The following is a 258,162-nucleotide window of genomic DNA, read 5'->3' as shown; positions in this document are numbered from 1 at the left end:
CGCTAGCATGCTATGGTTAGACACCTTGTCTTGGTTAATGACGTAGAAAGCCGTGCAGATTTTGCAGTTCACCGGGAGACTGAAGGAAGAGGACATTCAGAAACCGGATCTCACTCAAAACAGCATGAATGTTTTTTTTACAAGTTTGTCTACACTTGGAAGCACCAGAGACACAAAATAACACCCCAAATTCCAGAAAAAATGTGTTTTTTTTCATAATATATGGGCCCTTTAATACGTTCATGTAACAACATGGCCTTCATGTTTCTGGCACCACCCATAGGCCAAACTTGACATGTATTGCCTCTAAAGTAAAATCTAAGAATGGCAACATTTCAGTTGTGTTTTCTGATCATTACAGCCTCATTAGTTTTTAGGCTTTTCATTAACTTCAGATTTGTTCTTCTAAAGCTTTGAATTATCTCTACTTTCCATTTAATCCAGACTTATTTACAGTTTGTTACACTTGCACGGTACAAAAGCTTTCTGCATCAAAGCAGCTCGGCCGTCAGGGGAGGGTCAAAGGCAACAGATGACCGCTGCCCGAAGGCCCGGGGGGGGGGCATGCAAAGGTCTATGGCGCTGGAGGGTGCTGACTCGTCTGCAGGGGGAAGTAGGAACCATTGCGCCCATTATGACTCAGCAGACGGTGTGGTATGCAGCAGAACCCTATCAGTGCCCGTGTGTTCTCTAATGGCATTTTACTCATCTAGGCCGTCATATCACCCTGTGCTGTGGGAATCTCATCTTTCCCAGCTACAGATATAAAGCCAAGACTGAAGAAGAATTTGAACCGGACAGGTTGTTGTAGGCACTGCAAAGACGTCATATTCCGCAAGTTGCACAATGCGGCTGAGAACCTTGAACAACCTCAAATATTGTAAAAATTACACTTTTTGGACTGTAGCTTTAAATGTAATTCTGCGAATTTTTTTTGGGGTTTCTGTTGTACTTCCATGAAATGTCAGCTTTATTGTAGAGTGATTGAGATAATGGTGGCGTGTGGCAGCCTGCCCCTGCGTGAGGTTTTCGAGGTTCAGCTGTTTGGCAGGGAGGCCCGGTGAATTTGCAGAGCTGCTGTCTGGATGCCTCCGCCTGCTCCAGACTCCCTTGGTGGTGTCCTCTTTCCCCCCCGACAGCGTTTTATTGGGTCTTGAGCCTCTTGTGGTCCTCAAACTCAATCGTGATACTGTGCCTCCACCTGCTTACCCACCTCTGTCCTATCTGCTGCAAGTGGGGATGACCCTGCCTGAGTGGCATGGTATAATTATCTTCTTTTTACATGTCTCTCCACACATGTGGTATGAGGAAGACACCTTGTCTTCCTCATAATCCCATAACACCTCCATGGCTCAACTGGGTCAGTATACTTAACACAGGCATCAACTCACTGAACTCTATGGAATGGTAAAGATGACGCAAAACCTACTTATATCAAATTATCCACAGACAAATTAAAGCAATGACAGGATAGTATTACTTAGTTGCTGTTATTTTGTTTTCATTTTCTTTAGCTACGGTTGCAACACCTTTCATGCTTTCCTCAACACTCACAATTCTTAGTAACTTTTTAAACAAAGGGCCCTTGATTTCAGACGTAGGTCATTATTAAGTGGAAACCCCCCGGGGCTGCAGTTCTTTGAATGGCCACTTCAGGCTGACTCCAATACCCATAGACCACCATGTTGACATGGCCAACTTTACGGCTGAAATGAACATGATTACAGCCTGGTAGGATAGGAGAAAAAAGGCTCTGACTTGTTTGCATTTTTTATAACTAAATCATAGCTATCTTTGGCGGCGCTTAGCTCAGGACGTAGTGACAGTGTCTCTGCAAAATTCTTGGAAAGTCTTAAGTCTTAAGTCTTGGAAAGGAACTTGATTAGGTGGAAGATTTGCACTTGAAAGCCAAGCTATTTGAATGGTTTTATATAGATCTTAGTGGTCCACTAATACTGTATCTGAAGTCTCTTTTATATAGATCTTAGTGGTCCCTAGTACTGTATCTGAAGCAGTGACGTGCAGTCAGGGTAGGCAGGGTAGGCAGTGCCTACCTTGCCAAAATTCAAGCATAAAAATGTTTATTAAATAAATGTATTATAAACTTGTATTTGTATTTTTACTGTTTATTCTTGGGATTTATATGTGTTGTTCCAATTAATTAGGCGGTACTATGACAAATGTAGCAGTTACGCATAATCAAATAGAAAAAATGGCAGAATAAGCAGTGCCTTTGCTGCCCATTCAAGCGATTAGCCAATGTTGCGCATGCGCGCTTCGATCCTGTATTCTTTAATATGTACGTCAAAAGGCACAACTCTGCCGTGCCTTTGTACGTAAATGTGTTATGCCAGTAATTGTCTCCGTTAGATACCAAACATGAACCAATCAAAATCGAGATATTACTGTCCCGTAGCTGACGTCATTACACCAGCTACGTTGTAAGCGCAATCCCCGCGAAATTCAAAGTCAAAATGACAGCAGCGGAGTCCGCCGATATCACAGCGGTGAGGAATTTCTCTAAACTCGAACTTAATTCAAAAAAAGAATTAATAGCAAGATGGAGGTCTACGCCAGCCTTAGATGGACTACTGCAGCAAAAGGGACAAATACTCGTCGCATCGTTTCAAACTGACTGGTATGGAAGAAGAGATGTGGCTATGGGGCTATGTAGCCGTGCTAACAGTGAGCGGCTGGGCCTCTACGGGGTCCTGGATCTGAACAACCTGCCCGCAGCTTTAACCAAGCAGGAACAGCCGTCAACTCATATAATACCGGCAACTACAGCTTCGCACATTTTCCACCCTGAAACGGATCAAAACATCCTGTCGGAACCGGACCGGGCCAGCACGTCTTTCAGCCCTCGCCATTCTGTCTATTGAGAGTCAGAGACTATGCGAACTGAAGGCCAACGCTGTGATCGACGCCTTCACGAAGCGTCGGATGGATTTTATGTACAAATCTACCGATTGGTGAGTCAGAAACTATTTTGGGTTTAGTGTGATTGAACTAATGCTGCTAGCCATCTGCCTTCATATTCAGTTGAGTAGTGTGTGTTTCATTGTTGCTGACTGTGACTGACAAACATAATGGCCGCTGTGCAATAATTAGAACAAGATGGAGAGAGAGAAGAGAGAGAGAGAGAGAGAGAGAGAGAGAGAGAAAGGTCATCCAGAGTATTTTTTTGAAATCTTAACTTTGCGGGAACACACTGTCATTGGATCTTCAAATCAGCTGGTTTAGAAGTCCTAAGGTCCAGGTATAAACGGTGGGGGGATCAGGCTTTTGCGGTTGGTCCCCGAGACTCTGGAACAAGTTCCCCCCGATATTCGCACTGTTACAGATGTCGCTCTTTTAGTCCAAACTCAAGACATATCTGTTGAATCAGGCTTTTAATCCGTAGCTGTGGTGGGACAGTTTCATTCTTTTGTTTCTTTGAGACCTTTTCTGATTTTACTGTTCGCTATGTTCTCTCTTTCTATTGGATGATGTGATTATACTCATTCTGTTAAGCACCGTAGCCTGCTGGTTGCTGTAAAGTGTTATATAATTATATTAGATTGATTTTGATTGATAGATTAATAGGAAATGTCTTGCTATCGACCGCGCGTGTGTGCCGCGCTTGTGAGTAACGTTTTGATTATTAGCCTAAACAATAAATTAGGTAATCTGGCTTTCATAACTCAGTGCCTACCCTCATACAGACATCACCGCACGTCACTGATCTGAAGTCTCTTTTATAAAGACCTTAGTGGTCCCCTAATACTGTATCTGAAGTCTCTTTTATAAAGACCTTAGTGGTCCCCTAATACTGTATCTGAAGTCTCTTTATATAGACCTTAGTGGTCCCCTAATACTGTATCTGAAGTCTCTTTTATATAGACCTTAGTGGTCCCCTAATACTGTATCTGAAGTCTCTTTATATAGACCTTAGTGGTCCCCTAATACTGTATCTGAAGTCTCTTTTATATAGACCTTAGTGGTCCCCTAATACTGTATCTGAAGTCTCTTTATATAGACCTTAGTGGTCCCCTAATACTGTATCTGAAGTCTCTTTTATATAGACCTTAGTGGTCCCCTAATACTGTATCTGAAGTCTCTTTTATATAGACCTTAGTGGTCCCCTAATACTGTATCTGAAGTCTCTTTTACATAGACCTTAGTGGTCCCCTAATACTGTATCTGAAGTCTCTTTTACATAGACCTTAGTGGTCCCCTAATACTGTATCTGAAGTCCCTTTTTCCAAAATTCAGCCTTGATCCAGAATTCCAGCCACTAGAGCCAGTCCCACAATGAGCTTTCCTTAGGATGTGCCATTTCTGAATCTGTAGCTTTTGAGGGGGGGGGGGGGTCAAGGTAGAGGCTGGGGGTGTGGCCTTGACCAATTGCCACTTTGCTCGTTTGAAAGCCCTGATGTCTCTTTCTCATGGGTGGGCCAAATTCTCTGGGCGGCCAAAGCAGAGAAAGGGGAGGTAACCGTGCCCCTTATGACCTCATAAGGTAAAGATTTCAGATCGGCCCATCTGAGCTTTCATTTTCTCAAAGTCAGAGCAGGATACCCAGGGCTTGGTTCACACCTATCACCATTTCTAGCCACTGGGGGACCATAGGCAGGCTGGGGGAACTCATACTAATGTTAAAAAACCTGTAAAATTGTCATGCCATGGGACCTTTAACAGTGTATCGCCATGTGTACTGCATCCACAGCAAAACCAACACTCGGTCCCAACAATTTGCAGGATAGCTCTCCATCGTTACCAACGAGTCTTTATGGTGAACTGTATAAGATAGAGAACTGGCCAGTGTCCAGCAGCAATTTTATAAAACATTCCCACGAACAGTGGGAAAATGTTCTGCGCGTGGAATACGTCTCCATGGCAGCAGGCGGCTCTAATCTGTATTGAAAACCGAAACTGATGGAACATCTCTCTAGACCTCGTAAACACAGAGCACACTGTCGTCAGTCATTGTTTTCATCACAGAGTGCTGGCAGTGATCAAAATTCAATTCAATTTTATTTATATAGCGGCAAATCCCGACAGTTATCTCACTACGCTTCCATAATCTGTGATGTTATTTACAGAAACCCAACAACTTCCAACTTCAAAAGTTAAAATACGATGGCTAGTGATAAAAAGTTACTGGCGTTGTCAGCTCCGGTTTTCTCATGCGCTGATTTGCTAGTCAAAGGCTAGCACTCCACCAATCAGATTGGCCATTGAGTCCGACTGCCCACTGGTTGATTCCACATGTCAAATCGCCTGAGGTGGATTTAGCACATGGACAAAGTTCCCAAAACTAGCAGCTCAAGCAATACATCAACAAATACAGAACACATTGGTTTTTAAAGGTCCTTACTTACACAGGTAAGGTATTACTTACAAGAATATTTTGGACTCCCCACATCCCACATAACATTCCTCCACAACCCACTGGTCTTTTTCACTTGTGTAACCTTGTTTATGTGCATCTCTTTGCATTGATTGTTAAGCACTTCCTCTTGTGCAACAACTTGCTTTTCATAAACGGGGTGTGTCGGCATCTAACGGTTGGTAACCATGGTGACTGCAGCTGCTTGCTGCCACTCTTGCATGTGTGTGCTACCCTCTCGCCGTTATATGGTGGTGATCTGTGCTAAGCCCCGCTCTGACCCCCAGCACGCTACGCTAACATCGCAGAGCAGATGCCTGTTCATCACAAGCCAGTCAAACGCTCTAAGCACACACACACACACACAACACACACACACACACACACCACACACACACACACACACACACACACACACACACACGTAGACATGCATGCTTCCCAACTTAACCCACATGTAGACTGTATTTTACCTCATATGTGCTCTCTCTGATCAGCACTTGCATTCACGCTGCATGACATCTAGACTGGTATAGGATTTCTACTGCCATTACAGTGCATTTTGTAGTCTAGTCTGCCAGTTATTCTTAGCACTGCTATAAGTGAAAACATGGGGAGTAAAGCTGGAAGGTTTTTAAAAGGCCCTCTATATGCCGCAAACTTCAAAAAAATCATCCACTTAAATATCTGATGCACCAAGACAGAAATATTCTAATAATGTCCTTTTCTCTTTCCGCTTGTTTTTGTCAAAGACATTCAGGATTCGCAGCTTTTTTCTGAAGTAATTCCAAGTAAAAAGGCAGATATAACTTTGTTTTCAACAGTGCATAATAGCCTCCTTCAGCTATATATCACTCAAACTGCATCGCTAACATCAAACCACAATTAAAAACACCAAGTTGTTGGCATCCAGGATACGAAAAGTGGTGGAAGAGCGGAGGGGACGTAAGAAGGGAATTGGCCATATCCACGCTGGGACACATAGGGGGAAACCCAGAATCAAGCATCAAAACAAAGAGCACCCCTTAATGTAATTTATCCGACCCTGTATCAAAACTGACTGCAAACCAGGCCTATTTTTTTTGTTTTTTTCCCCACTAACTTTTACTCTGCCAGAGGAGAATCATATAAAACTGAATGAGCTGGATAGCTTCTAGCATTTTGGACTCAAGTTGTTTCATAATGTGACCACCCGTTACGTGCAGCTTCGCAATCAGTACAGTACACGCAGTTCCCCAAAGTTGAACTCGACTTGAAAGCAGAGCTACGGTTCCCTCCACATGATTAAAACCCGGTGTGAGGATATTGCTGTTATGAATACAGGTATGATGGCTCCTATTTATAATCTGCTGTCCCCATGTTACCCTTCAGCTACTGCTACTCTGTACGATGTTCACATTACTGAAAAAAACATTTCTAATCACTTACAATCACATAAATGAGTGGGTATTGAACTTCAATCATTTTTGGATACAAACCAAAAGTATAAACTGTAAAAGTTGTCATTGTCATACATAGCGGTGTTCATTTTTGTATGGATGTTTTCAAATTAGTTTTTTTACTTCATTTACCGCTCATACAGTTCCAACTCTCGTGCATCCCATTGTCTCCTGCTCATGACGTCTTCAGCATGTGACACATATAAATCTAATGTTGTTTCTCCTTTTGCTCTGTATGGTACTCCAGTATATCTCTCTTTGGCTGCTAAATGCTAGCTAGTTGCTAACTTTGTCTGTCTGCTGGGCGCTAATAGTACACTGTCAGTTAATAGCTGAAAAACAAGCCAGGGGGTACTCCAGACTCTGCAAAGCCTATGTGTTAGCATCCCATTGACCGCCATTCATTTTGGCGCCACTTTGACAGCAAATAACTTTACATCTGAAGCGTTTAAAGCAGGGCTGTAGTCAAGACCACCTTTGTCGAGTCCAAGTCAAGACCAAGTCCAAAGAGGTTCGAGTCCAAGACGAGACCGAGTCCAAAATGGTTCGAGTCCGAGTCAAGACTGAGTCCAGGACAGGAAAAAAAAAGTCTTACGCACAACAGTATCAAGACAATCATTTTTGGTTTCACTTTCCCTCCAATATTATTATCAACATAATAAAGACACCTGGACTCGGTCGAGACAAAAAGCCCAAAAGCCATATCTGGCAAGACCAGAGGCCGAGACCGAGACCAAGACAAGTCCGAGTCCAAATACTAGCGAGAACGAGACAAGTCCGAGACCACAGAAAAACGGTCTTGAGTCCGGACTCGAGTCCAAGACCTCTAAAGAAGCACAACAATGTCTAAAAGGCTCCATTACTTGTATCTCACGTTATGGCTCCGTAGCAGACGTTTTGTAAAAATCAAAACAAGAAGCTGAAAGACGCTTTAATGCTCGATAGAGTATAGCGTAATAACGCTCTGTGAAGTTATCATGTGAACCACACCTTTTGCATTACACATAGCTCTTTGACCCATTCTGAATTTGAACATATTAATTAGTAGACCTGTTACAATTATTACATAACATAACTAATAATTACATAACTAATCCAACCACATTTGTTCTTTGTCAGCTAAGACATTAGCTAAGGCCCTGGGGTATGACTGTTGAGGGTTATTAGTAAAAGTTAAGCCAAATTATAATTATATGAGTAATTATTGGTGCTGCATTTTTTTTTTGATGAGGATAAATGTTCTTTTGTTAGTTTTATGTTCTAATATTAAAGAGGTGTGGTTTACTTCATAGGCGTGTACTTGTGTTATCTTGGTCACATAAAGATATGACCAAAGGATGTGTGTCTGTGTCCAATAGTAAGACACATAAATTAATATTTTGTGTAAAAGAGGCAATTAGTTGTACAGCAAAATTTGGAATTGTAACAGCTACTGATTAGTGCAGCTTTATAAAACTTCAAAAAAAAACTAAAAAAATCTTTATGTAATTGTCTGCAGTTGGATACATGATGTTTAAATGAGTTGGACAGCAGATTGCAATCTAAATTACACGAGTTCCTCGACCTCATCCACATGCACACAGTAACACAGACATATGAGCAGGCCTACATGTCTCTCTGCAGCCCGTCTGTCCTCTCGTGGCCTCGTCTCAATTAATGAGTCTGTGGAGGGTTCTCATGGGGCCAGCAGCAGCCTCACCCCAACAGCTGGAGCAGGGACAGAAGCCCACAGCTGGAAGGGAGGGAGAGGGGGAAAGAGAGAGAGAGAGAGAGAGAGCGGCGGGTGTCAATGCAGCTTAACACCGCTAACAGCAGAGAGACAGGGAGACGGGCTGGAAAGACACAGCAGTGTACACAGGTTGAGAAGCTAAAATGCACCGCTAATGCCCCGTGTGACTGAGTGTGCACTTTTAACAGCAGATTTAAGAGCACATTACGAGTGATTCAGAATAGTTATGGCATAAAAAGCCTCAGTGTACGCGAGAGTGTGTGTGTGAACGGGAACAATGAGGCCATTTATGAGGTGAATACCGCAGCCTTTAACAAGGGCCCTTTACATGTGAACCATGTGACCGGCTTGAGCTCAGAAAATGTCTTGAGAGCCCCAGCTCTACACCCAAAAATACAAAAAAAAATAAAAATAAAGTTAATACAACCCGGCATACAACACGTATTTTCTTTTTACTTTTTACTGCAAAATATTATTAATTAAAATCAAGTTCTTGACCTTAAATGACTGTTTTCAATGACAAATAGCCAGTTTAATGATCCTTGAAAAATTTTCATAAAATGACATAAGGTCTAGATGTAATGTGATGCTAACGCAAACAGGGATCGAGTATGTGTGAAGGAGTGGGCGCAGCCCTGACCTCTGACCTATAGAGTACGCGCCAGGCCGCCTTTGCCCCATTGAGGCTGTGATGTCACCCTGAGCACAGAACAGGCCGTTCTGGAAAAGAAACCCTGAAATAAGAAGTGATGAACATCGGTCCAGCGGAATAATTATATGAGAGGAGGTAGTGAATCAGGAAATAGCTTTTGGTTTGGGAAACTCAAGAGTTTGAGGGAGCGCTGCCATGTGCTAAGTGAAAACAGGATTTAAAGAAAAAAAAAAAAAAATGTAGAAAGAAAGGAGTGCGAGAAAACACAAATTTAGCCAATTTTTTTTCTTTCTTGCAGAGGGGTGGCAGGGTATCCAGTGGTCAGCAAGGAGAACCTCCCCTCCCTCATTCTTCTCTTTCTCTACAAGACTAACCCCCTTTCCATCAATGACCTCTCCTCCTCCTCCTCCACCACCTCCGAGTCCTCCTCCTTGGCTTTCTCATTCTTTGTTGGCTGGCAGGCTCTCGCCTCTTTCCTCACACGTTTTAATGGGTATCTTCCCAATCACATTTTTATTGCAGGAAATTTCAGCACACCACATTGCGTGAGCTGAAGGAGTGCTCCATTCTTAGCTCGGCACCGCTGAGTGCCAGGGTGTGTTGAGCTTGCCAGTGTGTGTGCATGTGTGTGAGTGGGGTTAGGAAAGGGGGGGGGGGGGGGGGGAGGTGAATCGGAGTGTTGTTAGTGTCAGTTTCATGCCAACATCAAAGCCCTCAACGCCCTTCCCCCTCCCTCTCTTAGTGAAGTCAGGGAAGGAGGAGGCGTGCGTCTTTGCGAAAAGACAACCCCCCTTCCCCCAAAAAAATAATAATAATGTTGTCCTTTCTGAGTCAGTGCACTGTGGCATAACTTCACAGGAACTCTCTGAGTCAGTGCACTGTGGCTTAACTTCACAGTTATTTTACTCAAAAAAAAAAAGGAAAAAAATTAAATAAAAATCACCCCGCCCATCACCAACACCCAAGCTTTGACTCCATTTGTGGGAGCTTTAACTCCTCACCTCACTCTCTCCTCACTTCCACTGGCACCCCCCTGGGTTTTTTTCCAAGAAGAAGGTCGTGGTTTTGGGCCTGCGGTTTAATTGAAATAATATTTGCTGTACTCCGCTGCCTCCCTGCCTCTATTCTCCCTTAACAACAGGCATTATTTTTAGCCCCTGCGCCGAGTTCTGTCATTTCCTGTTGCAGGGCTCGCTGTGCTTCCGACCACAAACAGACTCAAACACTACGTGCTTTGCTTCCACCATCACACCGTGCCTCACACACCCAAACACAGAAGGTCCCTGGTGAACTGTCTGTCTTCACACCCATAAGACACTTTGGCTGTGATTCGGCACTGCATTTCATTTGGGAGTGACACCTAAAATTGTCTTGTCAAACAAGCGAAAAACACACGTGTTCCTGATGTAAATCGGCAATTCCGTCAACAAGGACTACATGCAAACCATTTATAAAACAAAATCTCAATTAAAGCTGCAAGCAGCATTGAACGTGCCCTCGCCCCTGCCAGCACATGGGGGGTACTTCCTTAGCGGAGCGCAGGGAACAGGGGTGCAGCGTTTCCTCTGATTCAGAATTACTGTTGGCGAGTTACGCACCACTTCCTGTTTTGACTGCCACGTACAGGAAGTTACAGGAAGTCGGTCCTCTATAACTTGCGCCATCAAAATTCTTTTGATAGCTTTAAGTCATGAGGGTCCACTGAGGATACGTGCAAGTTTTGGTGCAGATGGGACTCATTCTCTAGGTTTTGCATATACAGCAATTTTGCTAATAATTAAAAAAAAATCAAAACTGTTTAGAGAGGAAGTTGCAATAACATTTGCATTTTTTCAACTATCAAAATTCTTTTGGTGCATTTTCCTCATGAGGGTCCACAGATACTACATGAAAAGTTTAATGAAGATTGAAATCACGGCCTAGGAGGAGTTAAAACACAGAATATAAAACACATGAAAAATTCATCAAATAAAAATGGCCGCTTTCGGGTTGGGCGTAGCTAATGAAGGTAAATTGGAAATATGTCCGCAATGATTAGAGCAATATGTGAATTAAATCTGGTGAATATCGGAGCAACTATATCAAAGTTCCATGCATTAGGGCGCGCTATGGAGCCCACTTACAGGCATGGGTCAAACTTGAGCACCAATTTTTGCAAGTTTTCTTACATATTGCGGCCTTCAAAAATGTATCCAAGGTCTAAAAAATTAGGTGGCGCTATAGAGCAACTATACCACTCCCAAGCTTAAATTAACCTCAGATCAAAAAAAGGTAAAATTCTGCACATGGATGCACAATTTTGAGAGTTTTCATGCATCTTAAAGTCCTTAAACAAGTGTTCACACGAAAACCAAGATTGCAGACTTCCTGTTGGATGGAAACATTTTCAAAAAATGCTAAATGGACTCCAAGATGAGACCTATGTTTCCTCAAGATTTGGTGTGTTAACTTTCCATTTTTGTCTGAATTATGGCATGTGTTAGGGGGTGCTTTCATTGAACCATTGGGGCCCTAACAAGCAAATTAAATAATGTCATGTCATTATAGAATCAATTTAATTTTTGCACAGAAATCTATCTTGACGCTGGTAGAGGGACATCATTTACTGTACAAAATTCGGACCTAGGTGGTACGAAGACATGAGGACCTCACATGCAGTGCAAGGCAAAGTTTGGACAGTAGACTATACAGATCCCTCCACAAATATACATCCAACAGGCAGCAGGATGGCTGTGTGCATTCAAGCTGTGTGGCTCACAGCATGGCTGCAGCTGCAGCAGCTGACCTGCGCGCCGATCCATCAGATCATCAGGGACTGAATACAATGTAGTCAAATATATGGACTGTACTGGTAAGTGCACATGTATGATGTGGGATCCACCTGAACTATACTCCAATAATACATGAGGGAACACTCTGAAGAGAGCAAGAGCATCTTAGCTTATGTTTATTCAAATACATTTCCCGTACACTCCAGCTAAGAGGATAAACATAGAACATAGATTAGAATTATATGTAATTAGCAATGAACAACTACAGAAACTCAAACTTTAACAGAACGTCCAGGGGAATGAAGACCAAACTGGTTGCACCACAGATTGAGAAGTAATTACGAAGAAAATTCAATTCAATTCAATTTTATTTATAGTATCAATTCATAACAAGAGTTATCTCAAGACACTTTACAGATAGACCACACTCCAGAATTTACAAGGACCCAACAGTTCTAGTAGTTTCCTCCAGAGCAAGCAACAGTGCGACAGTGGCGAGGAAAAACTTCCTTTTAGGCAGAAACCTCGGTCAGACCCAGGCTCTTGGTAGGCGGTGTCTGACGGGCCGGTTGGGGTTGAAAGAACTTATTATTTAAAAGAAGAAAAGAGAAGCACGCTTAGGACCAAAGATGGAAAAAAAACCTTTATAATGTGAAAATTAAACGTCCAAGAATGGAACCTTGAGGAACCCCCCACATGTTTTGCTAGTGTTAGCTGAAGAGTCTCTACCGAAAAGACAAGTCCTAAACCAATCTGCTAGAGAGGCCAAGACCACTGAAGCATCTCAATAAAGTCTTCTTCTTCTTATACTTATTCTTCTTCTATTTCTAGCAGATTGGACACTTGACAGCATTTGGAACCCAAAACGTATATTCTGATTAAATGCTTGGGGGCATGTAAACGTACAACGTACAAGCTGAGCACGCCTGTAATGTCAACATTTATCTTGCCTTGCACAGGATAACTGTTGTCTTTGTCATGAACTAATAATTTATATATATATATATATATATATATATATATATATGTACATATACAGTTCTGGTTTTGTTCTTGTTTTTGCTGAGAACTTGTACAGTTTTTTGTTTTCCCTCTCGTACTGATGATGCTCAGTTCTTAAGTTGCTGTAATGTAATGGATGTTTTGTGTTTTCCTTGGGTCAAATTGACCCGATTGAAAGTGTTTTATATCAGAAATATGGATTTCTTTCAACCAAATTGCCCAAAAGTAACATGGATGATTCCATACAACATTCTTCAAGTAAAATTAATATTTACTTTCATTAAATCTTTTGGGCATTTAACTTAATCTTATAGCATTTGAATTCTTTTTTTTAATGGTTTCAAAACAGTATCTTGACTAAACTTTGACATCTACCCATCTGAGATCCACTCAGCATCCTCTGATCTTAACTGTAAGTCAAAATAACTCCTAATTTCTGCCTTGTTAACTAAAAACTTACGAATAATTTGATATAAATGAGGTTTGTTGACCAATTCCGAGAATAAGTGTAAAACCTATTATTAAACCGGCTCAGGTTAAAAAAAAAAAAAAAAAAAAGTGCCAGAAGTGAAAAATGAATCATAAAAAGCAATAAAAACATCGGAAGAGCACAAAAAAAATTCAATTTGGACCTGGAAGGGCAAGTTAATGGTTAACGGGAAGACAACACAAGAGTAAAAATGGACAGTTTTGGTAATAACTTTATTGTTTGCAAATATAGCCAAACAGGCTAGTTTGGGGCTTTGTTTAAACGATAAGGCTGGCAATATTTTTATTACTGCCAGCAAATCCTATGAAAGAACCAAACTAATGACGCGTTAGTCCATGTCCCAATACTTTCTAACTTTCCCAGCATGTTCATGACTCCCAGCCCACATTCATTCCTACTGAAGACATGATACTGTATATATAAATTTAACTTCATGTTTAAAAAAGGCTAAATAGTTTCTTTAAACAGCTAGTCACTGTAGATTTTAGCAAAAGTTACTCAAAAAGGAGAAGTTTGTGCATTTGTTGGGGACTATTTTCAGCTGTGTATTAATACACATTTGAGTGATCTTTTGGGGCAGCAGGACAGTGAATGTGGCATTATCTCAAAATAAAATTGTGTGTGTGTGAGTGTGTGTCTCTGTGTGATCACAATGTGGATCACGGATGTTTTTGAACAACAATGGAGCTCTATAGCACAGTAGAATAAGATATATCAGGCTTTGGACACACGCAATACTAATAGGATACATTCATTTACCATTGATAATAATACAAATTTTGAATTTTTCCCCATTGGACTTCTCTTTATCGATGTTGACGGGTTCCCCAATCTCTGTAATTTGTGTAATTTGGTGAATACGAAGTAATAATAACAGTATTTCATAAACAATGACTAAAACTACAAGTCCCAAGCTGCAATAACCCAGAAGTGTGATTCATCATTACCCTTTAAAGCCTCTGAGAAATAGCACGTATCAAACAAAGCAAAGGCTTGAGTCAGATGACGTGTCGTAATCGGATCGATCGAAAACGAATGACAAATGATGAGGTCACAGGTTCAGATGCGCAGATGCCCTTGAGCAAGTTACCCAACGAGCAACAGCTCCAGTGGAGTTGCTCAATGACCTGTGGTTGATTTGGGCAACTCCCATGCAGGATGTGAAGCCGAGCCTTGCTGAGAAAAGACCGGGGAGCTCCAAGAACCTTTTCTACGGGAACAAAGATTACAAGAAACTGCAGCTAAAATTACTCCAATTTCCACAGAAGCTGAAACTATTGCCATGCTTGATAATGAAGGGTCTGTCTAAAACAAAAGTTCAGAATGTGATCTACAGTGTGGAGTCAAAGAGAAAATATTCCCTAAAAGTAGCATGAAACTGCAGTTAGACACAGTGCTTGGCTTAAAGTAATGTAAGCATTCCTTTACAACATCCCTTCAATATGTCAAAGAAGATCATTCAACGCCTCAGAAACTCATCTATTTTGTTTCTGTCCCTGGAGCAGAGTTACATGTGTCCTCGTTGCCAGACCAAATAAAACATGTCAGCGGCATGTCAACGCCGTATAGGGACTCCGAACCAGAACTGCCAGAGAAAGTATGTCATCAACAAATTAACAAAACAAGTGAACCTACCACAACCTGGGTGGGTTGGCCAGTGGTGTGACAACAGCTGTGTGAGTCACTGGGAAACAGTGAGAGAGGCTAGTGTGACAGTTAAGTTGTGATTTAGCCCCCTTCCCCCCCCCCCCCCCGCTCGTCCTAGAAGAAGAGACCCTTGGGCCTGGATGAGGAGTCTCTGGGCTTTTTTTGTGGTCACTCTTAGCTGATTCACTCTTCTGGGAAAGGAAACCGCAAAACGAGATCGTCTCTCACTGCTGGGTCTTGACCCCCCCCCTCCATTCCCCTTTGTCTTTTTTTCTTTCTTGTTGTTTTGCTCCATGCCTCGCAGACACCATGACAGTAAAGGGGCAGTTACAGTTATTAGCGGGGGCGTCGGACTGGGAGGGGAGGACTGCGTACCCAGGACCCTCATGTGAGGAGGGCCCAAGAGAACGCCTTTTCTACAGGGTCCAGAATTTTGTGCTACGCCCCTGGTTATTAGCAAATGATTAATGGCGTCTTCTCTTCAAGCACTGCCACAGAAGTGAGGCTTTAAGAAAGGAATGTCAACTTGGCTTTTCAGTCCGTTTAAATCTGCTCTAATAAATACTTTTATATTCATAATGTGTCAGATGACTATGAGAATAACTAAGGTATCACTCAAAGCAATGAACCCACAGAGATTTACCACCCAGCTGTGTAACTCTGTGTAGCTTTTTAGCATCTTTTAGCTAATTTTTAGTGGCATGAAGTCCAACAGCAGTAGTCACTGGTGTCCGACTTTAATACCATCTACAAAATGTCAAGGCAGATCATTTGCAGCATAATATGACCATGAAGATTTATTGAACAGTGACACAAAACAGTGAAAACCCCTTGAACTGAGAAATATCCACTTTACTATGCATTTTTATGATTTTCTTCAGCTGTAATGGGGCTTGGTACCACCAACCTCTGAGACCGAGAGACTCGCCCACGAGCAAAAACAGCCCCTCTGATTAATAGTTTAATCATTTATCAACCATACAACATGGAAGCTCACCAAAAGTTGCGGCTAAAAGCTAACGAGTTAGCGGTTATGGAGGTTTTCCGGGTCCTTCTAGCCTCTACAGGTGATTTTCTATCCAGCCTGGAACTTCCAGCCTTTTTCGGGGTCGTCGAGCATTAAATCCAAACCGTTACATCCAAGATTTATCCACTTTATGTCCATACTTCATCGCGTATTGGCTCATTTATGCCGCTAGCTTGCGGCTCCGTGTCTGCTCTCGTGTGTTTAGGGAAGTAAAGCCATTAGTATGCCCATATATGGGAGACAACGTCATTCAAAGAGTATGGAGGCTGAAAGAGGCCAATACTCCCAGTCAAACTGCCTAGTGTGCGATCAAAGATGCTGTAGAGCAGAAGATAGATATCTACCATTTTATAGAGCACAATGGCCTCACTGGTTGGAGATTTGCCGTGTATTTATATTGTATATTATATGTTTGGGCCTTTTGGGAAAGAAATGTAAATAGTATGTGCTTTATATGAGTTATGTTTATTATGTTTATTTTTGCTTATAGAAGAACGGTTTTAGATGCTAAATGCTTGTGTAGCATTGCTGTGGGTGTAATATCAATAAATATGACATTATTATGTTGATTCTTGGCATAAGTAGATGTCATGAGGGCAAAAGCGTCTGGACTTTCTTTGAAAAAATGTATGTATTCTGTCGTCTGTATACGTTATGATGATTATTTCTTCACAGTGTGACTCCCAAGACATATGAGAAGTGTTTTAGAGAGTAAAATGGCTTAAGTTTTACTGCTCTGTCTGTGATATCAATACATATCTGGAAGATACATGTTCCGTTTTTTTCTTTATTTGGCTTTAAGGTCCTACAACCATTTTTAACATTCAAGTGACCTCATTGCAACCCAAATATTCTAATAATACAGTTTGTCCTGAAAAAAAATGATGTTCATATCTTGACTGTAGACAACAGGGTTGATGTTTTACAAGCTTTTTTATGAAATAAATCCAGACGGACAATCAACTGTAAAAATGGCCTTGGGGCTCAGAGGGATTAAGCAGGCACACACCCTGTTATTTTTCTTCCAATTTCTGCTGAAGATCTACTACTCAGTGGATTGGAGTATCTAATTCATAATTCAATTAATTACAGAGTGACTAGTATCCCCAATGCCAATGACCCAGGCAGTAGCCCGCCATATGAAAATACAGCTCCACCACATATCCCATAGCTCCACCACAAGCCTATATGTACTCTCCGCTCGCCTGTCCCGCTGCCTCCATAATGGTGCACCAGCCACCGCAGAGGCCATAGCTCCAGCTCCAGGACCCATAGCTGCTCCACCACACTGCCTCTGCCTGCACGGGGAATGAGGGATTAAATATATAATGCTCGCATGTCAAATCTGCAATGCAAGAGAGGGAGCGAGGAGGAAGGAATTTGTCAGAACTCCATAAACACATACATGGATTTGGCTCCTGATGCCAGCGCTCTGAGCGAGGAGAACTTTCCGGAGGCTGGCTGAGCGACGGGGGAGGCCGAGGGTGAGAGTAAGCAGGGCTGTTGAACGAGCCCAGGGTTTACGCGGAGGCCAGCCAAGCAGCAATGATAGACTGCACTGATGGAGAAGGACGCAGGGGAATGGGAGAGACGAAAAGTGGTAGAATGGAGAGCAGAGAACAAGAATGGAAGGGAAAAAGAGGATAGATTGGACATACTAAAACGATGCAATATGAGCTGGATAGGTCCATAAATCAGAACATCCCAGATGTATGTATGTATGTACAGTATGTATATATGTATGTATGTGTGTATGTATGTATGTACAGTATATATGTAGGTATGTATGCATGCATGCATGTATGCGTGTATGTGTGTGTGTGTGTGTGTGTTTGTGCATGTATGTGTATGTATGTATATTTGCATGCAGGTATGTATGTATTTCTGCATGTATATATGTATGTATGCATGCGTGTGTGTGTGTGTGTGTGTGTGTGTGTGTGTACAGTATTTATGTACTATATGTGCGTATGTATGTGTGTGTGTGTGTGTGTGTGTGTGTGTGTGTGTGTACAGTATGAATGTACTGTCTGTGTATATATGTATGTATGTATGTATGTATGTATGTACAGTGTGTATGTATGTTTGCATGCCGGTATGTATTTATGTATGCATTTGTGTGTGTGTGTGTGTATGTATGTATGTATAAAGAAACTGAGATTGGATTGTGGAGGGAGACGGTAATAGAGAAGGAGAAAGAGTGAAGGAGGGGGGGGGAAGGCAGAGGAATTAAAAGGACATGCCCACTGAAATTTTCCAGTGTCTCTGCCAGAGAACAAAAAAAAAAAAAAAAAAGACAGATCAGTCCAGATGCCGTTCACTGACTGTTCACATGTGGTCCAACAACTTTTCTGGAGCAGAGGGGTGTCGAAGAATGAGGTTGACCGTGGTTGGGACATGGGGGGTTATAAATAAGGGGTTGACTTTAATCAGATTATGTGAAGCAGAACCTGGACTCCATTTGGCTAGCAGATGTTGGGACAGGTGGGGAGTCAACTTTCCAGGAGGTGTGTGGGGGGCTGAGGTCCCAAGGTGAAGCTACCGCTCACTGTAGCCTATTCAGAAGCTTCCGTGATAAAGATCCAGCTCTATGAGACCCAGTCAGAGTTATTGGTCAATAAATTTGACTAGTAGCAAAAAAGACAAAAGGTAGAAAACGGACCAATAGATCTTCCTCTTTAAGCCTGTGTAGCTGCGTCGACTCTCCTGCGATTGGCCCCCTTGCTCTTGGCTCAGTGGGTGGAAGAGGAGCGGCCTCCAGGCCCGGCCCTCCGCAGCCCTCTCGGCCACTGGGAGGTGAGCTCCGCAGTGGGTATAAAATACTGTCGGCCGGATATATTTCTGCAATGAAATATGGATGTAGGCTTTGCGTGAGCGCGCGCCTGCCTGTGTATGTGCATCCGCGTAGGGTTAAACAGAGGTCAACGCACAGACTTGGCGGCACTCCAACGTTGGAGAAGCAGTGGCCCTCACCCGCTCTCTGTCCTATCCCTCTCGCTGTGCTCTTCCTCTGTCCTCGTCCTCTTCTTCTTGCCAGTGTTAACTGTAGTTTGCGTGCGGATAACGTGCAGGGAGCCATGTGGTGTGTATCTGCGTTGAGCTCTCAGCTTAGCACCGTGGGTGTGGGGAGAAATGGGGGCTCAGAGCAGGAGAAGTGAAGGAAATGAAAAGCCTAACTAGTTCACAAGTGAGACAGGAGTCAGATGAGCCCAATAAAATGTAACAGGAGGGAAGTTTCCCCCAAGCACTGCCAATGATTTCAGAAAAACAGGGCTATAAAGATGGCCTCATAGATATTCCTGGTATGCTAAAGTGACAAAATAATAATGACCTGATTACAAAATATGTTGCAACTGAAAGAAATAGTTCAGCATTTTGGGAAAAACGCTTATTTGCTTTCTTGCAAAGAGTGAGATGAGATAATCGCTACCACTCTCACATCAGTACGCTAAACATGAAGCTTTAGCTAGCAGCCGGTTAGCCTAGCTTTAGCATTAAGACTGGAAACAGCTAACCATTTGTCACTTCAGTTTTTGTAGACAAGATAAAATATGTTAATAAGTGAGCTCCGGAGAGGCTGGTAAGTGGATTTTGTTATCTATGACAGAGCTATAGGCTAGTTGTTTCCAGTCTTTGCACTAAGCTAAGCTAACTGGCTCTAGCTCTACATACAGATGATACACAGATACACATGACTTTGTGTCCGGGCATGCCTCCATTTTGCTAGCTTCTGTAACTCAGCATTTGTCTTACTTCTTCATTGTTTCTGTTTCTCAGGTGTATTTTCCATATTCTAAGAACAAGACCTCAACAACACTATTAGGTTGTTTTTAAAAAGAAATCCTCATGGAGTTTGAGTGAACCACCCAGGAAAGCTTATATTTCTGGATACTTCTTTTAGTTATTAATGATATTACAAATGTCAATGGGATTTTGAATGTTCTGATACAGTAAGGTGACCAGATTTCTCAGACAAAATCCGGGGACATTTTCAGCTCATAAGCGTATTTACCTCCAAAACAAGTAATGTTTTTTTTTTGTAAAACTTAAAACGGGGACACTAGACCTAGAGCTGTTCTCATTAGGGGCAAGGTCTGATCCTAGACCCCCCCCCCAGGTCTGATCCTAGACCCCCCCTGCTGCTACTTCCTACTCCACTCCACTACACCTCAAGATAGAAAGTCCTAATATTTCAAGATAAAAAATCCATCCTTATACTTCAAGATAAAAAGTCCTAATATTTCAAGATAGAAAGTTTTAATATTTCAAAATAGAAAAAGTCCTAATAGTCCTAATATTTCAAGATAGAAAGTCCTAATATTTCAAGATAGAAAGTCTTAATATTTCAAAATAGAAAAAGTCCCAATAGTCCTAATATTTCAAGATAGAAAGTCTCAATATTTCATAATGTAATGTTTACTGAACTACTGACAGCTTTTGCTTTACTGCTCAAGGCTTGTTTCTGCAACAGCTCCTTGAGAATCAGATACAATAAAAACTACTGATGACATATTTTCCTTTGACAGTGATGCAGTATTAAACGAGATCGCTGCAATGGAAGTTAATAGGATAATTGTCCAGCTTGTATTTACGTTCATAAAAGTGCTTGTTTAGCTGCTGACAGACTCAGATTAATATTCTAAGTGTCTGACGACATTATGGAAAGGATTTCGAAGGGGGTCGACCTTCCTGTTAAAGATTAAGATCCTTTTTAAAACATAAAAGTCCGCGAAATTGCGTTCGCTAAACACACCAGACTCCATGTAAATAATCAGTGATTTTAGCATCGTAACACACGGCTTTCTAAAACCTCTCTGAGCACCGCTGGCTCTGGCTGCCTGGAGCCTGCGTGTGTTGGGTGTGCGATTATCGGCTACGTTTTGTCAGTTTTTTCCTTTCTTTCATTCCAATTTCGGGTCTTTCAGTCACAGTGAAAACCGGGGACATTTCCGGGGACAGATCCAGCCGGGGACAGGTAGCCAAAATCGGGGACTGTCCCCGGAAACCGGGGACGTCTGGTTACCCTATGATACAGAACCTTGAAGTTATTCAGCTCTCTGTAACCAGAACCAAGCTAGCCGTTTCCCCGTTTCCATTTGTGCTAAGCTAAGATAAGCTAAGCTAAGCTAAAAGGCTGTAGGCATAATATTTAGCAGACAAAGAGGAGGGCGGTATCGACCTTCTCATCCAACTCTTGGCACAAAAGTGAATGTCCAAAAACGTTACACTATCGTTATGCAGCATTCATGAAATATTTAACTGCACCAAAACATTTTGCCCTTAACCACACACTCAAACGAAAAATGAAGCATGGAGAGTACATTGCATGTGAGAAAACTTATGTGGAACCAGGCTATTTAAGTGTGTTAAATAAGTGTGTCTTATAAATAAATTAAAAAAAGATTGCATTTTTGTGTGAACCCTCATTATCAAATGACAAAAAAACCCCACAAAAATAACATTCTTGGCATGGAGCAACAGACATCTTGATAGCGGTGTGATAGTTCTCACCCTCGCCGTGTCTTTTGATGCCGCTGCCAAAAACAACTGCTTACTGCAGCTCAATGTGCCAACCGGAGATAGAGCAGCGAGTACATCGGAGGCCAGCACGCTGGGACGATAAGGAGGCGTCTCAGACCGAGCCGACCGGGCCACGCAGATGAAATCTGGAGGGTTTGGCCTGCTGATAAACTGACAAGAACATCATCAGCTGCACTTTCATCATCATCCTCCTCCTCCTCCTTCTCTCAGTGACCCACATCCAACTCTAGATTCCACAACTTATTGCTGGAGAGTTATTGCTTGGTTTCCATTATGGCGTGCCAGAGGGTTTTAACGGGAGACTTGAGGGTATGTTTTGAGAGCATGGATACGAGTGTGCTGTAGGAAGTTTACGAGTTTGTTACACGGTTTTGTTGGGTTTCTTGTGCGCTCTCTGCGCCCACAGAAAAGTTTCCTGCCCTGTATGGTAGCTTACCCTCACCCTCACCCTCTCCCTCTTCCTGGGCGAGCGTCAATTATTCATAAGCCTTGGGTAGCTAACTTGAAACCGATAACCCACATGCTATTTATACTTCATTTCAAATGGACAAATACTTAACTGTGAAGTTCCAGGCAGCTTGGTCGTGTCTGTCGGCATAGCTGCTGCCGAGCGGGCGGTCGGCTGGGAGGAGGGCAGGGGTCATCTGCCCATGGGGGAGAAAGGCTGAACCAGCAGCTGCACATTATAGGTGAGGCTACACAACAGAACTCAGACGATTAGAAGTGCTACATGTAACACAAAAGAGCTTATTATGATCTTCGTTGCTAGTTTTTTGTGTAAATGAAAAGCAGTTTATTCCATACCACCCCATTGGATTTATTCCCATGTTATCTGTATCCTGATGCAAAGACCCAATTTGTCAATCAGGTTAATCCAAACCAATTCAAATTTTGGACCTAAAATAAACTCCCATTTGTAGACAGCAATAACGAGTAAGAATAAACGGTTTTAAATATAAGATAATTTGAGTGCTTTTACCCATTTTTATGTCTTTAAACGTGAGTGGCATTTTTCTGGCAGGATGCCATCCCACCATCCTCTAGGTAAGCATCTTATTAGCTTTGTCAGACTTTCCGCCACAACGCTGCGGAGGAGGGTCTGGCTAGTACACACAGCATTCTAGGATTGGATAAAAACCTTCTCTGGTTGATTGGCATTTCTTTAAACCAATCGCAATCAAGCGCAGAGAGGCGCCACGGTGCCTTTGCAAAATAGGCTTAGGAAGGAACTTGTTGTGATCCTTTGCCCTTTTTGGGATCTACATAGGAGATCCTGGTTCTTCCAGGTAGGTGTCCCAGGGGGACCTGCAGCCCAAGTGACATTTCATTAACAACCACTGCACATTAAGTTATAAACGTGGTAGCTTGTTTACGTCAAGTGGCCTTATAGCTTCCAACCCCCGACTCAAGCCTGCAGCAGTGTTTTGCATTCAATTACATTTTTATTTAAGCTGCAGAATGAGTGTCTACATTAGAATTTGCTTAACGTCACAAGTCAGACAACATAATTGAGGTTATTTTTTAGATCACTTTGCTATTTAAATTGAAAAAGAAATATATGGAACAATACGTACAGTAGGTTTGATTGAGTGTATGTTGTATTGCGTCATTTTATAAAGTTAAATTGCTTATTGAAAACACCCAAAGATAACCTGATAAAAGAAAAAAACAAACTCAATATTATATCATGGGCCAGTGTGGATTACACTTAACAGTTTTATTTGGAATATTAAGACAATGAAGCATAAGCCAAGCACCAAGAGTGACAGCTACAAGTGTCGCATCATACGGCTCTTATAAATGAACAGGTTATACTGGAAAACAACTTTTTGTTCTCTTTGAATGGTGAAGTAGATACACAGAACAGACAGTGAAATGTGAACATGATTATGCCATTTACACGCTCCAAATCCTACCTGACAGCAAAAGAAAAAAGAAAGAAAGAAAAAGCGAAGAAAAGCAGAAGAAAATGGAACTGCGATATTCGTCTGACGACAGCTCGGTCAGCCTGTGGCAGTGGCTGCAGCCCGGGACTTAAAGGGCTCGTGTGATTGGTCAGAACGAATAAGGCAGGCCGGGAACACGGCGGTGCAGCAGAGTGTCGGCCCTTAGTTCCCATCATTGTCGAGTCCTGTTGCCTCGGCACCCACATCCACACAGCAACCAATGTGCACATACAGCATTAAAGTGACAGAGGATTGCAACCATTGTTACACTACACTCCATTGCATATTAGGGAGAAGTAATAATGAAAAATAATTCTTTCATACATATTTTTCTGTTTGCATATAGCACTTAACCCAGCTTTCTAAAATATATATATATATATATATATGGGAGCATGGAAAGAAATGTTTTAAAATATAATTTTCTGTTTGGTGTGTCCTCTTAAGAGTTGAAACCGTGAGTCGTACCGAGTTGGGGTAGGGTTAGGAGTCCATCGTCATGGTGTTGATGTTGTTTAGTGGGACAGCGAGGGACATAACCAGCCCGTCTCTCATCCAGACCGGACCCGGTGGTTTCTTGCCACAACCGAGGCTCTCATAGTGCAGCTAAATAGTGTCATACTGAGGACAACGTCAGGTCAAAATAACTCATGGCATTTTGTTTTTCTTAAGAACAGAATACACAAGTAAACACAGATCTTTGCTCGCCCTTGTTTTTTGGGGAGGGGGAGGGGGGGATTGGGGGTAGGTGGTGCTGGCTAAATGTGGTCCGTGTTTACACATCCATGGCTTAGGGTGGGGTGGTAGGAGGGTGCGGATGTGTGTCAATACCTGGGGGTAGTGCAGGTGTCATTAGAAGTATCATAGTAAGTGTGTGCAAATGTATGTGTCCCGGACAGTTAATGCACCACTGAAGAATAAAACGTCTTTTCATCAGGCTCCTATAACACAACTATCATTCATCATACATAAAATGTTTTTTTTCCCCCCCCCCTCCTAAAATCTACAAGTTATATGGCAAACATGTGCTACGGTTAATGTCAGATTTTTCCCATGGGGAAAACTGGGTTGAGAGGGTCCTGGGACTCTCATCGCAATGGGCCTGCCTGAGAAAAAAAGGGGGGTGGGACAGGGGCAGAGAGGCATCGTTCATAGGAGTCACCGTCATCACCCCTCACGGTCAACTCTGCGTCGCCTCGGCTGGAACCCTCCGTGCGGCTCCGTCCACACACCACCATACTCCCTCACAGCACATGCGTATGCACCGGGTCTGCGACACGGTGGAGAACACACCTCCATCGACACAGCTCACAGCGCCTGAACATACGTGAAATATTTCAGGACCACTGGCTTTTTCTTAACACTCACACAAGTCTCGCCATTTTGAGCTAAAACACAAAACAGTGGTGTCCAGGAATATTTGGACAGTGGGGAAGTTTCAGTTTTGGCTCTGTAGTGCAGTATATTGGTAATGAAACTAGGACTATATAAAGAAAAAAAGGTTAAAGTGCCAACTCTCAACTTTTAGTGTGTTCAGATATATGTTTCTGATATTTAATGGGAATCATAGCTATTTTTGTGTGAATATGCAATTCACCAATTAGTCCAAGCAGGCAAACGATGACAAGTCACCTGACCTCAGTATGACTGGGGGTGTTTTACTTGCTTAAAAAATTACCAAAACAAGCAAGAAGATGACGGACAAGAACATCACCATAGACGCACGTTTAATATAGAAGTCAGCAGTGGCCGATTGTAAAAGATGTTCCACCAAACAGTAAAATGTGATGACTTAAGTTTAGGTTTCTAAAAGTGGGCGCCGTTGTACAAAAAGCGGCACATTCCTACCATGTTCACCCAATATGGACGCAAATAAAAGCCTTAAGTTGTCACTAAAGCCAACCGTCCTTTCAAATCCAACATGCTGGAGTAAAGAGCCAACACAACTGAAAAAAAAAACACTGTCCTAATACTTGCAGACTGCACTGTAGAACACAAATACACAATTAAAGTGCTATTTTACTTCAACGAATCCGTCACCCTCTCTGTGAGCGAGCCGTTGCCACAACAAGAAAGAAGCCTGGGCTCTCTGGGAGCCAGCTCCATCCTCTCCTCCTCCTCCGGGCTCCTTAATGTTAACTTCAGCCTAGGTGGAGAGCGGAGGGGAGGACAAACAGGCTTTAGTTCCTTCTACACCACAGTCACCTCCACATCAGCCCAGTGATGTTAGGGATGTGGCCAGATGGATAGAATAATAATAAAAAAAGGCCTCCTTCAGCCACGCAGCAGCATGAGGCAACACAGAGTGGCCCTTTTAGTACCCAGTAAATTTATGTCCCAAAATGGTAAAATTAGCCTGCGATTAGTGCCTGCAAGTGGGGTGGGGCACTATGAACAGTTGTATGCTACTGCTATGCAGTAGCATGATCGGTAGGTGACAGTAAGCATGATAATATGCTCTGTGTGGGTTTTTTCAAATACATATTTCTTTGACAGTGTGGGTGCTAAAAATCCTGAATTATGAAAGTGCACATAAAAGCAACTCAAAATGTCAAAACTCACTCCTGCCACTCTTAACACATACAAGGGATTAACATGCGCTATTCAAGCTTTTGGAGAACAAAGTGCAGGGCAGTGGAAAACATTTGGGACTTTTATGGGAAGAATTGTTCGTTAAATTCGGATCAATCTTTTCCTGCCTGATAAACAAGTGAAAAAATTAGAATGGTTTTGCAGAGAGAAGGTTTTCAGTGTTGAAAAACTTCTTTGTTAACTATGAGATAGCTATGAAATAGTTAACAAAGAAGAGCAGAACTAACTTTCAACAGTTTGTAATTCTGAAATATAAGTTGGCGTTATTCTAACGCCATTGAGCACATTTAGAAGCTTTAGCCTTCCACTTATTTCACATGGCTGTGTGCAAGCGCTTTGGTCACAGGCTCAGATATTCATGGGCAAAGAAACACACTGACATTTGTTCATGATTCATCCTCACTGATGAAAACTCCCAATAACCTTTAACATATGTGCGGGTTGATATACACACAAACTAATATATGAACTAGTTTGAGAACATAAGCTTATATTTAAGCTTTCCAGTGATCATGATCTTATGCGTTTTTCTGCTGTAATAGTTTAGTTTTACACGTTACTTGCTGGGTTTTCATCAGCACACTTTCCAGTTCAGATTTGTTTAAAACATTTTTTTAAAACATGCCGTAAAAGGAACCACTCTGCCTGCATTTCTCTAACCATCTCATGTGTATTCATATTATTATTACTACGACGAGTTAGAGCAAACACTGTTGCTGGTGAATTTATTTAATTGCTTAAGGCTAACTTGGACAATGTCAGAGGTTGGATCAAAAAGAGTCAACTTTCAACTGTCAACTCTAATTAGGATCTGTCAAGTTGCAGAGTACAACCTACACTTGGCTGGACATCGTTATCTTGAAATATGCTACAGTAGGGCTTGGATTGGACCTGCTAACAACCTCATACTACCTTACAGGTCATAATGTGGCGAGAGACTAATGCATGCATTAGTGAGAGATGTACTTTAACTAATGTACAATGTATCATTTTGATAACCTGTCATAGCTTAACCAACATAGCACCACTGAAATTGAATCGGTTTGAAACTTGAACGTGCACCATAAGTATGTGAGCTTCCAGCTCATGTCCCATTTCATTATTAGTCTCTTCAGTCTCGTTTGATGGCATCTGAGTGGACCGTGTTGAAGCACCTCCTTTTTCCAATTTGGACTACAAAACAATGGATTATGGAAAATAAATTAAATGGTTCTCTAAAAAGGCACATAGGTTATACTTATTTTCTCTTTATTTTCTCTTCACAATGAGAATATAAAAGAAATGAGTGGTTAGCCAGCAGTGCTTTTGTCCTAGGGAACACAATCATTCAAATTACATAAATAAAGCTCTCTAAGATATGCCAACCTCTCGAGAGTTGAGTGTTGTCTCCACTCAGTGCCACAACTGGGACTATAAAAGCAACCGGGCAACGAGGGAATTTGTTGGAGTTGAGACCTTATCGTTAGAAAAGTTGTAAAGTGAGGGACATCACCTCCAAGAAAAGGCTATTATCACTTATTTCCGGTTGGTGACACAGAGGTCTACATAAAAGCAGCTCAACATGTTTTAACGTTGAGAGATTAGCTGTGCTCACCATTTCTGATCTTTCACTATATGTGGAGTGGATCAATTCACAGTCCTGTTTAAAGGGACACTGACGTTTGGAATTTTCATCTTCTGTCTTCACCGAAAAGCTCATCACACATGCCCTCAATTCCTCTGAAATGACTTAGTTGCAAGTATCTAGTGAAGATAAATTGCCAAATGGGATACACAGGGTAAAAGCTTTCCGTATGCCAGATGCCACCAAAAGAAACTAAATGAAGGACACAGGTGTAAAACTAAATACTATGAAGCCATAATACAATTCCATAAAAACACCAGACTGATCAAATGTTACCCTAGGAGAAAATTGTGTGTATAAGTGTCTGTGGCCAATGAAGACCACTGAGGGACAGACTGCTGCGACAACTGTGGTAATGGCAAGAATAGATAGGAGGGACAGATTGTAAGAAAATGTTCTGTTTAGAAAGCAATGCCGCACTATGGGAATAAAGTTAAAGTTCAGAATAAAGTTCAGCTTGCTCACTAAATAGGACACAGTAGATAGACTCATCAATCACCATTACTGCTTAAGGAGAAACTACTGTTTTTTTAAGGACTAATCTACAGTCCTTAGAAAGCACTTCATTTCCCTGATGTGCTGTCCTGAACTCTATGGACCCTCTTAGAATCTGTCCCTGGCTTAGCTGATGCCCATGCGTGCAAAGAGATAGCAAAGAATGTGCCGTATGTAGCTCTATCCATGGGCAAGCTCTGACTGCAATATAACAATAGCATCTCCAGATCACACACACACACCTTCTTGCAAGGTGCTCCATTAGGTGCTTTGACAAACTAAGGAAGAAAAAAAATAATAAATCGAGAAAGCACAAAGTGAACTGTACAATGTAGCCATGTGGGCCTAACTAGCAATTTGGGATGAATAGAAGAGGCATGCAGGCAGGTCTACAGGCAGGATGATGTTGTGGGATCAGGCAGACATTTAGCACAAAGCAGGAGAGAAAGGACACAAAAGCGCTGATATTTGTGCCTTTCCTTCCCATCAAAACAACCTGTTCAACACAAAAACATGTGCTTGACAGACAGCGTTATACTGAATATAATCATGTTTTTTTTCTGTGATGTAAGTAATAACTAAAACAAAGATTAGAATGAATCTTGTATAGCTTGTTACATTTGAATTCCATCCCCCACCAGAAAGAGGGCCATGTCACTATAGCCTCTAAATGGCTAATGAGGAATTTATTAAGTTCTGCAGTGTGTATACAGGCAATGGAGAAGCCCACCCTATTTGACCTTGAGTGGTGGTTCCCTCTCCAGCCAGCGAACTCGTACTTTCTGTTTATAGTGATACTCCTTGAGGAAGTCCTGCAGGGCAGGGGGCAGCGGCAGAGAGCCTATACCATCGTAAGTGGTCCAGCGGCAGATGGCAGCTCGTGCCAGGTGCTGCAGGCCAAAGGGAAAGGTCCGATGGAGAGGCGCAGTAAGCAGCGGTTCGAAAAACATGCAGGCGCTGGGGTCCTTGTAGTGTTCCAGCAGTCCTGTGACGGTGGAAGAGTGGAAAACACAAGGGTCGTGAGCGTCAAAGCTGAAGTTGTGGTTCCACTGCTCGATGCGGGCGTGCAGTGAGCGGTTGTAACGGCGGAAGCTAACGGAGAAGAGGTAGTCCTCCTGGGCTGAGTCACGGAGCAGGAAGGTGCCCTCTGGCCGCCCATCCAGCAGCGCCTCAGCCTCGTAGCGGTCCATGACGCCCCAGTAGCAGGGCAGAGCGGTGATCTGCAATAGGTCCGGCACCAGGCAGTGGATATAGTCTATCTGAGTGTGAACCTTCCAGGGCCCAGGTTGCTGCCGGCTCAGGTGACCATCCCCCGAGGCGTGCCTCTGCTTGGGCCTCCTGGCCTGCAGACAGAGGGTGGTGGAATCCTCCTCAGAGTCACAGTCCTGGGCTGATGCTGCAGCCCCCAACACCTGCCCACAGGCCCCCGATGACCCAGCACCCGCAGAGCTGCCAGCCCCTGAGGCCCGGCCTTCCCCAGAGGCCTCTCCCATGCCAGGAGCCATCTTTGGTCCCAGTTTGTAGAGAGAGGAGCCCGGCACTGAGGCCTCCAGGGTGTGGATCTGTGCATTAGGTGGTGGGTCCACACCTTCCTCGATGCTAAGTCTGCGGCGCTCGCGCAGACGTTCCTCCTCGTCCTCAGGAGAGGGGTGGGCCGGGTCAAAGGCATCCAGCAGGGCAGTGGAGGAATGCGGGCTGACCGGCGCCGTGTGTTGCTTGATCAGGTGCCACTTGTGAGCAAGGTCTGAGCCTGGTGGGAAGGGGCAGGTCTCCAGCATGAGCTCCGTCAGGTGAATCTTACGCTTGGACATGACGGGATTCTTAGATGAGCGGGAGCGTCTGCGAGCAGGCAGGGGTAAGCACAGCCCCACGGTATCACTAAGCTGCTGGCGCAAAGACCGAGCATTCAGACCGCGTCCTCCAGATACAGAGTCGCTCATATCCTGGAGGGAGCTGACTCCATAACGCCTGTCCCTGCGGTGTCCACTCCCCCGTAAGCGCCCAGACCGCCTATCTGCCTCCAGAGAGCTCTGGGTTTTGGTGGAACACGAGTGTTTTTTCTTGCCCCCCCATGGAGCATGACGGGAATAGGAGTCTCTACGAGCCAGCGGAACCCCCCCTGATCCCCCCCGCACATCCTCAGTGTCCTTGTCGATTGTGATCTCTACTATCTGAGGGATGTCCGACACACAGTTGTGATGGCGGCGTCCTGCTGGTGCCATTGGCACAGGCAGGAGGCTCCGTGATGGGCTGGAGGCTCCTGACGCCTGAGCCTCACCTGAGCTGCCTCCTTGGCTGAGATCCACCACACAGTGGACCGCATCGGCCTCTACCCTGCTTTCACTTGAACCGTTGCTGTGAAAGAGTGTCTGGCATTTGCTCTTCAGGTTGCTCCACATGGTGCCCACTTTCTTCATCAATAAGAGCCCCTGGGACCTGAAGATAACAGGAGACAAAACTTGATAAGTCACAGGTGGAAAATCTCACAACGGCGACGGTGCCTAGCTTTCAGACCGAGGCACAAGCTACATGAAGAATGTCCTACATTTAAATTTCCCAGACTACTGTGTATCTAGTAATTTGACATGGTAGGAGTATAACAGAGCCAAAGTGTCTGAGAGGTGGGTGAGCTTGAGTAGTTGGAACAGCAGAGTTAGGGGTTGCCAGGCAGACGTGCAGAGACACAAGGCCACAGCTATAAATGAACCCAGGATCTGCTCACAGCTGATCTGCTGGTATGTACTGTATTACAGAGCCAGTCTAGACCTGACCAAAAACTTTCCCTGTTACAGCAGCAGATAGGACACATGTACATGCACAATCACATATGCGGTTGATTTATCACCACCAGAATTTGACAGGGATTTGGAAGTAGTAGCACCAAATAGTGTTCCAATGGTGCATTTTTTTTACAGTGAGCAAAGTCACCAAGTAGGAGGTTTATTAGGATACAAATGTTGGTATTTCCAAAAAATTCAAATCACTGCAGCAAACAGTGAGATACTTGAATAACTTGCCAACATGCAAAATATCCCAACTCAAACCCTTTGCAAGTCTTCACACTCATGTTTTAGCTCTTTGTTGCTAAAAGTGAATTGTACCCTAATCTGTACCCTAACCCTATATAGTAACTGATAACACTATCCAACATTGACTTTGTCCATTACAAGCAGCTCATTATTAGCATCAGAACATGACAAGAGATTATGGTTTTGCACAGTCAGCTGTGATAGACGAGAGTTCTGTGCACAGGAAATGGTCTTTAGCACATCACTGATTAAGTTGATTTTCTGAGGGCAGTTCCAAGGCTATTACTAACAAACTCACGACGTCAGACGTCATGACTCACAAAACATGCCTCTCTGATTGTCAAGTCATTTAAAGTTCCAGCCTGTATGCATAGCATACAAAAAACAGCCGGCAATAAATGTGCTTTTACGAAAACATATCTTATTCAGTTTGCGCTACATCACCAAATGTGACATAACTCGTTCACCGTAGTGTATCTCCTGTTCTGTGCTCCATGTGCATCTGCACAATAAGCCTGAGCAAGGGCTGTGCATTGTCTGGTCTGTTGGACGTCTTCCTTTCATTCTCTCAAAAGGCTAGTACCACTACAAAAAGCCACAGTATCTGACCGTGCTCCCGATCCGATCACCGCTGGCTTGGGATGGCGCTCCAGCGATGAAACTAGACTTCCCACAAACAACATCGAAAGCAAAGCATCCAAATGCTTTTCAACACCAAATGCCCATTCAGCAAAACTCAGAAGTGTTAAAGGAACACGCCGCCGGTTGTTGAAATAGGGCTTATCATGGTCTCCCCTAGCTGTAGATAGGCGGGCCAACGCATTTTTTTTGCCTCAGTCTTAATCTGCATAGGTATTTGTACTAGTTGTGAATACGCAGGTCACAAGAAGTAATTTTGTTGTTTTTTGTTGACCGGCAACATAGGATTCCATTCACTACGCTAAGCTAACTACGGTGTGGCACCGGACCAAAAACAATGCGTGCACTGAGACAAAAAAAATGCATTAGCCCACCTATCTACAGCTAGGGGAGACCGTGATAAGCCCTATTCAACAAACGGTGACATGTTCCTTTAAGAATTTCCCTGTAGTTCCCATAGTAACATCTGTAAGCAGCAACTTAAAGTATAGTACACTAGACTTGATTACAACATATAAACTTGTTTTGTTTTCTCCTGCAGTGAAAATAAAGCCAATAGCTATGTTTCTGATGATATTGAATAAATAATGCCTTAAGGAAACAGTAAAATTTGAATTCCATGGGTATCGGCTCAAAGTTTATAGGTTCGGTCTCATCGGATTTTCACTCGATCGACATGGCTTATGCGATAAACAACTAAACAATGAATTGCGATCAAGTTTGAGGTCATTTTATGGTTAAAACAGACGCACCCAATGCTCACTGGCGGAGTGCCGACGCAAATGCAATCATGCAAAGATACTACATCCTGTGGTAACACGATTGATAGCCAGACTTTCTAGTGACCACATCCCTGCACCTCGGTTGGAATCGGAGGGCCGTGGCTTGTCTGGGTCAAGGGAGGGGCAGGTCAAATCTGAAAATGCTTCAACTAGGGCCCGATGAAAGCCATTTGTTTTTTCAAATTCCGTTTTTTCGGATTTATTTTTAGCCCTTTCGGATTTGCTTTTCTCATCACTTCTAAGCAATATTGACCTTTAAAAACTCAGTGACACAAACTCACGATTCAGCCAATATGCTGTATTCATCTACCTAAATAATGGATGCTGTCCTTTCCTCCTTTCATTAATACCTAACAAATCTCTCTCTTTCTCTGTCCCTTTCCTGACCCCGTCTTTCTGCTTGAGCAGAACTGGTGGAAGCCTGACAATTTTGTAAACAAATTAATATTATAATTAATTACACTGGTCAGGCTGTTCAGCTCTGGTTCAGGCCGGTCCCCATCCTCAACACAAGCCTTTTCAGTCGCGGAAAATAGTTTTCAACGCTCATCTGGGCTGAAGCAGCAAACATTTAGTGTAGAGCCCGAGCGATATATCGGCGGCTGATATTGGTCATTTCCAGATTTATCAATATCTGCATTTATAATGGTCGCTTAAAAAAGAAAAGAAAAAAAAAAATTCATTCATCAGAAGCATTTATAATGACAAATACATGATAGTATAGCATTTTTTTGTTCAAAAGGACTTAAGTTACATTTCTTACGTTTGTATTTTTATTCATTTTATTCATCAGAACTTTATTATATTTTGATGTTCTTCTGTTATATCGTGACAATTAAAAAAATATTTTAGTGAGAACTCATAAATAAATACAAATAACTAATGTTAGGGAAATTTGTTTTGTTACACGTTTCTGGATTTCTTTAATATACTCTATATATCGGCCAATATATCGTAGAGCCAGGCACTATATCGGTATTTTATCGATCTCATGATATGAGACTAGATATCGTCTTAGATTTTGGATTTCATTATATTATAATATGACATAAGTGGAGTCTTTTCTGAACCAGACTGTTGTAACTGTTCTATTATTGGCCTTTACCCACTTAGTCATCATATCCACATTACTGATGATTATTTATCAAAAATCGCATTGTGTAAATACTATTGGTCCTTTTACAAAAGTAAAAGGACCAATAGTCAACACTACAATATTGTTATCGAGGTATTTGGTCAAAAATATCGTGATATTTGATTTTCTCCATGTTGCCCAGCCATACCGCCTTGGTTGCATCATCATAGCAATGTGATGATATGATGATGATGAAACAACACAATAATTAATGTGTTATTAATCCTGCAAGGGGAAATTACATTGTTTTCACTCCGATTGCATTGTTTTCTTATTATTATCAGCTGGCACATAAGCACTATTAAAACTTCTGCAATTATTACTCATATGTAGGTAGACGGCGCAATCTATTTTGTCTAGCAAAACTTTGTTTGCAAATGTTAGCTTGAATGTTGTGCAATTTAGTGCGAAAATGAATGGAAACACCTTAAAATGTCTTAAATCAATTCACTACACCAGTTTGACTGCAAAACAGCCTGTAACGTCATTGCACACAGGTTTTTATTCGCTTTAAAAGTTGTTGGATGGGAACACTTTTTACACCGTTTTTTACAGAACTTCAGATAATTCAATTGCCAAGTGGATGGAAACTTAGCTAGAGTGGCGGTATGCTGAATCTCCTCTCCGTGCCGTCAGAGTTTTAGTAATTAAACTTGCAAAGATTGTTGGACATATTTGTAACCAGTCCAAAAGCACAAAATGGTTGTTTGATCGATCATTTATAACTATAGCAGTCCTATATCATCCCTTTTTTTTATATTATTGCCAAGTGGTCAGTGCTGCATTTGTTAAGGAAAAAATAAAATGGGTGGGTCATCTGTAAATCCTTTCACTATGACCCCAAGGTGATAAAAATTGTGGGACACTGAGCTAGAGTTAGGCTGACCACCATCACAATGGAGAGCCACCATTGTGATGTCACACCCCCGCGGGAGCTGGACGGGACATTTCACAAAGGTCTGCGTCGGTCTTACACCAGCAAAGACACTTGCGTTGGACTTTGCGCTGTTCACGAGAGTGCTTTTTTATGTGTGAGCTAATATTGCGCATCTGTTCATGTGCGCTGCAAGAGTTATGTTTCTGTTTATTGAATGCGTTATTCAGTGCAAATATACCCGAGAATGTAGTTTAATCTCAGTTATGATGGTAAATTATGTTATTACTAGTGCTGTCAAACGTTAATATATTTAATTGCCTTAATGTCATAGTTAACGCACAATTAATCGCACACTTGTATCTACTTTAAATGGCCCTTTATTTCTTTTTGTCCCATTATTTATTCTCAATTCTCTTAACATGGAAAAGTGGATCAGCTTTTTTTTTTTTTTAATTGAAAACAACATCAGCATAAAGTAGTTTTTCTAACGTTACTAGTTGTTGCAACAGCATGTGGCCAAAAAGAACGTTAATCTTGCAGAAAATAAAATTGACACCGTTGTTCAACTAACAGCACTAGTTATTACTGTCGCTCTGTTAAAAGGCAAACGTTCCACTGTTCTGTCGTCACAAAGAGCACGGACATCTGATTGAGTATAGACGGCACCGTAGTAAGTAAAAGTGGGCCAAGTTATAATTTACTGCCCCTACCAGCAGGATAGCCACGTAATACTGTCTATTTACAGAGGGCATTTAAATGTACAGTATGTCTGATCATTTCTGTTACCTGTTAACTGATCATTTCTATGTAAAAAGCCCATACTAGTAGAAAGACATGGTCAAATATTAAGTGCTTGCGGCACGCCTCCGACAACGATATCATCCATCACGATGTTTTACTGTAAACAACCAATTTAGGGGACATCGACTCTACACCGAGCAAGAGTAAAAGCAGCCGTCACCATGAACAGGTTAGATAAAGTGCCGCAGGTAAGAGGAGCTGACAGCAGTTTGGGTGAACTCAAACCGGCAACACATCAAAGTAACATCTATCACTGTATGGGGAGCAACTGGCACTGATCACAGTCCCTAACATTATGGCAAGTGTCCATACTGTATGCAACTTCAGCTGTCTTAACCCTCATGTTGTCCTCGGGTCAAACTGACCTGTTTAACTGTCTTTTTAACTACCCAATTTAACATGACTGATCCCACACAACGCTCTTTGGCAAGTCTCTACTTTCATTAATTTTGGGTTGTCTTGTTCAATTTTATAGCATGCAAGTGGTTTCGAAATAGTATTGAGTAAAAGTTGACATATTCCAGTCTGTGATTATCCATCAACATCCACTCCTTTAATTTTAGTCTAAATTATTCCTAATTTTTGCTTTTCTAACTCAAACATTAGGTATAATTTCCTATAAATAAGGTTTGACAATAAATTCCAAAAATAACTAAAGCTAAAGTTAATAAGTTATTGTTGTGTAGTGTTGAAAATGTCAAAAAAAAAAAAACCGGCAAACATGGAAAAAAAGGGACAAACTGTAAGAAAAACTTTAAAAAACTTTAATTAAAAGCCTCAACAAAAGTGTTGATTTTCACGGGAAGACAACACAAAAGTTAGGGATACACAAATAATGTGGCGCCAACTTAACTTGAATGAGCTAATGTTATTTAAGATGTAACTTCACTAGGAGGTGCAACAACTGGTCAATTAATCAAGCAGGCAATAAGAAGGGAATTAATCATAATATTAATCTGTAGGATGTTGGTGGATTTTTCATTGTTTTCTGATGATTTTTAAATCAACCAATTAATCAACTGATAATGAAATAAATCATTAGTTCAGCCCCATTCTTAACCATTCCTAGTTTTACTTTAACATACAAAAGTTAAACAAGCAAAAAGAAGAAATATATCAACAAAAATGTTTAAATAACTTAATACTTTAGAAAAATAAATTAAAATTCTTATGAAATTAAAACTTTTTGTATGCCCTTATAAACGATGACATTCAAAGATGGGTGTTATATAACAATACTATCATAATCCCTAGTGATTAAGTAACAAAACATACTTTGTAGATCTGTTGTTCTACACTTCTGTTCCTCACGTGACCATACATGACACACACGCTACTGCCTAAACAGACTGACTGGTCACTAGTCATCTTTTGTTTACGCCGTTACCATGGGCACGCTTCATACAGTGATGGGGTAGCGTAGTTCAGAGGGCATTAAACACAAAACCATAATTCCGGCATTAGTGAGAGCCAGAACGGCAGGCGAGTGAGTGCCGTCAGTGGTGAGGACGAGGACAGTGTGTGGACGAAAAAGAGACAGCAAAGACGATGTAAAGTGAGTAAACGCCCAGCTTCTTCACACACACACACACACACACACACACACCACACACACACACACACACACACACACACACCACACACACACACACAACACACACACACACACCACACACACACACACACACACACACACACACACACACACACACACACACACACACACACACACACACACACACACACACACACACCACACACACACACACACACAACACACACACACACACACACACACACACACACTTTGCTGTTTGTAATCACATGCAGTAGAGATGCACTGCTTTTTATGCACTGAGATGTGTTGTGTGGTAATTTACCACACGTGTTACTCAAGTTAAACAAATGTGATTTCGATAGAGTGGCTCACTGGCATCCTTTGGGCTCAAGCTGCCAAACGTATACGAGCAATCAAAGGTTTTATTACAAGCAGTAATGAGGCTGAAAATTTACTAATTACTTATCAATTTTAAAAAGAAAACAATTAATTCTCCTATATCAAGGTTTTTGTTGGCGCACGTCTTACCAGGCGCAACCTAAATCTGCCAGCATTTGTCTTGATTCTGTAACTGTTCAGACAACATTAAACAATGGGATATAAACTACAACTGTGTGTTCACACCCTGCTGTCTTCCCTCCACAATGAACCAGACTCGTGAGGCTAATGTAGGGCTACACGATATGTCCTGAAATCAAAATCACGATTAATTGCACCTCAGTAACCTCAGTAACGATAAATTAACAATATTTTTTTGTGATTCAACGACAAACACTGCGTTTTATTTTTTTTAATAAACTTTTAAATAATGATGCAAACTTTTTTGCATGATACAAATGTAATTAGGCGACAAAATCTATTTCTTAATTGCCAATTAACTTATTAGCCCTAACTTTGAACCAGCAAGTTACGTTTTAAGCTCCTTTTTCTGCTTGTGGCGAGCTACGTGACACATGAAACTATATTGATGAGGACTGGCAAGTTAACTCGGCTGTCCGAGAGCATACCAGGCAGACCCTAGCCGAAAACCTGCAGGTGGCAGCGCTGGAGAGAGGCTCGGACATACACGCTGTGGACTTGTGTAGTCCCGTAAGCGGATTCAGAAAAGTGGCTGCATGTGTCCAACAATGCCCAAAACATCAACACCAGTACAAGCCTACAGCTGCCCGCAGACACGAAGTGCGGAAAGTGTGTCAGAGCCTCCTGGACGTGTGAACTGAGACTCCGTTTCCTGCTTGTCCGATTATTGATCATGTTAATGATGGGTTGGTTGACATTTGATTTCATTCTGCTTTCTTTTGGAAGGCTGGCTGCCAAAAATAGCCATTTACTAGCTAACTAATTAGCTAGTAAATGCTAGCTATCGGTAAACAGAAAGTAGTGGCTGGCGTCTGGTGTGTGCGCCAGTGTTTGTGTGTGCGCGTGTCGGCCGGCCCAGCATTTGGCAACTCGCTGGTGTTGATCTTGGACCCTTTTTTTTTATGTTGATATATTTCCGATTAATCATCCAGCTCTAGCCTAATGTTATATCTTCTACATATTCAGAGGCTGGACTTTCCATCCGGGTTGATGTGTTTAATGCCTCAGTTTGCTAATCGCCTCAAACATACACACAATTAAAAGTTCCAGTGACTAAAACGCCGCTAAATAAGGAGCCTGTGTCTCTAAATTTTGATAATTGTGCCCAAGTAGTATTTTTTTAAAAAAACCACACCTATAACTTTACTCTTTGTTACAATGTAACAATAAACCCATTATGTATAGGTAATAATGAAGGGAAAAAACATGCTAGCTAACATACCCTTATCCACCACATGCTGGATCCTACTAGAATTACACACATACATAAGAACAAAATAAACATGAAATTCATTGTTTTTGAAGTGTCACATTATGGAATCAATATAATGAAGAAGATTAAACTGACAAGCAAGGAGACAAAATGCTACGAGTTGTCCCATGAAAATAGGTGTATGAATTACTACAAATGTGAGGTAATGACCACTGAGAACCAAAAACTACTAGTGCGTTAGCTAGCTAATCCTAATCCGTGTCCTTATCAGTTTGGTTCCGTGCCCTTCTCATTAGACATTAAAGAAACTCTCAGAGCTATCCAAATCAGACAACAGTAGTACTAGTAATCAGATTTGCACCAATCATTTATGCAACATTAATAAATTCATTTATATGTCTACAGCAGGACATGCAAAGCGATGGAATCTCATATTGCAGATTTCCACCTAGAATGTACTCTGCTCAGCTAATGCATGATTGATTATTTTAAACTGGAATCGCCCTATATAATTCTCTACGAGTGTTGCCATTGATAACACGGCCACACCAAAAGTCCGATCCAGTCCACAACCATTTAAAACCACCCTGAAACAGAACTAGGCTACTTCTGCTCTCCGGCAACCCAACACACCCATTCTCCTGGGATCATACTGATCTTAGAGAGGGCTGTAGAGAAGACAGGATTTTGGGAGGACTTATTCTCTTCTCTGCTCTGACCAGACCAGTTAATGAGATATTTGCACCGTTCTGTATTCTGAAAGATATCTGGGATGGCAGAAAGCCACACAGGGTCTGTAAATTACACTTTCTCTTCCTATCCTTCCTATCACACAAACCTCAGCAAATATCTTCAATTAGATATGTTATGGCAAACTACCCAGTTTTTTTTCCTCTACAGAATATATTTTTCGCACACAAAAAAACTAACCTTTTAAAATAGAGGCAGAATGTGCACAGAAAATGATTCCGCTGCAATTGCATTGTTGTTTAGCAGTGCATTACATAATGCAATATTGTTTGTATAATAGTTATTCTGCCATTTGTTAGTATGTTGTGCTCAGTAATTAATACGATACAACACTGATTTAACTTACTTCACTTAATCAAAATGCATTCTACTCAGAGGGAAAACCAAGTAGGCAAACCCACATTAGTCAAGTAAAATTAACTGGAAGAATACATCTTAAATTGTATTTTAAGACAAACGCTCTTTAGAGTTCATGGTACTACATAGCTAAGCCATCCCTACACTGCCCAAACTGTCCTTGTTTGAATACAGATTGACGTGGGCAGTATTATATTAGCATTTACTAACGGTTGTTTGACACTTTATAGATACTTTTCAACACTAAGTTTGCTAATGTAAAGTGAAAACACAGAACTATCGAGCTATACCGTTATATTAGCTGGTCTATAGAAATGGTTGGAAGGCCTTTACGCTTCTGGAGGCCCCACTTTTCCCTGGTCCGAGCCAAGTCAGCGGACTTGCTAACACGTTAACTGTTAACCATCCACAGCCAGTCACAAAACGCCGCTAAATACAGCTAGCTACAGCCGCTAAGATTACGTTATCAAGCCTCATATTTGCCCAGTTGGCTTTGGTGACTTAGGTCAAATGTGTAATGTGTTTCTGAAAAAAACATTTGAAAACAAATATAAGCTATCTTAACGCTAAATGCACACAGCTTCGCTAACTTGCGGTTCAGGCTTGCGAGCTGTCAAAAATGCTAACTGTTAGCATTTCCTAGAATGGGAGATTCTAGCGTTTTAGTTAGCTTTGGCTAACCAGCCAGCTAGCAGAGTTAGCGTTTTAGCTCGTGAAAAAGCAACACACACACAAAAAAGACAAATAAATCAAGTGGTGCTCTGTTGCTTGAATATGCTGAGCAGAGAAATGTGACATGTTTTAAAAGAAGAGGTTTGTTTCTCGAATTTATATCTTACCCTCGTGCCTTTTGAAAGCTCTATTCAACAGCTCTCTTTGTCTGCAGAAAATGGCTATTAAGAGAAGTCAGGCATACATCCCCGTTGCGGACCACCGTGTCGGATGAAAGCACTAAAGGTACGCGGATACTTGATGGTATCATCCCGATTTTTTTTTTTTTTTTATAATTCGCTGAATACTTTACAAAATGATTTAAAAAGCTAAATTATTCTCTAGGCGCCGCGAGAACCCGTTCTTCACCATGGTGGGGGTCTTCTTTTCTGCCGTGGTCGCTGCTGCTCTAGCAGCCAATATGACGGCAGTCTCAGCAGACAGAGAGCCGGAGAGGCGGACGGTTAAGCGTGAGGGAAGTCAGGGAACACGACTGACAGCGGCTAAGTCCAATGGAGGAAAGGGAAACGACGACCACTTCCGACTGAGCACGCGGATAGGGAATGCCCCGGTGCTGGCTCCAGCGTGATGGGCGTCTCGTACCACCAATAAACGAGAGAGGAGGATGGGGCACGCCACTGGCAGCTACTTGGAAACGTGGAGCGGTGAAGTGATGCTGGCGGTGTTACAGCCAGCTAGGCCGGACCCCTGAGTCGCTGATGTCATCCAGGTAGGAGAACCAGGGCCAAGGCTCTGCATTGGAAGTGAGTGCAACCCCAGAATGAAGAAAACGCACTTTATGTTTCTAGAGATTGAAAAGTGCTCTACAATTAAAATAATAACTATCATAATTTACTCCTGCAAACTTTGCACTCTCCATTGCACTATATTGCCTCAACCTGTCTGTATTGTTTCTGTTTAGAGTTTGTATATATTAGTGTGTATTGTTTTGTTTTGTGGATTGTTTTGCATGTGTAAGCGCATTGATTGAGCAATGATGATCCGAAGCAAAATTCTTCTTATGTGTCCTCATACCTGGCAAATACAGCTGATTCTGATTCTGATTCTAAAGAATATATCAGAATAACTACAAACTATAATCTCACTAAATGCTCCCCATCCTCCTTTTATCATCATACCCACGGGTAGATTACCAGTAGGGCAAGACAGGCAACAGCCCTGGGTCTCCAAAACTGTGGAGCCCCTGAAAGCTCTGGGCTGACTGTTTGTCAAATAGTTTTTAGCCTAGTAATTTAAATGAAAATGTGTATTAAGTACCTCTAAAGCACAATAATAACCAATATGATAAGAGCCATTAGACACAGGCCTAATGTCGAGGAAGGTCCTAGATCCTGGGTCCTAGTAGTTGCATTTTAGCAGATTAATCTGGCCATCATCATACCTGTAAATCTTCCTTGCAATGTTTATTAAATGAAAGAGCAAAGTCGTTTATCTATGCAATATAGTAATATCTGCATTTATTTGTGGAAATGGTGGTAATACAGACACCCTCTTAAGACTCCAAGTGCTATACATCACAGACTAGGCCTTTTGACTAGTGCTTGCATTTTTTAAACTTATATATGTATAAACATGTTGTTTATTACAGGAATTCAATTTAATTGAACCAGTGAATCTGTGACAGCTTGAAATAAATCTTACACCAACTAAAACGTCTCAAAGGAGCATTTATTGCACCAATGCATGCTCTCGGGGGAATTGTTGGGTCTCTTGGTCTACACCTACTCTGTATGTTCTGAGATATCTTACATTATGATATGACACTATAAATACAGTGGAATTGAATTCATAGTCACTCACACCCACGCATGAGGTCATCACTTGGAGTCGGATCGTTCATGAGCACATGACACGAGGCGTAATGGGAAGTGGAAGTGGTGTGAGTAATGTAGTAGTTAGCTACAGGAGAGGGTGAGTTCAGGGGAAATCACCAGCAGTCCGAACACATTAGCTTTTACATCTCTGAGCTGCTGATCTAATTTGTACTTATGAGAGGAAATGAAAGAGAATTTCCTTAGCAGTGACTCTTCTGCCAGGAGTGATTCACATTATTTTACTCAGCCTGGACCTCTCCTCCGAACGTCCATGCTTTGTCATCTGCAAACAATCCACGATGCGGATATAATAACATACTACTGTGTCCAAGATGAGTGTGATTCACTTGGATCTGAAAGCCAAAAGGTCTGTTGACAAAACCAGTATCACATCTGCTACAAATGAGAAACACATGTTTAACTCGGGGGTTAATGTCCCACCTTTCACACCTGACTATTCATAACGAGGATTCTTTACATTTTTATACTACTAGACTACTCATTTTCAAATGATTGAAGCAAGTTGTAAAGGTAAATCTGCTAGGATCATTTTGAAAGAATTTAAGTGCCGATCACCCTTGAACCGGTCTATTCAATTGGACCAAATCTGGCCAGAAGCAACCCCCAAAGGGCCCAGCAGAACCCGATTTTTATATTGCATCTAATACTTTTAAGTCACAGACCGAATTGCCTCTAAGTATTACATTTTGAAAAATGCCTCATCATTTAATACCCAATTTCAATACCTAAGAAGTATATCTCATCAATGCCAGTGAGCCAATAAGCACGAAGCATCTAATAATGTTTGTGATTGGCTGTCTAACGTTACACATTGTAGAGACAGCCAGTAAAAACTCCACATTACAGAGATGGGACTCACGTAGTAGGAGCTGAAATATGAATAAAAAGATTTGTGCCATAATGTGAAATACTGTAATATCTTTTTTCTTTTATCATATTGGTACAGAAAAAAAGTATTGCTTAGGAACTGGTATCAAAGTCCCAGTATTGTTATCGGTATTGGTATCAGTACTGGTATTGAATATTTTTAACAATACCCAACCCTATGTATATCATATGTAAATATCCTTAGCTTATATTAGATAATCAGTCCTTTTTCTGGGCAGATTTGCTTATGGCACGCGGAGAAAATAGACCCACCGGCGAAACATCGCTGCAGACCGGGGCGCACCCGGTTGGGGCTCGTCCTGTTGGAGCAGCCCATCTCCATTTTATGGTTTTCTAAAATCTGGTCCAACTGAATTTGTAATTGAATAGCCATGCCTTAGATAGAAGAATATGTTATTACGTATAGTAAACTTTAATTTATTGCAGCAAGCTACTAGTCTTCCATTCCAATAAACTAAAACAAATCACAAAAGTGCTGACAGATCATGTTTGGGCATGGGCACTCACTCAGGACCCAAATAGATCTGGATCCAGATCAGTCGGGGTATTGAATAGATGGACAGACGCTTGGGTGCATAGGATGCTTTTGTGTGTGGTACACTGGTCCCATTTAATATTCAAACTAATATTTAGCTTAAAAACGCATTCATCAAAATTGTTATTATACAGTACATTAAATGTTTTGGTGGTGTATGTCAAAAGAAATTATAGAACATCAGCTGTTTTTCAAACTATGCTGGACTACAGTTGGGTAAAGGTATCCACTGAAACTCAAAGTACACAATAATATTTCACCATGTCCGATCCTGTAATTACTGTATTAATTTGTATTAACTTTTTGATCTGCAGCTCATCCTGAATTATTGTTAAGACTTGTTCACATTCACTTTGTCTGCATGTTTTCTTGTTTTATTGCTCTGTTTGGATATTGGAATCATATTTGTGCCTTTCAAAAATTAGTTCAACAAATTTAGGACAAAACTGGTTCACACTGTCATATCCCATTAATAATGGTGATATCAATCAGTAGTTACAGTAGAAAGTAGTATCTTTAATTCGTAGTATGGAAGACGTAAAATTCAAAATAAAAGATTGTTCTGTTTTGAATGTATTATATGAATCTAGATGTTACAGTAACTCGGTGATGTGACAAAGGCAAGATTGCCATCTTGTGGCAGTAGGGTGGAGACAAAATTGCAAAAATCATATTTACTTAGCACTGGTAAGTGTCTCAAACCCTTAAAATCTGCTGTATTAATAACCCTTGTGTTTTCTTCCCGTCGAAATTGAAAATCAACCCTTTTGTTGATGCGTTTTATCGATGTTTTCAACTTTTTTCTTACGTTTTTGTTCCTGTTTTCAACACTTTTGACACTTTTTTTCAATGTCTGTCCCTTTTTTTGACCTTTCCGACACTACGTAACACTAACTTATTAACTTTAGTTTTACAGTTATTTTTGGAATTTATGGTCAATAAACCTCATTTATAGGAAATGATACCTAATGTTTGAGTTAGAAAAGCAGAAATTAGGAATTATTAAGACTAAAATTAAAAGGAATGTATGGGATGTTGATGGATAATCACAGACTGGAATATGTCAACTTTTACTCAATACTATTTCAAAAACACTTCAATTTGTTTTTCAAATGCTATGAAATTGAATAAGACGCCCCAAAATGAATGAAAGTAGAGATGTGTGTACTTGCCAAAGAGCGTTGTGTGGAATCAATCATGTTATTTTGGGGAATTAAAAAGAACATTGATATAGGAAAACAGATCAATTTGACCTGAGGACAACATGAGGGTTAATGTAAGGTATTATAATTAGTAGTAGTAGAATTTACATAATTATTATACTTTTTTTGGGCATTTCAGCCTTTAATGGAAAGGACAGCTAGATATGAAAGGGGGGAGAGAGAGGGGGAAGACATGCAGGAATAGGGTTAGGGTTATCTGTGCTGTGTAAACCTGGTAAGGAGGGTGTTACCTGTTTGGACCACATATTGTCTGGTGCACTTTAAACATCTAATCCAGTAAACCACATTTTTTTGAATGGGCAGTGGTATTTCTTTGTGTCTTAAATACTTCTTTAGAAGTCTGATTCCGTATCATTTTATCATTTCTAAAGCAGTTCGATTTAGATCTGGTCTAAAGGGGTATTTGCCAATCGGGTATCACTTCACACCGGTCACGTTACAGCTTGAAATGCACGCCTGCACTTGATTTCAAACTGTACTACAATACACACAATACGCAACAATGATTTCTCTATTCTGTATTCATGCTGAGTCATCAATTTTAGGCTAATTCCAAAACATTTAGCAACACAGTCATGAGATAAGATACATTCATTAAAAACCTTGTCCCTCAACCACTACAATTATTATTATTATTATTTTACTTTTCACCATTGCATTTCCTTAATTATGTTAATTATGTAAATAATGTATAATAACATTCCGTTATGTAAATACCGTACATATCCACACTCCTTATATTTCTACTCCGATATTTATACTATTTGTGCAACTACAACATAGAGTTTCCCCTCGGGGATCAATAAAGTATTTCTGATTCGGATTCTGATAATACCTTGGCAATCCAGAGAAATGGGCCTACTTTTTACAGTGAAGTGTGTCTTTAGAGGTTCATCGTGCTGAATGAACTGGGAGTGAACCCAGACATGCTGTGACTGATAGGTACCGGCTTGCCTTTGAAGCCCAAGGCAGTCAGCAGGGTGAGGCTTGATCTAGCGTCTAATAAGGTGCAGTTATTCGTATAAAGGAAGCTTTAAAAAATAACCAACCTATTTGACTTATTTACTAAATCTAGCACCAATCAGTCTGACCTGTGGGTGACAGTCAAACACTAACGTCATTAGCTTGTCCATTAGGCCAAATTTCTCTAGCGTAGCTCCAGTGTGTCTTTATTGAGTTGTACTGCCATACACCAATCCATGCTATGGGAATAAGCAAATTAATGTCTCCTGTCTCACATGATAATTGACTCTTCCATCGATATCATGTGGAAAATGGAGTAAGGGGGAAGGCAGGAAGGCCTTTTTATTAGCTAGCTGTACTATGTAAAAAAAACTGCAGTGTTTCACTTCACATTTTCCAGTGTAATGTGTTAGTACTGTGCTTGCTAGCACTTGAACTGTCCAATAGGCATGCAGGTCTTGTTATACTAGCTCATTTTAGCTTAACTTATTATATATATCTATCCGTAAAAATTCTGTTCATAGTAATAGCCATCTGCATATATATAGTCGTAGTACATATTTACCTGTAAACTCTGTTATAGTAACAACCATCGGTATATTGTTTTCCTTGTACAAAATCTTTAAAAATTCTATTTATTGAAAACCGACCTTATTTAAAATTCTTTACAAACCAGCTGAAATTTTGCCCCCAAATCCTAAAACCCTATATATTTCTTCATAGGACAAATCTATCCAAAAAGTCTGTTTTAATAGTATTCATCTCTATATTAAGTCAGTCCCTTATGCCTTTGCATTTGGGGGAACCATTGTTTTATATCCTGCATTTTTTTTTTCCCCTGCTTTGAACTTCTGGTTAGACCCGGAACTGCATTTCGTTCCCTTTGTCCCTTTTGGGGAAAGACAAAAATTTAAATTTTAATCAAATCTGGGCTAATGTTGAGCTATTTGAATCACTCCCCCCAAGCAAAAAATGTTTGGGGGGGTTTCACAAAAAAGGGTTTGAAACTTTTCCCCCAAATTTAAAGGCCCCGTCAAGGTCTTTGCTTGGAGGGGGGGCGCCGGACCGGGACAAAAGAAACCCTCAATAACTGACCCGGGAAGCGAGCTCTGTCCGGGCCTGTCCCTGGCCCCCCAAGGAAAGGGGGGAAGGAGGTTGTTAGTAAAACTGACACCCCCATCGGGACAACCCTCTCCCCCCCTACTTTACACGGGGGGGGGTCCCTGACCCCCTTAGCAGCAGACTGTACCCCCCCGGGTGTAAGAAGGAGGTACCGCAGTCCTTCTCCCGGCCGCGGCCCAAAATCTAAAAGGGCCTGCCTACCTGTATTTTTGTATTTTTCTGTTCCTGTTTTTCCCCTTTTCCCCCCCCCTCTACATCCACACTTTTTTTGGTTTTAATCTTTAATATTGGTATTTTTTTTTTTATTACAAGTACTTCCTTTTTAAATATTTAGGGGCTCGGTTAATATTTTTTAAATTTTTCTACCAACCCCTTGCTTCTTTGCTCTAATTCCCACATTAAATTTAATTTTAAACGTCACTTCCACCGCCTATTGTTTCTCTTACATGGAAAAACCGCATTTAAAAAATTTCCTTTTTTTTGAGGGTTTTTTAACTTACCCAGTCTCCCCTTTTTCATTGCTTTTTCTTGCCTGTTTTTTTTTGGGTTTTTATTTTTTTGGGTGCTTACTTTTTTTTGGTTTTTTTTTTTGTTTTTTGTTTTTTTTTTTGCGGGATGTTGGGCTACTGTACGACAGAACCCCCGGCCGTGGTTTAAATAAAGTAAATCAAATCAACAAATCAATTTTTAATCGCGTACCCACCGGGGTTGTAGTAAAAGAGCCCCCTTTTACATACAAATACTTCTGTAATGTCATTCAAAATTGGGGCCTAATTTATAAAAGGGTTTTTTCCAGTACCCTTTCAAAGAGTTTTCCTAAATTAAAAAACAAAAAAAAAATTTTAAAAAGAGTTTTCTCAAGGTCAAAATCACTTTTTAAAGGGATTGGGGGGCAAGGGTTTGCAAGGTTTTGCCCTGAGCTTTAAATCTCGCAAAACTTCCCTGGAAAAGATTTAAAAACAATCCTCCCAAAGGTTTAGTAAATTTCCTTTTAAAAAGTTTCAAATTTAAGTCATCAAAAAGCCCGGTCACTATTATCTTTTGATTATGGTTTTTTTTGTATTTTAAAACGACACCTTTTCCCGATTGTGTTTTACAGGATATCAGTATGGGGTGATTTTAAAAACCCTTTTTTCGGGCAGGGGTCCCATCATTTCCCAAGGCCAAGGGGTGCCCTCTTTTTTTTTTTCCCCGCCAGGGGACATTTAAAAAATAATTGGCCCCCATGTACCCAATATCGAACTTTTACAAGATACAAAAAGGGCCCAAGGCAAAGATAAATTTTACCATAAAATTTTTAAAAAAAAAAATTTAAACAGAAGGGTTGCGGGGGAAAATCAATAAAAAACAGTAAAAAAATATTTTTCCCCAAATCGTTCGGGGCACTAAAAAATGGTAGATTAGGGAAATTTTATTGCCTATAATTCATTGACCTTATGAATCCTGACATGCAACTCTTCCATACACAATCGTACATTAAAAAGTAAAATAAAAAGTTACAAAATAAAATAAAAAGTATTGTTATGGGCAACTCTGGTCTGAGTATTACTTGGTATCAAATCAAAACAAATTTCATTGTTGCCCATTCTTAATGCAAATTAGAATACTATGCTTTTAATATAATACTGTTTTTGGTATTGATTCATAACTCACCTACACAAAATGTATGATTCAGAGTGGTTTGATACCCAGAAATTAGGCCTGCACATAAATCATTATAGATCATGATATCAATTCTAAGCTAACAAAAACATAATTCACATTTCCCCCGAATCGTGCAAGCCTACGAGACGTGGTCCTAAATATGAATTTTTTAAGAATTGTTTTTGGGATAGGACAGTGAGGAGAAAGAGGGGGACGTGTAGCAAAGGGCTGCAGGTCGGATTCGAACCCTGGGCCACTGCGGTAAGGACCGAGCTTTTGAACATGGGGAGCACGTTCTACCAGATGAGTTACCAGGACGCCCCCTAAATATGGATTTTTGAGATGCTTATTAAAACTGTTAAACAAAGGCTGCTGACTCAACCCCCAATGGCAACAGTGTGTCAATTGTGTCCAATTAAAGTACCTCTTAGATGGGAAACTATGCAGTTGTGCTCATAACTTTACATGCCCAAGCTTAAGGATTAATAAGAGAAGTCTTAAGTTGACTAAAAAGAGGAATAAAAAAATCATGTTTTGGAAATTTATCTTAATGCCTTAATTAAAATATGAGGTAAAATCCAACCTTTAAGAACACCAATTTTCTTTGTGAATGAATAATGTATTGTAAATAAATAAATGTTCTTCCTTAAAATACAGGGGGCATAAGTATACACCCCCCTATGTTAAATTCCCATAGAGGCAGGCACATTTTTATTATTAAAGGCCAGTTATTACATGGATCAGGATACTATGCATCAGTTAGACTAATTGCTGGTTTGATTTGCATCGAGAGATGATTTTATGGAAAGTATCCCGTGCCGATCTTTAGGTATGGTGAAGGGTATGTGATGATGTGTGTGTGTGTGTGTGTGTGTGTAGGGGGGGGGGGCTATTTCAATTCCAAAGGCCAAGGGAATTTATCAGGATGCATAGTTCCTGATCCATGAAATAACTGGGCTTTAATAATAAAAATATGCCTGCCTCTATGGGAATTTAACAAAGGGTTGTATACTTAGCCCCCTGTATTTTAAGGAAGAACATTTATTTATTTACAAACATTATTCATTCACAGAGAAAATTGGTGTCCTTAAAGGTTGGATTTTACCTAATTTTTTAATTAAGGCAATAAGATAAATTTCCAAAACATGATTTTTTTTTTATTCTTCTTTTCAGTCAACTTAAGCATGGGTATGTAAACTTATGAGCACAACTGTACAAAAAAAAGCAAAAATGTGAGGTATCTTCTATATATAAAGTAGCCAGCAAGTGGTGCTCATGCTTCCAGAGATCAACACAACTCCTCCATACACACTGAGCAGTGGCATAAAAGTGAATGATATATAAATGATGAAATGTCACCAATGTTAAAAGCTTGACAGAAAAATGAAACAGAGTTGATCAAAGCATACCCAGATGAACATAAAGGATGTGTGTATTCATTTAGGAGTTTAATTCTGTTGACCTGCTTATCAAGTCAACCCACTGACCTGTAATGAACATGAATGCCTCTTTCCAGGAATAAACACTACAAAAGGTAATTTCGCAAATGCGTTCTAAAGCACATCTGACAACGTCCAAGTTAAACCCTCCAAGCCGACTTATTAACACAGTAAACACATTTATTGAGAAGAGAGGGGAGCATCAACGGGAGAATTCATTGGTGGCTGTGGCACTTGGGTCCTGGATCCTGAGGGTGGACCTTCACACAACGTAAGCAGGCCAAACTGTCCGAGTGAGAAGGTTTGATCACCCCCGCAATCCACTCTGCTGCTCCAAAAGACAGTAACACACCGCAGGCTGGGACAGAGCGGGGGAGCACCATTTACATTAAAGCTTTAATCAATCAGCGTATCGGACTCTCAACACAATACGAATACATTTAGCAAGAGTTGGCACCTTTGATTATTATCTTGAAAAAAAAGTTAGAAAAAGCCAATAACAAATGCACAAAAATAAGAAGAGCTGATATTTACTATGTTTGGCTAGCAAGAAAAAGTTCATTATATAGACATGTAGGCTTGAAACCTTTGTTGCATTCAATTATTTTGGGAGCTCATAGATTTTTTAACTAGTCTTTAAATCCTGGCAAACTTCACATATCTCAATATTTTGTTTGAAATGTTGTCGAATGTGACTTTATTACACAGGTCAATGAGTTCTTATGGGACAATGTGGTTACAGTGTTGCTAAAAAGTGGTCAAATGAGAGTCTTTCACAGCTGTCACGCGATGAATTTGGTAATTATTTAAACTCAAACTCTATTGGGTTGGCTTAAGTTTATGAGTTAAGTAATTTGCATTGGGTTGCACCATTGAAACTAAGAATCAACATACATAGAGATAGATAGATAGATAGATAGATAGATAGATAGATAGATATAGCCATCTGAAGTGTCAGCTCAAATGTATCAACCATGTTCCAATATTCCAGTTTTCACTTCAAATAAGAGTTTTTACTCTTATTTGAAACGAGTCTACAAGCTGACGGCAGTTAATTCTAACTGGCTAACGCTATTTAACAGCTATGTTATACACTTGGTGTAAAATATTTAGGAACAACTTATCTCAAAGTAAGAACTAGTTTCTGTGGCGCAACCCATTTAGTGCGTAACTTTTTGATATTAGTGAAAGACATTTACATTTAATCCATCGCCAAATGACTTGCTACAAAGCTAATGAAGACTATCGGCTCCACACAACTCTCTCTGGATTTCTGAGTGTGGCTATGTTCACAAGATTGTGTCGCCCGGTGATTTTCCCGCGCACAACCTTGAGTGAAGCTAATCACTTCTCCTTTTTTAATCCTCAGTGTCCTCTTTGGCTACTAGCCACTGCGCGATCACGGAAGGCTTGTATCATTTGGACGCGCCGACAGTTTTGTTGTCATTGCTGAGAATTCCTCACGGGGGCGACGGAAACTACGCACTGTAGCTGTAAGTGACGTGTAAATCTCCACTTTGAAAACACTTTTGTGAAAATAGGCCAGGTTTAAACAGCTGTTGCACCCTCCTTCTCGAGTCAGGTATTACCTGAAAAGCGAAGCGTTTTAGAGATTTGACGGACTATCATTGTTCCATGTTCAAAATAGCATACTAATATACTGTACACTACATACTCAATCACATACTACATACTCAGTCAGTTTGTACTGCATACTAAGGCGGTTGGATCAAATTTTGGGAAGGTGAATATCATCATACTATACTAATCGAATGCTGAAATTACTATTCAAATGGGTTTTTGAATTAATGATTCATTATTTAGTCAAATAAAAAAAAATTGCAGTCCGCCATTGGACAGTCTGAAGAGATGCAATGCATTTTGGGCCGGTTGAGTATGTCCAGTAAATTCAAGTGTCATTCGCAGAGATTCTCACCAGTATCCATCCAGGCCTTTGCACATAATCCACACACTATGTGCTATATCTATGTGCTACATACTCAATTTTAAGTCATACTTAGTATGAATAGTAGGTTAGTATGCAATTTGGAACACAGCCATAGTGTGCTATGCTCATGCTTGTGCCTGATGGAAAAGTGTTCCTCTTCTGTGCTTCAATCAGCCATTTCTGGACGATGGGTGTTCAAAAGCAGAGGAATGTGCTTTGTTGTGCCAGGAAATGAAGTGGCGCTGACTGTGCTTCATGTTGTGCTTAAGAAATACAGTATTGGGTCACCTTAGCCACCTGCTTTTGATGAAAATGTGAATTTGATTCTTTGGACGTTGGATATGAATCCGTTTCATTTCTAAAATGAGATCACTCTTCTGCTCTCTTCTAAATCTTAAAAGGTGATGAAAGGATAACACATTATTGCAAAAACGAAAACAAAAATTGTAAGCCATCAGCTGACAGAATAATATTTGCAGTGACTAGGTCATCTCTATTTTTAGAGATATAGAGTCATTAACTCTGGATAATACACGTTTAGAAAAGAGACCTCGGCCCCCAACCTATATGTTTTGGCATGCCACACCATAAAATAAGCAAAAAAACTATAACTTTAGAATAATACAGTTTTAGGTCCAAAATGTGTTGTCTGAAAACATTACGCACAGTATTGATTTGTTATCTGCCACACAACATTCATTTGCAGACCCTCAATTGGCAAATAATTGGAAACCGACTTTGTGAGCCAACAGTCTTTGTGGCACATTTTCAATCGAAGAAAAAAAAAAAAAACCTGGGCCCTTACATCCAGAAATGTATCCCGGCCAGCATCACAGTGTCCCTTAAGTCACAGCTTCTCATTATTTATCAACTGCAGGGTTTCTCTGATCTGTACGGAAGAAGATTAGGGCCACTGGTGAAAAATGTATGTGAGTTCTGACTTTAATCTCAGAATTCTGAGAATAAAGTCAGAATTCTGCCTTATTCTCAGAATTCTGACTTGAATCTCAGAATAAAGTCAGAATTCTGAGAATAAAGTCAGAATTCTGCCTTATTCTCAGAATTCTGCCTTATTCCCAGAATTCTGATTTATTCCCAGAATTGTGACTTTATTCTCAGAATTAAAAAAGTCAGAATTCTGAGAAAAAAGTCGGAATTCTGAGAATAAAGTCAGAATTCTGAGAATAAGGCAGAATTCTGACTTAATTCTCAGAATTCTGAGATTAAAGTCAGAATTCTGAGATTAATGTCAGAATTCTGTCTTTAATTTCAGAATTTAAAAAAGTCAGAATTCTGAGAAAAAAGTCAGAATTCTGAGAATAAAGTCAGAATTCTGAGAATAAAGTCAGAACTCCCATAAATCTATCACCAGTGGCCCTAATCCTCTTCCGTAGATCTGCTCTTCTATCGAGAACTGCACAAATCAATAAGCTAGCGTTTGAAACCATAGAATATGAACTGCTTAAATTGGAGCATTTCTCTTAAAAGTGAAATGTCACTTGGTGTGTTTTCACATGACACCTTACAACAATGTTGTACAGGATAAATGATTAAAAATGGTTATAAAAGAAAGTACTTTAGAGGCTTAGAAGAAGAGACTGACTTGAGTTTTGTGCTCCTTTGGTAGTAAACTGCATCCTCAACCTGTGTCGGGCACCAGGAGAGAGTTATGGCCTTTCAAGAGCCCTGCAGCTTAAAAGTAGCTCTTTTTGTTCTTTTTTTAGTCCTCTCTTTTGTCTCACTCTGCTGTCTGTGCATTTCTTTGTCTTCTGTCTTCTCCAGTCCAGGTTTGGTTAATGGTTGCTTGCTGAATGATCTTTGGGTTTATGGATCACGTGATCAGACAGCAGTTGATGCAACGGGGTCCCAGTCTTCTCTTCAGAGCTCCCTTCTTTTTCTTGGGGGTCAGGATTGCGATGATGGCCTCGTCGAACACCGTCTTCAGACCCTTCTGGGTCAACGCTGAACATTCCACATAGCAACATGCACCAATCTGATGAGAAGAAAAGAAAGCATGGACCATCAGTCAAAAAACTCCAGTACAATACCGCAGTCAACTAGCAGTTATTATACTGTAGATATAGTTAAAGTAACAGATGGTCTTTTGATACCACTCTCATCTTTGAGCTCTTGTTTTGTCCTTTTTTAGTCCTCTCTTTTGGTTGATTAGCTTAGCATAAAGATTAGGAGAGAGGGGGAAACAGCTAGATGGCTCTGTCCAAAGGTAACAGAATCCGCCTACCAACCAATCAGTGAAGCTCATAAATTATCATGTCATGTCTGGGTGGTTTAATCCATGAAATCACTGAAGTGTAAAATGTCTACTTGCTGTGTTATGGGGGATTATACTGTATGTGACGGCCTATTTCTTGTCCGGGAGCAGTTTTTAGACAAACTACCGAGGTTCCAGAAAGTTACCAGACCCTGCCAAGAAATAGTCTGGTACATAATCTCAGATTTCTGAGATTAAAGTCAGAATTCTGAGAATAAAGTCAGAATTCTGAGATTAAAGTTAGAATTCTGACTTTAATAAAGCTATTTTACCAAAAATCCGTCCACTATTAATCAGAATATTCATTTTTATTACTTAATCTGAAGATAAACTGGTTGCTGGACGCTGAGTGTCGCTGAACCCACGGACGGAGCTATAGCATGTTTGAATCATCTGTGTTAACATGGACATTAATATTGCGGTTATTAGGCTTATCCCGTTTTTTGATCATAATCGGGGATATGATGTTTATATGGCACGCAGAGAAATCATGTTATTCATATCTCTGTCTGCTCTGAGCATGTCTCTCTCTCTCTCAATTTCAATTTTTCAATTTCATGTTGCTTTATTGGCATGACAAAATGTCCATTTCAGCGTCTCATGCTCACGTCCACTCAAAACGTAACGTTACTACTCTTTGGCCGGCTCGCAAGCCCAAACAAGTGTGCGTGGAATGCTTGTTGTTTTGTTTCCGGTCTAGCTAGATCCGGTGGGTGTTAGCTAGTTAAAAGAAATACAAAGTTTTGTAGGCCAAAAAGAACGTTAATGTTGCGCTAAAAAAATTGACGCCGTTAAAATGGGTTTGTGTTAACTTTTTACTAGGCTATTTGCTAATTGGGTCAAGCAACATATTTGGCGTACAGATATGAGAGGTATCAATTGTTTCATCTAACTCTCAGCAAGAAAATGAATTATTTCAATAAATGTCTAGCTATTCCTTTAAAAGGTTTTTTTATTAGGCAGCACATGTATTTTTTTTATCCATGATGATGATGAAACTTTGAGGGTTCTGCAAATACGGTCATAATATAATCTTTCAAAACAAAATTCATAAAAGTAGATTGGACTCTAATATAATGGTAAAACACTAGCAAATTTATGAAAAAACCCTGTTCCATCCAATTAGAGCAGTTTTTCTTAATTTTTCAAATTTTGACATAGATTAAAATGGAACACAGGTCCTTTAGAGTGACACCAGAGACTTGTGGGTAATAATGTCCAGGGTAGAATACTGCTCACATGGCAGGAAATAGCTCTAATTTGGGTGATTTTGAAATAACTTGGTCTCAGAAAACGTCATGACTCCCACAAGCCATGAATCCTATCTAAATCCTATCTAATGTTGCCAAATTTGCATTGATATCAACTTCAAAATGAGTCTAGATTGTAATATTTGACTTTTATTCTCGGTTTTCTGGCTGACTGTGTTGATTGGGACATTCGTCCTACAGCCTAGAAGTCGTCTGGACAGCCATGTTGACCCAGAATGTATTCTTGGATTCATTTCCAGTTATAGAAAGTACAGAAGTCTTATTCCAGGCATTTCACTGAGGAAATGACATTTCTACAGAGACAGTCATATCAACACACGGGACTTTTAGAACACTGAAAGTGAAAATGTTGGCTTTTAGTCTACTTTCCCAACCACTTATTACTCTGGATCAAGGAATGGACATTTCGAGGCTGAAAACTGACATGTCAGGCATTGCCCATCACCTTTTGCTCTCTGTGTGTTGCCGTCTCAGAATCCCTTCGCTATGGGAACATGGGAAACAACAGAGAAGACATTTGGGATTGTGTAATAAGACAGGCCTGCTTGGTTCTTTCGGGGAATGATTGTAACAAAAGATAAAGAATATGTTTACGGCACTTACTCTCTTACTGGGACGTTGTGGAACGGCGTTGTGGAACGGGGCGTTGAGGGAACGGCGTTGGGGAACGGCGTTGGGGAACGGCGTTGTGGAACGGCGTTGTGGAACGGCGTTGTGGAACGGCGTTGTGGAACGGCGTTGTGGAACGGCGTTGTACAAACAGCGTTGTACAAACGGCGTTGTACAAACGGCGTTGTGGAACGGCAATGTGGAACGGCAATGTGGAACGGCAATGTGGAACGGCAATGTGGAACGGCAATGTGGAACGGCAATGTGGAACGGCATTGTACAAACGGCATTGTGGAACGGCATTGTACAAACGGCGTTGTGGAACGGGGCGTTGAGGGAACGGCGTTGTGGAATGGCGTTGTGGAACGGGGCGTTGAGGGAACGGCATTGGGGAACGGCATTGGGGGAACGGCGTTGTGGAACGGCATTGGGGGAACGGCGTTGTGGAACGGGGCGTTGAGGGAACGGCGTTGTGGAACGGCATTGGGGGAACGGCGTTGTGGAACGGCATTGGGGGAACGGCGTTGTGGAACGGCGTTGTGGAACGGCATTGGGGGAACGGCGTTGTGGAACGGCGTTGTGGAACGGCGTTGTGGAACGGCAATGTGGAACGGCATTGTAGAAAGGCGTTGTAAAAACGGCGTTGTGGGACGGGGCGATAAGGGAACGACGTTGTGGAACGGCGTTGTAGAAACTAACGTAAAACTACGTCCTACCACGTATCCAGCTAACTTCAATAGCTCTCGTTACTGTATTGTTACAATTAACGCTTAACTTTAGTTAATATTGCATGTGGCATTTTCTTTTGCGGGGTGCATTCAAGATGATTGTGATTAGTTGCAAACAACCCATCCCAGAATGTATGTGTGGTGTACACCACACAATGCGAGAGTACTTATTACTTCTCTTCTTCAGTACAAACCTCCTTAGCTAGTTTTTGCCCCTGCTCAGTAGGTATGGGCTTCTCCTTCATGTCATTCAGTTTGGCAATGGTCTTAGGGTCATCACGAAGATCAATCTGGAACAGATAGGGGACAATTCCTCTGAGATAAGTCACCATTGTAGTTTCTTATTGACTTGTCTGATTAGACATCACATTATGAGACTTTTCTCTACTCTTCTAAACCCAGCCACGAGATCTAAAGTGTATAACTGACGATGTGTTTTTCATTTTTTAAACATCTTGGCCCACACTTCCTACTCTTGTGCAAAGATATTTCTCAGCCAACCACAAAGTTCCTCAATCTATAGTTGATTCATTGCAATGCTCAGCACACACACACACAACTAACTGCCCCCCCATCTTAGTAATAATAACCAGTTATGATGAAAGCAGCCACCTGCACAATCTCACTGGGAACAACCTTTATTAACCCTTTACTTGATTGGTGCGATATGCGTCTGTGTGGTTATCAATGCGTGAATATCAGCATCTGGCCGAAGAGCAGGGAGAGAGTTATGACAGGAACTGATAAAAGGGCAATAAACATCAGCTGACAGACGATAAATCAGACACCCACTACATCCTCTTCATCACCGGTGTCCCTTGGCTGCGCTGGCATTTGGTTGCCAGGGAACACCAGACCAAAAATCACCCACAAGTCAGCGCTCATTTTTGGACATAAGGTATTGGCAGTGGGTTTTATTGCTGAAAAAATACACTAATACTTAGGATTAGTGTCATCTCTAAACATCTTCATGGGTTTAGTGATGCTTCTATTGAAGATCACAAGACATAATACCAACATTAGCATCTTTGCATTAATGAATGTCTGGTATAGACATTAACCTTCAAAGTAGGGAGGACTCCTGTACCACATGACATCTTAAACCCATATGGGAATCAGGTTCAAGGTTTCCAGGCTCAATAAGAGGTGGCTAAATCATTGTAATCTTTTTTTTAATTATTATTATTTATTACTTTTACTTAAATAATTATGTAATAATAATGGTCTTTGGCAGAACATGTAACAGCACATACAGTTTGCATCTCATACATTATGTGCTTTCCTCTGCCCCTGAAGATTGTGTGTGTGTGTGTGTGTGTGTGTGTGTGTGTGTGTGTGTGTGTGTGTGTGTGTGTGTGTGTGTGTGTTAGGGGTGGGAAGAAAAATCGATACAGCATAGTATCGCGATATTTTCAGTGGCAATACTGTATCGATACACAGGCGTCAAGTATCGATATTTTATTATATATTATATATGTGTTGGTCAGTTTGTCCCCTTTTCCAGCAATAAAATTGACGTGAGATGAAAAAATAGATAGATGTGTCTTTTTAGATGAAACAGATGTTGACAAAGTTTCCTTTTTGGAACATCAATTAAAACTGGGAGCAATTGGAAGTTGGAAAAATAGGTTATAAATTGCAATATACCGCAGATGTTTTAAAATCGCAATAATATCGTATCGTGGCATAAGTATCGTGATGATATCGTATTGGGAGGCATCTGGTGATCCCCCCCCCAATTTGTGTGTGTGTGTGTGTGTGTGTGAGAAAGTAACACCGGCAATTGTGCGTCCATAGATAATTTGGACAGACAACAACATATGGACCAACCAATCCACCAACTGACCAGTAGGTGTCAGCCCAAAAAAAGGACGGAAGTTATTAACCCTTGTGTTGTCTTCCCGTTATGAATGGACGTTTGTTATGAACTTATCCTTCCAGGCCAAAATTTAAAAAAAAAAATTGCTTTTCCAATGTTTTTGGTGCTTTTCTGATTTATTTGTCACTTTTTCCATGCTAAAAAAAAAACCTGAGCTGGTTTAATAATGGGTTTTACACTTATTCTTGGAATTCATGGTCAACAAAACCTCATTCATATCAAGTTATACATAAGTTTTTAGTTAAAAAAGCAGAAATTATGAATTATTTTGACTAATAGTTAAGATCAGAGAATGTTGAGTGGATCACAGATGGGTAGATGTCAAAGTTTAGTCTTTTGAAACAATTAAAAAAAAAGAATTCAAATGTTAGAAGATTAAATAAAACACCAATTTTACCTGAAGAACGTTGTATGGAATCGTCCATGTTATTTTTGGACAATTTGGTTGAAAGGAATCCACATTTGTGATATAAAACACTTAGAAACGGGTCAATTTGACCCGAGGACAACACAAGGGTTAAAAGGTCTGGCTCTGTCCAGAAAAAATATTCGGCGGGCTAAAGGGCCTAGAGTAAAAAACTGCTCCCAAAATCTTCTTTTGTGAGATTTTGTGATACGCCGTGTATGTCTTCTGAGTAATATGCTCAGAAGACTCCTCCAGGGTTTGAAAACAAGGTGGATTAAATGCATATTTGTCTCTGAATTTGAAATAGCTAAACATACTGTATGTTTGTGTCCCAACAGAGTTTATTGTTTTTTAAATCTACAATCTGGATGTAAAACTTTGCCTAAACCATGACAGTTTATCAGTTTACAGTGTATGTGACAGATATTGTTAATGTATTATGAATATCCAGGCATATATATGACTATGAATCACATATTTGAAGCTGAACGTGAGAGCCTCTGGCACGAATGGTTAATTATGGACTTACTTGGGTGCCAATGAGCAGGTAGGGAACACTGGGTGCATACTCCTGCAACTCGGGCACCCATTCCTCCCGCACATTCTGGAAACTGGCTGGGTTTACCACCGAGAAGCAGATGAGGAAGACATCGGTCATCGGGTAGGACAGGGGCCTCAGGCGGTCGTAGTCCTCCTGGAAGGGTACGGCATAGGAATAGTTAAAGTACGTGGGGTCATGGGAGGATGAGAGGGTCAGGAGACATCAGAGAAATTGTTATTTATGAATTATTAAAGCGTGTGAAAAATGATCTCCGAACACAGAACAGACATCTCACTGGAGCCAGGAGAGCAAACTATGATGTAGAGATAATATGACAGGACTGATGCGCATTAACTCGGAATTGGTTATGATGAGAAAAGAATGTGAAGAGGATGAGCTTCACATGAGAGTTGACAGAGACATTAAGGGAGTATTTAACAGTCATAGTCTTTAAATGTGAGTTGAGCACAAAGCATCACCACAAGACCCTGATAACCAGACACAATACCATCTCCAGGGGTTAAAGTGGACCAGGACCCTTCGATTATTAATTAATCGAATTGCCTATTTCACACATCAGTTTTTCCCAAATACGAAATATCCATTCCAGTGTTTCCACTATTCACTCTTAGCAGCGTGTACCGTGGGTCAGTGGGTGATGATGGTGGTGGTGGTGGTGGTGGTGGTGAGTTCACACGTGTGTAAAAATAGCAGGACAGTTGCGTACTATCTGTTAAAGTCAGAAGAACAGGTGAAGATCCCATTGCCGTCTACCGGTTACAAACAAGCACTGTAGTGAGTGTAAAATGAAATGGTAGCGACTAAGGCTGGTTATCAAATTCAATACTTTTCAGGCACCACCCAAAATTAAAAAAAGTAAAGTGTTATTGACCCTTTATAGGGCTGTGCAATTAATTGATTTAATCTGGACAGCGAGGGAAGCGGTAATCTGGCTAGCAATTTGAGTAACTGGGCTGAAAATTGCAAAAAGTCATAGTATTTTGTGGACTTTACGCCAACATGAGGTGCATTAAAACATAAGATCAAGCTTAGTCAGTATTAATGTAATGGACCCGTAAAACCTCTACTAGGCCTGAGTATTTTTGAGGGGGGTCTTCTTTTCAAGATTATTATTTGGGGATTTTTTCCTTTTATTGTAGTGACAGTGGACGAACAGGAAAGTGGGAGAAAGATGGGGGGGGGGGGGGTGACACTCAGCAAAGTGCCACAGGTAGGAATTGAACCCGGGTCGCTGCAGGAAAACAGGGCACCATCCGCTGTAGTATTCACTTACTGTTGACATTTTTTTTCCAGCTTTGTGGGGGTGCATGGGCCTACCGCTCAAAACCAACATGAAAAAACATAGTAATGTTCCCTCAGCATTTAGTTTACTTGTTAAACTGTATGTAAAATAAGTCAACATAACATTATTCAACATAACTGTATTCATCAATGGGATTTGAAGAGTTTTATCTGTTTTACTTCTTTTTACATTTGCATTGTTGACAGTAATCTTCTTATTGTTTTTTTAGGTAGACAATTTTAAGATCTGTCCGGGGACAACGGATGAAAAATCGCCTTTTGGGCTAATTCTGGTGCATTTACAGCAATGTTGATTAATGTACACTGTCCCAGTCAAATAAATTAATAAAATAAAAAAATAAAATTCTAAGGTACCGTCTATGTGCTGGATTTTTCCTCAGGCAGCTAGTACATAAACCCACTGAGGGTGACTTTATTGTTCATATATTAGCACATTTAGTAATGACAGTAGACTAGTAGTGGTTATAGTGAGTGAAAATGTGATGTGACATGTAACATTGTCTATGTATTTGAGTTTAATCGTTAGTTGTAAAGTTATGTGTGACATCTGTAAAGCTGAACAGTAGTAAAACAGATTTTATTCAGATCCAAAGACTCATTCTGTGAGATAAAGAACACTAAAAGATTACACACTGGACACCATCCATTATATTCAAAGATTAATGAGGAATGGTGTTAAATAATCTCGATTTCAATATTGACCAAAATAATCGTGATTATTATTTTTTCCATAATCATGCAACCCTAACCCTTGAACCAGTCTATTTAATTAGCACAACCAGATCATTTATATCTAGGGCTGGGTACCGAATCTAATACTTTGTAGGCACCTCTAATGTTTTGAGTAATGAAAAATGTCATGTCATTCAATACCCAATTTTAATACCTTATGACTGAATCTCATCAGCGTCAGTGAGCCGATAAGCACGAAGCATGCGTCAACCAAGATCTAATAATGTTTGTGATTGGTTGTCTAACGTTACACATCGTAGAGACAGGCAGTAAAAACTCCACGTTACAGAGACACGTAGTAGGAGCTGAAGAATAAATGAAAAGATTTGTGCCATAACGTCGAATTTCCTTTAGTTTTGTAAAATTGGTAATGAAAAAGGGATCGTTTAGGAACCGGTATTAAAGTCCCAGTATTGGTAAAGATACCCAGCCCTAGTAGCGGCACAGTAACACGCAGCAGATCCAGTGTTTTTAGCTGAGCCGGACCAGAGAATAGTCAGTTAAAACAGATAGGTGATGCTGTTCCTCCCTCATTGTTTCCTGTGAAGTTAGCTGGAATTGAATGTAGCCCCGGTGTATATTTACGTGGACTTACTCCTTTGCAATGTGGTAACAGGGAGGCCATTTGGGCTTGTGTGCTGTGGTTATTTTGTCATGGAGTAATCACACTAATCACAATTTTAGTTTTAATGAAAACTAAACTCCTGGGCACCTGGGTAGCTCACCTGGTTGAGCGTGTGCCCATAGACATTACATTATATGTCATTTAGCTGATGCTTTTATCCAAAGCCACTTACAATTGCTATATGTCAATTTATAACTGTTTTCTTTTTCTTCTCCGTGTTCCTTCCCTGGTCTTGTGTTTGTGTCTTGTTTCTTCCCGGTCTCGTATTGTTGGTCCTGTCTTGTGTTCCCCTGAGTGTCTGCATGTTCTGTTTCCTGTTTTATTTTGAAGTCTGGTTTTTGTCTCGTCTCGCCTCTAGCTTTACTTCCTGTGTCTTCCCGCTCTTGGGATTACCTGATGTCTTCCACCTGATCCCCTGCCCTCTTGTCACCTGCCTCTCGTCACCTCGTTACCTCGTGTATGTAATGTCTGTGCTTCCCTTGTCTCTCGTCAGATCCTTTTGTCTTGCGAGCTTGTCCTGTCTACACGTACGTGCCTGTGTTCCTGGCAGCGTTCCTAGTGTTCCTGCTCGTTCCCCCACCGGATAGCCTTCCCGCCATTGCCTTCCCACCATGGCCTTCCCTGTGAGTTTTCCTCCCAGTGTGTTTTCCTTCTCATTAGTTTTCTCCAGCCCCTGTGCTCCAGTTTTTTGTTCTTTCATTTTGTCATATTGCTTGGACTCTGTTTTTGTTTAATAAAACTTTTTGAGACCTCCACTACCTGCCTGCTACTCTGCTTTTGGGTCCTCCTTCGTCTCCTACAACAGTTAAGTGTCTTGCTTAACCCTTGTATGGTATTCGGGTCAAATTGACTCATTTCAAGTACATTTTTTCCACCTGAAAATCAACGGCCTTGCCTTATTTTCTGTGATAAACATGTATTCCTGACTCAGCTCAGAAAATTATTCTGGATTTGACACTTATATTTTTTCCATAGTGGATTTTTAACATGAATTATAACCTTATGACAAAAAAACAAATCACACTTCTATTTTTAATTGTGTGCTAGTAGAGACAGACTGCATTCCCTAAACATATATGTTATCTCAATTGTTTGAAATTGAGATAAAGACAATATTTGTTGACAGATTATGAAGTAAAATTTGATTTCAGAATTGTTTTTAAAACCCCAAATAAGTCACGGGTCAATTTGACCCGAGGGACACGAGAGGGTCCAGAAAGTGAAGACAATACAACGGGTTAAGGACACACCGGTTGATGTATCACAGTGGGAATCGAACCCAGACCTCCCACACCAAAGGCACGGGTCATATTCACTGCCACCCGATATACAGTGGCTTAGTCCTCAACGCAGCGGCCGCGGGTTCAATTCCGACCTGCGGCCCTTTGCTGCATCTCTCCCCTTCCCTGTCTAAAGCTGTCATATCTAATAAAGGCCTAAAAATGCCACAAATAAAGCATAAAAACAAAAAACTCCTGAGTCTTTGCTGTTTTGGAAGACTAAAAATAAGAGTTATGTGATCTCAGGGTTCCCCCACCTGCCAGATCCCACTTTACCCCCTGGTCGTCTCCCATATTTGTTTACACTTATGGTGTATATAGATCAATGACCAATTCACAGGCCCAAGCCTGTCCTTTGTGCATTGGATCAAGCATCCTCTTGTCCTCACTGAAGATAAACCCTTTTGACAGAGTGTCTTGATACATATGAATATTCATGGACCATCTCACTTCTTCGGATAACACTCATCGGGATGGCTTTCTGCTGCTAGCTCGGAGATGGGGGCAATCAATGGATCTCCAGTAATTAGGTATGACTCAACCAGACTATCTCGGTCCAAGTGAATCAGTCTCACTCTGTCTGCGAAATGTATTGTCCACATCCATCCCTGAAATCAAAGCAAATTGGAAAGTTGCAATGGGACAACGGAGCGCAGGCATGACAGTCTTTCATTTCGATGCCTTTAAGCGAGTCGCGTTCTCTGCCAAACACACACAGCGCAGTCCAATACGATCACACAGCTATACCCCCAAAAGACAAGTCCTTCTCACGCAAATCCAATAAGGGAGATGGTTATGCAAATGTCAGAAGATTCTCCAAACAGCAGTAAATCAGCCAGGAGAGTATGTCATCTTTTGTTGCCTGTGTAATGAATTTCAGACATACCGACTTCATATTGGTTTGGAGTGGATGATGAAAATCTTCAAGCCTGTAATGTAGATGACTCAACTTTGAGCCACTGGAGTGGATCAAGTGGATATGATTAAAAAGAAATTATGATTTGTTCATCCTCTTCCAAATGAGTACTGTATTTCACAGGTTTTTTTCACAGAATTTCAAATAATTCTGGCTGTTTTGCACTTCTTTGAGTGCAGCAGGTTGGGGATCGTCACATCTCATGACATGACTGAGTGTTTTGACAATCCCAATCATTCAAGTAACATAACTGTGGCCGACAGCTTACCTAACACTTCTGAATTTCCTTATGTGATAAATCCGCTACGAATGCAAACCATCTGGTGCTCCACGCAGGCTTAGACTAATGATAAGGCTGACCGCAAACCCTATAAAACAAGTCTTGTTTCCTGTCTTATAGTTTGAAATATGACGAAAGACCAACGTAAAAAACTCACATTGTATAAATACTAAATGACAGGTTATGTTTTCACTTCCTTTAGTGGCACATTTTTTGTCTTTGGTGAAATTTCTGGATAACTATTGGATGGATTGCCATGACATTTGGCACAGACAGTCTTCTTCCCTTTTAGAAATAATTGTTTTAATGCTCTGGTGATCCAGTAATTGTTCTTTTAGTGCCAACCAGCGCGACATTTTTATTTGTCTAATACTTTAAAATAAATGATCAAATACCTGCAAAGCTAAGGACTTTCCCATCCGCTGTACTGCGTTGTGTGTATGTGTGCATGCTAACACATTACACTGAACACACTACAAGTGTAACATGGTAAACAGCCTTGTTAAAGTGCCCATATTCTGCTCATTTTCAGGTTCATAATTGTATTCTGAAGTTGTACCAGAATAGGTTTATATGGTTTCATTTTCAAAAAACACCAGATTTGTGTTGTACTGCACATTGTTCCAGATCCTGTTTTCACCCTGTGTGTTTTGGTCTCTGTTTTAGCTACAGAGTGAGACATCTCACTTCTTTACTATCTTTGTTGGGAGTCACACATGCTCAGTAGCTCGGTAAGCTCCCATCAGCTAGATAACTCTTTCTCCAGCTTTGGTCAGTCCAAGGCAGGATTAGCTGTGAGACTTCTGGGACTGGAAGTAGAACAGGGACAGGAAGTAGTTCTTTTGGAGATAAGGGTGAAGTAGTGTGTGTTGTAGCAGTGTTTTGCCATTGAGAACAAGCTAGCATGCTACGGTTAGCCACCTCGTCTCGGCTAGTGACGTAGAAAGCCGTGCAGATGTTGAACCGCTCACCCGGAGACTGAAGACGGAGGACATTCAGAAACCGGATCTCACTCAAAACAGCATGGGTAGTTTCTTTCCAAGTTTGTATGTGTGTGGAAGCAGAAGAAACACAAAATAACACCCCAAATCCTAAAAAAAGTGATTATTTCATCTGCATTTTAGCAGTGATGCAACTATTGTGTTAATCCAAAATTGCCATTAAGTAGTCCTGCTCACTGATATGCAATAATTCCCATAATGGTCTAATACACAACAAGAAATATCGGAAGGGCCTCTTGTCTATATCTATCTCTTGGTAAAAAACAGTTAAGCAAAATCTGTAACAGTCAACACATTTATACAATTACACTGTGCCCAATCCTGTCTAATAATAATGTTATGTATCAGCACATCCAGTTTGGATTTCATATATTATGTGGTTTCCTCTCCCCCCAAAGATTGCATGTATGTGTGCGTGTGTGTGACTTTTGCTTGCCCCAAGTGAACCCTCCAATCCCCCAGTGAGCCACAGACATAAAGGCACACAGTGTAAGCCACTCAGCAGTTTACTGTAAACAGGCCCGGCGGTGGCGCTTCCCTGAGACCCATCTCTGCCTCTCACACTGTTTCCTCAGTACACTCCTGACACTTTACCAAAGACAGTATGCCCGCTAGCCCCTCGGAGTCAGCATTTACAGCAAGACACAGACACACTGTGTACTCCGACGTAGCTCCAATGTTCTATCTTATGTTGGATCAGACCGCTCGGTCCAGAAATGTTTACACTCATGCTGCTGTGAAAGTGCTTTGGATAAAAGCCGTACAGTTTTATTAATGAAGTTCATGAGTACATCCCCCAGACATTGCATTCCAGTCTTTTCAAAGTAGTGCAGTAAATATTATGCTCCCTGGAAGGGGAAGAAAGGAAAGACAGAAAAAAAAAAAAATGGCTTCATGTGTGTATGATCTATTACCACCAACTTCTGTCCATGCACGTCTAACCATTTCCAACAGGGCAAGGATACGAGTTTTCATTGGCCAGCGTGTGAGCTCCTCTGTGTGACTGTGCTCTGTTGACTCAGTGACATGAGTGCAATGATATCAGTGAGTCCTTCCCTCCTCCTACCACCCTCTCTCTCTCTTTTCTATCCTCCTTTTCTGCTCCTATCGCCTCCTCGGGGCTCTATAAACTGGCAATGTCAACAGAGTCAGAGACGCCTGCTCTAACATGGCCTCCGGGTGGGAACACAAGCCCAGACACAAGGTGCTTCTATTCATGAAGTTCTGTGTCTGATCTACAGATCTGCACATTCTGGATTTAACCTCAGGAATAAAAAAATATATGTATGCTCCTTTCTATTTTATTGGCCCTTTGATGCTGATCAATTATCATTAATCACAGCTTGAGTGCTGATGGACTCTATTCATGCCTATATGGCGAGAACAGAATTTAAAATCCTACTTCTGACCTACAAAGCTCCAAATGGTCAAGCACCATCTTATCTTGAAGAGCTCTTTGGGCCTTCTTGTCCCACTAGAGCACTGCGCTCCCAGAATTCAGAGTTAATTGTGGTTCCTAGAGTGAGAATAGGAGCCAGAGCCTTCAGTTATCAGGCTCCTCTACTGTGGAATCAGCTTTGAGGCTGGGTTCGGGGACCAGAGCCTTCAGCTATCAGGCTCCTCTCCTGTGGAACCAGCTTCCGGTCTGGGTTCAGGGTGCTGACACCATCACCACATTTAAGAGTGAACTTAAAACTTTCCTCTTTTATAAAGCTTATAGTTAGGGAGTGAGGAGTTGCAGTGTTCTGCCTAGACCAGCACGGGGAAGGTGTATAGCTACAGACACGGCACTCCTTCTCTACTCTCCTTCTCTTCATGGTCATCAGAGTAATTTACCATATAATCAATAACATAAAAAAACTACAGAGAGGTAGGGCCGTACAGCCTGATCCGGTTGGGGAGAGTTCTAGCCTGACGAGGCTCCTCTCTTTACCCTGTCTCTCTTAGTTACGCTGTAATGGATTTAGACTGCATGGGGACTTCCTTTGACACACTGTGCTTCTCTCTCTATTATCTTTCATCACACCCCCAACCGGCCCCGTCAGACACCGCCTACCAAGAGCCTGGGTCTGTCCCAGGTTTCTTCCTAAAAAGGAGTTTTTCCTCGCCACTGTTGCAGTTAATGCTTGGTCTAGTGGGAATTATTGGAATTGTTGGGGCTTTGTAAATTATAGAGTGTGGTCTAGACCTACTCTATCTGTAAAATGTCTTGAGATAACTCTTGTTATGATTTGATACTATAAATAAAATTGAATGGGAATTGAATTGAACATCCTACCATACTCCATTTGACCCGTTTTGAGGTTTTTATATCAGAAATATAGGTTTCTTTCAACCAAATGTCCCCAAAAATAACATGCAACACTAAAATAAATATTGATGATCACTACTTTCATGGTCTACCCGGGTCAAAATCTGTGATAATACATAAACATAGGTTCCTTTGATCTTCACTATTTACTAATACTAGAATATTGACTAATGTTACCCAAAGATTTGGCATCATTTCCTGTTAATGAGGTGCAGGGACCATACATTCCAAACAGAAGTGTAAAACGAGGCTAATGGTAATAAGTTTGAATCAAGTTGGTATAAGAAGACGTAAGACAGAAATGGGGAATAATTTACAGGCAACTTCATGCTTTATAACAGGCAAATCAAACCAGGTCAATTTTGGTTGACAAGACAATACAAGGGTTAAAAGATGTGAGTTTAATGTTGCCTTTAAAGGCAATTAATGGAAGTGGCCCATAGAAAGAGTGGAGGTTCCCTCCCTAAGTAATCCAACGTGTAAAATCTCAAGTTGAAAGTGTGAGTTGAGGCATGTCTATGGTATTCCTGCCGCTGAGTGGTGACAGCCTCCCTGCTGGGTAAAACCATGCCCCTCTTCCACCCCTCACGCCCATCCCCAACTGCCGCCCTCCCACCCCCACTATGACATCTGCGGGTCACTGAGTTGCTTTGACGAACCGTAAGCAGAGAAAGTGTAACGGGTGAAGTGGAGTGGTAAAAGGGATCGTAGGATGTGCAGTTGAGTGTGAGAGCAGTTAAAAGGGCAGAGCAAATGAGGAAAAGTTTAACAACAAAGTGTGTGTGGGGGGGGGGGGGGGGGGGGTTATTAGGGCGGCAGGGCACCCATCCCACCAGGGTACAACTCTGGAGTTGCTACCCCAAAGCATTCCCATGGGTACCACATAGGGCTGGTCAACATAATATCTATATATTGTGATATGAAACTAGATATCCTATTAGATTTTGGATATCATAGTATGAAAAAAGTATTTTCCTGGTTTTAAAGGCTGCATTAGAGTAGAGTGATGTAATGTAAATGTTTTATTATTTGCAAGTGCCCGCTTAGTCATTATATCCACATTATTGATGATTAGTTATCTGAAATGTCATTGTAAAACCAATTGTCAATCCTACAATATCGACGTTGATGTTGTTGGCCGAGAATATCGTGATATTTGATTTTCTCCATACCCGGCCCAAGTACCACAGCACTTAGCATCCACTTCCTGTTTCCGCGATGCTAGATTTTCTTGAGTGCAACAGCAGCCCGGGAGAATAAATGAATAAGTAAAGGCTTTCCCCTCTGTTCCCTCATCACATTCAGCAAAACAGACTTCTCCGACCTTCCATTTGGAATAATTCAAAAGGCAGTGGCTGGGGGCGCGATGTGGCACAGACAATAGCAGGCAGGGCACGGGGGCCCTCGGCTCTATGCCGAACCGTGATTATGTGGCCCTGACATGTAACACCAGCGTGGAATTACATCTGATGAGTGCACGGCGGGGGGGGGGGGGGGGGGGGGGGGGTGTACCTGTGTGGGGTAAATATAACATGCGGAGCACAGGCCAAAGGTGGAGACGATGGCACTTTAAATGAAAGACTGAGAGAGAAAGGGAAGGGAAAATGAAACTGAGAGGACTGAATTTATTCCAACCCACCCCCCCCCCCCCATCTGTTTCTCTCTCTCTTCCTGTCTTCTTTTCCCCTTCACTCCCTCTTTCTTTGGGGCGCCGGGTCTTTGATCAGATGCTGGAGCTATAAACATTACCAGCTGGCCTTGTGCTCCACATAAAGAGGTCAGCAGAGTCGGGGGGGGGGGGGGTCGCGTTTTCCAGAGCGGTAACTCTACTCTCGGTGGCCGGCAGCACCAACTCCCATCTGGGAGAACTTCTCCATTTCAGAGACACTCTGAATCAGCTAAAACAAGTCCTCCTCTGACACACACACACCATATCAAACACGCCACAATAGACAACGAGGTTGTGTTCCTCTTTTTACAACTGAGTAGAAACAACTCTACCATCTGTTTTCATGAGAATAGATCGTAACACAGCCACAGGTAGCTGTTTGGGTGGGAAGAAGAGCGGCGATTTGCTATTAATGGACTTGTGCATTTAGCATTCACGAATGAACGGAACAGAGAAACGGCTGAATATTCTCCGGTTGACCTTTCTTTCAGCAGTTTTTCGGCTTTCCGATAAACGGATCAGATGTCAGATTGTGACTCATTCTGACTTCACACGGTTAAATCCGGCCCCGAGGAAAGCGTTAACTATTCAACACTTGGCATGTGTACAGTTTAAGGTTGCTGGGAAGGACAGGAGGTTAAAGGGAATGGGTCCACTATTGATGAGTCTGGCTGACGGGAATCCAAACTTAAAATAGAGATGTGGAAAAAAATGACGATTACAATTTCAACGATCACAAAAACAGAGTAATTGAGAAAAACCATTATTTTGCCCATCCAATTTTGCAAGTAAACTTTTATTTTGTTCAATTCAAACGAGAAAACTATTTAGGGAAAGGTGTTTGCACTGTTGATTTGTTTCACTGCATTAAGTTCAATAAATGCAACATCTTTCCAAAAGTCAATGAGTAATTAAATAATACATTCAAATCATAATTTATTAATATGAATTAAATCATCCTGATTTCAAAATTGACCAAAATAATCGGGATAAGGATTTTTTTTTTTCAATGCCGAATGATGATGAGCACATCTTTGGTAAGCACAAGATTTAAAGCAGTGCTTTTGCACGATTCTTTGTGGAGAAACACAGTTTTACAGATCTGTCGAATAAAATCAATGAGTTGACAAAATCATAAAATCATAAGAATTACTTTGGTCCAGGACAGCCTTACTCCATGCAGCGTCTAGTGGTCAAACACTCTACAGTGTAGCTTTAATATTTTTCCCCTTTACATTATTTACCAGGATGAATGCGCCCTCTAAAATGATTGTAGTTATCATTTTTTAAATGTCTTTTTTTCAAATTTGCTGAAACTACAACTATATTCTGACAACACTACGAGACAGGTAATCTGTGAAAAAATAATCATGTTCCACTGTCTCTTCCTGCGGCTTCTAATAGCAAAAGGAAACCAACCAATCAGAGCCAAGCAGTCACTGACACTGTCATCACTGCTTGTAAACTGTTAAAGTGCTCATATTATGTTCATTTTCAGGTTCATAACTGTATTTACAGGTTATATCAGGACTTTCTTTTTTTTAAAACACCATATTTTTGTTGTACTGCACACTGCTGCAGCTCCTCTTTTCACCCTGTGTGTTGAGCTCTCTGTTTAGCTACAGAGTGAACATCTCCCCTTCGTTCCATTTTTGTTGGGAGTCACAAATTTCGTACTAGGTAAGGACTACTAGCCAGTCAGAAGCAGAGTATGGGGGGCCCCTAGACAGTACCCTAGGAAGGACCCTACTAGCCGGGTCAGAAAGTCAAGGAATATGAGGCCCTCCCGTACCTAGGTAAGGCTCTAGCCAGTCAGAAGCAGAGTATTAGGGCCCTGACAGTACATAGTAAGGACTACTAGCCAGTCAGAAGCAAGTATGAGGGCCCTGACGTACTAGGTAAGACTACTAGCCAGTCAGGAGCATAGTATGGGGGCCCCTGACGTACCTAGTAAAAGCCTACTACCAGTCAGAAGCAGAGTATGAGGCCGGGCCTGACAGTACCTAGGTAAGGACTACTAGCCAGTCAGAAGCGAGTATAGGGCCCTGACAGTACCTAGGTAAGGACTACTACCATTTCGAAGAAGTATGAGGGCCCTGACAGTACCTAGGTAAGGACTCTAGCCAGTCAGAACAGAGTATGAGGCCCCTGACAGCACCTAGGAAAGGGACTACTAGCCATCAGGGCATTTAGAGGGCCCTGACAGTACCTAGGTAAAGACTACTAGCCAGTCAGAATCAGAGTATTGAGGACGGGCCCTGACAGTACCTAGGTAAGGACTACTAGCCAGTCAGGAGCAGAGTATGAGGGCCCTGACAGTACCTAGGTAAGGACTACTAGCCAGTCAGAAGCAGAGTATGAGGGCCCTGACAGTACCTAGGTAAGGACTACTAGCCAGTCAGGAGCATAGTATGAGGGTGGGCCCTGACAGTACCTAGGTAAGGACTACTAGCCAGTCAGAAGCAGAGTATGAGGGCCCTGACAGTACCTAGGTAAGGACTACTAGCCAGTCAGAAGCAGAGTATGAGGGCCCTGACAGTACCTAGGTAAGGACTACTAGCCAGTCAGGAGCATAGTATGAGGGTGGGCTCTGACAGTACCTAGGTAAGGACTACTAGCCAGTCAGGAGCATAGTATGAGGGTGGGCCCTGACAGTACCTAGGTAATTACTACTAGCCAGTCAGAAGCAGAGTATGAGGCCCTGACAGTACCTAGGTAAGGACTACTAGCCAGTCAGGAGCATAGTATGAGGGTGGGCCCTGACAGTACCTAGGTAAGGACTACTAGCCAGTCAGAAGCAGAGTATGAGGGCCCTGACAGTACCTAGGTAAGGACTACTAGCCAGTCAGGAGCAGAGTATGAGGGTGTTCCATGCTAGCAGCTAGGCTAGCATTATAATGTGTTACAAAGTGACACACTTGCGTCACGGAAGTAAAGGCGGGACTACAATAGAGTTGTTTGGAGCATTCGGTGTTTTCTGTTGGAGATGGTGAGTCACTTTAGGTGGTGGGGGGGACTTTGGGCTTTTTCACTTTGTAAACCGATTACATGTACAAAAGATATATAACACAAAAAAGGAAATGGGAAAAGCCTGAAAGTATAATAAGAGCACTTTAAACTAGGCACCACTGATTAAATATGAATCAGGATTCTGCATTGGCTACTTCTCATCTGAAATGTTTTCAGAAACATATTTGAATGTACTGTTCAGCTGTAAAATGAGAAAGTAAAAAAAAAAAAAAAAAGATGAAAAACAGTCGAGCCAAAACCAAGCACCGCCCCCGGCCGGGCAGCCTCGCAGCGCAGTGACAGTTGGAGCAAAGACGACAAAAAGTTAATTTGCATAAAAGTTGCCAACTTAAATGATCTACGGCTGCAACTAACAAACCATTATTGTCAATTAATCTGCAAACCTTTCCGATTATCTTTGCCGATTATTTGCATCAATAGTCTAAAATGATTACTTGACTAATCATTTCAGCTCTAGTCTAATCATCTAAATTATCACACGGACAATGAATACAATTAATACACTTGCCCTAAAACTGCAATAATGCACCAAATCATGTGCTGATGTCCTCAATGAGGCTGTGTCTGTCGTGTGTTAACATGGTTTCCTCTGTCTCTTTACACTGGCTCTTCTGCTGAGTGGAAACATTATTGTGTGTGTGTGTGTGTGTGTGTGTGTTTGTTTTTTTGTGTGTCCTTGGATTTCCAGTATAGTTTTTAACTCGCGCCCGCTGAATGGCACATTGTAAAGAAAAAGCCCAGGCATTAGCCAGCTCCCTATTAACAAACCTGTGACATCACTACTGGACATAGGAGCCCTGTTCTCCACATAATAGAACTATTGAAACCCCTTCACTACCACCACTGTCCATGGATACACCAGAATGGCAGGAAACCCACGTGGGGGGGGGGGGGGGGGACAGCATCACCTGTTGCAGCTTAGTGTCTGGCTGAATCTACAGCCTGTGGGCGTGTTGGGGCCACTCTCGGGCAGTTATTGGTCCCCGGAGCACATGGGGGGGGGAGAGACAGACATGGAGAGAGCTTATGTCCTTGGCATGCTTGGCACCTGGCCATTGGAAGGAAGAAAAAAAAAAAACACTGTACCTGACCAGCTGTGTCATACAGTCCCAGCAAGTACTGCTTTCCACCGACGTTGACACTCACTGCAAGGAAATGACAAAGAGCAGTTGAGAGCAAGAAGGAGACAGGGTGAGGGTGTTGAGGGGGAGCAGAAATGGAGAGAGGGAGGGAGGGGCTCAGGGTCCCCAACCCCTCTCTGCTATGAAGCAGGCAAACAAGTGGTTTTGATTATAGCAACAGATGCAAGCCAATGCAGTTGGAGAAAAAGTGGCAGAGGAAAAACTCAGGCAACACTATTCACTCATATATTAGCCTAGATGTTGTTATTATTAAACGCCCATGATAGACAGAATAACAGAAGAAATGATTCCTACCTGCATAATGATCAAAGACTGTGGGTACATACTCCTCTGGAAAGGCGTCATTGGCATAGCTCATCAGGAGACACGTTTTTCCCACTGCACCGTCTCCGACCACGACGCATTTCAACATGATGGTACCGGTTCCGTTTGCCATGATCCCGACCTTACCATCATCCTCATCGGCCCCCCGACGCACTGTTGTCGTGACCCCCCCCCCCACCCCCTTCTCCTCCTCCTCTTTCTCCTGCTGCTGCTGCTGCTGGGCGGTGATCCCCGCACGGCGGGCATCACCACAGTCTGAGGCGGACCGCCTGGCGCACAGAGTCGGACTGGAACCGCATCTTTCTCTCCACCACCGGTTAAGGTATGAGTTCTCTTTCCACGGCTGACAGAATGAACAAGACCTCCCCTCAGTCGTAAGAGGTCTTAATGCGGGGTTTTTCCCCGAACCAAAGACCGTCTTTTCTCCGAAAAAGTACCGAGGATGCCACTCCTGGTTCGACGTGCCCGCTCCCCGGTGTGCCACGCGCCTGTGCTCTCGCCTCCTGGCGCACTGTGTTGCTGGCGGATAAGGTGGGTGCGCTTGCTGGAGAGGCGGAGTCTGGTTTTGAAACCAAGGGGCTCCGGATAAAGTACACTCCGCCTGGTGGGGAGGTGTGGACCAAGGAGTGGAAGAAATTACATAAATGTTATGGGAAGACAAACACTCATTATTTTATACTCTGTGAAGGGATAGGCCTAGATACAGTATGAAACCCCACAGCAAATACTATACCCCCATTCTCAAACACACACACACACACACTTGCGCTGTAGTACAACAATAAGTCTATTTCTATTTCCACAAAGTCATGTGGAAAGCAGGCAGAAACTTCCCTAAATGTAGAAATGTTTAAGAGGTTGGGTTGGTGGGTTATATTATTATTATATTATTATTATTACATAGTAGCCGATAGTGGACTGTCTGTAAGAGAGATGCCACAATGAAATCAATATAGCATCACTGTCTTTTTTAAGGGACAGAGTGATACCTCTAGTGGGTTTAGAATGATGTTAGGTGTGTGTGTGTGTGTGGGTCCATATGTGTGTGTGTGTGTGTGTGTGTGTGTGTGTGTGTGTGTGTGTAAGGATGGATGGGATATGTGAGAAGGGACAAGGAGATGCAGATGGAGACCCCACAGGTGTGCCGTGTGCCGTGTGTGTGTGTGTGTGTGTGTGTGTGTGTGTGTGTGTGTGTGTGTGTGTGTGTGTGTGTGTGTGTGAAACAAGGAGGGGAGACACAGAGATCTGACCTCTGTGGTGCAATTGGCCAGATGTGGACTGTCTCCTTGAATTAGTGCACATTCATAACCATCTTCATAAAGCATGTCCCTCTACTTCTAATGGAAATGAATGAGTACACACACACACACACACACACACACACTTGCATATCATTTTTCTGTCTCTCTTATTCTCTCTGCTCTCCAGGCCAAAGGTTCCTAAAGTCATGGGACTGGGATCCAGGGACTCCTAAGTAAGATCCCAAAGATGACATTTTTAATGAGTCAGAAGCGACTCATTCTTGTAAAATGTCAAAAACATCTTTTTTTTATATCCTTTACATAAAATGCACAGTCCTGTGCAAAGTACATGTTTGTAACCATGTGATCTGATAGGGACTCACTGATACTCGTTTCAAGTACTTGGACGCAGATAATGTCATAACATATGAGGAACAAATCCCCCCCCCCCAAACCAAAATCCACTGCATCTTAAACTTACGTAACATATCTTTAGAAGGCCATTCACGTTGCATTTGGAAGCCTGTTATGGAGATGTTGACTTGTTATATCAGTTCTGAAATGATTTGCTATCTCAATTATTGTAACCGCATGTTCCTAAAGTTTTTTTTTTTTAATCTTTAGCATTTTCTCATTACAAATCAGTCTCTGTTTAGTGTATCAGCAAGAAATCTTAAAGACATTAATGACAACTTGTATGATGTTACACATTTCACTGAAACACAAAGTGCATGATAATCACATGAGTCACAGTTGACAGGAAACTGCCTCTTCTGATTATTGATATGTAATTCTGCGAAATAAAAGAAGCAATTCCGCAAATAATGGCAGATTCAAAATGTAAAACAACAGCAATTAAACTAACGCTATGAAATGTAGCAAAAAATAAAATGTATATGTTGCTTTTTAGCTTAGTCACAACTAATAATCTGCTTCTCTTTTTCAGCCTGTCTCTCTGTTTCCTGGCTGAAACCACTCTGCGTCCGTCTATAGGCTGATCTCTTGCTTGATGGTCCCTAGACCTCTGCGAGCCGGCCAATCAGCTGCAGGGGGCGGGGCTGAGGATTCTCCTGCTATCATCACATTTGACAGCTGCTGCAGCGGCTCACATGACCAAACAACAATTACCTCATACATGTAGTACTCATGCTGCTGAAGGTGTTACTTTGGAGACACACAGTTACACTTTGCTGTCATTTCTGCAGTTACTTACCACAAAATGCCCGGTAAAATATCATAATTTTCTTGCATTATGGGTATTAACATTTCATTTACAGTTATTTGCTGTATCTTTTGAATTCGCAGCCAAAGGGCTTTTAGCTTAAAATGCCTAAAGTCAGCCTGCTGGAATGATCTCTATAGCCTACTATACATATATTGGGTCAAATTGACCCGTTTTCCTATGTCAATATTCTTTTTAATTCCCCCAAATAACATGATTGATTCCACCCAACGCTCTTTGCCAAGTACAAATCTCTACTTTCATTAATTTTGGGGTGTTGTATTCAATTGTATAGCATTTGAAAAAAAAATTGAAGTGATTTTGAAATAGTATTGAGTAAAAGTTGACATATTCCAGTCTGTGATTATCCATCAACATCCATTCCTTTAATTTTATTCTAAATAATTCCCAATTTCTGCTTTTCTAACTCAAACATTAGGAATAATTTCCCATAAATGTGGTTCACTGACCATAGATTCCAAAAATAACTGTAAACTAAAATTAATAAGTTAGTGTTACGTAGTGTTGAAAACGTCAAAAAAAGTGACAAACATTGAAAAAAAGGGACAAAATGTAAGAAATAGTTAAAAACATTGATAATAAAAAGTGTTTATTTTTAATTTTGACAACACAAGGGTTAGTTATACCCTCACAAAAGCAGACTGTATACTACCCTTCATAATATGTACTGTACATTTACTAATAAATGCTCTTACACAACAAATTTAATGTAAAATATACAGTAACTTACTGGCAACAATTGGCCAGCAAGTTACTGTGAATTTTTTTTTACAGTAAAAGTACTGTACTTCCATTTACAGTATTTTGTGTATTCGTTGTAAAATACAAAACAATTAAACACAACATAAGATAAAAAGGTACATTTACAGTAATTTCCTTTACTGTTTACAGTACTATAGTGGCTATATTGTGATTTTTTTTTTACCCAGTGATGCTTAGACTACTGAAATTTTCTTATATCAATGTTCTTTTTAACTACCCAATTGTAATTACATAAAATAACATGATTGATTCCACATGCTCTTTGGGGTGATTTTGATGGGTCATTTTGGGGTGTAAATTCCAAAAAATAGCTTCTTGTTAATAACTTACTGTTACGTAATGTTGAAAATGTCAAAAAGGGACAAACCTTGAAAAAAAGCGTCAAAAGCAGTGTTGTAAACAGCGACAAAAAGGTAAGAAAAAGTTGAAAACATCGATAAAAAGCGTCCACAAAATTGTTGATTTTCAATTTAACCGGAAGACAACACGAGGGTTAAACTGTAGTCGTCATTGAGTCCATTTGGTGACACGGTGAAATAGGATTTGACGGACTTTGTAACATATCTTAACAGCTCAAGTTTCCTGAAATTGACCTTTTAACAAAGCACAGATGTGAAAAGGACAGTATTTTGTCCTCCGAATTTGACCTGTTTTCAGTTATTTATTCATTTTTTTGTCACAAAAAGTGGGCGCTGAAAATGTCGACGTTGAAAATATCCAAAAACTTTGGGAAAAAACATCCCACAAAAAAGCATCCACAACATTGAAAAAGTGACAAAAATGTGGAAAAAAGTGATAATAATGTTGAAAAAAAGTGCCCAAAAGGTTTTTTTTTCCATAGTTAACAGGAAGACAACACAAGGGTCAACTTGGAAACTTGAAAATGTTGGACAACGTACTCTTATTTAATAATCTGTATTGTTGCCAACCTCCATATTTGGTGTTTGTGCTCATGCTGTGTGAAAATCTGACGTGCAAACCTAAAAAAACGTGCAAATTTGAAATTCTAGTCAAGATCCGGAAGTTATGTAATAATTCCATAGAGACATGTCGAATTTTGTTTTCATAATCATGAGACATCCAGAATGTTTCATCTGCTCCGAGGCAGCACCCATAAAAAACTGATTAGGATTTGAACATTTCACTTGCTGTGATATCATGTTGCTGAAGCGCTTGACCAACCAGACTCTGAATATGTATGAGTTGTCAGACAGGACAGAAAAATCTTTAATATTGCTATTTAAGATTATTCATAATGGGATTGTTAGAATTTAAAAGGTGGGTAAATTATGCTAATTAAAATCCGGACATGTTAAGTGTGGGAGTTTTGGGCTTCTTAGGCAGTTTTGGGTGCACATTTTGCACTAATTTTTTATTTTTTTCTAGTACTGACACATTATATTCCTACAGAGATTTATAGTGTAAGTTATGTTATGTATTGTGTCATAGCCATACAAGTGCCCGCCACCTTACTTGAGACTGATGGACCATATATATGGATATTTAACATCTATAGGAGGGATTGGCACAAAGGTTGGTGTAGAAAGTCCTGATCCCCATAGGGACTTTGGCCCCTGGGTTTTCCTCCTTCTAGTGCCACCATGAGGGTGACATTTATGGTTCATTATGGTAATTTGGTGCAGAACTTTAGTGATCCCCTGACCTTTCATCCTAGTGCCACTGTGTCAAAATTGTCATTTTGGGGGCGCCTGGGTAGCTCACCGGGTCGAGTGTGTGCCCCATGTAGAGTCCTCTTCGCACCAGCCGCAGGTTTGGTTCCTGTTCAGACCTGTTGTCCTCTGCTGCATGCCATTCCCCTCTCACGCCCCCCCCCCCCCCCCCCCCCCCCTCGCCTTTCATGTCTTCAGCTGTTAGTAGTAAAGTTGTTATTTTCTCCAATACGTTGGTTTAACTAACAGCGTGGTTTGGTCTGTCTGTCTGTCTGTCTGTCTGTCTGTCTGTCTGTCTGTAAGTCACTTGTCTGCCTGCCTGTCTTTCTGTCTGTAAGTCTGTCCGGTTGCCTGTTTGTCTGTCGCCTGTCTGCCTACCTATAGCCTGTCTTTCTGTCTGTCCGTCTGTCTTTTCTGTCTGTGTTTCATTTGCTTGCCTGTCTGTCTGCTTGCCTGCTTGTCTTTTCGTCTGTCTGTCTATCTGCCTTCTGCCTGTTGCCTGTCTGTCTGTCGCCTGCCTGCCTCTTGCCTGTCTCTCTGTCTGTCTGTCTGTCTGTCTGTCTGTCTGCCTGCCTTCCTGCCTGTCACCTGTCTCTCTATGTGTCTGTCTGTCTGTCTGTCTGTCTGTCTGTGTCATTTGCTTGCCTGTCTGTCTGCTTGCCTGCCTGTCTTTCCGTCTGTCTGTCTGTCTGTCGCCTGCCTGCCTGCCTGCCTGCCTGCCTGCCTGCCTGTCACCAGTCTTTCTACATGTCTGTCTGTCTATCTGTTGCCTGTCTGCCTACCTATTGCCTGTCTTTCTGTCTGTCCGTCTTTTCTGTCTGTGTTTCATTTGCTTGCCTGTCTGTCTGCCTGCCTGCCTGTCTTTCCGTCTTTCTGTCTGTCGCCTGTCTGTCTGCCTGCCTGCCTGTCTTTCCGTCTGTCTGTCTGTCGCCTGCCTGCCTCTTGCCTGTCTCTCTGTCTGTCTGTCTGTCTGTCTGCCCGCCAGCCTGCCTGCCTGCCTGCCTGCCTGCCTGCCTGCCTGCCTGCCTGCCTGCATGTCACCTGTCTTTCTATATGTCTGCCTGTCTGTCTGTCTGTTGCCTGCCTGCCTGCCTGTCAATATGAATGCCGAATTTATTGTGGTCACAGCAAGGACGCCTGAAAGTGTCTAGGGGCAGGAAGTGGGGAGGAGCCATTTACCACTTATCTCCTAGCTATTCAACAACAAGATTTACTATCATATACTGTACCTGTAGGGAGTTATTCATGTAGAACTTCAATTATTTTTAAGGACCTTCTTTGAAGGCCATATATTGTGTTCATGCGTAGGTGTATCCAGTTTACCAGGCTGCTGTAGAATAGGTCAGGAACCAGAAGATCTCTGGAGGTTGTCAGTGAGCTGCTGACCTTATTTCTCATGTGGATATTTAATATCAACTGTCTATTTCCGTATGCAGTTTAAAGGTGGAGGCTTAATGAAACATACTGGTGTACAACATTCTGCGTCTCAGCACATCCGCCTGTCATGTGTATTCTCAACAGAGACCACGATGTCTGAATGGAAGTGAAGTTGTGTATTTCATGCACATTGAATGAACATGAATAAAAATAAACATATCCAATGGTATATATAGTATTACATCAGCCAATTGAGAGAAGACTGCTGTCTGGCCAGTGAGTGCTTTTCTGTTCTATTTTAAGAAACAAATGCAGGCCCTCTTATGTCTCCTATCCAGTTTCCAGATATGATATTCTCTGTATAGTACGCATGTATGAGCATGCAGGAACACACACACACACACACACTTCCTCCCTGTCACAACATCAATCACAGTCTGGACGTGCAAACTCATTGTGAGGCTGTAGATGGGTGAGAGCGGCGCAGTGCAATCGCACAGCGCTCAGATGAGCTCCTAAATTAGAGCGCGTGGCCGGCGTGGACTCCCAGGGAGGGTTTGGTTAAATTACAGGCCGTATTTTTAGTGAAGGCTAAGCTTCATCCCTGGAACTGGAAGCCAGCAGCTGAGGACCATCACTCACACGCCTGTCTGCCCCCAGTTTGTTCAACGTCACAGCTGTTAACACTTTCTTAGAAACGTAGAAAAGTATTATTATAGCTGTGTGTGTTACAGTTTGTGTGCATGCAATTACATTTAATAATTGGGATTGTTTGTGTGTGCTAGGGATCTGATTTTTTTAATATTGAATATCTGGAAAGACAGAGTCGCGATCCAATACTTGTGTTTTTATTACAAAAATGATTGAGTTAACAAGATGTCTTCAGCTTATAAATTAAATTTAGTACAGCTAGCATTTTTGTAAAACTCATATATAAAATCAACTTATGAGTAAATGATGGGTGACCGCTGATCCCCAATCAGTTACAAAATGCCCATGTCAGCTCCAATCTGATACTTGCAATCGGCATCAAGCTGAAAAGTAGTGTGTGTGTGTGTGTGTGTGTGTGTGTGTGTGTGTGTGTGTGTGTGTGTGTGTGTGTGTGTGTGTGTGTGTGTGTGGTGTGCAGGTCATGTCGAACCATGAGTAGATAGATAGATAGATATAGATAGATAGATATTTACTGATCCCAAAAAAAGGGGGAATTATGAAGTAGGCACCTCTAACCACACACACACACACACACACACACACTCACTAAAAAAACCTCATCACATGGAATACTCTGCTGATTGCAAGTGGACAGCAACATGTCTGAATGCAGGCTAATGGGTGAAGGGGATGAACTTTAGCAGGCTAACCCTGAAACACATGATAAACCACATGATGTTACACACATGTTGACGTGCTGGCGTGGCCATAGTAGAGTGGTGTTTTAGAGGAAATGTTTCTGTTATGCAATCACTGCTGACCGTAACACGGTCGAGATGAGGAGACATTTACTGCAAACAGAGACAGCTGCTTATAATAGAAATATGTCTTTCAAGCATGTGTGATGGAAAAGGTCCCGTTCCCACCAACATCTAAAGGTCTGATGAACAATCTCGTTTTTCATGGCGGACTCACAAATGTGTTCAGCGTGGCATTTGTAACACAATCATATACTGGCTTGATTTTCTGGTGAAGGTAATCCAACCACTTGTTCAAAATGAACATGGCAGCCACTACATGTTCATATTTATATCCAATTCTGGGAAAAATTGTTCACAGGCAACATTATTTCAAGAGTTGTTGACAGTTTGAAGAGAAGTCAACGGGTGTGTGTGTGTTTGTGTGTACCTTTTCCAGAATATTAATTAAAACCAGTCTCCCACTGTCTTTCATTTAAACCCATCCACAGTGCCTGAACATGAAAGCATGTCAATAATGGAAATTGTCACCTATGTTGGGACATAATGGAAATGACTTTTAAACTCAAATTGCTAAATGGATTGACATTAAATTTACCCTTAAGTAATTTGTTCAAGCAGCATTTCAAGCCATAATGCACATTCATAGAGTTTAAAATGACATTTATTGTCCTTAGAAATTCCTGATCACTCAAGCTGTCTGGATCTTTTGTACGGAGCATCATGTGGAGGCGAACACCTGCCCGACACACGCCAGACACCCTGAGTCTGGGCCACTTCCTCTGCTGGTCTATCTTTAGTGAGTACAGGAGGCTGAAGATCCACATTCCCCGCTGCCTCCCGGCCCGTTTTGTGTTGCTTTTCTGGGGGACAGGAACCCACGCCAGACTTTAACCAAAAGACAACACCCTTCCTTTCTTTTTTGAGGATGAAGCCATGACGCCAAAACAGTATAAACAACATAAGCACGTATTTCACTGTTGAAGGAAACAGTGTCAAGCCTCAAGCCAGCATCCTGTGTCCCGTCCTGGGCCTTTTCCATTGCGTGTTTGATATAGGAATATGTTGTGGTCATCAGGTCATAGGAAAACACAGGGCTGATACGCACAGGGGGATGTTAGCAGATGGTAAAAAGATGAGATTTCTTTCATCTTGACCTGAAAGTGGAACCCTCAGCTCAGCAGGCTACCTGATGGGGGACTGACTGAGGTTCAGTAACAGGAAAGTAAGAAGAAAAAAAAAGGCTCTTTTCATATGTTAAAACTACAAAATGACTAGGTTATTGAAATCAGACAAGTTAAAGATATGAGTGAATATGCATCAAGAAATAACCTCTAATCAATTGGCTAAAAAAAGCTTTTTATTTTTGTCTTTTTCCAGTTAACGTTTAAACCTTAATTGATTTTACTATTTAAATCAATTATTATTTATCTTTCACTTGGTCATTTTATTCATTTTTTTTTTTTGTCTTGACATACATTTATCAATCTATGCCCCCACTGTATTTAGCCTCATTGTTGACTTGTCTTATTACCTTGTACTTACATTTTGTTTGGGTATAAATGATTAATCTCACCATGTGAAAGCCCTACAATCCTAGAGAAAAAACACGTTCAATTTGAATGTAATTTAATTCTGCACCAAGGCTAAATTTTGGTAAAGAGACTTCAGATACAGTATTAGGGGACCACTAAGGTCTATATAAAAGAGACTTCAGATCCAGTATTAGGGACACTAAGGTCTATATAAAAGAGACTTCAGATACAGTATTAGGGACCACTAAGGTCTCATATAAAGAGACTTCAGATACAGTATTAGGGGACCACTAAGGTCTATATAAAAGAGACTTCAGATACAGTATTAGGGGACCACTAAGGTCTATATAAAAGAGACTTCAGATACAGTATAGGGGACTACTAAGGTCTATAAAAAGAGACTTCAGATACAGTATTAGGGGACCACTAAGGTCTATATAAAGAGACTTCAGTACAGTATTAGGGACCACTAAGGTCATATAAAAGAGACTTTCAGATACAGTATTAGGGGACCACTAAGGTCTATATAAAAGAGACTTCAGATACAGTATTAGGGGGACCAATAAGGTCTATATAAAGAGACTTCAGATCCAGTATTAGGGACCACTAGACTTCAGATACAGTATTAGGGGACCACTAAGGTCATATAAAGAGACTTCAGATACAGTATTAGGGACCACTAAGGTCTATAAAGAGACTTCAGATACAGTATTAGGGGACCACTAAGGTCTATATAAAGAGACTTCAGATACAGATTAGGGGACCAACTAAGGTCTATATAAAAGAGACTTCAGATACAGTATAGGGGACCACTAAGGTCTATATAAAAGAGACTTCAGATCCGTATTAGGGGACCACTAAGGTCTATATAAAAGAGACTTCAGATACAGTATTAGGGACCACTAAGGTCTATATAAAGAGACTTCAGATCAGTATTAGGGGACACTAAGGTCTATATAAAGAGACTTCAGATACAGTATTAGGGACCACTAAGGTCTATATAAAAGAGACTTCGATACAGTATTAGGGACCTACTAAGTCTATATAAAAGAGACTTCAGATACAGTATTAGGGGACCACTAAGGTCTATATAAAAGAGACTTCAGATACCAGTAATTAGGGACCACTAAGGTCTATATAAAAGAGACTTCAGATACATATTAGGGACCCAAGGTCTATATAAAAGAGACTTCAGATACAGTATTAGGGACCAATAAGGTCTATATAAAGAGACTTCAGATCAGTATTAGGGGACCACTAGTCATAAAAGTTCAGATACAGTATTAGGGACCACTAGGTCTATATAAAAGAGACTTCAGATACAGCATTAGGGGACCCACTAAGGTCTATATAAAGAGACTTCAGATACAGTATTAGGGGACACTAAGGTCTATATAAAAGAGACTTCAGCATCCAGTATTAGGGGACCACTAAGGTCTTATAAAAGAGACTTCAGATACAGTATTAGGGGACTACTAAGGTCTATATAAAAGAGACTTCAGATACAGTATAGGGACCACTAAGGTCTATATAAAAGAGACTTCGATACAGTATTAGGGACACTAAGGTCTATTAAAAGAGACTTCAGATACAGTATTAGGGAACCACTAAGGTCTATATAAAAGAGACTTCAGATACAGTATTAGGGGACAATAACTAATAAGGCTTAACTAATTAGGATGACTTCAGATACAGTATTAGGGACCACTAAGGTCTATATAAAAGGACTTCAATACAGTTTTAGGGGACCACTAAGGTCTATATAAAAGAGACTTCAGATACAGTATTAGGGGACACTAAGGTCTATATAAAGAGACTTCAGATACATTATTAGGAACTACTAAAGGTCTATATAAAAGAACTTCAGATACATATTAGGGGCCCACTAAGGTCTATATAAAAGAAGACTTCAATACGTTTGGAGGACCACTACAGGTCTATATAAAGAGACTTCCGATACAGTATTAGGGACACTAAGGTCTATATAAAGAACTTCAGATACAGTTAGGGAACACTAAGGTCATATAAAGGGACTTCAGATACGTATTAGGGACTACTACGGTCTATTAAAAGAGATTTCAATACAGTATTAGGGGACCACTAAGGTCTATATTAAAAGAGACTTCAGTACAGTATTAGGGGACCACTACAGGTCTATATAAAAGAGACTTCCGTCCCAGTATTAGGGGACCACTAAGGTCTATATAAAAGAGACTTCAGATACAGTATTGGGGGACCACTAAGGTCTAATAAAAGAGACTTCAGATACAGTATTAGGGGACACTAAGGTCTATATAAAGAACTTCCGATACGATTAGGGGACCACTAAGGTCTATATAAAAGAGGACTTCAGATACGGGTATTAGGGGACACTAAGGTCTAATAAAAGAGACTTCAGATACAGTATTAGGGGACCATTTAAGTCTATTAAGAGACTTCCCGATACAGTATTAGGGGACCACTAAGGTCTATATAAAGAGACTTCAGTTTACAGCTTAGGGGACCACTAAGGTCTATATAAAGAGACTTCAGTCCCGTATTAGGGGACAAAAGGTCTATAAAAAAGGGGACTTCAAAATTACAGTATTAGGGACCATAAGGGTCTATATAAAGGACTTCGATAAGTATGGGGACCACTAAGGTCTATATAAAGAGACTTCAGTACAGATTAGGGGACCACTAAGGTCTATATAAAAGAGACTTCAATACAGTATTGGGGGGACCACTAAGGTCTATATAAAAGAGACTTCAGATACAGTATTAGGGAACTACTAAGGTCTATATAAAAGAGACTTCAGATACAGTATTAGGGGACCACTAAGGTCTATATAAAAGAGACTTCAGATACAGTATTAGGGGACCACTACAGGTCTATATAAAAGAGACTTCCGATACAGTATTAGGGGACTACTAAGGTCTATATAAAAGAGACTTCAGATACAGTATTAGGGGACTACTAAGGTCTATATAAAAGAGACTTCAGATACAGTATTAGGGGACCACTAAGGTCTATATAAAAGAGACTTCAGATACAGTATTAGGGGACCACTACAGGTCTATATAAAAGAGACTTCCGATACAGTATTAGGGGACTACTAAGGTCTATATAAAAGAGACTTCAGATACAGTATTAGGGGACTACTAAGGTCTATATAAAAGAGACTTCAGATACAGTATTAGGGGACTACTAAGGTCTATATAAAAGAGACTTCAGATACAGTATTAGGGGACCACTAAGGTCTATATAAAAGAGACTTCAGATACAGTATTAGGGGACCGATAAGGTCTATATAAAGAGACTTCAGATACAGTATTAGGGGACCAATAAGGTCTATATAAAGAGACTTCAGATCCAGTATTAGGGGACCACTAAGGTCTATATAAAAGAGACTTCAGATACAGCATCAGGGGACTACTGAGGTCTATATAAATGTCATGGGACCTTTAAATGTTTCTGCATGCATGAAAAGTAACAACTTTAATTTTTGCAATAGGCCTATCTAATTTAAAAGAATATTCTTTTTGACTGACAAACAAAATCTTATTTTTTAAATATTATATCTTTAATTTGGAAGAACACCCTTCATTGTGGGCCTAGTATTCCCAGATAAGAGGTTTAGGTCAGACTGTTCTTCTTCTCCTTCTCCTAACTCACAGGCCCCATCTGCTGGTTGTAGTGCATGACCTACTTTCTCCTCCCAGCTAAACGGCACATGTGTCACATCTGGATAGCAGAGGGTTCCTGTCAGGGATCTGGCTTCCTTGACATTAGCGGAGCCAAATCGCATTGGTTGAAAATGAACCCAAAGAAAACTACATCATGGTTTATTACAACTGATTTATTTGTATAAAAGTGCAGAGAATCAATGATAAAGGTTATAAATATAGGTGAATTAAAGAATAAATAAATTTACTAAAAGAAACTGTAGTCAGCGTGGAATAAATACAAATCACGTCGGCTTTTGAAAATGTAGATCCCATTTCCAATAGTTCGGGAGATTTCTTATCTGTACACATCTCACAAGCAAATTATCAGAATCAAAATAATACATATGATTTCTAATTGTCCCTTGTAAATCCTTATGACAGAGTCATTGGCAGAAAGACATTTCATTTCCAGCCACGTGGCTGTCCAGTCCCTGTCCTCCCAGCCAGTCCTCATCCAGCTGGCCCAGAATCTCCTGCAGGGACAGCTCAGGCAGGGGGGCGTGCTGGACCGGCGCTGAATGTCCCGAATCCCCGCTCCACGAATCCTCGAGCTGCGTGTACTGACTTTCTACTGGTGGGCTGCTCTCCAGACTGCCATCCCAGTATCCAGAATCGGGGGTGTCTGGGGTTGAGGAGTGGGAGGTGGAGGTGGGCATATACATCTGCTGCTCTGCTGATCCTGTATACCCCAGGGATGAGCCGTAGTTTCTCATCTCCAGGCGAAAGGGGCACCACTGAGGCGGGGCAGGGGAGGTTTGGCTTCCAGGCTGGGACCAGAAGCCCCTCACGGGGGGGCTGGACCTGCCTACCAGCGGTCTGCCCTGCAGGAGCCCATACATGGAGCCATAGTGGCCGTGCTCCTCGATGGCGGAATAGGCTGGAGGATGTTGTCCGTAGTAGCAGGCTTCCTTCAGCTCCTCCTTCACCAGGGTGGGGTAGGCTGGTGGAGGGCCCTGGGGCGGCAGATGGACTGAGCCAAGCGGGCCCATGCTGGCTACGGGGTGAGGTGGAGGTAGAGCGCTATGGACTGGGCTCTCAGACTGCCACAGGGCTTTCTTGGCCCCTTTGCACTTCAGAGTACGAGCCCTTCTGTTCTGAAACCACACCTGGACCGGAAAGAAAGAAAAATAAAGGAGTTTTAGATTGACATCAGGACAGATAAACGACACATTCTGTTCTGTTAATCATTTCCCGGGCAAACAGGCACCGGTGGAGTAGGGGGATGGGACAGCAGATCTAGTTGTCAGCTGTCAGAGCCATGTTGTACAGTCTATCTGAGAGCTCAAACAAGATCCTGATAAAAAACAACTTGTGTCATCTTTAAAGATAAAGAAATAAGTGATAGAGCGATAGCGGTATCTGGAATTCAATGCAGGATGCATTCAAAAACAGAGCCTTTTAATGATAAGAAATTGCAGTGCAGAAGGCCTTACAACATCTGTCTGTGTGTTTGTACCTACTGTATGTGCTCATGTGAATAACCTGCATGTTTGCATTTAATCTATTGGAACAACACCAGTTTCCAATTTCCCACATGAAGATAGTTCCTAGACTTATCTAAACTCACAATTTCACTGACTCTACACAGTTTAATTTATTTCATCATGATCAAGAATTCGGCTTTATAAGGCGGCCTGGGCAGCTGTGTACCTGGATGCGGGACTCTGGCAGGCCTGTGGTCTGGGACAGGCTCTCTCGGAGGCTGATGCCGGGGTACGGGTCGGTCTCGAAGGTGACGCGCAGCAGCTCCACGTGCTCTTTGGAGAAGCTGGTTCTCTTTCTGCGGCTGGCGCTGCGAGAGGAGCCGCCGCTGGAGGCCATGGGTCCGGCATCATCTGAGGGGAGGGAGAGAGAGCAGGTTCCACATCAGACAGGAGCCATAATAGTCCCTTTCTTCTTATTTCTATACAATAACTGCAGAGATTCCTTGTTGTGCTCTTTGGTTACATAATAGGCTACTAAAGCTAACTAACAGGCACTTATTTCAGTGCACACATCCAGAATGTTGAACATGGACAGCAATACACATAATTAAATGAACTATTCTATGACACACTGTATGAATCCATTAATAGTCAACTGTTAAATTCATCGCCAGCTATTTTGATAATCGATTAATCGTGCTGTTTGAATATTTTCAGTTTTATTCACTCCTCTGACATTACATTGACTATCTTTGAGTTGTGGACAAAACAAGACATTTAAATTTTTGATTTTTGACATTTGAGGACATCATCTTGGGCTTTGGAAAACACTGATTGACATCATTCGCCATTTCTGACATATCATAAACCAAACAAATGATCGATTAATGGGAGAAATAAAAATGGACTTAATTGTTAGTTGCAGCACTGAACAAATAAATTCAACAAAATTCAACTTTGTAATTAAGGAAAAAAAACAAGGACTGTGTTGGTATCCAGCCAATTATTGTATCTGTAATAATATAGAGCTCAATGGTTTCTTTCTACATTGATGCTTGCAAACAACATTATCATTTCTGGTTATCTATTACTTCTACTTCCACTGGTACCAAACCTGGTTTCAAAATGTGCTAATTCTTGGAAAAGTTTGAGTTTTTTTGCCTCCTTTGGTAGTAGGTTGGTTATAGTGCATGCAATGAGTGTCAAAGTGTTTGCACAAGCTAATAGAATAAGAAAATCGGAGGAGGCTTCACACACTGCCTGACACTAGCTGCTCAAAAGTTTACAAAAACTAAGCACATGGCTGCAGATTATGAATACATTAAGCAACACAAGACCACACAAAGATTGCTCTTGATGTTCTCAACAAGCAAACTGTATACATCAGAGAGTGTTTCTTACCATTGCTGGAGTCCTTCCACATAGCACTGGTTAAATGAATGAAGCTCTGGAAACAAATGGATTTCTACTGGACTTCAGAGTGTGTGTCCCTTCACTGAGAGGCTCCGACAGTGTCTCCTGCCTGTGTCAGGGTACCTTTTATATTGATCACCTGAGACCCCGAAAGGCCACGGTAGAGCCTGTAGAGTGTTGGGGTGGAGGGCGAGGGGGTGGGGGGGGGGGGGGGACCTTTCCACCCACCGTTATCACCTAATCCCTAACAAAGTGGCGGCAAGGTCAGATATGACAAGCTGCGGAATGATTCAGAGCGAGACAAAAGAAAGTCTTTGTGTGATTGGTAGCCTCATCGATACCACTTCACTAAACACGTGATCGTTTGTGTTTGTGCTGCTAAATGTGTGGCACGTTAAAAAGCACGCATGCAAAGCAAGACCCAAGGAGACACATTCATTCATGTATCTTTCACATTTTTTCTTTCTTTTGCTATTTTTATGATTATATGAAGATAATTAAACCCATAAAGTGGGTTTTGTGGTTGTTAAGTGATTTGTCATATGTATATATAATACAAATTATATGTACTAATGGCAATATGCATTACACATTAACCACAAGGCCTTGTAATATTCTGTTTTGTTTTGATTCCAATTGTGAATTCACCTCATAATATTATGACATTTTATGTAAAATTACAACTTTATGTTGTAATATTGTGACGTTTTCTTGTTACTGTGAAATGGCTCATTAGAATACAACTTTATGTTGTAATGTTGTGATGTTTTCTCACCAAATTACAACTTTGGGTTATAATATTACAATGTTTTCTCATTACTGTGATGTTGCTCATTAGATTACAACTTTATGATCTAATGTTGTGATGTTTTCTTATTAAAATTACAACTTTATGATGTAATGTTGTGATGTTTTCTTATTAAAATTACAACTTTATGATGTAATGTTGTGATGTTTCTTATTAAAATTACAACTTTATGATGTAATGTTGTGATGTTTTCTTATTAAAATTACAACTTTATGATGTAATGTGATGTTTTCTTATTAAAATTACAACTTTATGATGTAATGTTGTGATGTTTTCTTATTAAAATTACAACTTTATGATTTAATGTGATGTTTTCCTATTAAAATTACAACTTTATTGTGATATTGTGATATTTTCTTATTATTGTGATATTGCTCATTAGATTACAACTTTATGATGCAATGTTGTGATGTTTTCTTATTGAAATTACAACTTTATGTTGTAATATTGTGATTTTTCTCATTGAAATTACAACTTTATGTTGTAATGTTGTGATTTTTCTCATTGAAATTACAACTTTATGTTGTAATGTTGGGATTTTTCTCATTAAAATTACAACTTTATGTTGTAATGTTGGGATTTTTCTCATTAGATCCCAACTTTATCTCATGACAGTGCAATATGCAAAATCTCAGATTAGTTTTCTCCCCATAGTGGCTCTAATACTCAATCATAACTCACACACAGCATTTCAGGTCCCAGTTTGTAATAATATAAGACATCTTTCTTAATGTTTCAAGGGCTGCCTTTTCATTTAAATGAGGCTTTTTGGGAGTCATCTGATTAGTGGTAAGCACAAACATTGGCAGCTTTGCAAACTGTTGAACACTGATCAAACACCCAAGGGTCTAAAAGAAATATTTATTAACTCAGCAGCCTTAGCATAATACACAACGGCACTGTGAGCAGAAGCCTATCAGCGGCTCCTGTTGTCTTTTCATATGCAGAGCGGCGCATTGCTATCACAAAAAGGATAAACAAAGGTGGGTAATTATGCCGTGATGAATTGGACCGTTCCACAGCATCCTCAGTACGCTGAATCCATGCATCAAAGTGAGATTATCAAACGGTTAAACATGCCCAGGCCTTGACCCAGCTGTATGCAGATGCTGCATGTCGTCTGTGCTCTGACATTCTGCAATGGCATTACCAAAATGAAAAATAACGCTTCATTTCATTGCTACATGTCCCTCCCTACATTCATTTTTTTCTAGTCTTGACCTTTGACCTGTTTCCTGTTTCCTGTTGCCTGCATTGAATGATTTCGGAGCTGCATGTCAAATGCACTGAAGGTGTAAACCCCTGCCATCTAAAGTCAAATAGTACCAAAGGGCAAAGTGCAGGAACAGATTTCTAGTATTTGTAGGTGTATGAGAAAACAATGCAGCTTGAAGTCTACCACAGTTATCTGACACAACAAAACCAGCTAAGACCATCTTTTTTTTTTTTCATCTTTATCTGCACCATTTGCAAAAAAATCAATGTCTCCATGTGTGGAGACGGCTCCTGAAAGTCCCAGCAACTCTCTCTGTGTCAAATCCTATCAGACAGTATACACAACACTTTGCAGCACGGTGGAAACTGCCAAACTCACTAATTTGAAATAACGGTTCAAAATGAACTCTGGATATGTAAAATAAACATGCATTTCATTATCTAATTTGTCTGATAAAATAATAAAATGTGAAATTTCAGCAGATGAAACACTTGCTATTTCCAGGTTTACAGTGACTTGAGAAGGTTTACGCACCCATGCTAATTATTATGATTAAAAAAATGAATAAAAAAACATCTTTTGGAAATTGATCTTCCTGCCTTAATTCAAAAAATTTAGGAAAATCCAACCTTTTAAGTCCACCAATTTTCTTTGTGAATGAATAATGTATTGTAAATAAATAATCCTTCCTTAAAATACAGGGTGCATAAATATACACTCCCCTATGTTAAATTCCCATAGAGGCAGGCACATTTTATTATTAAAGGCCAGTTATTATATGGATCCAGGATACTATGCATCCTGATAAAGTTCCCTTGGCCTTTGGAATTAAAATACCCCCCCCCCCCCCCCCTCCACACACACCCACACACACACACACACACATACCTTCACCATACCTAGAGATAGGCATGGGGAACGTTCCATAAGATCATCTCTCAATGCAAATCAAACCAGCTATTAAGCTAACTGAAATAAAAACCCCAGTCTCTAGGTATGCTGAAGGGTATGTGAGGATGTGTGTGTGTGTGTGTGTGGGGGGGGGGGGGGACCTTTATCAGGATGCATAGTACCCTGATCCATGAAATAACTGGCCTTTAATAATAAAAATGTGCCTGCCTCTATGGGAATTTAACATGAGGGGGTTGTATAATTACACCCCTTTGATTTAAGGAATTTATTTATTTACAATACATCATTCATTCACAAAGATAATTGGTGTCCTTAAAAGGTTGGATTTTCCTAAATTATTTGAATTAAGGCATTAAGATCAATTTCCAAAAGATGTTTTTTTATTCCTCTTTTTAATCAACTTTAGCCTGGGGGTGTAAACTTTCTCAAGCCACTGTACATACAATGATTGAATGATTAAAGATAACTAAGCCCTGGTTCAGCAGAGGCTTTTCAGCTAATGCAAAATCACCATAAAGAGCTGTGTTTAAAATCCTGCATATTTAAAAAAGCAAACAGACATGTGATTGGTTTATCACTTCTTGTAAATTGTAAAGCATAATCCCCCAAAGAGGAAAAATGCCATGTTGCCACAAAACAGCTTGGAGTTGGATTAAGCTGCACTTTTCAATGTTCATATTTGGTTTTTAATGGCGATGAAGTTGGACATGCTTTTAAAATGTAAAGGTTAAATAGCAATTTGCTACTTTTTACATTGGTAGTTGTGGAAAACCAAATGGAAGGTATGTCTTTTAAAACAGATTTTAGGAAACAAACAATTATTCGGCCACTATGACATTTGGTAGCTGTAATAATAATTCATAACAGCTGGATTCTGTGTAGCAAGATAGTTGAATATTACAAAATAAATGAGTTATACTTTGTAAAGCCTCAGGTAGCAGTTGAAAACATGCAGATTATAACTCTTCAGGGGCAATAGGACAACAACAAGAAGACAGGGTTTATGCATATTGTCTTACATCAATAATACATATTATTTCCTGTATGTTTCCCTGGAGAAAAAGTGACACAATTAAGTATATTGAAGTAGGCTAATACAGATGCTAGTATTTTTTTACTGCCACAGAATAACCTTTTTCAAAAGACTGTTACTCTTTACATGGAAAAGTGAATGTGTCATGTATGTGCCTAACAGTATACTATAGTGGGCAGTAGATAGTGTATTAGGATATAGTTATTAGAAATTTTAAGGTATAATATAGATGGTCATGTGGTATATATAGGCTACAGACTGTTGCTTACAGCATTCTGCATTATATAGTGGGCAACTAAGACTAAAAAAAAGTTGACTAAAACCACTGCTCTATTCAATTGGTAATTAAATCATAGTAATAATTGAATAGTGTACCAGAAATCGGATCTGTCACTGTATTAGTAACTTTTCGAATATCTTAACATCTCTTATAAATTTTGTTTTTTTAATCTTTTTCGTTCTCGTCTCAAAAAGACACGTTTACAAACTAGTCTGTGGTACAAATACAGATGTTGCACACGTGGAAAACAATCCTCAAAGAAGCCACGAGGGGGCAACATTGCAATAAAATGTTGTTTTTAATGTCTATGTTACTATAAGACAATTCCATAACTATAATATCTTAAAACTTCCAATTAAAAGGTAAGTTATTTTTTTTATTTCATTATGTGTTTTCCCTTATGTAATGACCACCACATGAAAATATTAAAGACATACGAGCACCCTGCCCTGCCTCCTGTCAGTTGTCTTCTCACCGCTGTTACAACACGGACGTATTTGACGGCGGGACCAACGCAGAACAGCAGCAGCAGCACTATGGCTAAAAGTGATGGATGCGATTACTTTAGAAGAACCAGCCTCTTTTGGATTGTCTCCGTGACTCTGGGGGTTGCATATTTCACTGTAAGTCCATTAAGCTTTCAGCAATAACCGAAGTAAAACAGAATACAAGTGTTTGACGTAATTTCTCTGTTCACTATGCCACCGTGTTGTGTTGCTTAAAATGTCCTCCGGGTCGTGTATTCTTCTGGAAATAAAAAAATACTAAAAGTAACTTTCGGGAACAGCGGGGAATATGTGTTAAAAATATATTTATATTTTCTGGGCACCCTGATAACTCAGTTGGTAGAGCAGGCACTTATACATACATTTTTTTCTCCTCGACGCAGCGGGCCCGGGTTCGACTCCGACCGGCGGCCCTTTGCTCCATGTCGTTCCCCCCTCTATCCCTTTTCACTTCTTCAGCTGTCCTGTCTGTTTTTTTTTTTTTTTCTTGTACTGCCAATTAACACTTGATATGTGTAAATATGCTGAGTTGGCGAAGTAGCCTTCGAGGTCATTGCCAAGTAAATGTTTAATTGATAACTAGCTAATCTTATCGGGATTCATTCGGTCCTCTGTAAGAGCACACGTATGTCAAACTTGTGTCCAAAGTCCGTTGGACAAGTTAGTTAGCTGTCCCATGTAACAGTTAACGGTAATTCGAGCTGATGTTTTCCCCGATACCGTCCGTTAGTTGTCCTTTTAAAGCAAGCAGTACGTGCCAAACTCCATTTCAAAATGTGATAACGTTAGCTAGTTCAATGCTCCCTTAGTCTCTGGTAAAGAGGACAGTAAGCTAACGGAGAGTTAAGAGATATTAGGGTCTCGGCTATAGTTCTTGGCAATATAATACTAGCCGAATTGACCAATAGACAGAAAATATTATTGTAAAACGAGTTGTTGTCCGCTATACATGGCAGAAATGTACTAACATGTAACCTTTTAAAAGAACGTCGATGTAACCTTCCATAATGGTCACATATCGCGGACAAGTACATGTACTTGCCACGTACACAGTAGAACAAGACCTTACAGTGGTAAGAAAATGCTAAATGTTTGTTAGGTCGGCCTTTAGGTGTGTGTCTGATAACCAACCACAAGTGAACTGCAGCCTCTGGGCAGAGGGGCCCCTCCAACAACATCCCATTGTGTTTTCCATGCACCAGTCATAGTCCATATGGACACATACGTGACATGCCACAGGTGGACAGAGGAGGACAATTGCAGCAGGTCACAATGCGTAATGATGTCATTTAGATATCACTGGGATTTGTAGTGAGTCTATGAATTTTCATACTCTGCTCATTTTTTTTTGCACTATATATGTGGTATGCACTGTTATGTCATTTTCATGTTTTTTTCTTTGTGATATAGACGTGTATTTTTGGCAAAAAATAAAGCTAGTAAGTGGGACTACAAAACTCATGTCACACTTTTGGTATGACACATGAATACATGCATAAAATGGAAGAAAATGTATAATAACAAGGTGCGTTAAAGTTGTTTTGGCACTAAATTATCTTGATTGTGTAAATTGAGGAAAAAGTGACTGCTTTTGAAGTCAATAACTGATTGAATGTTTGAATGGCAAAAAATGGGATGTAGTGTACAAATTTCTCCCTAAACCGTATTCAATTTCTGTATGTTTAATGGGGTTGTCAGGTTAACTGTTTATTATCAAATATTTATATAAAAATGTATCAGGACAAACTGATTCTGACAGTAACAGAAAGAAGATATGGAGCCCCGGTCAGAGTCTAAGACAAAACTAGAGGCTATACCAACACACCAAAACTAACATGGTGCAAAACTGATTCCCCTCCAGAACTGTGTCAAATTTAATTTCAGTGTCACATACAGCTGTTATAGTAATGATTGCTGCAAAGAGCTATTCATAATTTATAGTGCCATTCAATAAACAGGAAACCTAATATCATACAGTACAATAGTGCCACTGTATATCACTGCCTAACCCATGATAGTTGGTGTCTGGACTTTCCAAATGGACCAGAACACTGGGGGACCACAGAGTCAACGTTCACAGGGAGAACCAGTCCTGCTTCCTTTTGGTTAGCTGTATTCCAGATTATTGTACAGTCTTTACCGACACAAACAGTCCTTTTTGACGTAAAAGACATGTTTAAGTATCCCTTTTAATTCTGAGTAATGTGTTTTGGGCTTAAGACGTTATGAAAAGGCCATGTGTCAGAGTATTAAGTAAGTTAAAGTTGGGTCATACCATCTTAAATCAGATATTTTTTACCAGTCACTTTATGTTATATGAAACCAAAAGATAAATTCTGCAAAATACTTCTGCTGTATTGTGAGGATTGCTGAGTTTTTTGCCACTGGGGATTCTGTTACTGTCAACCCTAGCATCTTAGAAGTGGCACAGACATGTTTGGAACAGATCCAAATGATTGCAATACTGGCTATTGAAAATGGAGGGGTGGGGTGCAAAATGGATGGTTTTGGGGCCCCAGGCAGTCCCCAAAAGTACATACATATGGACGTTTCCATACTTCCAGCTTAAAATACAGTATGCCTGATGATGTGCCAAATTTCTCGGGTTCTGACATTAACAGAATCCGATATAACACAAGTATGGCAAGCCAAGGTTGACATTTGCGGCCATTTTGAGATGCCAAAATGAATCTGTCGATTAGTTGGGGGTGGAACACTGACAAATTTCCCAGTGGCAAACTATGCAAAAAAATTCCGTTAAATATATTTACAGAACTTTATTTTTTGGTCTCAAACAGCATAAACATAAACTAAATCTAAAACCATTTGATTGGACACGGAGTGACCCAGTATGCATCGAAAAGACAGATTTAAAAATAAATAAATAATCTGTTACTCTCAAATTACACAGCTCATATGCAGCGGCCACGGGTTTGACTCATGTCATTCCACCACTCTCTCTTCTTTTTCATATTTAAACTGCCCTAAAGAAATAAAGGCCTAAAACACCCAAAGAACAATCTTAAAAAAAAACAATAATACACACCATATGTAGTTTTAATGGAATAATGTGGAGCTACTCCATCTGTGTTTTTCAGTGCATCGTGTTTGCGCCAGAAAGAATCCCGTTTGAGTACCTCGGGCTGTTTGGCACCTTCTGCAGACACCTTGTGGAGAACTACGCCGGCATTATGTACAAGGGGTAAGTGATCAGAAGGGAACACGGTGCTGTGTTCTGGTTTCTTTAACCCTCATGTTGTCCTCGGGTCAAACTGACCCGTTTTCCTATATCAATGTTCTTTTTAATTCCCCAAAATAACATGATTGATTCCACACAACGCACAGTGGCAAGTACACATCTCTACTTGCATTCATTTTTGGGGCGTCTGATTCAATTTTATAGCATTTGAAAACAAATTGAAGTGGTTTTGAAATAGTACTGGGGAAAAGTTCCAGTCTGTGGTTATCCCTCAACATACATATTCCTTTAATTTTAGTCAAAATAATTCCTAATTTCTGCTTTTCTAACTCAAACATTAAGACTAATTTCCTATGAGGAGGTTTATTGACCATAAATTCCAAAAATAACTGTAAAACTAAAGTTGATAAATGTTATGTGTTATAGTGTTGTAATAGTAGCGACAGACATTGAAAAAAGCGTCAAAAAAGTGTTGAAAAAGGGACAAATACTTAAGAAAAAGTTAAAAACATCAATAAAAAGTGTCAACAAAAGTGTTAATTTTCAATTTTGACGGGAAGACAACACGAGGGTTAAAGCGTAACTCTCGCCAAAATGCAACCTGGGGTGTTTTTGGGAATGCACCCGAGCATAATTAGGACGGAAGCGCCACTTTTAAGATTTACCATATTATCATTTTCGGTCAAATGGTCTTTTGAATGGGAGTGCTAGGGGCTATAGTAGCATCGAAATTACTATTCTTAAAACACTAAGAAGGCTCGACACAACATGAAACTTTGCTCCAAGTATCACCAGGAGCTCTACACATGAACTCAGCATTGAGAACACTGTTTGTGAACACAGAGTTTACTAAAAAAAAAGGTTTTAACAACTCACTGTAGCGGTTGTTGTTCCCGGGCGCTACCATCTCCAAACGCAACGTAATAGAGAGGAGCGTAAAGATGGAAAGCTCCTAAAGCTTAGGGTTAGGGTTAAATGCACGGATAAGTCCTTGTTTGGTCGTTGAAAAAAAACCAATATTGACCTTGTAGTTGAAAAAGGAGCCTCTTATAAGAATGACATTTCCTCCTATGGAGTCCGTTTATCCGCATTCGGAGATCGACCCTTTTTGACCGGCGAGATGGTAGCGCCCGAAAACAACAACAGCTAAAGTGAACTGTTAAAACCTTTTTTTTAGTAAACTCTGTGTTCACAAACAGTGTTCTAGATGCTGAGTTCATGTGTAGAGCCCCTGGTGATGCTTGGAGCAAAGTCTCATGTTGAGTCGAGCCTTCTTAGTGTGTTAAAAATGGTGATTTTGATGCTATCATAGTAGCGCCACCTATTCGAAAGACCATTTGACTGAAAACAGAAGATGCGGTAAATCTCAAAAGTGGCGCTTTTAAACTAAACTTTGACTCAGGTACATTCACAGAAACACCCTAGGTTGCATTTTGGCGAGCGTTACGCTTAAAGCCGCCGACGCGTGAAAGGCGGCAAAACTGCTTTGCGCCGGCCGTTCCATTGATTTCCTACGGGGAGGCCGATGGCACCCAGCTAGTCACTGCCCTGTCCCATTATTTCAACTTTGACCTAGTTGCCGCTGACCTTTTTTGAGAGCGCAGCCAATGACATAACACCATGTCATCACCTAGCAATGGGGAATAGCTTCCTTGCCACCATTAATGACTAATACCCGCGCTGGGCCTTGCTCTCTGCACCTTGCTCTGTGCCCTACCTAGCGACGCGCGGCGAGCAATCGCTTACATGTAGGCAGCTTTAGAGTAATTAGGACATACCCTGACATTGAATGACACCTTCAGCTTCCACGGTTCTCACACGCTCCAATGAATGTGCTGAGATTTTGCCTCATTAGAATGAAAGGAAAGCACCAGAGCTGCATCAATGCCAATCAAATGATGTGCAAAGTACCCACACAGGGCTGAAATAATCGGTTTAATCAACTTAGTGTCCATCCCCCCCCCATTTACAGATCGTTCCCACCACTTCCACTGGTAGAGCACTCCACTAATTAGTCCCATGACTGCTGCAGCACCAGCAGAGTGTTAAGATAATGTTTGGTTGTTGTTTCAATCATGGGACACACAAGACACCCGTTAAAGGGGCGCTATGCCGTTTGGGTCATTTCTCTGTTTTTTTTAATCGCAGGTATCTCTATAGATAGCTTCAGAATAGATATTGGGCAGCTCGGATGTTTTCTTGTGTCTGACCCCTCCCTCGGTCAGTCAGCCGTTTCCTCTTTCAGCTTTCTGCTTCTTTTTTGCTGGCTCAGCCATGACGGTAGTGTGGAAAACTCCATCGCTACCTTGTTGACCATGAATTTCAAATATAAAAAATTAACTTTTGTTGGCGCTTTTGACACTTTAAAAAAAAAAATTGTGACTTTTTTACGTTTTTTTTTTTTTTTTTTTTTAATTCATGGTCAATGAACCTAATTTAAATTACTTTATACCTTATTTTTTTTGTTTAAAAAAAACAACAACACAGAAATTATCAATAATTTTCACTAATAGTTAAGATCACAGGATGTTGACTGGATTACAGTTTATGTCAAAGTTTAGTAAAACCAATTCATTTTTTTTTTTAAATACTATAACATTTAATAAAACACCCAACATTCATTGGAAGTAGTCATTCATTTTAACTGCAAGAGTTTCCTGGCTTCCATACAACGTACATCCATGCATCCATGGTATTTTTGGGCAACTTGGATTAAAGAAACCCATATTTCTGATATAAAAAAACTTTAAAAATGGGTCAAATATGACCCAAGGGTTAAGGTAAATTAAGCTAGAAAAACCTGCATAGTTCCCCTTTAAGCCTGAGTGCACCAGTCAGTGTTTGATATTTGTGAAGTGGTTAATCCGTTTCTAGGTCGTTTAATTCAGCACTCAGTGATGGAAAAAACTACACATACACAAAAACATGAATTAAGTTCCCAGACAATGAATTTAGAAGAAGAAGAAAAAGGCAGGCTGTTATTATTTATGGACAAACGAGAAATAGATGGATAATAAAATGCCTGTTGAGTATTAGATTAGTAGACATTTCTTTCTCTTGCAGGTGGTGGGCTGCCTTCGCTATCCATGTTTTGGAAGCTCTCGTTGCGTTGAGGGTGTGCAGGTAAGACACAAGACAAAGACACCGATCGTCCACTAGGTGGTGATGTTATCCCATTTTTACAAATTTGCGTGCCTCAATTATAGATTATGAAATTGGGCCTCCTAAAAAGTTCCATTATGATTTGATTGACTTTATTGTCCACCTCAAAAGGTTCAAACTATACACACCGTAGCACACAAAATACACTAGTCACATTCATACAGGGTTTTTCCTGCATGGAATATTTTTTATTTATACTCTTTATTGATCCCCTATGGGGAAATTACAATTCACACTCTGTTTATGATTCTATTACACACTACACACAGGCCTGAAATACACACACATGCTCAGGTCCTTTACATGCACTAATGGAGAGATGGCAGTGTCAGTGTGTGAGTGGGCTCAGTGCTGGACCAGCACCCTGAGCGGTTGAGGGGGGGTTCGGTGCCTTGCTCAAGAGCACCTTGGCAGTGCCCAGGAGGTGAACTGGCCTCTCTCCAGCTACCAGTCTTTGGTCCTGACGGGGACTTGAACGGTTTCCAACCCAACCATCTCCCTACAGACTGAGCTACTGCCACCCCAAATTTTGTATTGAGAATAATAAAATTTAAAATTGTCTCCAAATATGTTTAAGAGCAATTTACTTGAATATGACAGCTAACCTCAGTTTTATCCCCCAGAGTCGGGCTGTACCCGATTTATAACTTTTATTTAAACCAAATTTGTCAATTGGGGTTTCCATTTACTCAAGCATAATATCTATTTTTGTTTATCAAATTGTCAGAAATTACAGGAAAATGCATAGATTTCTGTCAAATGAGGTAACACAGACTCAATGCAATTGCACACGGACCTTCATGCTTACTGCCCTGCGTAGTCACCCCCCAAAGACCCGTTCTGGCCCAGGGCCAGCTCAAACTCTGGGTCCTATTTTAACGGTCTAAGCCCACGGCGTGAAGCACATGGCCCAGGTGCGTTTAGGGCGCGTCCAAATCCACTTTTTCGGAAAAAAGGTTCTGTGTGCCAGGTGCAGGGTTCTAAAGGGTTGTACTCAGTGTCTTCATTAAGTCATAGGTGTGTTTTGGGCGTAACATGCAATAGACCAGTCAGAGGTCTTCACCTGAACACACCTCCCTGTAAGACCAGCACGCCCATGGGCTCAAAGAGGGGCGCATTTGCTGTTTAAATGGCGTGGGTGCTGGGCGGTCTTAAAACAACGGGCTTTGCACAGGGCCCTATGTATCAGTTCTGGTTCCCACAGGTCCTTGAAATCCCTGAAAGTTAGTGAAAATGAGGAAAAGAATTGAGGCCTTAAAAAGAAAATAGACAAATAGACATGGGTCATTGAAAGTGCTTGAATTTATATGTTTTGTACAATTTCTGTGATTGATTGATTTTATGTTTTACTTATTATTTTGTTTTTTTGTAAAGCCTGCTCATTCTCATTATGAAGATTCTCAGTAATTAACCAGTATCCATGTCTCACACTATGCCGCATTGGGTCTTTTTAAATCTGAGGGAAATAAACATCCAAAAGCTGCCTTTTCTTACTTCATGCTTCATTTTGTCATCAGGGACAATATTATTTTGTGACAACAATAAATAAGCTGTTTTTGAAGGGCATTTGCCCAGTTTTCACAGTGTATTGTTATATAGAGAGGAAATATAAACCAAAATTTACCATAAGACTCTTTGAAACCCAACATATAGTATAAGCACCTCAGATAAGCATTTATGACCAGTATTCCTCACATTTTATTTAAGTAATGCCCCCCCCCCCCCCCACACACACACACACACACACACTTATTGGTCAATTTGTCAATATTTGAGGTTTTTAAGATTTTAGTGGCAAATGATTCTAAATGAAGGGCTTTGGGGCTAGAATTTGGACACAATGAAGCTGCTTCTAGCTGGACTTTATTGTTTATTCATTGTTTGTTCCCTGTGTGTGTGTGTGTGTGTGTGCCCCCCCGCAGTAACAAAGGCGTCAGCAGCCCGGCTGCTCGCTCCCTGTGGTTCGTCCAGACCTTTCTGTTTGGCTTCGCCTCCCTCGGCTTGCTCCTCAAGTACGACCCCGAGCGTCCCAAACAGCACTGACGGAGCGCACGCAACAACACCGCGGAAAACAAACCCAGGAAAAAAATCAATCGCTTCCCGTGTGCCTCTTCTTCTTCTTCTTCTTCCACTGTCTTTGGGATATGGAATCCCGCTGAGGGGGCAAGTGGAGGGAGACATCTGAGCCTTTTTCTTTTCTACGGTTTCTTTTAACATTCAAGTTTGGAGGTGAAGACATATCTTTGACAGACACACTACTTTTGTTTTTCTTACTAAGTTTACACTACTTTCTGTTTCCTATGAAACTGTACATTTCATTCCATAGATTTTTATAGATAAAATATAACATTAATCCATTATTTGAGCACCAGAAGTCTCCGAATCGATCTGCCCTGGGCTGAATCTTTAGTGCAATACAAGGGGACTCTTTAAATGATTTTGTACTCTGATGATGTTTCCATGCAGCCTGGGTGACGACTGTGTTATGGATATTTTCTCAGCTGCTGTGATGATGACATGTTGGCTGCCGTCGGCCCCAAAACGTCCCCGGGGTAAACATAAAGAGAGATGTGTATGCTTTTTAAAACCACATTTGCCTTTCATATACTGAAGTGCTTTGAATTCAACTTAATAAACTAAAGACTGGAAGTTCTTAATGTTAACGCTGCAGAAATAAAGAGTGACTTACAAAGTGCAATAAATGTGTTCTGATGCATTATTTTTACTCCTTAAAATCCTATATTTGAATGAATTTTACTGAAGAATTCACTCAAACCACGTAAAAAAATAGATAAATTAGCTCTGGACACAGAGTACAGCTGAAAATCAACACTTTTGTTGAGGCTTTTTTATTGATGTTTTTAACTTTTTATCATGTTTTTGTTTTTCAACACTTTTTTCAATGTCTGTCAATTTTTTTGACGTTTTCAACACTACATAACACTAACTTCTTATCTTTAGTTTTACAGTTATTTTTGGAATTCATGCTCAATAAACCATTTATAGGAAATTATACCTAATGTTTGAGTTAGCAAAGCAGAAATTAGGAATTATTTAGACTAAAATTAAAGGAATGGATGTTGATGGATAATCACAGACTGGAATATGTCAACTTTTACTCAATACTATTTCAAAAAATTTTTCAAAAACTTCCATTTGTTTTTCAGATGCTATAAAATTGAATAAGACCCAAAATTAATGAAAGTAGAGATTTGTACTTGGCAAATAGCGTTGTGTGGAATCAATCATGGTATTTTGGGGAATTAAAAAGTACATTGATATAGGAAAATGGGTCAATTTGACCCGAGGATAACATCAGGGTTAAAGAATTTGGCCTCAAGGTGATTACAATTCACCCTGGGGGGGAACATGAATAGGGTATGTGTACCTGATTCCATAGCAAGCCATCCAATTCAGTTCAATTTTATTTATAGTATCGATTCATGACAAGAGTTATCTGGAGACACTTAGATGATGGAGACAGATAGAGTAGGTCTAGCCCACACTAGACCACAACATTTACAAGGACCCAACAGTTCTAGTAGTTCCCCCCCTATGTAAGATCTGGATTCAAATAGCAGCAGTCTCATTTTAGTCACCTGAAATGGCGAGTACCATGTGACAAGTGACTCTTAAGACATAAACTCCATTTGTTTGAATTTTTCTGCAGTAGTTAAAATACTTCAATCCAAACCACGAAGGCAGCGTAGTCCGAGGACCACCTACAGCCCCGGTTCCTAACCTTTTCTTGCACTTATATCAGATGAACCCAGGTATGCCTTTGTGTGTTCCAAATTATCATATTTAACACTTTTTTTTAACAGTATTTGTTCATATAATTTTATATTTTACAAAATTGTTACAATATTTTTTAATACAGTTAAAATCAGTTGCTTTTAGTTAGTTAACTATTTGAACTGTTACTTTTTTAGCTACTTTTAAGCATTTATAAATTAATTTTTGCTAACTGTGTAGACTTCTCTGCTCATGGTTGTTAGTTCTAGGTGATAATATACTAATGAAAACATAATTATGGATAGTATGTTTAATTTCTGCCAAAAAAAAAAACCCGAACAACCCACTGGGCCTTTTAAAACCCCGAGGCAAAAACCAAATTTTTCCCGATATATGTCGTAACACATAATACAGTTTCAGACCTTACTTTTTAACGAAGGGGGGCATTTCGATGTGGCCTTTTGGAAATGTCTTCGTCCAGCACAGAATTCCAGCGTCTTCTTCAATAAATCCTAGGGCTGTAACGATACGATTGGTTCACGATTTTTGACCCACGATTCGATACAATCGTTTGTTAGCCCTTTAAAGGGTAACATTGGGGCCTTTTCCCAAAAAGAGCTTTTGTGTGATTTGGAAAATTTCCCGGGGCCTTTTTAAGTTTTCCCCCTATTCCCTTAAAGTAAATCCAAAAACCCGAACGGTTATTTATCCCTTTTTTATAAAAACGTCTTAATTTTGATGGCACCATGGATGTAAAATTTGAACCGGGCATATTACTTCCTTTAAGCAGCGAGGTTTTTGGGCCAATCAGATGCTTTTCTTTTGACCATCTTCTTTTGGGGGTTTTAAAGGCCCAAGGGGAACTACAATAGGGCATTTGCTGCCACTTCCCTGAATGGGAAATGCTGCTACCTTTTATTAAAAAGAAACAAATAAACCGAAAAAAAGTAAAAAAAAAAGGCTCGTCAGAAAAAATGTATGCAGTTTGGGGGGCCCAAAAAAAGTTAAGGGGGCAGGGCAGTTTGCAGACAGAAAATGCATAAGAGATGTCCCAACTAACATTTTGGATAAAAGTTTATGGACTTTTATGGGAAGAAAAACCTACATGGTTTTACATTTGTGTTAGGTTCAGTGTTTCCTCTGATTACCAAGATTTAGAGAACAATTTTCAAAAGCCAAAGATCTTATTTATTATGGTTATCTACTGTATGTGATTTCAATATGTTTCTGTGAGATTCAATTTCATCAGTTTAGTTTTTTCTTCTAGCAATTTACACATTTACACATTTATGTGACATCCCTGCTGGATACATATCCTTCTGTTGTTCTTCTTGCAACCGCACAACAGGGTTGGGGTTCCACAACATTGGCGATTTTAGACCCTTTTTAGGGGGACTCAAGTCCTAAATTTCATCTCAGAACCCCTAAAAATGATAATTATAAAAATCAATTTTGGAGCTTCAAATGAGTTTGCGAACTTGTCTAGTGACAGAAGGTTCAAAGGGCTTGAAACCGGTTTAATATCTTGTGTGTCTGTAGACGATGCTATGCACCTGTAACCCCGTCCAGGAAAGGGTTAACAGAAATGTAGTTTTGGCCAATCAGAGGAGGTTATCCCAGACTCCCGCCTTTGGATGAGTCTCTATCTAATCTGTCAGAGGGAGAGCAGTTGTAAAATTTAACGTTGGAAGTCCCCAGAGTAGAAGTTGGTAATTTCACGACGCAGATATGAACCCAAATTGAAACATAAGCAACTAAAATTGCTGAATATTAGAATATTGTGTCAAACTGTATTACTGGGACTTATAAAGTGTCAAGTTTAGTTCCATCATAGTGTCAAAAAAACGTTAGCTGACAGTATCTAGCTCAGAGATTATCGGCTAATGAAGTTACTAATTTAGCAGGGGGGGGGGGGGTTTGCATGGCGCTGTATCTGTGTCACATTCTCATCAGGGGCTGAGCCCCCCCTAAAGGTCTGATCCTAGAATCGCCCCTGTTACACAAGGAATCCAGGCACACCAAAGCATGGAAAAGAATGGCTTGGACCTCAGAGCGTTAATGTTATTTACACATCCAGCAGACACAAAGTAACATTAGCATTTATTAGAAGCAGACTGACCAACCTGTTGTCTGAATGAGGCTGAACCAGTAGCACAGGGGTCATGATGTCCTCTGCTTACGGACTTAAGAGCATTAGCCCGTCTTAAACAGCCCAGTCTCCACTCGAGCTGTCTCTAGCCATTAATCTGTCCATTGGGCAGCGTGGAAACAACTTACTTCCACATCCGTCCTCACTTTTACTTTAGAGAAATTACACCAACCAATAAGAGAAAGAAGTAGAGAAGATCACTGTTTCTCCCAAACATCAGAAAACCATCAGAACATGTCATAGAATTAGTCCATTTTTATTTGGAGACCACTTACTTGGATTTATTTCTAGCATCTCGGACAGTATAAATACAGAAATATATACAACAGTTTAAAAACAATATGGATTGAAATATAAATATATATTATATGCTGTTGGTTTATGGAGCTGTATAGTGTGTACTTTAGAAAGAGAGCACTATAAGCCTGTACTGTGTCTACAGTGCATGATTCCTTGTCTGTGATTAAACTATTCAAACTATATTAATCTTCTGAATGTCTAACCACTTTACTGTAATTACAGGGTGCCATGATTAAAGAACAATAGCAGCAATTAATAGAAGTAATATGAATAGTATTTGCTACATAATCTCAAGGCTTTTTTGTATACACTTAGGTTTGCTTAACAGAGATTCCTATAACAGAGTTCATACTGTGTATATCATAGTAGTGTATGTTACAGGATGTGTGCACGTCATCTCACATTTCATGAATGTGTCATTTCCTCTTCTTTTTTGTATGTTTTTTTTTATAGTGTTAATGTGTTCATGTTGTAGTTGTGATCACCGATCCAGCCAGCATATAGACGGGTAGCGCTCACTCAGCGTCTTGCGCAGATGATTGCTCTGTGTCTTATCCCTGGTTTCCACCACACACTCCACCTGTCAAAACACACACACACACACACACAGTTACATAACACCCACTAGAATAAAGGAAGTGAGCGCGTCGCTGGTTAATTATGTAACAGCTTTCACCTTTCGACGCGGCTGGTAAATAAACAGTGTGGTGCCAATTTGTCACTGTGACTGCAAAGGCTATCCTGAAGAACCAGGACACAATGAGACAAGACAGAATAAGGCCTCTATTGTATCAAGACAGAACAATTTCTTCAAGAAGATTATTGAGTTATGTATCTTTGCATCAGAGTATAGGTTTTGTTTCATTTGTTTCAAGGTAAATACAATCTTACCCTATTTAAATTATTTTAATTGGTTTAAGATAGGAAAGAGAAGGGGGGGGGGGGGGGGGGCGACATACAGCAAAGGGCCACAGGTCAGATTCAAACCTGGGCCGCTGCCAAGGACTCAGCCTATATGGGGCGCACACTCTAAGAAGGTCGCCTTGAGGTGTAATGTAAATCACAAATTGAATATTAATCACAATGGTATTAGGTTGAGACCATTACTATGATGTGTACTGAGTTTAGGAAACGTGACAAGGGGTTGGGTTTAGGAAACAAAGAACAGGTTGGGATTAGAAAACAAAGAACCGGTTGGGTTAGGAAACAAAGAACCGGTTGGGTTTAGGAAACAAAGAACCGGTTGGGTTTAGGAAACAAAGAACCGGTTGGGTTTAGAAAACGAAGAACCGGTTGGGTTTAGGAAAAGAAGAACTGGTTCGGGTTTAGGAAATGAAGAATCGGTTGGGTTTAAGAAACAAAGAACCGGTTGGGTTTATGAAACGAAGAATCGGTTGTGTTTAGGAAACAAAGAACCGGTTGGGTTTAGGAAACAAAGAACCGGTTGGGTTTAGGAAATGAAGAACCATTTGGGTTTAGGAAACTAAGAACTGGTTGGGGTTAGTAAAAAAAAAAAACCAACAGTTTGGTTTAGGAAACACGCGGGACACTATCCCCGGTCTCCTGTATGAAAGTCCTGTGTTTTACACCCCCCGACCAACTTCCCTACGCATATTTTTTCCCTTTCATACTACTCTCTACGTTGTAAATTCACACGCTATTAAGTTAAGTCAATGGAGGCCAAACGGCATTGATAAACATGCTGAAAAGCGAGCACAAGTCTTGAGAACATGTCAATAATGGCATAAGTCATACATACGTCATTTCATGAGATCAGTCTGAATCACTAATTTTAAATAAAGGAACAATAATTAATCATGTGCTAAATCATCTTTATTTGAAGCCAAAATGTTTGCAGACGACAAACACTGTGCTTTTGTTTTTAAGTTGCTCAGTTGACTTGGACTGTTACAGTTAGACTCTATTATGCTTTCCATGCTGCCGAATGGTCCGGGCGAAGTCACGTGGTAGAATGTTTTTAAGGAGAAAGTAGACCTATGAACAGGAATAAATTATCAAAATTATGGCCATGGGAAAAATAAGGCTTCAGAATTTTGATGTTGATACATTTTCAATTAATCGTCCTGCCTTACTCTGAGCAATACAACACAACACTTCTTTGAAGCGTCCATGTTTTTTCATATTCCACATTATGACTTAAAGCTTATGAACACACCAAAGTCAAAAGAATCGCTTCCCAACTTTGGAAATGGGAAAATCCGAGGAGCATGTGAATGCAGCATTACAGTAGGACAAGTAGAGTCCTAAAGTCTGCAAACTGACTCAACACTGCCAGTGCAATAATGTATCTACAGTATGCTAGCACTCGGAAACATTAGCCAACATGAGCTAGCTGCTCACACCAGACAAAGTAATTATGCATGTAGCAATAAAATGCATTGCATTTCTTTTTTTGTGATCAAATATTTTTTATTTTCTATATTTTCTATATTTCAAAGCAGCTTTTCTATGCTGTATTCTGATAAAATGAACACCCCTGGCACCTCCTGACTGTTTATTGGTTCCTTTCCCATTGGTAAAAAATCCTGGAATTGCCTGTGCCGCATACACATGCTACAAAAAACAGCATAGATATCTCTAAATTTAACTTGATTTGTATTTTTGGCCCTCTGAGTCACACAATTTTGTCCTGCCAACTCAAAGCCATAAGTTCCATGACAATGACAGAAAAAGAAGATGAGTAGATTGAAGAGGAGGAGGAGGAGGAGGAGATTAGTTGCCTACCTTTGCCTTAAAGAGGTCTGACTTGTCACTTTGTCTCCGATGGCAGACGTCCAACAACCTGGGAGGAAAAAGACAAACAGAAGGCAACGAATTAAGGATAACATCAAGGAACATTAAACATTAAAATATATCGGACCTTAGTCTGAAGCGACTGAGTAAAAGATCTTTAACTGGACGGGTGTTGACCCTACCTGACGTCCTCTCTGGACAGGACGTCCAGCAGCTTAGCCATGTCTCCTGGCCATTCTCCCAGCTTCACAGAGAACTTACTGACCCGGTCGTCCAGCACCAGGGCTCGGTCCACACACTGCCTCATCAGCTCCAGCTCCATGTTAGCGCTGCTCACCACTACAGCGACCCTACAGCACGCGCACACACACACACACACACACACACACACACACACACACACACACACACACACACACACACACACACACACACACACACACACACACACACACACACACACACGCGCACGCACGCACACACACAGAGGAAGTCTTGTTTAATCTGTAGCCAAAGGGATTAGCTCTGCTGACATTGCTGTATTGCCAACAGCTTCTCAGGCATGAAGAAAAAATGTGTCAGCTCTCACAGTTAGGGCTATATTCATTATGATACATTATTTAAAGAACTACACACATGGTCCTTCTATAAACATGAAGGAGTGCTTGGTTAAAAGATATTTGTCTATTAAAAGCAATACATGAATACTGCTGTCTGTTCCTGACTTCTGTCAGTGCATTTTCCAAAAAGGGCTCAGTCGGGTTCAGTGATATTAATAAGTCTGACCCACTTTTTGCCTTTCAGTTCCGGTAGTTGTCCAGCCAAGATGGCAGCCAGTCCCATGGCTCCTTCAGTGTCAACAGTGGAGCGTTCAAACTCCTGAAACCGCAGCATCGCAACCAGAGAGTCCTCCTCACTGTGTTTGCAGAAGCAAAGAAAGCAAAAAAAAGGCACAGCAGCCTTCCAATTAAATATCACAATAAGAAAGCATTCCCACAATCCGTTACTTAATGAGGTTTGATATGAGAAGATTTGGTCAAAATTTCAGCAGTCAAAAGATGGCTTATAACAGTCAGTGAAGCATAATCTGAATTTTAACAGGCCATTTTTTTCCACACTAGAGAGTAAAACCTTTCCAAGTGCTGTGGAGATGCAGTACCTGACAGTGATGACATTATCTACTAGTTTCTTTGCCAGCTGGAAGGTGTTAACACCCAGGGAACGCTCCATAAGATCTGAGAAGAGACAGAAGATCAACATACGATTAGTTACCACTGGAGGGAAATCATGAAGCCATATGTGCAAATACTAATGCATTTCATGCAACGTTCATGTGCCAGTTCTGTACTACATGTCTGGAACCAGAACCAACTCATAACGTTTGAACTGAGCTTACCTCCATAGAGTTTTTTATTGGGGTTGCTGTGCAGGTCTTTGATTGGACTGTCAGTTTTCAGAGATTGTAGCAGCAGAGGGAAACCTTCTGGTTCAACTCCCTGTTGGAGAAAGCCCATGTAGTGTCACCATACTACCACATTTATTAATAAGAGTCCGCAGCCATGCTAGCTTCTGTGAGGCTATGCTTAGACACAACGGTGCTTTGTGCTAAATGCTAAGCAGCCATGCTAGCTTCTGTGAGGCTATGCTTAGACACAACGGTGCTTTGTGCTAAATGCTAAGCAGCCATGCTAGCTTCTGTGAGGCTATGCTTAGACACAACGGTGCTTTGTGCTAAATGCTAAGACACAGCAGCCATGCTAGCTTCTGCGAGGCTATGCTTAGACACAACGGTGCTTTGTGCTACATGCTAAGACACAGCAGCCATGCTAGCTTCTGTGAGGCTATGCTTAGACACAACGGTGCTTTGTGCTAAATGCTAAGCAGCCATGCTAGCTTCTGTGAGGCTATGCTTAGACACAACGATGCTTTGAGCTACATGCTGAAACACAGCAGCCATGCTAGCTTCTGTGAGGCTATGCTTAGACACAACGGTGCTTTGAGCTACACGCTAACGTAAGCATGCTAACAATTTCAATGACAACACACTGCTGTGTTATGTTTGGCATGTACTTGTGATGCTTACCATTGTCACCATTTTGGTGTAACATGTTAGCATGCTAACATTTGCTAATAAGCACCAAACACCAAGTACAGCTGAGGCTTTTAGATTTGCAGGTAGAGCTGGGCAATATATCGATATTATATTGATATTGTGATTTGAGAATATCGTCTAAGATTTTGGATATTGTAATATTGTAATATGGCATAAGAATTGTCTTTTCCTGGTTTTAAAGGCTACATATTATGTCATTATATGAACTTATGAGACTCTAACTGTTCTATTATTTGTCTTTACCCACTTAGTTTTTATACCCAAGTTATAGCTAAGATTCTTTATAAAAAATCACATTGTGTAAATATTTTGTGAAAGCACCAATAGTCAACACTAGGCTACAATATCGTTGCGGTATTGATATCGAGGTGTGTGGTAAAAAATATCGTAATATTTGATTTTCTCGGCCAGCCCTATTTGCAGGTATGTTGCCATAAACCATAGTATTGGAAAAATTACACTTTGACTTGATGGTGGCACTAATGAAAACGTAAAGGATTACCAAATTATTATTATTAAAAATTATTCTAAGGGGGACATGACTGTCTTTACCTATTTTCATAGCAATCCATCAAACATTTGTTAAGATATTTCAGTCCAGACCAAAGTAGTGGATCTACCAACCAACCCACAAAAACTGCCATCTACAGAGGCGCTAGTGTGTTAAAAAATATTATGTTTCAATCCCATAATTCATTATGCCTATTCACCATAATCTACATGTTCTCTTTTATGATACAAGCAGAATCCAGGTCATTGAATGCATGGCCTCTTTTTTTCATATTCACCTATAAAATGTACTATTCAGACTTAATTTCAAAATAAAATTGCTCATGGAAGCATTCTGCCAACTGTAATTACACGCACTACATCTTCAATCATGGATGTATTATGAGACAGTTTTCAATACTATCCATTAATAAAATGTGAATAAATTGTGTGATTACTATGATGAAAAACAGACAATCTCGGCAGGTAGCTTAATCAGCATCTGTGTTGCAGTTTATACTGTTAAACTGATAAATGTGACAGTTAACTTGACTTCCTCGTACATTTAGGGCTATTTCTGTATGACTGAAAAAAAGGCCGTGGTGTTCCTCCAGAGTAAACAGAGCTAAAGCTGCCAGAGTTTCAGCTGTTCATAGCGGAACAAGAAAAACACTTAAAATACATTTATCTAGTTAGGAAGGAAATGCAAATGGAATGGAAAAAAACACTTGGATCAACACTAGGGAGGTGTAGGAGGAGACTCATCTTTGCAATAACAAGTAGCCTAAGGGTGTTTGGGAAATGTGGCCTCATTTTTAGAAACAGCACTAAACACCACTGGTGTGAGATAGAGGCAACTCATCCTATACAGTATAGGTATTGTGGTTAAACAGATCTAAAATCTAATTTCTGAGCAATTACTTACTATGACGAGAACTTGTGAGTTGAGGTGTTTGATGGCTGCAGCTGTACCGGCCAGTAGGCCATACTGTCCAGCTGCAGGAACAACCACTGCATCCAGTTTGGACACTTGCTCATAGATCTCCATGCCAACGGTGCCCATACCTGCCAGGTACGCTGCACTTTCATCTCTGGACGTCAGAAAACAGAGAGAGACGGAAAAAGAATGAATCAGGTGAAAATGATCAGCTGACTCCATAGGTGTCCTTTGTTAAACCATTCTCATCTTTGTACACTTTGTTTCAACAGATAAAAGAAGTTAGTATTTTTTTCGTTATGTCAAAACCTACATTACCCACAATGCAACTCAACTGCAGATCAGAGATTTGGTTGTGTTAGGGTAGGTTGCCTCTTCTAGCCACAAGCAGAGATGAAGAGCGGGCTACACTTCTTTCTAACTCCATCCTACAAGATTCCTTTTCATTTTCAAATGCTGACTTGTATGACATCATTTGAGGCGATTTATCAGAAAATATCAACATATCTGCCTGTCAAATCTGCAAACTACAAGTGAATTTATTCTTCAATTTACATTCTTTTTAACCAAACTCCTATCGGTTGACGGTTGAGAATGTCAACACTACAGTGAAATGTTAGAGTAAGTATGAGTGGGACGGACTCTTCCAGGTAGAGGTATCCGTTCTCTGTGGCCAGATAGCTGGCATGGTTCTGGGAGTCGTGGCTGGTGCTGCCGTAGGAGATGACCATAGCGCCGTAGTCTCTGTAGATCCGGAGGCGAGGCGAGGAGCAGCACGACGGCATAATGACAAACACCGGGATCTTCAGCTCCACCGCATGGTGAGCCACAGCCATGGAGAAGTTACAGTCGGTAGCCACGATCACACCCTTCCTCTGCTGAGCCTGGAGGGACGAAAACACATGCTGAGCATATCGTTACATATGATAAATATGTACACACAGCCAGCATCAATAGATGTGGTGGAAGTCAATGAAGAATCCTCTACAGTGTATACTGAAATTTTCACTTCAAAATGCTCTTAAACCAGGGTAATATGTGGGATTATTGCTCAGCAATTATTTTTTTTTACACTTTTGGATTACAAAAACACAGATATAAAATTTAAACGTAATTTAGTGAGCTTTAGAGGTACTGGTTGGTGGATTTTGGTACCTTTGATCAGAGCCACGCTTGCTATTTTCCCTGATTCAAGTCTTTATGCTAAACTAAACTAACCTTATATTTAACTAATATATTTGTGAATTATGTGAATTATGTGTAATATGAGAATGGTATCATTATTCTAATCTAAGTCTCCTCCAGAAAGGGAATGTGCATATTTCCCAAAATGGCAAACTATTTCTTTTAAAAGGCTTCAGAGTAATAAACAATTTCATAAAGAATATTTACTGTACATAACAAAACCATCATTAACTTGAAAACTGAGGCCTTCCATGTCATATTGCGTCTTTTCTAAGCCAGCGTTTCTCAAAATCTAGACAATTCTCATAATCCCTGATGCGTCCTGTTCCAAAGAAGATCTTTGTCTTCTCAATCCTTCACCCCTTGTCCTCGCCGTAACTTAAAATAGCCTACACCTAAGACACCCAGATCCAAAGCTTTGTTGGTAATCCATTTGTAATGTTTTTTAAAGATTTTTTAAAGGGCTTTTCCCTTTATCATAGTACATAGACATGAAAGGGGGAGAGATAGGGGATGATACAGCGCAAAGACCCGCAGGTCGGATTCTAACCCGGGTCCCTGCAGGACTCAGCCTACATGGGGTGAACCCTTTTACTGGGTAAGCTAGAAGCTGCCCCCATACTGTCGACAATGATTGAAATTCAGGGAAATCAGACTCAATTGCTCCTAGACGTACAGTATACACCTTCAAAGGAATACATTGCCAAGCCACTGGCAATTAAAGCTGCACTCAGACTATTTTTAACCCTACATTACAGTAATGGTCAGTTAAGACGCGTGTCTGCACGAAGACACAGTAGTGAATCACACCAGCTGTGACCTCACACACAGGAAGGGATCATCCTCTCTCTCTCTCTCTATCTGTCTGTGTGTCTCTCTCTCACCTGTGTGAGGGAGGTGAGCAGGTACAAGACTCCTCTTTCCTTCACAGAGCCTGTGTAGTGCAGGTGTTCCTTCTTCAGGTAGATGTCCATCCCGTACTGTTTGGACAGTCTGGAGTACTGCACACACACAAAAGAAGCAGCATGTTACTGTAAGAGCAGCTCTGCATTTATCTTTATAAGTGATCTGAACTTTAAAGTTGAACGAAAACTATTAATTTGTGATGTTATTTACAAAAACCCAACAATTGAATGAAACAAAATGAGGAATAAAATGAATTTAGCCTTGTTTGTCCATTCATTCTAGTCCTTGCTTTTACACAGTTTCTGGGTTTCTGAGACATTGGAACATTTTTGGACTTTCTTTCCCACCACATCACTTCAAACTATGTGAGGTCATGCTCTGCTAGCGTACCGTGCAGGGCGTCTTCTGGATCACGGTCTGGATCCTGAAGGCCGCTGCGCTGATGTCCTCAAAGCGGAGAAACGGGACAAGAGGTCTGTCGACGATCCGGAACTCGCTGAGGCGTCTGATTTTAGGGGGGTCCATGAGCTTGATCTCAGGACCCCCCACCACCTTGGCGTCATAGACCTTCACGTCCCCATTGAGAAGCTCCTCCTCACCAAAGTCCTTCAGCCGCTCCGGTTCTATGAGGGTGGCTCTCCCGCTCACAGTGCCGTTACTGACGGGGCCACATTTGTAAGGGCCGCCAGGCTGACTGGGGCCCAGACGCAACTCATCTCTGGGAAAGAAGACAACAAACAGATGATGTTTAATTTTCAAATCATGAAAACTGACCTGTACTTTAGCTAAATGAATTAGGTGGATTTTAATTTGGGATTTACCCTACTCTACTTGATTAGAGTTTGTTTCAAAAAGGCAACTGACAAAATAATTTTAATGTAGTCATTGTAGTGAATTAGATCCAGACAAATTTCAAGGACCCAAGCCGTCTTTAGTTACTTCCTACCTAATCTATGTAGTCAATCATTTACAGATATTGTCATATAAATCTGGTGGGTAAAAGTGTACTGTATGATAAAATATTTGCATAAACACTAAAACCAAAGTAGACCTTACATAGGTCAGAGTGAAAGAGATCAAGTCAACATGAGTTTATGTCTCACTTGGATATGAACCAGAATATAAAGCAGTGATTTCTATTTGTGGCCTCCAACAATATCAGTGAAAGTGAAAATCTTATTGCTTCAATTTCCCCTACTGCCCTCAGGGCCAAGGTACAGAGTCCCATGTACAGAGAAAAAATCCTTTGTCCCAACTGCCATACACTATCGTAATAAGTAATGACAGACGCTTCTTGAAGCCTGCTTTCTACCTCAGCACACAGCGCTTTATATGTATTTATTTCATCTTGAGTCATCACCATCGAGTACGTGGTTCTCCTAATGTAGCTTCTATTGTGTGTAAGTGTGTTTTGAAGTGTCCTGGCTGGCTGTGATATGATGTTTTTTAATGGACCCTTTTAATAGCAAATTTGCACATGCAAACCAAAGACAAATTTCTACCTGTTACATGCAAAAAGTAGACAATAATTATATGTTCTAAACTCATTCGTGAGAATTTTTTTTTGATGAGAACGGGGTGTCATCGGTATACAGTGTTAGAGCTGCAAGAAAGTTGATTTGTTGAACTTGCAAAGCCCAAAATAAATTCCCATTATACACTGGAACTGTCATTCAGATCCACCAGTCCTATTAACATTTGAGATTGGGTGTAAGTGACATTTTTGGATAATCCCTGATCTGATTCAATTGAAAATAAACAGACCCTGGCATGAAGGTACCGTATGTGAATGTTGCCCCACACACAAAACCCCAATACCTCAGTCTAAGATGACTTGATTCACCTTTCATGCCAACCCAGCTTCCACTCACTGTGATGGATTACATCTAGAAGTCAATTTATAATTCATTGGGTCCTCTTTTTAAGGGGACGCACAAACGATTAAAGTGTCAATTTAAGGCCAAATGCAGGGGAGTTTGATTTATGACAGCTTAGGAAATGGCCATTGAATATAATAAAGTGATCGACTGGTAGAGTGGTTACAGTGCATGCCCTATTGGCGTAAGGGGTTCAAATCTGGCCTTGGGACCTTTGTTCCATGCCTTACTCGTCTCTCTAGTCCCCCATTCTTATTCGGTCCACTTTAGAGGCGCAAATGCCCAAAAAAAGACTTTGGAAAAATCTAATTTAAATAGTTTAATTTCTTCCAAAATATACAGACTCTATTTTTATTTCTTAAGTGACATTTCACATTATTAACACAATAATAGGATAACACCCTTTGCAGATTAACCCTAGCCATTAAAGATCACAAAATGGTTAAGTTTGAATAAGGTTGTACAGTTGTATCCAGATCTACAGTGTGAGCAAAAAGTTGTGTCTTAGTGTTTTTTTTAACCTGCCAGATGAGTGGGGTTTGCTGCGTTGTGAGTCCAGAAAGAGGTGAATAACTGAAGAAGAGTAACTTTGAAAAGAATCCAGTGATGAAAATACTTCAGGGTGAGCTTTTTCAGTGTGTTAACATACCAAGAAGCCACCAGGTGGAGCAGTTCTCCCAAACAACCATCTGAATCTGCCCCTCTGCAGAGAACATCCCAGTCTATTTATATCACAATGATCTGTCAATGACAATACCACAACCTTTCACCTCGCCCCCAGGGCTCATTACTGTCCTTTGCCCCACCTGTCAGTCACTTTCAGTCTGTTACCCTAGGCACAGGGGGCTCTTAACACGACTGTGAACTGAAACATCCGAGATTGCACCTGTGATTAGGGGTTTTCGGTTCAAAAGCAGAGTTCACAAACGATATCAAAGAGGGAAAACAGCAACCCGGCAGCTAGTAACCGGCCTGGAAAAGCCTCCACAAAAGAGATAAAAATAGCGTCTTTAAATTCAAATTGGTACAAAAAAATAAAACGTGAGGACAAAGCAAAAGGGAAGGAGACATTTCAGCCCACCAGGCTTTCATCATTGCACTATGTCAGCTTTTTAACATCCTTTTAACGATGAATGACCTAGCTGTGCTGCTTTCTTTTCCTGCTGGAACAGCATTGACTTGAGGGGAGAAAATGTCTCCAAGCACTATATAACCGTGATTGTTGATGTTGCATTGTTGTAAGTGCAATTCCACAAATTTCTGTCATTTTTAAGCCACAAGTAGCACCTGAAGGTTTAGATACGTAGAAAGAAAGTTAGTTTATTGTCCCAAATCATTCCAATGTATTGAATCCTGACGATCATGGTATTCCATGTTGGCTAACACCCTACTGTAGATGAGATGTCTTTCATAAATTGCACAAAGCAGTGCACTAAAAGGATTTGTGATCAACCTACCTCTTTAATCCAATACCACATCTTTTTCTAAATCTATGACAATTACCTGGGGACGAAGAGGAGAAGAAGGTAGACGACTATGCGAAAGAGCAAGTCTACCAGGGTTTGGAAGGTTGGGAGTAGGTCTCCTCTAAAAGGAACAGGATCTGAGGAAGAGGAGGAAAGAGAAGACAGGGAGATGGAGGAGGAGGCCATTTCTGCCTGGGGCCTGGATGGAACAGGGGAAGGTTTGGAAGGAACCGTCTGAAGAGAAAGATGGTTGGAAGGGAGTTCGTAAAACCTTTGGGGATCGCAGCAGCCAAACATGGATTCGGAAGACAAGTGTTGATTTCCTTTTGCATTTAAGGTGAGGGGGAAGTGAGATAGGGAGAGATTGGAGATTTGAGGGTGTGCTTGATGGGGTAGGATACAAACAAAGTGGAAAAGAAGGAATGGAAGTAATTTAAGAAGAGGCACTGAGGTTGTGGAGGTAGGAAGTCATCTCTGTACCCTGGGCAGAGGGTAAATCTGACGCTACGGGGCTGAGCTGGTTAGGGAATCCAGGGGGGCTACATGTTATAATTTCCCACCTCTGCCAGAAGGGGTCATTCTCCTCGCGGTCTTTAAGCGCAGGCCTGGGTGCGTACAAACGCTCAAGTCGCTCGCTTAAGTAGCTTGAGTAGAACAACTGGGCAGCAAAGTTCATCCTGATCGAAGCACTGTCCTCCTACAGTCCAACAAGTCTCTGTACCCGAAACCCTCTTCTCCTTCGGCTTCTGTGGTGCGTCCCTTGGATAAGAGGACACTGACTGAAGCTTCTCCCATGGTGTAACGTCCCCTGACCTATGCCCCTCCCTCTCTCCCTGCCCAGAGGCTATTTAAGAAGGGATTACCCAGGGACACATGCACGATAGCTCTGCAGCGTCCCTTCAATGGCCTGGCACCTCCCAAGCCTCTATTCCTGGTCCCAGACCGGGATTACTACCCCATTCTATGACGTTGTGCTAATCAGACAGTCTAAGTAGATAGATGCCGACTTAGGATTTATCTAGGGAGAAGTGATCTGGAGGCTCAACCACAGTGAAGAAACAACTATGGATGGCGGATCAGAAATGAAAGAAAGTGGGGTGGTGGGTGCCAGCAAGTTTGTGTCCAGAGAATTGCATGATTGAATAATAATCCACAGAAATAGGAAAAAGGAGCCATAAGTAACTCTCATATCTCAATTTTTCATACCTAGAATCCAGATGCACCACACCTCAAACTGCTCTATGATATATATAGGGTCAACACTGGATGGTTTTCTGTTGCAATCTGAAAGACACTGAAGCAGGAAGTTGCTGCAGAAAAGCAAGGCGTCCCTGAATATAGAGCACATGTAGTAAACTGTAGCCAACTGTGCCATCCACACAGATAACAGAGACTTTGGGGAAAGTGGAGTAAAGGTAAGTCAAGATCATATTCAGCTCTGATTGGATGTCCAAGGTGTCCCTCCAAATCTGAACTGAGGAGGGACAACGATGCCCTTGTTCACTGGACAGGCTCCTTCTAAATAATGGGTGTGCCCCAACTCAAATCACTACAGGAATATATGTCAAATCAGAGATAATCCCTTCACCAGCAATGTCCCAAACTGAATTTGCAAGGAAATGAGAGTCGTGAAGGAAGTGAAAAATTTTGTGGCGCTTACAGCCTTAGCAGGAAATTAAGAGCTTATCTTTTAACAGTCTAAAATCTCAGTAGTGATTATCTGCTGATACCTTTCCACCCAGATCTGCCCCAGCAGATTTTACTGACTACCTATAAGATGATCTGAGCTGAAATTAAATTAAATTAAAATAGCCAATACTTACAAATTGACATACATTTTATATTGTTTGTTTTATTGGTAAGATGACACAATTTCAAATCTAGTGGACTCCGACCAGTCCACTTACTCTTCTAGTAAGCATAAATGCACATACTATGTAGAAGAAGTAAAAAAGGTCAGACTTTAATAGTAGTACATTTAAATTACGCCTCTCCTCTTTCATTGCATTGCACAGAGAAACAGAAGCCTACTTCTGAAACAACAGTTTGCTTAAGTAAGAGCAAGGAAGAGCAGCTCGAGTCAGCCATCATTCTATCATCCACCCAGACACCCAGTCCTGCGCCAGTTTCCCCTCAACAAGTTCCAAGAAGTAACACCACGTACGTGGCCGCTAATTCTGTCCTTTCCCCTTCAGCGGCAGCATGCGCCTTAGCACTCGATTCTCCAACTAAGACATCCACCCCATGTCAACGCATGGGTGCCTGCAGCCATGCACGCAGAAAAGCAGATTCAAATATTGTAAATGGCCAAGAATGAATATGAACCATATTTTACAGGGGTTAAGAAAGGCAGTTGGGCCAATCAGAGGGCAGAGGGACACATTTTGACACATTAAAATGATACTTGTGGGTGTCCCATTAAAAAAAAAAACTATACACACTAAAGCTGCCAGTATGCCTCTTTAAATATGCTTGTTGGATGGTTTAATTGCGTCACAAGGAGACATAAATCAATCAGAAAATTGGATAATAGAACCTTTATGTGGCAGAAAAGATCTGCATGATTTCAAACAGGGAGTGTTAGCCGGACAGCTGAAGCTATAACAGCGTGGAAAATGTAAAGTAATGGACCGTTGATGAGGAATATAGTTTTGTCAATGGAAGTTATAAATGCAAAATATGCACTAATCTTCTTTATTTGGACACAATGGCACCATGTGATGTCCGTCATGCAGGCAGTAAAGATTTGGCACCAGTCTACTCATCATATTTTGAGTGAGCTGACCACATGACAAAGCTCCAAAAAAACTTGGAGTAGTGCTTCGAGTCGAGCTGTAAATAGTTTCTGTAAGTACAGCAAATGGACAATAGGATCAGGACACAGTCAATGGGAACCAAAGGTCAGCTAATGACTTGTCTTAAAAGCAAAGGGTGGAGCTTTGTTTCTTTTGGTGGAGTCCCAGACTCCACACACACACACACACACACACACACACACACACACACAGCCACACACCTCAGCCAAATGAGATTTACAGTAGCTGCTTAAAAAGAGGCAGAAAGGCAGTGTTTGCCAGGGGCCAAGCAGGTCCAGAGAGGTGACAACAACAAGGTTAAGTGAGGGCCAAGTTCAGGTGAAGAAGACTCTTTCACTGGATAAACTGATGAAGGGTCCAGTGGTGGAAACTAAGTACATTTACCCAAGTTGGCTACAGTACTAAGGTACAAATCTACTTAAATAACTTTTATTAGGGCCCGAGCGCAGACAGTGGCAATGCAGGACTTTTACTGACAGAGTATTTTTACAGTGTGGTATTAATACTTTTACTTAAGTAAAGGATCTGAATACTTCTTCCACCACTGCATTTACTCAAGTACTGTACTTAACCCTTGTGTTGTCTCGTGTCCATCGGGTCAAACTGACCCGTGACTTATTTGGGGTATTAAAAACAATTCTGAAATCCAATTTGACTTCATAATCTATTAACAAATATTGTCTTTATCTCAATTTCAAACAGTTGTGATAACATATATAATTAGAGAATGTAATCAGTCTCTACTAGAACACAATTAAAAATGGAAGTGGGATTCATTTTTTGTCATAAGGTTATAATTCATGTTAAAAATCCACTATGGAAAAAACATAAGTGGTCATATCCAGAATAATTTTCTGAATTGAGTCAGGAATACATGTATATTTGTACCATTTTTCTTCTTGTAAATGTAAAATGGGTCAATTTGACTTGAATACCATGCAAGGGTTAACTTCAGTAAAAGTACTATACCACACACTGGACTTGTAGGTGGTTTTAAGGGTTAAGTACAAATGCTGAGGTACTTGTACTTTACTTGAGTCTTTTCAGGCCACTTTCAAATTTTTACTCATTTCAGAGAGAAATGTTGTATTTTTTACTCCACTACATTCATCTGACAACTTTAGGTATTAGTTAATTTACAAATGAAGACTTCTGTAGTTTGTAAAATACAATGTTTTATTATAAAGTTATCTACCCGACAATAAAACCACCTCCAAATCCAGCTGGAATGATTAGCCGATTAAATATAGTACTGTTTCTAGTATCTAAAATGTAAGGATGTTTCTGCATTGGGTACTTTTAGTTTTAATACTTTAAGTAGTCTATACTTTCCCAATGATACTTTTACTTAAGTAACATTCCCAATGCGATACTTTTACTTGTATCAGAGTATTTTGTTGTGTGGTATCAGTACTTTTACTGAAGTTAACCCTAGGTCCAAAATACATTGGTTTAGGTCCAAAATACATTTCTGATCTGCTACTACACTATGACCCCCCCCCCCCAGACCTCTCAGGTCATCTGGGACAGGTCTACTTTCTGTCCCCAGAGTCAGAACTAAACAGGGTGAAGCAGCTTTCAGTTTCTATGCTCCTCATATCTGAAATAAACTCCCAGAAACCTGCAGATCCGCTGCTACTCTCACTTCTTTTAAATCAAGGCTGAAGACCTTTCTTTTTGATGCTGCCTTTCTTTAAATGACTGCTCATTTCTTTAACGAACAGACACGGGTGAGTGAAGCACTGTTGGAAAAGTGCGCGAAAAATCTGCTGCCAGGGGCCAGATAAAAGCTAAAAGTAAAAATATCATTGATATTTTCCTTCTGTCAGGGACAGAACTTAGTGATTGTACCTGGGGTACACTGTTGGAAAAGGGCACGAAAAATCTGCTGCCAGGGGCCAGATAAAAGCTAAAAGTAAAAATATTGATATTTGCCTTCTGTCAGGGACAGAACTGAGTGACATAATTTCCCCGAGCGGGGAACAGTAGATGTGTTCTGAAACAATTACATTTCTTATGCTGCACTGTAACTTTTATTCTTGTGTTTCGTGTGTCTATTTTGTTTTTAACTGTCTATTCATGTGTTTTATATGCTTATGATTTTTAACTGTTTGTACTTGTGTTTTATCTGTTTAACTGATTGTGTGTAAAGCACTTTGAATTGCCCTGTTGCTGAAATGTGTTCTACAGATAAAGCTGCCTTGCCTTGCCCTGCCTATGGTACTCAGGTCAAATTGACCCATTTCAAATTTTTATAAGAAAAAAAATATACATTTTTTCTACCTGAAAATTGACGGCATTGCCTTATTTTCTGTGATATACATGTATTCCTGACTCAATTCAGAAAAATATTCTGGATATGACACTTTTTTTTTTCCATAGTGGATTTTTAACATGAATTATAACCTTATGACAAAAACCCCACTTCCATTTTTAATAGTGTTCTAGTAGAGACTGATTACATTCCCTAAACATAGATGTTATCTCAATTGTTTGAAATTGAGATAAAGGCAATATTTGTTAATAGATTATGAAGTCAAATTAAAACCGGGTCAATTTGACCCGAGGGATGGGAGAGGGTCCCGAAGGTGAAGACAACACCATGATTAAGGATCTCAATACTTCTCCCACCACAAGGGTCTCCTTCGTCTCTTCACGCTGGTGAGGACATTTGGTTCCCATGACAACTGACAGGCATTACAATGGGAAAAAAACAACAACCTGACAGACAGCACAAAGAGGAATGGACAGAAATAAACGGAGAGAAGATGACCCCGCCTCCAGCGGTCTGTCACACCGCAGATAACGCCGGCTGGACGCCATCGTCCTGTGGGGGGGGGGTGTTTGGTGTGGACGCGCTGTGCTTCGTCGTGTGTGTCTCCCAAGGGTCACCACGTCAACTTTGACAGACATTTATATTCAATATCATCCTGGATTAGAATTAATTTCTACGACCCATTGGCATGATTTCTTCAATACATTGAAATATAAGATCATTTCTATGCTTCTGAGTATAAATATGTTAATATGCTCGGTCACATGACAGACGTAGGTCATGACAACAGTCTTCATTAGACAAACTGTCTTCATGAAGACTGATTGTATTTACTTTATTCTTGATGTTTTTTTCTCTAATGTCATTTCTATTTTATGGTAAAAGAAAAAGTATGTCATGCTATGTAACAGGGCTGTAATACTCAAGTCCGGTCTTGGACTCGAGTCCGCACTCAAAACCGTTTTTCTATGGACTCTGACTTGTCTCGGTCTCGGCCACTGGTCTTGCCCAATATGGCTTTTGGTCTCGACCAGGTCCAGGTGTCTTTATTATGTTGATAATAATATTGGAGGGAAAGTGAAACCCAAAATGATTGTCTTGATGCTGTCATGCATAAGACCTTTATTTCTGTCCTGGACTCGGTCTTGACTCAGACTGGAACCTTTTTGGACTCGGTCTTGACTTGGACTTGACTAGTCCTGGTCTTGGACTAGGTCTTGACTACAGCCCTGCTATGGAAATCCCCAAAATAATGTAACATAACAGCCCGCATTTAACACTTGTATCTCCGATTTGCTGCTGTGCATGTGTTCTCCTGTGTTGAAATGAACAATATATACTAGTACATATTTTTTATTATTGCTCTGCATGCTTATAAACCACTTCAATTACCTTTTAAATGTAAATGACCTTCCATTTTTTAGGGTTACTCAGTAACGTTACTTACTGTATGGTGTTGTTTATTAATGCACACTGCTCCTGTTATGTACCATTAAATGTTTCCTGAATAATTCATAAAAAATAAGCGTATTAGTGAACTAGCCATCTGCATGTTGAAGGGATCCGCTGAGAAAAGCCGAGCATCTTTTTTTCTATTAAATGTTAAAAAAGGTTCTTAATACCCCTGAATGTGCCATGTTAGAACCCCCCCCCCTTCCTTGTTTTACGTTTAGTGTATCCAATCCTTTCTGACAGTATGAAGTTCTTTTACTAGTGCCGTGTAATGGGATTTTTAAACTATTTTTTTGCCTATGATATGACATATGATAACTATAAATCAATGACCAGGAAGGTTGGTCCAGTATCAGAGACATAGAGTCTTTTCTTTTGTGTGTCCTGCGGTCTGCATTCCTTGGTTTTTATCTACCGGTGGACAGAAATGTCTCCTGGCTCCGTTTCCTCGGCTCTCCTCTGATCCCTTCGCTCACTTTTCCTCCAGTTTTGTTTTCTGCCGCTTAACCTGTCGATCTGCTTAAGAGGCCAGACCGGAGAGCGAGGCACGAGGCCGGAGACAGCCGGGCTTAACGAAGATAACCACGTTTACTACGTAACAGTCTTGGCTGTGTCGTGTTTGTGTGTGTGGGAAAGCGTGTGAGTCACGCAGACTGTGGGAGAGCGAGAGAGAGAGAGAGAAAGAGAGAGAGAGAGGGAAGTCAATTCAGTGAGAATAACAGGAACCAATCAATGCGATTATAGAGGACATTCTCTGCTGCTGAATTGATTTTGATTTCACGGACTGCATTTCCCAGAAAGAGCTCAGCGGCATTTGCTATTCTCTTGATTTTATCGGGAGAAAATACAGTTTAAATAATTCAAAACAACTTCAATCTTACCTTGAGTGAAGCTGGAAATAAGTCAACGTTGATGCGTCGTGGCATCTCACATTTAGCTGTAAGTCAAAAGAGAGTGTGTAAGACTCCAGTACTGGAATAGGATGATAAGAATATAACATTGACATTTGTAAGCCCCTTAATGTTATGTTTTCTTCTTAACCCTTGTGTTGTCCTCGGGTCAAATATGACCTGTTTACAAAAACGTTCTATATCAGAAAAGAAGGTTGAAAAAAGTGACAAATGTTGAAAAAGAAACTACAAAAAAAAGCAGGAAAAAATTAACAAAAACATTATCAAAACGCTGAAAAAGTGACCCAAATAAATCAGAAAAAGTGACAAAAAAACATCAAAAACATTGGAGAAAGCGACTGAGAAATTGTTAAAAAATGGACAAAAAATGAGTAAAAAACCCTCAAAAAAGTGACAAATAAATAGGTATACAATTGACAAAAACGTTGAGAAAAGTGTAGAAAAAAGACAACAAACTGTCAAATTTTAACCCAGAAAAACACAAAGTTGCAGACAACACAAGTTTTTTTTATTAAGTTCAATGTGAACATTAAAATGCCATTGACCCCAATGTGACACCAACTTCCACCACACGATGCACTAAGTGAAACCAGAGATCCCCTCTTTAACAGCCAGTCAGTGTGTGGCTGAACTGAGATCAGAGTCCCCTCCCCTTCCCACACATTGAGTTTTTTGTTCGGCATCTTATGTTTTCATTGGAAATCTGGGCACAACTAAGTCACTGAGGGAAGGATAAGGGAGCGAGAGAGCGAGCGCAGGGCAAAGAGGGAAAGTGGAAGAGTTGTGGAGTAGAAGAAATCCTTTTGTTTTCAGTCTGGTTCTGAATTTTTTGGGGAGATTGGGGCGCTGTCTCTTCCATTTCCTCTCACACACTCCTCACTCTTCGTCACCAGATTTCAACCATGACCTGTGACTTCACCTCCTCGCTCGGACTCCTCTTCCTTCTGATTGGCTACGCCGCTGCAGGTAAGGGATGCAGTCAGAAGGAGGGAGGGTAAAGGGGGTCATAGGTCAGACGGGAAGACCCCGGAGGACAAACAGCTGGATATCAGCTGAGCAGATTGTGTTGATTTACTAGAACTGGAGTGGAAATATGTCATCTGATGCCAAACGTGTCTGTTCAATACATTATGTCTTTGTTGCAATATGTTTTACATGTTTCACAAATGTTAGTGTGTGTAGAGACGATGCCTGGGTGAACACACATGAAGCTGAACTGACATCATGGGTGTTCATGCACATCCATGAGAGTCTGGGTGTGTGTGCTCAGGGGTTGCTGGCACATCTGTTACTAATTTCACTGCAGCTCCGGCTACACTTAGTCTAATATTGTGGCAGCATAGTTTCAAATAATCACTCTTTCCTCCATCTCACGGCTTCTAACCAGCGCGTCTGACTTTGTTTAGCAGTGTTACTAACATCCGATGGAAATTCACAAAAATGCGAGTCAACCCCCCAGAGCCAAATCTGTGAGTTACTGGCTCAAGTGTGAATTACACTGACTTCATAGTGCAAAAATGGCCAACTGCAGGGAATATACAGCCAAATGAACACTCACTGTATGCACCAAGCAAGCGCAAGCACACACACACACACACACACACTTGCGTACAAGCACACAAAGCATTTGGTCTCATATTTCATTTTAAAAGCTTAATTTAAAAACATGAAAAGAAGTTAACTTGGGTGGAATATTTCTTATTTAAATCATTCATTTGAGAATAAAAAATGCTCACTGAAAACAGGTTACATCGTATGTTATTGTTTTATCATGGGAAGGCCACGTTTAAGGACATTTTGCAAGTCACGTAAACACATTTTAAGCCTTTCCCTGGTCATTAAACGCCCCGTTCTCCTGTGTTTGTTTGACCCACATCTCTCCTCCCTAAGCGGACTTTTCTTGCTCTTTCTAGTATGTCACAATATAAACCAGTAGAGATTAAATGGCGTGAATTGCATTTGAAAAAAGCAAAACCAATGTGTTGTGATGACACGGGAAATCCCTTTAGAAATGTGTTATTTATACGCCATTTGGTCTGGAAGTCTGGAAGTGCTGAAAGCAGTTGAATTGTGAGCAATGAAAGTGGAAATAATTGGTTGAAGAGTTCAAGATGAAAGCAGTTGAAATGTCAGTTTAACTGGAAGTGCGCGAGGGCCGGACACAGAACAAGACCTAAAACATGACTTGCCGTTGCCAAGGTAGCAATTTCACTGGCTCTAAACCAACCAATTTTTAATTTGTGGCTATGCTGCTGCCTAGCAGGTAAAACACATTATCAAAACACAATATACTAGCCAGCTAGAAATGATGCCACATGTCTACCACTTCTATACCACATACTTTCAAACTGCCGTTTCGGTACTCTATCCAAAATTCCAAAATAAAAAGGAAGTGGAAATTAACAGGAAGTGGAAGGCAGGACTTCGGTTGTTTGTTTTGATGAAATCCGTAGCTGTGTGTAGCCTACATACAGTCTTACATAACCAAAGCTAGAAGTACACATTGCGTTATGAAAATATTAGACCTAATCAGTTAAAAAAACTGACCCCCCTCGCCTTGTCTGGAACCTGTGACGTAGGGCTAGTGTGGATCGGGTTGCTGTGCTGTGTGTTGTTCATCCATCCAAACGGAGAGTTTGTTGACCTGTATGCATTGAAATTCCAGTTGAATTTGACACACCGAAGATATTAAAAGTGTGTGCAATCTAAGTCAGGGGTTGATGCATAGACTGTCTAAGTGAAGCCAAAACATCTGGATCGCCCCCTGATGGCCTGCTGCAGCATACGTCATAAGCTCATATGATAGCAGATAGGACCAAGGGGGTAAGCCTCTCCTCTCTAAGCGGAGCTCCTATGGAGCCATTTTGATGCTACCAAGCCATCACCTGCCGTTAGCATCCCATTGACTCCCATCCATTTTGACGTCACTTTGACAGCGAATAACTTTACCTCTGAAGCGTTTAAAGACTCTGTTTGTCCGTTGTTTATTTCTAAAGAAACACGACAATGTATAAAAGGCTCCATTACCATATAACTCACATTATGGCTCCTTTGCATACGTATTTGTAAAAATAGGCTAACGATAACCACGCAAATTACTGTCGCGGAGTAGAGGAATTACCATATAGTACAGGATAAGCTTGCAGACATTTTTAGAAATAGACGTTAGCTGTTTAGGTTTAATTACTAACATTAACTAGCATGTTAGTTAGCAGTAATTAGCCTGTGCCTTTGTTAATGTTAACTAGCATTTTAATATGCAGTAATTAGCCTGTGCCTATGATAATGTTAACTAGCATTTTAGTTAACAGTAATTAGCCTGTGCCTATGTTAATGTTAACTAGCTTTTTAGTATGCAGTAATTTAACCTGTACCTATGTTAATATTAACTAGCATGTTAGGTAGCAGTAATTAGCCTGTGCCTGTGTAACTTTTAACTAGCATTTTAGTTAGCAGTAATTAGCCTGTGCCTATGTTACTGTTAACTAGCATGTTAGGTAGCTGTAATTAGCCTGTGCCTATGTTAATGTTAACTAGCATGTTAGGTAGCTGCAATTAGCCTGTGCCTAGCATGTTAGGTAGCTGCAATTAGCCTGTGCCTATGTTATCTCCTAACATATACCTACCTCAGAAAGACAACTTTCAGACATGTTGCCCACTCCACATCTACGTCGTCAATCTCAGTTGGAGGCTGCGCAGTAACGCTCAGCATCACCGGGAAAGAGCGTCTGATATCCTTCACTGGTCTACGTCCAGAACAACAGGGTCTGTTGGTCCATTTCTTTAACTGTCTATGGATGGGACAAGGGCCAAATTTAAAAATTGAATAGGCTACATCTTTCCCCCCAAAAAACTCTTACATTGTATGTAGTACACACATCTTAGAACAGGACTTTATTCTTCACTGATCAAGCTTAATGTTTTCTGTCTCACTTTATATGAACACTGTTGCTGTGAAATAACACTCTGACCTGCACGGACTTCTCAATTTTGCACTTGGCTGAACTTCCTCTCTCCCGTAGAGAGAGAGCCATGTTGGTGCACAAACACCCACATCTAAAACACTGCCGACACGCACGCATGCACACACGGTCAATTCACCTTTGTCCTCGGGTGGAGTCAGGGACATAGATCATCATATCTGGTTGCTGTTCCTGCGGTGTGTTGCGTTGGAGTGTGGGGTCTTATTATCTGATATCTAACCCTCATGGAACAGTTCTTGCTGAGAAAACAAGTCACGATACGAACTGCACAAAACACAGACTGGTGATGACGTAACATCTCAGCCGGTGAGCTATTCCACATCAGCCACATTACTTGTATCCGTTCATTCCATACAACACAGCATTCATCATGAACATCTGCATCTGGCTCGATGCTGCAAAGCTCTGCCAAAGACCAGGCTGGGATGTGTACACACTGATCGCACACTGACATAAACACACGCTGACACCATGATAGAAGCACAGCTGTGGTTTGGGGGGGGTAGTTTTGTGCTGATCGGTGAACCAACAGCACATTCCGTTAGAGCTAAAAGATTGTGTTTTTTTTTAAAGACAACAACAAAACCCCACCATTTTATTATGTTGGAACTCCAGATGTGCGGCACGTCTTCATGTCTTTCTGTCAGACTGCTGACATCTCGTCTGTCTCCGTCAAACCAAAACAGGTGAGCTTTGCCAAATGGTAATGGACACCACCATGGCAGACGTCTGCCTGGCCCACTCAGTGAGAAAATCTCCTTACTGTACCTTCCATCCATCCATCGCTCTTTCTTGGCCTGCTTCCCTGCGTGTACTAGACCCCGGTTGTAATGGAGATTGTGAAACGTCGCCATGGGAAATCTCTGTCAAATCATGGCAGCCTGATGCTAAGGCACGGCTGTACATGGGAGCACGATGTACACAATAAGATCTGACTCTGACTCTGCTTTTATTGCCTAAGGAAGAAAAGATTTTAAAGGTCCCATGACATGGTGCTCTTTGGATGCTTTTATATAGACCTTAGTGGTCCCCTAATACTGAATCTGAAGTCTCTTTTATATACCCCTTAGTGGTCCCCTAATACTGTATCTGAAATCTCTTTTATATAGACCTTAGTGGTCCCCTAATACTGTATCTGAAGTCTCTTTTATATAGACCTTAGTAGTCCCCTAATACTGTATCTGAAGTCTCTTTTATATAGACCTTAGTGGTCCCCTAATACTGTATCCGAAGTCTCTTTTATATAGACCTTAGTGGTCCCTAATACGGTATCTGAAGTCTCTTTTATATAGACCTTAGTGGTCCCCTAATACTGTATCTGAAGTCTCTTTTATATAGACCTTAGTGGTCCCCTAATACTGGATCTGAAGTCTCTTTTATATAGACCTTAGAGGTCCCCATGATGTCTCTCTCATGGGGGGGCCAAATTCTGTGGTTGAGCAAAGCAGAGAAAGGGGAGGTAACCTTCCCCCTTATGACCTCATAAGGAGCAAGATTCCAGATCGGCCCATCTGAGCTTTCATTTTCTCAAAGACAGAGCAGGATACCCAGGGCTCGGTTTACACCTATCATCAGTTCTAGCCACTGGGGGACCATAGGCAGGCTGAGGAACACATATTAATGTTAAAAAAACTCATAAAGTGACATTTTCATGCCCTGGGACTTCTAAGGGTCAGGTTTGGACTAAATTACTCGTTAGAGCGGATACCATTTGCTGCGTGAGATCAGAAGAAAACAATTCCTATATCTACATCTACATCAGAAAAACATTATATAGAAATAATTTTCAATGTCCCCTCATGAACACTAACAGATCCACGTTGTCTTCATCTTCTTTAGCCCATGCCAGATGTGGATTTGGTGAAATTAACAGCTGGAGCTGCTGCTGAAGAGCAAAGAAGATGGAAAGCTGAACAAAGCCACAGTCTGTTTGTTTGACAGACTGTGTGTTTTTGTTCTAAAAATAAAAGTGTGCACATGTGGAGCTCTGTCTTCCAATGAGAGGACAGACAGGCGGGACATCAGTTTATTTCACCCAGAAGGCTTAAACTTTGAGAAACTTTTCTCCTGGTGCTCAAACAAGTGACCAAAATGAAAGCTGTCAACAAACAATTTTTTTTTTTTTTACAGTTGTAAAGCGCTCAATGTATTTTGACCTGTTGGTTTTAACAGAAAAGTTAAAAGTAAATTGTTTTTATCTGATGGAATCAGCTCCTAACTCTAGTTTTCCAGGATAAAATGTGAAAGCACATCCTTGTTTGGTCATTGGCAGGCGGCCATGGTGTGAGAAGAATGCTATTGACAAAAAACAGAGGCGACCTTACACCGCCTTAGCATCATTAAAGTTAGAAAGCAACAATGTGTACAATGCAACTGGTTCATCTAAACCAGGGGTTCCCAAACCTTTTCAGCTCAAGACCCAAAAGAGAAATTTGGTGTCTCCCCGGGACCCAAATTGACAAAAATACACCATGAATCATTGTAACATCTCCATTTTTAAACTGTGGACAAAAGACGGAACAAACCATGAATTTAAATGTATATGAAGTATATTTATTCCATTATAAAAGTAAACAAAAACAGAAAAGGGGTCTATTCTCCTTTCTGGGTCTCACCCCTTTCTCAACTCATTTTCTTATCCCCTCCTAGGATAAGAGAGGAGAGAGAAAGAACCACCCACCCCCCCCCCACCCCCACAGCATCTGAGCTGAACAGACCAGTGTAGCATAAAAGAACGCTCATTCACATAAAGTATTTCTGATCTGATTCATATGCATTTTACTCCGCCAATTGGCGACCCAATGAAACGGGTCTGCGACCCATTTTGGGTCCCGACCCTAAGTTTGGGAAACGTTGATCTAAACGACAGCAACAGCATTCAGTTAACCCTTGTTAGGTCAAAAACGGGAAGAAATTGACATTTACCTTCCTAGTTTTACACTGCTTTTTGGAATTCCTGGTCAATAATATAGACATTTATACAGAATTATACCCAATATGTGAGTTAAAAAGAGGAAATCATTTGGACTAATACTTCAGAGGAATTAAAGTGATCACTTGTATTTGCACAGAACGTTATACGGAATCTAATTCATTTTTTGTGGTGGTAATTTGGTGAAAAAGAAACCCATATATCAGATATAGACATTTTTTAAAGGGGTTAATTTGACCCGAGGATAAAAGGAGGGTTAATGAATGAGAGGTTCACGTATTAAAGTATAAATGCTTTCAATGGGAGCTTGGCCCACAGCCAGTAGAAAATGGAAGCAGAGTCCTGCCAGACAATGCAGGCTTTCCCTCTCAAATACGTCGCCTTCAAAGAGAAACAGATAATTGGAGACTGCGAGGGGGAAACAGCTGGAACAATGCGTGCAGCGGAAGTCAATTCACACCGAGAGCATTACGGCGTCCTGACTGCTCGACTGCTTTAAACCCATTTCAGACGCTGCATGAGAAAAGCAGATCACTTGAGATTTATTACTAATTGTAAAGTTCGCACCCATCACTGTGAGCTGTATTCCCGTGTAGGGTGGTCTGCTTTGGCTACACGGAGGCTTTGTCGTTGGCATACATTTACATATGAGGCTATTCTTGGTGCGCTTCCATCTTATTTATGTTCACTTCTTATGAAGAAAAGTACTGGTCATTACTCTCTCCGTTCGCAGGCTGTCGTCTTGTTTTCTGTCCCACGTGTCAGTACTGAGCTTTGCTTACTCTGCTCCCTTTACATGGAATTTGCTGCAGAAGAACTTGAAACTTAGTAAATTGGTTCCTTTGAGTATTTTTAAGCTGAGAATGAGAAGCTTTGAGTTGGACTCCCACACATGTCGATGTTTTAATTGAGATTTTCTTGTAAGTGCATATTTGGCTTTCATGTGTGTGTCTTTGTACGTATGTGATGATGTGATGTAATGTTGATGCCTATCTTGGCCAGGTCTCCCTTGCAAAAGAGATTTTTAATCTCAATGGGTATTACCTGGTTAAATAAAGGATACATAAAAAAAAAAAAAAAAATTGGAGTTGAAAACAAGCAAAATGATCCAAAATTTTTTCTCATGTGAGATTTTAAGACTTTAACGCTACATTAATTTGACAAAGTTGGAATGGACGTTTTCAGTTGTTTATTCCTCATTTTGGCCTTGTATTATTGCACCAATGACTCCACTTCAGGGGATAGGTACTATACATTTTTGGAAATCGCTTTTCTGAGAGCTAGAAATAGAAGATTGATACAACTCTCTCTCATGTGTGCATGCTAAATATGAGCCAGCAGCCAGTTAGCGTAGCATAAAGACTGGAAACAGGGGCAACAGCTAGTCTGGCTCCGTTCAACGCTACCAAAATCAAGCATATGTCTGTAAGTGGGCAACCAGTTTTTTTAATGTGTGAAATCTGTGTTTTTTATTTAAAATGCATGCTGGTTTTTAGAAAAGGTTCATCAGCTTGCGCAGACAGTCTTAGAAATGAATAAAACAACCTAAAACCCCTTTAAATGTGTAGGTCAAGGGAAATTCTCCATTTTGAAATCAGTGTTAACCCTTGTGTTGTCTTCCCGTCAACCATGGAAAAAAAAGGTTTTTTTATCAACACTGTTATTGCTTTTTTTGACATTTTTTGTCACTTTTTCAATGTTTTGTGTGCTTTTTTTGATGTTTTTTTCAAAGTTATTTGATATTTATAATGCTGACATTTTCAGTGCTTATTTGGAAGGCCCATTTTTTGTGATTAAAAAAAAACTAAAAACGGGTCAAATATGACCCGAGGACCACAGGAGGGTTAAAGCATATGATCAAAAGCGTTTGTGCTTTTTTATGCTTTGCACTCCGAATCTCACATTATGCACTGTATATCACTCAGGAAGGCATCTTTTCTCTTTGCAGGACCTGAACCTGAACTGCGGCCTCGGGCGGTGCGTTCAAGTGCCTGTCAAGAGCACACAAACCTTCACAACCGCCTGGACGTAGTGGAGAAGGTGCCGTTTCCGAACTAGTTTGGGATCGGGGGTGTTTTTACCCCTGGTCTGTCATCTTCATTATCAATGTCAGCTTTCTCTCCATCTGAGGCTGCCAAAAACAAATCCTCAGCATTTCCTTTCAAGGATAAGATGATGACAACGCTGTGGCTCGCTGCCACATCCAAAGTCACTTAATGTGCAAACTTATCAACTTTTCCCCAAAACTCTGATAAGTTGGTCCACATTCATCTGACAAACCCCACGCTTGCTTTACCATTACCTCACTAGCTGTTTTATTCATATGAATAAGTGACTGTATTATTCATGGGTGATGATTCTATTATTCATACTACAACTTATTAATGTATTATTCATATGTCAACTCCACAACTATGTCTTCTGCCCTCTGCAGAAAGTGGAGGACACAGTTGAGAAGTTGGAGGATGAGCTGGCCGCCCTGCTGGATGCCATTGAAGACCCGAAGTGGCGCCCCCTGTTGGACAATACAGGAAAGACAGCCGTGGACATCCTGGAAGATCCTGGGCAGTTACACAAACCAGTGACTCAAGAAGCCTTTTGAACGTTGTCATCAATCTTTGTCCATGATTTAAAGACAAGTAAACTGTGTGTATGCATAAACTGTATCTGTATCAAAATTAAGTTTGTATCCTAAAAGAAGAGGGAGAGGAAGGCCAAGCTTGTCTGCATTATTTAGTCTTTCTAATCCTGCGGCAGACTTATCTCTTTCCCAGTCATAGCTTCAGTCTGAGATTCTTTCCCCTGCAGTCAACAGTGGTACGGCTCGTGTTTACAATGCTATTCAAAGGGATGAATTCACTCAGTCACTTCATCGCCCGTCTGCAGACAAACTGTTGGAAATGACAACAAGACCCAAAATTACTGGAAGGAGATTTATTTCTTTATCAAAGCAGTTAAAGCAGCATTTTTTTTTAAACACGCGGAGCAGTTCCAGTTTGTACAGAAACAAGGCTTTTCAATCGTTCTCCGTAAAATTCCTGTAGCACAAGGACATTATGCAAAATAGAATCAAGAGGAGGAAAAGTCTCATTTTACTGATTTCTTTTCTCAACAGGGCACTGAGATTCCAACTGTATCCACAGAGTTAAGACATCTACAGTATGGTACGCCTCGAGAGCATCCATCACAAAACGGCTGAATAGGAGACATGCTGTTGCTGGTCATACACTAGCACAATGCCTTTTTTTCAAAACACCTAACGGCATCCAGAACATTAACACATAAAGAAACATGTCAGGAGGGTTTGCAAGCACGGGCCAATTAAAAATGATCACTGATATCAAGGAACAAATGCCAAAACTGTAGATTAGTAATGCAACTTAGAGTAAAACTACAGTACACTTAAATGGAAATAAATCAGTTATCCATTTACAAATGATTAACGTGCTGTATACTTACACATCCACTTCAGGTCTATGTTGATTCTGATGGTGTGTGGATTGATTTAATGAGTCTTAGAAGTAACTGAGCTTTCTTTTTCCAAGAATGAAACATTCAGTGTTTTAATAATGCAGCAAAGTCTGGGTTGGGGTAAAGTAAAAACCTGCCCCAGTTCCAAATAAACTTCCTTTGCTGCACAGTCAATAACGCAACACTTAACCCACAACGGAGCATCACTACATAACTGCTGACCTCATTCCACTCATCCAGGAAAGGGACGAGCCTGTATACTTGAACAAAGCATTAAGACAACCTACAGGATGCCAAAAGGTACTGCATATCCTCTAAAAATATCATGCCATCCATATAACACTGGGATTATACGATTTTGTACAGTTTAAAGTTCACAAAACTCACTGTCCAGAAACAGTCACGTAGGCCAGTTATACTCTGATTTGGATTGTGTCTATAATCAGGTGAGCTATTACCAAAAGCTTGTGCATGCACAAATCAGCCAGTAGGGCTCAAGCTCCAGGCTTTGGCAAAAACCGGCTTATAATGGTAAAGGTACATGCAAAATAAGCGCAGGGCTCGAAACTATTAAATTCATCATATATTTTGGCAGACTTGGAAGATGACACTTTATATCTCTTTAAAGAAGCTTCTTAATCTAATCATATGTCTAGTGTTTAAAGAAAGTCTTCAACATTTTGGGAAATATGCTTATTTGCTTTTTTTCTGAGAGTTACGTGAGAAGATGGAGACCCCTCTCATGTTCTGTGCATTGAGTATGAAGCTGTGGCTGTAAGAGGCAATTAGCCTAGCTTAGCATAAAGATTGGAAACAGAGCAACTGATTCAAATTACAAAACCAGGGGCCACATAGCAAGCCATGCTAGCATGTTTGCTAGCAAGCTAATCTGCTATTCCATTGTCCGTCGGAATTGAAACTAACAGTGCTAAGCAAATTAATTTAATATAACCAATTACATGTTACTAATTGAAAGAGGTATTTACATTGGGCTACTTTACAAATTACCCAAGAGAAAAAGTAATTGGTGACATTACTTAGCCAAGCTCCGTTAAAGGTGCCGTCAAACGGCTCAAAACTGACCGCTAGCAGCTAGCTTAACGTTAGCCCCGGTGTCTGCCCACAAGGACTGGTTATTCCTGAATGTGAATTTGGCTAAAATTAGCAAGCCAGCTAAGAACACACAACATGTTACTATGACAACATTTGGAATATAGCACATTTCCTCCTCTTTTGGTGGAGGCTAACTTCCTCTCCACCATCCCTCCCTGTACCAAGCTAACGTAGCGGTCTGCCAACTGAACCTAGAAAGACCAAACTGAAATGAACCCTCCATCATCAAACTACAGCGAACAAGCCCATGCCTTCATTATTAAATTGTTATTAAAATGCTACAACATAGCTACAATCACAATGTAGATCCCAATTTGCTGTGTATTTGTTAATGCTATATCATGAGTTTTTATTAAAAATGAATAATGGTGACACTATGCTGCTGTAAAATGATTATTTAAATAAAGTTTGTTGTTATTTTATTTAAATATGAATGTATTAGAGCTGTGTCTTTCATTAGAATTTTTCATCATTATTTTGTCACATTAATTTTGTCTATTACTGGGCACCCCTCATATTTAAGACACCAGAACAGGAATACAGAAGTCACAAGGTAACTTAGGCTACTGAAGGCACTCTTAACTGTCATTTTTTACACATGATCCGGTTTTACACTACTTGTAAGCTAGCTAGTAAGAACTCTCTGTAAATGTAACTATGGTTGCATCCGTCTGTCATGTGACCAGCGCCTTGCACTCCCTCGAGTTTAGTATCCACTTCCAACACTTCTAAAGCTCACACATAAAGGCAAGACAATGTATCTTATTTTAAATCTGTACACAAATAAAAAGCGCACCTATGTAACAATACTTTTGCCATCCATCCAGGACGTCTGTGCAACAATTCTGAAAATCCTCTGAGCTGTTTGCCTAATAGAGCATGGCACTTCACCTGAAATGAATTTGAAATGTGTCATTTTGTGTGGATGGATTAAACACACTAAATACAACGTGATAATAGTGAGCTTTAGTGGGTCCTGGTAAGTGGATTTTTGAACTGTAACAGTGATTGTTTTGGACAGAGCCAGGCTTGCTGCTTTTCCCTGCTTCAAGTCTTTATGCTAAGCTACGCTAATCGCCTCTCAGGTACGTACTTAACGCACAGACATCAGAGTGGCATCAGTCTTCTTGTATATACTTGTAAAGATAGCCGATAGGTATTTCCCCAAATGTCTAACTATTACTTTAAGGCCCCCCTCTTACCTGAAATAGATACTTTTTACATTATCACAATATGATTGTATAAATTATAGTATTTTCTCTTGCAGAAGGAACAACTGACTTATGTTATATTGGGAAAAAAGAGACATACACGCACACATTTAAAGGTCCTTAGAAATGGTTATGCAAATGGTAGAAAAGCTTTGGCATATTTTGCCTACAAGTTGTGCCAGCACACTTGGAAAGAAGAGTAGAACAAAGCAGTATGAAGCTCCACACAGCTCTTTTAATTTATATGTTGAGTTCGCAGTCCCACATAAAACTGTGGTGAGTTGATTTAACTACACTGTATGCTATTTACATGGTTTTCATTCTATTAGGCCTTAGGGTTTTAAGGTGAACCTTTGCTACATGTTCCCAGGTGTTCAGACTGCGATTAATGGCACCACCTTAAAAGTACCAATATCACTATGACAGTCTTAGACTAGCTCATCTATACAGTTTGAAGTACCAACAGGGCACAGCTACACAATTAAGTACAGCCCTGAAACTAACTCTACAGGGAGATGATCTTCACACTAACCAAGCACTTAAAGAGATGATGATGTCTAGTCAAGTAGACAGAGCTTTCTAATAGATTCTTAAAAGATGGGATTGTTGGTGATTGGCATTTATACAGTATTACCCAGAGCAGTTTCTGAATGCTTTCTGAGTCACAGCACGGTGCAGGGCTAAAATACTACATCTTGGTAACCATTAAGGACACAGTGACAAGCAAAACCCTTTCATTCTGATTGCTGTACTGATTTCCCATAAATTGCAGTACCTCATTAACCTAAAGAAAAGCTCAGAGAAAGAATGGTAGTTTAACACTTAAATAGGAAAATCAAACTAACATTCTGACCTATAACGCATCCATGGCTACAGCGTGATTAATGTTTACTGATTAGCATTAACAGGTACCACTTTAAACCGGTTACCAACATGTAACCAGCCAGACTTTCTTAGGGGACTGAAAACAGCCATGAACACTTACGTAAAAGGTGTTGCAACAGGAGGAAGGTGCTCCAGGAGAAACTATTGTTCTAAATTAGGGCACACGTTATGAAAGAGGCTGGGTGGGAGAGTGAACTGAAGACACAGGCAATAACTTAAACTGAGTGCCTGCGGTGCTGAATAATTCAGTCGTCCCCATCCGATTTTGAAAAGGAAGGCTGAGAGGGGAGGCGTCTCCACCGAAACCAGCAACCCCCCAAAAAACGCGGACCGCTATTGCTCGGGATGTCATCATGCTCGTGGAGCTTTCTGCTCATGAACGACGCCTCCTAGTAAGTGATACCTTATATAGTCATGCTATAATGTAACATTGCATAGAAGTTTGAGCTTACTCTAGGGCAGATGGGTACAGTAGGCGGGGACTCTGCTTCATTCATACCCTACCGGAAGAATGCTACAGAAAGAAAAACGGAGGGGAAATGGTGGGAGACATTTTGGGTGCTGCTCTGCGTCAGTCTGTGCGTTTTCCCTCCGCTCCTGGCTACAACAGAGGGGAGGAGTGAGGGTATATTTATCGGCATGGCACAAACACTGCAGCGGCCAGAGAGACCTGCGATCGTCACTGTCAGGCGGTGTGGCGCTAGCAGCTGCCAGGGGAGGAGCAGACCGAGCCGCACATGCTCCGTTTGGAGGAGGACTCAGGCTCCGGATCTGGCTCAGGATCGGGTTCTGGCTCTGGGGCGTCATCGTCAGTGGCCCCGCCTTCCGCCTCTCCGTCCCCGCCCTCTGCGTCCCCTTCTCCACTGGCATCATCGCCGCCGGCCTCCTCTGACTGACCCTCCTCCGGACGCCTTTTCAACCTGTGACAGACAAAGAAACACACAGAAACACATTCATAATCACACCACCTGCCTGAATATGTATATGCATATTTACTCCATATGGAAATCTGTTATGGTACGTGTCCACTGGCAAGTTTCAGTTCCACGTTTTCCATTCATTGTCTCTGTGAGCAGCCGGGCAATGCATTCTGGTAAAGTTGCTGCAACTTTCAAGCAGCGGGGAGTCAAGTTGCCCACTCTATATTTGGAGTTCCTGGCTTCGTTATGCGAATCAGGGGCATCCAGCTTGACTTGCCGCTCCTTTAAAATTCACAAAAATCTTTTAAAACTGACCACTGTCAATGTTTAATGACTGAAAACTGAAAGATTCAGCAACTGCACAGCCTATTTCTCACTTAAAATGTTTTAAGAAACACATTTCGGAGAACTAATACCAAAACTATTACTATAGTATATTTTAAAATAAGAGAAAGTTTCCAAACAACCGCCATGTTGGTTTATTTTGAAATCCGGGAGCAGACAGGCCCACGAGTGAAGCGTTCGTCATACCGGGTGCAGCGATTGGGTTGTAGGAGGGTGTAGCCTGCTCTCTTTTCTTGTCAGTGGTCATTGAAGAAAAACCGATCCAAGCACCCACCAAGCACCCACCAAGCACCCAATGCTTGGAAGTGGGGGGATCCCTGCTGTCAAAAACACCCATATAGCCATGTAGCATTAATCTAATTCTTATTCAAGCCTCATCTGGAAGAACAGGCATCCTTAGGAATTAGGAAAAATTAGGAAAAAGAAACCCACATGCAGAGCAGCTAGTAGTTGAATGTAATGAGAGTCCTTGAGTCTTTTATATAGTACTTGTCTCTGCTGTGCATAATTCTAGATCTTATGCCCTCCGTTATAAATAGAAGTAGATTGCCATTAATTAGAGCAAAAGGATATAATAAGACATTTGCCAAACAGAAGGATTTCAGTGACACAGCAGTGGCAGGACCCATTCAATAATAGATGAGGCAATAATTCAGAGCAGTGCTGAACTAATATTCCTCTCTTTAAATTGAGAGGACACATAGTCAATGGTATGGACCTTATAGTGTGTTTTACTGACATATATAAAATATTAGCTGCATAATATTTAGCCACAGCAGGGTGGGGTCTTAAAACATTTTTTTTTACAGCATTGATGCTTCAGGGTAATTTGAGTGTTAACTCCACATTCTCATGCTTAAGGTCCAATCATGGTTTAAATGCCGGTGGCAGTATGGGAGATATTTACCTCTTTAACTCTTCCCTACAATAAAAATAATGATGTGTGAACCTTTTGAGTGAATTTTCTTTTTAAAAAGCAAAACTACGTGTTTTTTTTCACAGATCTGACCATTTTATAGCAGGTATGATAACATTTTACTTCCAAAAGTAATTGCTGAGTTTTGGGAACACAGCGACAAAGTCAACAAAGTTTGATAGGACAAGAAACAATGATCACATGATCACACATGCTGTAATCACCCCCCCCCCCACCCCCCCCCCCCAGGTTAGCAGAATCTAATTGGAAGAGAAAACAATGCCAACATCTACTTCTTAATTCCTGGCTGAAGTAATTCTAAGCAAGTTTTGAGTGTGTACAGTAGTGTGCTCACACTGTAAAACTAACAAAATACAGCAAAGTCATTTTAAATGCTTGGTGCTTGAGTTCCCCTGTTGATGAATACATCAACAATGCAATACAGAAAGGAAATAGAGAAGCTTCTTACAGCTGGGAAAAAATGTGTCTAATAGATGCGATTGATGGGGGGGAACCAGCTCCAGAAACATCTCAGAAAAAAACAAAACAATGATTATAATATTTGAAAAAAGTCATTTAATTGGCCGCAGTTTGATTGCTTTTGTATGGTCTGTGTATTATGACATATCCTATTAGTATTAACAAGTATACAAAGTATAAAATACTTGTATACTAACTGCAACCAAAAATAACGATTAGTATACTGTATATAAATAGTATGCAGTATGGATTTATACTATAGCAATAGTGTCCCTGTGCATGCAAGGATAATTATCTACATTACCGGTGTGCCCATTTTTACTTCCAAATGAAGTTCAAACCAAATCTGGCAAACTTGTTGGTTTGTTTAAAACATATACAATTGTCTGAACAGTTTTATCTTTTGGAAATATTGACGCATTATGGGATCTCAGCACTCACTTTGCTTAGTACAACGTTAGCATAACAGACGAAACAAAAGGCCAGAGCTACAAAAAAAACAACTTTTAACCTAATGTAATGGGAAAATTACATTTAAGCATGATTTCACATGTCCTTCTATAATATGCATGTGTTGATTATTCATATAATTATTCACAGTGCTTTTCAGGTTGTATGACTTTTAAAATCCCGTCCCTGTGTGTCCTCCCTTAGGGAGAAGATGACTGTTAGTCTTTGTGTTGTTCCTCCAAGGACAAATGCCATGAAGTCTACCAGAAACAGCTGTCCAGACATATGTTTATCATATCAGGTCCCAGGTCGAGACCAAAGCCCATCTAAAGACACAAGTTGTTCTTTTCAGCTAAGATAAAACGACCGGTGGAGAACTTTGACACACAAAGGGCGGATTCAGAAAGACTTGTCTGCCTGGTAAGATTAATTATTATGTTAAGATTAGACTGTTTTCTGAACAAGGTCTTCTTTTCTCTGGGGGGGGGGGGGACAGGATATAAAGAAGGATACTACTGTTGTAATGTTGCAAGAGGCGTTTTGTCACACTGTTGCTGATGTATACGTTGTGAAAACTGTTCTCGTCACTTGGTTATTCTCTGCAGGGAATAATTAAAACTTCACCGAAGACCAAACCTTTATCCAGTGTGCAGCCTGTTTCTATTTTTTTCCAACAAAGTCTCACTTCCACAATTCCTCTCTCTCTCTCTCTCTCTCTCTCTCTCGATACTAGTTTTGATTTAAAGGGGAACTATGCCCATTTAAAAAAAAAAAAAAAATCATACATGTTATTCCTATAGTGAAAGTAAACCTAAAATATAGTCTGAAAATATTAGTAAACGTGAACAAATCTCTTCCACATACATTAACTAGAGGAAGCGTGGAAGTGCTGTATAGACAATGAATTGGGAAAGATTACAAATCATAGATGACACTGAGGGCCAGATGTACTAACACTTCAAGCGTATTTGTTTTGCAAATGGCAAACTGCGCTTTTCCGTGTCATGCATGTACATTCTTGGGAGGGTGAAGGGGATAGTGGGAGTTTCCCATAAAGGGAGGAGAAGCGTAAAGTGCACCTAATTATGTATTCTGTGATATATATATAAAAACCTCCCGTGACAGCACGCCTCTATTTTGCGGAGAAGATTCTCCGCCTCTTAAAAGCAGGTGTAAACCAGCCGCAAGCGGGTTTCCTCGCATATGCCTCCTTGGTGAAATGGCAGCAAGACGAAGACAGGCCGAGGGGACAAGCTGAAAGGATTTTTGCCACAAGGATCACACTTTTTCAGTTCTTTTCATTAAGCGTTACAGATTAAGCAACCATGTTACTGGAAGAAATCAAAGATGACATTCAATCTCCGACTCAGCGTTCATATTCCATTCCAGTAGTTGTTAAACTCCTCGCTGCATTACATGAAACATACAATATTGGCATCAGGATCACTTCAAACCGTCATAGCATCAGCAGTGGGGATATCACAGTCTGCACTCAGGCGCACATACATTTCCCCACCACTAATTTCTTTGACATTTAATTGCACTTTTAAATGTGCACAATTTACGGTATAATGGGAGGAGGAAAGTGCCGATTACCCGATTGATGAACTGGAGGTTTGGTAAATACAACGTAAATTGATGTATCACAGATCTGGCCCTAAGAGCACCCAGGGGAATGTTCTGAATATATGGGTACATATTCTGTTTCACACAAAGAATACTATCATAGATTAAAGCTCACTTGGGTAACCGGCCTCCTATTTATTGTCTATGGAGCAGCTCCAGACTTTATGCTTAATGGCCTTTGAGACTTACTTCTCTGGTTTCTGGCTTTGAGAGACAAATACTGTACACACAAATGTTGCTTGAACTTTCCTAGGCCATGGGAATGACATATTGGAATTCTTAATTTGGGCAGTGCTACCTTACAATGGAAGGTAAAAGTAGTACATTTTTTAAATGGAAATTTGGTGCAATTTCTGCTATAATTTGCACTTTGCATTTGGTCCAAAAGGAAGAACTTTCTTTTCATGTCGGTGCATCACAGTTGAATGATGGAACAGGAAACTCTGCTTTTAGCTCGTGTTATAGATGCTCTGCTGCTTTTGTGTTTTCTTACTTCTCACGGTTGAAGATCATGAACTCTTGTTGCACCACGTCAAGGCACTCCTGTAGGTAGTCATTCTCCTGCAGGCAATCAACAGACACGTCATGGTCATCTTGCACATCAACATCGACCTTGTTAACCATCACTAAGAACTGCAGAGAAAACTTTAAGTCGACCTGAATTGGTCAACTGCATGACATCTGAGGGGAAAATATCTTTTTCCTCATTTCTTTTTTATCCTTCGTTGCTCCTTTTAAATAAGCCATGAATTGTTTGTGAGCCTTCCTCAAATTGGATGTTTGGCCCGAGACAAAAATAGAAGCTCATATTTCCGAAAGCACTTGAGGCCATGACAACAGCGGTGAAGGCTTCATAATTTAATAACGTTGGTAATAACGGAGTATGGGCACACACAAGCGAACACACTCACACACGTACAGACACCAAGGCTCATAACCCTAGTATTGTTAGAGACACACTCCTTGCACGCGCTGATAACATGTGGTGACACACACACACACACACAGGACTGACGTTAATGACACTGATGTCATGATGGCTGTCTGATGGGAACAGGCTGTTTCTCTGGAATACAGAGAGAACATCGCCTGTCCGTGGTAAATAATGTCTCAATCAAACATAACAAGCAGAAGAGACAAAGAGAGTCCAGTGCTGTATATTTTTCTGGTCTCAGTGTACACAGAGCACATTAGGACAGGCCCGGGCTTTATCATCTTTTCATTTGGTCAATTATTTCTACACAAATCTGTTATTTACGGCCATGTTTTATAGTTTGTTTTAGAACATTTACACTGCGACTGAAATATTTGTCCCCCTTGTTCTGGAAGGAGTGTATAAAAGAAGGAGTAAATGTTGTTAAGACTAAAGCTAACCATTAATTTCATTATAGATTAGGCAATAAAATGTCAGAAGCGAGGTTTGAAATCTTTGGAAACACGCTTATTTGCTGAGAGTTAGATGAGAAGATAGATACGGCTCTCGTGTCTTTATGGTAATGTACTGTAGTAGCCGGTCATCTTAGCTTAGCATAAAGACTGAAAACAGTGGGAAACAGCTAGCCTGGCTCTGTCCAAAGGTAACACACATCCACCTAGCAGCCCCCCTAAAGCTCACCTACAAGGTATCTTCCTATTTTTTTTTTTTTTTTGGCATTCTATCCCTTTATTTGAGCGTATTAGCAGATAGGAAATGTGGGGAAAGAGAGCAGGGAAATGACATGCAGCAAACGGTCCGGCCAGTCAGAAATTGAACCGTGGACTCATGTGGTACGCGCCCTAACCACTCGGCTATCGGGTCACCCCAATGAGTATCTTCATATTTACTTTACCAGAAGTTTTAAAATAACAATTTACAATTAACCAACAAGTCACTGAAGGCAACCAGCGGAGACTCCAGGAACTTACTGCTCCTCCAAGACATAGTCTGAATGCCTTTTAAAAGGGTGAATCATCATTTCTAAACCTTGTTTTTTGTTAATGAGTTAACAAACAGTTTTTTATGCCAAGCTAACAGGCTGCTGGCTCCAGCTACTATTAATTCAATTTAAAAATCCTTTTGTTTTGGTATAATAATTTTAGCTTGAATAATAACAACGTTAATATTTGTATTTCCCCCCCCCCGTTCAGGATAGAGGATAGATGACAAAAGGAGAGACTTTTGCCTTTTGGGAATATTTATGATCTCATAAGAGGCAACTAATTAGCAAACTTACAGAGTGCATGCTTTTACAGTATTATCTCTTTATAGTCCCTGGCACAATTAGTTATTCATTTTGTCTGCTGAGTTGGGATAATTCACCACAGCTGAGGCAAAAAAAGATGCTGGGACTTGGCTCACTTTTAATCTAAAAATATGCAGCTTTGAGGGCAACTGACAGACCGGAGACCGAGGTAAACCTGAGCAGCACTGTTGTCCAAGACCAACCCTGTCTCTTCAGTTGTACAGTGTCTATCTATGAGTAACAGTTCTATGCGGCAGGTTATAATTTGCTCAGACACATGCGCGCGTGTGCTGCTGCTGGTCTTCATAAATATGAGCTTTTAGCACCTACATACTGAAAATAACATTAACCTTATCTGCCCAAGGCTGCAAAGATCAAATTAACGGGGAAACAGCGAATCATTGCACTGTGTAATGGCAAATAGGCATTTTAATGTGACAAAAGCTAAAAATAGCAAAGGGAGTAACAGCATTTTACCAGATGCAGTGACATCTTGAATTCCACCTTCATCCTGGCAGCTCTTAAATCCTCCTCAACAGAGCATAATGCTTTAATGCTCCGGTTTATGCAGCGTTTAACTATTTTATCTCTTGTATCTAAAGCTAAATATTAGAGATGGTGCCTATTATTAGCTAATCTGAGGAGTGTGACATCTCTTTTTAAATATTCTTTAAAGAGACATATGCATGTAGACATGTGGTTTTTAAGGTGTGTCTAGAATAGCCTCTACCTTGTTTACATCTTGTTTTTTAATTGACTGTCTGATTCAATTCAAACATTTTTCTCGGGTTCTTTGTTTCCAATATTTATTCGTCCCAACATACAATACCGGTTTCCATCTTGCTGGATTGTGAAAACATCAGAATCAATGATGGGGATAATTTATTTCTCTCTTCCAAATCAAGTCTGATGTGGTTTATTTTACCAGCCGCTCGGTGCAGAGACACGTCACTCACAGACTGTGAATCCTTGCTGTTGTCTCGAGAGCGGTTCTTGGCCAGCCTCTTTTTCTTCTTGTGAAGGGGACGCGACTCCAGGATCATCTCTTCCAGCTCAAAGGTGGGGTCGCAGTGGAGCCGCCCTTTCTGCGGGAGGGCGATGCACGTGAGATAATTAGAAACACAAACACTCATACTCATGGTCATACGTCAGCTACAATTACACAGAGCACACAAATGCATTGTGCACACTGAACTAACACAAATGAATGCACTCCTATGCACACACTAATGTGCTTTAAGTCTTTGTGTACACACACTATAGTGAAATACACGAGGAAGCTACATTTAGTTTCGTTTGCATTATTTAGTTGCTACACATTCTCATTACAATCCGCAAACATGAAGAAGAGCTGGAGTGCTTCTAAGTGTTTGTGTTTGTGTGTGTTCACACTAACATTAGGAACAAATCCGGCCTCCATCTTCTTCTCGTACACAGCGTCCCAGTTGACGTCAGCGAGGTAGGGAGATGTCTGCATGTCAGACAGGCTGGAGAAACGATGCTCTGGATTCACGGTCAGTAGCTGGAAGGAAGGGACAAACACACACGCGCAGCAATGTCACCTACATCATGTCACCTTCCGAGTTGTAATATCACCTTCACAACTTCTTTCCTCACCCGCAGCCAGACCGTTCTCCCCGGGAGCTGAAATAAACTCGACACATCGCGGGTGCAAAACTGAAATCAATTTGTTTCTTTTCTTTTTACTGGGCCGTTTCCAGGAGCAGTTCACAAAAAAAGATGTGGGCTAGGTGAAATGAACATAATAAGGAGCCAAAAACATTCTGTACATTTTTTAATCCTTCCCGGATCTAAACTGTCTTTCTTTTTGTTGTGCTATTACTGCTATATTTTCTTTAGGAATTGGAGATATATTTTTTATTGACAATTCTTTTCATTATTTTTTTTTTAATTTGGGTTTTTTGTTTTTTAGCATGCACATAACAAGGAGCCCCAAGTGTTCAAAATTCAATAAATAAAAAACCCCATTATAAATGACTCAACTATTGTAAGGCTGGTGTTGTAATTCAACCCAGTACACACATTAAGTAACCTTTGCTTTTGTCTAGCATATAACTATAAACGCTACCTACCTAGCCTGTTAATTAGCTAGGCGGGGTTGCGAGCTTGGCTTGGATGGCTAGAAGGGCGTCAGAGTTTTAAAGTGTCCATATTATGCTCATTTTCAGGTTTGTGTTTTGAGGTTGTGTTTTTAGCTACAGAGTGAGACCTCTCACTTTTATACTATCTTTGTTAGAAGTCACACATGTGCAGTAGCTAGGTAATGATGACACGAGTTAGCTGCTGTTTTTCCAACTTTGGTCAGTCCAAGGCAGGATTAGCTGGGAGACTTCTTCTAGACGAGGGCCACTTCTGGAATACCTGCACAACAGGGACAGGAAGTAGTTCTTTTGGAGGTTATAGTGAACTAGTGTGTGTTGTAGCAGTGTTTTGCCATTGAGAACGAGCTAGCATGCTGCGGTTAGCCACCTCGTCTCAGCTAGTGACGTAGAAAGCCGTGCAGATTTTGGCACCAAGCGTGCATTTGAATATCTCCTTGCACGCAATTGGATAACACTACGAACAATCACAACAATACATAGGATGGCGTATCCAGAGCCCTATACGCTTAGCTACCAGCAGAGCTAACTGGTAGATTAAACTGTCATCTGTTTAGCTCGCCTCTGGCCCGCCTCTATCAGATACACCGATTTGATTGGTGCAGCTCGGCAACAAGCGTATAGCTAATAAGCAGCGTTAATCGATGCCAGAGTGACTCGCGAGAACTCTGGATTTCTAGGGTACAGGAAAGGAATACCAGATACATTTAACCCTTACTGGTGTAATCTAAGTAACCAACAGGGGGCACTGCTAGTAAAATCAGCCACTGGTCAGGTTTAAGTTAAAATTGTTGCACTGATCAAGACAGATGAACACTACACATGAGTGGAGTCACTTAGTCCAAGGAGGAAATGAAAACTGGTTGTGTTTTTAAAGGAATACCATCTGTTTCATGTTTCTCCTCAGGGTAAACACTGGAAACAATAATGGGATGTGGCTTTTGTTCTCATTTTAACTCTCTCCCTGTGCTTTATTTTCTTCCTTTGGTCACAGGTTGAGTCAGTTTTCTCCTGCAGGGCCAGTTCCGTCTGTCTCGGTGGAGTCCAGACATGGTAATCGATCAGCAACAGAGCGGAAGAGACCAACGTTCCTGTCCAGGTTACTCAGACACAGAACACATGCGCGCACTTGGGCACTTACACTACCAAAAAAAAAAAAAAAAAATCCTTCTTAACAATGTACGTTTCTTTGTAGTCACTCTGAAATCAAATGATTAAAAATAAGGTAGTCTACTAATGCAAAGAAAATGAGCCTGATTCGAGAGAAAGCAGATTTATTTCCATTTGACGCAAAGGGAATTATCTCATCCAACTGGCACATTTTCACTTGTAGGAAAAGATCGTTTTGAGAGTTCACATGAGGTTAAATTATGAATATTATCAGCATCAACACACTGTTTGACACACACACACACACACACACACACACACCACACACAGACAGACACACTGCCTCTAATGTCACCCACTTGCTCTGTTTCTGTGCTTCTATCCCTCAGATTCCCATCTGTCGTTTTTCTCCTCCTTTGCCCTAAGGGTCTCGGCTTATCCTACCTCCCTCCAGCTCCAGCCCTCTACAGTACAGTACTTCCCTCAATATGTACCCCAACATCACCTCCATATCCCTTCTCGTCTTCCCTCCCACTCCTCTTTCCAGGGAAGACCATCTGTGTCTAGGCAGATGGGTCAGGGTTCAATTTACTTGAATTTGAATTTTACTTAAAAATGGAACCTCATTAATTTAGGATATACTCCATTTTGCATCTACAATCCTTCAATCTATCATCACTTTACTTTTTTATATACTATACATTAACAATATATATTTAGGTTTTACCAACCTACATATATAACTTTACAAAACATGATTATTTTCATTACCAATTGAAGATTATTTTCTTGACTGATTAATAAACGTCTTGTGTTTAAAAAGAATTGTATTTAAAATCTTCATCACAACATCCTAAAGTCCCACAGTTTTTTAACCAACAGTTAAAATCCAAAAACATATAATTTACTGTAACATACTATAAGTATGGGATTGTTCTTTCAAAAATAAAAAACAATTTTTTAATTATCAAAATAGTTGCAATGATTTTTCTTTCAATGGAGTGATCAATTAATCAGCTAAATTGTTTCAGTGCTAAGAAACCTTTTATAAATGTGATTTGGAGTAAAATAAGTCCACTGTAGTCCCTAACGACATGCACATTTGTCAAAATATCTACATTTTCAAACCTACCGCCCAATACGATACAATATGATCAAGATACAGGATACAAAAAATAAACTGAAAAGAAGTCAACGCATCTGCATTTTAAAAAAAAATCTTAAAATCAGTTTATCATGAGTAAGAAAGAAGTGACCGACAAGTTAAATGTTCAGGGGCATCTCCTTTTGTATTTTTTGCAGATAAGCAGTTCTTCCTTATCTAAGAGACATCTACAACTTGTAATGGCAACGTAAACAATCAAAACTTCTTCCATTGCCCTAATTTCCTTATAGTTATCCCTGAGGGGAACAAAATATTTCCAGGTTTTGAATTCTGACGTAAATCCGGCTGTTTAAATGAAAGAGCTGAAAGTAAATGATACCCCACTTTGTCTGGCTCACCTTCCTTAAGAGGGAAACCAGGTCCTTGGGCCAGGCCGGGCTGTACTGGACACTGACTGTACTGAAGAGCTGCAACAGGGACTCCACAGAGTTACTGGCATGGATGTCATAGGGCCTCTGGTACAACAGATGACAAAAGGAGGGAAAATAGACAATTGAGAAAGAGGAGGGGATCAACGGCGGCAAGTTTAGTTTTGGAACTTAAAAATGTCCAAACTCAATTTCCCACTATGCCTTACCCATCCACGCAGCACTTCAAAGATTGTCACCCCTAGTGACCACCAGTCTACTTCAAAGGCGTAGCCAGTCCCTCCACTTACAAAGGACTGGAAGATCTCTGGGGCTGAAAGCAAAAACACAGATGCACTTCTGGAGAAAAAAAGCTTTTCAAACCACTGCTTGTACATGTGGTAAAAAAAAAGCAAGTGTTCTCTTGAAAAATGTCAAATGAAACTTTCATTTTCCCTCAGCTGTGCAGAGTAATCACAAGACAAGATGGGACATTTGTGCCTCAGCTTTCACAAATAAGCACAAGATCTGTAATTCCTATCATTTAATTCACACAAGTGCCTCTTCAGTGATGATGAGCGAGTAAAAATATGTTCAATCAGCAGAGTCTAGCACCTTTAAGCAGCAGTATCTAATTGGAACACAGTACTGTAAGCTTGTCTCATGCTAAAAATTAACTATTCACATCTTACTGAATTCTTTATCGACAATGTCAGAAGGAGTTTGTGCAAATTAACTACAGTAAACTCTCTGTTCTAAAAGTGCATTTAATGATTTCAGACTACAGTTTACTGTCACAGAAGCCATTCTTTTTAGTTTAAATTTAACATACTGTATCTTAATTCTCCTATGCCAAAATACACCAAACTTTTTTCTTACTTATTATCCATTAAGGATATTTCTTTGCACAAAACAATCAGACATGATGATGTGGTTGATAAGATGGGTGTGTTGAAAGTGCAAAGCAAATTTACCCATGTAGGGCTTGGTTCCAGCTAAGGCTGTGGCTCTCTCTCCATCCTTTATTATCGTTGCTATGTTGAAGTCTGTCAGGTGAGCGTGACCTGGGAAGAAGACACCAAATTCATCCAAACTTTGTTATTAAAAAAATGTCTCCGATCACATACAAAGGAAACATTTTCATGTGTAAAAAGAAAATGAAATTAATGACAACAGCAGCTGACATTTCATTGGTTTTGTGTGTCAGACACGTCGCTGACTCCTCTGATCTTTTTACCTCCGGGACTGCTGGGTCATTTTTGTGTCCTATTTGTCACGATGATATGCTCAATTGCACTGCTGCCTGTATCTGTGCACTTAAAAGATTTGGCCTGTTATGTAGTTTCCACTTTTCCCTGATCACAGACACTTAGAAACATGACTATACACTTACAGGTAAATATCGGAACTTGAACTGAAAGGATACTTTAGACGAGTGCAAATGCATTATGGACACATTTATATATGACCTTGATTTGATCTAATTTAGATCAAGATCTCTTTTAGATTGGATTACAGCAGAATAAATTAGAATGGAGACACAGAGCCAGACACACAAAAGCAAATTCATCCAGATCAGAAACAATAACAGATCCAAAAAGTTGAATTTAATCCAATAGGATGGAGGAGTGCTGTGTAATTCATTCCATGTATATGGGGAAATAAAATTGGAAGGCTCCCAAGTTCAGTATTTACTGGTGGTGTATCAGGAGTTAACCAGTTCTGGGATCTGCTGTTTCATCCGCATACAAAAAAAAAATCACAAGTCGATGTTGGAGTACTGATATTTTTTATGTTTATGATTGGGGAAAACTAATGGACCGAGCACAGAACCTTGTGGTACCCCTTGGTTATTAAAAGGGGGGTTGATTTTGAGACCATCAGTAGTGTACAGATTGGCTGTGTTCTATAAGACAAGTGTTCATTAAACCAGTTCTAAGAAACATATTTGACAGTTTATTTTCCCTTCCCATCCAAGTAGGCTAAAATAAATGCTGAGTATTATGTAACCCATGTCTAGCTGCACACACACAAACACACATACGTATACACAAAGCAAACAGTTTACATCCTTACCTTGCTCATCCAACAGGATATTGTCTGGCTTGACATCTCTAAAGGAGACAACAACAAACACACATAACAAAAAATGATTTGCCAAATTTATAACTATAATAAAGAAAAACAACCACATTTGATGCATTTCCATGGTCAAAGAAATCACAAAAATGAGTCAGATTTCCATCCAAATGAAGCGCAAATTGCAACCAAATTTATATACATTTCCATTCACTACTGTAATGATGATATTGGTAGATGGCTGAATGAAGATACACAAACATACAGCCAGGTGCCAGAACAAGAAAGAGCAACAAGATTGCATAACTGGGTAGCACTTTACATTCCACCAGGGTAATAGTGGGGCAGTTTTGCATTTTGCACTACCGATTCATTGTTGTAACACAGAAAATACCAGATGTGTTTCCAGTTAAGAAGTCACAAGATTAAACATATCATTTGTAAAGTATTACCTTGAAACAAAAGGGAACTATTTTGAATATAAAGGGTGGATGAATTTCAGCATTATAATATGGCAATTACTAAATTACATTTCTTTATCCTAATTCGGAAGGTATTATGCTGGTAGTAGCCTACAATACTGTGAAAACATCAACATATATTACCCCATTATTATCACGTTATTACAATATGAATATAACTATATTACCACTACATATATATATGGCTATCATCAAACCCATTCCTATTTATTATCTTGGTAATTGCATGTTATTATATTGGTTACCTTATTACCCCAGTATTTACCCCAGTATTACATCTTATTGCTGTGATGTATTACTCAGTTATTACTTTGGTAATTACAAGTTATTGCCTATATATGACCTCTTTATTATCACACTGTTACCCCAATGTTACCCCCTTATTAACGTGGTGGAATGTAAAGGGCTACCCATAATTGAAAGTGCGCCAGTAAAACCTCAAAATGGTGAATGGTAAACATTGTAGAAAGTCCAATGGAAATGGGATTAGATGTGTACAGTATGTGTGGATGTGAAAGTCAGCAGGTGTTAGCTAATGCACGTGTACATTACTGTACATGTTGCTGCAACATTTTAAGAGTGTGTGTGTGTGTGTCAGTGAGAGAACGAGGGGGAGAACTTTTTAATTTCCTGCGTTTCAAACATTGCCAGAGTGCATGAGAACACAACCATCACCGATTCCCCTGGAGGCTCTCGCAGGTTTGCCTGCACACGCTTATTACACTGGACGAACACATCCAGGCACACACTCACACCCATGCCACACTTGCACACTTACACATCTCGACAATTCCTAGTCTCTCTAAGCCCTCCGCAGGCAATTAACGGAGCACACACATCTTATTTAATTATGCTGCACGTCACACTGGTTTGGAGAATACACACGGTCCTCAGAGAGCATCTGTACTTCCCATAGCACACATTTACTCACAGTGGCAATGCAACACTAAACTGATGAGGGGGGGCAGTGATAGGGGGTTCTGATCCAGCAGTACAAGGCTGGAGGTAAATGCTTACATGTTCACAGGAGGAATCCTGACATCAATGCCAGCTACAGAACCGTGCCATTTTGTTCAATGTAGAAAATGTACTTAATGTTTCATTCATTCTGCAGCGAGCACAGAAACACCAATCTGACATGGAAAGTGAATCGCTATTTTGTCCAGGAACAAATCTCATGTTTGAGCAGTTTTAACATGTAAAGTGTATGAAGACGACAGATGAAGCACCCTGGTGGTCTGCGCAGCGAGGAAACAGAGGAGAAAGGAAAGGAGACTCTCCCCTTTTACTTCCCTTCTTCTCCTTGAAACAATTTTACATCCTTGGGCATGGCAGCAGCTGACTGTTGCTAGGAGACCAGAGACCCTTCTTCCTTCAGTTGGTGCAACAAAATAATTGTATAATATCCCCCAGTCAAAAACGTACAGGGTGGAACCAAATAGTAGAGCTAGGGATGGCCATGGATACCCAAGGATTGGATTATGGCTCTGAGAGCAGATACAATTGCGTCACAAGCAAAACAGTTGATGTCAAGGAGAGGGTGGGGAAAAAAGCACAGCATCTGTCAGCTTACATACAGTACTACTAATAGAAGTTCTTTGCCAACTACACTAGGAAAAATAAGAGTGACTATCTGTTGTGTAGTCAATTGTGGGAGATGGACTGACTCTTTAGAAAAAGCATCACACACGCTTGTGATGTTACATAATTCATGTGGAACTGGTGAGAATTGTGATTTACAGTATGTGAACCTTTATAGAAACACACGCAGCAGCACACACACAGTAAGTGTATTTTCCAAAATGTCTTTCAACAATTATGCCATGCTTCTTTATGTATTTACAACTTCTTTCTTCGACTATTTTTGTTATTCTTTTATTGTTAATGTGCTAAATGTGTAGGTAAATCAGAAGTAAATCCACACACACACACACACACACACACACACAACACACACACACACACACACACACACACACACACACACACACACACACACACACACACACACACACACACACACACACACACACACCAACAGTGCACTTTTGTTTGAAGGAAGGAAGGAAGGAAGGAATGTAGCCCAAATGAGGTTTTGAACAAGGTTCAAACTGTTTTTTTTAGCCATCTGTGGTACTAAATCTGCAGTCTGCAGGGATCCGGCTCTTTCTCTTTCTGGACTGCACAGATGCATACTGCTGCGCTCAGCATATTTGGACCAAAAAGCTGTGGACACTGCCACCCTGGTTACAGATGATGGATAGTAACAATTACAAGAACAAACATCAGAGCTCTCTTTAGATAAGGTGATACCTACAGCCCGTCAAGCCTCTAGGAAAAAAAGCATTAAACAGTGTGCATAAGGGTCATTTGGCTTGTGTGGTATATACTGTGTATAAACATATGTATAGTATATAGTTAATACTTTCATTTTATCTGTGTTTATGTTACATTATGGTACATCTAACTCACTCATTTGATTTTGGACTTCCAGAAATGTAGAGGGCACACTTTCCAAAAAGAAAAACACAACCAACCCTTTCTACTATCCTTTATAGGGAGCTGTAGGGCACCATGCACTCCTGTGGAAGAATAATGTTGTGTCACATGTGTGGCCCTAACCAGTAAAGTCAAGTGGAAGCAGGTGAGAATAGTCAAAAAGACATGATAAAAGTGGGTGTACATTGAAAGTCACTGTGACTTTGTGGGTTTGACACGGTAAGAGTGCTTACACAAAGGAAAAGCTACTGCAGTGACATAGGAGATAATGCACTTGCACAAGTCATGATGTAAAATGAAAAGGAAAGACGCTGGACTTTTACTCGGTGTTTGAGTTCCAGTCTAAAGGGTAAACCACTACATTCATAAATCACCAATAATAATGCTGCAAGCTGGAGAAGCGGAACACAATAAAGAAAACCTCTTGAATACTAAAACCCTTAGACACAACCTTGAGTTGATCTTCCGAGTTCTTTCAATGCTGGAAAAGTTCTATGCTTTGAGCTGAAACTGAGGTTTAGTACATTTGATAAAACAAAATATAATGTCCTCACATTGGTGCTTTGGGTGCATCTGGAAAGTGTTGTAATAAACACTTTAATGGGTGTTTTTGGGAGTTAAGTCTGGTCCCTGATTGGGGGATGTCATTGTATTCAATATGTAAGTCATTTTATTGAGTGTAATATGACCCGTTTCCAAGTTATTTTTACACCAGAAATATGGGAGGTCGAAAACGTTGAACAAGGCGACAAAACATATAGTGGAAAAAGTGTCAAAAATACACACAAAAAAACACTGGAAGTAAGCGTCAAAAATGTTGGATGGGAAAATACGATAAAAATGTTGAAAAAAAACACCCAAAAAACGTAAAATCTTTTTTTTTTAAAGCAACAAAACATTGACAAACAAAGTGTTTTTTTCATGTTGTGGGTAAGACAACACAAGGGTACAGTATACGTCCTGGCGTGCAGTATTAGGTTACTTAGTTTCCAAGCACCAAAAATTGCTAGAATAGACAAATCAATAAAATTTCATGACGCCATAAAGTGCGACGAAACCCAAATTAAAAATCTTGTCATGCTAAGAGTGTCGTGAATGTGTGCATGTGTTCCTTTTCACTGTTCTTCCTCTTGACAGGATGTGACAGACATGGAAAGACTGTCGGCTGAACACAAAGGAACTAAGGATATCCGTAGTACCATGACTTTTGTCTACTCAACAGATCAATGTGAGGGAATTGTTGGCATTCATGACAAATTACAGGTAAATATTAAAGCTGCATTAATCAATGTTTTTAAATTAACAATGGATCAAATAACAGAAGGTTATGTGAAAGCAGACACTGCCTTCTCAGCTGCAAGCTCCGCACGGTACGAGACACATGCCACTACATTGCCGAGGACTGGCGGTTAAATCGGCCGTCCTACAAACAGGAGCAAGCCAGGCAGACACAAAGCTGACAACCTCACAGATGGATGTGGTGGAGATGGGCTCATACATAGGCTACACGCAGCGGACAGCTGTGGACTTGGACACGCAAGGAGTTCCAGAAAAGAGGCTGCATTTGTCTATGACCATTGTGGCTGCGCGACTGGTTGAAGTCAATACAGACATTACATCCACCAACACCGTGTACCGCCCATGACCTGCCGCTGTGCATTCAACCTGCACTGGACTCGTTTCATAACCAATCAGCCATCACTCTATCTATTTTTTAATTTCTTTTTTCTTGCTAAAACTGCTGCTGGAATTTTCAATTTCCTTGCGGGAGTCATCCCAAAAGGATCAATAAAGAGAAGTCTAAGTCTAAGTCTAAGTCTAACACCTCACTGATACTCCATAGATTGGCCTTATGGTCAAAGATAGTTTTTGTATAATTAACTCTGCCAGAATCGCCTGCTTTTAAAAGTAACGAGTAAAGTAAAAAGTTACTTTCTATAGGGTGTAAATAAGTACGTAACAGTATACTTTCATAAGAAGTAACAAGCAAACACTACTTTTTAAAAGTAACTTCCCTAACAATGTTCATTAATACCCAAAAAATGCATTTAGGGCTGGGCAATATGTATATTTCATATCTGGATATAGGTAATTTCATATCTCAAACACAATATAAATCATGATATGGCATGTTCTTTGGTAATTTGATAAATAGTCTACATGAAATAAACACATGGTACATAATGTGCAAGGATCAGAACAAAAAACGGTATCCGAATGATGTAAATATAATAAATGACAAAATATAGGATAGACATATTAATAATATATCGCCCAGCCTTAATGGAAGCTGTCGGAGACCTTGAATTGAGGAAACGAAAAATAAATGTGTACCTATGGATGATGTGCTGGTTCTGCAGGTAGTCCAGCGCCAGTGTCATCTCACAGAGGTAGAGTTTGACGGCGTCCTCACTGAACTGGACGCTCTGCTGCAGGTGGTAGCGCAGATCTCCTCCCAGCAGGAGGTCCACCACCATGAACATGTCCTCCTCATCCTGGAAGGAGTACCTGAGACCAGGGAGAGGACACGGTGCTCACTCACTGTCCAGTGTGGAAAGGAAACACCAACTATACAAGCAAAGAGCAAAGACTGAGCGCACAAACACACAGTACAAGGGATTGTGTGTTTTTGCAAGCAGTACACAAAATACATTACATGTGCAACGGTTAAACAGAACACATCTGCAGACACACATGCAATTTATACAGAAACCCACACAAGGACAAAGACCATCATTATGAGCAACCATGGGGAAAAGATGCCAAATTTATGAATCTGTCTTGTACTTCAAAAAAATACCTTTGAGTTAGCAACCTTGATTTAAATGTATATGTATATATATGTCAATGTATGCTTGAGTTGATTCATGTATGAATGTGCGCTCCCTGGCAGGCTCTGAATATGCACATTGGACAATAATTGAAACCCTCATCGTTATCCGAATAACACACCATCTCTTCGAAGGAAATGAAAAAAAACTTGAAAACAGCCCATATTTGCAAGATGTGACTTAATTGACGGCTTCTCGTGGTCCGCTGAACATTTTCGTCAATCAGGCTTACTAATCATGCACATCAAATTAAAACACGGCCTCTCTGGGATCTGGGTGGGGATTTTAAACACTACTCAATTTCTGCCCCGACACTGAACAAAACATTTAGCCACATGGGTGATCTAATTTCTCATCTAAGAAAAAGGCTCAGTAGTATCCCCATGTGAATTTGCAGAGGAGAGAAAACAAACTGAGCCTTTGTGGTTTCTTCCATCAAACTCGGTTTAATGTGGCTGCTACTGAGCCAATTCTTTATTTTCCCATTAAAGCTCGGATACAGTCCCGTTGTTACTTCTTTTTATAGCTGCAGGTTCCCACTTGGGGACATTCTGATTGGTCCTATTCAGGTGCAATTTCCTGCCTCACTGTATGTCAGGAATGGGTCCAGGGTTTTTTGCAGAGGGAAAATCATTCCATCACCAACAGATTGATGGTTCTGCCACAGAAGAAAAAACCCAGTCGCAGTACTGTTGGGTCTTGCTCTTCTCCTCAAACACTGCGTGGATTAATAAAATGATGAAATGGCCTCGACTTTGTGTGATGGCATAGATAATGGCCAGAAAACACACTCTACTGACTCAGTGAACAAACAAAAACAACACATATGGCTTTGTAGTGAACAAGACTCCCACCTTTGTTCATTCGCAGACACCCTGTCCCCACCGTGACAAGATAGTCTTGTTGCATGCACTCAATAGGAAATGACAGTAGAGCCACCTACATCAGACGTGGTAAGTAAACCAACCTGCCCCGACCCTGTGAGATCAGCCTCCCTGTTGAAACGCGGAGCTGCCTCAGCAGATGGCTGGCCCCGGGATGTTGTTGCCGTTAGCAGGGATTCCTCACTGTCACCTTTTTATCACCTCATTGTCATGGTTTGATTCACAGTATCTAGTTGACAGATGATTTTCCTCTGAGGCAGCACTCGCTATCTAAGTCTTCCACAATACAGTCTTCCCGATCCACAGCCGAAATACCTCGGCTCCTAAGAGAAAGACTCAGCCGCTCAGGCGAGTTGTCACTCCCCTTCCCGCTTTTGCTGAGGTGACAAGGAGATGTCAGACACGGGCCGACAACTGGGGCATATGAAAGCTCCGACGCTGACAAGCCTTGTCAACTGTCGCCAAGAAGGGAACACAAACTATTTTCTTCCCAAATTGTTTTTGGGAACACAGATAAACCCAATGTAAAGTCAACTGTCAAACGTCCAGTTCAACAGTCCCTAAAATCCAATGAAGGACTGTTCTGCTGTCTGGGAGTGGAAAGGAATACTCAAACAATAAAGCAAGGGAAAGTGACAAGTACAATATAAGATCAAGGACACTAAATGCTACTTAAAGATTAATATAGGACATCTTTTGATCCCCATTTGTTTTCTGGCACTTAATCAGGTCTTGGTCATGATGGCAGCAGGTTAAAAAGGCCAGTAAGCTTCAGACAGTTACGTTAAAAAAGTGCCCAGATATGTGAAAGTATACAGGCTACAATCGTCTCTTTCAAGCTCCCCTTTTTTCTTCTTCAAGCAACTACTTTCATGGATACAACCAAGTCTAACACCATGAAAGCTTTTGAGGGAAGAAAGTCTTTGTCCTTATCTCCATTTGTGGGGGTCATTGCCTCATCTCTCTCTATGATGGCGAGCTTTTCCCTCCGTCATTCTTTAGCCTTTTGAGGTCAAACAATAAAGTTGTATGAACTACTAACTTTCTAGCATACTCTTGCCATAAGCAAAGTAGTCCTTGTTCCCTGCTCTCTTGCCACGTCCTCCAGCATGTTCCTCTGGGATTCCAAGGTGTTCTTAGGCCAGATAAGATATACAATATGTCCAGCGTGCTCAGGGTCCACCTTAGGGTCTCGTCCCAGATGGACTACTTTCATCTTTCCAGATATCCAGGCTCCTCATCCTGCCCCTTAGGGTTAGAAAAAATAATTCCAGACACTGGTATGTAAGGAAATATCTACTTGAAGTGAATAGTATCCATAGGTGAAGACATGCTGTAGAAAATGATAGATACAACCTGACAGGTTGTGATCTATACTCAAGCTGATGGTCTTTTGGCAGAGACTATGGATGCCAATTTAAGATTTTTTTATGGCCAATAGCAGACCCTGTTAACTGGTCATTAACCTTTATAACCTACAAGCGGAGTTCCAGTCCACCCATCCAGTAAGCTTGGGCATACTTTTGCTTTCCGTGGACAGCTGCAGACTTTTAGATATATTTGCATTTCCAGATATGATTCTACATTCATTCTAATCATGGAAAAAGAAGTGATCACATTATGGCTATTTCTGTAACACGTTTAACGGATGCAGAATGTAGCTCTGTATCTCCTGAAGAGTCATAGAATGTAGAACATGTCGGGGAGCTCTTGAACTAGCTAAAGTTAGCTACTACTAGGTGAGTTGCCGGCTGTAAACCCAAAACAATAGGCTGAAAGAAGATTTCAGGAAGGAGAGACAATAGCGTTTCCATCAATCGATCTCAAACTAGCCAAAGTTAAAACTTAGTACTAAGTAACATACATCATTCAGTTTGCTTGTTAGTTTCTCTCTACCATATAATGCAAGATGTAGCCTTGAGTAGAGGCTAGTCCAATATTCACACTCCTTTTAGTTCTATGTTTGTTTCCACCAACTCCTGAGGGAAATATTTGGCTCTTTAGCTGCTGAATTTGTTCACTAGCTAGTTGCTTACTTTCTCAGTCCTCTGTTTGGCAGATAGCATACAGTGGGTTGATAAAAGCAGTAAAACTGAACTTGAAAACAGTCAAGTTGTGGGCTGTAAACCCAAAACAATAAGCTGAAGGAAGATTTTACACTGTAGAGCTGAGGGGATTTTTTTCTGTGTCACTAAGAGCAACACCTTTCACATAAAACCTAGTCATTTCAGCTATTGTCAATATAAAACATATTGACTAGAGCAGGTTTTTGTATCTATGGCACAGAACTGTACACAAAATGTTTTAACACTAATCTCATTTTGTGTGCCCTTGGCTGCTCCTCATACTGAAAAAGTAGCACAATTTATTAAGTGGTGCTTTGCAGTGAGCACAGAGGAGTTGCGGCTCAAACCAGTGAGTGTGAGTGTATGCCTGGCAGTAATCTTCCGTCAAGGGAGAGCTGTTACTGTCCAAAACCAGGAGGAGGCCATGTGGAAAGGCCAGGACAGAGCTGCGACAGTGTCAGCCACTAAAAAGAGGAAGGTTAGCCGGCTGGAAGGAGTACATGGAACAGGCTGAAATAATCAGGCCACAATGACAAATGAGCCCAGGGAGGCAGGGAGGAGAGAGGGAAAGTGAGAGAGGAGGACCGTTTTGAGGCAAAAGCAAAAGAGAAACAAGAGTGTGTGATTCTGTTGGCTTGGGTTGGTCTGCAAAGTATAAATGGCCCACATAAAGTTGATGATAGAGACTCAATCACAAGATCCTCGCAGGCTCCTCTGAGGAATCCAGCTACAATGGCGAGAGTGAACGCTGCTTCTTCTCTCAGCGGCCATTACCCAGTCTCCTTAAGACACCTCCACTGGCCTGCTTTCACAAGGTTGCACTCTCAAAGCCATGTACTACAAAAAAGTTCTTCTTTAACAGCGGCAGTTCCACTTAAAGTCCGTCAAGGCTGCATATCCAGGGCAAAATGTTCTGTGGATGAACAACGCTATATTAGAGAAGCAGATTCCTGTGCTTTTGGAAATGATCCCATATTTCACTTTTTATGAGGATGATTTAAGACTCACAGGGCTTGTTATAACTGCTGACCGGAGGGTATAGAGGCTAATTTGTTCCACAGTCTCCTAAGGCCTTGCTCCACGCAGGCCTGAAATCAATATTCCTAATGGAGGCTGAGCAGGACACGGCACATCCATCCTCACCCCTCCTCTTGCTCGCTTTCTGACTCTGATGAAGGGATGGACAATAAGCGGAAAGTCATATGCCACTCTTTCCGATGACTCACCACTATTTTGGTTTCGAAACCTTTAAAATCCTTTAAGACGATCCCAAGGGAATGTGTTCAAAGCTCTAACTCTTTGACGACAGCCGCCGCAGCAACCCCAGCTACCCTCGCCAATCTGCGACTCCATTCTCAACACCACCCGTAGCAGCATCCATTTGGTCATGATTCACTGCTGCGTCTCTGGGCCCTCAGGGAGAATGGGTGACGCTGTCTGAGAGTGATCTGTCGTGATGTAACGCTTAAGGCGAAGCATTGCTATTATTGCTATCGTGTACTATACGCCGTCACCAGGGGATCAAATTCATTGCTACACCCCCAGTGCTTGTTATTCTCCGCTTCGGGGTGAGACATGACCCTGCACTTTGAGGTTTCAAACGTATGCGAGGGAAAGATGAAGTCAGCGTCTTCTCATGTGTCACAAATCCTTACAAGGATTTGTGGATTTGGTGTGTACAGTAGATGATAGTTCATTTTGCCTCCTCCGAGGTAATCCATTCAGTGTACCCCTGCCTCCTACACATCATATCTTTGCACCGAGGGAATGGTCGCACCAATTATTGTGGGCTGTAAAATTGACATCCGCACAGCTTAAGGCAGCCTTTAACCCGCTGATGGGTTTCAGTGTGGGCTTTCACAAGGTTGCTTCCTAACGAATTTCCTCTGAAGCTACGGACAGAGCTCTTTAAAAGCACAGCGGAATTCAGGTTGTCTCAATGAAAGCAAAACCCCGCTTCAGGAAAGAAAGTATAGAGGGTTTTCACGACGCTTCATCAGACCGGTTGTCACCATAGCACAGGCACTGATGTAGATCCCTAACGTCATCAAGGAAAATGGTTATTATTGACGTGTTTTAAGTTGTACCAATAGGTTAGACCGAGAAAAAACATTTGTAATATTATCGACTTCCAAAAGTGATTCATAACCAGGGAGAGGATTGCCAGAAGTTATCAGAGGAAAGGAGGTGCTTGTGGTTGGCAAACTAAGTCAAGTAGTGTAGATGGCAAACTGGGGCTCTTTGAAATGAAAAAAAAACACGATTGAGAGTCACTTGGCTACACTTTGAGTAGCGCAATGATGTCATACAGTTAAGGTTAGGTTGATTTAAGACGTTACTGCATTACTTTCTTTGGCCTTCACAACTCAAACAGTCGTTAATGACTTGGTACTGCGTCTCCGTCACTCATCCACACACCTCCAAACCTTTGTAGGATGTAAGGTCTGCAGCTGTGTATGGGCTCGGCGAGAAAACCAGGTAGTTGACTAGCTACATCGGGATATGCAACGGAAGGAAGAATCACCGAGTCGCCATGGATACAAGAAGAGAAAGCCAACTCGTAAGGATCTGCACGGCCAATAAACCCTAATTTCTAAAAAATATCGCGCCTTTTCTTGTGGTCCAAGACATTCCCTATATGCCTTTGCATCTTGAATGCTTTTCCGTTGTTTAGACATGGCTACATTCACTTAAAGTATCCAAAGTGCACAATACTCCACTGTACTCCGTTCAATTGTTTACACCGAGTATCTCCAATATGGCCGAGCATCCGGGTTACTGCCCAGAACGTGACGTCGGTGAAAACCCTCTGTGTCTTTGTGTGTTAGAGCTGCAGAAAAACCTCACAAATTCTCTGCAATTCTCTTATTTTTGACAAAACTAATCAATGCCAAATCTTGTGCACACCTCCTCTCTACTTGATGCCCTCCTCTGTGATTGCAGAAATCACTACTTCCTTTGACAGCTGTTTGGTGTGTTTTCCCACATACTCTCTTCAAGTGTCTCTTTGACTCCATCCTGGCACTGCATCAATAAAAAAAAACTCCTATGAAGCTTTATCAAAGCTGGCATTTCTCGTGACTGGCATCTTTTTATTTTTTATTTTTTTGGGGTAACAAGGCAGTTCCCAAAAAGCCCCAGCTGAACTATCGCACATCCATTAATAATGTACTTTAATGCATAATTGAAAAGCAACAGAAATCACAAAATCTGACACATTTGACAAGCCTATGGATACTGGCAACTGTCTGATCTACAGGGAATTGGTTAAACAACATACCCACGCCGTGAACCAATTAGGTTCCCAGTTGTTCTACAGTACAGTAAGGGAGACGATGGGTAGAGGAAGCGGCGTTCTCATCAGTCCTATCTTATTACCTGCCCGGCTTAGACGCCATCTGCGATGCATACAGGTGCAAAACATAATATTGTCACGCACAGATGGTCAGAGAGGGTCTGCAAACTGAGGGGAGAAATAACACACTGACCATCGACGCGAGCTATAAATTTCCTTTATGTCTCACTGTGTTCTCCTCTCTCCAGCTTAAGGAGAAAAAGTACTTCCTGATTATCATTTCAGAAAGCTAAACACAGGAAATCTTCAGTCTCAGAAGATGATCCTGAAGGAACCCATGTAGTTAAAGAGGATGGAACCAAGCCAAACTGTATTTTCAGTCAGCTTCTGACTGTAGGAATGTACAATGAGCGTACCATGAAGGATATTATAAATACACATTGTCACTCTCTGGTGGCTTTGTGTGTCTGTCTGGTGACACTAGCACTAACATCAACATAAGCACAGCTGCTCAAGTTCTGGGCCTGTGTGTGCAACTCCGACAGATTCATATAATAACAGCTGCATTCAGACACTATCCCTCAGCTGTTTTTACATGCCATCGCTCTCTGGTTGCACAATGTGACGGCAGTGATAACAGCCTGTTAAGGATGATGTGCCTTTGCTCCCTGCAATCCTTCCTGTAAAGCTTTGTGTGTTATGCACATTTGACAGCTACCCTATGCTTTTTAAGAGAGCCAGCCAAATTCAAACAGGCAAGCTGTGAGCAAGATCGGGGAGGGGAGCGGCACGCTACTGTTAAGAAAAGCCGTCTGAAGGGCCATTCATCCCCATTAAAACTAACTAGACACGAAACTAGACTTGCACGCAAGTATAAGGGGGTCCGAGCACGTTGCATAATTCAGAAACAAAGGCTTATTGACTCTAAGTGACTGAAGAGCCAAGAGCAACGCTCAATAAGGCAGCAAAGCTCTTGTAGTTTTAAGGTGGTGGTTTCACACACATTTGTACCACTCTTAATGTACCTATAGCCTTGCAGAAAGCTTTGATAGATACACAATTCCAATCAATTCAAGTGCATGGAATTTTGTTTGTGCTGACCAAAGCATTACATTTTTTTTTATTAAAAGTGTCCCTGTCACTTTATATTATATATTTTGGTCCTCCCGGTGATCAGTTATCACAGGAAGTGCTTTCCACCAAAGTTATTCCATAGTAAATAAGACTAGTTGCTGGAGGATTTTTCCTATCGTCAAGAGAACATTTTAATTTGTATTGGAGTGAAAGTAGAAAACTCATATTCTTGAAATATGAAAATAAAAATAAAAAATAAAACTCTATCTAGTATAGATATCACTAAAGATACAGTACATTAGTGTGAACTGGAGTCCTCATTGCTATACTATTGAATGTAAATCACAATGTGTGGATTATCCAGAGCAACTATGACTGTTTGCTGAGTGTGTGACCATTATAACATGTGTATAAGGATAGCGGCTGAGCTCATGTTTTCTACTATACACGCTCCCAGTGAGTTGGACAGGCTCTTTGTGGAGTATCTCTGTGAAGCCGACTTAGAAAGCGAAGAGAGGAGGTGTTAAGTGTGAAACTTCTCATTCCCACATAGCTGCAATGATAGCATCTTTGTCACTAATGGCCATTTGAAATAGAGCTGGATGCAGAGTATATGAGAGCAGAGCAGAGCAGCACATGGGAAACTAGAACACAGAAGGCTTTGGCAGCCATACTCTCCTACAGGGAACTATACTATAAAAAATACACAGGCCTACTACTGCACGCTCATTAAAATGCCCCCAGTTTGTTCTAGTTGAGTGGCTTCATCAGCAGGCAAAAATATCCCGTAGATTCATTCTGAATCATTCACAACTTGTTGAGGGATTGAGCTTAAATTTGACTTTGTTCATCTACTCACTATCTACACATAATCAATCCATCATGAAATGTGTGAATAACAAAGTATACTGCCAGCAATTGCTTAGAGAAGACAGGCATGTGCAATATCATTCCACCAATTACAGAGGGCTAAAGTGCTTTGTGTAATATGCCGTGAATGCCGTGCCAGGTCCCCAATTACATTTAGAAATGTGTCCCAGTCGGAGTTGAGCGTTGAATAATGAAAGCAGCCTCCATTCACCCACATATCAGACTCGAGGGAAGAGTAAGGTCATTTCAAACCACAGTAATTATCAAATGTGTGCTTCACAGGCTCAGGGAAAAAAAATTAATATCCCAAAATATCTCTGCTGTGTAAATTGCTTCCTAAAGTAATAGGTGTTATTGTGTTTCAAGCCTTAATTAAACTAAGAAAACTTTGTTTTCCCCACTAAGTGCCAAATGCAGAAAATAAAGTGCATGCAACACTAGCACCATGAGGGATGCAACAGATTTGAAGGCAGGGTTGGTAACTACTTTCAACATACGCTTTTTTACACATTGTTTGAAATGGTCTTTACACCCTGACAGTAATAAATCAATTCAGGGCTCTGAGAAAGGAGCGAAAAAGATCAATCATCTCTAGCTAGTGTAATCCTTTAAAAAACTATAGACAGCTAAAGAAATGGACCAACAGATCCCGTTGCTCTGGACGGAGACCAGTGAAAGATATTAGAAGTTTTTTTCCGGTGATGCTGAGCGTTACTGCGCAGACTCCAACTGAGGTTGACGACGTAGATGTGACGTGAGCAACCTGTCTGAAAGTTGTAAGTCTTCTGGTAGCTGTGCAAGAGAAATCTCAGTCATTTACAATCAGCAGAGACGGAGAGCGTAGGTATATGTTAGGAGATAACATAGACACAGGCTAATTACTGCTAACTAAAATGCTAGTTAACATTAGTAATTAAACCTAAACACCTGATGTAAGTCGAAACTGTCTGCAGCTTCTTCTGACAATTCGGTGATTTGTCGACTATGGGACAGCAGGTCGCATGGTTATGACACAATCGTTAGCCTATTTTTACAAAAACTACGTCTGCTACGGAGCCATACGTGAGATACAAGGTAATGGAGCCTTTTATACATTGTTGTGTTTCTTTAGAAATAAACAACGGACAAATAGAGTCTTTAAACGCTTCAGATGTAAAGTTATTTGCTATCAACGTAGCGTCAAAATGAATGGCGGTCAATGGAATGCTAACGGCAGGTGAGTGCTTCGTAGCATTAAAATGGCGCCATAGGGCCTCCGCTTAGAGAGGAGAGGCTTACCCCCTTGGTAAAAACGCCGACCAATCACTGCCTTTGCCAACAAAATGCCTCCTTGCCCCGCTGCACGTAATCTACGTCCCCTCGTCTTTCTCCACTCTGCTCTGAAGCAGCAACGCAGCGGTGCTCGGGCATGTCTATGTGTGTATGCGGTGGTTAGACAGAGCCCCAAAGAGATGCTACTTTCAAATCTCGCTAGTCTTTCAACATTCCCAACCCTGCCTTTAAGATTGAGCATGCACTCGTCTATTGGGAGGGTACATATACAAAATGCACAGACAGACAAAGCGGGCGACTGACACAGGCAGTGCAGACCACATTGAAAGTGTAAAAACATAGGATAGTCACCAGAGATTTACTAAAAAAACATGTTCAATTTCTGTAGGATCTCAAGCTCTCTAAAGACGTTTCGGACCTCATCTCTCTCTATGCACTGCTGTTTGTTCATGTACTTCATGGCGTACATCTTCTCGGTGTCCCTCTTTTGCACAATGCATACCTGCAGCAGGCAAGGACAGAAGGGAGAGAAAGAGGAAGAGATGGGAGAAGACAGAAAGACAGAATTTAGCATCTTAGTACAAGATAAACGTGTATTTAAACAATGTACATGTACAATCTGCATGTGAATGTTTACAACAACAGCAAAACAGTTTCAGAATGGCATTGGCAGGGGAAAGAGAATTACATCACTTCGTTTTGGAGCCAAGTTTCAGCTACACAAATGCGGACACCCTGCTATGCAAATGAAGTATGTTTTGAAAATAGCCCACAGCATCTTTCAGCTGTTGATTAATGTGATCGTTGAGATAGATGCCCGGGCTGTACCCATGCATAAAACGCTGACACGCTGAGCAACTCCAATGAATTTCATTTCTAAACACAGTTTTAAAAGTTTGTGGCAGAAAAACAACTTTCAAACATATCACCTCATTATTTATTCATCACAAGTTCGGTGGTGTGGTCAGGGTCAGGACGGGACTCCAGAGGGGTCAGATCCATTACAGGTACAACCAAAGTCATTACGCAGATCATGTGTCTGCTGCAAATCCGGCCTTGCTGACAAATATGGAAATATGTTTTTTGTGTTGCTTTGAATGGGCTATATGCAAAATTCAGAACATTAATGTAGCAGTGAACAACTATTTGCTATCTAAAGTTATCGTGGAGCACGGGTCTTCAACAGGGGATCCAGGACCCCTAGGGGGTCCTCAGAGTCAATGTAGGGGGGCCTCCCAATTATTGTAAATTTTTTAAGGTTTTAAAAAAATGTAAAAGTCTTAACATGAATCTTATAAGGGTGCTCCGATTGATCGGTCACTGATCGTTATCGGCCGATAAAGGCTTTAAATAGTTTGATCGGTGGTCTCCATAAAGGCCGATCAGATGGGCCGATGAGACGCACTACTCGTGAGGAAAAAAAACTCTCAAACGGTGTTTGCACATGTTGACAAAATCACATCAATCAGCTTCACAAGTGACATTTGGAGTTCAAATGTATGTCCCCTGTCGAGCCTAGCTGCGCAGTTCATTAATCAGAACTTTGAGTTAAAAAGAGAATTTTCGAGGTCACACCGCGGAGGCTCTTGCTGCCTCATTCAGCGACATATTTCGCGCATGGGGCATCCCGAAAGAAAAAGTGCATTATTCTAACGGATAATGCCAAGAACATGGTAAAGGCCATGAGGGATGCAGATCTACTCAGCCTGCCGTGCATGGCTCATACACTGCAGCTTGCCGTTGCCGACGGAGTTTTATTACAACGCATCGCTGATACATCCTGTGGAACGCATTGTCGGTCTTTTTTTTTTCCGACAAGACAATAAAAGTCGTTTGCCTGCTCTTGCACAAGCAGCACGAGTCTACCTCTGTGCACCATGCACAAGTGGAGATTGTGAGCGACGTTTAAGCACAACAGGGAATATTGTAGATGAGAAGAGGAACAAGCTGTCTGCCAAAAAAGCAGAGATGCTTATATTTCTAAAGAAAAATCTGCCATTGATGCTTAACAAGTAAGCTTTAAGAGATATGGCTTTACTAATCTCTATTTTGTTTTTTTGCTCTGCACTTTAATTACACTGTAAGTTTGTGTAAATTGACAATGACAGTTTTTTGTAATTTATTTTGGAAAAAGCTTATTTGTTAAGCTCTAAACTGTTTAAGATGTTTCTAACAGGAAGCAGAATGTTGAAAAGTTTCTGTCAATAAAAGTAAACAGTTAACAATTCACAGTACACTATCGTCTGTTAATTTTAATACATATACATTGTTGTTAAGACTATAAAAATGTAATATATGACATGATAAATAGAAGGCTTCAAATAGACCCAGTGATCGGTGACCGTTGATCGGTATCAACCAATATTGCTTTCACCAATCGGTGATCGGCCCCAAAAATCTTGATCGGAGCACCCTTAGAATCTTACATATCGTTAGCAAATATAGATCCCCATTGATATAGACATACTGGCCTATAGGTCAGGTAGTCACTGTGCCACATGTATGATTAACATTAAAACATGATTTATAAAACTATGCCAACAATTATTAGGCTATTTTAATAGCCTATGTAGACAAAGGTATGAAGGCTTTAGGCCTCCCTACATGTTACTGTAGGCCCAGTTTAATATGCAACTTCATTTTCTATATATGTAGCAGGGGGTCCCCATTCTATCACTCTTTCAGTTAGGGGGTCCTGGGCTTAAAAAACATTGAAGACCCCTGTCATGAAGTCACATCGCTGATAACGCCGTCCTGATGGCTGGACGTTGTTATTGCGGAAGCTTATGCACAACCCGTGAGTGTAAGCTAATCCCCATTAGCTCTGTCAGCTCTACTTTTGCTGCTGTTTGCACTGCTAGCGCTGTTAGCATTGGTGATAACGCCATCCAGCCATCGTGGTCAGGACAGTGCCGTCTCCAGTGCCCCCAACCCCCCCCCCCCTCGAAGGTGCCTCGCTGAGTGTGAGCTAACCCCGATTAGCACTATTAGCCATAACTTAGCTCAGCCACCCGCATGTTTTTTAAATACTCCAGTAGATTGGCAATAAGATATATAGCCCCTTTAAGACCATCAATGGATGGATAGTCCGGCTCAATGGATAGTCTGGCTCAACGGATGACATTCGACGTTTGAGAGACGAATGCTGAGGCGCATGACCGTCTCCTCTCGCTATTCATGCCACGGGGGCTTAGTCTGTTCCCCTATCCCGGAATAGATAGGTGGTATAGCCAGACCATACTCCAACGTTGACACAGCACTGTGGAGACAGGTCTGGCAATGCAAGACTAATGGCTTGATGACGCTATGAAATTCAGAGGAATGGGATAGGTTTGGATACATTGAAAACTACTGTGCCATATGTATGTTGAGAGAGTCATAGGGGATTGTTTCATGGTCAGTATGGAGGACTGAATACAGCAGGCAGTCCCATTCTCAGCAATCAGTGCATGTAGTATGTGTGTACTGTATTAAAATAGACTTGAAGACATCTGAATCCTTTAATGTGGCTTTTCAGCAGCCTCCAACGGCTGGTGAGATGTAATTTGCATGACAGGGATACCACCAATGCTCAAGTCAACACCATCAGTAAAATGCCTAAGTGGGCCAGGGGGAATACACACTACTCATGTGGCTTCAAATACAAAATGATTAACAAGATGCAGAAAAATATTGTTGTTAGTCTTTATTTCTTTTTCCTGAATTATTCAATGGCATGTAAACAAGAGCCCTGGTTAAGTAGATTTTGAATGGATGGAGGTGATTTCTTTGTCTTGTCTCCATTCATGTGGATTTTTTCCCACAGTATGTGCGTGACAAAGGCTTGAGGTATGAAAGCGTCTCACTGTGGCAGCAGTGCAGCAGGAAACACCATCACTCAGCTTTGTAACACACTTAAAATACGTCAGCCTCGGTTTAAAGCTCTGGGAAGGGGTCGGGATGGAATCTTATTACCGACCCCCTGCATGTAAACACCCCCTCTGACTTTATTTCTCCATATAACCTTGCTTCTTGTGTGCATGTAAACATAACGGCTGTATAACCCTCACAAAAGACAGGAAGTTCACATCGTTAGCCACTGTCCAAGTGCTTCAGGAATCAATCCTAAGCAGCTGTTTCGGCCCACTAAAAGTGTCCCCCAGTACTGCGAGTGTAGCACTTGACCATCCTGTGAAGCATTAAAAGCTAAACTGCCCCCTGCTATTTCTGTTATAGACAGAAGGCCTTAGCTGGATTAAATTGTCCACCAAGGCACAGGTCTCCTCATTACAGCCAGAAAGAAAAAACTCTGGCCTTGATAAAGTGTAAAAAAACACCCATCTCAGCTGGTAATTTTTCTCAAATTCTCAATTCCTCAGCCTTAAAGTCGTACAAAAAGGAGAAAATAAACTGCCAATAGGGAGAGAAAATATCCTTTGCTCAAATGAAGATGGATGTCCGTGAATGTGTAGATGCGCGGTTTAACATTTTTCTATCATGCAATGAGTTACTTTGAAGTTGTCTGCTGTATTCAAATGACTTGATTACAGACGAATCATAAAGAATAACGACGTTGGAAAATGCTTTGGTAACGTAGATTTCCCATTGCACAGTTGGATTTTATTCACTTGATTTAAAGACGATTTAAAAAATGAACACCAAAGTAAATGAGGTGTTAAAATGAGTATTTTCCATGTTTTGACGGAAGGAACTCTCTCAAGATTGTAACACACCATCTCTTTAATTGTAATTATGGTTTCCCCTCAAGCAGAGAGCTGAAAATGAATGCCACGTCTGACTCGGCTCGCTGTCTCTCCCGTTTCCTCCGAGCCCAGAGTGTCCCTACTTCTGTCACATTCATCAGCTCATCACAAATGGAAGTCATCAAACCTGCTTCAGTGTCAGATTATACTGAAGAAAAGACTTTTTTTATTGGCTATTAGCTACGTTTTTAAATCCTAATTGAAGATTTACCACTCTAAATTGGAAGCAATTAGCAAATTTTCACCAGTTAGACCAAAAACAGCTTCCCGTTTTGCTTTTTCTTAGCTTTACTTTCTGTTTGTATTTCCACGCTGTATGTTTCACTTTATGTATTTCATCTTATACGTGACGTTGTTGGGGTTGTTGCCGTGTAAACCCAAATCCACTAAAGGACAAGTAGAACATGCTAACCTATGTCCGATTGCAGGGATCCAGGTTCCCCTGACTCATTTCCTGGTTCTTCTTCTCCATAAACAACATGAAATCAAGGAGAGGGTTAACTTTTCCCATTACAGATTTCCCACCTTGGTCAGAAAACACAGGGGGGACACTTTGACAGACAGATTCGTTTAAGAGGATGGAGGAGGGAGGGGGAGGGTGAAGTAGGGCTTGTAAGATGGCTAGGCTGGTGGCGTTTGAAAAAATGTGTTTGCGAGATTGAATATTTACACTAGACTATGGAAATAAGCAATTAGGTTTAACTATTTATTACTACTATTAACTATTACACACAGGCCTGAATTACACACACATGCTCAGGTCCTATACATGCACTAATGGAGAGATGACAGAGTGGGGGGGGCTGCCCATGGAAAGGCGCCCCGAGCGGTTGGGTGTCCGGTGCCTTGCTCAAGAGCACCTTGGCAGTGCCCAGGAGGTGAACTGGCACCTTTCCAGCTACCAGTCCACCACCATACTTAGGTCCGTACGGGGACTTGAACCAGTAACCCTCCGGTTCCCAACCCAAATCCCTATGGACTGAGCTACTACCACCCCCTTGTCTTAAGTTATGATGATGAGTGTGTGTGTGTGTGTGTGTGTGTGTGGGGGTGGGGGGGGGGGGGGGGTCAGGGGGAGGGGATGTGTTCATGTTGTGAGCTGTTTGTTTTGTTTTAAAATTAAATTGTTAATCACGAAACAGGGACAGAGCAAAGCAATTAACGTCAGCCTAAACTCTGGACAACTCATAAACAGAATATGTTTAAAGCACTTTTCTCGCTCCCCCCCCCCCCAAGTTGGACGTGGAATTGTCTCACCATGTCTCATTGGAACTACACATCCACCACCTGATCTGGCAAACTTGCATGGTGTGGTTCTAGCCGGTAGAGAGCCGTTCGCCCTGTTACGAGTTGATTAAATGATTTTTGGAAAAATTACTTTAAGAACAAAAAGTTCTCTAGTGTTGCATTAACTTAACCGGTAAACCCATAAACATACTATATATAGTTAATAATTTGCCTTGGAAGTACTTACTACTTACAATAGGTAGCAAGCTAGTTAGCAGAACATGCCATCAATATATGTACACTTTAGAGCAGATAGACACTGTATAAACCATTTATTGCATTTTTGCTCTTTTAAGTATAAGTATCAATATATCTGTATAGGTATTGTTATCAATATAATTGTCATTGTCAGTCATTGCAGACTTGTAATGTCTGATGGTTTGAATACTGTTACAGAAGACTTCCCATATCCCTATTAAATAAAGTACTTTCTGGGGGGAAAAGCCAAATATGTAATATCAGCAGAAAATATTGCTTATTGCCAGTTTAAATTTTATAATCCTACAATTGGATTTCATGTCTCAGTATCAATTCAACCATACCCCATACCTCCTTTATAGACGTTTTTTTTTTTCCCAGCCCTCAGCATAACACAGCTCCAGGCCCTCCCTTTTTCCATCTCCCTTATTGAGCTCAGCACAGACCCAGTTTCTCTTTGCTCTCAGGCCCGTCTGAACCATCTGCACTGGGCTAGAAGGTAGGCTCCATTAAAGCCTGCAAACGACAAAACGTAAAAGGTTATCGCCACGTTTTGTTTTTCCTTTTACTGTAAAGGCAAATGGGTAGCTGTGGCTCAGAGGTAGAGCGGGTCGTCGCTCAACCACGAGATTGCTTCCCCAGCTGCATGTCAAAGGGGTCCACGAGGAAGACATGGAACCGCGAGTTGCTCCCCGGATGCTGCTGTGTAGCTGTCCACTGCTCCTATTGCTTAGGATTACATTGTACTGTATGATTGGATGTGACAGAAAATAGTCTAAAAAGTGTTTGAATAAGCCTCTTTCCCATATGCACCGTAACACATTCATGTTTAAGCAATTTTCCAGGTCTGCATCACCTGGGAAGAAGAAATCAATTTTTAGAGACACTCCGTGGCTCAGAGCCTACTTTGGAAATCTTGTATTTATGACTCTGCTGGGAGCTAAAGCAGCTACTTTCTCTAATAGAGCATGCCCAAAGTCTCTTACGTACAGCCAGCGAGAGACAAGAGACCTCCACCACACAACATCAAAATACCTCGTGTGAGTGAGGAAGAGCCGAGTTGTGTGGTAACTCGTCTCGCATTGGCAGACCTTCCTCCACAGCGCTGCGGAGGAGGGTCTGGCTGGTCCACGCAACATTCCGGGGGTCTCTAAGTTTATTGGCTTTTCTGTAACCCTCATGTTGTCCTCGGGTCAAATTGACCTGTTTTCCTATGACAATGTTCTTTTTAATTCCCCAAAATAACATGATTGATTCCACACAACGCTCTTTGGCAAGTACAAATCTCGACTTTCACTAATGTTGGGGTGTGTTATTTAATTTCATATTCCATTGTGAGACATAAAATACAATGTCTTAAATTCAGCTAATGAGTTATAATTTTGCTTTTACTCAACATAGGCATTACATAACATGATTGACCTACTTCAAAATAACTGTAAAAGTAAAATTAATAGTTGCTTTTAAGTAAAAAAAAGTGGAAACATTAAAAAGTGACAAAAACTAGAAGGTTAAAATAGACAAATGTTAAACATTGCAGGAACAAACGTTTAAAATCAAAAAAGTGTGTAAGCATTGAAAAAAAAAGCATCAAAGTGTTGAAAAAAACGAGACAAGTAAAAACTTAAAAATGTTGATTAAAAGCCTAAACAAAAGTGTTCATTTTAAATTTTGACAGGAAGCCAACACAAGGGTTAAACCAATCACGATCGTCGTGGGCGGAGCTAAGTGCCCGATGCAGGTACGGAGCCTCTGCTAAATAGACTCGGGGAGGAAGTGGTTTTGGTGGAACGTGTGCACGTAGGGAGGCGAGATCTGGACTTAAAATGGCTGTTGAGTGTGTGATGAGAATTTTACTCAAAAAAAATATATAAATATAATTAGAATTAGAATGTTTTCCCAAATCGACCAGAGCAAAGAAAGCGAAAGTTCGGGGACATCCAGTTGAAAATGAGGGACATCCAGTTGAAAATGAGGGACATCCAGTTGAAAATGAGGGACATCCAGTGGAACCGGGACAATCCCGGTATTAAAATGTTGTCAATATGGATATGAGGAAACTAACTTGAGAAAATACTTTCTACACAAGGTCTATGAATGACGGATAAACCAGAACCGTATTGCTAATTTGGGAGCACTACTGATTTTTTTTTTTTAAATTGGTCCCTGCTAACTCCATCACTTGTGACCAATGGGGAATATGAGAAGTGAATAGCTCAGTGCAGTGAATTATCTATTTAAAAAAAAAACCATCTATAGCACACTGAGATAAATGGTGGGACATCATTTTAACACCTTATGGTATAATTTAGTAAATGTTAATGACAATGTAAAGTAAGTGCATAGCAATATTCATTAAGCATCATCATTCAGTTCATTCTCTCCTTTGAATGTTTAATGCGGCTTCATTTAAATGCAGCATGTGCCCTGTATGGTGTCTCGTAAGGGTCAAGGTGCTGCGTGCGCCTTTGCTCTTTTTTGTGGAACAAATGGACTTCTAACTACTGCCAGAATTCCAATAAACAATTCATTGATTTGTAGAGGCATTGGTTTGGTTGAGGAGGGAATCAAAATGTGTTTGATAAATGAGGATTATGTAATAAATTGATCTTTAGGTCAGGGATTTGGACAGCAGTTAAGGTTATCACCACGGGAGCCTTCATGTTACTGACCTGATTGCGTAGCATCAGATATCTGGAGCTCGAAGCGTGTTGCCAAGCGCTGTAAAAGGCTAAATGCCGACTGTGGTTACCAAAGATGAATAGAGCTTTACACATGACGTAGACACGCAGGAACTCTAAAGAGAGCTGACAGCAGCAGAGAGAGAAACACCTCAAGGCAGTTAACAGGGGAACGTTTGTAACTGAAATATTGAATTGCTCCGTTTTGAATTTCTGCCATCCATTCTCAGTGCATGCCCCTCAGTAGGTTGTTTATTGTCAGACTTTATACATGACACTGTTCATTTTGAATGAAGTCAAGTCTTCCTGACCATATTCTCTGATGCACAGTACATACAATTGCATTATATTATATACACAGCTATTTTGAGATTTCCTTGACTAAAAAGACTAATGACTGCGGTAGCAGATATCACACTGTCAGTCATCTTCCACCGTCCCCATCTTATCTGGAATCCTCAGGAGCCGGTCAGCGGAGTGAAATGATGACTTTTGAAAAGGATTTATTCATATATTCATTGGGCATATTAGCAATTCAATGCATTAGCCCAGTTTAGTACGGAGCAGAATAAAGTAACAATTTTGAGGCGAGATGTGTCAGGCCGAATGTTTGCAAAGCTATTTGCATATGAATGGAGACATTTTCACCCAGATTGAAATCCAATGAGATGAAAGATTCCGCTCATCGCTGTGATGGCTGGCTCAGGAGCAGAGTGATGGCTTCTGAGACCAATTGTCTCCGAGGAGCAGTGGACACTGAAGTGTCCCTAATTAATTCTGTAACATCATCTCCAAAATGCGAATGGTCAGCATGAGCCAACCCGGTCGAGGTTTTCATTGTTAAATTCCAATCTAGGAACACCTGCTATTTAGATTGCCTTTAAATATTTGTCAGAGATAAAAGGTCATTTTGTTTTCGACCGGGCAGGGTGGAAGGACGATGGTGCCAAATGTCTCCGCTGGCCGGGTGAGTGCATCTGGGGGAAGAGCTGGCTAAACGATCGGTCCATCCACCAGAACAGGCTCTGGATTTTCCAGCCTCGAGCCAGCACGAATCATCCAACAAAAAGGTACTCCCGGTGCTGTCCACTTCAAATCTTAGTAATTAAAGTCCATCTTAACATTCTTCATTTACAACTAAAAAAGCTTTTCATCTTAAGTTCTCATTGATTAAGAGTGTAAAGTTTGGGCACCCAGATAGCTCAGTTGGTAGAGCAGTGGGGGGGGGCTCCCAATACATATCATCATGATACTTATGCCACAATACAATATTATTGCGATTTGAAACATATTGCAATATTCGGCGATATATTGCAATTTTTTCCAACTTCTAATTTTTCCCAATTTCTAATGATGTTCCCCAAAAGAAACTCTGTCGACATCTGAATTTTTTTTTTTTTTAATTCATCTGTTCATATCAGCTCAATTTTATTGCTGCAAATTGTCAAGCAGACAAATTGCCCAACACATGTGTAATAGAAGATCCATACTTGCCGCCTGTGTATCGATACAGTATTGCCACTGAAAATATCGCAATACTATGCTGTATTGATTTCCCCCCCCACCCCTTTAGAGCAAGTGCCCAAATATAGAGGGTTAATCCACGATGCTGCTGGCCTGTGTTTGACTCCGACCTGCGGCCCTTTGCTGCATGTCATCCCCCCCTCTCCCCTTTCATGTCTTCTGATGTCCTATCAAAATAAAGGCTGAAAATGCCCCAAAATAATGTGTAATGCTCAAAAAACCCTGTCTAATTTCCTTCATCCGGACAGAAGTAAATAGTGTATTTGTTTAGAAAACTTACTTAAAACACTGAACCGCTGAGCCTGTATTCAGGGCAATGAAGGAACATGTCACCCAGTGCAACACTGTGGCTCACTGATGTGTTTTTAAAAGGTTTCAGACAACGATGGAGCTCTATGGTGCAGAGGTATAAGAGAAATCGGGGTTTCGACACAGATATGCGTGAGTAGAATACATTTTGTGCTGGTTTTGGTCTTTTAATTGGATTTATTGACAAAAAAAGCAAAAATATAGAATACCACCAGACTTATTCTTTCTCTGTGCGGCTCCCACTATTCATGTGTTTACCATGGATTCAATTCAAAAAGAGCATTGTTTGAGAAGAAACACTAAATGAATGTGCACCCGTGTTTTGACCAGCTGTATTTACATACAGCGTGTGAGTAAAACCTGCTGTCACGGTCCAGGTGACAATGAATTCAGCACAGCAGCTGTCAGACCGCTCTAGTCCCACGCAACAGTGAACGTGAATGGTGTTTTGGTTAATGAGCAAATACAATTGAAGGGGGAAAAAAAAAAACAGGCCATTCACATGGGCTGTTTCCAGTTTATACTCGGCTCCAGATTCCGGGTCTCTAACCAGCGGGAAAGGTGACAGCGCTGGCCCGGGGTGAGATGCTGTCACGATGTTGGCTGTAATCTCTGACCACCAGCTGCACATAGCACCTGTTTATCTCTCCTAAAGAGAGCTTTTTAGAAGGTGGACAGACACCCGCACACACGCACACACACACAACACAATATGTGTATTTTGATCTATTCATCCCTTTAACCACAAAGTCATGTGGAAAGCAGACAGAAACTTCCCTAAATGTAGAAATGTTTAAGAGTTAGAATTAAATAACATTTCAGTATCTTAACAAACCAGTGGGTTATATTATTATAGTATTATTCTTTACATAGTGGCCTATACTGGACTGTCTGTAGGAGAGATGCCTGTCCAGCCAAAGGTAAATCAATATAACATCACTGTGTCTTTATTTAGGGATTTAGAGTGCTACTTCTAGTGGGGTTTGGGTGATGTTAATGTGTCTTATGTTAGATGTGTGTGTGTGTGTGTGTGTGTGTGTGTGTGTCTCTGTGGACAGTAGAAGAGCCGACTCATTTGCTGTGGAGTAATTCAAAGGCAGGGAGCACCTCATCCCTCAAAGACAGGCGTCCAAAGAAACCCTCCTTTGCGTTACGTTCTTTGCATTCGATACTCACTTTTAATAGTTTCGAGCTCTGAAGCATGAAACCACCTTTGATTTTCTGCAGTGCAATCATTATTTAATCAGTGCTAAGAACGGCACTAATAACGATGAGCTTGGCGTGCCGTTTCCGGGGGTTAATCCACGGGGTCAGCCGTGGGCGCCAGGCAGGCAGAGAAACACGGTCCTGTGATTCAACAACACATCCACCCTACCAGCCACCAGTCTGAGTAAAGCCACCACGTTTTTTTGCCCATAAGTTCTACAAAAAAAACGTTTGAAGATCTTTAATAAGGCACATACGAGCAGCAATTACATAATAACAAAGGCAGTTCCTCCATGGCTTGTGATGAGACCAGCTACTCCATTAAAAAAAGCAACAGGGGCGCCCGGATAGCTCAGTTGGTAGAGCGGGCGCCCATGTGTAAGGGTTTGACTCCGACCTGCGTCACTTTGCTGCGTGTCATTCCCCCCCCCCCCCCCCCCCCCCCCCCCCCCCCTTTCATGTCTTCAGCTGTCCTGTCAAAATAAAGGCCGAAAATGCCCCAAAAAACTATTTTGAAAAAGAAAAAGCAACAGTAATCCATTAATATTTCTGCACGGAAGGGTCACAAGGGTGTGAGATTTTATTATAATACAGCCCAGTTTCACGTTGTCACAGTATTACACTATTATTATTATTATTATTATGTGTTACAATGACCTTTAAAGTAATGAAAAAATGTTGGTTTAGCTGACGCTTAATTATAACTGAAACTCAAAGCCATTATTTTAAATGGAAGAAAGTGTGAAAAGATCCCATTTTGAAAATAAAGAAAATATTATTCTACTATACTTATAATATATTACCCTATTATTATTATTAGTAGTAACCCTACTGCACAGTAAACCATCCAGATTGCCTACTTTCCAGATACAGCCTACTAAAAGAGTAAAGGCTCAAAGATGCTGTAATAAATATACATATTATGCCCATCTACTGAAGATCATGAGACTAATCACATATTCCAGCGATGATTTGCGAGGTCATTGGCTAATGTTTTCTGAAAAGTGACCAGTATGACTGAGGCACACCGATTTAACAAACCAGTCCTTGAGTCCATGCATGTCACTCTTTAGCTTGTCTTAATTAAACCCAAAAGATGCTTTCTCCTTTAATGCCTGTAGAAGGTTATCTGGACTCGAGTCCTGATGCAAAAAAAAAACAACGTATGTGATATTAAAAAGATCAACAGCTCATGTAATACCCTTTTTATTAACTGAGGGTTACCTAACAATTGAGAGTTATGAAAGAAGAGGTGTGAAAAATATCAGAGCAGAGGCAGACTGACAGGCCTACACTCTAAAAAATAATTCATGGGATCAGTAGGTAAAGCTTAAAATCATGAGCGTTTTTAGCACAAAAAATTGAATTTGTTACGTATAAATGTTTTAGTAAGTTGATAACTTATTTTAAGAAGTAGATCAAACTGAAAATAATAAAAAGTGTCTTAACTTAAATACATATTGATTATGAATAAACACTTTTACGTTTTCTTAAGAAGAGAAAAAGATTGAGTTAGTGCTACTTGTCATTCTACTGAGCATCTTTCAAAAGCTGAGTTCAGTACTGAACTTGCCCGGACATGCTTCGCTGGTTGACCACGCCTTCTACCAGACAAAGAAGAGCGGGAGAAACTTGGCGTGTTTCCAATAACTCTACTCGAGTCGTGTCACTGTGCGTCCGTTTTCCACTGCGAGGCAAGCCGTGGCCGGTCATCATAGCAGAAAACGGCAGCAACCCAACGCGACACACATACAGAAAGTCAAAAGTGTGTTTTTTTGCTACAGCCAGAAGGCAAATCAGTTTCTAAATAAACCTGGAGGCTGGCAAAAAAACCCCGCTGGATAAACTTGTTACCGGTAAACACAGCGGGCTTGTTCAGGACACCCCCAGCTCGACTGAGTTTGCAAGAAAATACTTGGTGAGTCTCTTTCTTTGTTTCATTTGCATGTAGTAACTGTATTAACAGACATAATTTGTTTTCACGTGCTCAAATTGAAGTTGTAGCTTTTCCTAAGCTAATTCACCAACTGTTGAGTTAGCATACATTAGCAAGCTAGTCTTAATAGCACCATGCTTCAGAGCAGTTTTTTGTTATCTTTTGTATGCAGTGGTAGCTTAACGGCACTGAACTGCCATTAATGTTAGCATTCTGAAAAAGCATGGTGTAAGACAAAAGCCCAATTATGTGCAGTTTTTTGCAAGTAGATTTCATAGTTTTAAAATTAATTGGAGTTGTAAAATTTGCAAATTTGAAACACCAAAAAGGACTGAGCTGTTAAAACATTATAGACTTAGACATGCCCATGGTGGACAATTTCTCCCTTGTCTTTATTGGGATTGTTAGTGCTCATTTAAAACATGGGGCAGTTTGCGTACCCATCTTTCAAGAGGCTATTCAACCTGTGAGACAGTGACACATAGAGAAGTGTTGTCTTTTAACTGTCTATGTTGTTCTCTAAACCCTATCTCAACAGAAAGAGAATACTTTGAGCACATTGGTCGTCACTTAAAAAAACAGTTGTTGTGAATGAAGCACCACCAGTCACTAACCTAAAACACCGATGGCCTGCTCTTTTGATGCAGCTCAGGTAAATATTTTTTCATAAAATGGTTCACAGTACGTTTCATTTTAGGGTCATTTTTTACATTACCAAATTGTGCTTTTGTCATTTGTGTCTTATATTTAAACAGCTAAATGATGAATTCAGGAGGATCACCACTATTAACCTCGAGGCAACGCTCATGGCAAAAACTGGACCAGCACACAACAAAAATACAGTCCTTGGTGTCCTTAAGAGGAGGGGCTTCAAAAATGAATTTTCAGCGCATAAGAAACCTGCTAGAGGTAAGTAATATAGTTAATTTCTAAATGTTTTTGTAGGTGATATTGGGTTAAATAATCTTGATTTGAACATTATATTTTGGTATGGGTGATGTTGTGTTGGTTCACTTTCAGTGGAGAGTGTTAATTAGACTTTTGACAAATTTGACAGGTGGCCAGAAACACAATTTCACATGAAAACTATCAGTGCTCCTTGTCTGCTGTATGTATTAAGAAGCAGCTGGTTGCAATCCAAACACTTATAAGGGAATAATGTATCTCTGCTCTGAAGTTGCTAAGAAAAAAAATCAATTACAACCAAAACTATATGAGTAGTGAAAGGTAACAAGACAGGCATAGTAAATGTAATAACAAAGTTGAATTCAAAAGCCTTAACAGTTTCATCATTGGTCATCATTCAACACTTGTACCAGTACAACAGAACAAGGAAACTGAATCATGTATAATTGTTAATATATTACATAACAGATTTAATATTTATAAGGCCTTTTTAAAATTTATTCATTATTTGATTTTAATTTAAAACAATACAGATTGGTAATTTGTACAGTCTAAGTCTTATCAACCTCATTCTTTGGTTTGTTTTCCAAGTGATCTAATTATTAAAAACTTAAATTCATAGAAGAGCAGTTTAGCATATGTTTTCTTGTTCACAGGATGAGTCTGTGGAAAAAAGGAGAGGTTGCTATCTGTGGTCTAATGGTGTATCTCAGAGGAAAGGAGGAGGATCTCTTCAAAGAGCAGTTGGTAGGTAAATCCGACACTTAAGTTCACATACACACTGTACTTTGTGTTACTCTTGATTTTAAACATGAGGAGTAAAACACTGACATTGATTCTGACCTACTTATGCCAGGATGGTGGGAATATTGTCAGTGAAGTGATGGAGATGGTCTTTTCCAGAGGTGCCACCATGTCTGATCCAACCAGCGCCAGGATCTTCATTGAGGGAACAGAAGTCCTGCAAGACTTGGACGTACCCAGAGCATGTGCCTTGCTAATGGGGCTGATATACGGACTCAACCTCAGCTACCCAAAAGAACGAAAAAACACTTTTGAGGTATTTCAAAAGATATGCCTTTAGCTGGATGGGCTGAAAGCCAGTCCGAAGGTTATGTCTTTAAAAAGTAAACTGCTATGCTAAAAATGTGAAGAATTAGACTGTCCTCAAATTCAACAACATGGTGCATGGTGTTTTTTATTGTATTTTTTAACATGCACCGCACTGGACTCAGTGGATTGGGCCTCCAAAATTTACGTTAGTAATTTGAACATGTTCTATTTTTAAGGGCAACTTAGAAGCTCCCAAATACACTAATAATTTTCATTAAAGGGAAGCTTTGTTATTTTTCAACCTGTCTCTGTCTGTCTGCCTGTCTGACTGACTGACTGACTGAGGGAAGACTATCTTTAATTGGCCCAGTATTGATAGAGAGCGCATCAGCTGGCAGCTGCAAAATGAGCTAAAAAATACTTTTTAGGAGACTTGGTTTTACACAGCCACAACAAGTGAAGGGAAAGGCTTTCCATTCTGTTGTAAGGACTTACAGTAACCACCTGTACCTGTTAGAGGGTGAAAAAGAGAACTATTTGTGAACACAATTTGACGCAGCACATTTGCCTTATAGAACTACATTTCAGCTCATTTTGTAGCCACCAGAAAGATGCGCTCTCCATCAATACTGGACTAATTAAATATTTCTTCTCCTCATCAGTCTGGTACACACAGGCTTGGGGAATTAGGGTCCAGGTTAAAAAAAATAATGACACTCTCTATTAAAACTGATTTGGGTATAAATGTATGTATTTATTTTTTGTCTAAATAGGCTTGTTTATTTTGTTTATGTTATAAACTATTACTATAATATAGTTTATACGTTAACATTGTTTTTACAATAAAATGTTTTATAAAAAGGAATTGCTATGTGTATTTTATTCTTGTTAAAGTGAATTAAGTTATTAACACAAAGTTAAGGTAACAATTTGCATTAACAATTCTGAGTACAATGGAAGTAAAATAAGTTAAAATAGCTTAAATTAAGTAATTTGACAACATAATATTACCTAAACATTTTCATGAAATTTAAGTACATTTACTTTAATTAAGCTTGTTAGTCATGTTGGTTGTACTTAAATAAACGAGTTAAACTTACTATAAAAGAATCACGGCATTTACTCAAAATAAATAAGTTAAAATAGCCTAAATTAAGTAATTTGACAACTTAATATTACCTAAACATTTTCATGCAATTTAAATAGATTTACTTTAAATAAACTTGTTAGTCATGTTGGTTGTACTTAAATAAATTAGTTAGTCTTACTATAAAAGAATCGCCACATTTACTCAAAAATGGCTGAGTTGGAACTACTTAAAAAAGTCCATGCAAATTGTTACCTTAATTTTTTTAAGTTAAGCCACTATAATCTTTTTTAGAGTGTATGAGCAGGAGCCTCAAACTACCCTCAAATTAGGAAAGCAGGAAGTTCATTACACGCCTTTAATAATGGGTTTCATCCATCACAGAGGAGATATTAAATCAGAACTACCAATACAATCTCACTCTTGGCTTTTAATATACAGTATATTTATATACTATATAAACAGGGTGCGATTTGTAGAGAAAAGCAGGGGCAGGTTTTTGATCATGCACAACAAAACATGCAACAATTAAATCCCCCTTGCAACACCATAAATAGAGCCCCTCAGCCAGGCATGCCAAAACCCTTATTTACCCACTTCAATATTCAGAGGAAAACACAGCGTTTTCAAGCCAGAGAGCAAACTAAATACTTTCACCCAGGAAACGCTCTTTCATTTTGGTGCCAAAATTTCACCGCACAACGCAAACTTTTTCTGGCTTAACTCCACCACCATGGCCCCTAAAAGGGCCGTCATCTGGTTGTGCCTGTAGCCGGCCCCCGGTCACCTATTGGCTGCTGAACAAGGGTCGCTGATGGCGGGCGTCCCAGAGCTCTGAAGCGACTGAATCCAACCTGCAACTGCCGCTTGGATTTTATTGGATTTTGCACTACAGACTGTTCAGGTTACGGTGCTTTACTTCTTTAAATTCTTCTATTTTAGGTGTATACTGTTCTGTTGGTGAAGGAGCGTTGATGACTTTGAGGGGAGATACATTTAGTCCCAACCGGTGATAAAAAATAATTCAGCAGAGGCAGGGACATGTAGACCAGAAAGGGGGAAATCCCATCGTGGCTAGAATAAGTTTACACCCCCATGCTAAAGTTGATTAAAAAAAGGAATAAAAAAACAGCTTTTGATTGATCAATTGATCAATGCCTTCATTCAAAATATTTTGAAAAATCCAAAGTTTTAAGGACACCAATTTTCTTTGTGAATGAATAATGTATTGTAAATAAATAAATGTTCTTCCTTAAAATACAGGGGGGATAAGTATACACCCCCCTATGTTAAATTCCCATAGAGGCAGGAACATTTTTATTATTAAAGGCCAGTTATTTCATGGATCAGGATACTATGCATCCTGATAAAGTTCCCTTGGCCTTTGGAATTAAACTACCCCCCCCCCCCCCCCCCACCATCATCACATACCCTTCACCGTACCTAGAGATTGGCATGGTGTTATTTCAGTTAGCTTAATAGCTGGTTTGATTTGCATTGAGAGATGATCTTATGGAAAGTTCCTCATGCCTATCTCTATGTATGGTGAAGGGTATGCGATGATGATGGGGAGGGAGGGGGGGGGGGGGTATTTTAATTCCAAAGGTCAAGGGATCTTTATCAGGATGCATAGCATCCGGATCCATGAAATAACTGGCCTTTAAAAATAAAAATGTGCCTGCCTCTATGGGAATTTAACATAGGGTGGTGTATACATTTACCCCCTGTATTTTAAGGAAGAACACTTATTTATTTACAATACATTATTTTTCCAAAATTCTTTGAATTTAGGCATTAAGGTGTGTAAACTTTCTAAAGCCACTGTATTTGCATGAGACATGCAGAAGATCCAATGATGATGTAACAGGTCAGAGTGCAGTGCTTGTTGAATGACACTTTGACCCGAAGACTAGCAAGTGGACCTAAGATCTGGCACCAGCACCCACAGGGGCTCATGATTTTAGAGGCTTTACAAGACGATGAATGGGATCTAATAACAGAGCTGCGTGACAGACCGATACATTATTGTTATATGAGACTAGAGTAGTAAGAGTGTATGGGCTTGGTTGGTGTTTTATAGATTTCGTTGTCCTTTCCTATTCTCAAAGGCTGCATTAAAGAGTAAACACCATCGTGGCTGACTGTTATCTGGCTCTCACACGCTTTGGTTATCATACTGGCATTAATTGTGATTTTCTAAAGTTTTATTGGGCTTAAATAACTCTGGAAACTACCGCAGGTCTTACCCTAAAATATATCCGCATTACACCAATATAATATTTTAACAAAGTTGCACTCAAACTAAACTGTAGAAAAGTCCCTATTTATCCTTCCTAAGAAGTCTCACCACTTGTTATAGATGACAGTGCAAAATGCAAATAAGAGACTCTCTCTTAAATTAATAAATGAATTACCTTGTTTTATGAGAAAATCCTTATTGGCATAAAACTAAACTGGAAATCTAGTGGGCAATGTCCTCATTAGGTTTCTTTTGACACTTTCACCAAGTGAAATGCCTGTGAAATAGGTCTTTTCGACACTTTCACCAAGTGAAAGTGTCGAAAAGACCTATTTCACAGAAATTTTTGACATGTCCCAGTGGGACAAGCCTAGGTGCAAATGAGAAAAATGAATGATGGCTGAATTCCATTTAGCCACTTCAGTTTCAAATGCTGGCTCACTGTCACGGTTTACTGGGACACCTGAATAGAACAGAGCCATCGGTCATGTTATTAGCAACACCTGTGCTTTTCCTACTATCACAAGTGAAAATGTCCGCTGTGAAAAGGCTGTCACATCCTACCACCTCAAAGGGACGCAAACTCCAATTTCCTTCAGACGATGGCGGTCTCAAACTCATAAATAAATCACCTGTGTTCATTATTTACAATATCACGAGAGCATTAGAGGCGGTTGTGGCTTAGTGGTAGAGCGGAAGGTTGGTGGTTTGAGCCCTGTCCCTGCAGTCCCGTGTCCTTGGGCAAGACACTGAACCCCGAATTGCTTGCATCGGAGTGTAAATGTGTGTGAGTGTGTGTCTGATGAGCAGGTAGCACCTTGTACGGCAGCCTCGGCCGAAGCGTATGAATGTGTGTGAGTGGTTCCTGTACTGTGACAGTTAAGATATAAATACACCCCATTTACATTAGTCACAAGTGAGATTAAAAGGTTGACACAAGGCTTTAGGACAGACTCTGGGAATCATACTTCTTTTAGGTAAGAGTATGCCCTTGTATGACTGGCTGCGTGAAACGCAACAAAAATAAGATAAAAGCCCATATTCCCTTTCAGCCACTCTAAATCTTTCATACGTTAAGAAACAGTGATTTAAGTCTGTGCCCCAGCCCGCTGACTCCACCTATAGCTCTTTTCTATCTGCCCAGACCTCACTCTGGTTAATCTCAATGTTAATACCCGCCCCCCCCATGTGTGCATGTTTTAAATTCTTATTAGCCGAACATATCATTCGGCTGCTAAAAAAGCTCTATCACGCCGAGCTTCAAAGCGGAGCACTGCTGTTAAATCCCAGAGATGGCTGCATGTTGTTTACCTCTACAATCCCCTCCACTGTTCTGCTATAGTTAGCAGTCTTATCCATTCTTGTCAGAAGGTCTAAAGCTCCCTAGACAACAAGGCTTGCAGAGAGGAGAAAAGGGTGGTACATTTAGTGGACTCAGTCAAGAAGCGGCAGGTTTTTTTGGTTTTCTAGGTCAGGTAAGTGCCAAGTCGGCTAGAAGCCTCTGACTGAAACACAAGCAGATAGCAGACCACTGCCTGAGGGGAGGACAGATAGGCAGCCAGCTTGTGTTTCTCCTTTTAAGTTCAGTGGATATATAGGCTACTGTGCATCAAGTGCTGACATCCATCATTCCCTTGGATTAGCGTTTTTAGCATTTTTGCTGTACGATTAGGGATTGGTAGCAAGGAAGGGTTAGTAGTATGAGCTCTTGAACAAACGGTTCCGCTATCGGTACGCAGCAACGTTCATTTATTCTAACGTAGCTGGCATTCATATCTCAGTTCCTGACTCTCCACTAGTGATGGAGAAGCTGCAGACGTTTGACGTTGCGTTACTGCATGTTTGCTCTTAGGGCTGGGCAATATGAGAAAATCAAATATCACCATATATTTGACCAAATACCTCAAAATTAATACAACGATCAGAGAGACTTTTGATAAACAACCATCAGTAATATATAATGACTAAGTCTAACAGTCTGTTAAGTTCCTAACATGATATAACTTTACTGTAATGCAGCCTTTAAGACTCGACTTCTTCCCTTTCCTGGAGTCTTGTGCTCTCTCGCCCCAGTAGTCTTGTGCTCTCTCGCCCCTCTCCTCTCTCCTCCTATCGCTTCCTGCAGGTGGTTCTGGCTCTGGTTCTGTGGAGTCTGGATCTGTGGTTGGAGTCACCTGGTGGCTCCATGTTCCTGCTCGACACCCTCTGCTACAATTCTCCATGTCTCTCTCTTGATTTCTCTGTCTCTCTCTTTATTTCTCTGTCTCTCTGCCTGTCTGTCGTCGTCTGTCTGTCTCTCTCTTCTCTCTCTGTCTCTTTATCTCACCCCCAACCGGTTGAAGTAGATGCCCCCCCACCCTGAGCCATGGTTCTGCTCGAGGTTTCTGCCTCTTAAAGGAAGTTTTTCCTTGCCTCTGTGGCCTAGTGCTTGCTCTTGGTGGGAATTGTTGGGTTTCTGTAAATACCATCACAGAGTCCGGTCTAGACCTGCTCTGTATGGAAAGCAAAATGAGATAACTGTTGTTGTGACTTAGCGCTATATAAATAAAAGTGAATTGAAGACCTCGCTTATGCCATATAACGATGTTACGATATCCAAAATGTAAGACAATATCTAGTCTCATATCACGATATTGATTTAATCCCTTACCCAGCTCTATTTGCACTCATGACACTTTAAAATGTGTAGGTTCACTTTACTAAATTATAGATTTAAATGCATTATATGTAAAAAGCTAGTTGTGTGTGAAGGGGTTAACACCAGCAATACATCCTCATAGAAATCAAAGCGGCTGCTGCTGGTTCCGATGCTTATGGGAAGGTACGCCCGTCACTCGTTATCATTAAAAAAAAATAAGTCAATTGTTAACTCGGGACACAGTAAGCATCGGCCTTCTAATTAGGTTTCATAAAAATATTCCATAGACAACGCCAATCAAGCAGCAGCAGCAGCTTCGTTAGTGGATACCAGAAGTCAGACACCCAAGTCCAACCCCTTCTTCATCGCTAAGCGAGAGAGAAAAAGAAAAAATCAGCGGTGAAGCAGACCTATGTTTTTTCTATTTGGCAAATTTTATTTATAATATATATATATATATATATATATATATACACAGGAAACTCAAGGAACATTTTCATTAGTTATTTCCGCAAAAAAGTAACAATAACTGTTGAATCTTGTAGCATCTTTTCATTCATTTTTTATCATTTAACCTCGAGAGATCATTGCAGGGCGACCCTCTTTTACAATGACATCAAGTCAATTATGTATTTGTTTTTTTGCACTAAAGAATGGATAAGTATCAGTATCAATAAGCAGTATCATTATCGATACCAGTATCAGTAAAACTAGCGAAACCTATCCCTAGGTAGGAGGGTGTAACACTTAGTAATTGAAAAAGAGATGGATAAGTACAGGATAACTTGAAAACATGCACACACATACACTCTTGCCAATGCTGTGTTTGGGAAAGAGTGCTTTGACAGAGTGAATGGAGGCAAACACACTTTCAGGGTCTGATGAACATGTCATCCAGGGAGAAGAAGGAATAATTTGCTCTTTCATTTGGTTCATTCCACTGGATGTCTTCTGCTCCACGGCGGCTGCTGTCAGCCTGCAGGAAATTAAAGTGTTTACTGAACTTGGCCATCCTTTTTTCCACAGCTCCTGGATGCACTATTACAGCAGGCATGACCATTAATGAGCACAGTCATGGATCAGAGGCTGTCATGGATCCTGAGACTAAGCAAAGGGAAGGCTTTGTAGTACATCAAAAAAAGTGTGAGAATCATCTTGAGTACAGAGGAATACAAAAAAAATTGCATGCCAACACAAATTGCGAGCCCATCAGGACCTTCCTCTAACAGCCTGAGAGTGCTTCGGTTTTTCAAGCAGCCTCCAGTGAAAATCACTGAACATTACACAGGGATTTGGTGCACCTAAAAGGAAAAGTAAAGGCAGTCCAAGCAACGCCTCCTTCTTTAAACATTTCAAACTAAAAGAACCTAAAGCAAATGTCTCTCACAATACCGATTCCAATATATCTTAGCTCAAGGTATCTAATACAGAGTACCAATCCAATACCGATCTTTATAACATCTTCAACATATCTCTTTTTCCAAAATGTAGAATCTGTAGTTCTCACTGTATGGAACTCAGTGGAATCATATTTATATGTAAGGTAACATGAAGCTGAAAAGTAGTTTCATTATCTATTCATTTCCCAATCTTTTATTTTGATAAATCACTTATAGTTATTAGTAAGTTCAAAGTGCCATCTTCAAATGTCCTTTTTTCTTTGTCCAAAATAGTCCAAAACCTGAAGATGAAATTGTAAATTGTCCCTTTTTTTAATCAAATATGAAACAGCAGCGTATCCCCACATCTGAGGAGCGGGAGCCCGGCATTTTTGCGTGAAAACATCGTTGCAGATTCTTTCAGACTTCTGTAACTGACTGAATGGAACTTATAAAACGGTGAATTTTTCTTCACATTCACCAAAAAAAAACATGTTTAATGTAGATTGGTAATTAATAACCAATACGGTCTTAATCGGCCCTGGTGCTGATCCAGTATCCAATTGGTGCATCCCTTACTAAGATTCATAATTGACTTTCAGTTTGAACGTTGTTGATTGCATCAAAGTGTAAGAAATTAGAGGGAAAAGAGAGAGAAAGTAAAGCAGACTTCTAAATATTGTGTTGCATGTCTACAACAAAAAGAAAAACGTACACATGATTCGTCTGATAAATTTCCAAAATGGCCCCTGGGGAAAAAACACAAATTGCAAAAAATTGTTCATGCTTGCATCAAGTGTGTGCGCACCTCCAGTTTATATAAAAGACACAAAAAGACTTTGAAGTCACTCGTGTGTGAAGGTGGCAAAATATAAGGACGGCATAATGAGGATTACATTCATCACAGGATGTAAAGGAGACTTAAAATGCACAAAAAAATGCCTGAAGGCTCGACTCAAGTATATTCTCTTTAGGCTTGCTGGAGGTGTTAGAAGCGTGACGGCATGTTTCATTAAAGGTGGGACGTCTCATACATATTCATCAAAATGATAGCTACCTTTTTCCACCGCTGTTTGATAACAGATACTGTGTAATATAGAATGTCGTCTCTTAAAATGAAAGCCTAGTATGAATCAGTGAGGGATGAAACTGACCATTAAAATGACTGACGCGCTGCCTGTTACCTTGATGCCTGTCGTGTTAACTACAGGGATTTGAAATGGTATTTTCCTTCATGCAGCTTGCTCCTTTTTCTAATCCGTGGTTTTAATTCCCTGAGCTTTTTGTTGAAAGGGAACGTCACTCAGTTCACTGTTATTATACCTGTGGGAAAGTCCGCTACACACTACAGAGCCTACATTTTGTCCATCAAATATATGAGCACTGTCGCTCTCGCAATGATTGATTGATTCATTCACTAAGCTAATAAGTTCCAAAATGTACAATATGTTGGACAATAACACAATTTTTACCATGCATATCTATTTTTCTGTATCTTCATTATCATGGATCATGTGTCAAGTTGTTACTGATCTGATTCATCACTAATTCCCTTTAATTAGGGACCTCGCATGCATGTTATTCTTGCCATCACCATCGAAGCGTGACGCAATATGAAAAACTTCCCCCACTCTGCAGAGTATACTGTGCCCTGCTTTGTTTAATATTGTGATGCCTGGTATTGAAATAGAGTAAAAGTTGACATTTTCCAGTCTGTGATTATCCATCAACATCCATTCCCTTAAATGTTGGTTGAAATAATTCCTAATTTCTGCTTTTTTAACTTAAACATTAGGTTTAATTTCCTATGAATGAGGTTTATTGATCATAAATTCCACTGTAAAACTAAAGGTAATAAGTTAGTGTTGTGTAGTGTTGAAAACAAAAAAAAGTGACAAACATTGAAAAAAGCGTTGGAAGTGTTGAAAAAAAGGACAAATAAATTAGAAAAACTTAAAAACATCGATAAAAAGCATTAAAAAAGTGTTCATTTTCAATTTTGATGGGAAGACAACACAAGGGTTAAGACCGCAAGTTTGAGAAAACTTGGATTTCCCAGTCAGTTACAGTACTACAGGCGAGACAGAGGTGGATTAGACAAGGAGTGTGTGTGTGTGTGCGTGTGTGTGTGTGTGTGTGTGTGTGTGTGTGTGTGTGTGTTGGCGCCGTTCAGCAGTTGTCGGCTATGTGAGTGGAAATACATCTAACATGCTAACGCATATCCGACACCATCACCCACAGAGATGTGCCAATCAATGGAACGAGTAATGCTGAGCGTTACTGCGCAGCCTCCACCTGAGCTTGACGATGTAGATGTGACGTGAGCGACCTGTCTGAAAGCTGTAAGTCTTCTGGTAGCTGTGCAAGAGAAATCTCAGTCGTTCCCAATCAGCAGAGACGGAGAGCATAGGTATATGTTAGGAGATAACATAGGCACAGGCTAATTATTGACAAAATAAAACTAACATGCCAGTTAATGTTAGTAATTAAACCTAAACAGCTGATGTAAGTCAAAACTATCTGCAAGCTTACCCTGTACTATACGGTGATTTGTCGATTATGCGACAGCAAGTTGCGTGGTTATGACACATTGCTAGCCTATTTTAACATAACTTAATGTTAAATACAAGGTAATGGAGCCTTTTATACTTTGTTGTGTTTCTTTAGAAATAAACAATGGACAAATAGAGTCTTTAAACGCTTCAGATTTAAAGTTATTCGCTGCCAAACTGAGGTCAAAATGAATGGCAGTCAATGGGATGCTAACAGCGGGTGATGGCTTCATAGCATTAAAATGGCGCCATAGGAGCTACGCTTAGAGAGGAGAGGCTTACCCCCTTGGTGAAAAAAACACTGAAGCAATTGGAATTTACACGTCATCTTCAATGCGCCCATATTCAGCTGTAGAGGAACCTGGCTTCAAGTGTGAAAGATGATGTGGGGTACTTATTGTATACTGTTTACATCTTACTTTACACACTCAGAGGAGAGACTGTATGACACTAGGCGGTCCAGCCTGAGACACGCACAATGAAAAAAGAAACTGCCTTCTCCATTGTACCGAACCAAAACGTCTGAACCACCCCTATCATCTGATTATTACATCAGTCAGCTCTCTTTTTGAAGCACATTTATTCTTTCATGCTGACTCAGAGAGATCTTGAAGTCTCTTGTATCCCTGCTTGCTGTCTCCTTGTTTGTACTGTCCAACAGTCATGTTATCACTGTTAAGAGAAAAAGATTTTTTTCTGAGGACTAACTGATGTATTTGGCCAATGTAGTGTAAACCTTCCCAAATCTAATTAAAAAAAGCAGCAGAGAGCCGTTAGCCTAAACTCCGTTAGCATCCAAGACCGGCAGACACACAATGGGGAAGTACTACACAGACTAAGGTGACCAGATTTCTCAGACAAAATCCGGGGACATTTTCAGCTCAGAAGCGTATTTACCTCCAAAACAAGTGATGTTTTTATTTTTGTAAAACTTAAAACGGGGACACTAGACCTAGAGCTGTTCTTATTAGGGGCTGAGCCCCCCCCCCCCAGGATCCTAGACCCACCCCTGCTGCTACTTCCTACTCCACTCCACTACACCTCAAGATAGAAAGTCCTAATATTTCAAGATATTAAAATCCATCCTTATACTTCAAAATAAAAAGTCCTAATATTTCAAGATAAAAAGTCCTAACATTTCAAGATAGAAAGTCTTAATATTTCAAAATAGAAAGTCCTAATAGTCCTAATATTTCAAGATAGAAAGTCCTAATATTTCAAGATGAAAGTCCTTATAGTCCTAATATTTCAAGATAGAAAGTCCTAATATTTCAAGATAGAAAGTCCTAATATTTCAAGATAGAAAGTCCTTATAGTCCTAATATTTCAAGATAGAAAGTCCTAATATTTCAAGATAGAAAGTCCTAATATTTCAAGATAGAAAGTCTCAATATTTCATAACGTTGTAATGTTTACTGAACTACTGACAGCTTTTGCTTTACTGCTCAAGGCTTGTTTCTGCAACAGCTCATTGAGAATCAGATACAATAAAAACTACTGAGGACATATTTTCCTTTGACATTGATTATTTTATCATACAATATTGTAAATATATTGTAAACAATATTATTATTATTAAACGAGATCGCTGCAATGGAAGTTAATAGGATAATTGTCCAGGTTGTATTTACGTTCATAAAAGTGCTCGTTTAGCTGCTGACAGACTCAGATTAATATTCTAAGTGTCTGACAACATTATGGAAAGGATTTCTAAGGAGGTCGACCTTTCTGTTAAAGATTAAGATCCTTTTTAAAACATAAAAGTCCGCGAAATTGCGTTGGCTAAACGCACCAGACTCCATGTAAATAATCAGTGATTTTAGCATCGTAAAACACGGCTTCTAAAACCTCTCTGAGCACCGCGGGCTCTGGCTGCCTGGAGCCTGCGTGTGTAGGGTGTGCGATTATCGGCTACGTTTTGTCAGTTTTTTCCTTTCTTTCATTCCAATTTCGGGTCTTTCAGTCACAGTGAAAACCGGGGACATTTCCGGGGACAGATCCAGCCGGGGACAGGTAGCCAAAATCGGGGACTGTCCCCGGAAACCGGGGACGTCTGGTCACCCTGACACAGACTGTTACACAGTGGACGGCCTAGGCGTGATGTAATCCCACAAACTAATGTAGTTAATTGATATGATATGCTAACTCTTGGCCTTGGAAGTAATGCTACGTTACTGTAACGGTAGTAAGACTGGATATGCAAACGCAATCACTGCAGCTTATGTTTTGAAAACACACTTTTTGATCGATTTCGTATTGTTTTGTGAAATTGGTTTTGGAAAGGGTAAAGAAAATACACCACCATCTAAAAGACTCTTACTAGATCCCCATGCACACTGCTTTAGGATAGTTAGGTAAGCTACTGTTAGACAATAGCTGTTCTGGTAAGATAGGTAATGTACAATTGATGTTAAATACTGGCAAAGAGCAAATGTCAATTTCTAGTATCTTCAAAGGCTTTAAATCTACGACCTTTATCTCTGATCTGTTCTGGTGTCCATCCTGGGCTAGTTGCTTTGATGAGGAAAGTCCTTTGATTTTGCAGGTTGATGGAATTCTTATCTGAACTTTTAAAGCCAAATGAGAAGCAGTTCTGTATCAGATTTTTGGATGCTGTCACACTTTTGCAATTCATTTGCCACGGAGCTGAACAGATATCCTAAAATGTGGAGGTGGAACAAAACTCCGTGTCCTGTTTCTGGGTAACACAAGCAGTTTAGTTAAATAATGATACAGTAGATGTAGCCTACATACTGACATTCTGTGTTATTCTCTGGGGAAGAATGGCTGGAATGATAATGAATACAAGCCAGAATTGAGCCCTATTATTAGTGGAAAAGCTAGTATACTCATAGCTCATTAACGTCTGTTCCTGTATGGACAAAGATGCGCTTTAGCATACCGACATGAGAAAAACAAGATGCTGACGGCGGTGAAAGGTGTGTTAGGTCATGACATCTTTCTGGCTCCCGGCATTTTGTTGGCAGGACTATTAATATTAATGCTTCCACATGCCCTGTTTTTCATAGATTCAGATTTTTCCAGGTATTTGATTTATAAACAAAAAGAAATGGTTAAAATTATACATTTAAATTGAAACAACAGAGCATTTTTACATCTGCGAGCTCTCTGGATGCAGTGTGTTTTCAAGTCCTGAAGCTATTTTTTACCATATGGTCCCTTGCTTCTTTTAATGGCTATGCAGTGGAGCTTAGCACTGTGATGCCTATAGAGGTCTAGTGTAATGGAAGAGCATACATTTCACGGCTAATAGGTTGCCGAAGGCTACACTGAGGCTCGGCCGTGCTGCAAAGCTGCACACGGCAACAACCAACTCTCATCTGAGCTCTTCACACCTGCAGCTAGAAAATAAAAAGAGGTTAGATGAGGCTCAACGGTCAGTCTCTCCAGGCAGGAGGCGTCGCGGTGTGCTGCGTGGGAGCCCTGCAGCGATACTGGAGAGAAAAAGGTAACAAAGCCTTCATCATCTCCTGACCTTTCCGCAGACACGGGTAACTTCTCCGACATGATGAGCGTGTCACAGCCTCTCTCGCTGTCCTTTCCCCTCGCTGTGTCATCTCTCACCCACTCCCACTTCTTTCCAGCGCCTGTCTCTGTTCGTCTGTCCTTTTACTTTCATCACACTCCCAATAAGGGTTTATTCCCACTAAAGTGTGTGCGTGGTGCAGGGTATGAGGATGTAGGAATCACCAGCTGAGCTCCTTCACCGCCTCCCTTCCCCTCGCTCGTCTCTTTGTTTAGATGTTCACCTGTCGGTGCAGCTGTCACCCAACGGCCGTCAGTGCCAATGTCTGCCTCGGGTCTCAACTCCCTCCTGGAGCTCTCTCGGCACAGGCCTTAATGAGCCCTGTGGCAGGAAACAACGACATGGAGTGACAAAGGGAGGCAACAACGTAGCGCTCATTTGGGAAAAGATACCGCAGGAGAGACAGAGCAACAGGGGAGAAAAGAATTATTCTCCCGACTGTGTGATGCTGTATATGAGCATTCATTCATTCCCTCTAGCCGACATGTTACGAATAAGCTACATCCTTCACTGCTGTGGAAATAATCACCCCCAGCTACCATCACTCTTCACCCCCACGTGGCAGAGCACAGATGCTCCAAAACATTAGACGGAAAGGTAAAGAGACACAGCGCTTACAGTGGGAATTCAAACAATATTAATGCCATATTTTATTTTTAATAACAACATATTGCTTTGGCAACACAGGTTTCTTTACTGCCGAGCCCATAAAACACCCTTGAATTGAATTGTGAGAGGAGCCGTGGAGGATTGAAAGAGAAACGAGGCCTGATATTTTAAAAGGAGAGGGATTGAGGGAGGGAGGGACTACTACAGACAACTTTCACCATGCTTTTCTGGACCGATTTTTCATTTCTAAGACGTAAAGCCTTGAGTTGGAATGAAATCTGTGCTTGTGCCCGTCATGACGGGCCATCCAGCTCGAGTGTCTGGACTTAGAAAGGAGCTGTCACAGACGCTACCAAAGTTTTCAGATCGTTTCGATTTCATCCCGGCCAATTAAGACGCACATGTACTTTGAGCCTCATGGATAATATGAGTCTGATACAGGGGGATGAGCAGTATGCAATGGCAGCGGAAACTGGCAGGCAAAATTCCATCTGGAATAATCTAGCGGAGGCAAGAAGTGTTCCTTAAACTGGAAATGTAAATTGATGACTTCAGCTTTCACACAAATCCCACACAACCCAACTTTTGTCTGGGACAGCCCAAAATCACACAGTGTAATAAGGGACATTAGGCTCAGTTGAACACTTTGTGCACACCCAGGTTCATCTGATAACAGTCTGGGACAGAAAATGTCTTCTACTTTAAGTTGTGCAGCAGTTGTGAGAATTTTAAAGGGGCAGATGACATCACAAGAAGCTCTTGTGTTGAAAGAGCGAGAGCCAAAAGAGAGAAATTGACATCCCCTAATACTGTATGTGTATAAAAAAGAAACAAGAAATGAAAAGAGTAGAGCCAGTATAAGCCGTGTTTACAGATGGCTTATGGATGAGGTTTCCTCTGCTTCCCCTCTGACAGTATCTTCTTTCTCAGCTCAAACCTACCTTACGAGTCCCCATGGTTCCACGCAACACATTTCTACTTTCACAAATGCAACACGCACACACACACACACACACACACATATACACCTACAGTGCTGAGCACCAAAGAGCCCACTTTCTTGGAGCACCTACACAAGCTGCAATATACAGATCAGTTTCAAAGTGCTGGTAAATACCTCTCTCTCTATGTTTATGCCCAATTCTGCCTTCTCACTTTACATTTCTCTCAACACACACACACACACACACCGCACACACACACACACACACACACACACACCACACACCACACACACACACACACACACACACACCACACACACACACACACACACACACACACACACACAACACATCAGGCTGTATGTTGTATGATGTAATTTTTGGTGCTTTGTCTTGTCTTCATGCCAACTGAAGGGCATGGTTTACCCACCTTCTAAATGACATCCCTGCTTAGAGTACACACACCAACACAGGCCTAAGTGTGTTCAGTGGAGAGCTGAAGACCCATGCTGTTAAGTATTCAGAAACAGCAGGAACACAAAGCGAGGCAACAGTGGGCTAGAAAACACAGACCGGATGACCGCCAACAAGGACGAACTTTATCTGGACGTCTCTGTGTGCATCTGTCTGCCTGCGTGAGTGCAGTTTGTTGGTGTGTGTGCACGCGCGCGTGTCTCCATAAAAGTGTGCGCGGACATGACTGTTACAGATATTGTGGAACTGGAAGCTGGCTCTCAGACAAGAACCGTGCCTCTTAGATGAAGCTTTTCAAGTTTCAAGGCTTTTTTTTTTTTATTATCAATGGCCAACGATTACAAAAGCAGTTGAGTCTTAGGCTCCCTCCAACAATGCTAATTCAATTTGTTTAAAAAGAAAAACACAAGAGAATGAGAATCAAAGGCATGTGACATTAAAGATGCAAGACGAACACAGGGATAAAGCTTTTCCTCGGCTAATTGTGTGTGTGTGAGTGTGGGGGGGGGGGTGAATAAAAAGTGTCCAAAATTAATAAAACTTCCTGTTGAAACTTTGTTGTCACATGCCATGACGTTGTTTAGGACATCTTAGCCAGGAGAACAGCTTATTTAAAGCGCTTTATGTTTGAATGTTAAACCCAAAAAATGAACCAACAATTATTTCCATGTGGGATTTATTCCCCCAAAAAATGTAAATGTTCATAATCTAATGTGCAAAACAAATTGCTTCAGTCTCTAAAGCTAGGCTGTGTGTTTCCCAGCTTACAGTTATCATAAGGGAAGTGGCAGCAGCTTGAGGGAACAAAGCAATACGTAACAATTTACATAAATTCACATGGTAATGTATTCAGCATTGGGCAATGACTTTGGATATAACAGAGGGACATGTTTTGGAAAAAAGATTGTGTTTTGAGAAGAAAGCCAGAAAATGTGCAAAGGAGTGCACACACACACACGAGTATAATGAACAAATATTAGCCGTGATATTAGGGATTCAAAACGAAGATAAACTATTGCAATCTCTGGAGCCCAACTGTGAGTTGACACACAACCACACACACCCGCTACGCCCCGAATTCATTACTGAAGTCTTAAACAGGCATTGAATAAGTCCACAAAAGATTTCTTCAACTGACAAATGGCCCAAACGTTAATCCAAAATGTTTTTGTTGTTTTAATCAACAATGGCCACCAGTGATGATATTGGCACCTGAGACAGGGTTGAAAAGACGGGCTTTAATTTGGTTTCACAATATGCAGCACGCGCACACACACACACACACACACACACACACACACACACACACACACACACACACACACCACACACACACACCACACACACACACACACACACACACACACACACACACACACACACACACAACACACACACACACACACACACACACACACACACACACACACACACACGCCAATTTTTCCTCCCTGCAGTATTCAGCCCAAGCATTGGGCATGATGACAAATGCAGCCAAAGTATTGTGCTGCTCTGAAAATAAATTAAAAGACGTGAGGTCAAAACTCCCAACATGTTGGCTGGCTGAGATAAAAAAGTAAGTTGGCTTTACAGAAAGAATTACATAAGCTGTATTTCTATCTATTATTACAATACAAACATTATTTATTGGTAAGGCACCGTGATATCATGAGAGCTAAAGTGTAATCTTTCACTGCCACCTCTGCCTGTCCTCCGATTGTTTAGGGGACATGATGACTTTGTGCGGGGTAACTGGAGGTACACAACACACACATCCACTGAATATAAAATATTGTTTACATTACCTTTCCAAAGCTCCCTTTGCCAATGGCCCGCAATATCTGGAAGTGGTCAAAGTTTACTGTGAGGAAAAGAGAAGAAGAGAGAGAAGAAATCCATCAGCGAGAGTTCAGCTACAAAACAGGCCACAGGACATGTAGGGCTATGATAAAGTACCAGCACAGTGACACCTTGGCTGTTGTTTCAGCTCTGCAGTTCACCACATTGGATTTAAAAATTACTATTAGGGTTAAAGTGCAGGGTTTAAGGGTGTTCCCTTCAACATCAGATGAACAGTGGAGGAATTGCAGTCATTTGTTTACACAATCACCCAATGATATGGGACAGAAGTAAATGGACAAGTCAACATAAAGTCAAAACATTTAATGGTTAGCTGCAAATGTTTCCAATCAGTAACTGGTGTTTATGTACCGCGTGTGTCCTTAAGCCACTTTCTTCTTTAACCGGCCCGGTATTCCCTCATGTGACAGAACCGTAAGCCCACCCACGACCTTTCCCTTAACCCAACCATCCGGTTCCTACGAGTCATGGAACTGTAAAAAAACGGACGCCAATAGTCCTGATTAAGAGCATGTTACATGACGCTAAAGGAGACAATCAAGGGCGTGTTACATGACGCTAAAGGAGACAACCAAGCGTGTATTATATGACGCTAAAGGAGACAATCAAGGGCGTGTTACATGACGCTAAAGGAGACAACCAAGCGTGTATTATATGACGCTAAAGGAGACAATCAAGGGCGTGTTACATGACGCTAAAGGAGACAACCAAGCGTGTATTATATGACGCTAAAGGAGACAATCAAGGGCGTGTTACATGACGCTAAAGGAGACAACCAAGCATGTATTATATGACGCTAAAGGAGACAATCAAGCGTGTTATATGACGCTAAAGGAGACAACCAAGCGCGTGTTGTATGACGCTAAAGGAGATGAGCAAGCGTGTTGTATGACGCTAAAGGAGACGACCAAGCGCGTGTTATATGACGCTAGAGGAGACGACCAAGCGTGTTGTATGACGCTAAAGCAGACGACCAAGCGTGTTGTATGACGCTAAAGGAGACGACCAAGCGCGTGTTATATGACGCTAAAGGAGGCGACCAAGCACGTGTTATATGACGCTAAAGGAGACTTTTAGCATCAATAACAACGACAACGGCACCTGACCAAGCGTCTGTATTTCTGTGTTATGTGTGCTGATGAGTCAGCAAACGATTCCCTGGTGTCAGGCCTGTAATACGAGCATCTTCGCATTGAGGGCTTTTTATTTTTAGCCTGGTCTTTAGCAACACATGGTCAGTTGGATTGAGGTCAGGTGACTGACTGGGCCAGTCAAGAATATTCTGTTTGGCCTCAAAAAAGTGAACAATGAATTTTCATTTCGCTCTCATTGTAACTGAATGGAAACGAAATTCGCCCTGATTGGGCATAATGAAAGCAAATTGCAGAGGGGAGTGAAACAAAGTGGACAAAAGTGTAATTTATATGACAAAAAAAACTTAGTCAGGGCACATACCACTGAATAGACCACTGTATATGTTTGATTAAACCCTCAAAATTTTCAGCTAGCCAACAGGCAAATTGCTAGCATGTTCGGACATTGGATTTCAATGTAGCCTAGCCAGGCAGCTAGCAAGGCTGCATTTGTTTACATGTTTTGATGGCGAACATTGACGCTTGTAACAACATGGATGGATGTTTATATGTCACACAAATGTTTTTGTAGATGTTAGCTTAGACACTCAGAATGAAATCAGCTCTTCTGTTGCGGTCTTGCCTGTTTTGGCGAGGCAAAATTTAGATGGCCAAAATTTGCGAGGTTATTCGCTGTGTGGAACTCTACCGTACGGGTCTACGACCACTGGGGCTGCACCTAGACACAAATGCTAACATGCTCTCAATGACAATGCCATCATGCTTATGCTAACATTTGCTAATTAGCACAAAACACAAAGTACAGCTGAAACGGACAAGTGTGTCATTAGTTTTATAGGTTTTTGGTCATTAAACCAAACTGGACAAATTACAAACTTTTGACCGGAAGATGAAAAGCAAAATTTATTATGAATCATCCTCAGGAGAACATGAATGCCTGTAGCAGATTTAATAGCAACCTGTCCAATAGATGCCGACACATTCCGCTCAAAACCACAAATGGAAACGCCCTAGTGACGCTAGAGGAAAAGGCAGCGGATCGCCAAAGTCAACAGGATTCATCCCTTTGGGACCTTATAAGTCTGCACAAAAAATGTCACGCCAATCCATTTAACAGTTGAAATATTTCAGTCTGGATGAACCAGGTGATTGGTCAAGCTGAAAGTCAGCACTTTGACCTAATAGTCAGTTTCATTTCCCATCCAATAGGCTGGAGATATACAGATACACAGATAGCTTTATTTTTCCCTGAAGTACCCTTTACTTACACGTACGGCCAGTCATCGATGACAGAGGGAGCACAATAAAAAGGCAAAGGCCTAAGGCAAAGTGTGAGATCCAGAAGTATACAACAAGAAAAGCCAAGACAATAAAAAAACAACAACATTATTGTTCTTACACTTTCTGGCTGTACTCTACATTGCATTGGTACGGTCAAGTCATAGCTTCCGGAATCAATAGAAAATAAAGGATATTTTCCCCTATTTTCAATAAGAGCACAGCAGTCACAACATGAAGCATGTATGTTCTTGCAAGATCTTATCAGCGTACCAGCATGTATCAGCAAGAGAATTGGAAAATAATGATATTATGCAAAGTTTTGTCTAATAATTCCTGCTGCGCGGCTCTGTTTTCTCATAACTTTACGAAGGCTCTGCTGAACTAATAACATTAAGGGAAGTTATTTTCGAAAAAAACCTTCTAGACTCTGTCTTATCGTTACATCAGCACTTAAAAGACACGCCACATAAAACGTTCCGAGCATGGAAAATGATTCAAATTAGTCATCGAGAATTTGACACGTTTGAACGAGCCACGAAAATCATTATCAAGATCAACGATGGTATGCTTCAACTTGTGCAAATGAACAACAGGAAATAAAATAACGATGATCTCTTAATGAAAATGTTTGTTTTGGATTTCCAGTTTATCTAGTGGAAACATCAGAGCGAGGGCACAGACAGGAGTCTCATTTTTTAGAAAAGCACCCAGCTCACGGCACTGCGACCATTCCTCTTACTTTGTGTTGTTATATCAGTATGTTTAATGGCACAGTTAGACGCTTTGGTTCATTGCCTTCTTCAGTGGATGCGTTATGCTGATTGATAGAGCTGTCCTGTGTGTGGTACAGAGTCTAAACTCAGTCCTGAGAGGGAGGACATTATAGCTGGTGAAATCAACTTTCACTCGCTATTAAGGCTGTGCAAGTAATCTACTTCAGCTCCTAACGATCACAAAAACAATGGTATCCAAAACGCTGTCTTGTGTTGTCAATGGCACAGTCAGCAATAGCCCTTTTTGGGGTATCTGGTGGTTTTTTAACACAGTTTGAGTGAAATAGGAAGCAGGGGAGCAAACATATCCTGTTATTTGGGAACAGTTTGGATTGGAGAAATCTGACAGGACAGAAAAAAAACACGCTATCTCCAAGATTTGCTACATCGTGATTCCAATATCGACCAAAATAATTATTCCATCATCAAGCAGCCCTACTTGCTATAGCTTGTTAAGAATGTTGTCTCATTTTCTTTCCCCATATAGGTAAATGGTTAAACTGATATTTTCAAGGACTCCTGGGAGCACTGGTTCTGATTGAAGCCACAGAAATCAGTCACTTTGTTAGTATGCACTGCACGTACGTACAAATGTGAGCTGATGGGCTACCAATGACTGACCTCCTCCTGGTCCTCAGGGTTACTGAATGAGACTTGCCTCTACTCTGTGTTGTGTGTGTGTGTGTGTGTGTGTGTGTGTGTGTGTGTGTGTGGTGTGTGTGTGTGTGTGTGTGTGTGTGTATCTGTGTGTGTGTGTCTGTGTGTGTGTGCGTAGCTGTGCCGCGGACAGATGTGAGCCCAGCAGGCACGGCGCTAACGCATGCAGCTCCTCCTTAAAACCCAGTCAGTTTCTGGAGCTCGCATCCTGATCTGCTCAGCCCCCCTGTCCGTGTAGACAAGGAGCAATCATGAGAGACGACAGCAAATGCTGGGCTCCTCCAGGAAGACTCACTGCCAGCTGACCTATGCACCCCAGGCAGAATGAGGATAGAAACCCCACAGGGCTTTTTGCTTCGAGATTTAAAAAAAAAAAGGGTGTGGTTTGTGTTTTGTGTGGAAGATAGGCTAATCCAGTGTAGTTTCTCCCTGCTCCAGTCTCTTGTACACAGCTAATCCTCTCATATGGCATGGCTCTGACTGCACCCTGGTGATGACACACAGAGACACTGTACCATGTACATGGCCTAATGGGTATTACCAAGGATGAGGGAGAGAAAATTATTTTATACACAGCATGCTCGTAGATTCAGTGGTTCCTCTTTAAGATAAGATAGCGGGATGGTATGTGCTGGCAGAAAGATCAGCAGCGGTATATGTGTATAGGACAGCAGCAACAAGAATGAAGGGGGGGGGGGGGCTAATAAGAAATGTAAGGAGCTGTGTGAGTTGTTGATTTCCAGCCAAATCAGCTACTGATGCCATGAATCTGAAATCAGTGATCAGTAACATTTAAGTTCATCGGCCTCCAGACAAACAAATATGATCTGCAACTCTCGACGCACGTCTGAAGATTAAAGGCTCAATCCATCCACTTAAAAATAAGAAAATATGTACACAATAGTGTCTTATTTCATTATGTGTCTTACTTAACCACTGCTGTGTGCATTAATATAAAACCCAACAGACGTCTCATAGATATATGAAGTCTGATATATCACACAAAGGAAGCAGGAATACCTTATATCATTCAGCAGGACTGCACAAGAAATGAAAGCAGTATTAACACATACTGAAACAATTGGAAAAATTGGAGCGCTAATTCACTTACTTTGTCATTTCAGGCTCTGTATAATATTGATATAATATCCCGATGGGTACATAAATGATAGGGCTGAGTACTTTACAGGCAGCTTTACTACAGGTGGGTGAATTCTTTTCCCAAAGACTTGAGTATACCCTGAAGCTGACTGTAATATGAGGATCACACAGCATCAGATGGTTTAAACCTAAGCCGACAGGTAAATTAAAAAAGGAGACCCAAGAAATGCAAATGGAGTATTAAAGACGTGGAATGGGATTCTACTTGACAGATAGCGCAATTAACCATCCACCTCAACTATTTTGGAACTAATCGATCAATGTCCCCAGCATTGCAGCGCTCCCTCGACGTATGAGTCATCGAGTAACAGGAAGCAAAACAAAAGCCCCCCGCTTTAGATTCAGGGGCAAAAGAGATTCGGGCCGTGTTTCATTCTACGGGGGGGGGGGGGCGGGCGTCTCTGGACTGGCTGACCTGTAAGAAGTCAGACAAAATCAAAGAATGTTTTTTTCTAGTGCTAAGCACTTTCTTCTCCAGCTTTGATTGGCTCATTTCTACACAGTTAATGCAGCCAAATGATTTATAAAAGGGGGTAACCATTGAATAAACAGTCAACACATGTTGCTGATGGTATTTGTAGTTTGGTGCGTTTAAGAGGTACTCGTGAAAACCGGCATTGTTGATAGGGAGGTTGGAGAGAAAAACAGTGTCCGTGACGCAGCTCGATCAGACGCTCTCATGTTCCGGTAGATGCTGCACAAAAGTCTGCGGCCGAACCCTTCAGACAAGTGCAGCGTGTAGTGTGAGTAATATGATCTACCATGGAGCCAGTGGGAGGAAGAGAACATCAGAGGCTGGAAGCTGCTGACACCTCACTATGGTATGCTGAGTAGGCTCCACCGGAGTCCTCAATGGGTGACTGGGTCCTGTGGAGGAGCTGATCTTAGCACAAAGCCCATGTCAAGGGGCATGGAGAGGGCGAGAGGGTCTGTGTGTGTGTGCGTGTTCATGCACCTAAAAGTCTGGGTACAGCTAAATCTGGGATTTCTCTTAAAACACTTCATACTTCATATTTTAGAAGCTCCTTGTGAAAAACGTGAAAAGACTGTAAACTGTGTGGTACTGAATTTGTTACTGAACTGTTTTTCACCATTTCTGTGTCCAGGATTTTTTTGGAGGGCTCAGAAACCATGGTTCAACGATAGGGTACCACTGCACTACCCCAAGGGGGACAAGTGGTATGCTTCTGAGGGACAATGTGGACATCCTGGCGAACGGTGCCCCCACGGGCATACTCACTGAACTGGTTTACCCATTCTAGCACATACCACCTTGCATAGATATTATAACGCCCTATGCCCTGACATTGTGTAACTGCTGATGTGAAGCTCATAAATAGGCAACGAGGGTTTTATTTTTTCTAAATAAGATTTAAGTTTTGAAATCTCACACAGGTTAAATAATTGACAGTGCACTTCCATACGATTTACTTTAGCTATTTAATTTTATTTTCAGTTTCAATGTATCACTTTAAATACATTATAATTAAAATTATAGGCCTAACAGGAATTGTAGTTATCAACAGGACAGTTAAACAAAGAGTCTTGCCAGTCTTCCTTGTCCCCACATTTCTCTTCTTAACTGATGGTGGGGGGTCTCGACTGCTCAGACTCGGGCTCTTTCTCCAGTTTTTTAAATTTGGAAAGCGCTTCCTAAAAGTCCCTTCCCATTTGTCTGGTATGCACGTGCCTGCGCTGTCATGACAACGAATCGGGGGGTTTTTAACTATTTTGTCTGATTAAAGTCTTATTCTGGACTTCTGGTGATAGGATTAGAAGTCGAGAGACTAAATCCGTTCGATCACAGATCATCTCCAGCCCTTTTGTTAATTAAATCAATCATCAGATCTCAGTAGAGCACTTTGAGAGCTACAATTAAACTAGAGACTGTTCAGCTGATATGTGGGCCCGATTTATTTTATTAATCTGGAATCGCACCACAGTGTTAAAGTCACTTCTGTTCAGGAATCGGCTGGAAACTGTCCGACTTTACCGCACTTTTAGTGTCCCCCCACCACACACACACACCACACACACACCACCCCCGACTGACTCCCGCCCCTGCTCTGTCCACAGTGTATGAATGTGTGTGAACTGGTGAATGTTCCTGTAGATGTAAAGCGCTTTAAAGGGTTTGTTAAGACGGAAAGAATTAATACACACTTTACATTACTTTACAGCGCAGTTCATGTCCAACGAGCTAATTTCGATTGGCTGCCTCGGCCTCCAAGATATAGAGCGACCAACTTGTTTTTTTGACAAGCTTGATTATGCCTGGACACGGTCTCAATTTGCGGGACGCGTGAATGGGCTTCAAACGCTGTGCGCTGCACGCGCTACGCGTGGACGGGTGGTCACCCTAGTTCAACGACACCCTGGAGTTAACATGTCCCCTCCCTTACATAAATAGAAACGAGGTTACTGCTAACGTTGGAGCGCATAGCATCAGTAGCTATGTTTCCATCCACACGTTTTTATCCAAATGAAGTGATATCGAATGAAAAATGTCTTATGGAAACAGTAAAATTCAATGGAATTTCATGAATATCGACTCACATGAAATACTGGTCCAGTCTCATTGGATTGTATCTTGATCTATGGTTGCAGCCCACCACGAATCAAAGAAGAAGAAGTTGTAGTTCATTTCCGTCCAGTACAGTATTTGTTCTCTAAATGCACACATGGCGGGTGTCAACAAAGACAGATGGACGTGGACGGACGAGGAGACGAGAGACTTTCTGAGTTTAATTTATCAGGAACTCCCGAAGGAAATGGCCGACACAAGTTAGGACGAGCCCTGGGACGTCCTCCGGAGTAAATGGAAGGCGCTCAAACAGTGAGACATGTCTCAAAAAAAGAGTCTCTCAGCGGTGCCGGAGGGACAATAAAAGACAAGTTGCATCTGCATCGTCTTAGCGATGTGTTGATAGCGTCGTTGTTTTCTTATAATAGCTTGATATGTTGCTATCAGCTGGATCATAAGCACTACAACTTGTCAATATTGATCATTTGTTGGTAGATGGCGCGATCCATTTTGTCCAGAAACACTTAATAAATGGAAACACCTTAAAATGTCTAAAATCAATTTGATATGCCAATTTGATCGCAGCAGCATGTGACGCCATCACCACAGGTTTTTATTGGCTTTAAAGCCGTCGGATGTAAACAAACTTTCACCAGCTTTATTCACATGAGTTGTTTTTACCAAACTTCAGATAATTCGATTGACAGGTGGATGGAAACCATGCTAGTGTCATTTCGTTAATCCCGTGTGTGAGCGGCGCATTGTGCTGTCTGTCAGTTCCTTGCTTCTATGCTATACCCACCAGTTTTATTATTTAATTATTTGGACTTTGTTTCTGAGATATCTGTTGCGTGAATTTGGCAAGCCGGGCCTCTCTAAATACTACAATACTCATGAGCCTTGGCAACATTGCTACGGAGAGGATGCCAGCTCGTTTGTTTTGTCATGCATATCTGCAGAGCTTTCGTTCTTCATCATGACACTCTGGTAGGTCGGAGCAACTGGAGGGACTTCCAGCTGACAGAAAAGAGTCTTACGTGTCCTCCTAGTGTCAGTCACCTCACAGAAAATGAATGTGATTCAGTTTATAAATGTTTGGCATCTTTCCTTATAATCTGTCTCAGCACTACTTGGGGCTATAAGTGTGGTGATACAAAGAGAGATTGGCCCGTTCGTTCTCATATCTCTGTAGCAGGAGCCGCTTAACAACTACAGCTAAACAAGCCAGTAACCTTGGTAGTGATGCAGTACAAACCGATCCAGAGCATCCGGCAGCTTATTTTAAGGGGAAATGCGGTTGTTATGCAGGACCACAAACAGAAATAACTGAAAAGAGAAAAGCAAAAAATTAAAAGGTATATAAAACAAAAACATAGAAACTATACAAGAGAAACTAAAGACAAAGTTACAAGGTAAAGTGACAGTGGTGCAAACAGCAAACTAATAAAAGGATTAGGGCTTCACAACTAATTGTATTCTTTAACAATCACAATATGGGCGCGCAATATTTGTTAAAAGCAAAAGATGTGTCAAACCATGTCTTTGTGATGTGTCAAAACATGATACGTTTGAGAAAATTAAATATTGTGGTGCTGCAGAGACGTCCCAGACTTCAACTGGGATAAGTAATGACTTAACTAATTCAGCATAATAATGGAAATAGGATTTAGTACAGCAACATAATAACATAACACAGTAGCATAGTGTAGTATGAGATATAAGATATCGGCCTAGTATAATAAGGTATTAATAATACAATCAATTGTAATGTGGGGGATTAAAGAGAGCAGCGGCTAGACAAGGTGAACCATGTGGAGGACACCTTCATGACCACGAATAATGCATAATGCAGTGAGATCATTAACCTTGCTAATTATATCTTGTGAAATACTGACTTGCAGAGGGGACTGGAGAGACAACCTTTTCAAAGTGATTCTCCTCAACATGATACGTTTGAGAAAGTTAACGGCACAGGACTGGTTTCTCAAATCCTTCAGGATGAGAATTAAACTGCAGTTTTACAAGCCAGAGTCATTATTAGAACTAACAAACTAACAATACTAACAAAAAAACTTAAACTAACACACAGAGAGGCAGAACATGGCACACACACACACACACACACACACACACACACACACACACACACACTATGAATTTAGTGTGTGGAGAAAGTTTTCTGAAGTCATATTTAGGCATTAATTATTATTAGGGGTGCCCAATATTGGATATGCCAATATTTTCAAACTCATTTTGGCCAATGTCAATACCAAGGTAGTATATACATATTTTTCCCCTGATATATAATTTTACTGAAAAGAAATCCAAGTCTCTCTATCCTGTACTACCTTTACCTTATTACACTCATCGTATTTAAGGCAATAAAAAGAAAAAAACTACATTCTATTCTACCTTAAATGTATCACTGTACAACTGTAAACAGACATTTAACCCTGGAAAATAGGTAAATTATTTCTAGTGTGGTCAGTTAAACGCGTTATTAACGGCGTTAACAAACCCAATTATTTTATTTAATCAACATTCTTTTTGGCCTATCAAACTTTGTAGTTCTTCCCACATGCTGTTGCAACAACTAGTAACGTTAGAAAAACTACAACACCCACCGGATCTAGCTAGACCAGAAACTAAACAGGCAACACTAGTTTGGGCTTGCGAGCCGGCCAAAGAGTAGTAACGTTACGTTTTGAGTGGACGGCGAGCATGAGACGCTGAAATGGACGCCAATAGCATTCTAAATGTAAAGTTGCCTTTTTTTTTTTTTTAAGTTGACCAGTAGGAGTGATCTGTGTGTTTTGTCGTCGTGAACTGAGCTATCATCGCAGCATGTCCAGTCTGAAATACCACTTGATGGCCAAGCACACAGCTGATGCCAATAACAATGATCATTTTAAGCTTTTATCGGCCCATACCAATGTCGTGCCAATATCATTGTGCATCCCTATTAATTATGAGTCCAAAGATAATGCAATTTTCATGAGACGTTCTTTATTAATCACCATCACAGTCGCTGCTCCCGGCTAAAAAGAGGGTTGTGTGAGGGGAGGAGGGTTTAGCGATTTATCAAGATGTAGATGAGTTATGAGTTCAATCATTCATGTAGCTGCAGTTTGGATAGCTCTGGCATGATACACTGCAAACAGATGGTTTGGCGCTTCAAGGTTGAGAGTTTGTGTTATTTATGCAATGTCAAAGTTAGATGGACTCAGTATTTTATGGTTTTGTGAGTTGTGAAACAGAACTGTAGCTGCGAAGTGGGCAAGCAAACACATTACCCCAAGATACGCATTCAAACATCATCTCGTGTTTTAACTGTAGTTCCATCTTGAGCTAATCAGTGCCATTGTGATGTGCGTGAACATCTGATAGTGTCTCATTTTGATTCTGTAATTTTGAGTGAGAATGATGTATTCTTTGGCAATTTGGCTGTCGCTATCTGTTATTTTTAAACCGGATGGGAGAGTGGCGCTAGGGAGAATGATGCGGCTAAGCTAGTGTTGTTTATGGTTGCAAAGGTGCTGCGCTAAGATAAACGCTAAAGCAGGTTTGTTGTGAGTTGTCGATTTTCAACCCTCCTGAATCAAGTCATCCGGTGGAGTCTTACGGGCTGGTAAACGTGGACCTGCGGGTTCTGGCGCCATTCATCTGCATGTACGGCAGTAAAAAAAAAATCCCGGCTAATGCTAGCGCTAGCTAACCTTGGTTGGTGAGGTGTTACTGAAGCTGAACAAGGCATTTTTAGGCGACCAAAATGTTCCAGTTACCTTTGATGAAGTGAAAACACACAGAGGGTCAAAGTTTAAGACAAAATTGTCTTTAATGTATATTTCTATGGTTAGCATTGCTAAGCCTCTGCCCCGATGGACAGGTCAGCGTGTAGCCACGCCCTAAAGAATCCTCTGCTCTATTGTCTATTTTAATGTAAATGGGACCATCATTTACAAAGGACTTGAAACTAGCGATTAAGCGAATGAACTCATTATGAAAATGTTTACTGAAGTAATAAATCAAGTGAAGAGTTTTTTCATTGACTTCTATTCAAACTGACATATTTTGGCAACGAGTGGAGTCGTCCGTAGAATTTAGGTTTAAGGCAATTCTGTATTGTTTTCACGTTTCAGACCCTGAAGTCTATGGATTTAAATTAGAACCACTCAGAGCAGAAGATTCACCACCCACAAAATCTCATTCTCCACTATGCAGCCTCCAATTTCACCCTGGATTCCCCAAAGAATCTCTACCTAACTGGAAGAAAATCCCTACTCGATCAATAAACGGGACCAATGATACCGTTCCGCTGTCACCAGAAATTGATGCATCAGGCTGAGCTAGGAAGCTGCTATAGAATGAGGAGTCAAAGCACTATCCTAATGCCAGGGGCAACCTAATACCTTTGATGTCAGTAGCCCTTGAGCACATTGATCTTTGAGATACCACTTAAAACGATGGAGCCATGGTTAACCAAACTCATTCCATTCCTGAGCAAAGTGTTGTGCTGAGAGGGCAGAATTGGGGAAGCCGGAGAGGTTGTTTCACTGTCACATGGAATAATACTTCCTTTAAAAACCTGAGAGATCAATCCACTCACATCTGTCCTCCTATGCTCAGTTTACTAAGTGAAAATAATCTTAACATTGGTCAACACTGAGAATATACATTTAATGCATTTTAAATACTCTTTATGAATACTTAGGATTGCCAATATAAAACAGCAATTATATGATCCATTAAAAAAGACATGAAATAAACTGAGATTCAACTGCTGCAGTTTTGTATTTAGTTGTGTTTAGTTTCTATTGGAGCCCAATTACTACTCAATTTTTGAGATCCATATTGGAGAGTTTACAAAAACAGTACTTCTTTATCTGTAGGGTTGGGTACCGAATATAGTACTTTTTTGGGTACGAATTATTTTTGTAGCCTACTCAAAGGACCAATTCAGTTTAAATCAAATTTTGGAACCTGAGAGCGTATAAGCGGGAGCTTATCTATAACTTTAGCCTGTGTTGTATTTATTTGGAGAGAGAGAGATATTATCGCCTTGATAATATTGTTGTTGCTGTGTTTATTTTTCCATAGCTGGTAGATGTGAACGTGCAATCGCCAGTAAACAGCGCTGTGGAGTCACGTGCTTATCTATTAAAGGTGTAGTACACTGTTTGCGTGGTTATGGATATGTGTGATGTCATAGATGTGTCTTATTCTCTGTTTGTGTTACTAAGCAATATGTTACATTTATGTTAATTTTTACAGAGAAATTAATGTAATTCTTAGTATTGTTTCTTGTTATATGCTGATCGCTATAACATTAAGTTTTGGTAAATAATGTTCATAGTAAGTTAGATCCTTGTTAAAGTGCATTATTATTTACTTAGCAGCCTTTAAACATGCTGTGGTTAGACCCCTTCTTAAAAAACCTAACCTTGACTCTACACTGCTATCTAATTTTAGACCTGTTTCTCATCTTCCATTTCTTTCTAAAGTTTTGGAAAAAGTTGTTTTCATACAGTTAAAACCCTTTCTGGAAAACAACTCTGTCCTTGAAAAATTTCAGTCCGGATTTAGGTCTCACCACAGCACTGAGTCTGCATTATTAAAAGGTACACAATGATATTGCTTTCTTTGTAGATAACAAGTGTCCTGTTGCCTTAGTGCTACTAGACCTCACAGCAGCCTTTGATACGGTAGACCATACAATCCTCCTGTCACGTCTGGAACAGTATGTTGGCATTCATGGCACTGCACTCAAGTGGTTTATGTCATACTTATCAAATAGAACTTTCTCTGTGATGATGGGGGATTTGTCTTCTTCTTGTGCTTCTCTTTACTGTGGAGTCCCGCAAGGCTCCATTCTTGGCCCTATTTTGTTTTCATTATATATGCTACCGCTAGGGTCAATTATAGCCAGACACAACCTATCTTTTCACTGTTATGCAGATGATCTGCAAATCTATCTGCCATTGAAGCCTGGTGATGTACAAGGTACCTTAGTTGACTGCATCACGGACATTAAGCAGTGGTTTGCCCAAAATTTTATGCACTTAAATGAGGATAAAACTGAATATATTGTTTGGAGAATCTGTGTCTAACGGGTTTGGTCCTTGGTTTCCAACGGCCAGACAGATGGTAAGGAACTTAGGAGTGATTTTTGATAGTTCCTTTAAATTCAACAAACAGATTGATAATATTGTTAGATTGAGCTTTTTCAAACTGCGCCTTCTGGCAAAGGTAAAATCGTTTTTTAAACCGTCATGACCTTGAGAAGGCTATTCACGCTTTAATAAGCTCTAGACTGGACTACTGCAATGCCCTGTATATTGGTGTTTCCCAGTCCTCTGTCGACCGTCTCCAACTTGTCCAAAATGCAGCGGCCCGCCTGTTAACGAGCATGAAAAAACGAGACCACATAACTCCGATTCTTTATTCTCTCCATTGGCTCCCGGTACACTTTAGAATTAAGTATACAATTTTATTGTTTGTTTGTTTTTAAAGCTCTTAATGGCCTTGCCCCATCTTACATTTTAGACATGCTGACTATTCGTAATTATGGTAGGACGTTGAGGTCATCTAATCAACTTATGTTGGAAGTGCCCAGGTCAAAACTGAAACACTGGGGTGACCGCGCTTTTTCGGTTTCTGGACCTAAGCTCTGGAATAAGCTACCCAGTGAGATGCGTATCGTTACTGACCTGGGCCTTTTTAAATCAAGACTTAAGACGCATCTTTTTAAAGTGGCGTTTGGTACCTAGTAATGTGATGGCACATTTATATAGATTTTGTTTTTTAAATCTTTTTCTCACTTTTCTCATTCATTATTGTATCTTTGTTAGTGGTGTGTTGTTGTTTTAAATCTGTGGTTTTATCTGTTGTGAAGCACTTTGGTTCACCTATCGGTCGATGTAAGGTGCTATATAAATAAAATACATTTACATTTACATTTACTTATATTTCAGCACCACATCCAACTTCACATGCAACGTCAAATATAACTTCATGGTTAACTTTATGTTCAAGTTGTAAATAAATCTTTCTGGATCTCAAAGTCAGACATCTCTGGTTCAAGTTCTTACCGGACCCCCTACAGCGGACTAGTGTAGATGGATACAGTCTGTACAAAGCCTGGAATATCTGGCTTATATCATACTTTAACCATTGTAATATGACTTAATATTGAAATATTGGTAGAGGGTAATAAACCTTTCTAAATGTAGTTTGACACAACCCAGAAAGTGGACTCTGAAATGTTGATGGAGTGTACATTTAGAGTACGACCCAGCCATCAAATCACACTGAGTGAATGCACCCTGTGTGGATAAGCCCATTGGACTGGGATCAAAAAACCTCCTAGCATTGATCCCTTCCTGTTCTGTCTTTTGAGAATACGCCTCTGCTTCTAATCCAATCCAATGCTGTCTGCCTCTGTATTATATTATCAACCTGTGTGCAAGCTATTTCTCAGATTTTGCTGACAGGTTTCCATTTGCAAACACGGTGCACATCACCACTATGCCGTATGCGTGGCAGCTTTATAGCATCAGCAGCAGGCAATGCTGGATATGATGAGGGCGACGCACTTTGCTCAAGTTCTCATGGCGGTAGTTTAATACACTGGCAGGGAGATCAGAGTGCATGTGACACTTCAAAGGGGATCATAGAAGAACTGCTCCAAAAAAAAAAAAAGTTTGCTTTACAGCAGCATCTTTTCCCATGTGATTACTGAATATTGTATTGGAGTAGTAAGCCTTATTTCATGGTCTGTAGTAGTCGAGCCGCTGCCGGGACACAGGAGAGTCTTTAATATTCAGCATCCAATCGAATCCATCGAGAGGCAGATGCAGGAAGACTTGCTGTACGATTCAACTTGTTGTAAATCCACGGCATTTTGCTATTGGCATTCTCCATCTCTGAAGCTATCTCAGAGACTGAGCGCTGGTTATACGCCATCTGCTCTTCTTTGATCTTTATTGATGGGACTTTCATTACAAGCTATAGGGGGAACAGATTAATGTTCTTTTCATCAGCGCAGGGCAGGCTCTATGTGCCTTGGAGGGCGATAAAGAGAATATGGTGGCTTGAATTATCTTATGTCGGCAGCATGCATCACTTCAAGTACCTTTTGTAATTCAAGGTCTAAGACCAGGCTCTTGAAAGTGCTTCTAGCACAAATAACAGGGTATTAACAGGGTATTTGCTGAAGACCGTGAGAAATCGAGATCAGGTGAAAAACTCAACACAATACCACTCAATTTCCACAGATACAAGGGTCGTAAATGCCTCCGATACTGCCTAAAATGCTAGTATGGGTGAGTTTTTGAAGGTCTATGCACAGATCACAAGTGACTTGGGATAAGCAAGGTATCAGATCAGGAATGGAAAAATGCTATTGGAAAAGTTCTACACAGATGCATTGCTTGTTTTTGACAAAGACAGAACGACTGCCTCATTGAAACATGTTGACCTAAGAGATTTGTATATAGCTACGGTTTATTCTAAAACAAAGACAAAAGGCAAATGCTTGCTGTCTTCAATTCCAAACGGTCACAAAAGGCGAATTCCTCTGAGCCCGCGGCACGCCAAAGGCCACATTTGATGAATCTGTTTACTTAAATCACTATCATCACTGAGCAGCCATCATCATCATTTTCTCCTCGTACACTGGAGCGCTAATACAGCCTAATTGCGGCCTCTCTAAACAGAACATCTTGTGAATATTCATCAACACTACAGAGCTTATTGTCTTTACAGGCGTGTTCCATTTCAGCCATGGGTCTTAACTGATAATTAGACAAGGATAGGGAGATGCGTACAGAGGGTGTGCCGGTGCAACTCCGTATTCAATTCCAGTGTTGAGTGGAGTTCCTGCGAACAGACCGTCATGTGCTTAAACTGTCTTTGAGTCTCCTCGCATGGGCATTAATTACCCTGAGAGGTTTTGCTTTTTATCTTCAGCTGCTCTACGGCTTTTATAATGACACAAAAGAGTCATACGGCTGGAAAATTAAAGCAGCCATTAAGGCTTGATGTGGCAGGGGGTGTTTTTTTCTCCTTGTTGTGTTTGTGTGCCTGCGAAAACAACTAGTCGGGCCTGTGATTCATACACTGTACCTTGTTGCTAAGGTTACTCATCAAATTAGAATGAACTTGAACAGCTGTTGCTCAAAGATCTATTGGAGGGCATGGATCAGGGACGCACACGTCGACTGTCAAAGTTGTACTGGATGTTTCATTGCCGACCGACCGACCGACCGATGGAAACTACAGATTTGTGTCCCTGAGCAGTCATGTCAGTTTATTTCTTCATCCATCATTCTAGTCCTTCTCCCCAGACTTGTGTGGATGGAGACACTGGCCGGTAATATTGTTTGCCATGTCTCTTTAAGTTATCCATATCTCTCTTCCTTGCTGGTCCCAAGTTTACCTTTTCACCCTTTTGCTCATAAGACCAGTGGTTTCCATTGCATATCCATCAATCTTACTTCTAAAGGCTGACAAATTGTAAAAAGAAAAACCTAAATGTGAATATAATGGGGCAGTGGTGCCCTAAAAGGTAATATCTGGGTGGGGAAAGTGAAAAAGCAGTGGTTTTCCCTCCCTCATAACCACCACTGAGGTGCCCTTGAGCAAGGCCTTTAACCTCCAACCCCTCCAGTGGAGCTGCCCGGTGGCCAGCAGAGCAGACTGTGGTTGTCCTGGGCAGCTTCCAGGTAGGAATGTGGAACTGTGTTAAAAGGTTAAAAAAAAATCATTACTAATCCTCAAGATTTTGATGAAAACCAAACAACATTATTTATGGTCTACAGTTTTGAAATAGCTATTTAATTTAGCCCCCCCCCTCCCCACACACACAGTAAATGATGCACGCTATAATACTGAATTCCTTTCTAATGTTTTATCTCATTCATATCATCCTGACTGCTCACATTTAGCTCTTCAAACACGCAATGTACAGTGGTGCTCATAAGTTTACATGGCCATGCTTAAGTTGACTAAGAAGATTAATAAAAAAATCATGTTATGGAAATTTATCTTAATGCCTTAATTAAAAAAATGAGGTAAAATCCAACCTTTAAGGACACCAATTTTCTTTGTGAATGAATAATGTATTGTAAATAAATAAATGTTCTTCCTTAAAATAGAGGGGGCATAAGTATACATACCCCTATGATAAATTCCCATAGAGGCAGGCACATTTTTATTATTAAAGACCAGTTATTTCATGGATCAGGATACTATGCATCCTGATAAAGTCCCCCCCGCCCCCCCCCCACACACACACACATCATTGCATACCCTTCACCATACATGCCGATCTCTGCATGGGATACTTTCCATAAAATCATCTCTTAATGCAAATCAAACCAGCTATTAGTCTAACTGAAATAAAACCATTCATTCACAAAGACAATTGGTGTCTTCAAAGGTTGGATTTTACCTCATTTTTTAATTAAGGCATTGAGATAACTTTCCAAAACATGATTGTTTTATTCCTCTTTTTAGTCAACTTAAGCATGGTAATGTAAACTTATGAGCACAACTGTATTTGTCATTGCTGGCAGCAATCTTTCATCGAAAATACTTAAGGATTTGGTAATTTTCTGCCTTTTTTGATGTGCATTCATTCTAATTTTTGCAAGGGAGAAATGAAGAAGGGAATGGAGCATTTAAGGGGAGCTGTTAGATGGAGAGGTGCGCACCTCCAACCCCCTCAGCAAGGTAACCAACTCCTTGGAACGCGTCCTGCTGGTTTGAGGAAAACTATGCAGCGTGAAATTAGATCGCATTTACTATTGGCCGATTTCTTCATTAGAACAACATGAGCAACATGAGTTTGGTTGCACAGTAAACACACACACCAGTTGCTCCTCTGTTTTATTTCTGACAAAGTGACTGAAACCAGTAGTATTAAACGGGTCTTGCTGTACCCAAGGGTGAAACCAAATGAACCAGGACCAAAATCTAAAGCATTATAACTGTAATTCTTGCATGTTTTCAATGAACTGTCTGATGGAAGAGTAACATCCACTGGTTGGCTTACAATTTCATCCAAGACGACCACTTGCAAATGTATTCCCCATGCATTTGTACAAACACAAACCCGTACACAATGGCAACGCAGTTGCAATACAATGTACCGCCAGACATAATCTTTGTGTACAGTATGTGTGAGTATGCGCAGTATTGTGTAGTTGTAAAGTTGAATGATGTATGAAAAAGCTGCACAGATGTCAAGTAAATCTTCACAAACAGGGAGCCATGTCGCCGAGAATGAAAGAGGAGATGTGAAATTGGACCTCTACACAGAGAAATCACCACGGGAAGCTGTATCGTACATCTAAAGGCTGTCAAGACGAAGAGGGAGCAAGACGAGAGCACTTCAGAGGATAATTCTGCAGTGCAGCATGGGGACTCTCACATACACAGCACTGTCACAAAGAAACATCATCTGGACCGTGTGAAAACTTCTGAGGTTACCATAGCAATGTGTCCCTTTGTGTATGTGTGTTTCTCTCTGTCAGTGTTACGTTACACATCATCTCCCAGTCCCTACATTGGCATAATTAATTCACTGTGATTCACAAATCCTTGGCAAGCATCGGGACATTGTTTATTTATCATGTTTTAGCTCATTATTGGAACGCAGCGATGGCTTTGTGCTGGATTTACGGTGAACTACCTATGGATCATTGAGATGTCTGTGGTCAGGAGATACATATAGACCATCTACGGTGCAAGCCAAGGTTAGGAAGTTCCTCCTGCAGCACGCTGTTAAGTTTCTACCATGAAAAAGCATTGGATTTATTGGAAAGCCCAGTCTGACTCCTCAGAGGTCATCATCTTAAACCAGCACCCTAAACCCACGTCAGCCACTGAGTAATCATTCAAGCTGAAGGTACAGCCAAAGATGCTTCCGGGTTTGTTTCAAATCTTGGTTATGATTCTTTCCATTCCAGTGGAGTGACAAAGAAACTAAAATATGTTAGAAGCAAAACAAAAACAAAAAAATTGGCAGATTCTGGGTGGCCAGGCAGCTCAGTTGGTAGACCGGCCATCCATATATAGAGGTTTACTCTGCGACGCAGCGGGCCCGGGTTCAACTCCGACCTGCGGCCCTTTGCTGCATGTCACCCCCCCCCCCCTTTTGTATCTTCAGCGGTCCTGTCAAAATAAAAGGCCGAATGGGGCGGCCTCTAGCTTACCCAGTAGGAGCGTTCGCCCCATATTGGCTGAGTCCTGCAGCGGCCCGGGTTTGAGTCCAACCTGTGGCTCTTTGCTGCGTGTCATCCCCCCATCTCTCCCCTTTCCTCGCTATCCACTATCACTATCTCATGAAGGGAAAACCCCCACAATAAATCTTAAAAAAAGGCCAAAAATGCCCAAAAAATATCTTAAAAAAAGAAAAAAGCAGATTTAAGGTGCAATAAAAGGGTTACACTTTACTTGAAGGTGTCATGTGTTCATGACGCTGTCATGACACAGTCGTGAACACATGAACCCTAACCATAACTTGTCATGACAAAACCGAATGACACCAAACAAAAGCGTTATGTCACACAATTACCGCCCCTATGTGCTCCCACCACATCTGTACCTGGTTTCACCAACCACGGGGCTGTGACACATTGCGGTGAGGAAATGGACCACGCTACGCGGTTAAAATGCCTAAGTAACCTTTCAACTGTTCACAGAGGGAAACATTGGGGATGTATTTAGAGCCTGGTGGGAGGTGGTTGAGTAGCAGTCAAAATACAGTAAATAAATACAGTCCTGCACTATCCAGCTCTGTAGTGCTCCCATATTGAGTTTTGAGAAAGTATTTATTTTAAGACCCTCAAAAGTACACCCAAGGCTAAATAATGCATCTTTTCTTCAAACACCAGCTGTCTTCATGTGAACACAGAACACAAAAAGGGCATTATGGGCTTCCGAATATTCACAATAACATCCCCATTGAAGATCATTTTCAGGAAAATGTTATGATATGCAAACATTTGTTGTATGCATGTAATAAGAGCAGAGAATATAAATATATATACATATACTGTATATTTTAAGAGTGTGTTTAAGGGGAAAGAAAATGGACACTGTGGCCTCATTCCTTCCCCTTAGCAGCTCCAATTTGAAGCACAAGCAGGACACATTGTGTTCTGGCCCAGATACACCTGACTTCTGTTAGTCCTCACAGGTTTGTAGGACGAGCACCAGAGCTGTATATTCAGTTCACCAGTCAGGTGTGAGCTCACATGATGCCTCGGCCCCAAACCACAACATCTTACACTTTGTAGCAGTGTGACTATGTTTTTAACAGACATCTGATCCACGAAGTGAAGGAGGTCTGTTTGCATACACACTCCCCCGGGGGGTGTAGCGGGCAGCTGGAGAGGAGGAGCCGCTGTCAGATTTAATAGTGTCACATTTCAGCTTTTCATGAATGACAATCTGGATGTGTGTGCTTCTGCGCCACCAGTGAGTCAGTGTGTTTGCATGTAACATGGTTACTGTAGGCTGTCAGCGGCAATCTGAGATCTTTAATGTCATGTTAATGAGAAACTCAGTTTCCTTAATTAGGGTAGGGGATTACATCGTGTGTACACTTAACAGTAACTGGGTCTCTTACTGGGTTTCTAGCGGCGACTTCAGAGCAACTCCAGACTGGGGAAGTATTGCTTGTGCAGGAAGATGAAAGGGAAGAGTATTACTTGTAGTGGTGCATCCTACTGTCCAAAATACTGAAATCCAAAGATCTTGGTTAAAATATGTTTGGGGGTAGGAGAGTAAATCAGATTACTGACCAGCTGCATGTAAACATGGGTTTTACAGAAACACAGATTTTACCGCTCTGATTTCCTGCCGCAACCCAGTTTCTCCCAATAATCTTGTTTCTTGTGTGCATGTCATCATAATGACTGTGACAAACCCTGTGGCAACACGAGTTAGCTCAAAGCTCTACATTAAAAAGTACAGGGGTGGTGGGGGGTGTGCAGTCCTGTCCTCTTGCAGTACTGCAAAGAACACTGTCCCCTTCCTCTGACCTCATTATCTCTGTTACAATTAGGCTCCTGGAAAAGTCAAATCAAAAAATGCAGTTTAAAAGTCTTTTGGAAACCCAGAGACCGAATTTTAAGATCTTACGATGGTAGATTAAAGAGTATTGCTTTTCTGAAGTTAAGAAAGTATTATCTACTACTATGGATTTTGTTACTTTGAAGGAGTATTACTTCACCACATCAAAAAGTCATTGGAATTAACAGATGGTTAAAGGTCTCTCATTCCCAGACCCTCTTCCACAGCATGCGAAAGAAGGTGTGGCTACACCATACAGCATTCTGGAATGGGAGAAAAATGTTCTCCGGGTTATTGGACATAAACCAAACCAAACCAAAAGTTCCAATTGGACAGATAGTCTAGCTAGCTGTCTTGATTTACCCTGCAGAGATCTGAGGACCAGGTAACCATAGTCCTCAGATTGGACAGATAGTCTAGCTAGCTGTCTTGATTTACCCTGCAGAGATCTGAGGACCAGGTAACCATAGTCCTCAGATTGGACAGATAGTCTAGCTAGCTGTCTTGATTTACCCTGCAGAGATCTGAGGACCAGGTAACCATAGTCCTCAGAAATCCACCGGAGGTTAGAACGCCGACAATAAGGAAGCGGAAGGTGAGGGACATCTTGCCGAAAATGAGGGACACCGGTCGGCTCTTCTGGAACCGGATTGATCCCCTAAATGGATCATCATGGATATGAACTAGTTAAACGCCTACACCAATCAGAGATTGGCCAATCGTAGCTTAGCAACTGTAACTTGGCATGTCAGGTCTATCGAGATTTGACAGCGTTGTGCATGGGACAGTGGTAAGAAAACTCGGGAATGTAAGGAGTTTAAAGGGGTTGTGTCTATTTTTAGACTTTCTTAAAAAAAAAAAGAAAAAAAAAAGAGTAACAGTGTACCTGTGTTTTTTATTTTTATTTTAATGTCTTCAACATTGATCATTAAGTGGTGAGGAAGCTAACTTTTTGCCTGGGACATCCAGCTTTTAACCTGATGTGCCAGATGTGTTTTTAAACACAGAACCAGAAACGGTTTGGGAAAGGGCAGGCCCTGGCAAGTGATTGGATGAACCACCTGTCCGTCACGTCCGCCACTGTTGTTCTTAACAAAGACGCAGCCGTCACACCCACCTAAACTACGCCCAGAGCTGCCAGTAGCTCATCACAGGACGCCGATTGTGGGAATAAGATGGTAGCTCAGACACAAACGCATTAGCTTGGAGCCTGACAAGATGGATTTTCGTGTCATATATGATCCCGCGAGAATCCAGCTGGTAAGGTCATGCAGCTTAAGCCTCAGGTTTCTTTTTTAGAACAGCATGCATGCATATTCATCAAGTCCATACAGGCCCTTTCGCAGGGTTTTCCCCCTTGTAATGGATTCCTGTCAACCATGCAACTTTTTGTTTTTCTGGGTAGCAATTTTTTTAAGCTTTTGTCGCTTTATCGGTATGGAATAATAATAATAATAATAATAATAATAATAATAATAATAATCATCCATCTTCATCTGCTTATCCGTATCGGGTCGCGGGCTGCAGGGGCATTAATATTAATGTATACTTTATTAATCCCTCAAGGGGAAATTACAATGTTTTCACTCTGTTGTTATTACACAAACATTACACACATGCTTGGGACCTATACATGCCCTAAATGGAGAGATGTATGTCAGAGGGAGGGGGGGGCTGCCCATGGAGAGGCACCTCGTGCAGTTGGGGGTTTGGTGTCTTGCTCAAGAGCACCTTGCCCAGGAGGTGAACTGACACCTCTCCAGTTCCCAGTCCACCACCATACCCATATAGGGGCGACTGTGGCTCAGTGGTACAGCGGTTGCCTGCCAATTGGAAAGTTGGTGGTTTGATCCCTGGCCCTGCAGTCCCATGTCGAAGTGTCCTTGGGCAAGACACTGAACCCTGAGTTGCCCCCGGTGCTGCGCATCGGAGTGTGAATGTGTGTGAATGGTGAATGTATCTTGTATGATGTAAAAGCGCTTTGAGTGGTCGTCAAGACTAGAAAAGCGCTATATAAATACAGCACATTTACATTTACATACTTTGGTCCCTGTAGGGACTTGAACCAGCGACCCTCCCTACTGACTGAGCTACTAAACACCCACATTCAATGAAAATAGAGACCTGATCACTTATTTTACTTGTGAAAAGCGTATGAAACCATCAATGTTATTTTCTTTTGACAATTAGGTTGAAAGAGACCCAATTTTTCTGATATAAAAACTTTATGAAAGACAGGAGGGTTCAAATTAGTTAGCTTGGAATATAAAAAATTCTGCCAGAGACAGCATTTAGTTAGCTTAATTAGTTTAGCGAGCTACAGCCGATGAAATCTGGCAGCGTCGGCTGTCATTTCGGCGTTATGATTTAAACTGTATTTGTGCCGTGCCAGTGGAAAGCATTGACAGGCGTGTCAATAGTCATAGAGGGGGCTTAGGGAATGGTCAGTAATCCCCTTAATAAACTAAACACAACAAAGGCAACGCCTATACACTTTAACCAACCAGTCACACTACTATTCCCTAAAATTTGAACGTTGACAAAGAAACAATGCAGCGATGCTGAGATTATGAAGACGACTGGTTTTAATTGGTTTCCATGGGATATAATGTCTGGGTTGGCTGCTGAATCCAATGCTCACCACACTGCACAGAGGCCTCGCCACGAAAAAAGGCAGATACCACACACACACACACCACACACACACAATGTAATGAATGGGATTGCAAACTCTGTCAAGTAACTTGTGTTGACTTTGTGATTTACGAGTCTTTATCCTCCTCTTTTCCTACGAGGTAGCCTGAGAATGGGCCCAGTGAAAAAGTACTTACAGTTTCATCCACGTTTCCCGCAGGAGTAGGCAAGACGAGAGCTTCGCTTCCCTCTCTTATAAATGTAGTTCAGTAATCAAAGCATTGGGAATACACTGAAAGCAGTAAGGTAATTCTCCGTAAAGGAGCAGTACGACCCGAGAGCCAAATATTGAACTGACCTAACTACTGCTGCAAGGCTTGCCAAAAGGCTTTGTTTGCTTTATTAGATGCTGCTCTTATCAATTCCAGTCTTTAATTTCCCATGACAAAGACGAGTGGATTTATGGTCAACAGCAGAAGGGAAAGACAAAACAATAAGCAGGTGTGATCCACAGACTCTCCTCCGCCCTACCAAGTCCCCTTTGATTGCATTCCTCGTGTCCTAATCCCTTCCTCCCTGCACAGAAACAGACACACACACACACACACACACACACACACACCTCAAAAGGCAAGAGCGACCTTTCTTCCCTCTGTCACCTTAGCATCGAGCTGAGCTTATCTCTATGACGATGCTCTGGTAGCTGTTACAACTGGCACCACAAGCAACAGTTACATAAGGGTGGAGAGATGGGCAAAAAGCACACAAGGCACTGTCAACGGCTTTAATGAGGCACTGTGTCTGGCACGGGTGGGGAACAAATCATTTCTCGCATGTATTGGGATATTTTTAAAATCAATTCTTTTCCGTAGAATAAATATTTGTTATTTTACCAGTGATTCACCTAAATAATTTCTGTCTATACTGTGCCGCTGACGGCAACTACACCATGTTGGTTTCCAGCAAATCCATGTTATGTACTGTACTTGTTGTGGGTAGATGTAGCTAGTAGTCCTGAGCAGGTGAAATCCCACAAGGTGAGTCCGAGATGACGTTGTTAATTTTGGACATTCATTGTAAACCCAAGTAAGGCCGATAAGGCAAAATAGTGTTACAAACGCTAAAACAAAACACTTTCACAAAATAAAAGAATTTTACGTGAGAGACACAAAGATCCCATTATAAGGAAAAAAAAAACTTTTTCCTAATGACATAAAAACAAGTCATTCCTGAGGGCATCCTTCAGACTTCCCCCCCCCCCACTCCCTCAGTTTTCTTCATGTTCTCTCCCAGAACTAATTCAACTGCCTTCCTTCATAGGTCTGAAGCCCGCCCCTAAAATTGGATCATACCAATACTAAGCAGCAGGGGTGGCTGAGGTGAACAGACAGTTCAAAAGGCTACATACAGCCAAAATTAATTTATTATACTAGACATTTACACATTATCTTGATTATTTATTTATTTATACTTTTTATTGATCCCCAGTGGGGAAATTACAATTAACACTATGTTTGTTAGTAATCACTACACAAAGGTCTTAAATACACACACATGCTCAGGACCCATACATGCAAAAATGTGGTTTGGGGGGGGGGGTACGGTGCCTTGCTCAAGGGCACCTGGCAGGTCCCAGAAGGTGAAGTGGCATCTCTCCAGCTACCGATCCACACTCCGTGCGGGGACTTGAACAGACGACCCTCCGGTTCAACTCCCATACGGACTGAGCTACTACCACCCCAATATTCATACAATTAACATTAACAATGAGGAATGGCTAGGTTAACAGGTTTTTAATCTTGTGATCAATAACAATAATAAAATATGAACTCACTAAATAAACTGATAAACGGGCTTCATTCCAGGTCAGTCTTAGGTAGCGTATTGCTACCATGACGACAGCCATGCGCTCCGTCCCAGTACATCTTTATATGAAATGAATGTCAGACAGACTGGCTGACATGTGATGTGCGTTATTTTTAGAAAGCAATTCGTTTTTAGAAATGTCTCAATGTCTCTAGAAGTGTTTTAGTCAAATTTTATTTTTGTTAACCCTCTGAGGTCTAAGGGTATTTTTCTTCTGAAATTCCCCTTTTTAGGGTATTTGCATGTAACCGATCCCTGTGTTTTTCATATCAGAATGTCCAAACAAACTCAGCTTTCCAAAATTTGAGGCCCCCAGTTTTTTATTTTAACATTTTTAATTTGACGCTAAAGCGAAAACCTTTGGAAATTCCTCAAACCTCTTCTGAAAACAAACTTAACTTATGGCGTTTTTTATTTGTTTTGGTGCTTAAACTGAGTTTAGCAAAGTCTTGGGTTCACAAAGTACTGTAATATATACATAAAATAGTGCAAAAAATGTCTGAAATTTAACTAAATTTAATACCGCTTTTTGAGTAGGAGTGTTTTCATCCATCGCATGGACGCACCAGCGCTGTATACTCTCTGTATTCTCTCCTATGGATGTGATATGATTTCTATCTTTGTTGTCGGTCTGGCTCAGGTTAAACTCTCAAACAATGAACGCCACAGAACTTTCTTTTACCATCCAGCTTGACAGTAAGTTATAGTATGGATCGGTAGCTGGAGAAGTGCCACTTCACCTCCTGTTCAGGGTTCATCACAATAGGACATGGTACAGAACAGTGCCCCCCCCCCCCCCCCTCCGCCTAGGGGTCTCAAATTAAATCTGAGGGGTCTGTGCAGTAAATATGAAGCTACCACCAGCAGCACATTAGCTTAGATTAGCTTTGAGCATGTCTAAAGCTCACAGATATGATATCACAATATATCTCATTTGTTAGAGCAAGGCAACATACCCCCCCTCCCCCCCCCCCCCCCCCCCCCACCGCTCAGGATGCTGGTCCAGCTGACATCTCTCCATTTGTGCATGTGTGTATTTCAGGCCCGTGTGTAGTGATTACTACTATTACTACTTACTGGGGATCATAATAAGTATACATTATTATTAAATAATAGAACAGTTAGAACAGTCTGGTAAGTTCAGAAAACGACATCACTTTACTGTAATTCAGCCTTAGAACCAAGGAAAAGATGTATTACAAAATCCAAAATCTAAGAAAATATCTAGTCTCACATCACGATATTGACATAATATCGATAAATTGCCCAGCTCTAAGCAAAGTGAGTACCGTACAAAGGAAAAACTCAACAATCTGAACTGCGGCTACACTCTGCGATCAGATGACTGCAATGTGACGGGGACAATATTTCCCACCTATCGCTGCTAAGGCCCATTATGGTGGGCAGCACTCTGCTGTGGCAGGAGGCCAGCAGCTGCAGGCAGCAGTGAAGTTGAGTGGGTTAAATAAAGAGAGCGAAAGAAATTGAGAGTCTATAACAGAGATGAAAGAGAGTGAGCGCCTCAGTATTCAGTGCAAGTAATCAGCCATCTCGGTCTGTGTCTATCTTTATCCCCACCCAAATCTGCTTCCATTGTCTCATACACTTATCCTTGACGGGAAGAGCAGTCAGCCACGCACTCAGACATTCAGCCAGATACACACAAACACACGCCTACACACAGAGTAGAAGTTTACCAGACGCCAAAGTGGAAATTTGCCCTAAGGCTTAACGAGGAGGACCAAATGCACACAACAATGTTAACGACACGACAAAGAGGTAACACAATTAACAGCATCTACTTCATGCAAAATCACTCAGGCGTTTTGAATACTTTGGAGCAAAAATACCAAGTACACCAAGGCTCAATTAAAGCCGGCATTTGTCAATTCTACACTCGCTCGTCTCACACTGTAACACAGTCACAACAAGTGCCCTCCTTTTAAAAGTGACGGGATCTTCAGATGTTCAGATGAGGACTTGGAGAGCTCCTTGGTCTGGCGCCTTGTTTCAAAGTTAACAGTCACCTCACTGAGTCAGCCAGCTCCAAACAACTCTGTGGATAAAACTCTTTCACGTTAGGGCTGCAATTAATGATTGTTTTCTTTATTCGTTCATTTACCGATCATTTCCATAACCATAACTCGGTCCACAACATTCAAAAAATATTGAGAATACCCACCAGACGTTACCAAAGCCCAAGTATGAAGTGTTGTACTCACATGTGCTTGTATTCTGACCAACAGCCAAGAATTACAATTTTTCCATTTATGAGGCTGGAGCAATTGTTTGATATTTCTGCTTTCAAAAAAATAACAGGAAAAAGAAAAATGTCTTTTAACAAACAATTAAATCGACTAATCATAAGGAACCATAATGGATTCTAAGCACAAAAGCTGATCACGGTTCATCATAATTCACTGAGGACATGGTACAGAACAGTGGTCCCCCCACCCCAGGGGTCTTAAATTAAATCTGAGGGGTCTGTGCAGTAAATATGAAGCTACCACCAGCAGCCGATTAGCTTAGATTAGCTACGAGCACGTCTAATGCTCACAGATATCCCAATATATATCTCATTTGTTAGACCAAAAAGTATATAAACAACATGTTGTGATTGTATGGGGGTTATGTGCTAAGAAATAGCCCAGCACATTTATAGAATTTAACAAGCTATGTGTTCAGGAGCCAAAAGATGAAAAAAAGGAAAGACCTCTCTCAAATGATATTAAAGTGTCTAATAGACCAGATGGGAATGAAACAGTTTCTGTAAAAACTGAAATGAAAAAGTGTAGAAACTAGCAGGATGTGCACCTCAATCAATTCCACAGCCGTCCTTTGCTAATCGAACTATGTGCCAGAAAAGCCCTTTTGGCAGCGACGCCTGAACATCAACCTGACCGCTTGATTATGTCGCCAGCCTAATATGACTGCCTAATGTAGGCCATACGCTGTTTTCCAAGAAGCAAAAGGGAGGCTGTTTCTAAGAGACCTGACAGGCAGCAAGCGGCATCTAGGGTCTAAGTCAGCACCCACAATGCAGTGCGCCGAGGTTTCTGTTTGGTGCCAGGCAGCCCTTTGAAAGATGAACAAGGTAAAAGGGAAGCAGCTGCTTCACAAAGACTGTACACTGACAGACTCTGCACTTCACAAGTGTCCAAGGTGCTCAAACTGACATTAACTGTTCTTTTTTTAATGTGTATGTGCTTTCTACTAGAGCCCGGCTGATAAAGGATTTTTAAGGCCAATACCAATGCAAATATTTGGTTATTTAAAAATGATATATGGTGATATATCGCCCGATATACATTTAAAAATAAAAAATCCAGAAATGTGTTACAAAACATAAACAGATTCCCCTAACATTAGTTATTTATGAGTTCTCCCTAAAATAATATGATCATTATTTGTTTTATTAACAGTACAGAGGAACATCAAAATATATTAAAGGTTTGATAACTAAAATGTATAAAAATACAAACTTAACATATGAAAGTCCTTTGAACAAAAACACACAAAAAAAGAATCTGTTGGCAACAGGGACGTTGTAGAGTGCCCTCTGGTGGACAAACTATGCAACCCCAACACTCATGACACGGTTGACCATCCGTTATTATTTTTTAAATATTAATTTGTTATGCTCGGCAGACGATTCAGCAATTGTTTCTTTGTTGCATGAAGGTCTGCTCTCTAGAGTACATCCATGAAAGGGAACATTGCATGAATAAATCAAACACACATTTTTTGCACCAAAGGACAATGTGGGGCTCAACCTATGCAGCATGATGGTGGTTATGAAAAAAAGGCGGGTGTGATGGCCATGATTATGCTAATGATGCAACTGTACTGGCTCTTGACACACAGTCACCACAGTCAACTGTTAGTTTTTTTTGTAGGTCGTACATAGGGCTGCAAAGATGACTCGATGAATCCATTATCTGATAAGGCGCTGTCACACCAACCCAATGTACCCAACCATCCATTCATCCATCCATCCACCTTCATCTGCTTATCCAGTATCGGGTCGAGGGGACATTAGCTCCAGCAGGGGACCCCACACGTCCCTTTCCCGACCCACATTAAACAGCTCCTACTGGGGGATCCAGAGGCGTTCCCAGGCCAGGTTGGAGATATAATCCCTCCACCTAGTCCTGGGTCTCCCCGGGGCCTCCTCCTAGCTGGACGTGCTTAGAACATCTCCCTAGGGAGGCGCCAAGGGAGCATCCTTTCCAGATGTCCAAACCACCTCAACTGGCTCCTTTCAACGTGAAGGAGCAGCGGCTCTACTCCGAGCTCCTCATGGCTGACTGTGCTTCTCACCCTATCTCTAAGGGAGACGCCAGCCCCCCTCCTGAGGAAACCCATTTCGGCCGCTTGTACCCTAGATCTCGTTCCTTTGGTCATGACCCAACCTTCATGCCCATAGATGAGGGGAGGAACAAAAACTGACCGGTAGATCGAGAGCTTTGCCTTCTGGTTCAGCTCTCTTTTCGTCACAACGGTGCGATAAACGGAATGTAAAACCGCACCCGCTGCTCCGATTCTCCGACCAATCTCACACTAATGCAACTAGTCCCCTCACTCGCAAACAATACCCCAAGGTATTTAAACTCCTTCACTTGGGGTAAGGACTTATTCTCTACCTGAAGAAAGCACTCCATTGGTTTCCTGCTGAGAACCATGGCCTCAGATTTAGAGGTGTGGAGCCTCATCCCAGCCGCTTCACACTCGGCTGCAAAACAATGCAGAGAGCGCTGAAGGTCACAGACCGATCACGCCATCAGGACCACATCATCTGCAAAAAGCAGCAATGAGATCCCCGGCCCACTGAACTGCAACCCCTCCCCACCCCGACTACGCCTCAATATCCTGTCCATAAATACTACAAACAGGATTGGTGACAAACCGCAGCCCTGGAGGAGGCCAACCCTCACCTGGAACGAGTCCGACTTACTGTCAAGAACCCGGACACAGCTCTCGCTTTGGTCATACAGAGATTGGATGGCCTTGAGCAGGGACCCCCTCACCCCATACTCCAGCAGCACCTCCCACAGTATCTCCAGGGGGACCCGGTCATACGCCTTCTTCAGATCCACAAAAGACATGTAGACCAGTTGGGCATACTCCCAGGCTCCATCCAGGATCCTTTCAAGAGTGAAGATCTGATCTGTTGTTCCACGACCAGGACGGAATCCGCATTGTTCCTCTTTGACACAAGGTTCAACTATCGGCCGAACCCTCCTTTCCAGGGCCTTAAAGTAGAAATGACCAGGGATGCTGAGAAGCGGGATACCCCTGTACTTGGCACACACCCTTGGCACAGACCAGCCCGGTCTGCCACTCCCTAGACACACACCCTCTAGTCTCCCAAATTTAGACGGGGGGCCCCGGGCTTCCTCTGGCCATGGTCACTCCCTCTCTGCCTCGCTCACTCATTGGGTTTTTGAACCATTCTTTGTCTGGCCCCTCACCTGAGACCACTTCACCATGGGAGACCCTACCAGGAGCTCACAGCTCCAGACACCACAGCCCTCAGGTTCATAGGGACACACAAAGCTCTCCACCACAACAAGGTGATGGTTCCCGGAGAGGCCCGATGTACCCAATGAAAATAAATGTTAGTCGCAGCCCTAGTCATAAACTCATACATAATTAGAACCTCATATTGATGATAGGACGGTATGGAATATCTCTCTCTCTCTCCTCTCTCTCTCTCTCTCAACATTTTATTGCCAAAGCAGGTTACTGAAAATGCACATAAAGTACATATCACGTACATACGTCATATGTCACAATGATTCTATACTAGATAGTTATACAACACACTACATTACAAATCTATTACATAACACACTATAATACTTTTTTTGGTATAATATAGTATTTGAACAATCTTAAACCAATGTGTAATGTTGGGATGTTATAGTGGTGAGTCCCTCAGATACATATTTAGCTGCTGTCCCTTCTCCTAGGAGAACATTGGGAAATTTGCTATTTTTTTGGGCTATTTTTCCAAAGTTTAAATCTCTTAGTGAAGAGAATTTGTCACAGTGGAGGAGGAAGTGTATCTCTGTTTCTATCTCCCTCGTTGAGCACGGAGCACATATACGCTCCTCTCTGGGCAGCCACGTCTGTCTGAGTCTTGCTGTCTTTACGGCCAGTTGGTGGTCACTGAGCCTGTATTTAGTCAGGATCCGTCTCTGTTTTAGATCTCCGACAGTGTGCAGATACTCAGTCACAATACTTTCTCTCTCCTCTCTCTCTCTCCACTTCAGCATTCAAAGGTTCAGCCCTGTTCCGTAAGGTTTCTCCTTTAATCATACAGCTATACAGAAATCCGCCAAGAACATCTCTCTAAAGTTAATATAGTAACCAATGTTGGCTTTGATCAACTGCTGTAAGGGTGAGAACATACCACTTAAGGCAGCAGGGCAACTCCCATTCTTTTGAACAAACACTGTCTTTGATAGTAACCTGAATTAGAGCTGGACACATTTCTTCAAGGCTATTGACCAAAAGCGCAACCTTAATTGGGTTATCTTTGTAGTAGGGACGTGTAGCACACACACCACACACACACACACACACACACACACACAACCCCACAAAACAAACCACACACACACACACACGACCACACACACACACACACACACCACACACCACCACACCCCGACCACACAAACCCCCACGACCACATCCCTGCAGTTATGACCTCATTTACCCAAGTTGTGCCTGTAACTTGGCCAGCACGTTGATGATAGCTCTGCAGTACTGGGCTTACTGGATGCACTTCCAAGAAGGTTATTTCCCATTCCCTGACAAGATATCATGAATTAGCATGACTTCCATGCATGCCACTAATCGTGTCTTAATTATGCAATTTGCTATCTGTCTTCAAAAAGTCCACATTTCAAAGAGTTCACTCAGGCATTAAAGTATTTTCTCACAGTATGCTAGCTGCAGCTACTTCTACTGTGACTGAGTGGTAATGCTATCCACTTTCTGCCTTTCATTTTATCTGCCCATAGGCTAATTTGATAGGAACTCTGTATGCTGTCAGTGTACGTCATGTGGGGCGTTATTGTGTGTGATGAAAATACAAATTTAAGGTTGCTTAGCTTCTATTATCGGCTCTGGGTAATAACCGTGGCGGAGTGGAGCTGTCTATTATTAGTGCGAAGTTGGACTTCGACATTTCCAAAACAAAACAAAAAACAGGCAGCCTTTGTAAAATATAGCAACACACAGTAGCCTAGCATACACTCCCTCGTCTGTTAGGAACAACTCCAGTAGTCTTCGTTCGTAAATGAGTGGAAACTTTGACAACTTATATGGGTATCACAGCACAACTCCATGGCAATATTACAGGCTAGTGCTGACATGAAAGAGCGTGAAATAAGGACCCTCACGTGACGTTATACACCAAATATAACTCGAACTCTTACTTCTAAAGTAGTGTTATTTTTGATAGGGTTTTTTGGCTGCACTTTTTCATCACTTACCATCTTCCTTTTCATCGAAAACGGGTCTCTTTGAAGAACTATTGGCTCCCATCCTCTTCTTCCACTTGCCCCAGTGAAACATCGATGCTCAGATAGCATTCCTCGCCTCTTGAGGAGAAACTACAGCTCACACCCTCCTCAAAGACAGTAACACTAACCATACATTTCACCCGAACCGTGTCCGTTATTTTTGCTTTCTTTATCCGATATTTATTCTGCCGAAAACGTGAACGCCGCGACTTAAAGTCTCTCTAAACCAGGCTAGAGCAAGTGTAGCAAGTACCGACGGACTGTAAAATATTTTTCAGAGAAAGACTGTTCGGTTTGTTACACTTGGAGGTTTAATATATTACTCGTTACTGGTAGTGTTCAGTTGTCTTCCGTAGCACGCCAGCCGAACAGAGAGACTTCTGTTTATCGGGGATGCGTCTAGCTAGACACAGTTAGCTGAAATTAGACAGGAAGTCACACAATGTTGCCTTAAAAATAAAAGCTGAATATTATCACAGAAACTGCAGTCTCCTCAAATTCCCTCAGTTGGAAACTGCAATAGGCTACGTGCATTATTCTTTTTCAGTACACCTTTTTATTCATTCTGTGTAATCTGTTGCCTTTTGGTATGAAATAGGCCAATAAAGTGCCTCATTGGATCAGTCTGGCTGTAATCATGAGCTTGATATATTATTTAAACAATTTACATGAAAGTAGTGTTAAGTCCAGTTCAATAAATGTCAATTATAATTCTACATCAAAGCAATCTGATACACTTCCAAATGTTTCATCAGTGATTAATTGCATTCTTGACAATAGACGTAAGCGAATAAGTATAATGTCCAAGTAGGTTCCACTATGCACTCTAACAGAGTATAGTAGGCTATAGTGTTAAGTACAAGTCCTTAGTGTGACACAAACATGAATATCTCTCAAAAAATCTTTCCAATTCAGTTTACCCGTCTCGTCAAGGAGACCTTTATTGTGAAAGTCCTACCTGGAAGCTACCGACTAGTTTTCTGACTAACTTGACACTTGTCAGAGTAGTGTTGCTGGCCAGTGACTGTAGTCGACGTAGCCCTGTATCACCGACTGTCATACATATTATCAACACATAAGGACCAGCCTCTGTAGGTAAGCCAGGATAGCTCAGTAGGCCTACAAACTCGCTTGTTACCAGCAAAGAGCTGATGCTGTCCTCCAGCCCAAATGAACCTCAGTGAATTATTCCAAAATCTCATTAGGATATGGGTGGTGCCTGATCACTGAGGGGGAAAAAAAGATTTTGTCTTTAATATGCACACTAGGTTTGCTTAGTTAGAATACCTATGGCGTTGTGTTTGGCATGTGACCTGCTCACATTTACGACGCATTAACTCGTTTTTACATACAAAAATAGTCTTTGGTTGATACATTATGGGGGCAGCTTTTCGCCTTGTTTGCACGTGGACGGTTGCGGTAGTTTGTGTTGACCACGTTGCCATGGTTACGACGTCGAATTTGCGAAGAAGCGGTATTGTAAAAGTTAGCGTGACATTTTCCTATGTCGTATTTGTTCGCCGTGTACACTTCGTCGCGTTCACAAGATACGAAGGGTGTTTATTCAAATTCCAAGTAAGCTAATAATAATAATTAGCTATTAGGGACGTTGTGCAGTACTTGCTAATCTTAGCTAACGTTAATGCTAGCAGCAGTGAAGGAATTGCTAACGCTTGCATGTAGCTAGGCAACACTTGAAATGTGCTGTTAAGACAAAACTTGTCCACTGAATGTGATACTTGGACTAACGTTACATGGTTTTGTTCTCCATTTGCACACACAGGGAGTAAAATGCCAATGCAAAAAGACACTGAACGTCTCAGCACCACCTCTACAATGTCTTCCCCAGAGAAGGAGGAAAATGTCCCTGACCTGCAGCTAAGTTTTGTCTTCGGGGACAGTGTTGGCAAACGACAGACTCCCCACATTCTGCCTGAGGATGCATTATGTCTGAGAAGAACTCAGCTGAAACATGTTGCAGACAGTATTTTGAAAAATAGCACACTAAAGGTCAGTTTTGTCAACACTGTGGTTTCCAAGCAAGAAATCGGTCATACATCCAGTATATAAGGCCACATTTTAGTAGTATTTTTCTTCTAATGCATTATCCATTAATTCTAATTGCTCACTGTGTACCATCTTCAGTATTTAAATCTTGAAGGCAACCAGATATCCAGTATCCCAGATTCAATGTTTATCAGCTTGCCCAACCTCCTGTGGCTGGACCTCAGAAACAACCAAATCGCATCGCTCCCTGCTGAAATTGGCTTGCACAGGTATGCAACTGCTCTTTGAAATGCATTTAGATTAATCCCAAACCCGTCGGCCGCCATGGGAGTATAGCATGCTTCTTTTTTAGATGCATTTTTTTGTTCTATGTTAGAATTTGGTTCGCTTCACTATGCTCCGGAAACCAAATTCATGATTCAATTTACTCGTGTTCAGTTTAGGGCAAACATGTCTCAAGGCACAGCCCTTGCCATCATTTAGCAATATGTGATGTCATTCATGTAGATCTCTGAAAACAATACTTCTGGAAGGAAACCCCATCTCAGAACTTCCACCAGAGTTGGGTGAGTTGAGTTCAGTCGCCGTTTACCGGCGTGCAACGTCTCTGTTCTTTGAAATGACAACGCTGTTTTCCTCTTTCATCAGTTTCAATAAGCCTCACTGGCAGCAAATGCTAGATTAAATGCAATGAGTGGTTATTATTAGAAATAATACACAGTAGAGTCTTGCATGTTTGCTTTCCTCTTAGTTCTAGTCACTGCAACTGTTGCTAATACAGTGATGCTTCCATGTACAGTACATTCATGTTGGAAACCAAGGAATATACAGAATTTATGACTCTTCTAGCGATGTACTCATCTTAAAAAGAGTGCCGGCTAAATGCAAAGACTGTAATCTGTGAACATAGTTCTAAAGGATTCTTTATTGTCCATTTTTCCCAGGAAATGTGATTACCCTCAAAGGCCTGAACCTAAGGAATTGCCCCATCAGTTTCCCTCCAAAAGACATTGTGAACCAGGGGCTCCAGAGGATCCTCCAGTACCTCAGGAGTGCTATGGCTAGTCGGCCCGTTAGCGTGAGAAGGAGTCCCACAGGTGAATCAAAGTCACCTTAACTTTGAACAGTGCAGCAGCAAGGTGTTCAGTATGCACGTGCGTTCTCGCCATCTGCTCTTCTTGTCAAAGATGGGACGGCTGGCCATAAAAATAGCTCCTTGCCCTGGTACCACTCCACTGGTGGGACTTCTGTTCTCTTGGAGACAGTGTGCCCCCCCCCCATGTTCCAGCTCTGTAATATTTTGAGCTAGATGAAATATCGATAACATGTTGGCTCTAAACAGGAGCTGTCTGTCACTACGCACTGTCTGGAGGTAATCACTATGAGGAGCATGAGATAGCTCCCCAGGAGAGGCTGCTGCTGCTGCACAATGAGCAGAGCCAAACCTCTCCATCAAACCATTTATGCCCCCTTTTACATGGCAATTAACTAAGACACGTCTCCAGGGTGAAATCTCCTTTCTTTTCACTGCTTACGTTTAGATAAATATATGTACCATTCATTTACATCCTGCATTGTCAACCCCTTACTTGTGGGTAAAACTTACAGTCAGCCACTTAGTGCCATATATTCTGCTTTGCCGTTAGAAAGGAACATTTTACCTGCTATTATTAGTGGTGTGGATTTGTTGGTAAAATGCTGACATATCTCTGCTGTAGTTGGAAAATAACTCTGTAACTGTATTCCATCAGTAATAATTCTCAATTTATCATGTGTTTCTACCAGTAACTACAGCCGTAGCCAGTTGTGATTGTTTGCCAGTAATGGCCGCCCCCATATTTCACTTGTAGCTGCCATGGTTGTTTAATTGGTAGAGATGCCAGTGGTGGAGAAGCTCCAGCTGTCAGAGCTGATGGGGTCCAGTATGGAGGAGCAGGAGGATTCGGTGGACGAGCTGCAGAAGTTCACAGAGCTCAAACACAAGATGATCCTGTTGGACAGAGCCGAGCTGGGCTCAACACCACAGGGTGAACACCACAGAAACCCAAAGTCACGCCTTATTCCTATCATACAAAAGTAAGTAAAGGTCTTTGGATGAAAGGAATAAGAGATCTTGAAGTAAAAATTAGCTTTTCCTCTGTCATAGTTTGACTTGTTAGGATATACATATACTTATTACCTTTTTTATTTTTAATAGTAAGAAGAGAAGATTGATAGTGATACCACTCCGCATATTGAATACAAAGCTACAACCAGTTAGCTTAGCATAACGACTGGAAACAGGAGGAACCAGCACCTCCTAAAGCTCACTTATTAATAAATGATATCTTGTTTATTTATTTCATACAAAAACAGAAGCAACATAATTTTACGGGGGGGTTATGCGCCATGCCGTTGCTTGCCTGGGACCAGTAACTTTCCATCAGTCTACACTAGTTGCCTGACAAGTGGTCTTGGCCAAGAAATGGCCACATAGTACCTGTAAACAACAAATTGTCTTTTTTTACACTCCAGTTTGTAAACTGATTCAACAAATGAGATTTAGCATGTTAAAGGTCCCATGGCATGAACAATTCACTTTAGGAGGTTTTTTTAACATTAATATGTGTTCCCCCCCAGCCTGCATATGGTCCCCCCGTGGATAGAAATGGTGATAGGAGTAAACCGAGCCCTGGGCTCAGATGGGCAGGGGCAAGGTTACCTTCGCTTTCTCTGCCCATCCAGAAAAATTTGGCCCACCCATGAAAGACAGACATGGCTTTCAAATGAGCAAAGTGGCAGTTGGTCAAGGCACACCCCCACCCTCCCTTACCCCTCCTCCTCAAAAGCTACAGACACACAAATGGCACATCCTAAGGAAAGAGACTTCAGGTACAGTATTAGGGGACCATTAAGGTTATATAAAAGAGACCTCAGATACAGTATTAGGGGACCACTAAGGTCTATATAAAAGAGACCTCAGATACAGTATTACGGGACCACTAAGGTCTATATAAAAGAGACTTCAGATACAGTATTAGGGGACCACTAAGGTCTATATAAAAGAGACTTCAGATACAGTATTAGGGACCACTAAGATCTATATAAAAGAGACCTCAGATACAGTATTAGGGGACCACTAAGGTCTATATAAAAGAGACCTCAGATACAGTATTACGGGACCACTAAGGTCTATATAAAAGAGACTTCAGATACAGTATTAGGGGACCACTAACATCTATATAAAAGAGACTTCAGATACAGTATTAGGGACCACTAAGGTCTATATAAAAGAGACTTCAGATACAGTATTAGGGGACTACTAAGGTCTATATAAAAGAGACTTCAGATCCAGTATTAGGGGACCACTAAGGTATATATAAAAGAGACTTCAGATACAGTATTAGGGGACCACTAAGGTCTATATAAAAGAGACTTCAGGTACAGTATTAGGGACCACTAAGGTCTATATAAAAGAGACTTCAGATACAGTATTAGGGACCACTAAGGTCTATATAAAAGAGACTTCAGATACAGTATTAGGGGACCACTACAGTCTATATAAAAGCATCCAAAGATCACCATGTCATTGGACCTTTTAAGAAGAGAGCTTTAAAGGTGCTGGTAGGTGGATTTTCTTACCTTCGGACGTTGCTAGGCTAGCTGTTTCCAGTCTTTATGCAAATCTAACCCAAAATGTCAAACTATTCCTTTATAATAAAAAGCATACACAGGTTGGCTAGATATACATGAAATATATTTTACTGGGCACAGAGAGAACAAACAACTACTTTTTAAATTTAATTTATCCTGCAATTGTTGTGGTACAGGGAATCTAGGCAGCAAATATTTGTTGGCCACAAATCATTTTCCACCTGATCAGATATACTGTGCAATGAAGTTTGAAATTGGTATTGGTAGGACAAAGGATGTGAATTTGCTTTATGTGTCGAAGTTTGGAGTTGTGTTTGGCATTGTGCCTTGAAAAAGGGATAGCAAAACCCATTCTCCGCAGAGGGAACCAAGTGAGGGAACCAGGCTATCTCCTCTAGGACCCCTACCTCAGTAGAACAATAAAAATAAAGGATTATGTTTCATTTTATTTGTCAGAAAAAAAGCAACTACCAAGGCTGGCATTCCTGAGCTCCCCCTGTTTCACACTCAGTCTTGGAAGAGTCCAGAAGACAGGAAACAGGCTGCAATGAAGGAGCTGAAGGAGAAACAGGCTGTTCTCGAGCAGAGAAAAAAGTAAGTTGATTTATATATACAGTATATATATATATGTGTATGTATGTATGTATACACACACTATTACATTACATTGGATGAATTGCACAGAACATTCAGGCCAAGGAATACCAAAGATTATTGGCATTTGCCCAAGTGACCGACAGTAGGGAATTCCTACTATGTCCACAAGGGATAGATAGAAAGAATAACCAATGTTTACACACCCCTATTCAACCATTTAGAAACAATGGCCCAATAACAATTTTCCTTGACATAGATTTAATACAGTGCATTGTTATCTGGCTCTCCCATAGAAGCCAAGACACTCTTCGGAGGTGGCGGACACAAGCCAAGACCACACAGGAGAAGAACATGTCTGAGCACCAGCAGAGGAAGCCTGCAAAACAAAGAACCCAAGAGGTAATGTATTTGTGGAATAAATCACCTACATTTCCACCTGCCCACCACAGTGGGGCAGTAGAACACCACCTTTAACATTTGGTCAGAGGACAATAACAATAAATGTGATTAAACAAAAATCTGGATGCTAATGAATGTGTTTTCAGGTAGTGGCACTGCTAGAGTCAGTGCCAGTGATATTTAACGATGGTATAGAGGATGGTGCTGTTGAAGGCCGCAACATATGGCAGGGCATGTGATGGAGTGTGCTGCATCAGTGATCGCACAGCAGCAACAAATAGCTGTCAAAGCTGATGTATGCATGCTGGCATGCTCAAACTGTATGGTCAGACAGACAGACTATGGATGGTCTGAGTAATCCGAGTGTCAGCTGCATTGTCATGCATACAGCTGAAGTGTATAATATAATTAGTTTATAATGTTTGCATTCAACCAGCAACATCAGTGTAAATATTCACTGGGAAATATAGTAAAAGCCAACCCCAATTTGGGTAATTTCACACAACGAAGTATGTATGCCACTGCAACTGTAGGCTGTGTTTTAAGGATGTGTTGCAACAGCTGGATCATCCTATATGGACACTAGCGCTACATTCTAGAACAAAATGCTGCTGGAAATGATAATAAACACCCCTCTCTCTCCGTTACAGGAAGCGGAAATAAATTCAAACGCTGGTGTGGAGGATGGCGGTGATACTCGTCAGGGTCAGACATCCACCATGTCTATCACAGATTGTGAGGGGACCAGGTAAATGGGACTCTGGGGGGTACAAAATACAGTTTGCTCCAGACCTAAGAAGTAGTACACAGCAACCTTAAACCTGAGCCAGTATGAGAATCAGAATCAGGCTGCATTGGCCAGAAATGTTTTATTTTTGAATCCTCCCTAAAACTTCTCCATTACCTCCTTTGTGATGGGTACAGATTTAATTAAGGCATAATATGTTAGGTAGGTAATAGGTGTATCTGATGAAAAAGACTACTGTGATATTTTGGACATTTGGCCAGTACAACTTATCAAGTGATACAGAATACCTTGTGCCATAGGGGTTCTTGGACAACAGGTCTTAAAGTATCCCCCGATGGCATTTTGCATTGTCTCCAATCATGAGCCATGCAATGCAGGTAGAAGGCTAGAGACACCCAGTGGACAAATAGAGATTGTACACCCATCATAGAACATCAGCAGTTTCTTTTGTTCTTTTTGACCAGCATCACACCCTGAAACAGATGAACCAGATTAGATGGTACACCTTAGACTTTTCTGTTTTCATTGAGAGAATACATCTTAACTACGATGAAAACAGTCACTCACAGGCTTGCATTATTAATCAGTTGTCTACCAGACCTAAAGACTATGATAGCCTACCACTGGCTTTACTTAGGCAACTAAATATTCAGTAGGACATTTTGACCTTTGAGCTGTATGGCCTCCTCCAGGTCAGCCCATGAGCTGGAGCGCCAGATACGTGCACGTGTTGAGAAGATGCACGAGAGACGCAGGAATCCCAAGGGCACGAGCACAGAGCAGATGGCAGGGGCAGAGCAAGATGTGGAGGAGGTCAGACCTATACCTTATTATTCACACAACTCATCTATATTTAACTCATAGGTTATTGATCTGATTGAACGTGTTTGTTTGTTTTTCTCCCCACTTTGAATGACAGATAAGGAAGCTACAGGCTCGGCTTCTAGAGAGGAAGCGTAATCGAAGAAGAGAGCTTGAAAATACTTTTACTATCTTCACAGGAGACACCTGGCTGAGTTTCATTGACAAATAACAGGAATTACAATGTCTGTTTGAGTTTTGTGGTATTAAATTCATATTAAAAATTCTTGTAAAGGCCTTCATGAATGACTATTGTAATGCTCTTATCCTAAAATAAAAATCACAGTACTGTTACTGGTCAAGGAAGTGTTTTAAAATGTTCTTTATCCTAGACTTTTGCAAAACACACTCTCCATTATGCAAACAGTTTTCCATTTACCTTATCTTATTGCCATTTAGTATCTAAAATATGTAAAAAGCAAGTATGGTACTGCCACTTATTTACTGTGTGAAATGAAACGGTTCAGTTGTTAAGTGTTACATTGACTCACCAGACAGATGGTGATCATATTGAAAATACCACTACACAATGTCAGTTAAACAAGGCTTGAACTATAAGGGGAATAAATTACAAATTGTAAAATAAAATAAGTACACCCGACCTCAATACACCTACCTTTTTAGGCTGACTTAAATAATACTATTTAAATAAGTAGAGAGTAGATTTGATGCAGGGTACATTTAAAGTAGACTAATGTAGGAAATAGAATAAACTAAAGGATAGGGCATTTAAGCAAAGGTAATACAGCTGTTAACATTAATTGTAGTTCACATTGATGGCTGTGTATGTTATAATGATTATTTAGAGGTTCTATTTATCTCACATTTGTCGAAATTCACGACCATTTAGAAACAATAGGATGTATGTATGGATGCATTTTTCAACATGTTGTAAGACACATGCCTATCTCTTACAACATGTTGGAAAATGCATCCATACATCCGAAACGCCATCAGGCTCTTGCTATGATAAACGGAGGCATCCCCGATGTAAAAGTCAGCACTAATGAATGGCATCTAACAAGTCAAAGTGAGACGGAGAGGGTAGGCCTTGTCTTGAGAGATTTCTGCTCCTCTAGCATAGGGAGCGTGATGTCAGCGGTGGCAGTACTGTTGTAATTGACTTGGTGGGGGTGATGGCGTCATTTTATGCCCTGGTGTAGCCTCCTGCTCGAATAGCGAAGGGGAGACGGATCTTTAGCCGACGCGACCGTGGCTCCCTTGGCCGGGATCGAGCACCGCCGAGCCGGACACTACACGCCTGGAAACATGGAGGCTGTGGCCGAGGAGCTGCGGGCCGGCTCTCGGGTACCTGTCACTATCGATCAAATAGTTAACGATACACTGGTGGTGACGCTGACCTACCGAGAAAGAAGCTACACGGGGATATTACTTGACTGCGACAAGAAGTGAGTGTTATTTCGTGTATTACCTTTATACATTTGTCTCTGAAATTAACTTGCTAAACTCAGGTACCGGCTAATCTACCTTTGATGCTAACGAGTCAAAGCTAGGTAGTTAGCTGGTAGCTAGCTATAAGCTAACTGGGCCTCTATACAAAAGACTTGTAGGTTATTGTAGCTGACAGTGTAGCTATCTGCTAGCTAGTCGGCTAATGGCAAACTGGTTTAATTTTTGCTCGTAATTATATGGTCATATACTTTATGTTACTATTGGGAAATACTGTATGCCAAGATAGTGTCCCTATCTACAGAGAATGCTAATGACTTATCTTGAACAGTAACTAATGTCAACGGGTTCACATATAGCTTATTGTTAGCCTAATCAAATACAGAGCAGCTAACACGTATTCAGTAAAAGGGTAACGTTAGGCCTTGGCTGAACAGTATTCTGTATATCAGTTATGTTTTGCCGTGTTTATACAAACAGATGTCATTGCGTTGCGCAGTTATCTGGAGTGATGCTTCATTTCAAATAATCTATAGTTCAGTTGCTCTTTTGAGAAATGGCTCTACATAACCAGTCACTTTTTATCTGCACAAACAATGGCAAATGCCAATAAAGATACATGTTGGATTTTATGAATCTCTTCTGTAATGCCTTTTCTTTCACCCTGATTGAGATCAGATCCAGTGACCATCTTAGGCTCTGTGCTTGACAAGAAAAGGCCCACTGTTGCCAGTTAAGAAGAAAACACAATACTGTTAAGATGAGAAAACCTTCTCAGTGAAAATGGACATGTATCAGTGTCAGTATCTGCCTCTTTTAGTTCATGTCGCACGTAAGCCTTGTGTTTCCTAGGTGTGCACCTTAGAAGCTACTGGCTTTAAACTATTTATAGACTAGCAGAATCAGTATGCCCCTTAGTATGCTTAGATGGTTTTTTTATGTGAGTGCTCAAGCTGGCCTGAAAATAACCCACCCAAATGGTAAAAGACAGGCCTTGGAATAACTTCAAATAGGCCTATATTTTAGGCCTTGTCACTGATAAAATTTGACTTCTTCCCTCAGCCCATGGAAATGTATTTCCTGTCATTGTCTCCCACACGTTTTATTTTTATGTTGTTGTCTTCTATGTCTATCATTCAGGCAGATCTCTGCATTTAGTTACACTGTACACAACGTGAAATGGCAACGTGCACAGGGTTTCATGGCTGGTCATATGTTGTGTCCTTGGACTGTGCTTAACTAGCACTGCCTGTTCCCTGACACAGCCATGTTTGTGCCGTGTCAATCCCTGTGTAGGCAAATATTTGGCTGCTTTAGGGGCACATACAAAAAGGTGAGAGGAACACGCTGCACCGAGAGACTTTTATTTGGAGGTGACTGCCAGGTACTTCTCCTGGGGGAGGAAAACAGGCTCCCCAAATGTGCACTAATTAATAATCTCACCACCCATAAGCCCCGAATAGACACGAATGCAAAAACAAACTGAAATCTCCTGGCTCCTTTCCTACATCTCTGAATCCCGAGTGATTCATGGGATTGTTTTTGTTCAGTCTGATGTTGGGGAGGGGGGGTTCCTGGGCATCCTGTAGTCTCTTTGTCTGCTGTCTCCTGACTAAAGCAGCACAGCCATGTTACTGTTGCCTGCCAGCCACCTCCTATAAGTCTCCCTGGCAGTTGGGCCTTCTTTGGACATGTTTACTAGTCCCAGAGTGTAAAAAAGCACATCAAATCACTCAAAGAGAGTTGCGGATAGGATTGCTCCATATTTGTGGCCTAAGGCAGCAGGACAGATCTCAGACCCCAACCCCCGCAGGTAAAGAAGTTTTAGCATACAGGTGAAACGGAGAATGGTATGAGTTTGTCCAGTCAAAGCAAAACAAATGGTAAAACAGGTAGGTATGGTAAGGTAGGTATCATAAGCCACCTATAGGGAAGGATTTGAACCGCTATGGGTGCTCTTTTCTCTTTTGGCTTAATTGAAACAGCAAGGCATTTCATTTGTGCTGTGCCACAGGCCTTAAGTTATCTGACATGGGGAAATACAACTGCGGCAGAACAGTATGTTCTTGTTGAGGAAATCGGTCCAAAAAAATGTAAGAAATGCTTGTTGTGTGTAACAAAACTGTTTGTGTGGGCTTGCATAAACTTCACTGTAGCACTCTAAAGAAGCTCAGTGAGGCACACAGTTATTCATTTATTCTTTTCTCTTCTTCATTTTAGGACTGGGCTATTCTGTCTACCAGATATCGCAGCAAAACCTGGGGACTGCCCAATATCTACAAGGGCTTGTGAAGTCCCAGAAGTTCTGAGTGAGGAGCCGGTTTCCAAATCTCCCAGCCAGTCTTCGTATAGACCAAAGGATGAAAACACTCTCCCAGAAATCAGCATACCTACTGCCCCTCTTCCCTGCCCCGTACCCACACCAGTGCCAGCTGGACAGACTCTTTACCCTCCTTATTTTGAAGGAGCCCCCTTCCCTCAGCCCTTATGGGTGCGCCACAGCTACAGCCAATGGGTACCTCAGCCCCCTCCGCGACCAATCAAAAGAAAGAAGAGGCGGTCACGAGAGCCGGGCCGCATGACCATAAGCACTATCCGTCTGCGGCCACGTCAGGTACTGTGTGAAAAGTGCAAGAACACACTGAATAGTGACGAGGACAGCAAAGATGGCATGAGCAACACTAAGACTTCACGAAAAGAGAACGCACTACAGAGCGACGATGATGGCGATGATAAGGACACCCCCTCTAAGCTGTCGAGAAAATTGGACGTAGTTGCAACCAAGGACACTAAGAGACGTGAAAACGGCAACAGCCTTGACAGCAAGCGCCTCAGGAAGGACAAAAGGGGGGAAGTCGAAGGGGAAAAGTTCCCCGGAGCTGACGTTATCCCCCACAGTCCTGTCATAAAGATCTCCTACAGCACTCCACAGGGCAAGGGGGAGGTCATGAAGATCCCTGCGAGAGTCCACGGTTCAGTCAAGCCATTCTGCCCCAAACAACTGGTGCAGAATGGCGTGGGAGAACATGGCAAGACGCCTTCTGATCCCACCAAGGAGCAACGGCACATTTTAGATGCCACCAGGTCCGGCCTCACCGTTTCCATTCCCAAACTCAAACTAACTCGGCCTTTTACGACCGTGGGTCAGGACCTACCCTCTCCAAAGATCCACTTGAGACCCCCCCAGAGGGAGGGTGAGGAGAGTGTGGTCGAGTATGAGGCAGAACTCGTAGGAGGCACCAGGAGACGAAGCCCCAGGGTTCCCGGTCCCTGCTTGCCCCACTCTGAAGACTCAGGGGAAGGTAAAAACTCCCTGGAGCTGTGGTCGGGGAGTTCGGGAGAGGAGGCGGAGCGTGGCCACAGCGACCTCACCCTTCTCATCAATTTCCGTAAGCGTAAAGCGGACTCTTCTAGCCTGTCGGTCTGCAGCAGCGACAGTCTCGATGAATCCAAGTCCTTCAGCTCCGACGGCACCTCGCCAGAGCTGTGCGACCTGGCCCCAGGTGAAGACCTGTCCGTCACCTCATCTTCCGTACCCTCGCGGGAAGACTGCAAGACAGTGCCGCCGCTCACAGTGCGGCTTCACACCCGCAGCATGACCAAGTGTGTAACAGAAGAGGGTCACGCCGTGGCGGTGGGCGACATCGTGTGGGGGAAGATTCACGGCTTCCCCTGGTGGCCGGCACGCGTCCTCAGCATCAGCGGCACCCGCAAACAGGAGACAGCCAGTTGCGAGGCCCAGTGGCCCCAGGCAAAGGTGGCGTGGTTCGGTTCACCCACCACTTCCCAGCTCTCCGTTGCCAAACTGTCGCCGTTCAGGGAGCTCTTCAGGTCCCGCTTCAACCGCAAGAAGAAAGGGATGTACCGGAGAGCCATCCTGGAGGCAGCCAAGGCCGTGGGCCACATGGGCCCAGAGATTACATCGCTGCTCTCCCACGGGGACACGTAGGTAAGTTGACACAGTTCGGAGTACTGTTTTAGATCAGTGTGCCCCTGTGCTTTCCGAGACTTGAAATAGGGCCGGGTAATGAATTGAAAATTGACCAAAATCAACATTATAGAGCCTGCGCCGGCCTAGTTTAACTAATGCCGGTATATTTGATTCATTGACTCCTTCTGTCAGGCTGTAGCTGCCCCCTTTACGCCACCTAAAAGTAAAACAACAAAACCAGTTGGTGATTAACAAAGAGGGCCCGGGCTCACTCAGAGACAGCTACTCGAGTGTTGGAAAAATGTCAACCTCGAAGTGTTGGAAAAATGTCAACGGGGCAGATGTGGAAGAGCTGGCACAACAGGTAGATGCCATCTCTGAGGTGTGCACACTGATACAGAGCTAAACAAAGCGTAATGCAAATGCTGTTGGAAAATGAGCTGCGGCTACGAAATGAAGCACTGGCAATTTGTTCCATGAGCTGATGACACACAATATGACGTGTGCATGGCCCAGAAGAGAAGATACAGCAGTCTATTACACAGGCATTTGCAGGGATCTGTACTTATAATTATTTAAGGTGTTCCTAATTAAAGAAATAACTTAATACTTAATTTTTTTAATCCGTGAACATCCACAATGCATAAGATGCAGCAGCCAAACTGTCTTAACTAGGAGATATGACACTTAAGGTGTACTTTGAACTAGAGCTGGGCAATATATCAATGTTATAGCAATATAAGACTAGATATCATCTTTGATATTGGATATTGTAATACGGTAAGTGTCTGGTGTCTTTTCCTAGTTTTACAGGCTGCAATACAGTCATTAAATCATTTCAGGTGATTATTAATCAAAAATATTGTTGTGTAAATAACATTTTGTTAAAGCAGTAATAGTCAACCATACAATATCATCAAGGATATTGGATTTTCTTGATTTTTGCCCAGCCCTACTTTGAACCTAATAAAGGACAACCTGGCTTTGCAATTGGGGTTGAAATGTGACCGCATGTTATCCAATCAGAACCCAGGATCAAATCTGCCTTTTGATTCGGACTCTGTTCCAATCCCTCATTGAATCTTTTCAATTTAACCAAAACTTGAGAGTAATTTAAAGTCTCAGGACTCCAGAGATCCACTTGAAACAGTTTTGAGTGCCTTTCTAATTTATTAATTCCTAACTACACTTTTGCCAGATGAACTCATTATACATTTGTAACAAATTAAAACCTAATGTGTAGAAGCAGAGGATATGAAATTTTGATTAAATATTTATCATATACATTAAAATAACAGCTGGAGTCTCCTCATCGTTTACAAGCTACTTGATCCAAATATGAAGCTACTGATTCAAAACTACAACGTTGATCAGCTTCAGTTATTGATATGATATGAATGGAAGATCAGCTGGGATCTTCGGACTCCTGAAACTAATAGACGCCATTAGCCAGATCGTTTTACTGGAGAAGTTGGATCCCTGGTGCCTGATATCGGAGCTAACCGTCTCCATCTTGAGTCTGACGTTGCCTCCATTTCCCATTTCACCTAACCTATCACTACAGACCCTCCTATCCACCTCAATCTAACGCCATTTTGAGTCAAACCCTAATGCTTAGCCATGCCAGCGTACTAGGCCTGCACGATTCAGGGGAAAAATCACAATGAATCACATTTTTTTTAGCTTATAATTGATTTCTCTGCCAGGATTCTTTCCCCCTCACAAAGAGTAATGTTTATTGCTCGCATGAACCATGACAAAACAAAACAAATTGGCAGTACTAAACTGATTTTTTTGTGCACCCATAGCACATGGCACATCACCCTAAGCCTGTAAACATGGAGGCTTCAATGCAGAGAAGGGAGAGCTTTACAACCTATTTTACACAGTCTATGTTAAAAGCTCACAGAATAAAGGAGTAGCGTTTGTGATGCAGTCGACTCATTAAAGAATTAACAAAAACATCAAAATTATTTAACCCTCGGGTCAAATTGATCCGTTTTCCTACATCAATGTTCTTTATAATTCCCCAAAATAACATGATTGATTCCACACAACGCTCTTTGGCAAGTACAAATCTCTACTTTCATTATTTTGGGGCGTCTTATTAAATTTTATAGCATTTGAAAAAACAAATGGAAGTGTTTTTGAAATAGTATTGAGTAAAAGTTGACATATTCCAGTCTGTGATTATCCATCAACATCCATTCCTTTAATTTTAGTCTCAATAATTCCTAATTTCTGCTTTTCTAACTCAAACATTAGGTATAATTTCCTATAAATGAGGTTTATTGACCATGAATTCCAAAAATAATTGTAAAATTAAGCTAATAAGTTAGTGTTGGGTAGTGTTAAAAACGTCAAAAAAGGGAAAAACATTGACAAAAGTGTTGAGGAAAAAAGGGACAAAAACGTAAGAAAAGGTTAAAAACGTTGCTAAAAAGCATCAACAAAAATGTGTTGATTTTCAATTTTGACGGGAGGGCAACACGAGGGTTAATAACGAAATTGTGAACAGGGTGGATCGAGTTTGCGATTTTGTAACGATTAATCGTGCCGGCCTACAGCATGCTGGTTCTTCCCGGGTTTTAAGAGCGGAGCGGATCGAAGTACAAACAGGAAACTCCAAAAACACTTGGGTTTCTGATTACAGAGAGCCCTTAAACCAGACAACAGACCCGTTTATTTTTGGTTGAAGCTTACTCCCTAAATTAACATTAATAAGCGGCAACTGATATGTCCAGCCGCTTATCACCCTTTGTCATTTGAAGCCGTAAAGGTGAGACGCTGCTCCCTGAATGTGTCGTACACTGCTCTTTGCTACTGAGAGTAAGCAGAGAGAAAGGAGAGACACGCATTACACACGCTCGAAATGTTCACACTGTAGAGCCCTGACATCCTAATGGCATTTCATAATCGGGACACCCTAAAGGGGTCACTCACATTCACTCAAAATGTTCCTCACTGCGGTCGGGACGCAAAGAATCATCCTCCGCGTTGATTAGACGACGTGGACCTGTAAAGGTCTCATTATAGAGTATTTAGTCTTTTAACCCTTGTGTTGTCTTTCCCTCAACATGAAAAAAACACTTTTGTTGTCCCTATCTCAATGTTTTTGTTGCTTTTTTTTCATTACATTTTTTGGGGGGGGTTTCAACATTTTCATCGCCCCCCCCCCCCACCCCGATGTGTTTTTAGCCGGTTTTCCCATGTTTTTTAAGGTTACTTCCAGTGGGTTTTTGTCACTTTTTCCAATATTTTTTAGCTTTTTCCCCCCAGTGTTTGTCGCCTTGTTGACATTTTCAACCTCCCATATTTCTGATATAAAAAAAAACTTGGAAATGGGTCAAATTTGACCAGAGGACAACACAAGGGTTAAAATAGCTTGTTTGATGGAGGGGGTGGGGGATGTGTGTGCTGAGTGAACATCGTTCTGCATCCACCCGATTATTTACACAAATGTCTAGTTCTGCCGTGCCAGCTGAGGGACGGCAGCCACGTTTCTGTCTTGAAGGAGTTGCTGTGTCCGGAGAGGCGCAGGCTGCCCAGCTTCACTTCCAAATTCAGTCCTGCTTTAGCACAATTGACCCCCCTGTTGTCCTCGGGGTCAAATTGACCCGTTTACAAAAGAATTATTTTTGGGCCTTTCCACCTTCATTTTATCCGAACTATGACCAAAGGAAAAAGTATTCACAAATATGTGATGTAATGTATGTGATGTAAATAGAGATGTAAAAAGCTTCACAAATGCAGGAAAAATTCAACAAAAACATTAATTTTTTTCAAACGCTTAAAAAAGTGACCAAGCCAAATCGGAAAAATCGCCAAAAGTGGCAAAAACTTGTTAAAAAGAAGTGATGACAAAAATTGGTAAATGTAAGGAAAAAGAACAACTTGTTGAGGCAAACTACAAAAACATAATAAAAGTGACAAAAAAATTGAAAAAAAAAAAAAAATCTACAAAAACATTGACAAATGTGTAGGAAAAAAACCCTTCAAATTGTCAACATTTCGGCCCAGAAGAACACAAAGTCACAGGTCGGTGGGAGGACAACACGAGGGTTAATGCAGTTCAGAGTGCACGAAAACAGGGTTTCTGTTACGCCTCGAAAGCATCACGCAAAAGTCCTACTGGGGCTATGCCAAGCTAGTTCCCCTGGTGTCCCGGTGCATTTGTCCCTTGTAGCCAAGCAGCAGGTCCTCAACAACCCACTCAAAGGTTAAATATTGTCTTTTTGGAGTGATATGAGGGACAGACGGGTCTGTTAACCCTGTTATGGCCTCTGTAGCCAGGAAGAGGTCGCGGGGTTCAACGTTAACTTGAAAAAAATCTACTTGTCCAAAGTCCATTTACTGGCCTGTACGCTAGGGTGGGGGGGGGATCGATACAGCATAGTATCGCAATATTTTCATTGGCAATACTGTATCAATACACAGGCGCCAAGTATGGATCTGTCATTATATATCATACATGTGTTGGTCAGTTTGTCCCATTTTGCAGCAATAAAATTGACGTGATATGAACAAACTTTTTAGATAAAACAGATGTTGACAAAGTTTCCTTTTGGGGGGGGGGGGGAGGGTATCATTTGAAAGTGTGAAAATATAAAAGTTGGAAAAAGGTCATAAATTGCAATATATTGCAATATGTATAATATTGTATTATTATCGTATCGGGAGGTGTCTGCTGATTTTTTTTTTTTTTTTTTTTTTTTTCTTCTTTTTTTTTATTATTAGTGGTTATCAAATACTGGCATAAACTAAGTCAATTGTTATATTTGATCTTAATTTACAATAAAAACATCATGAACCGTGTCATAGATGAGTTAAAGGTCATACTGTAAGCTATATTCTATAGATAATGTAGCCTACACAGTAGGGCGGCACAATATTATTTTTAATACCCGATATGTTGCGAGACTTTTTGTGTTAGTTGAAAGGAAATATCAGAAGAAAACGGCCCTTTAAAATGGAGCCGTCCATCTTTGAGTGGTGCCTTTTTATATTCAACTTAATGTTCAATTTGAAAAATCTAAAGAATGTTGCATGACTGCCTTGTGTCTTTTAGCAGAATACTGAACACAGAGTTTGTTTATCGCGATATTCAACAACATTAAGGCATATTCCATATCATACAGCTCCACTCAGTAGCCAGGAAGAGGTTGGTGGTAGTTGAGAAGATAAAGAAGTGTTTTTCTTGCTCTGTCGGCTACACGGAGGTTTCAGCAGGCTGGAAACGTAGCTGATGTTATCCCCACATAACTACCATGACATGCTGAGAAGCACATCTGTCCCTGTGCTGAGACTTGTACGCTGTGTTAACCCTCCTGTTGTCCTCGGGGTCAAATTTGACCCATTTTCAAAAAGTTTCTAAAACGGAAATTTGGGTTTTCATTCAACCAAATTGTAAGAAACGCTCCTCACAAGTTAAATAACTAATCGGTTCACTATTGTCATTGAATTTGGGTGTTTTTATTTCATTTTTAATAGCATTTCAAGAAAGAAAAGACTTAAGGACACTGAGAAAAGTGACACAAATATAGGGTGAGAACAACAAAAACGTCCCAAAAAAACGCAGAAATAAGCAACAAAGACATTGTAAAAAGTGAGAATAACCTTGGGAAAAGAACTTTGGGGAAAGAACTTAGAGCAGGGGTCTTCAACAGGGGGTCCGCGACCCCTAGGGGGTCCGCGGAGGTACTGCATGGGGGTCGCGAAAGTTTTGGTTGATTAGACTTTTTTTTTATATTTCCCCCACCCCCCCTGCAATTTTTCCCACTAATTGAAATGTCTTTAAATCCACATTAACATGAATTCAACACACTGTAGTAAACAGATAAATGGAGGCAGAAGATGTCTTTCAGTCATCAATGCACACATGGCACTATAGGACCAGTTTGATATAACACAATTTTATACAATATATATAAGTAGGGGGTCCCCGCTCCATCTCGCCATCAGTTTGGGGGTCCTTGGCCTGGAGAACGTTGAAGACCCCTGACTTAGAGTAAAATGTCAAAAAAGGGACAACAAATGTCAAGAAAGCTTCAAAAACTTCAAAACAACAACAAAAATGTCTGGAAAAAGTCGACAAAGAACTTTGGGAAAAGTGACAAAAGTGTCTTAAGGAGGTTTTAAATTCAAATTTTGACCCAGAAAAACAACACAAGGGTTAAGAATCCCCCTGCGCCGGATATATATGACCTGCCATGTTTGCTCATGGTCTTTACTTTGTGCTCTTTCAACCCCCCCCCCCCCTTTTTTCCCTCTTGTTTACAGACTGAGGACTGAAGAGAGGTCTCCAAGGTTTTCCTGAATTCTCAGACTGTGTCATCAAGACCCGGGAGGGAGTATGTGCGGTTGCCACGGCTACTATTTATATGCCGTTTTTTTTTTTTTTTCCCCTCTCCTTCCGTTTTTATCCCCACCACAAAGCTGGATGAAAAATGGCCGCCAAGGTGGAGTGTTTTTTGAAGACTGGATAAGGATGCATTAAAAAAAAGAAAGAAGAAGAAAAGGCCCGGCATCTCATGGTCTGCTATGGACTGAACTATTCCTTTTTAATTTTTTTTTTTTTTTTTCCTTTTCTAGATTTAATCATTTCGATAGAGCCGAACAACGACACTACAAGGATCCAAATGTATTTATTATCTGTAATGGTTTGTTATGGGAGGTCCAAGTGGTTCCGGCCAGAGGAAGCCGGTGGCATCTTCAAACGAATGCCCCCCCCGACTTGGACGCTAACCGCTTGACCGCGGTTTAACAAAAAACAAAAAGTCTTACCCAGAATCCTCCGACTTCTGAAAAATGTGAACGGCTCCATCATGAGAAAGTAGTGAGTGCTCGATCAGTGTTCCATCCTCCATTAGTTGGATTTGTGGATGTATTTATAATGAACTCTATTCCGCTCCAGAATCACGTCGCATCTCTTCTTCCATTTCATTTTAGGAGTGTCATCATGTCCGCAAACTCCCCAACCCCCCCACCCCATACCTACCTACCATTATTTCCTCTTTAATTATTTAAAGCGTCACGTTTTAAGGAAGAAGAAAACAAACAAAAAGAAGCACTTTATCTGTACCTTGGTGGCCTGCTGTAAGCTCACTGTCTGGACACTATTGCGAGATACAGCCCTGATAGGCAGCGGGGGGGGAGGGGAGGGGTTCAGAAGTTGTCGTGGTTGACTATCCATAGCCTTTGGGGGATACAAAAAAAACCCATTTTATTTAATTTTTGTTGTACGATTTTGGGGGGGGGGGGGGACACCGACCGGGGTGTTACACGGGATTCTCGCATTTTGAGGGGGTTTCTCTCTAGCTTTCTGCCAAACCCCCCACACCCAAACCCACACACACACACACCAACACCCTACCAACAAAAAAGGAAGCTTTCCCTGGGAAAAAGGGGAAAAAAGGCAAAACCCCCAGCATTATCATTTTAAAACTTTATGAGGGCTTTGGGGGGAAAAGGGGAAAAAACCCTGCTGTAAAGGGAAAGTGAATCAAAGTGACGGGTGAGGAAAGCTCGCCACTAGCCGACGCCCTTATGAGTCTTGGCGAAAAGACCGCAACGCGGCCTTTAGGCTTTTTTTGAAAACAGCACTGTTGGGGAAAAGAAGGGGGAGGGGGGGGGGGACCCGCGAAGCAAAACCACAGGTCGGCACCGTTATTTATTATTTTATTATTTTTTTATTATTTTTTATTATTAAAAAAAAATTACCCAAAATTGCCACAGTCCCCAGCAAAAAAAAAGCCGTTCCCTTCCACCGTTGGGGGAAAACTTTTTTCGAAAGAAAGGGTGGAAACTAGCTCGCGGTGGGGGGAAAGGGGTGATTAGGGGGAAAAGGTTGGCACTTCCCCGTTTTGGAGTCCGCCGTCGGGCCCCGGAGTTCCGGCCCCTTACACCCCGAGGAGTGGGGGTCTAAAAGACGCGTTGCCTGAGGGGGAAAACGCCCTGGGCTCCCCCTGTACGGCAAAATGGGATCTACGTTGCCCCCCTTTGGTCAAGTTATGGGGTACTTTTTTTTTTTTTTTTTGGGGTTTTTTTTAATTTTTACTAAAAAAAAATTAAACAATACCCGCTGTTTTGGTGCGGACTTTTTTCATCGATGGTGAAGGGGGTTGGCGTTTTTTGGTAACCAATTTTGTGTCCAATTTGGATTGTTTTTTAATTTGGG

The 258,162-nt window shown here is 41.1% G+C and overlaps 9 protein-coding genes and 2 long non-coding RNA genes across 16 annotated transcripts; 6 read left to right on the top strand and 5 right to left on the bottom strand.

The window, feature by feature from the left end:
• Positions 1 to 23,352: 23,352 nt before the first annotated feature.
• Positions 23,353 to 41,306, bottom strand: socs5b (suppressor of cytokine signaling 5b). Its single transcript, XM_032542139.1, has 2 exons — positions 40,886 to 41,306; positions 23,353 to 30,762 (listed from the first exon to the last, which is right to left on the bottom strand). Exon 2 carries the CDS (start codon positions 30,741 to 30,743, stop codon positions 29,058 to 29,060), a length of 1,686 nt encoding a protein of 561 aa, XP_032398030.1. The 5' UTR covers positions 30,744 to 30,762; positions 40,886 to 41,306; the 3' UTR covers positions 23,353 to 29,057.
• Positions 41,307 to 54,134: 12,828 nt separating this feature from the next.
• LOC116705740 (rho-related GTP-binding protein RhoQ) lies at positions 54,135 to 75,287 on the bottom strand. Of its 2 annotated transcripts, XM_032542151.1 has the most exons (6): positions 74,948 to 75,287; positions 74,685 to 74,883; positions 74,335 to 74,393; positions 60,070 to 60,234; positions 57,450 to 57,545; positions 54,135 to 54,368 (listed from the first exon to the last, which is right to left on the bottom strand). In XM_032542151.1, the coding sequence occupies exons 2-6, from the start codon at positions 74,824 to 74,826 to the stop codon at positions 54,207 to 54,209; spliced, it is 624 nt and encodes a 207-aa protein (XP_032398042.1). In that variant the 5' UTR covers positions 74,827 to 74,883; positions 74,948 to 75,287; the 3' UTR covers positions 54,135 to 54,206. The 2 variants fall into 2 exon arrangements, with proteins under 2 accessions (XP_032398042.1, XP_032398041.1); XM_032542150.1 differs by having other exon boundaries at positions 74,685 to 75,287.
• A 12,755-nt stretch (positions 75,288 to 88,042) lies between these two features.
• On the bottom strand, positions 88,043 to 90,506 carry mxtx1 (mix-type homeobox gene 1). Its single transcript, XM_032541693.1, has 3 exons — positions 90,485 to 90,506; positions 89,310 to 89,494; positions 88,043 to 88,765 (listed from the first exon to the last, which is right to left on the bottom strand). The coding sequence occupies exons 1-3, from the start codon at positions 90,504 to 90,506 to the stop codon at positions 88,043 to 88,045; spliced, it is 930 nt and encodes a 309-aa protein (XP_032397584.1).
• Positions 90,507 to 95,189: 4,683 nt separating this feature from the next.
• Positions 95,190 to 104,310, top strand: tmem254 (transmembrane protein 254). The gene is made up of 4 exons (XM_032542158.1): positions 95,190 to 95,368; positions 98,350 to 98,453; positions 101,514 to 101,573; positions 103,535 to 104,310. Exons 1-4 carry the CDS (start codon positions 95,282 to 95,284, stop codon positions 103,653 to 103,655), a joined length of 372 nt encoding a protein of 123 aa, XP_032398049.1. The 5' UTR covers positions 95,190 to 95,281; the 3' UTR covers positions 103,656 to 104,310.
• Positions 104,311 to 107,736: 3,426 nt separating this feature from the next.
• LOC116705731 (L-threo-3-hydroxyaspartate ammonia-lyase) lies at positions 107,737 to 120,355 on the bottom strand. The gene is made up of 11 exons (XM_032542140.1): positions 120,084 to 120,355; positions 116,571 to 116,898; positions 116,159 to 116,275; positions 114,732 to 114,973; positions 114,078 to 114,243; positions 111,947 to 112,046; positions 111,710 to 111,785; positions 111,341 to 111,466; positions 110,733 to 110,900; positions 110,542 to 110,599; positions 107,737 to 108,376 (listed from the first exon to the last, which is right to left on the bottom strand). Exons 1-11 carry the CDS (start codon positions 120,197 to 120,199, stop codon positions 108,278 to 108,280), a joined length of 1,596 nt encoding a protein of 531 aa, XP_032398031.1. The 5' UTR covers positions 120,200 to 120,355; the 3' UTR covers positions 107,737 to 108,277.
• Positions 120,356 to 127,642: 7,287 nt separating this feature from the next.
• LOC116705719 (placenta-specific protein 9) lies at positions 127,643 to 136,610 on the top strand. Of its 2 annotated transcripts, XM_032542120.1 has the most exons (4): positions 127,644 to 127,944; positions 134,935 to 134,939; positions 135,841 to 135,932; positions 136,327 to 136,610. In XM_032542120.1, the coding sequence occupies exons 1-4, from the start codon at positions 127,880 to 127,882 to the stop codon at positions 136,492 to 136,494; spliced, it is 330 nt and encodes a 109-aa protein (XP_032398011.1). In that variant the 5' UTR covers positions 127,644 to 127,879; the 3' UTR covers positions 136,495 to 136,610. The 2 variants fall into 2 exon arrangements, with proteins under 2 accessions (XP_032398012.1, XP_032398011.1); XM_032542121.1 differs by lacking the exon at positions 134,935 to 134,939 and having other exon boundaries at positions 127,643 to 127,943.
• Positions 136,611 to 136,811: 201 nt separating this feature from the next.
• stk32c (serine/threonine kinase 32C) lies at positions 136,812 to 236,800 on the bottom strand. Its single transcript, XM_032542119.1, is given in 13 exon segments — positions 136,812 to 141,492; positions 145,803 to 145,870; positions 148,488 to 148,616; positions 148,928 to 149,053; positions 152,265 to 152,381; positions 152,504 to 152,607; positions 153,248 to 153,337; positions 154,350 to 154,387; positions 159,668 to 159,841; positions 169,977 to 170,010; positions 170,013 to 170,127; positions 202,742 to 202,797; positions 236,371 to 236,800. Coding segments are annotated over 13 exon segments (1,353 nt in total). The 5' UTR covers positions 236,453 to 236,800; the 3' UTR covers positions 136,812 to 141,272.
• On the top strand, positions 172,114 to 182,422 carry LOC116705721 (uncharacterized). Its single transcript, XR_004336005.1, has 3 exons — positions 172,114 to 172,348; positions 174,993 to 174,996; positions 182,412 to 182,422. It is a non-coding gene; the product is annotated as an uncharacterized LOC116705721 (long non-coding RNA).
• Positions 183,236 to 186,200, top strand: LOC116705720 (uncharacterized). The gene is made up of 5 exons (XR_004336004.1): positions 183,236 to 183,490; positions 184,047 to 184,160; positions 184,264 to 184,417; positions 185,071 to 185,161; positions 185,271 to 186,200. It is a non-coding gene; the product is annotated as an uncharacterized LOC116705720 (long non-coding RNA).
• Positions 236,801 to 237,388: 588 nt separating the features above from the next.
• LOC116705717 (leucine-rich repeat-containing protein 27) lies at positions 237,389 to 244,947 on the top strand. Of its 3 annotated transcripts, XM_032542118.1 has the most exons (12): positions 237,656 to 237,668; positions 238,084 to 238,087; positions 238,211 to 238,410; positions 238,546 to 238,676; positions 238,915 to 238,973; positions 239,352 to 239,504; positions 240,282 to 240,483; positions 242,497 to 242,634; positions 242,931 to 243,036; positions 243,687 to 243,784; positions 244,477 to 244,597; positions 244,704 to 244,947. In XM_032542118.1, exons 3-12 carry the CDS (start codon positions 238,237 to 238,239, stop codon positions 244,815 to 244,817), a joined length of 1,296 nt encoding a protein of 431 aa, XP_032398009.1. In that variant the 5' UTR covers positions 237,656 to 237,668; positions 238,084 to 238,087; positions 238,211 to 238,236; the 3' UTR covers positions 244,818 to 244,947. The 3 variants fall into 3 exon arrangements, with proteins under 3 accessions (XP_032398008.1, XP_032398009.1, XP_032398007.1); XM_032542117.1 differs by lacking the exons at positions 237,656 to 237,668; positions 238,084 to 238,087 and adding an exon at positions 237,389 to 237,495 and having other exon boundaries at positions 238,184 to 238,410; XM_032542116.1 differs by lacking the exons at positions 237,656 to 237,668; positions 238,084 to 238,087 and adding an exon at positions 237,716 to 237,975 and having other exon boundaries at positions 238,184 to 238,410.
• A 634-nt stretch (positions 244,948 to 245,581) lies between these two features.
• Positions 245,582 to 257,202, top strand: pwwp2b (PWWP domain containing 2B). Of its 2 annotated transcripts, none has more exons than XM_032541638.1 (3): positions 245,582 to 246,054; positions 248,276 to 250,000; positions 256,266 to 257,202. In XM_032541638.1, the coding sequence occupies exons 1-3, from the start codon at positions 245,915 to 245,917 to the stop codon at positions 256,300 to 256,302; spliced, it is 1,902 nt and encodes a 633-aa protein (XP_032397529.1). In that variant the 5' UTR covers positions 245,582 to 245,914; the 3' UTR covers positions 256,303 to 257,202. The 2 variants fall into 2 exon arrangements, with proteins under 2 accessions (XP_032397529.1, XP_032397531.1); XM_032541640.1 differs by having other exon boundaries at positions 245,584 to 246,054; positions 248,276 to 250,004.
• The last annotated feature ends 960 nt before the right edge of the window (positions 257,203 to 258,162 follow it).

The sequence above is a fragment of the Etheostoma spectabile genome, chromosome 17 (genome assembly GCF_008692095.1).
Source record: "Etheostoma spectabile isolate EspeVRDwgs_2016 chromosome 17, UIUC_Espe_1.0, whole genome shotgun sequence".
Classification (NCBI taxonomy): Eukaryota; Metazoa; Chordata; class Actinopteri; order Perciformes; family Percidae; genus Etheostoma; species Etheostoma spectabile.
Note: the sequence above shows the minus strand (reverse complement) of the source record. Positions and strands in the feature narration are given on the sequence as shown.

Coding starts and splice junctions, on each gene's coding strand:
- socs5b (XM_032542139.1), bottom strand. CDS start 30,743: ATGAAGAAAGTGGGCACCATGTGGAGCAACCTGAAGAGCAAATGCCAG.
- LOC116705740 (XM_032542150.1), bottom strand. CDS start 74,826: ATGGCAAACGGAACCGGTACCATCATGTTGAAATGCGTCGTGGTCGGA. Junction 60,235..74,334: donor TGTATGACACAGCTGGTCAG/GTACAGTGTTTT, acceptor GTACCCTTCCAG/GAGGACTACGACCGCCTGAG. Junction 57,546..60,069: donor ACCTGCTCATTGGCACCCAA/GTAAGTCCATAA, acceptor TATCTGTTCCAG/ATTGATCTTCGTGATGACCC.
- mxtx1 (XM_032541693.1), bottom strand. CDS start 90,506: ATGTGGAAGGACTCCAGCAATG. Junction 89,495..90,484: donor GTGGAAGGACTCCAGCAATG/GTAAGAAACACT, acceptor CCCTCCCCTCAG/ATGATGCCGGACCCATGGCC. Junction 88,766..89,309: donor TGCCAGAGTCCCGCATCCAG/GTACACAGCTGC, acceptor TTTCCGGTCCAG/GTGTGGTTTCAGAACAGAAG.
- tmem254 (XM_032542158.1), top strand. CDS start 95,282: ATGGCTAAAAGTGATGGATGCGATTACTTTAGAAGAACCAGCCTCTTT. Junction 95,369..98,349: donor TGGGGGTTGCATATTTCACT/GTAAGTCCATTA, acceptor TGTGTTTTTCAG/TGCATCGTGTTTGCGCCAGA. Junction 101,574..103,534: donor GTTGCGTTGAGGGTGTGCAG/GTAAGACACAAG, acceptor GCCCCCCCGCAG/TAACAAAGGCGTCAGCAGCC.
- LOC116705731 (XM_032542140.1), bottom strand. CDS start 120,199: ATGAACTTTGCTGCCCAGTTGTTCTACTCAAGCTACTTAAGCGAGCGA. Junction 114,974..116,158: donor TGCTCACCTCCCTCACACAG/GTGAGAGAGAGA, acceptor TCGTCCCTCCAG/GCTCAGCAGAGGAAGGGTGT. Junction 110,600..110,732: donor CTGTCCAGAGAGGACGTCAG/GTAGGGTCAACA, acceptor TTTTCCTCCCAG/GTTGTTGGACGTCTGCCATC.
- LOC116705719 (XM_032542120.1), top strand. CDS start 127,880: ATGACCTGTGACTTCACCTCCTCGCTCGGACTCCTCTTCCTTCTGATT. Junction 135,933..136,326: donor GCCTGGACGTAGTGGAGAAG/GTGCCGTTTCCG, acceptor TGCCCTCTGCAG/AAAGTGGAGGACACAGTTGA.
- LOC116705717 (XM_032542117.1), top strand. CDS start 238,192: ATGCCAATGCAAAAAGACACTGAACGTCTCAGCACCACCTCTACAATG. Junction 240,484..242,496: donor CTTATTCCTATCATACAAAA/GTAAGTAAAGGT, acceptor TTTATTTGTCAG/AAAAAAAGCAACTACCAAGG. Junction 243,037..243,686: donor CAAAACAAAGAACCCAAGAG/GTAATGTATTTG, acceptor TCTCCGTTACAG/GAAGCGGAAATAAATTCAAA.
- pwwp2b (XM_032541638.1), top strand. CDS start 245,915: ATGGAGGCTGTGGCCGAGGAGCTGCGGGCCGGCTCTCGGGTACCTGTC. Junction 246,055..248,275: donor TTACTTGACTGCGACAAGAA/GTGAGTGTTATT, acceptor TCTTCATTTTAG/GACTGGGCTATTCTGTCTAC. Junction 250,001..256,265: donor CTGCTCTCCCACGGGGACAC/GTAGGTAAGTTG, acceptor TCTTGTTTACAG/ACTGAGGACTGAAGAGAGGT.